The sequence below is a fragment of the Lacerta agilis genome, chromosome 4 (assembly GCF_009819535.1).
Source record: "Lacerta agilis isolate rLacAgi1 chromosome 4, rLacAgi1.pri, whole genome shotgun sequence".
In the NCBI taxonomy this organism is placed as follows: Eukaryota; Metazoa; Chordata; class Lepidosauria; order Squamata; family Lacertidae; genus Lacerta; species Lacerta agilis.
In genome coordinates this window covers 65,780,183-66,055,581 of record NC_046315.1, presented here as the reverse complement: position 1 = coordinate 66,055,581, position 275,399 = coordinate 65,780,183, and the positions used below count along the sequence as shown (strand labels likewise).

General features: G+C 41.0%; 1 protein-coding gene across 6 annotated transcripts; it reads right to left on the bottom strand.

Annotated features, from left to right (window-relative positions):
• Positions 1 to 63,426: 63,426 nt before the first annotated feature.
• MID1 (midline 1) lies at positions 63,427 to 259,723 on the bottom strand. Of its 6 annotated transcripts, none has more exons than XM_033147421.1 (10): positions 259,438 to 259,723; positions 129,915 to 130,630; positions 90,930 to 91,025; positions 80,727 to 80,834; positions 76,858 to 77,006; positions 73,625 to 73,752; positions 73,099 to 73,242; positions 66,823 to 66,984; positions 65,912 to 66,119; positions 63,427 to 64,714 (listed from the first exon to the last, which is right to left on the bottom strand). In XM_033147421.1, exons 2-10 carry the CDS (start codon positions 130,572 to 130,574, stop codon positions 64,366 to 64,368), a joined length of 2,004 nt encoding a protein of 667 aa, XP_033003312.1. In that variant the 5' UTR covers positions 130,575 to 130,630; positions 259,438 to 259,723; the 3' UTR covers positions 63,427 to 64,365. The 6 variants fall into 6 exon arrangements, with proteins under 6 accessions (XP_033003312.1, XP_033003310.1, XP_033003309.1 ...); XM_033147419.1 differs by lacking the exon at positions 259,438 to 259,723 and adding an exon at positions 201,891 to 202,075; XM_033147418.1 differs by lacking the exon at positions 259,438 to 259,723 and adding an exon at positions 169,563 to 169,817.
• Between the last annotated feature and the right edge of the window lie 15,676 nt (positions 259,724 to 275,399).

Here is a 275,399-nt window from a genome sequence, read left to right as displayed (position 1 = left end):
CCCAGGCCAGGTGGGAAAAGCCCAGCAAAGGCAGAGAGCAGATCTTCCAGGACTTGCAGCGAAGATGGAAAAGGGCTGGAGGAATGCAAAGCAATGAAAACACGTGGGGCTAATGAAATGAAGGTAAGTCTCATGAGTATATAATAAAATGAAAATGATTTTTAAACATTGGGAACAAAACACATGAGCATGTTTTAATTATAACAGTGAATTAAGTATTAAAACAAAACATTTCTTGCATATTCTCCCATTATGGTAGCATTTAGCTTACTGGATTGTACTCTGCGTGAGGCTCCCTTTGAATGCAAAATGTAGTTTCAAAATATAGAAGCTAGATTACTAGCTTCTGATGAATCACAGAAATTGAGAGAATGGAAGATACTATATTGGTTTGGGCACCTACACAGGCACCTGGTCTGTTTCTGGATACAATTCAAAATGGTGCCATTGACTTACACATCCTTATAAAGGTTTAAGATGGCTACTTTGGGTGAGACCTTTACATTGTCCCTCTGTCTCTCCTTTTTAAGAGTTGGTTTTTAAAGAGAGTAGATTAAAGCTTGTTTTTTTGTGCAGCTTTACATTTTTATAATTCCACAATTGTTTCAGTAATTAAATGTTGCAATTATGCTTGTTTGTTTGTTAGAATAATAATAGCTTTTATGTTCTTCATTATAATCTGTATTACTTCCAGGACTTCCTTTTCAATATTTCTATGGTTTTTTTTTCCTTTTGTATTTCAGCATGGGATATATTTACGTCAACAATTTAATGAGTCACCCCCGCATTGCAATGCCTTTCCAAAGTTTCTTATAATAGAATATTTTCTGCATTAATATTCCATGCCAGATATCTTTTTCCTATTCCCCTAAAGACTGAGTGTCTTGTCTCTTTCAGTACTGAGCTACCAGTATTTGGGTAGCTGACATTTGCATTCTCAACAGGTGACATATTTTTCCTAACTAAACATAGGATTTAGGTCCAGTATACCTTACGTACAGTCTGAGTTGTTATATTCCAGCTTAGTCACAGGTTATCTGGAGGGGTGCTGCTAGTTGTTCCCCATTTTACAGAGCTCAGCTGACCACCATTGGAAGTTGGGTGCTTAGTGTTGTCCATCCCATTCTGTAGAACATTTTCCAAATGGAGGTTCATCAGGTGTCTTCTGAAGACCTTTTAATGTAGACAGGCCCTGTAACTAAAAATTTTAATAAGCCACTTTAATTTTACACACACACACACACACACACACACACACACACACATCCTTCATAGTGTTCTATATTTTATTCTATATATAGTTCTGCACCATCATATTTTATTGTTTGAACTTGTGGGATATAAATATTTTCATTAAATAAATAAATAGGCTACTACGTTTTTAAAACTGTGCAGATGCAGGTAGCGCTGTGGTCTAAACTACCAAGCCTCTTGGGCTTGCCAATCAGAAGGTCAGTGGTTCGAATCCCCACGATGGGGTGAACTCCCATTGCTGTGTTCCAGCTCCTGCCAACCTAGCAGTTCAAAAGCACACCATTGCAAGTAGATAAACAGGTACCGCTGCGGCGGGAAGGTAAACAGCGTTTCCATGTGTTCTGGCTTCTGTCACGGTGTTCTGTTGTGCCAGAAGCGGTTTAGTCATGCTGGCCACAAGACCTGGAAAGCTGTCTGTGGACAAACACCGACCCCATAGTCACCTTTGACTGGACTTAACTGTCCAGGGGTCCTTTACCTTTTAAAGTTGATGGGAATAAACAGGATTTTTTTCTTATTAATCTTGCTTTCAATAACTTAGTTCAGCATTCATGAGCACTAGACACATTAGTTTCTAAATGAAACATGGGATTTTAAGGAGTCTAGTGGATCCCCTGACATATACTCTGGAACCAAAATTGTGCACCATCTGTATAGGAGTAATTGTGACCATGCATTAAATGTTACTAATTAAACTAATCTAATACTCCCCTGACTACGTGAAAATGAAAAGTTTGAGAGTTGCATCAAAAGTATTAATTTTTTGTGTGGAGGCAGAATTGGATAGATGGTATTCTGTCCTGTTTGCTCCAGCTAGGGCAACAGATCAATTGAAGTCTATCTTAGAACGATATTTTGTTTATGTAACATTTTCCCATTACATTGCTGCAAATCCCCTCTCGCTTGATGACCTCTCCACCATATGAAGCCTTGTTTCAACATTGCCCATCAGTGCCTGGAAGGCTATTGTAGCAGCGATGTTTTAAAAATTCCCACTGACAGCTGGTGAGCTCCTTTCAAAGAGGGCTATCACGGCTTGAAGCCTGAAGTCCTCTTCCAGTGCTAGCGTGACAGTCAATGCGCAAAGATTAAACTCTCAGCTGATGCCAGATGCCTGCGAGCATAAGAATCCCCTTTGGACCAATGCAATTTGATGATAGGCATCCTGAAGAGTTAATCTTCTTCCAGGGATAAAGAAAACGGGGGCAAGAGCTGGGGGGGAAACATGTCTTCCCCAGTCTGGGGAAAATATATGTGCCTCTTTTTTCTCTCTCTCTCTCTCCCCCTCCTCTTTTTCTCTGTCTCTCTCAAGATACAAAGTGTTTGTTTGTAATAATGAAGACTGAAGATGCCCAGTGGCTATAGAATGTTGATTGAATGTTGGTGGGTTGGGGTGAAGAATGGAAAACCAGTTTGGAGGGGAATGAAAAGGTTATTACTGGTTGGCTGGAACTCTGAATACAATTAATTGCAGGTCCCACTTGTTCCATAGGTTCCCAGTGTTAATTACCATTTTTTTTTAAATTCCTTTTTTAAATATTGTCACAAGAAATGGAAAAAAAAGTTTGTCAACCTTTATGCTGTTTCCAAACCAAAATTTGCCACTCTCAGCATTGTCGGGATGGATAAATAGCATTTCTCTAAAAATTTGTCAGCATTATAGTGTACATTTATCCCAACAGACACATTTTTCCGAACAAATTTCCCCAGTATAATGCATGTTGTATATTATTTTCATTAATATATGGATTTTATACAGTATCCTCTTATATATGCATGTTTGTAAACATAGGTGCCAACTCCCTGGGGACCTGGGTGCCCAAGCATGCACAAAATTCCCCATGAAGTGGCCAGGCACCCACAAATTTCGTTGGAGCCAAGTTGGCACTCCTGCTTGTAAACATTTTTTTGGGTTGGAGAACTTCACTGCAAAATCCAGAGAAGTGCAAATTTCAAAGAAGAGCTGGGTTTCAATTTCTGTATAGCTTTGGAAAGTTTGCATTAGGTTGTTGTTGTTCAGTCGTTCAGTCGTGTCCAACTCTTCGTGACCCCATGGACCCAGAGCATGCCAGGCATCCCTATCCTCCACTGCCTCCCGCAGTTTGGCCAAACTCCCACAGTTTGGTAAACATTTTTTGGGTTGGAGAACTTCACTGCAAAATCCAGAGAAGTGCAAATTTCAAACACCTGAGATTGAACACAGAAAACCCAAAAGAAATAGCTGCAAGCTAGGCATGATCTGTAGTTTGGCTCTTAATTAAACTGAATCAAAGTATGACAAGTTTAGATACGTATAAGACAAATTAACCCCCCCCCAAAAAAAAGTCTGAAATACTTTCTGCATTGTCTCTTGAAGCTGGGAACACAAAGCCCAAAAAATACTGAGGTGCTGTGAGAACGTTGAGAAGCTTTAAGTATCAACACATTTCAGAAATTTGATGAGTTGCTGTAGTTTGCATGTAATGAAAGATACAACTTCGTTTGGTACACAAGCTCACTCGGCCAGGTTGCCGAATTTTAAAGCAAATTAAAACCTTTTTCTTTCACGACGTGTTGCACAGCCTGGGGGGCTGTGTCCAGAATACAGCATTTAGGGAAAATTCAATTAAGAGTGATAGAAGTTAGGCTTTTGTGTGACCTCTGAAGCTGCACTTAACCACATTTAGCAACCGCCTTCCCTGCCCCATAGCAGGACACTTCCAGAATGGATTGCTTACTTGTTCAGAACCATCAGTGAAGAGGAAGTGGCCAGGTTTCTACTGCAATTCACTAGAATAGCATTAGAACCTATGGAGATAAGTATTATGCTAGCCACTTCATCTAGACGACAGTTTTATGACAATTAAAATATCATTCCCTGAGGTGTACTGCATCCGTTTGCTTTATGACAGTTTTTATTACATTTATATAAGCTAATGGCATTAAAGAAATTTATTGGCTTTAATGCCTGAAATGCATCATTTCTGCGTTGTTGTTGTTTTTAAATGCCATACAAGTAAAATTAGTACTACTGCCCTGTTACATTTTATGTAATTTCCCCTGCAAATAAATATTAGATTGTCTCAATATGGACGAGAGGAGTTAATGCCTCAAGTTCCCATATGTAACACATTAACTGCTTTTATGCACCCGTAACCATGGAAGAACATTAATAAAAGCAGATTTTAAGACAGGGTAACTTTCACTGAAAGTAAAATGGTACATTTCAGATTCTATACTAGACAGTTAACTGTACTGAGTTGGGAAAAATGCTATATGTGTTTATTTACAATTAAAAAATAACACAGCAATAAATAATGAATAATAATTAACTGGAATACAGGAAGCTGACCTATAAATGAGTCTGGTTACCTGCTCATCTAGTGCAGTATTGTTTCCACTGACTGGCAGCAGCTCACCAGCAATTCAGATAGGAGTTTTCCTCAGCCATGCCTGGGATGTCCTGCAAACTGAACTGGAAAACATTTGCAAGGTCCTTTCCTTCAAAATTACCCGCAAGCCTGAGTTTACCCTGGCAGGTGATCCCATGGTAGCTTATAAGAATTGCACTGAATTCAATAGATTTCTATGTAAAAAAAATAAATGCATGTCCACTAAGATGTTCGGAAAGGGCACCAAAATGTAATCGCCTTCCAACGCCAGTAAAATAATTCGGAAACAGATGGTTATATTTATTCCACAAATGTATATCACTCCTCCTCTGAGGAGTTTAGGCTGGCAAGGATTTAGGCTACTTCATTTTAAAACTCACAACAGCCTTGCGATGTAGGCTAGGCTGAGAGAGAGTGTGACTGACAGTCCCAAAGTTTCCCAGTTGCAACCAAGTGTGTCATGAGTCAAAGTCCATCACTACACTATGCTGACTTTTGAAGTGTATCGGATTAGAGGCTGTCAATATGTATTTTTGTAATAGAATAATGATTTTTAAAAAATGAAGTTAAATTGTGGGGGGGGGGGCATTAAATATATGCAATTTAATGAATACAAATGAACCAGATTTCCAAGAGTGTTTGAATTTCACTGTGGGGGCTTTCTGCCTCACGAGAGAAATCTCTAATCTTCAAAAGTGAAAGGCCAGTGTATTAAAGTAAATATCTTCAAGGGCTGCCATCTCCCTTGATACAAGTCCTCTTCTGTAGATGAATGGCACGTAAACACTCTGCATTTATGTGGAAAGGCAGGACATAAGGGCCTTCGTAACAAGCTCAAAATGAGGCTTAGAAATGATTGCCCCCGTCCTAAAAGCTTGCAATTAGCCACAGCACATACGTGACAGAGGAGGAAAGGAACGAAAGCTCCTCACTGGGCAAGGCAATTAAGCTCTGAGCTGCCCACAGTCTCTGAGGAGGAGGTCTTATCTTTTGATATGGAGTCATTTGTGTACATCATTTAACTCGGTAGGCTTGACATCAAATAGGCTGAAAGGAGACACGTAGTGTTTAGTGTACGCTTCCTACCTGGTGGCCCCATTAAAAGGAGATACATTCCAGATTATGAACAGAGAGACTGTAGAAAAAGAAAAGCTATTGAATAGGGCAACTCAGGAGATAAACGGGCGCTCATGGATTGGCTTGTGTTCTTTTTGAGAAGGAGAGCAAAGTTGTTTACTTGAAGTGGAATCTTCTGAGAACCATATGGCACTAATGTTGCCTGAAGAAAACAGGAACATTTTAAATTGGGTTTTATTCTTTCAGTTAGTCAGTACTATTTGAGTTTTGTGTAGGCTTTTCTCAGGCAGTGATACTTAACACAAAGTGGCCTGATTCACTTGCAACAATCTTGGACTAAGAAACCATGATTAGAACTAGAATGAGCCCTGTGACCATGGACTCCCTCCTTGCTCCTCTACTCCTTCGCACCTGCCTCACTATTTTGGCTTGCCCAACCACAGTTTCTTGTGGCATCCAAACTGGGAAACCCTGATTTAATTTTTCTTTTCCAACTGATCTTCCATATCCCTTGTAAACAGAGATTGAATCTTGGTATGGACCAAGCTCAGAGGAAATAGTGGTTTCAACAAGCCAGGATAGAAGCACTGAAATCATGCACAGGAGCACCAATCACATTTCTCAGAGCTGGGTGGGAGAATATATCGTGTGCAGGTCTAGCAATATTGAGGCAGGCCTGGTGGGCAGTGTGAAAAGCTGCATTGTACTGTCCCGGCATGCAGAGGGGGAATCTTGGGTACAATATTCTTCTGTCTGGATTTATCAGGTTTATTGTGGCACAAGCTTTTTGGAAATAGCTGGCTTCATCAGATACCTGGGATGGACTGAGAAGGCAATAACTTGAGCTGTACCTGAAAGGAAGCTGGTTAAAACAAATTGTATTATGTCTTGGATATGAAAAACTTGCAAGGATTTTGCAGAAAATGACAGGCATACATGGCTGCTTCTCATATTATTATTATTATTATTATTATTATTATTTTATTGCACTTCTAGATGTAAAAGCGTAACTAGATAGGACATCTACCGAAAGGCTGTCAAGTTTCAGGAGATCTCAGCATCACGCTTGCACAGACCTCCTATTGACATGCTCTAGCAGCAGACCTTCAGGATGGGTCATTCCATGGTTGATCTTAACCATCTCACTGTAGTACAATCAGTGAAAGAAATGCTATTCCACTGTTGGCTATGGCAGATGGGCCTATTGAGCATCTGAACCTCTTTCCTTGGTGGCTAATGAGGAAGCCTCATTTATGCCCATGTGGCCACCTGCTACGAAACATCTAACATATTTTGCAAGAAGTTTGTAAGGTAGCGGCTGATATCTGATTGGTAGATAACACCCAATGTTTTTTGACAAGGGGGTAGTGAAGTAGTCGCAGCTGATCAAATAACTGGATTTTTCCACAGCTGCCTAATCCGTTATCCCTCACCCTATTGTAAAACAGAAGGATCTCTCAGAGTGTATTACTTTCCTTGAAAGGGAGAGTGATGAGAATGGAAGTAGAAGGTCCTGTAGGGATATTAGTTGCCTGAACCATGGCTGCATCATTGTGCGTGAGTGGATATGCTGCACTGTAAAAGGAAACTTGAAGCTTGTCCATGATAATTTGTTTTCCATTGTAATATCTGGAAGCATAATGCATTATCTGTTTTTAGGAAAGTGATCCTTGCGTGGAGCAGACCTCCCCCTGCCCCCAGTCTCTCATAATCAGCACAGTCTGACTGCTGACATTTACATTAGAAGCCAATTATTTTTTCTAATCACTTTTCAATGTACACCCAAGAAGAGAAAGGGAGAAGGAAAAAAAATGCTGATTTATATAGAGCCTTTTCCTGTGTCATCTGGGGATTATTAGTTTACAAACACTCAACCTTTGGCCTGCTTCCCCCACCCCCATTTCTTTCTTTCTTTCTTTCTTTCTTTCTTTCTTTCTTTCTTTCTTTCTTTCTTTCTTTCTTTCTGAAATGTGAATGAAGGAGAAGCTCCCTTTGAAGTATTGAACACAGTGTACTGTGGAATGTAGTATTTTCTAACATTTTGACTTGTTTAAAGCCAGGATAAGTTATTGCAGTGGTTCAATAGGCTTTTCTGATCTCTGATAACACACTGTCTAGTCGAAGACACTGACTATAATGAAACTGACATTTCCCCCCAACCCCAGATTCAGGTATAGTGCAGGCACGCCCTGTCAGCTCTTAGGACACAAAACACCTCTTCATTCAAAACGTTGCCATCGCTTCACATTTGCCTTAAGGCTATGGGAATCCTTTTCAAACACAGAGCCAAGTGCAACTTAGGGGGTGTAGCTACACAAAGACGCCATGCAGCAGTCTTTGCCAACCAAAGTGTGTTGGATGGGGCTCATGGGAATTGCAGCCCAACAACATTTGGAGGGCACCAGGTTGGTGAAGGCTGCCATATATTAGAAGATGGATGACATGGTTGTATCTCATACCACCATGGTTTTATTCCAGAAAGTTGCGTATGAAGACCCCCAAAACCTCCCAAAGAAAGACACAGTTGACACCAATATTAGTTTAAGGTTATTGGCATAATTTTGCCCACAACTTTATTGATTACAGAATGTGAGTGGTTTGCTTAGGCATTGGTTTGACTAGCGGCACCTACACTTCCAGCGGGGCAGCACTGACAACTGGACACCGGCAGAAGTCAGTAAGGGTAAACATCTTGTGGGAGCATTGGTCCTACCACAGACGCAAGCTCACCCCAAAATGCTCCCAGGTCCTCTGGTGTGGCCCTAACCCCTGGAAGAGGATTGGACAAAAGCATGGTGAGCACCTGGATTCCTTTAATGGAATACTCTATCGCACATTGGGAGGGGCAGGTGTGACAACCTCCCCTCCACCACACCTTGAACCAATGCCTAACCGCCAAACCTTACAAAGTTGTGACGATTTGCTACACGGCAGGTGAAACCCAAGTGGCAACAGCCAATCAGCCAAATGGGAAAATTCCTACTGGGCCCCTGCCCCAAAAGCAGACGACCCATGACGGCATAGCAAGGTCATAGCAAGACCCTAAATATAGGGAGGGTTGGTGGGTGATCTGATGCACGAGGCGCTAAGAGGAAGCTTGATGCAATGTGCCGTGGCATATCCCCCAGCTGCAAATTCTCTCAACCCCATTGGCCAGAATTTCCCCAGCAACCAAGAGACCCAATCAGGTTGTTGTAACTATCCAAACAATCCCACCCACACAAACAGTGGGCCAGTCTTGGTGATCTCACCGCAACACGTGCCCTCCATGATGAGGACACGATCTGCAGGACTTGAGTGAAAGGAAATAAATGTCGTATTGCATTCTACTGTGCATTTACTTTAGATGAGATTCTGTCTTTCATTTCTTCCACTCAAATATGAAGAGCGTGGAAATGCATCTTCAGAAACCTTGACTTGCACGCAACCTCTAAGCGGAACATGTTCTGAGGTTATCTCAAATCTAAAAAGTATGCGAAACGTGAGATGGAGTTCAAAGAGAATGGGCAGGTGGGCAGAAAAATGTAGTGTATCATTCACAGACAGAAAATGCATTTGCTACTGTAGTCTCAGATCAAAGCAAATGCAGAAGTAGTTGGAGTCCGTAAACCAAATTAATCCCCAGAAAATATTTTTGAAAACTAGCCTCTGAAGTCTAGTAACATATCGACTTCTAATATCAAGATTACTTATTTTTCTTTCTTTCCAGAACCTGGACTTTTTAATATCTCCAAATTTATGTAATAGAATGAGTGACAAGAGAAATCTGTTCCATACTTCACATACCAAGGCTCTATCTATATTAAAAAAGAAAAAAGAAATGCCGTATGTTCATGATTTTAATGGTCTGGGCAGGACCAAGCTTGCCAAGGCTTCTACCCTTTTTGATGCAAGTTTTAGATCCATGTGGCTACATAGTGCTGCTGTTGGCTGGCTGCCTTCCAGTGCACCAGCTGCTGGTCATGTGCAGCCATGTTCCCACGCAGGATTCATTCTTTGGCAAGCCACGTCAGATGTCTCAAATGTACACTTGCTGTGCCATGCAATCTTCTGAATTTTGCATATGACACAGCTGCCCAAAACTGGGCAGGAGTTATTTCTGTTTATTTGGGGATTTTTAGCTTAAACTGCACTCCAAAGCCCACTTACCAGTACCTAGGAGTAATCTCTGCTGAGCACAGTGTGGCTTAATTCTGAGTAAGCAAGTGCAGTATTGCAGCATGTTGTTGGCACAAGCTATGCTATGCTATGGCTGATTTAAGGGATATATTAATTTTTCCTTCTCAGTTCTGTCTTTATTCTAAAGCAATACACTTTGAAGGGCCCAAACATCATAGATACATACCGCTTATATTTCATTCAGATGCATTCAATAACAGGAATACGAATAATTTCATATAATATGCAAGGCTGATGTTTCGGGACTTTGATGTTTTCACTCAACAATATTGGATTGAGTCTGCAAACGGAATAACAAAGCACCACAAAGAAAGATTGCATGATTTTTTGGGCCAACTAGAACATAGAATAACTTGAAACCTTACAGGGAAAGTGATTTCCCCAAGATTTTGAAGCCAAAGCAGTGCAGGTGGGGGGAAATATTCAAACGAAAGAGGACTTGTGAACCTTTGCTGCCTGTCTATGCCTGTATTTAATTTAAAACACACACAAACCAAATAGTGGCCTCATCTTCCCAGAGAGCATTTTGTTCTTATCCTTTTTAATGACAATGTAATTCATGATGATAAATGATTGAAAGAAAGGAATGTGGACCAGTTTGTAATTCATGTTGGCCGGCAGAATTGTGTCAGCTGAGATCTAACAAAGAATCATGATGGCTTTGGGCTGACCCGGAACAGAGTTGGGGCAGCAGCAACCATTACGAATCGGTGGACCAATCTGTTTCAATGCTTTTGCCACCAGAGTTTATGTTGTGTTGCAGCTCAAGTTACTTCTGTTCTAAATTGATCCAAAACACATTGATGTGGAACGAAGGGATGGTTCACAATACCATTCCAAACTGTAGTCTTTAATACTCAGTGGGATTCAGGAGCAATTCCCAGGCCGTATCCACAAGAAGAATGCAATGTACAGATTTGGCACATAAGAGAGATGCAACATGCATAGGTGATAAGTGTTTGTGCCACAACACATGCAATAGGCCACCCATGCATACATTAGCCTCACACTCACACTATTTCTCAAGTTAGCACTACGTGGACTGCCCATAAGTAGGCTTCTCGTTGGCTTCTGAAGTTTGTCATTCGAAGTTTTGGAATTTCATAGTTTCTTGACAGCTGCTAATGTCCACCATGATGAAAAGTATGTGGATGTTAGTTATATAGACTTGGTATTGAGTCTGGGATGCAAATTTTTCACTCTTTGAGCTATTTGTGCATAACAGAGCACATCAGTGCCAGCTCAGCAAATGCCCAATCCGTATTTGAACAACATATGCCAAAACAATTGCATTTCTTTAGGATTACAACATCTGAGAAAAGTTTGGCTATTGCATCCAATAAGTTGCTAGGGAAATAAATCCCCACCAATAACCTCTGTTTCCCGTATCAAGAGCTGAATTTCCTTATGGGTAATCTTCTGGATGAGTCATGCTGGTTGTGGGTGGAGCTGATGATGGATTATCAGGGGTCAGCAAACTTTTTCAGCAGGGGGCCAGTCCACTGTCCCACAGACCTTATGGGGGGCCGCACTATATTTTGAAGAAGAAAAAACGAATTCCTATGCCCCACAAATAACCCAGAGATTCATTTTAAATAAAAGCACACTATACTCATGTAAAAACACACTGATTCCCGGACCGCGCGCAAGCCGGATTTAGAAGGCGATTGGGCCGGATCCAGCCCCCAGGCCTTAGTTTGCCTACCCATGGATTAACTAATCTGATGTGTTTCAGTTTTCACCATAGCTACCTCAGATTAGAACTCTCAATCCTGTTCAAATCTATTTAGAAATAAAACCCACTGGATTTGATGGGGTTACTCTCAAGTATACATCATATATAGAATTGTAATTGTTTGTGTGTGTGTGCTTATGACAACAATTTAAGTTATTGTCCTTAAAACCAAGTTAAAGTTATCATTCTGACTTTAATATGATACATGCACACACAGTAAAAGGTAAAGGGACCCCTGACTGTTAAGTCCAGTCGCGGATGACTCTGGGGTTGCGCCGCTCATTTCGCTTTACTGGCCGAGGGAGCCGGTGTTTGTCCGCAGACAGCTTCTGGGTCATGTGGCCAGCATGACTAAGCCACTTCTGGCGAACCAGAGCAGTGCACGGAAACACAGTTTACCTTCCCGCCGGAGCGGTACCTATTTATCTACTTGCACTTTGACGTGTTTTCGAACTGCTAGGTTGGCAGGAGCTTGGGACCGAGCAACTGGAGCTCACCCCGTCACAGGGATTCAAACCACCAACCTTCTGATCAGCAAGCCCAAGTCTCAGTGGTTTAGACCACAGCGCCACGCACATCCCACTGCACCCGCGTCCCACTGCACACACAGTAGAAACCTACAAACTTGTTTTCAGACACTTGGGGTGGGGATCTTTAGGCTCTGTCTGAAATGCAGCTAAAGAAAGTGGGGGTTCTTAGAATCAGGTAGGTCAATCACAAAAGAAGAGGGAGTGGGGAGAGCCCACTGGAAGTAGGAGTGCAGAAAAAGAGCACTCAAAGCCAGTAATCCCAGGTCAGTCAAGCTGAATTATGTCTGTGATCCTGGAAGCAGCATATAGCCAATTATTCATCATCGGTGTAAGGGCTTTGGTTTTATGATATGCTCAGTTTTATTTACTCATAATCCTTCGGCTATTTGATAAAAAGATTGCAGTGAGAAAGAAACCAGGCAGGCTAGAGGTCTCTGCAGCCTGTCATGTTTGATTCCCAGGAGAATACCTAGATAAACTGGAGGGCTGTAGAAGGTGGCGGTAGAGAGGAGAGCTCTTGAGGGCTTCCATTTTTAAAACTGTCAGCCTTTAATGCAGACACTGATCAAAGTTAAAAGGGAGGAGAGGAGAGACACTTGGTCAGAGCAAGTTGAAGCCAGTGTTTCTTATCAAGCATTCCAAGGTTGTCATCATGAAACAGGCAGATTTTTGTTGCAGGGGTCCATTGGGTGAGCTTCTTTCATCAGCCTCGCATCTTGGTTAGAGAGTTGACTCAGTGGCCGCCATTTTGTGCTATGTTCCACTGAGTTGCTGCAGGTGATCTATAATTGCACATGGAGCATGTAGAGGTTTGGAGCTTTTAGAGTTAACAAGCTCAACCGGTTGTCCCACCCACAGGAGGAAGAGCGTCACCGGATGCTCTGTGTACTGTTGTACTTTGTAATGTGATACTTTCTGTTTCTGTGTCCGGAGAACGGAGAGAAGGGAGAAGCCACCAACATGGCTTGCGTCTCTCCAGGAATGTAGATTTATGCCTTGTAAAATAAAGCTTCTAGATTAGAAAGAAGCCGGACTCTGTTGTCTGTAATATGCTGGCATGCACACCACCCGTTGCGTGAGAGAAGATAAGAAAAGAAAACTCTGCTGAATAGCACAGGAGACGGCAGCAAGGAAAAACGCTTCAGGCAGGTACTCGCAGGGGAAGCGTGCCGGGCTCCAGTTGTGCTAAGGTTGGTTTGAAGTGTTTCCAACAATCAAAAAACTCTTCAGGTTATGGGTCCAAGCTTTTCCCGATTCTGGACTGATTCTGGAGCAGTTCCAAGGATCCAGAACGTGTGTGCCAAGCTGAGAAGTGCCTCCCTGGTTTGGACTGTGATGGAGCACCCAGGGAGTTTGCTTTGCCAGCAGGAGCATTCAGCAGTCTGCTGAATGGCTCAGGAGCCTAAAACCTGCTGCCAGACGTTGGAGGGCAGCAAGAAAGTCCAGATCGAGGTGTGCCCAAGCAGTGTACCCTCTCTGGTGAAACCCCCATCTGTGGAGCCGGGTGAGAAGCTACAGATTCGTGAGTACGCTACCCCTGGGCAAGATGGAGGGAGCCATAGCATTCCCAGAAAGGAGGAGGGAAGTTTTTGTTTGCAAGCACCCCCAGCCTCACAGCTTCAATGCAGAGGGCTGTTCCCTGAGAGCGTTGATGTTTTGGCCAACGCCTGTGAGGAGGAAGGTCTGGCCAGTGCTTGTGAAGCCTGGAAGAAGACCCTAGCCCAGTTTCCTGGGGCTGAGGGACTGGCTGAAGTGGCTTTGGAAAGCTCGCCCCCAGCTCGGCTTATGGCTGTTGTGCAGCAACAGTGCCATGGAAAGCAGGAGGGGGGCCAGATCGCCGTGGGCTTTGCTCCCAGAAAGGGAGGGGCTGTTTCCAAGTCTGAAGCCAGTGTAAAAGTTTTGACTGTGGAGCTGTATTTTGGCACGTAGCCTGCACCTGGTCTTTTGTTGACGTGCATGGCTGAAGATAAGGCCAAGGACATGACGTGTGGTACTGGCCATGAGAATCGCAACAGCTCTACCACAGCCCAGGCGGAAGAGGATGCCTACTGTTGTCGTGCAGTTGCCGTGGCAACGAAGGCCAACCCTGGTGGGCTGCGTGTGATGGTTGCCGTCGTCATCGTCATCGTTCCTCCTGGTGGACTTGTGAGGAACTGCGAGTCTCCTTCTACAGAGCAGTTCAACGTATTGGCTGCTGCAGTCGAGAGGCAGTTTGTGACTGTTGGAAGCAAGAAAAGGCTTGACTTTTTGCTAACAGTCAAGGGACAGATCCAAGGGACAGAACTGGCGTTTTCTTTGGTTGCTGACGTGGCTGTGTATCTGTTTATGTCAAACCTTCTGTCCAATGTTTTTGCTGTTTGCTTTGTGCTTATCACCTGTTCTGCTTGCAGGGGCCAGAAGATGCTTCTACGCATGGAATGCAGCCAGGACGGGCTGTTTGCTGTTAAGAAGTCTCAATCCAGAACAGGGGGAGGTGGCACTGATGGAATGTTTGCTCAGCGCACCAGTGTGCCCGTGCACCACTTATGTTTGTGTCAGTGGTACCAAAGGCTGGCAAATCGCCACTGGGACAGTGTGCTGAAGCAGCCTGAGTTCTCTGAAGGGTGCAAGTTAAGGGCATGTAACAGCTTTCTTGATTGCAGGGTTTGCAAGGTCGAGGAGTCGACATCCTGCTACCCCATGTCTGAAAGGGAAACCACGCATCCCTTTTCCCTGGTTCATGTGGCTGTTTCTGAAGGGATGCCAGAAGCTAACCGGGGGGGAGCGTGTTGTTCTGAGTGTTTGGCTGATGCTTTCTCTCACCACATGTGGTCTGCGTTGCTCAAGGAGGCAACTGGGGCAGCACCACTGGTTGCAGTGGAACAGCAGGTTTCTACTGGAGTAGGCTGTTCCCAGGTCCTCAGTGAGAGGGGGAGTAAGCACAGTGTGACTAACCTGCTTTCTTCACAGGTATGTGGTCTTGCAGAGAGGCAGCAAAGGATGCTGCATGCTGCCACTGAAGACACACTCTTGGATGCAGAGCTTCCACAAGGGTTCTGGGTGGAACTGGGTGGTACCAAGGTTCCGAAAGTGTTTTTCTGTGGGTACGAACCCAGCTTGCGTAGCTGGAGGTTAGTTAGCCCAGATAGTGACCAGACCCAGGTTCTAGTCAGCAGGAGTGCTGAATTCTTTGAGCAGAATGGATTGGAACACATCCCTAGAAGCCCTGATGTTCTGGATGGTCCTGTCAGTGCTGGACAGGCCAATGCGCCACCTGCTGGTGGCAATGGTCCAGGTGGATCAGCCCCAAGAGGGGGTATTGCTGTGGCTTTAGCACCTGCTGGTGGCTTGGGCCGAGTTCCCGGCCATCACCAGGGTGCAGCGCAGCTAGGGGCAACTCCAAGGCAGCAGCCTGGGAGTGCACCCGCATCTCCTATGTCAAGGACTAGGAGGCAGGCCACGCTTGGCGACTCTTTGTGTGGCAACTCTTCTCCAGGAGAGCCTGACGCAGGTCTCGTCCTGGTGCAAGAGGGGGGTTCTTTGGGAGTGAAGCAGGAGCCCAAAGGCGCGCCAACGTCATCCTTGGGTGGTTCAGTTAGGATGCACAGGCGCAGTAAGTCTGTAGGTGAGATGCCTGACGTCAAGGATGTGCAGGTGGAGTCCAGTGCAACTGGAGCAGAGGGAGAATCTGAAGTGGTATCACAGCAGTATGCACGATCCACTGAAGGGATTCTGCCCGAAAGGTTCACGGCCACTAGCGTGAGTGCTTGTTTGGTTCAGTGTGAACCGGAAAGCCTTGTGAAGGTTCAATGGGTATCTCAAGGTGAGGCCCAGAAATGGCAGGATGCCATGGTAGAGCAAGTAAGCTCAATGAGGTCTTTGGGTGTGTGCACAACCACGACGCTGTCAGAAGGTCGTTGGGTGTGCAGACTCAAGACGGCAGCAACTGGCGAGTTGCAGTGCGAGGCTAGGTCAGTAGCCAGAGGTTTCACTCAGGAGGATGGGGTCCATTGTTCCGAGCTACTGGACGCGCCCTCTCTCAGAGGCGAAACCACGCGCATGCTGTTAGCGGTCGCGACTCAAAGCAGCTTTGAGGTAAGCCACTTTGGTTTGGGTGCCTGTTTGGATTCCGACCTGGATGAGGAAAGGTACGAGGTACCTCCGCCAGGGTTCGAGGACAACGGGCCAAATCAGGTGTGGAGTTTGCACGAGGCAATCACTGGCTTGAAGGAGTCAGCCAGAGATTGGTCCTCAGGCGTGCAAGAAGCTTTGAGTAAGCTAGGTGTCAGCCAGAGTTGTGCTGATAGCTGCCTGTTTCTGGCAGGAGTAAGTCCAGAGCAGGAGCTAGTTCTGCAGTCCGGTGCGGACATGCTTTACCTGGTGGAGACCAGGGGACAGGTGCAACGGTTCGCAGAGGAGCTTGGTCAGTCTTTCCAGCTCAGGAACCTAAGCCCTGTTGGTGTTTACCTAGGTGTGCAGGTAGACAGAGCCGAAGACGGTAGTGTCTTGCTCAATCAGACTGGCAAGGTAGCGCAGTCGTTGAAGAAGTTCAGAGTGTCTGAATGTGCTAGTGTCAGAACACCCATGGAGACGTGTCTAGGTGAGGACAGTCAGACCGGGGAACGCTCTGAGTTCGAGAGCCCCGAGGTGTTTAGGTCAGCTCCTGGGAGGCTGTTGTTTCCTTCCTAGTTGAGCAAAACTGACATAGCAGTTGCTGTGGATCTGTTCAGCAAGGAGGCTGCAAATCCCAGCGTGCATGCCTGGAATGGCATGGTGAGAGTGCTCCAGAGTTTGCAGGAGACTAAGGAGTTTTGCCCGGAGTTGTCAGCTACCGGTGAGCCCCAGCTCACGCGCTGGTGCGACGGCGGTTGGGCAAATTCCGAGGACAGGAAATCTGTGTCTGAAATGGTTGTACAGTGTGGAGGAGCTCTAGGCGGGCTGAAGTCCCGGTGCCAGAGCCTCATTGCTCGTTCTCGTGCAGAAGCCAGGTACAGTGCGTTGTCAGTGCTTTGCAGGGAACTGGAGTCCTATAGGTGTTTGGTCCAAGAGATCTGCGTTCAGAGTTGCCTGCCCGTGATGGTTTGGGAGGACAACCAACTCTGTTTGTTGGTGGCAGAGTCTGGACAAGTCAAGGCCAGACCCAAACACCTAGACGTTCTCTTTCGAGACGTGTGCGTTCAGACCGGCTTGGAGAAGCTGAAGTACTGTCCTGGTCAGGTGAACCAGAAGGTTGGGTTCACGAAGCCCCTGAGCTTCCAACGTCATGGGGAGTTCTGTGAGGGTTTGTGTGAGGTAAGCTGCAAGCTTACAATGCCCCTGTGTGCGGGACAAGAGGGGGTGTAGAGGTTTGGAGCTTTTAGAGTTAACAAGCTCAACCGGTTGTCCCACCCACAGGAGGAAGAGCGTCACCGGATGCTCTGTGTACTGTTGTACTTTGTAATGTGATACTTTCTGTTTCTGTGTCCGGAGAACGGAGAGAAGGGAGAAGCCACCAACATGGCTTGCGTCTCTCCAGGAATGTAGATTTATGCCTTGTAAAATAAAGCTTCTAGATTAGAAAGAAGCCGGACTCTGTTGTCTGTAATATGCTGGCATGCACACCACCCGTTGCGTGAGAGAAGATAAGAAAAGAAAACTCTGCTGAATAGCACAGGAGACGGCAGCAAGGAAAAACGCTTCAGGCAGGTACTCGCAGGGGAAGCGTGCCGGGCTCCAGTTGTGCTAAGGTTGGTTTGAAGTGTTTCCAACAATCAAAAAACTCTTCAGAGCATAAGTTTGTTTTAAAATGCACAGAACATACACATTGGACTTCTTACTGTTAATCTTTTGCAGTGACAATCCCAAAGTACAGCAATTTCCACTGTGTGGCAAATGTCCCTGAGGATCTACTTTCTAGACTGACAGGCTAAGGAGATGCTTTTCTGCTTTCATCAAGAGCTATTTTAAAACCCACTAGAGAATGAGGAGAGAGAGAGAGAGAGAGAAAGAGTAAGTGAGAGCGCAAAGTAGAAAAATTTGGGAGGAGGGGGACAATTATCCTTTAACAACACAGATGTCCCTTATGTGTCTAAAGCTGTTTGCACATCCTTCCAAATGGGGCTGGGATTTGGGAACTGTTTCACAGCTCCCTATGAGTCATTGAGCATGTTAGCCAGCCAAGGACAGTTTCCCTTTCCAGACCATGAGCTGAATATTTATGAAGGCTTAAAGGATTGGTGCCACACAAACTAGGCATATCTATCTGCTAATGATCCATGGAGGGAAACTGTGGTCCTCCGTGCTCAGCTATAATTAGCGAGAGGAGAATTCGCCCACACAATCGCCTCTTTTCAGGCTGTTAGAGAAGCCTAGAGTGCCTAAGGAAACCAAGAGAGCCACATTTCATCCCTAGCTCAAGGTAGCATCTACGTAGGAAAAAGAAACATGAAAGCAAGGCAATTAGTTGCACATGTTCTACGGAAAAGCTAAAGGCCTTTTAGGGCAATCATTTCCAAATAGAGGCAATCTTTTGTACTGAGGTGTTATAATAAGACAAACCATTTATAGAGAGTTTGAAAATTGCTTCGAGTACATTATTTTTGTATATATTGCAAGAGCCCTTGCTACAACAGCCTATCTATATGTCATCAGTATACAGTGGTGCCTCGCAAGACGAAATTAATTCGTTCCGCAAGTCTTTTCGTCTTGCGGAAATTTCGTCTTGCGAAGCACGGTTTCCCATAGGAATGCATTGAAACTTAATTAATGCGTTCCTATGGGAAAAAACCAGTCGGGCCGGGTGTCGGGAAAGCGAGCGGGGAGAGCGGTTACTTACAGTACTGTAGTGAGCGGCGGTGGCGGGAGGAAGCTGGGTGTGGGGAGTGCGATGGGGAGCGTGGGGAGGGCGAGCAGGAGGAAGCCGGGTGTCGGGTGTGCGATCGGGGAGCGCGGGGAGGGCGAACGGGAGGAAGCCAGGCGTGGGGAGGGCGATGGGGAGTGCGGGGAAGGCGAGCAGGAGGAAGCTGGGTGTCGGGAGTGCGATCGGGGAGCGCGGGGAGGGCGAACGGGAGGAAGCCAGGCGTGGGGAGTGCGATTGGGGAGCGCGGGGAGGGCGATTGTTAGTGAGCGGCAAGCAGGGAGGGCCAGCGCAAGCGGGAGGGTTCTTCTTACAGTGGTACTGCGCAAGACGAATGCTTCGTCTTGCGAAGCACGACCATAGAGAAATTCGTCTTGTGGGTCAACCAAAAAAATTGCAAAACCCTTTCGTCTTGCGAGTTTTTCGTTGTGCGAGGCATTCGTCTTGCGGGGTACCACTGTATTACTGACTGAGAGATGGGCTGAGGCTGCCAGAGGCTGCCTGCACATCATACATGTAAAGCAAGAATCCTGGGAACTAGTTTCCGAGCCCAGAGGAGGGCATTCTTTGTGTTGGCCCCTAAGCTGTGGAACTGCACTTGGCACCTCTGTTATACAGCTTCTGGAGCATGCTGAAGGCACACTTCTCCCTGGCTTTTGAAGCTTGAGGTGTATATTTTTTAGGACTCATCTTATTTTTATGATCATAATTTGTTTTAAACTGTTTTTAATTTTATGTCTTAACGTTGTAGGGTGAAGGGTGGGGCGGGGGGGGCAATAAATCATACAACTGGGGACAGGTGGAATTTGTTACTGTCTTTTCTCATCCTTCACGTGTGGCTTATAACAGTGGGAAATACTTCGGTGGCTACATATTGTTGTGAGTTTGCGGGTCCTGAGTCTCCCATCTAATTCCAGGGAGCATTAAAACAGAGGATGCGATTGTTGAACTAGCCAGGCAAGGGCCATAATGTTCCCTAAGTATGCGTCATTAGTATAAAGGAAGGAAGTTGCTCTGTGGCAGAGGACAAATGGATGAGCCTCACCTGTGAGCTGTGCTTGAGTTCTGCTGGAATCCAAGGCTATAACTATGGGAAAAACAATACCTCATGGGGTGTTGATGCTGTGAACCCCTTTATTGTAGGCTCAGGTTGTACATATCTCCACTGTCCTGCATTTCAAGGAAATGGGTAAGCACCTGGAACCGCTGCAATCTTACACCACTTGGAGATAGGGGTGGTGTGCAACCATTTCATGTACCCACATGAAACCTACATGTACAGTATGCAGCCCTGTTTGCTTTTACCTGAAGATCAGCTAGCGTATTCACCTCTCATTTCTAGTTGTTTTGGACTGAATGTAAAATTTCACTTATTTGGCTTCGATTTGTTCTGTTACCCTCCTAAGTTATTTGCCATCAAACTGTAGGCTAGAAAGTGGATTTGGCAAAAGGATTGCCTCATTTTCTCTACACGTTGATAACAAATGTACAATGAGCAGATATTTTTGTATAATTTCAGCTGGGAGGTACTGTTTGCTCAGCTTTACTGGAATGACAGTTGAGAGAATACAGCTTTAATCAAAATAGTCTCTGAGCAAAAATACACCATCCCTGAATAAACTTCAGTGATTGATTGGCTGTATTCTCCTCAGCAAAGGGCCAGGAACAACCTTCCTCTGCTATCTGAATTTGCACATACATTAGTGGTTAGCACACTCTTTAAATCAGGGCCAAATTTATCTTGATTAAAGACATGCGTTATGAATCAATGATAGCTAAAAGTCTGTTTTTTGTGGGGGTGGGGGGTTTGGTAGCCTCTACTTGGAATGAAATGAAAAAGCAAATAACTTGACTCTGCACTGCGAATGCACCTTTCAAAAATAACAGTGACATGATTGCTAAACATGACAACAGGATTTCACTCTTCAACATATGGCGCCCCTTACCAAACGTTTGGGACACATTATTCTGTATTGTACATAAACATTATTCATGAAAGCTATACAGACATGATTAATTCACTGAAATAATTGTGATAGCTTGGCTTTTAGTTTAACATACGTGAAAATGACATCATTCAAAGCTTTCAGAAACACACAGAGTTTTTCTATGGTGCAGTGTCTCCCAAATTTCTGATAGATGAAGCACACATCTTTTGTACTGAATTAAAATTAGAAGCAGACTTCACTCGTATGAGTGCCCTTGTTGTGTATAACACTGTGCACACTCATCTGGCCGTGAGCTTCCCTGAACACAGTGAGACTTGCTTCTGAGTTGATGTGTGCAGGCTGTGCTACAAGAGGAAGACTCGCCCATCCTCCACACGACACCATTCCACACAATCAGGAATTGCATGAATGGGTTTTAAAGAGGCTTGCTTCTGGGGTAGGGTAAGATTGCCCTACTCAGAAAGTGAGTCTGGAAAAATACATCAAGTTGAAACCCGTTTTTGCATTTCTCTTGTCTGTAAATAGAATGTGGAGTCTACCTTGGCCAGAGAATATGCATTCAATTTAAAAATGGCTGTATTCCACTATCAATCCCTCATTAGCGACATCCATTGTTCCAGGCTAAAAAGCATTGCAAGTCTCACATGTGAAAACACTCTGGCCTCAGTCCAGCCCTTGCTCTGGTTGGGGAAGACACTGCTTTGTGGGTGCAACCCGCCCTCTCTTTTAAAGCAGAGCTATTTTACAGGGATACAGGTGGTGCTGTGGGTTAAACCACAGAACCTAGGGCTTGCTGATCAGAAGGTTGGTGGTTCAAATCCCTGCGATGGGGTGAGCTCCCGTTGCTCGGTCCCAGCTCCTGCACACCTAGCAGTTCGAAAGCATGTCAAAGTGCAAGTAGATAAATAGGTACCGCTCCTGCGGGAAGGTAAACAGCGTTTCCGTGCGCTGCTCTGGTTCGCCAGAAGCTGCTTAGTCATGCTGGCCACATGACCCGGAAGCTGTACGCCGGCTCCCTCGGCCAGTAACGCGAGATGAGTGCCACAACCCCAGAGTCAGACATGACTAGACCTAACGGCCAGGGATCCCTTTACCTTTACCTATTTTACAATAAAGTGACTGATCCCTTCTTTACATCGATCCCAAGTACATCACACCTTTATAGCATGAGTCTCTTTTCCTCTCAGTACCTCAGAGTTCCTTTCCATTTTTGTCAGCTGCAGCCTGTTGAGAGAAGTGTCCATCCTAGGAGGCCATCTTCATCTATCCTGGCTCCACAAACAGAAGCTCACTTAGGAATGTTGGAATCTGCCTCAGACAGAGTCAGACCATTGCTCCATCGAGCTCAGCACAGTCTGCACTGACTTGGCAGCAGCTCTCCAGGGTTTCATTCAGGGGAACATTCCTACTTGGAGATGCTGGGGGTTGAGCCTGGGACCTTTCGCATGGAAAGCAGATGCTCTCTGTAGTCCTCCCCCCTAAATATTATTACTTATGGGCATCTCCTAGTTTATAGGATCTCCATTCTATCTTGGAAGTACCAAAGCAGCAATGGCTATCACCTTCTGAATATAATGCCCTCCAAGTGTCCCTCTTTTCCAGGACAGTCCTGGAATTATGAAAGCCATCCTTGGGTGGGGGCAAAAAAATGGGAGGGGGGTTGAGAAATGTTCCTATTTTCATTTGAGGGTATGGAACAAGTGGAAGGGGAACAATTTATGTATGCTGTAACATTAATTGTCCAGTGTATTCCGGCTATATATTTTTGGAGCTCTCACATTCCTGATACACACTCATTCTTCCGAACAGCAAGATCTCCCTGCTTGTTGTTTTGCTTTGTTTTAAATAATGAACTGTAGATTTTCATGGAAGTGCACATACATTTTGCTGAATCAAATACAGACAGTCTGGCAAAAATTGAAAGGAGCTCTGTAAGTAATTTGTGATACTGAGAAAAAGGGATTGTTACACGTTAAAGGTGCTGTACTCGGGGCTGAAGTAAAAAACAACGACGATCAGTTACTTGATTGTAAAATAGAAATGCTACGGAGAAAGGTAGGGTCATGGCTGACACAAAGTGTCTTCAGTTTTGCAGGTGTCTTAGCCCAAACATAACCTTTGTCAAGCACATGATAGGCACAAACCTAGATGCGCCGTGGGGAGGAAGGGCAGGATATAAATTCAACAAATAACTAAATGAAACTTGTAGAATCTCTTCTGGGAATCTAGGTAGAACCTAAAGACATGGAAGTACTGGACAGAATAAAACAGGAAGAAACTATGAGAGAGATAAAAAGAAAGCTGCCCATTAGCTACCAAGCTGAGTTCAAGGTGCTGGTTTTGGGATATAAAGCCCTAGGCAAGGCAGCCTGGGACTAGGATACCTAAATGATCCTCTGACCCTTTATATACCGAATTGATCAATGCACTCTGCAGATAATAATAATCATAATAATCATAATAATAAATTTTTATTTATACCCCGCCCTTCCCAGCCAAAAACTGGGCTCAGGGCGGCTAACACTAATTAAAATCACAGCAAAACATAAAAACAATCAATTTAAAATAGAGATTAAAATACAAATTTAAAAATTCAAAATTAAAACTGCAGTCTCATTTTCAAATAGCCCACCAATAAAAGAATGAAGCAACTATCAAACAGAAACCAACCCAAAGGCCAGGTGGAACAGCTCCGTCTTGCAGGCCCTGCGGAAAGATGCCAAATCCCGCAGGGCCCCGGTCTCTTGTGATAGACTGTTCCACCAAGTCGGTGCCAATACTGAGAAGGCCCTGGCCCTAGTTGAGGCCAACCTAGCATCTTTGTTGCTCGGGACCTCCAAAAAATTGAGGGACTCCTGCAGATACAATCATATCAGGATGTCTATGCAGAAACACTATGTGGACAATTCACTTATTATTTCAAACACAGCTTCCAAGTATCAGAAATTTTCAGGGGCATAGTTTGAACCTAATGTTTTACTTGAATTAAACTGTAATTATATTTCATTTAAAGTATACAGTATGTGCAATAATAATAATAATAACATGCAAACATGGATCTTAGCTGTCATTTGAACCTATTAAACTGCTTGTAGCAGATAATTCCCCCCTAAACTGTTGTTTCACATTGCCCCATGATGGCCCCGACCACTAAGCTTCTGGCTACAAGCCTAACACAAATCACTGCTTTGCAGGGAAAAGAGCAGAGCCAGCTGGAAGCAGATTGAAATTGAGCAACAACAGCAAAAACCTTTGCTTGTGCCACTGCAGCTAAAAACTTCCTCTGGGACCAGGCTGCCATTGGAATAATTAAATTTCCATGTGTTTTGCTCCAATTTCTGATTTACATTTCTTGCTAATGTTCAGGCTTTCTTTTCACGGGGCAAAGCCAGATTTTTATTAGCTTCTTCTGAGAGTTTCTGTCTTTGCAGACACCTGGCCTTTCACTTAATGAGCTCAACCCTTTGCTTTCGTTAAGTGTTTGGTGGGTCAGAAGCTGCAGATCCAAGGCATGCCAAATCATTGCAGCTTTTAAGTATACAGGAAATCCCTCTGAAAATGCCCAGTGCATGTGCCACGTTTGATGTTAGCTCAAGCTATTTCCCCCCTTCTCCCCCCCAATCATGTTTCCTGTGTTTTTGTCATGTCATTCCAAATGATGTGTTTAGTCATCAGAGAGATTTGAAGGACATGTTTAATGCTGCATTCCTGTGTGGATTAAGTTCTTTTAGAACTGCTGATCCACAGATTATATATTTTGCTATTTTTCCCAAGGTGAAATGAAAAGGCCCCCAAAATATGTAGTGGTTAGGACTGGTTGGGCGTTTATCTTTTTAAGACAGTGACATCCAAGGGCTTACAGAATATAATTAATTGTTCACAATACTGAGGTCAGCAAGGACATAAAAAAAAAACTGCTTATAAACCAAGCAAGCTGTTCAGAAAGAAAGACACAATAAACTGTGTTTTGGCACAGAGGATTTAAATAGAACATAGGTCCACAGGTAGTACATTTAAGTACCTATAAACATTATGTTACATTTGTGCAACAAGGTTTTATATGACTCAGCTATAAAATTACCTCCTGGAATTCTAAGAATTTCAGAAAACTATCATGAACTGTCACATTTCTGTGATCCAAGGAAACTGTCAGTAAATATTGTAGACCCATGAGTCTAGGGCTGGATCTACACTGATCTGAAACACACTATTTAAAATACGCTATAAAATATAGCTCTCAATGCAATTTTCCATTGCCAATGGATTGCTGCTCAACAGTGCCCTCTGACGTCACATTTGTATAACACATTTTAAACGTTATAACTCACCAGTGTAGCTGAGTCCATATATTCAATAACTCACCAGTGTAGCTGAGGTCAAATCCCAGTTCTATCCTATATCTTAATCCCCTTTTCTCTGCTAACATTCCATGGCCTTATTATATCTTACCCACTTCTAGGTTTAATTCCAGTAATGAAAACAGAATAAAGAATATCAGAGCCTTGCAGCCAGGATTTATAAACTACCATATGTTTCTGCTACACATCAACCAGCTGGAACAAAAACAGTCATAGCAATGTCTTCTAAATGGCGGCTGCCTCTGTTCCTTTACTTGCGTTCATCTAGAACTTCCTTAGAACCTGCTGCCTACAATAGGTGCCCTACTTTGCCTCAAAGTTTGGAAAGATCAACAAGTCAGCATGGTTCAGATGGTAATTCCCCCCTCCCCCCAAAAAATGTGAGCATCTGTAAATTGAGAATCCTCAGCACTTCCATGATAGGTAAGCCATATATAACTCAGTATAAAACCCAATGCAGCTCAGTAACAGAGACTTCCCCTGATAGATGGGCTATGATGAAAAAAGAAAAGCAGTTGTGGGTGATACACACTTTCTGGGGAGCATGTGAAGGTTGTCTTGTCTACAGTGGACTGGAATTGATGTGTGCAATCTATGCAGCGCAGGCAGAACAAAAGATAGCAAAGTCATACTTCTTTGCTTTTCCAAGCAGTAAAATCTCACTCAAGAGCAGGGGTCAAACTGAAAAGTGTGAGCTGCCCCTTGCTGCATGCGCTGCCTGAGTGGCCTGCCCACATCCCGTGAATTTCAGTACCAGTTACACCAGGGGTCAGCAAACTTTTTCAGCAGGGGGCCGGTTCACTGTCCCTCAGATCTTGTGGGGGGCCGAATTATATTTTGAAAAAAAATATGAACGAATTCCTATGCCCCACAAATAACCCAGAGATGCATTTTAAATAAAAGCACACATTCTGCTCATGTAAAAACACCAGGCAGGCCCCACAAATAACCCAGAGATGCATTTTAAATCAAAGGACACATTCTACTCATGTAAAAACACACTGATTCCTGGGCTGTCCACGGGCCGCATTTAGAAGGTGATGGGGCCACATCTGGCCCCTGGGCCTTAGTTTGGGGACCCCTGCTCAAGAGGAATACATCATGTTTCATATATTTGTCACAGATGACATCAAAGTAAAATTTCAAAGACATGCACCTGGGAAAATGGACTGCATTTTGATAGATGTTTTGTCTCTCTGTTTGCCCTTGTTGGGCAGGAGGAATAGCTGGCCTTTAAAAAAAAATGCTGCCCCAAATATGGTGAACAACAGATATATATCATTTGGTCCAACTGTTTTGCATAACATGTAAAAATAGAGAGGATGATATTTATTGGAGCAGAAGGATGCAAATTATTACAAAAGCCCCAAGGCATGACTGTGTACTTTGGTATGGGCAGCACTGTGGATTTTAATTTTATGATAGTGCTGCATGCCAGTCTCCACAGCAGTGTGATATTGCAGGGCTCCAGGCACTTACTCAGGGTTTGTGTTTCCTTTGGAAATGATTGTGGTGTCATATAAACCACGATAGGTAAAGGTAAATGGACCCCTCACCATTAGGTCCAGTCACGGACAACTCTGGGGTTGTGGCGCTCATCTCATTTTACTGGCCGAGGGAGCTGGCGTACGGCTTCCGGGTCATGTGACCAGCATGACTAAGCCGCTTCTGACGAGCCAGAGCAGCATACAGAAATACCATTTACCTTCCCTCTGGAGCGGTACCTATTTATCTACTTGCATTTTTTGGCATGCTTTCGAACTGCTAGGTGGGCAGGAGCTGGGACCGAGCAACGGGAGCTCACCCTGTCACAGGGATTCGAACCGCCGACCTTCTGATCGGCAAGCCCTAGCCTCAGTGGTTTACACCACAGTGCTACCCATGTCCCTTATAAACCACAATATATGGTTTATTTACACATAATCACAACCTGAGCCTAGGATGGAGGGGCTCACAGCATTATATTCCAAGAGGGTCCCGTCTGTCCCACGGCTGCTGTCTTAGATTCAAACTGTCATCTTTCATTGCTCTGACTCCTGCCCTTTCTCCATCTTGCAAACTGCTTGCGAAACACTACTATTTTTTCCTTTTGCTTACGTCAAGCAAACTGCAACCCTGAAACTCTGCTACAGGCCTTTGTTCTTCTGCCCAACTCTGACCTCAGAGAGGGGATTCACCCATTTTCCAGCTAACACAGTCTTAGCTTTGCTGCAGGCTTTTTTTTTTTTTTTTTTTTACAAACTTGACTACACTGTGGAATTGGGATGCCTTCTCCTGTTCAGGATGACACACAGATTACTTTCATGTAACAGGAAGGATATCCCTTCTGCTGTCTCCACAAACACCCACAACACTGAGCCGCCCTCTTTCAGTGTAAATCTTATGCAATGGCTGTCGAGAGCATTCCATGGACCACAGAGAGAAGAAAAACAAAGCAGGCAAGCTTGTCCCTCTTAACAGTTTTTGCAATGCTGACGATATAAGAATTTACAGGGAAGTTGAAAGATGGCGCCAAGATGGGAAACAGTGGAAAAACAAAACAAATTTAACCAAATGTTAGAACACAGCCACGGGGGAAAGGATGGGAAAATGTTCTCATACTAGCCTTTAATGCTTTGATATTGATATTTGGGGATTTTCAATAGGTATCTTTTTGCTGTCAAACACACCGCCATCTGTAAAGTTATGGCTGTCTGAGGAGCAGCCAGCTAATGCTCCAAGTTATAAAAACTTGCAGATGGTTAGAGTTTCTCAGAGACAGAATAACATCAAGAATATGGTGTCTTGAAGCAGCCTTGTTAAGGCCTATAAAGACAGAGATAAATCAGTTCTATCACTCCAGGAGAATCTGGCTGCCAGACTTTTTTACTTCCAGGATTTCTGGTGCTGGACTAAAACCTCACTTGTCTGATTTTGGTGGGGTTAGTATCAGGAAGAAAGCCTGATCTGTGAACTGTCCTACAAAACCGAATGACAAATCTTTTGTGCTATTTCATGGAGGGCAATGGTGTTTATGGTATGCTTTTATATAATCTAAGGTCATTTTGCCCTGCAAGTAAAAAGTCAGATGTTAACAACAGAATAAGCTTAAGAGTCTTGAGCAACATCATGGGAAGGTTGTCTGTAGGACTAAGATGAAACTGTAAAGCTCCCTTGTTATTTTCCTACTGGATGTTACACATTGTTTAATCTTTTTATATTTACAGTACTGAAATATGGTTTTATGTATGTTACTATGTTTTTTGTTTTGCTATGTTATTATGAAACGTTCACCATGTTTTGGCAGTGTTTGTTTGAAATGCATCCCTCTTCCACTGTTAGAGGTCATGCTCAAAGTAGTTTACATGTGGCATACGGATAAAATGAATCAATTAATGAATGATATAGTGGGTTGGTACAAACTAAGCAGGTTGTGCTTGTCCCATGTATTTCAGTGGGTCTTAAATCATGGCTAACTTGTCACATTAATTTCAAGGTAACCTAAATCAATCTGTTAGACTGAAATCCTGCACGGGGCAATGGATTCAAACTACAAGAAAGAAGATTCCACCTAAACATTAGGAAGAACTTCCTGACAGTAAGAGCTGTCCGACAGTGGAATTTGCTGCCAAGGAGTGTGGTGGAGTCTCCTTCTTTGGAGGTCTTTAAGCGGAGGCTTGACAGCCATCTGTCAGGAATGCTTTGATGGTGTTTCCTGCTTGGCAGGGGGTTGGACTGGATGGCCCTTGTGGTCTCTTCCAACTCTATGATTCTATGATTCTATATAGTATGCACCCTGTTGCTCAGGGCTCAAAACTGCATCCCACCATCCCCACGTGGTAGTTTTTGTTGCTGGGGTGCAATGTAAATTATACCACTTTCAGCGCAGGGAGCAGGTGGCGCTGTGGTCTAAACCACTGAGCCTCTTGGGCTTGCCAATCAGAAGGTCGGCAGTTCAAATTCCTGTGATGGAGTGAGCTCCCATTGTTCTTTCCCAGCTCCTGCCAACCTAGCAGTTTGAAAGCACACCAGTGCAAGTAGATAAATAGGTACCACTGTGGTGGGAAGGTGAGCGGCATTTCCGTGCGCTCTGGTTTCCATCACAGTGTTCCATTGCACCAGAAGTGGTTTAGTCATGCTAGCCACATGACTCGGAAAGCTGTCTGTGGACAAACGCCGGCTCCCTCGGCCTGAAGCAAGATGAGTGCCACACCCCATAGTCACCTTTGACTGGACTTAACTGTCCAGGGGTCCTTTACCTTTTACCCTATCACTTTCAGCCTATTAAAGAGCTGTTGTGTGGGTTCAGGGGACTGTATTGCAATGTGAAGGAAGACACTGTTAATTGTACTCTTCTCTGTCCACCAAACATATTTTGAGTGGAGTGGGAAGAACAAGCTCTCTTCTTCTGGAATTGCTGACCTCAGTATTGGGACTTACTTCTGATTAGGCATGCATGGGATTGTGCTGTTACTCTGTCTGTTAAATGAGACACCTTGCATTCATGTTTATGATAGTCATCATTTTCTTAAGGCAAGTATGTGTGGGCTGATTCACACTGTAGCTGGTGAACTCTGGTACAACAAATATCCACATTTAAATGGCCGGGTTTTCCTGAAAGAGAGACCGTTTCTGATTATTTCTTTTTAAAGCTGAAAGCTTCATCTGCAAAACCATGTCTCCATTTAAACATTTGTCTCTGACTTAAAAGAAGCAGAGACTTTGGGGAACCAGATGCATTTTTTAAAACTAAAGAACCACAAGAACCAGAGCATTTCTAATACAGATATTTCTAAGTCAGGTTTAGGTTCTGTTTCAGACACATAACCATGGATTAAACTTAAGGAGTTTATTGATAAGGAGTAGTTGGCCACAAGGATAGTCTTTCATTTGAGGTGTTGAGGGCTCCTTTTCATACCATTCCTTTATATAGAAACGACACAGCAAATTACATCTGGAAAGAAGCTGAAAAGTCTTATTGAACTTGGCACTGTGACAATTAATTGGTTAATTGAGTTCAAATCTGGGCAATTATGACAAGGCGAGAGAAAAAGAGATAAATATGAAGGTAAGTGAATAATTGGAAAATTACTGCACAGTAGTTATTTGCATAAACAACACAGTTGTTTAGCATAAATAACACAACAATTTAAAAACAAATCATTAAGAGAAGCAATTCAAAAATTAACTTTAGAAATGCTTGTTTTGGAAGATATGACCCAAAATAAGCTGTATGCAAGGTGTAGGTCATGGCATGTAGCCAACACCAGCAGGCTTTAATCAGAATGCAAGTTGTGTTGTGTATGGTTATCACCATCTGCCTGCAATTAATAAGTTGATAATGTCAGCTGCCTGCTTTCAGATATTTTGATATTTCATAAAATGTAAAAGTATAATTAGATGCATCAATCATACTAAGAATCAACTGAAGCCAAATTTCCTTAAATAAATAGAAGAAATCCCAACATATCAAAATGGTAGTCACTGAAATGTTTATGGACACAATTATCACCAATAAATGTACCTAGTTATTATAAGAGTGCAGGAGAATATTAATGCAGAAACAATGCTAGTCAGTGCTAGAAGAGCAAACTTCCCATTATAAGAATAACCTAAAGATGCCTATTGTTTCTAGAGCACGTGAGAGTGAATGATGATGTTTTTTTAAGTAACTAGACTTCAAACAGCAACCTTTAACTTAAATCTCTTATACAGATTAACTATTAAGCTTATAAGAGGTCTATATTTGCTCTCACTCAAGAGGTTTTCTATGCGGACCTATATAACTCCCTTTAGTTAGAGCAAATATATAGTATTTGGACAGCCGCAAATCCCAGCCTGCTCCTTTCTATGGGTATGATTCCATTTCCATTAGAAGACTGTTTTTGTTCCTTTTTGAAATGCATTGAATTAGAACTATAGAGCATGATCAAAGGGAAATGTTGTCATTGACTTGGTGGAAAGAGTATAGCACTTATGCTTTTAATAAGAGCAATAAGACATTTCAAGAATAAGCACATTATCTACTCCCTTATTATCTGTGGCAACTCATGAAAATTTATTTAAAATAGGTATCTGTAGTCTTTGAATGTTCTAATGTTTCTGTGCATGGGCATAGAAAGAAATGTTGTAGGAAATGCAGTTAATTTCAACGCTTAACTACATTGGGGTCATCCTATCAGCTCCAAAATAATCATGCAATCTATCTTCTCTTTTTGTCTGTACCTTCACTTCCCTAGTTACTGCCATGTAAAATATTTTATATCGTTGCATGATATTATGTGACTGATCTTGACATAACTCTTACTTTGACCCTATTTTTGATCATTGTCCCATCATCCTTCTTATTGAGACCTTTTCCGCTTCATCTAGCAAAACCTTTTAGATCATTGGCATTGTCACCTGACCACCTACCATTCTCTCACTGTGACCAATGTAATAGTAAACAAAGCCTACGTTCTATAAGTGTGTGTGTGTTTGTGTACACACAAACACACACAATTTACTAAAACTAGAAATGTCTCTTGCCCCAAATCCAAGTAAGAAGAGGCACCAGAACTATCCCAACCCAGCATTAATTCTTGCATAGCCCATCCGATAACTCACTCAGTGGAACTCTTAATCTTAGGGTTGTGGGTTTGAGACCCACATTGGGCAAAAGATTCCTGCATGGCAGGGGTTGGACTAGATGACTCTCTTGGTCCATTCCAACATTACAATTCTATGACCCGTGCAACATACAAACACAAGAAGCTACCTTATACCCCTCTAGCTCTATATTGTGTTCATTGACCACCAGCAGCTCTTTGAGATTACATCACTGGTTTTCCCCAGACCTACTTGGAGATGCCAGGGATTAAACTTGGAAGCTTCTGTATGTATAGTGGATGCTCTGTCCTTATACAAATACTCAATTACTCTGAGCTGGACTGCCAACCACTGAATGTAAGACAAACTTCATGGTCTCAAATGTTGATTGTGAAGTGCAAAAGACCCCGTTTCTAGTGATCAGCATTCAAATGCCTACTTAGCTTGTGAAGAGGACATTGTAGCTCGGTATAATTTCTCTTACATTCGTGCTTTTGGCACCAAATGCTGTTGGTTTATTTGCACTGGCTAGCTTCTGCTTGTCCTTTTCCTCCCTGTTAAACTCTGAGCCTTTACAGGTTTACATCATGTGGGCACTTTAACAGAGGTGTCTTCTCAGAGCCAATCAGCACAGGAAATACTGCGTCAGGTTTCAGAGGTTAAAAAATGACTGGAAAAAATTAGTCCCCATTTCCTTAGATTCCGATTACATGTGTCCCTTAGAAGTGGAACCAGAAAGGAAGTGTGAAAGGAAATTCGTTGTCTACAAGTTTATTATATGTTGTCACAAAGGAAAAGTTAGCTATGGCAACAATTTCCCTGTTGCCTCGCCATCTTCACATTCTCTCTCTCTCTCATTCTCTCTCACACACACTTAGCAAAGCTATGCTACATGTAACAATATTTAAACAGCTGGACAATACTGGTTGAGCACAGTTTCCACTTACCTAGTATATTTATTCAATGCCCGATTGACAGTAAAATAGTGGGGAAAGGTTGCCAACCATATCTTCTCTCTTCTGCTTTCAAAATTTAATTTCCACGGACTTTTTGCTATTGCAAAGCATTGCTTTTATAGCACCCAGTAGGAACGAGCTGCAAACATTATCCAAATAGAAGAGAGCTTCATGGAATGTTTTCAAAGGCATGTATACTCGGTCAAAGCAGTTTACTCGGTTGACAGCAGAGACATTGACCATGACCAAAGCCCAGCTATGTAACACAGAGAAATGCTGTGGGACTCATTCGCAAAGGCCAACCTTAGTGCCCCCCTCCCTGCTGCCTTACAGCAAAAAGATTACCACCCCTGCCCCGCACAACTAGGTTGCTCTACCAAGTACATTTGGCCACTTGCTCTGGCAATGAGGTCAGAGGCAGAACATCTCCACAAGAAGCATCAGGAACATGCATTGAACACAGGCTTCCTGGAGCAGTTGGCTAGATGGCTACATCTTGGAACCATTATTGCACCTTGCCCGTATCTTACCTGTTTGGAGGAATTCAATCACTGTGATCTGATGATGAGTGGCTAAGGACTGGTGATTTGCCCATTCTGTTGACTGGTCAGTTATTGTCAAATGGTTGTAAAGTCAGGAATTCTTTAAGGTTTGGGTTTGTTTTGTTTTTTTGGAAAGTTAGCAATTTTAAAGATTTGCATCCAACTAGGCAGAGTAATCCAGTCAGCAGCAGACTTTTGGCTCTGAAATTTCAGCGGTGCCCTGTGTGACACTAAAATTCAGGGGGCCTGCCTCTCAAGCTCTGTTCTACAGCATTGTTGTTGTGCCTCCTGCAGCATGGAGCCCACATGAGTCACGCTACCCTAAAACACCTCTGACCCAGTTTTGATTCCTTGAAGGGGAATTCAAGAAGGGGCTGAGTGGGTATTGCTCTGATAGCCATTCTAGGTGGGAAAAGTCTACCTGAGACTTTGATAAAGAATGCTGTTCAACAGTTTTCTGCAAAACTTAGAATTCTAAACTAAGTTTTGTGGCTCTGTTGTGAAACCACCCAGTGTTAAGCCCTCATAGAATGTTAACAGATAAACATACAGGTTTGTTCCAGAGGTGCCTCCCCATACTATGAATGTCAGAGTTCAGATAAACACACAGCTTTTTTGTAATTAAATGAACATACAAAAACCTATTAACACACCCATAAAATCAGCCACGTTACCCGGCACCCATCTGTCATGAAGTATTATCCTAAATTTGATACCTGAGGTGGAGCATTCAGCCTTCTTCATGAATTGGTCTGCATTGTTTATCTCTGTTTACACCCAATAACAAAGGAGCCTGTGAGTAAACTTAGTCTGCTGCAGCACATCACACAAAGAAATATTACAATGTTGTGCCACCCCTTCCATTGCTTTTAGACAGTAGCTACTGGGACTGAATCCCACTGTCAGGAATCCTAGAATAAACACGTGAATCCAAATATTGTGGAAGGAGTTTAGGAGAATCCTTTTCAAAGACTGCTTTAAAGCAGACAACTACACTTCTGGTGCAAATAAAGTGAGGGTAAAACTGCAGCATACGCAAATGTGTCCTGAAGAAAATGACCAAAGGCAGATATGGACAATATATTCCTTTATTTATTTTGGCAGCTGGAATTCCCAGGCATGGACGTCATCATCTACTCATCTTAATTTATCCACAGGAATTTATACAGCTCAGAGCCAAATACATCTTTTAAATAAAACCTTATGCTCAAGGTCACTTTTTCAGCCTACAAAAAAATTGTCAATAAGCCAATGGAACTTGAAATAACAACAAATTTGCATAAATACCTCTCTCTCTCCCCCCCTCCAGCTTTGGCTCACAGAGTCAGACATTTAGGAAGGGATAAATCTGTTCCATAGGTTTATGAGAATCTTGTAGGTAACTTCACTTACCTATAGGACTGTGCTATGGGAAAACCTGCTTTGTGATCTTTGCCAATGAAGAAACTAGCAACACAATCCTAACCATATCTACTGAGAAGAATCCTAACCATGTCTACTGGAAAAGCGGGGTTAGAATTGCAGCCTAAGTTATCAAAACACAACACTTCGTAAAAAGGAAAATACAGAATACGTGAAACAGCATTTGCAGAATGGAAGTGCAAGTTCCTTTGGTAAGGCAGTGATTCTTTTGCCTTTTTTGAAGCTACTTAACCCAAATGTTTCCTGCTGTGGTTTAGCCACCACAGCTACTAATGTATTAATGAGTCACTATTACTAATGTGAACTTGGCATTTCAGTGTTTGCTTTTTCAGGAAATTTCGATCATGGAATCAAGAACAAATAAAACCTCAGAAAGCAGAATCTCAAAATGCCATTTGATTAGACTGCCGGTGAATTAAAGTTATCTACATTTAATTCAATTTAATAACCAGATGCTAGCCAGACTCATTGGAAATCTGATTTTCAAAACAAGCTGTTCTTTTAAAAATAGCAGTCAGGAACTCCCCCCCCCAACCCCAAGTACAGTGAATGGCACTATTAGAGAGAGATACTCAATTGAATCAATAGAGATGAATGTTATTTCCTTTTGTGCTTTGCCCAAGAGTTGTCACAGGGCTCAGTGGGCTGTAAAAGGATCTGCTGCAGGAAGGGCTGAAACAGAGCAGGGAAGATTGGAAAAGGGATTGGTAGTTGCGGAACTTGGGCTTGCATATTTATCACACATGTAAAGACAATCTAACTGTCTGTTGGACAAGCTGTGCTATTTTGAATGTAATAAATAAGTGGTACATGAGTTGGGATCTTTGGAATTGGGGTGGGTTAGGGAGGGAAGTATCTGGAGCGGTTAGTGGCTAAGGAAGTAGGATAATCAAAAGGAAGTAGGATAACCGGGTAGGGGGAGGACTGAGGCTGGATAGTAGAAAGGAAGGCCTGCAGGCTGCTTTGACCCTTAGGAGTTGCTAGATTAGAGGTTTTCAATCTCTTTGAGTTCATGGATCCCTTGACCAACTACCTTCTTCCTGTGGCACCCCTGTGGGGCTCAGGAGCCCAGTTATGGCAGCCTCTTGCCCTTTTTCAAACAACCTATTTGTGGAGTGTTCCCTCAGCCTCCTCTCCTCTCCTCTCTCCTTGGGAGTCCTCTGGGCAGCTGCTGCTGCCACCCTTGGTCTCTGAGCTGCCCCCCCTGCCCCAAAGAGAGGTGCCAGGGCTGCTGCAAAGAACAGCTGTGCAAGTCTTTGGGAGGCAGAAACACAAGAGGGCAATAGAGGTGGGAGGGAAGGAAAGAGGGACAGAGGCCAGTGTTGTCCTTGACACCCCTGACCATCATTCAAGGCACCCCAAGGTGCGACGGCACACTGGTTGAAAACCACTGTGCTAGATCATATGAAAGGCTTACCTAGAATGGCCAACAACGGCCCAAAATATGCCTATAAGATTATCACAAACAGAACATGAGGGCAATAACCCCCTCCTACGGTTGTTCCTAGCGCTGTACCAAAAATATCACTGCTACTACTACTTTTCACTATTCTTCCTTAATGAATGACAGAATTTGCATTCAAAATTATCAAAGTGGAGAGAAAAAATTCAGTGAAGTTCTCCTGGGCTAACTTTGCTTTCAAGGGGTTTTGTGAATGTGCTACATTTTGTGGATCATGTCTCTGGTGGTTGCATCCTTAGCTGAGGTCTCCTGTAAAGGCTTGCTATTTTTTTTTTAAGCAAAGTATTTCTTTTTTTAAAAAAGGATTTTAAAAAACAAAACAAAACAAAACATCCAAATCAGCAAGTGCACGGAAACTCGTTAACCAGCCTTCCTATCATCCCATGCACCAATTATAATCCAGTGAAAGATATCATAAATTATTCCTCCTAAGGGGATTTTTTTCAGATCAAGAAAAACTGGTGTAATTGCAGAGTGTTCCGCTGGATCAAGCCAAAAGGCTCTCCCAACTTGGGATTCCCAGCAACAGGTAATTGGAGCTACATGTAGAACATAGCCACTATGGCTAGTAGCCATTGATAGCCTTATTATACATGTAGCTCCATCCTCTTTTAAAGGCCTCCAAGTTGGTGGCTATTGCTGCCTCTTGTGGAAGGAAGTCCCATCGTTTAACCATATGCTGTGTGACTGTTCCCTATTCAGATATTTAGTGGAAAGAAAAACAGACACCACACTTGGCCAACTTGGAATCACAAGGTATGCTCTACCCCACCAAAATTATAACGTGGTGTGCGAATGAGGCAAAGAACCAGAAGCCTGTTTTGTGTCTGTGGGGGCTTTCAAGAAACTGGAGGACAGGTTCTGGCACATCACAAGTTGTTTTCCAGTGGTTGGCATTCTGTACTATATGGAACCGGATACTTGTGAAGTCAGCGCAGTTACAGTAAATGTCACTAGTTGGCACTAAAGATATTGGAGCTATATAAGATGTAACAAACAAAGTAAGATGGTCTTTGCAACTTGCACAATCCCAGAGTCAGCGGTGGCGGCTGCTGCTTCTTTCACAGCAACCACAGCAGAACATTGCAATTCAGAGACATGGTTTTGTTAAATAAGACCAGGTGAAACAGAACGAAGGAACTCTTTCCAAAACATTCCAAGAGAATTGTTGGAGCTCTATGCCCTATATAGACACAAATACTATTTTCTGATGGTGTTATGTGAAAGTTATGCGAATGTTCCATGAAACCAACCACGCAAACTTCAATTTTCACCTGAATTTAAAACTGAATGTTTCTAAACCTAGAAGTGACAAGAAGGAAGAAGATAGAGAAATCTGCTTGTCAGAGAGAAAGATTTGGATCTCTACTACCTTTAAAAGAAAAGAAAAGATGCCAGCACTATTTCTGAACATGACTCATTCCTTCAGTATTTCTGTGGTTCTCCACAACGAGGGTAACTGGCTGCATTCACTGACCACAAACGGCTCAAATGTTTTAATTTCAACGAAAAAAATTGAAAACATATTGTGCCAGGCTAACCACCAGTAGTGGCATGCTCATAAAAAAACAACTCATTTGGACTGCCTGCCACATCAGAGCAGAATTAGGCTCAAATTAGAAACTGTCACAACATCTAACTGCAAAGTAACAGTAAACAGGACTGGGAAAGGCAGTGCCTGGGAAAGACAGGGAATGCAGTTTGCTTATAGGCTATCAAAATCTGAACTGTTAGCAGGACTGTTCATATCCGAATAATGGGTTGAAGGGTCATGAGGTAAAGCTACAGCAAGATGTGCACTGAGTCACAGTTTGTGCTTGGACAGTGAATCTCTCACAGCTTGTAGCTGGTGGTGCATGGCTTTGCAAGACACATAGCATTCCTGAGACCAGTGTTCCATGTTCACCAGAAATGATCTGAAAAGAGCCTGATCTCTCCACCAGCAGATGCTCTCTCAGGTTTCTTTGACAGCAGATGTGGGAACTGTAAGGGTAAGACACATGTACTGCAAGAGAGGAGAGGAAGTGGAGAGCACAAACACTTGTACCAAAGCAGAATAAAGTGATGTTCCTAGGATTGCTTAATAATACAAGGAATAGCACATGTTATTAGAAGTGAGATCCAGGTCCACAGAGTGACTAGGAAGTATGAAAGAGTAAGATGAGAGATGGAGCAGCTTAAAGTCCCAAGCATGTTAAATTTTCCCAACCATGAAGCAGACAAATGGAAAAGATTTAAATAGCAGTTTGACCTGTTTGTGGAAACGAATGGAGCTGTGAGGAGGCAGATATGAGTAAGGGAGGGGTTTTTAAAATATATATATATATTGGTTCCTTTAATACATTTTCACTAAAAAGTCTAAATATGACATTGTGATAAACAAGTTTGAGGAACTTGGGGCGGGGGGGGGGGGGAGAGGCCTTTGAGAAGTATGTTTCTCATACAAGAACACAAAATGAAGAATTGTTTCAGTTTTGTTGCGATCTGCAAAGGCTGAACCAAACATGGAGATCTTGCTGACTCAATTTTTTAAAAAGAATAAAATTGTCTGAGGAGTACATTATTGCAAAATCAGAGGCAGACTGCTGGAAATGAACGCTTTTACAATGGCAAAGGCAAGCAAAGCGTCCCTGACTGCAGAAATCACACAAAAGAGGGTAGATTTGTTGCAGGCAGAGAGTTCTACTGAATATGTGTGTCAATGGTAGTGATGAGGAGAACCTAAATTTGATCATCTGGAACAGCAAGCAGACAATGCCCAGAGCCTGCTGGGTCTATGGCTGCCTGGGACTGCAGAAACTAAGATGTCCAACACTCGGTGAGCCCTAGTACATAGAAGGCCACACAGGTTGTGCAGATATGTCCTAACCAATCAAGAACAAAGAAGCAGAATGGTAGAAACCATTAAAAGCTCCAAGATTTCTAGTCAAGCAAGTGGCATTTTATGGGAGCCACGAATAAAGGTGTAAATAATAGAAAAGGAGTCTGTCTTATAGAGTTATTTTGCCAGAGGTATAAGGTGCACTGTAGAAATGTTAAATATAATCTATCTCTGGAGGGAAAAACAAAGTACGTACGTGTCATGAAGCACTTTGGAAAAGGAAAGACAATGCACCAGAAGCATTCTAACTAGTTGCTTTGCCCTTGCAGGAATTCCTGTGACCTTCCTGGATGCAAATTTGTTTCAACTTCTCTTTCCGTCTCCCTCTCTCAGAACAGCTAATACAGTGAAGCTGACATGTTGCCTTATAAGAGCAGAGTGGGCAACCCATATTCATAATTAAGGGAGCCTCTAATCAAGGATGTTCTGGATGCCATCAAGAAAAGGGGAAAAGTGCTGAATAATCTAGTTGACACGGTCTAATTTTAGATTATCTTCTTAATGAAATTGAGTCCTTCAGCCGGTTGCTACTCATGGCTTTGCTAACATGCTCAGGACATATTAACCAGGAAAATAAATATGCCAAGCACAGGTCCTATAGGTTGTCGATGCAGATCCCCTATGATGTGCTGGTCTTTCTTACTGGAGCAGCCTTGCACATGATCCCGTAACTCCCTGTTAGTGTAGTTGCCTACTGGTGAGGAAGATTCAGAGCATTTTGATAATAATGGAACATTTTCGGTTCCTTCAGAAATAGCACAGATTGCATGGCCATGGAGGCTCCACAGGTGAAGGAACTATAGATATACTCTTCATCAGTATCTGATTGAATTACAAAAATATTAAAGCTGGTTGGGTGAAAGGCAGGGCTCCTAATATACTCAAGAATTACAAACATGTTAGATTCAACTTAGAAACTGTTTGATTCTGAGTTTCGGCAGCATTATATTCAAAATGCAAGCTGGATCAGGCTCCCTTTTTGTTTGCTTTTTTCATGTTCAATGAACGTATGCATCCAGCTTGTTGAATGCATGCTCTGTCCCCTGTGGGTTCATCAATTCGCAAAGATCATTCTGAGTAGGGTCTTCTTTTGTTAGTAACTTGTACATAGCTATAGAATTAGTTATATATGATATAGAGGGGGTCAAAATGTTGTAATTTTTGCGTTGTTGTTGTTGTTGTTGTTGTTGTTGTTATTTTATTTTGATTCACCATAAGGTCCCAGGGTGGGCCACAATAATTTAAAATACAGCATTAGAAACAGTTTTGAATGAATTACATATTGTTATTAATTCATCATCAAATACAGTAATGGTAGTGGAAAAGATGCAGAATATATAAAAAATGTTGCAAGTGTTTTACATATGTCTCTTTCTTATACAATTGATTTAGTTCCTCTCCTAGATGCGAAACCCTCTCAATATCATTCCTTCCATCTTAAACACTTGGGTTAAGTAATATATGTAATGCATAAATGCTCATCCCTGTTCCAAAATATTTTAAGTATCTTCTATTAAGTGATGACCAGTTTTTCCTCTTTTAAAGTGCTTATGGAAATTGGTTAAGTGCTCTGACACAGTGCTTTGTATGGAAGGAGAACTCTGACTTATGTGGCAAGGAAGCTTTGCAGTACAGTCGTTGGAAACCAAACCATGGCTTCTGATTGGCTGCAGGAAGCTCCTGCAGCTAATTGGAAGCTGCGGAAGCCCCATCAGACATTCAGCTTCCAAAAATAGTTCGCAAACCGGAACACTCACTTCTGGGTTTGTGGTGTTCGGGAGCCAAAACGTTCAAGAACTAAGCTGTTTTAAAACCAAGGTATGAATGTATATGAAAAGAGACATCACCACTGGGGAAATGTAAGAATGCCCAAAAGAACATTCACAGTATTATACAACAGCAGTTTTCCATGATTGGAAATGATGGTTGAATGAGGAATCAATTGAAATCAGCAGAAAGTCCTTAGGACCCCCGCACTTCCTTCCCGAAGCAAGGCAGGCTTGAGAAGGCGCTCTCCTTAGCTCCATCCTCATTCAGTTTGGATGAACTGCTGGCACTGCCCTAAAACTGCCTCTGGTAGCTGGTCATGAATCAGCATGTGAAAGTAAACTACTTGTTAAATTTGTATGTGGCAAAAATAACACATGCATACAAACTGACTCATAGCCAGGCATATTCTATAGAAATCAATGGGACTTGGGCCTGGTTCAGAGATGGAGCCTGGAAACATCCTCTGCACAACCAAAAACTTCCACCGTCCAGAGATCAGTTCTCTAACCACTACTGCGCCTCTTCTAGCTTTCCCTCCACACCAGCCTTCTCCAAGCAGGTGCCTCCAAATGTCATGGATTCCAGCTCCCATCAGCCCCAAGCAGCATGGATAGTGATCAAGGAACATGGGAGGTGCAGCCCAAAATATTTGGGGAGCACCAGATTGGAGAGGCTTGGTCTTTAATATCGTCGCCCACACTCTCACTCAACTTCCAGCAGAACAGAGATCCCTTTTCATCTCCAGACAGGAAATTGCAGCATCGCAGCAATGTTATGAGCAATTTCTAGGCAGACTGACAGCATCAATGGCCCAGAAGATAGCTGGGAAAGTGCTTTCTACTTGTATGTAGCATTCGTCATAGAAGCTGCTGCAGCCAGCTGAATGCCTCTGGCCAAATGTAGACGCAGTTCAGGCTGCTTGTGTCAACCAGGCTTGAAATAAGTTGGGATAGCTGCTCGTGATTTTGAACAATGTGATCCCTTTTGCAGTTAAAAAACAGAGGGGGGGAGAGATGTAATGTAAACAGTACAGAAGACACTTGCTTCATACCAGTAACCTGAAACTGACACGGGGACAAACAGAAGAAGACACCTTCACCCCAATATGGTTCCCCTTCATTACATACACAGCCCAACAAGACAATGACAAAAATCTACCGACAGCATACAATTCAATATGGCTAACCTGACCCAAAACACTCACCCACCCCACTCACACAGGAAACCAAAGATCACCACAGCCAACCACAAATGAACAATCACATCCTACACCAACCCCGACCTCTCTCACCACCAAAGGAACACAAGTGAACAACAGAGAACGTGCACAAACAACGATGACACCAAACACTACATATATTAAGTAAAATAGAAACATCGTCACCCCACCCCACCCATCTCCCCATCCCGCCCACCTCTTTCCCCCTTTTCCTCCTAATGTCTCAACAAACGAAATTGACTTGTAAAAATGTTACATGGAAAAAACACAAGAGAGACATTGCACTACCTTTGTAAATCAAGAAAATCTTCAATAATAATAAAAAAGAAGACACTTGCTCCTGAGTGTCCTCCAAAGAGGTACTCAACACTGCTTCTTTTGTTTGTGTGAATTCAACCTAAAGCTAACGGAGATATTCCAGTGAACTGTGCCTGCTTTTCTGAGTCACATTAGTATCAATAATTACTGATGCATTTTCAAATACATTTTGCTTTCTGTGGTATGGATGCTTTCCCCCTTCTCTCATGCTGGCACGTTTTGCAAAGGTTTCACACAAATCTTTCTACAGCTCCCCCAGGAGAAAAAGAAACCCCAAGTTTGAACTCATTTCCCCTCCAGCATGAAAATAATTATGGTAATTTTAAATTATTTGTCTCATTGCATTCTCTCATATTGCTCTCTTTTACATGCTGTGGGTAAGACATTTCCTCCACCCCAGATTGCATCAAATCATGGCGTAACATGCCATTTGGCATCCCTGGAGCAAGAAAAATATGACTGCAGCTTACTAAGGGAAGCACATGATATGAAGAAATGGCAAAGAAGATTTTCATGCCCCCCCCCTTTCACACTTGCAGCAGCTCTCTTCACAGGTATCCATTCATGGATGTGATGAATAGGACTCAAGAGAGCTTAGTGCAGTATTTTGTCCTAACAACTATCTTTTGAAGTAGAGAAGATGAAAGATCATCAGTTGGCCAACTGAATTTCACATCCGAGTGGTAAATTTGGATCAAAAGTCCCCACATTTCTAACACCAGCCCCCAGGCCAAACTGATGTCCATGACATTATCTGCTCAGCATTTCTTTGTTATCAGGTGTCACAGCTTGATCATGCCTACTTTATTTTGGAATGACGCCAAATGATCTTCTGTGTACGCAGAGCCAAGATGCAATCTCCGTTCTGTTCATTCCAATCTGCCCTCTAGCTATTCTGCTTTGAACCTTGGGATGAGTCAAGAACCTTGGAATCTACTCCTGGTCCAATTTTCCTACCATCTGGCTCGGAATAAAGGAGGAGAAATCTTTCACCTATGTGACACTTGGAATGCAAAACTACAAATGCAAGGGATAATTTCTAGATATGTGGCTTGGAATATGGAATCTCCACTGTGGAAACTAGAATAAGAGAGGGCCCTTAAAAAGGATTGACATCTCTCAAGCCTATGGAACACCCATACACCGAAATGCCTGGTCTTCTTACCTTCAAACTGAAGGTATAAACATTTCTTCTTTCATTCTATTCCTCTCTCCTCAAATCAGTTAAATCCTAACATCATTATAATAATGACCTTCATTGGCAAGATCCTTAAAATTCTGGTCAATGACCAGCACAATATTTATGAGCACCGTACTTCCTTTTTGTTTGTTTGTTTATTATAATAAATAAATATAAATAAAGAAATAATATTTGCGCCCCGCCCTCCCCAGCTAACATCATATAAATAACACAGTATACATAAAAACAGGCATCAATTAAATAAAATACATCTTAAAATTAATTCAGACAAATTAAAATCTGGACAAATGGCAGTTATCAGGTTAAGATTGAGAGCAGTTAATACTTGCTAGGACCAACTGTTTTCACTGATCATATAAGGACCTGTGAACAGGCTAGGAGGCCTCCTTCATGCTTGTTCTTATACAAAGGAAAATAGGTCAGACTGCATCCTGGCCAAAGGCCTGGTGGAACAGCTCTGTCTTGCAGGCCCTGCAGAAAGATGTCAAATCATGCAGGGCCCTAATCTCTTGTGGGAGAGCATTCCACCAGGCCGGGGCCGATGCCAGTCTAATTTCCCTGGGGCCTGGGATCTTCAGAGTGTTATTGTTTGCAGACTGTAAGGTCCTCCGTGGGGCATACCAGAGGAGGTGGTCCCATAGGAACAAGGGTCCTAGGTCATATAGGGTTTTTGAAGGTTAAAACCAGCACCTTAAACCTGATCTTGTACTCCACCGGGAGCCAGTGCAGCTGGTATAGCACTGGGTGAATGTGATCCCACAACGAGGCCCCTGTAAGGAGTCTCGCTGCAGGATTCTGCACCTGCTGGAGTTTCTGGGTCAGTTTCAAGGGCAGCCCCACGTAGAGTGAGTTACAATAGTCAAGCCTGGAGGTCACTGTCACATGGATCACAGTGGCAAGGTCAGAATGAGAGAGGTAAGGGACCAACTGCATAGCTTGGCAGAGATGAAAAAATGCCACCTTTGTCGTAGCTGTAACCTGTGCCTCCATAGAAAGGGAGGCGTCAAAGATTACACCCATACACCCAAAGATTACGAAAGCTCATACCAGGAACAAACTCAGTTGGTCTCTAAGGTTATCCCTTTATCTTTTACTCAGTATAATTAGCCACTCCACACACTTAAGAGCCCCTATGTAAAGTATTGTTTGCTTTGCAAACAGATGACTCAAAATGTTGTCAGCTTCTTTGATTGTGTCTGATATGGACTGGCTCCATTCCAAAAGTGGGTTGGTCATCTTGTTCCCCTGTTGGACCATTTTTGTTTATTATGGGGCAGGTACTGGGAAATTAAATGGATTTTCTGCTTGGAACTATGTTGCCATGGAAAACGCTTCCAAAGTCTTTGTTTTTGATTCTAAAAACCGAACAAACTCAAATATCTTACAATCAGCACATGCCTGGATGCAGTGGTGGTTAGCCATCTGACCCACCTCTCATCTGTTGTGGCCCTTTGAACTGGCTCAAGCAAAGGGACTTTCCCTTCTCTCACCCCCTGTGTGCCCCCTAAATCAGTAATGGGTCCTCCCCTGAGGCTGCATGGGGAGGAGAATGGGGAAAGTCCTATTGCACAAGCATAAATCCTACACTGGATATAACCCATGACCTTTCCTTTCATTAGGCTGCATCTGTGAGATATTTTCCACAGCTTTCCATTCTCTTTCCACCCCCCCCTTTGCTTTATTTTACCAATATAATGGGTGGCTGAGTGGAAGAAGAAGTGTTCAACCCAATGATTATGTCTGCTTGCCCCCACTTCCCTGTTTTGGTGTTTGGATCCTGAAGTTGGAAAGGAGCCTCTGCACACGGGCTAATTCCAATCTTAGGATGAATTCATGGAGGTTGGGAACTGGGCCAGTTGATTCCATGTGTGAAACAGTTTCCTTCCATCACTCTGTTTTTGAGGCCTTTCTTCAGTTGCTTTATCTTCTAGGCAGGTTGACCGAAAATGGTTCCTATGCAGAACAAAGACTGTGTGGAAAGAAGCACAAAGGTTTCTTTCCAATCTTCTAAATCTAAGAGGTAGAAAATAAATATTTAACCGACTCTCCTTATGACACAACATATGCTACACCTGTGAAACAATAACAGGTAATACATACCCTCCAAGTATCCCTATTTTCCAAGGGCAGTCTCAGAATTATGAAAGCCACCCCAGCTTCTCAATTGATCCTGGAATGTCTCTATTTTCCCTGCCAGCACCGCTGCAAAGTTTGGAGAGGAGGATGAGCAGCGGCTTCTCCTGAGGGGAGTGAGAAATGGTCCTACTTTCATCTAAGGAATTTTGGAGGGTATTTCTAGGTTTCTTTTTACATAAGTCTGACAGGCATCTTAGAACCATTCTCCAATGCAAAGGCCTACAACATACTCAGTTTGAGCTTTTCTAAAGAAATGCCTGCAGAGATTTTTGAGAGCTCTACATGGCAATGATGAAATCCCCAAATTTGCTTTCTCACATTTCCTCATTTAATCAACCCTTCCTTTCCCTTTGCTTCATTGCTTCTAAATTAAGATCCCATTTTTATTGCTGCCAAACTGTGGAATCAAAGAAAATGTTCCCTGGGAGGAATGTTTAAAATTCTGACATCCCAGCTGAGATGCCGTCAAAAATTAAGTTGCAACCGAGCAGCTCTGAAGAACCACTGAAGAGCAGAGCCAACTCTCCAAAAGCCCAATGCATTATTTTGTCTTTTCTCTTAACAACAGTTCTTTCCTGTCATCACGACCCAGTAGGAACCCTAACCTGACATGCAAAAACAATGTGACTCTAATGGACAAAGAAAACACATTTACGATGATCCATTATTTATTGGTTACATAATACTCAGTTTCCTGAGGAAGGAAATCTAAACTTTTTCCCTAAGTTTGGAAGAATTGCAAAGGTTTGGTAAAGTTTCTTCACTGTAAGTAATGTCAGGACTTTTGTCCAAAAGAGAGGAATCTAGAGACCAATGATGCATATCTACCAAAGCAAGCTGAATCTCATCGGTTAAGAATGCTTTTACTATAGAAAGAAAGAGATAAATAAATAAATATAAAAGAGAGCGATAAATGTAAAAAAATCATAGGCTCTAAACACAAAAAACAAACACACGTATTTCACAGGATCTATAGTTAATGCTTCCTTTTAGGCATTTAGATACTAGAAGATACAGAGTTCCAGCAAAGCACATCCTAGCTAATGGTTGAAAATGCTTGAATGGTAAGATTGACTAAACAAGTTGGCTCAGTGAAAATTATACAAATATAAATCAGAAAACTGTAGTTGTCACTCAGTTACTGTAATTTGATGTGTGAGATTTATATTGGCCATTTACCTCATTTTCCATATGCAGCCCCAGTGTTTCCTTGGTTAGCTTTCCTCAACCTCGTGCATTCCACATGTTTTGGACTACAAATCCCATCAGCTCCATTCAGTAAAGCCGAGTGGGGTAGTCAACATGGTGACCTCTAGAGGTTATGGACTATGACTTGTATCAGTAGATGTGGAACCGCTATGCTGGGGAGTGTAGTATGGGGCAGAGATCTCATCTCACCCAGCTCAGAACAGCTAAACTATCACAGAGCTCCACATTCTACCTGCCAAAAAATGCAGATGCGCAAACATTGGGGAGAAAGCCCTGAAACAGGATCTGCTGGATCCTGAGCAAACTCCACTCCATGCTATTACTTGACAACATGAAGACACAATCTGTGCCAGCTCCATTGCTATTGCCCTGACATGTGCGATAGGGCAGGAGATGCAGCAGTGGCTACACTGCCCTGCGACATCTTGCCACTGCTTAACCACGCTTTGGATTACTCTTGCAATAAATAAATAAATACAATGCCAGTTGGTCTTAGCTGATGATAACACAATGCTTTCCTGATAAGTGAATGCAGTGAATTTTTTAGATATTAAATAATTGGCGGTGACATTATTATGTGTTTGGAGGGAGTGAAAAATGTAAGTATTAGATAAAAACAACACGTTGGTGGCAAGAATATCACTCTGATTCCTAGCAGAGTTATTAAGCTACTCTGTGAAATCTGACCCAAACATACAATGGAAACTGTCAGCCCCAATTAACCAAACCTCCAAATTGTCTGTGTTTAATGTCAAAAAATTATAAAACGTCCAGCAGGAGACAGCTGTTAGACACTCAAAGATACAGTTACTGACCTCAGTAGGAAAGGTTAAAGAAACCACCGATCTGAATATCATCAAGCACAAAGGAAAATGAAAGCCATATGACCCAATCAACACTTCAAGAGGGACGTGAATATAATCAAAGATATATAGGAACTGGTACTGAGCCTTGAGGTTTGCCATTATTTGAAGCAAAGAATGTGAAATCCTTGATCTACACATGGCAAAGAGAAATGATTATGGAGATAAAAACTTAAATCTAATATACACACAAAGCCACAAGATTAACCATTAAGATGATAAATGGCGAATGAATATCATATGGCTTAAGGTGTCAAAAGCAGATGTTAAATTGAACAAAATGAACACACATCCACCAGGTTTTAGTGGAGAATGTGATAAAAGAGTGGTATTTAACTGTGTGTAAGATATATGAGAAATTATTTTTTTAAAAGTTTATTTATTTATTTATTTTTAAATAATGGATGAACGAAACTCCTCTCGTTTTCAGTTCTCCCACTAACACCATTTCTCCTACTTCTCTGCTAAACTCCTCTTGTGACTTATTTAAAGAAAATGTTTGCATGGACCTTGAAGCAATGTCAAACATGGCATGCTGGCAAATGAGTTAAGTCATGGTTCTAATCAACACATGTGGATAAATCATTGTGACTTTTTGAAAAAGTCATTACCCTGCTTGAATCCTGAATTCCCAGGAACTCTAAACTAGGCGATTCATCTATGTATGTAGACGAGGTCTAAGTTCTTGGTGAAGTGGTCCTGTCATGGCATCCAATGCTTACACAAGCTCCATTTTTCAATGCAGACAGATTGCTACACCCCACACTCTTGGGTTCTCTGAACCCTGTGGCGGCCCTGTCAATCAATCGAACTCTTCAGGTAATAGCCAAACTCCATTTGCGTTCCTGAGAGGGACAGTCTGCTAGACAGCTGGAAAGAGACATATGGAAAGCCCAGAATAGCCCAGCACCACATGGCAGCGCACATGCCACAATGATATTGCTGAAGGAGGGGGCGGGGGGAGCAGATTTCATTGGCTACATATTAGAAATAGCTTGTGTGCCTTTGGAAGTAATATCAAGACTGAAATCAGCATGTTTTAATGGTTAGGTACATGAAGTGACAAATGGAACCTGGCTGTAAATCAGTGACTTTGGTTGGTCTGGCATTCTTCCTAGCAAGCACTCAGAGATGGCTTGTTTACACAACCAAGATCCAGAGTTTATTGTCCTGGGATTGCTGCCCATCCCTTTTTTTGATTGTAGGTTCACTTATCATGACATGAAAGAAAGGTAAGCCAGAGCTCCAGATCTTGCCAGCAGATGTTGATTTTCTTTCAACTCATTTCAATTCCTGGTTCACCTTTCGACTCTGTTAAGGCAAATGAATATGCTTTTGGGTGGAGGTAGTTTTTATAGTGGGGTGCTGGCAGGATACCTGTAGGCCTAGAAGCTGTCCATTAACTTTTTTATGGTACACATTGCAAAACTTATGGTGATTGGGACTGACTTGGCAAAGGCCATTCAGTGAATCCAAGGCTGAGCTTGAATTTGAACCTTAAAGATCCCATAGTGACAACTCTAAAAGACTACATTGGGAATCACATCACTCTTTCGACTCACTCTGTGTTCCGATTTCCCTATACGTCATCTTGGGGCCATAATAGTTCTGCAAGTAGAGCATGTTACCATTTCAGCATGCTTATTCTGTGCTTGTCCATAAGGAGGACCTATTGCTACTGGTAATAAAAAGTGCTGTAGTAGTACTAGAAGTAAACAAAAAGAATAATAGCCTGGCAGTGGTTCTGCCTGCAACAGTTACATCAGGAAACAACATTCATTTGGATATACAGTATACAATTTCAGTGTTGTGTGGGATTTTCGCAATATGAATTTCATTAAAGTTAGAGCGTTGCCAGCGAGCGCCAGATTGAAAGCTGTACAAATTTATCAAGACTAGACAACAACTTGGAGGCTCTTGGCAGGACATTTTCCAGTATCAAAGAACTGGAGTTTTGTTTTTGTTTTCAACAGAACAATGAGCAGATTGTCAACCTGCAAAAGGCACCAGTGAATTCTGCTTCATTCACCTTCAAAAATTGGTATCTAGGATTGGAATGGGAGGCACCATTTGAGGTGGCTCCAATCCTTTCTGGTCAGTCCAAGAAAGTGGCGCTGGGAGACTGCTGCTTCATCCTGTGACCTTACACAGCTTCTTCCTGATCTCCCTTGTTGTTTTTGGACACAAAGCTGTCCAAGTTCTGCATTTTTGTTTGTCGTTGCATGAAAAAGTTAGCTGTAGGCCTGCACTGAAATCAATGGGGCTTAAAAGGGCTAAACCTTGGTTAGATCTTTCCAATGTTCCAGTAATTAATGGCTTTTCCTATGGCCACTCTAAGGGAAAACTATCCCCTACTTTTACCTCAGGGGTATCGTATAATACAACTTGGGGTTTCCGTTACCACATTTTACAGCAGCAGTAATGCAAGAATTTACTGCTGATCTTATAGGCTGAGACAAAAGTGTGCCATTTTATGAAGCCATTAAACACCTTGAAATTTTCCCACATTGAACATCAAGCTTACTGCGTTTCCAAATGTTCCCTGGCACTGCCATTCAGTATGTTTAACCCCGTAGTGTAATAAAATTATATGGTTTGACCAGATATTCTGTAATCCTGGGAGATATCACATCTGGACGATGTTTTGAGTGCAATCGAATACCTCAGAGACGTCACTGTCAAAATGAAACATCACTCTATCACCAGAGCTTGTTAGTAGGGAACACCTGGTCTACGTGCAGCAAGGTTATTAAATTTCTCTTTCACAAAGAGAGCTTTCAAGAACCATTGGGGTACTATTTTTTTTATGACCAAGATTAAAATTTTAAACCAGACACATAAGAGCCTCCATTGTTTGTTTGTGGATTACCTGATCAGGAGAATAATTTATGCAAAACTTTTCTCGTTTTTCTTTTTCTTTTTGGCAGAGGAAGCACCTGACCCAGTTCTGCTGCTGAAGTCCAGCAGCCCTGGCCCTGGAGAAGAAATATCCCAAGAGCCTCCTGTAAGATGCTGTTTGCCAGAAAAGTGAGGTATTAACTGAAATAACTTTAAATGAATGATTTATGCAAACTTCCTTTATTGCAATATTTTGAATTAATCTGAAAAATGCACCATCTTTCTATACCAGCAACTGGGAGGATCCCTGATGTGATGAACACACCATATACCCTCGTTCACAAGAACTGCCTATTTATCTTGATGGAGAGGGCAGCCCTGCATATGCGTCACTTTGGGACAGCGGTGGCCCATCCTGTTTTGCTGCCTGAGGCAAATTGGGAAGGTGCCGTCCCCCAGCTCCCCCCTGCCGAAGCCTCACTTATGAGGATTGTGTGGTGGCAGCTTCTGGGTTCCAACGAGATCTCGCAAAAGGTCTGTGAGATATCACTGGAACTAGGCCACTGCTACTGGAGCCACTTCTCCAGGTATGGGTAGGGGAGAGGTGGGGGCGGTGCACGGGAGAAATGAGGCTTTGGCAGGGTGCGGCTTCTGGTGAGATCCTGCAAGAGCTCCACGAGATTTCGTGGAGCTCTTGTGAGATCTTGCTGGAATCTGGTAGCCGCCACCACCACTTTTCGCTTCTGCAGTGGCTGCCACCCCTAGAATTTTGTTGTTTGATGCAGCTACCACAAGCCACCTTATGGACAGGTCGGCCCTGCTTGGGCATAATAGAAGTGAACAAGGTAGTCAACTCCACAGAAGCTCCCTATACACATTGGGAATATATTACATGGAGCCAGGGCCATCCTTACCCGGGGGTGCAAGGGGTGCGGAGCACCTGGGTGTTGAATTCTGGGGGGTGCCCGGCGCCCACCGCTGAAGCCACCTAAGCTCTTACCTATCTACCTGTTGTGAAATAATAAATAATTTTGATCAAGCTAGAAAAACAAAATATTACCGAAATGTATACCTACTGTTTCACTAAAGGACTTTCGACTTTGCATGCTCGTTTACCAAAGATGTGGCGGGGCTTGTCATTCACAACGGCGGCCCTTGTCAGACTCAACGACAGCGTTCACAACTAAATTTGGGGGCACTGGGCGGATCTTTGCACCCCAACGGCGTATATGCTAAAGACTTGCCTGTATGGAGCTTTCCAGAGCAAGAGTTTTTTTCTGCCAACTTTTCAAAGTTCTGAAGCACCCATAACTGGGTTTGGGTTTTCAAAAGAGCTTTTTACGCAGCCTGCCAGGAGTTCACTGGAAAATGTACAAAGCCTCCCTGAGCTTTTAACGGGCTATCACGCTGGCGTCTAGAAAAAGACAAGGATCCTGAAGCTTAAATGTAACCACCGTTAAAATGATTAAGGACATTTAATATCCTAAATGCTTTTGAAAGCTGAGTGTCAGTGTACATCTGGAAGTATGAGCAAGAGCTGTGGCTTTTTGAAAGAGCTCTCCTTTGATTTTTTTTTTTTTACCATTAAACTAAATTACATCTTAAGATAAACACTAAGAGCAGAAGATGATTCAGTGTTTATATGTGTTCCCTCCCATTACTTTTCATATAAAATATTTGTTTTTAAATTTCACCAACACTGCAGAGAGAGAAACAGGCTCTAAGTCACTGATATAAGCCTTCAAATATGTGAGGCTGTTTTTAGCAATGTAAAATAAAAGTCTTTCCTTTTGTTTAGTGCATGTGGAGAGAAGACCTCATAATTCTGCATGACAGAACAAGCTTGAGTTAAAAAGAAACCCCAACCCATTTGCTAAGAGACAGATAATATGTGCATTTTTGATCATGTGCAATTGCACAACCTGATGACATCACTTGCATAGAGGCTGCTACATGTTATTCAGTGAGGAGAGAGCACTGCAGCATCTCTGTGGCTCTTGCAACATGTTCAGAGCATTCTTGGAATAGGAGAATATAGAGTAAACCTCTAGACATGCCATCACTATGGACCTTTTCCCTTTGAAATTCCTCACTTCTTTAGTAGTGTCTCTTACAGGCAAGAGAAAAGAAAGTTGGGCCATGAATGAAAATCCCTATGAAACTTCCTATGATGTTTCTTCTTCTTCTTCTTCTTCTTCTTCTTCTTCTTCTTCTTCTTCTTCTTCTTCTTCTTCTTCTTCTTCTTCTTCTTCTTCTTCTCTCTCTCTCTCTCTTTTTAAATGGCTGCTCCAAAACCAAAATAAGACAAACGATTTTATTTTTTCTGATACTTTAACAGCATCAGATGTAATCCTATGAGTGCAGAATCTTCTAAATGAAATAGTACAGTATTAAAAGAGATAGACAATTATACTCTCCTGTTTTGCACCAGTTTTGTTTAAACTCAAATGCCTTCACTCAACTGCGTGGGAACGGTAGGTAGCTGAGATCCCACATAGCTGGGATTATGTGTGAGTAACCCAACCACATGGGTGGGGACCAAGTGTGTGGGCTTTCCCCACAAAATAAGTGCTGATCCAAGACATTGGGGCACCATGGGCCAGGAGTCAGCTTCGCCTGCCAAACAGCAGCCTGAAGGGGAAGAAGGCAGAGTGACTCCACCTGTGGCTGATCAGCCTTCAAGGACACAGAGGAGAAGGAGCTGATGAGAACCAGCTGGCTTCAGCCTTCTTAAGCAGAGCTTCCAGCAGCAGTCAGATGCTGGTAACAATGTTTGTGGTTCCTGGCCTACCTTGTTGCCTCCTGCTCATCTTGACCCCTGACCTCATGACCATTGGATTCCCTGACCCCTGGACCATTGGACCACGTGGAATGCTGTTTGCCCAGCTCTAGGACTCGACCTGATTTCAGATGTTGACTCTGCCACCAGGCAAGTACATTTCAGAGACTCTTCTGGTTGGCTGGCCGCTCCCATTCCACCAATTGTCCATGCTGTTGCTCAGTAACAAAACTACGAGATGGAGTGCCAATTCAGTGGGGGGCGGGGGAACCATACTATTGGCATTGCCAGTGTAGTTCAGCCATGTGGGAGCTGATCACTGATAAGCAGCTAATGATGACCTCAAAAAATAAAAACGGGGCACCACTTCAGGTCAACCTCATCCACTAATTTCTAGCATTTAAGATTTACCAGCCTAATTTCTTAAGACTTTTTTAAATGGCACAAGTGTTCTTTTTATTGAAGAGTTTGCTATGAAGTATGACATAATTCTAACCTCCCTCTCTGCAGGCAGGGCTTTGCGGACTGGCAGAACCACTACCAGATCTCTAATAGAGCACAGGCACAGTGGAAGGTTGTGGGGAGAGGATGATTCAGCTCAATCTGGATCAGTTGTGGTACCAGCTGCAGTCTGGCACAGCAATAAGCCCTAGATTGGGCCAGAGGCCTGGCCTAAGTGCAGGTTTGCATGCTCATAATGAGAGATCATTTAGAATAATGAGAATTTGATTCTCCTAGAACAACAGTATATGAAACTGATGAGGCCTGAGTCACACAATTGGAGCCGTTTGCTGAGAGTGTGAGAGCATCTACTTTGATTAAATCCCTGGCACCTTCAGGCAGGACTGGGCAAGATCTCTGCCATTCATCACAGACAATATTGAACCAGATGGACTTGGTCAGCAATAGTTCATTTTCGAAGTATGATTACTAGATTCAGTCATATTGAAGCATTTCCTCAGTGCAGCAGAAAGAATAGAGTTGAACTAGAGTAAGTCAGATTTTTTTATGATTAAACATTCCAAAAAATTCATGGATTTCACCTCTCCGCCCCCACCCAATGGCTGCGTTCTCAGGCTTTTAAATGAAGTTTTGAGTTGACAGAATGAGGTGCTGGTGGGCTCTAAACCTCATAGGTTCTCAGAACAAAGGGAACCAAATGCTTTTTGGGTCATGGCCTGAATCCTGCAACCTTTAGAGACTTGACTGACTGAGGAAAGAAAACAAGGCAACCTCATAAGAGAACTATAAATACCATAGGAGTTCGCCATGACCGACATGATGATAAGGAATGCCAGTTTGAAGAATGATTAACCATGTATTGTAGGTGTGCTGCTGCCAGGAAAAATGTCTGAGCTTCATAAATCCTGTTATTATACTTGGCTCGGCTAAATTATATGCACTTCATTGGAAAAGCAATAATAGGTGACTAGCTGCTTGCTCTCCCTCCAGCATGGGCTTGCTGAGCAGCCTCACGGACATTGTACAGAGTGCATCTGTGACGCAAGTGTCCAGGAATGTGGTGCAAAGCTGTTATTAAACATTTTCCTTATTTTTCAAGTTGAGAATTCATGACTCAGAGATAATTCCTTAACACAATTGATTTAGAGAGGTGTGGAGAAATCCTGCATAATCCATCTTTCCCGGGAGCTGACACATGCACGATTCATTTGCTTGGCATGTGAATGAATCCACAGGCATCTCTGGTCAGTTCTAGCATCCCTTAATCCCAGTGAAAGAGCAGTACATTCGGAAGCATGGGAGTTCACTGTGATGGCCCCTTATAGACATGCAACCAAGGGGGAATCCAAAAATGCAGGTGGCTGTGTTGATCCTAACAGTAGCAGTCAGTAGTGGCACAGGAGCAGCAGCAGGAGTGGCAGATTGGTTCTGCTGCTGCACCTGTACCATGCCAACCTGTTCCCTCCCCCTCTCAGTTACTGGTAGTGACCTCTGCACTTGGGAAGCCAAGTAAGGAATGCTGCCCCCACCTGCTTCACCCTGCCAATTTCTACTGAATCCTAGATATCTCCACCCGCCAGAGATATCTATCTACATGTACACACAGCTAATACCCAATTGATTAGGAATCAGCTGACACTTATAGTGTCGTAACCTGTGCATGCTCAGCCTTGGCTAGGAAGACCTGGGTTCACATCCCTGATCATGAAGTTCACTGGCTGGCCTTGGGCCATTTGCTCTCCGAGTCTAGCCTACCTCACAAGGTTGTTAGGATGATATTGTGAGGTTAGCCACATTTATGTGTGTCACCCTGAACTCAGCGGGGGCCATGTAGGATACAAATGTAGACATCTAATTAACACAGTATGGTTCTTCACATGCTGGTGACACTCATTTTGAACTGTTAAAAACAAATTTGTAGGGCAATGTTGTTACTTCCCAATATATATTTAATGTAAAGAATAGACACCATTGTGTCTTTTAATATAGTGGAGGAAAGGCGAGGCAAATGGATGAATACATCCTGTTTATTACAACTCCCCAACAGCGCAACCTCGGCAAAGTTTAGATAGATAGATAGATAGATATAGATATCAAACCCATTTTTGTCCCACATGGTAGGCTAGAGGTTATTTATTTATTTTTCTTATCAGAAAATTCTTGTCAGTCATTTTGTTGAAAATAAATGAACTTGGACTAAATTTTATTTAGTCTGTCTCCAGCTCTCAGGTGGTTTTGGTTTACACTATGCTTTAACTGCATATATCTTGTTTCATCATACTGACATACTTTAAAGATAAACCTACCTTCTAGATTTTCTAAGTCATTCCTTAGAAAACCTGAAGAGCTTCACTCACGTCTATCAGTTTCGCAGTCTAAGGTAGGCTTTCTTACACCACACAATTCACAATCCATATTCCACTGTGTTCTTTAAAATGTTTTCTTAGCCCCCTTTAAGTAAGGTAGAGGACCCCTGGACAGTTAAGTCCAGTCAGAGGCGACTATGGGGTTGTGGCGCTCATCCCGCTTCAGGCTGAGGGAGCCAGTGTTGATTCAAAAACAGCTTTCTGGATCATGTGGCCAGCATGACTAAACTGCTTCTGGCACCACGGGACACTGTGATGAGTGCCAGAGCGCACAGAAACACCGCTTACCTTCCTGCCGCAGTGGTACCTATTTATCTACTTGCACTGGTGTGCTTTTGAACTGCTAGGTTGGCAGAAGCTGGGACAGAGTGGAGTGGGTGGCACTGTGGTCTAAACCACTGAGCCTCTTCGGCTTGCTGATCAGAAGGTTGGGAGTTTGAATCTGCGCGACGGGGTGAGCTCCCCTTTAAGTATATATTATATGCCAGCATAGCAGCTTGTAACATTCTCAATGCTCAACTGGATGTGAGCTGAACTAGTTGCCTTTGTAAAGGGATGAACGTGAATTGGAATTTGTTCCTTTTCAGACACATTGAACTTGAAGGAGAACTGGTCCCTTTTTAAAAATGAACTTTCTAAGCTTTGGAAATCAGTCATGTGGAAGCAAATCATGAGGTCATGCACACTCTTACTACATGGGCGTAGCCAGGATTTTTGTTAGGAGGGACAGAACTGATGTGATTGGTGAGTTAGTTAAGTATTTCTATTGTTTTACTTCATCTGCGGGGTGGGGGGGGGGAGCTGCTCCCCTGTCTCCCCCCTTGGCTACACCCATGTCTTACTTTATCTTCAGTTGCGTATTATGCCAACTCTTCCACTGCTGTTCCTGTGGGATGCCTGAGGAAGGATGCCTGAAATGGTGGAGACACCTACCAGATGCCCCCAGGCCTCCTTCATGAGCAGGAATCCAGAACGTGCAGAATTCTGGCTCACAGGAGCAGACTTTGGGGGGGGTTCTGTGGGCTTTTCCTCTGTGTAAAACATGGGCAGGGAGAGCTGGCATGGGGCACAAGTGTTTGTGAGGCAACAGTGCACAGCTCCACTGTCTCCTAACAATTGAGGAGAGACTGCCCAAAGGAGGTCAGAGAACCACTTTATAGCTACTACCTCAAGCAATATGAAACCAGGCGGCCCACTATTACGTTGACACCGACTAGCATATAATGATGGGGAAATAAGAAACTTCCCAGCCCTGCCCAAAGCTTTGTCTGGCTTTGGTCTAGTAATCGTCTTTGTAAAAAACGCATCAGACACTTTCTGTCAGGTTGATATAACAGTGCAGCTATTTGAATCCCTCCCCCAGCAGATCTAATCTGTGGGAGACACTTGTATTAATCAATGGTGATTAGTTAATTCAGAAAGGTTGACTAGGTGAATGCCAGCTGCATTCTCAAAAGACATGCTAGGATAGTTTTGTGAGCCCCCCCCCAAAAAAAATGCTATTTCCGACATTTGCCAAGGATGGTGTCAGGAGGGTTCAAGACAACACAGAGGGCAGGGCTTGATTTGACCCCAGTTCTAGCCTCATAATCTATTTCAGAGCCACAATTTGCCTTGCTGGAACATACGGAGTAAGTGACTCTGATCATATAGAGCTCATTTTCCTGGACACAGACTAACCCTAATGATTCTGTTCTGGTTATGAGGAAGAGTTTCACTTCATAACAACCCTGTGAGGTAGGTTAGGCTGAGAGCTAGTGACTAGTCCAAGGGTTAACCAGTGAACTTCATGGCTGAACAGAGATTTGAGTCTGGGGCTACTACAACTCATTGCTTCTCACATACCCTCCAATATTCCTTGGATGAAACTAGGAACGTCTTTTATAATTATAATTATACCCCACCCATCTGGCAGGGTTGCCCCAGCCACTCTGGGCAGCTTCCAATACATATAAAAACATAATGAAACATCAAACAATAAAAAACTTCCCAATACAGGGCTGCCTTCAGATGTCTTTTAAAGGCTGTATAGTTAGTTAGTTAGTTAGTTTCTTCCTTCCTTGGCTTGGGGGGTAGCATAACTCCACACACACAAACATTTCTGTGATGAAAATAGGGATGTCCTAAGGAAAAGCTGGACATTCCAGGATCAAATCAGAAACAACAACGGCTTCTGTGAATCCAGGACTGTCCCTGGAAAATAGGGACGCTTGGAGGGTCTCCACTCATAGCAAAGTGTCTGCCGTCCTCCATCTGAATATAGGGATTGGAAGAAGTCCATATCTCTGTGAGGTGGTGAGGCTTTCCCACAAAGTGGAACTATTCTCTTTGGCAAGATTTGGCAAAGGCAGTTCACAAAGAATGCTTTCGAGCAGGGCCTAGAATGTTCCATTCATTCACACTCGGCCCACCCTGTTGCTAAGTTCTTGTAGATCTTGCCAAGGGAAGTGAAAAAGGCCTGCTGAGAAGATGACCTCTTCAGCCCAGAGCTTGTCTATAAAGCATATAGGGACCTGTCTGCAGACCTTTGGGATACAATTACGAAATCAGGCATTGAGCCAGAACAGTGGGGCTGCTTCTCTGCTGTTCTTTAAAAAATGCCACGTGATCTCTAATGGATACAAAGCAGTTGGGACCTCAGGATCCCATTCAATCTCCCCCCCCTAAAAAACAGGCAATTTGGTTCGGTGATTATAGGATTCATTAATGCATGAGAACACACATAAAAGGAGACACCCTGAGCAAGAATCTACAGAATTATTTCCAAATCCCTGTATCAAATGAACTCTCTTACTTTAGCTGACAAGTGCCGTCTCGCTTCATTCATTTAAATAAAAATGAACAGTATTTCTCCCCCTTAATAACAAAAAAGCTCTGCCTACCAGGATTAGTTTTTACAATGTTTTAAAATATGCAATCATTAACAACTGGGGGAAAACTTGGGAGCTGTAGAAACGCTGTGCCTCTTTCTATGACTGGCATCAAACCAAAGCTGTTCCTCCTATATCTATACATTGAGTTACAGAGAGAAGAAACTTTTTTTTGTTTAAAAAAAGGGGGGCATGTTAAGCAATTTTGTATACAAAAATGTGTATCTTAGGAGTAATTTGCACTAAAATGCTTTATTTACATGGCTTTTTTTTTTTTAGTTGTTCTTATCAATGGATTCTCATAGTTAACATGCATCTCGTGTCTTCAATTCATAAGAGTCCTTTCTACAGGTCAGTTACCGGTACATTTGGTGTGAGGCATTGATGCCATAGACATTGGAAGGGGGGTGAGAAAGAAGGGTGTAGCGATTTCTCATTCTTTTGCTTAGTGTATGTGCAGTTTTTTGTGTCAGCGTTGCAGGAATCAGTTCTTTATTTATCTGTTTTGCTGCTTTGTTTGTTGTGCCAGAGGTTGGAGAGCTCACAGTATGCATTTATGGTTGCATTTAGTTGATTGCAGTGAGTTTTGTTTGCAGGTTTGAGAAGGGGGTAGGGGGGGTGTTGAGTCAGATTAGCCATATCAATTTGTATGCTGTTGGAGTGTTCATGTTGTCGTCTTGTTGGGCTGTTTATGTGAAGCCATACCAGGGTGAAGGCATCCTCTTTTTCTTTTCTTTTTGTCCCCGTGTTAGTTTCAATTTGTTGGTTAGCTTTTCTCATAGGGCTGTTTCTCAGAACATTGGCACAGGAGGGCCAGATGCACTTTTCCCTGGACAATCTCCCCAGCTTCCGTCCTTTTCTTTACCTATATTCATGCATGGGGGAAGAGGCACAGAGCTGTAATTTGGTGGTGGGATACCAACTTCTCACTCTGTTCTACCAGGGTGCGTGACTGGAGAACAAAATTAACCTCTTTTTGGATGAGACAACATAAACCCATAAAGAGGAGAGTGGTTCAGAGACTGATGCATGTCATTCCCTCATAGCTAACCACTGAGCATTCCCAAATCTTTGGCATTTAGGGGAACTGCTTGCAGCCCACACAGCAAGCTTGCTTAGCCATGCATCAGTTCCGGTGATTTTTTTTTTTAAAGCAAAACTAACAATTGCTAAGCAGATGCCGTTGGAGAAGAATGCTGGTGTTCATATTGCAGAGTGGGGCTTATGTTCACATGGATTTTTTGTTTTTTGGAATGTCAAGATGAACAGTCTGGGCCCCTTCCCTACTTACACCAATGTAAATCAAGAATAATTGCTTTGAAGCAAGGGCTGCTGGAATCCTGGCTTGAGCGAGACGGAACTCAAGCCCTGGGGGGACCAGGCATTCCTACCCCACTGGTTTTGTGCAGTTTAGGATTTCAAACACATCCCCAAGCATTGATTTTTAGGAATGCAGGGTAGGCTCAGGCAAGAAAGCAACAGATGGATTCATCTGTGCAGGCTTGCTTATGACAGGGGGGAAGGGAGGGGGGCAGGTAGGACACCCAGCTATTGGGGAGATGCAAGCTTCCACCTGCCATCTAATTGTGAGCTGTCTCTCACAGCATTTCACCCCTTTTTGCCCTCTCATAAAGTGCTCTCTCACAAAGACATTTTTATTAATACCACTGTCATTCACATGACAGGAGCAGAGAGCTGAAAGACATTCCCACAGCATAATAAAATTGTCCCTTCTTGGGGGATTAAAGGGGGGGGGGGAATGAGTGGCCACATCTCTGCCGCACCTGCACTCTCCCTGTTTGTCCTTGTGGAAAAAAACAGCCAAGGAACTTGGTCAACTTAAACATACCTGCTTAGAAGATGCACACCATTTACTGTATCTTGCTCACAAACACGATAATGTCCATATGGGGTATTAGTTAGAGATGGACAACGTCCAAAGAACAGCACATTGAACCTCCAAAGTGACAAGGGAATAGCATATACAACAGCAGTAGACAGCCTTGGTTTTTCCTTGGCTAACGACAGGCCTGGGAAATAGTGGAGTTAGTAGCAGTTGCTCAGTCTGCATGAAGGAATATAATCTCTAGCCTTCTGTGTTCCCTTCAAAGTTTAATAATTTGGTTCTGGAAGTTAGATCCTGTTTTCCAGTTGCAATAATGGGGGACGGGACTGTTGGGTTTATTAAAACAGAAGAGACATTCTTTGGGGGAAGGAACTATTGTTCCACTCTCTACAATACAGTGGTACCTCGGGTTACATACGCTTCAGGTTACATACTCAGCTAACCCAGAAATAACGCTTCAGGTTAAGAACTTTGCTTCAGGATAAGAACAGAAATTGCGCTCTGGCGGCGCAGCGTCAGGTCCCATTAGCTAAGAATGGACCTCCGAAAAGAATTAAGTAAGTAACCAGAGGTACCACTGTATATTGTTAGATAGGAATGTGGAACCTCTGCATTATTTTCAGTGAGGCAGGCATTTTACAGTTTCAGGAAGCAAGAAAAGGAAAAAAAGGGCTCGTAAGCTAAGCTCAGGCCTAACACACCCTATTCAAGTTCCCAGTTTTATTTACATCTGGCATTCTCTTTCCTTTGGCTTTTTTGCATAGAGTTCACAAAGTGCCGTAGAACCTTGGGAATCAATTTAAAACAGATGCTGTTCAGTGCAACAGCAATATGCATGTTGCTTAGAAGCAAATCCTACTGTGTTCAGTGGCTTATGACCCAGTAAAAAAAAAAAAATTAAAGGATTGCAACCTTGAGAGCACATGATCAGCCTCGTCCCCAACCAAGTCTGCATGCATCTCAGTCCAACAAGTCTGGCTCCATGGAAAAAGCCCTTAGTAAAACACTGAACTCTTCAGACCAGATATTCAAGATGAAATGTCTTTTAAGGAGCTGTTTGTGCAAGCCCCGGATGTTTATTTGGGTTTTTGAATGCATAAAAACAACTGGTTTGATGAATTCTTCCCATAGTCTTTCTAGTTCAAATGATGCAATTAAGAGTTTCTCTTCCACCTACATTTTAACTTAAAAAACACACACACACAAGTCAAGAGCCTAAATTTGTAGCTAGTTGATCTGTGCAATAGACATTGCTACAAGACACACTAATTTCATATAGTTTCGTTAAAGGAATGTAATTGTTTAAATGTAGTGCTGGAATATAAATCTCACTATACAATGTACAATTGCCATTAAAAGTGGGCCATGTTTCTTTAAAAAAATAATCCTAGACAAGAAAAGTTAAAACTTCATTATGGCTTCATTGTAAAAGATACAGGAGAATACCAATGCAAACTATTTTTACAATGTATACCCATGTTCCTATACAATAAGTCCTCTTGAGTTCAATGGGACTCACTCCCAAGTGGGCATAGGATAGCAGTCTTAATTAGTTTAATGTCTGTAGATGCAGTGAAGTGAAGTAATATGTACGTTCTGATCCCCCCCCCCCCCAACACAGATTAGTGCATAGACTAATGTCATATTTATACAGGGCAAAGATCTGCAGAGAATTCCAAGCATTCCAGCATTTTACCAAGCACATCACAGGAAAGCATTAGATTAGGGAAATGATGAACATCATGTCCTATTTTTATTTGCCTATCGCTTTAAACAAGGTCTTCTTCAAACCTTTTATTCTCTGCCCTGTTACCCAGACTATCTTTTTAAAAGGAAACACTCATTGAATTGATTTCACATGTGCCACATAAATCATTTTGGAGTAATGTTAGGGGTGCCTGTATAAGAAACAGAAATTCACTTTTAAATGTTCTCATGTGAGGTGTTTAAATCAGTTGATGCCCAGTCAGGAACTTCCATTTAAAATCACACTCAGTCTTCTTGTGTTTATGTCATCCCACCTGTGGATGGATGTGTTATAGAGAAAGCATATTTTTCATCTTCCCCGCAAGAAAAGCTTTGTCAATTTTTATACATGCCTTGCTATTTTTTTTTAATAGCAAGGCATGTGCTGATGTGCATGTACATGTTTTTACACGCACATCTATACGGCTATTGAAATGGATAAGGCTTTTATGCCCCTGTATCCGTTTCACTGAAGACCCACGACAGTGGAGCAGATGGATGGAAGCGAAGTTACACACTGAATGTGTGTGTGTTTTAGTACAGGTGGAAAAGCAGGAGGAGAAAAAGCACTGATTTCATTTCCACTACATTCAAATAAGCCCTGGCAATGTGACTCCTGTGACATTGCTGCTCGATGTATAGCAGGAGTAGACAGAGCCCAAGGCCCCTTCGAGCATCCAACACAATGATACACCCAAGTGCAGCTTCTTTCCTGGCACTGTTTACAAACAGATACCTCTGCTATTTTTATTGATACACTATATAACATAATAAAACAAAATGCTCACATTTAAGTTTTTAATCAGGTGTACATAGCCCATCTGCAGCACTGCATATATGGGTGATCCCGGTACCTTTCAAATGATGTGAATCCACATCAGTACCACCAGAACTTGACCTTCAAGTGGTACTTTAAAAAAAAAATTTTTTTTTTTTACTTAAAATGCAGCCAGACCTCTCTCAATTGTCCTGGTTATCTGAGACAAAAAAAGAACCAAATGTACATATCCTTAAAAAGTGACAAAGGTGAAACATCAGTAGGAAAGGAAATTGTGATCCATAACATTGACTGCTGGTTGATTTAGAATGCTGACATTTCTTGATGTAGAAGTTAATGTGTTCCAAGTGAAGAGGTGTTTCATGTCATAAAAGTGGCACTTACGAAAGTACCGTAGGAACAAAAACGGAAGCCATTCGTAGTGCATCCTTCCTCTCAAATAATTCCAACTTGTTCTCTCTTTTATAAAATCAAAATACGGGGAACAGCTAATAAAATCTTTGTGACAGAGCCCTTAATGTGCAAAAACAAGTCATTCTTATGAGGTGCCCAAATGCAAATATCCAAATTAGGGTTCCTTTTCTTTCTTTCTTTTTTAATATATAAATAATTTATAAATTTTCCTGAAAGAGACTAAATACAAAAAGCATTCTGAGAAATTATTAAAGCCTTCTCTTGTCTTTAATACAAAATAAACAGTAAAGACTGAAGAGGTCATCCCATTATTCTCAGTCCTGGCTTGAAGCATTTAGGGTCGCTTTTGTATGAAATGCGTTTCTGTTAATATATTTTTTTCCAGTCATAATTCGGTGGGAAGTATACATGAGGGATACTGGACATTCATCATCCATCTCTGTTGAGCAACAATCATGGCATATGCTCAGTGGAATCTAAGTGGTCTGGGATGGGAAGCCCCGTTATTATTGTCAAACACTTATTCCAGACAGTGAACGTTGGGCACACAGGCTGTGCAAATGTAATGTCAAACGTGTAAAGATGCAGGGAGTTCAAAGCATCATAAAAGGCCAAGGAACCATTGTCATAGTCCAACAAAATTCCAACACGGCGAAGGTGGGGTGCAGGCTCTATCTGAATTTCTTTGCTGTTATGCCTCACTACCCACGTATTATTACAGCGGCAAAGAACCCAAGAGGCAGAATTCTTCCCAATCCATTCGTGTTTTGGCGCCGACTTATAAGAAATGCCAATGGCATACCTGCAAAACAAATAAGGAAATGCATTTTCCATTTCATGCAGTCTTATGCACTTTAACCTACTGTGCTCTGCTGTAACATGCATGCCTCTTTCTGTTTGTGCCTTTCGTACTCTCATGAGCTGAAGGCTAACCAAAACGTCAACACATATTTAATTAATGTTCTTCCTTACAATCTGAAAGACAGGTCATGCACATCTTACTGCCCCAAATATTATTTGCTGTAACAATGCAATTGCATAGGATACTTGTTTTCCTTTTGTGATCCTCCTTTGAAACCAGCGATGGCCAGACAGCGTGCTGCTTGGCTCACAGATTATTCAGGGTGATAGCCCTCCTACCCCAAGGATTACAATGAAGACTTATCTCAGGGAAGGGGTGGGGTGGGGAGATGCTAGGTGGTGGAGGGTCTCTGGTGTCTTAAAGAAGTTGGCTGATGCCTAGAGGATTATAAAGGAGGCAAGCAACATATCTTTACACCCAGAAATCTCCCACTGGACCACAAATCCCATGATTCCTGGGCAGGAAATGACATGCAAAGCATTTGTTGCAACTATAGGTTTTGTATTAGAATAAAAAAAAAAACCTATAGTTGCAACAAATTTTAGATTTTACTAACACACACCATACATCAGCCTATGAGTTTAAATGTTGTTTCTTTGTGTATATATATTTTAAAGTTTTTGTACGTGATTCTTGATCTTGCAATTTTATATGTAAATGCCTAATAAAGGTTTGATAAGTAGCAACTATAGGGACACCTATGCAGTTACACTGGCAACTACATGCTTGGAGTGTCATGGGATTTCAGGTGTACGAGGTGGGTGCAGAGCAATCAGGAACATTTAACTCCATGTGCTTCTGGAATGGGGACCTTCCAGAAAATAAGCTATAGAGCCATCTCCACTTCTGTTCCAGTCCAGAACCTGTTTGAGGTGGAAGCCTGATCCAGATCCATCCTTGTCTTTGAATAAGCTGGGAGTCTATGGACAGAGATGGTATTGCAGCTACCTTTGGGCAACTATAGTGTTTTAGGTGCTGATAACCACCAACTTTTGGGGGGGCAGGCAGGGAGATTAAATAATGGTTTAATGTTTATTATTATTTTCCTACCATAGTTATTTCTTCGCTTAAGAAAATGCAGTCAATCTCAAGCTTCTATTCATCACAAAAATGAAGGAAAACACGTGTTGTACTTACCATGTGCTCCCGCTGATAACCACTTCCCAATAATGCCGTCCACTGTCAATAAATACATTGCCCGCTACCCCGTAGCTCCCTTGGCTGGTAAAGCGCTCAGGTGTGTGGCTCTTTTTAGAAGAGGTTTCATCACGCTCCACTGTTAAGTTGTCATGAGATACTTTCAGCTTCCTGTGGGCAGACTTGGGATCCAGTTTAAATGGCTGGCCTTGATTTGGAACAAGAGAAAAGACTGAATGAGTGCTGCATCCTGAAGCCTGTTTATTGCACAAGATTAGATTTAGCTGCTGGCGATCTGTGAGTGATGTCCTTGTGTTTAAATGGATGACTGCTATTGCTCCCTTTTGAGTGTAAAACCAAGGACTATGCTTAGGGCCAGTGCTGCAGTAGAAACAGGTTTTTCTTTGCCCCTGGTGGCTACACATTCATAACCAAGCTTGCCGTGTTGCATCTGCATGGCACCCATCTTTGCTTTGCTTCTTGGGACACTAAAGTGGAGTGTTTGAAACGGTCTGCTATTCACAAGGAAGTAACCATTATTTTTCATGCCTCCAGGGCTGACTTGTTCTGGATAAGGCTACTTGAAGACTTTGATTGACACCTGAAGCCCTCTTCATTCCTCCACACAGACAGTGAAGTGTGATGGGCAGCGACGTGCATGTCTACTCAAAAGTAAGTTCTACTGAGTAAATTGGGGCTTTATAGGAGGGCAGCCTAAATTAGCTTCCATAAATGAATGCAGAGGCTGAAGGATGTTAGCAGCCATGCCTGCCAAATGAAACAAATGGCCCACAATTGAGGAAAGTGCTAAAAATATGAGGTCTTCTGTATCTTTCTGAAGTGTCAGGCTGAGTGGAACTGAGATGAGGGGGAAACAAAGTGCACGGAAGGGTGGATGCAACATTACTCACTGTTTGTCTTCAGCTTTCCTGGCTCACTGTTTCGGCTGCCAGCCTGATTAATGGCCTTAACAACAAATATGTACTTGGTGCCACTCTGCAGGCCATGCACCGTGTAGTGGTTTTGCTTGATATTAGGAACAATCATCCAGCTGTCGGCCGAATTACACAGACCTGTAATTTCAAATCAAAACCATTAGTCCAATCCATGGAGGAATTTATGGAATGCACCTGAACAATGAGGTGAGCCTGAAAAATGTCACTGAAGAATCCAAAAGTAAATAAGCTCTTTGCTTCTCTAAATAGCAAGAACGTGGCCAACTGAATTGTCCACTCACCGAGGACAGATTCACGCTTTATTTCGTAAAGGATTTCGAACCACAAATACCTGTTCAGAGTTGCCAACTATAAATGATACACACATATTTAAACTGGCATTTTTAATGGGAGTGTAGTGTAGCTTTAATAACTGAGAGGGCTATGGTTAATTGTCTCTTGTTTGCCAATCCTGTCCCCTTGCCCAAACAACCTTTTGAATGGATAAAGTTGATAGTCTTTACCTGGACTCTGTTATTTTAACTCATGTACAAATACTCATTCTGTGTTCTTATGTTATAGTTTAGCTTTTCATCCTTTAATTCCCATCTTGTTGTTATAATTGTTCTCTCTGTTTTATATACATTAGAAAATGAAGTTGTTGTTGTTTTGTTAAAAAAAACCTTACAAAAAAAGTAGCTCAGCGCAGAAACGTTCTCTGGAAACAGTTATAGCTCCTGAGTCAATATGGATGACATTTGAGGATGTCCTGGTCCAGTCTCTATACATATTTTGTGGCTTAGCCCAATACATTTTTGAGACTGTTTTGGAGGGTAGGGATGTGTCCTCAATTCTGTTCAGTTAAATTTAAACTTATAAGTGAAAATTAGCACCTCATAAATTCCCTTACCCAGCGGCATAGGCTGAACAAGTCTAGAATTGTATTTCCATCCTCTTTCCCTAGATGAGCATCTGTAGGATACAGTTCAGGCTTGTGCTACTGCAGTGACATTGAACTAGACAAAAGTTTAGACTCCTTCCAGTTTTATGAGCCATAGGCATATGAGCAGAAGTAACAGCTGTGAAGTACTACTGTTGCCCGTCAATTCAGGTTTCCGATTTCAAAAAGCAGGGCTTTAAAACAAGGAGAGCAAATTCCCACATGTGGTACAATAATGCATTTTTAAAGCCACATTTTAGAAAATGAATGGAATGCAAATTAGAGACTGGAATAGCGCATTGATTGTAACAAGGTTATCATGCAGGATTTGTGAGATACTGGAGGCAGGAAGAGAAGAAGGGTTTCTTTCTTTTTCATTTTACAATCTGGAGGTAAATCATTCATAAAACATCTTCTCCAGGATTTGTTGCTATTGAAGTTCAAAAAGCAGATGGGGGAAAAATATCCTCACTGCAAATTCCCCTATTGCTGGACAATGGAACGTTTCAGCAAGACAATGAACTTACACCCACAGTGCAAAAGTCACAGGAAGACTATATAATCTCCTGATCATTTCTGGCACTTAAAATACAAATCTCATTTATAGAAGTGGAAAAAATGTATCAAGAGAAGGAGACAGACATATGAAGCTTTCCCCTCAGGTCTCACACTAGGTTAGGAAAAAATAAATCCGCTAAACGCAGATACTTTTTGAAAATTGTCAAGGGGGTATTTTAATGCATTTATTAAAAACAAGGTCTTTGGTGATAAAATGCAGGGTGTGAGAGGCTGACCTTAATGTGCAGGTAGGTTCCTGTTTTTTGTTTAAAAAAACACTGCCTATGAATGGGAAGTAAATTTGAATGCACTGCCTTAAAAGCACGTCCAAATGCCCAATCCATTATGATTCTTAAATCCCCAGCTAACTTGTAAAAGAATTTCTGCATTAAGACACCAGTGTCCTCCCTTGCCCGCATAACCATTTCTGCATCTAGCCACCCTTTTTTTTTAATTGAAAGAAAATAAATGAACATAAAAAGGATTTAGGATAATTGTCTACACAAGCGGATTTCCGAAGGCTGGCTGTTTCTTAATTTACGAGTGTAGTGGCTACATGGTAGAGGATTGCTTTCTTTATAAAGTTCGTTCTTTAAATAAAAACCCTCATAGGCACAGTTTCCAAAAACGTGATGATAGCATATACTCAGTGCAGTCTTCTGTTCTGCTCTGCTTTTTGTAAGTGCATAGCTGACAACTTTTAGCACATGGAGAAAATTTTAGTACATCATGCACAGCCAGCTGCTAAACAAAGTATTACTTACGTAACTTTGATTCCAAAGCATTCAGAAGACAAGTGATTGTTTTCAAAGCTATTTCAAAAGGAACTTAATTGAAATGTCTTTTACATTTTTTTTAAAAAAAATATCAGTTTGGGCAAGGAGTTCATGAGTTTTTGAACACACACCAACCAATCAATGATTTGTGAATGTTTCTGAAATACTATAAACTAAATGTCAATAGAAAATCAATATGATATTTTCAGGAAAGCTCTTCAAGGAATCTCCCCCCCCCCAAAAAAAACCATGCAGATTCTCTGGTCTGGCACAATCTTTTGCACATGCATCATTGTATGCAATGTTCATTTAGGAGGAGGGGGGGGGAACCCCACATAACTGACCCAATAACTGCTCCAAATACTTTCCATTATCAGCTATAGGAAATGGAGCACTATGAATGTATTAAGTTCTTTTGCATGCTGTAGCTAACAAAGGGGAGCCTTCATTGCAGGAGTGGGAAATTACAGCCATACAATTCTGTCTAATGAACCTAGGATAGCCATGACCATTAATGTCAATAGATCTATTCTGAGTAGGATTAGAACTGGATACAATCCACAGTAACAAAGATAAATCTTCATATGATAGGGTTTGCCATATTTCAAAATGTGAAAATCCGGACACAAACGTTGATGAGCCGGCTATGTCCAGGAAATTCAGAACCTATGGCACCTTATCATATGATGAGTTCATAATCACAGAGATATTCCCATCCCAGTAGAATCCATGCTTTCAACAACCAGTGAAGCTCTTCCTTTCTTAAATTATGGCAAGAGGCATGCTAAAAGCCTATCTAGATATAATCCCATTTTGACAACAAATTTCACCCCTTGTTTATCTGAACCCATCTCTGCATTACCCCCCACCCCCGAAAGAAATTAAGCCCCTGAAGCAATCCCTTAAAAAAAATAATCACACACAATTAAATACATCTTGTTGAGTAGTGGGAAAGATGGATGAAGACACAGCTCTTAAAACAACCAGCTCTTTATTTCAGCTCTGAGTCCTGGACTGAGCAACAGCTTAGCCAACTGGCTTATATAGTACTCAGTAACTTGCAACAGTAACAAACTCCCTCTAGCTACCCAATCCGTGAACGGCACTCTCAATCCTTCATTTGCATATTGGGGACCTGAGTGAGAACTGCAGCCACAGTGGGCAGAGTGAGTACTGCAGTTAAACTTAATACATAACACATCTCACATCTAAATACTATTCCATTCTACACAGCAAATTCCGGAGCAGTGAGCAAGCTAAGTTGAATGTGCGGCCATATATCAAGAATGATACATTTATGGTGTCACTAGGGAATGGATGCATGGCAGTTGCACATGGTCTGCTATGCTATCTGCTTCCTCTTCACTAATTCACTGGCAGACACCAAAGATGATGACCCTCTCAATTAAGCATGAGCCATGCACTTCCTGGCTGCAGATTATCTGTGACTACTAGCAAATTTTAGTCACTTTCAAAAAAGAGAAACAATAATAAACAACTGGTATACATACTACAAGACTACAATGTTGCAAAAATTTAAGAAGGAAATTTTAACTTGTTTCAGTTACAGTGATAATATTGGTGTAACAAGCATCCAAACAGGAAAAGGTCTTTCCTCTCCATAGGTCAGTTTTGTTCTCCCAGGCTAGAGCAAAAGTTTGAAAACAGCAAGAAAAAGAAGCCAGTCAGGAAAGTAAATACATTCCAGAGATACATAAGTCTGATTCCTGCTCAGAAGAGGAATCTTTCTAGAAGCACAAGGGTGTGAGGGAAACTGGAAAACTCACCAATCACCACACCACCATTTAAGAACCTTGCACATGGGAATCTCCAAATCTCCCAGGTCGTCGTCTGACACTCTGACTACTATATGCCACACAGGCAATAAGCAGCAATTAATAACCCCACATTTTGGTATAACTGCTGGGTTATTCAAACCATGACATACAATTAATACTTGGCCTCTCCACCCCTTTAAGACAAGATACTGAGTCACTTATTAAGCTACATTTCATAAAAATGAGACTAACATCCTTCACTGGCTTTCTCGCAATGCAGAAGCTTTGTTCTAAAGTCCTACCCTAGTGCTTTTCAGCTGACCTAATGTCTTTACCACTATCCTCCAGTTTGCCTTCTGTCAGCGTAATACCATGCATAGAAATGGGTCAGACAGAATGAAGTGCAGCTTATTATCACTTAGCTCTCTCTTCTTGTCAGTGATTAACCAAAGAAACATCTAGCCCTTTCCGTGTCTTCTTCACTTCATCTATTTTGCTCTAATTCTTTTGCAGAACTCTTAAGATTATTTGCAGCCAGGCTATCTGCAGACTTCAAGTGCCTAAGGAAGATTTCCATATATATATTTTCCTGCGCAACTCCATAAAAAATTTAGACACCGTTGATGTAAATTAAGTGCTATCTGGAAAATTCATGAAACCTTTTAGACATATGCTTTCAATATTTTAGAATTCACAATTCAAATCACACCACTATATTTACTGAGGTGTCTTAAGTTTTGAGCAATGAAACTAAAACACCTGTTGACTAGTTCAGCCAATCCCTTTCCACCAGTATATAGAGAGTTTACTTCAAATTTGGAGAAACAATAGTTCATAATAGCAAATGGTCATCAGTGTTAGAACCCAGATCAGAATGCATGCAGAAGTCGACTCCACTCCTGACGTTCAGTCCAAACTAGCATAAATAGTATGACTGCAACAAAGAATCTCTAGCAACAGCTTTATTTATAAAATGGACCAGCTGCGTTTTTTAAAACTTAAAAATGTCCAAGGTTGCATACAAAAATAAAAGCATGCCACATAAACACAAATAAATAGCGAAATACACCAACAGACGGTCACAATTAAATAAAAAGCACCACATCTTACTATTAACAAGAACAAAAATATGTTTTTTCATTTAATATTTGGAGAAGGAAACTAATTCGGAGGGAAAAATGCATGACTTGTAAAATATATACACAAACTCAATAACCCAAACCTTTTCACCTTCAGCATTAAGTAATGCTCTGTCATCACAAAACACTTCAGAAAAAGCAATAATTTAAATAACATAAACTAATAGAAACTGTATAGCTTTATCACTGACATAATGATATTTGACGGATGCATGATGTTGATGAGTAAGGGCTAGCAAGTTAAACTTGTTCTGTGATAAAATAAACAGGTCCATTATGGAAATGAGATTGATTTAAAAAACAAAAACACACCTCTCTGGGTAAAAATCTAATGCTGTTGTTCACCTACAGAATGGGTTTTTATCCACAGAGGCATCCATTAATGTAAGAGAAGGAAAAGCAGCTTTCTTCAATTTCCCATTCTTGCTGCAACCACCAACCAGCGTCCCCCTAAAACCAGCGGTGTCCAAACATTTTTTCCAAGAGGGCCAGATTTGATGAAGTGAAGGGCCGTGAGGGCCGACCAAAGGGCTGACCAAAGTTGTTAACCTTTTTTAGGATTGAAGTTGGTGAGCTTTTTAAGGGTTGAAGTTGGTGAGCTTTTTTTTTTTTTTAGGATTCTACCCCAGGAAATAAACTGCCACAGGGGCCAGATTAAACCGACCGGCAGGCTGGATTAGGCGCCTGAAATGGATTTTGGACATGCCTGCCCTAAAACTATTTCAGAGGCTTGAGGAATCGTCTAGAACACTGCAGAGTAAATCACCTCCCATTTCCTTATGTTAGCAGATGACGCTGCTAGATCAAAAGCCACCCCAGAAATGGAAAGAAAGCTTTGGATTTCACCCATTAGATTTATTTCTATTGCTGTATCTATAGTTGATGTATTGTTAACACACTAATGGGAGTATTGCCACTGTCCTGTACACATTACTGGCAAAAGATGCAGTGTTGACATAAACTGAGGAAAGGCTATAGGGACTTTCTGTTTTCTATTTGACTTGCTTGCGATTTGTTGGAAATCAAAATAAAACACGATATATAAAATGATTCGTACTTACTAACTACATTAGCTTGCCCAGTGAAAATGGTATACTGCAACTCATAGGAGACCACACTGAATTCATCATCTGACGTCCAGTGGACTGTGATTGTGTCATAAGAAGCTGTACAAAGCTCTTCTCTAATGGTTGGGGGATTTGGAGCTGTGAAAAATTAAAAAGCAACTGTTAACATTTGTCACATAACTTCCCCCCTTCATTCCAATCATTCATCCCATTTGTCACATTCACTTGTTCTCTACAGTCTCGCATTATGTTCAAAAAGTTGTCAGCTATGTGCAGTGCTCCCCCCCCACAGCGAAATAAATAAATAAATGGCTATGTTGTGGGGCCAGTTGCAGTGCCACCCCCCACCCCCAGGCAGTGGCTAAATGTAAGATATGATTAAAAAACAATGATCTGGGTTAAAAAACAATGATTTTTGGCTTGGGCATTGGGTGGGTTAATCAAATAGAAAGACAGATATTGATCTGTCTATCTATGCATATAAATGCACAGACATACACTATATGTTCTAGTATCTTACCTGTAAGATAATCAAGGCATTCCAGTAGTTTCTTCTCTCTGGTAAAATCTAGCGCAAAGGTGTCAAAAGTGTCATTGAGATTTATTTCAGGAATTAGAACCTGGGAAGATGCTGTTGCCATGGCGACTCTGCAGTGGAAGAAACAGGGCTTATTTAGAGCCTGGGTTCAGGCTGGGAAATTATTTTGATGTCTAGGGTACATAACATACATAACACAAGTGGGGAGGGGAGGGAAGTGTGCTTGGGGAATGTGCTGAATGCCGTTTCTACTGCACCGAATAGCAATAAACATTCCCATGGCCATTTGGAACACAGAGAAAGTCCATAATATACTAGGTCAGACAAACTGTCTACCTAGTGCAGTATTTCCTACTCTGGTTAGCAGTAGCAATTCGGGTCTTGGTAAGAGGCCTTTTACACCAACTGTTACCTTCTCTTTTTTAACTGGAAATGCCAGGGACTTGACCTGAGACCTCCTGTAGGCAAAGCAGTACTCTACAGTCCCTATTAGCCAATGTGATCGGGGGGACCCTGCTGCTAGTAATGGAAAGAAGCAAATTTAGGAAGTCTTCAGTCCCAGCTTATCTTATTTTAGAAAGAAAACACAGGGAAGAAATATTCTTTCAGCCCAAACAAGCCTGTAGTTGCTCTAAGATTCACTGCGGGAGTCATATTGCCAAGCATCAAAACTACTCAAAGTAATGTCATACTTATGTTGCTTTTGTTAAAAAAAAAAAAAAAACTCAAGTTAAGACTGGGGCGAATGAGGTGAACAATGCCCCCTTTTTTGGTCATCACAATATCTTTTTGCAACACAGTAAACTGAATGGGGCTTATTTATTCTGCTGAAAATTTGACTGGGATTCAGCTTAAGCATTAAACGTGCTGGGTTAAGCATTGGAAAGAAACATAAGAATGAGGGTTTTCTTGCATACCATTCAAGAAATCCTGCAGAAGCACGCAGTATTTATTTCTTGTAGAAAATGGTTTTGGCAGGCGTTCTTTTGCACTTTTTCTTAACGCAGCTCCACTAACTAGCATGCTGTTCCAGGTGTTCACACATGTTCTTTTTATAAAGAGAGGCGTAGAGCACTTCTCCAGCTTATAGCAGCTATACCGTTTTAACTCTGCAATCTGCTGGGTGAAGCTAAAGCCGTAATATTTCATTAATGTGGGTGGGGGTGGGAAGCTGTATAGGTTTGTTTGTTTTGTAGCTTGTATTTAGTTTTGGACAAGTCTCAGCACTGTACGCTTACAAAGCAATGAAGTTTTCAGTCGGGGATCTCAAAGACATGACAACGCATACCAGAACTGTAAGTGGATTATTGTGTTTTGAGAAGATTCAAAAGAAAATTCACATTCACTCAGGCATAGAGAATAAGCTTCCTTCTTGTACAGTGGGGAATAAGCTAATCTTGCCTGTTTGGAAGCAGCTACACACTTTCAATCAATTGCACTCATAATATATACTAAATCAGAATGTTTTGACTGCTTCCATTTCCCAAAATGAAAGATTTAATTCTCCACCTAGTACTGAAAACTCAGGTTCAAAACTCATATGGTAATGACTTCAGCCTCAGTTTATTACATCTAAAATTTAGTATGAATTATGCATTTTCATGAATTGGGTAACTTCTTCTGGTTCAGATGAATGATGAAAAATAGCCACTTATTCCAAAGGATGTTCAGTTATTTTCCCAACTCTAAAAAAAAGATATGTAAGGCAAAAATGCTGTCTAAATAAAGCAGACATTATGCTGTTAGCTCCTACACTATCATCCTGAGGCGTGCATGTAGCTACTGCCTTCCTTATAATTATGATGAATTCGTTTATATACCACTTACTTGCCAAAATGGCTTTGAAGCAGAAGTATAATTTTTTAATTAAATATTGCCTGTACGTGGTTCAGTTGGTTGCAACTACTAGTAAGATTTCTATGGTGCTTGCAATACTTTCCACGCAGAAACCATTTTGAATGTCTTGACCCCCATGTATATGGAAGCACAACTTGGTTACAAATGCTCCTGAGGTTAACTAATACAGCCTATCATCCCTATTAAAAAAAATTCAAAATTGGTCCTTGCATAGCACACAGCTTCTGGGACCTAAGCTTGTGGATCAAACTAGATTTGACATTAATTGTGTATTTGCATTTAACATGAACATTTTTTTTTAAAAAAAATGTAACTTGCAGTCAGGGGAGTGGGCCCCATTACTGGGGTCAAAACAGGCATGAAAAGGGAGTTTAATCGTGACAAAAAAGTATCCCCCATATTGGGAGGAAAGCTTCCATTGGAGAAAACGGTTGTCCCAAATGAAAACACATGTAGTAATACAAGGTTTTTGCTATGTACATTTTTAGCAATGCATTTTCAGGGGCTGTTCTGTTCTTTTCTGCACCTTATCTACATATCACTATTTTCTATATTTTAAAGCAGAAATGTAGTTACCATGATGCGAAAGAAAGAAACCCAATTCAAATAGCTGCAGGAAATTTGGGATCCTTAAAGAACCTGGAGTTTGAAATGAAGCTTTTGCCCAGTTAAAGCAGGATGTGAAACGTAAGTAGTATTTTGTTTTCTGCTTATTACATATAACTTCTCCAAACTGGTGGTATAACATTTTTATGATTTGTCAAACCCTCTTCTATGACAGGGTTGAGAAACATCTATAGCCAACAGTCAGGGATGATGGGAGTTGTAGTTCAGCAACCCTTGAAGGGCAATATTTTTAACATCAGTAATTACATCTGTAAATACCCCTACAGATTCACTTGAATGGTACTGTTTTGATAATAATTTCTATTAAATATGTGGAAGCATCTATAGCCTTGCAGATTCCTATAATATAGTTCCAGAAGTTGTTTTCTCAACAATGTTTGGCATTTTGTTTTTGAATACAGTCGTACTTTGGATCCTGAACACCTTGGAACTCAGTCGTTTTGGCTCCCAAACACTACAAATCCAGAAATGATTGTTCCGGGGGAAGCTGAACGTCTGATGGGGCTTCCGATTGGCTGCAGGAGCTTCCTGCAGCCAATCAGAAGCCACGCTTTAGTTTCCGAACGTTTTTGGAAGTTGCACCAACTTCCAGAACGAATTCCATTTGACTTCCAAGGTATGACTGTACTGGCCACTGGGGACAAGCAAAAGTGGAGGATTAGCCACATTGTACTTTATAAGATCTTCAGAACCACTTGACTGTAGTGGTCCCTGTGTGCTTGTGACATTACCTTTCCGTTATGTTTTTAGCAGACTGCAAGAAGCGTGCGTGATCATTCTCCTTCAGAGATTGCTCAGCTTGCGAGATCAGAGAAGTGGAGCGCTCAATGCACTGCTTGCAATTCGCTATCTGCTGGGCGAGTTTCCTCAGTCTCACCACCTGCAAAAGGGGAGAGGAGAATGTAAGGGGGAAAGTCAGGTGCGTGAAATTTAAAACTGTGCTTTTCTACAATTTTACCATTCTTCAAGGCCACGGCATAAATTGGGTGCTAATGCGAGTGGCTTAACTGAGAAGCAAAAGTACCATTTACACCTGCTCTCTCTGAGCCTATATTGTTCCAAGTAAAAAGCTTTATTCTTCTCACTGGGGAGATCCAAAGTAAGCACAGCTGGCAGATTTTTCCAATGGCAGGAAACGTCACTTCCCACCGGTCTCTACTTCTCCGATAACGAAAGTCTATTGTGATGGCCAGTTCCCCCAAAACGATGTCTTAAAAGCAGCTTACAAGTTGTGCTACATATTGCTATAAATTCCTGAACTTGTTTACAGAAAAAAGTGACCCTAGAAGATAACCTGACTGAAAGGAGTAATTCATGTGAACTGACAATAAAATAAATGTTAAGTCTCAGATGCTTCTGTTTCTTCAGCTTTGTCTTGGGTTGAATTCAGTTAAGTAGAAAACACTGTGATGTTTGTCTGTGATATGCTGGAAAATGTGGATACTGCACACAACTTCTGCAGCGGGGGCAGGCAGGCACTTACTGAAATGTAAGTGAAAACTATCTGAAGTTGTGAATTTAAAGCTTGCCTATCTACAGCTGATAGAAGATACTGTCCTGCAATGCCCCAGATCACAGGAAGCCCCCCCCCCCCTCAGCAGAGTGTCATTAGCATCAACATTGCTGGATATTCCAAATGGAAAGGGAAGAGGAAGGAAATCTAATAACTCTGTACCTAAGAAACACATTAAGCTCTGATTACATGTTTAAAAAACAGGAAATTGATAATTAAGTAGACTGGCAGCAAGTTTGGAATTTTATAGTAAAGATAACACAAAAAATACTTGCAGGGTTGCACTTATTAAGCAATAAACATTGCATATCATGACTCTGCTGGCAGACAATTAACTAAGATAAGAGTTATGTATCCTGACTTTAAGGCCACAACAAACATGAGATTTATGTCCACAGTCCACCATCAGAGTATTTCTTTGAAAGTAAGCTTTAAGTCCAAACCACTTTAATTCTATTACATTTTAGAAAAAAGAGGAATGCCGTTTACATTGAATCCTAAACAAGTTTCCTCAAAAGTGTCATGTAGTATATGGTTCAGCTTGATCCCATTTGTGTTAGAATTGGTGCCTTAAAGAATCTATAGTTCACCCTGGATTGCGCCACAGGAAACACCACAAAGTCAGTGTTGATTGGTTCCTGCCTCCGCCTCTTATAGGTGATTAACAAATTTTTTTTAAAAAGATTATTCTTGCCAACAACACTAGTGTTCTGTAGATTATTTTTTAAAACACCCTTACATTTTAAAATAGTAACTGTTTTTATACTTATATTCTGGCCAGCACCAGAGACTACATTTATTCCTTAAATCTGTATTTTGGTGGGTCAACATTTTAAAGTATTGTGAGGTGATAACTCATTAAGTATTAGCCTAATTGGTTTGAATATCCAAACAGAAAGTGGTGATTGTTTTTTAAAATACTCTAATACCAGAAACAGGATAAGCAATGCAGTCACGTAACTGCTAGGGAGTACACAGATAAATTCTACATTGCTATTAGCATTTTGGGGGAAATAACTGCATTTTACCCAGGTACAGTACAAAATATAAACAGACCCAGTTCTGGGTGGAAATGCAATAATCCCACAAAGCAAAAGCAACTTTAGCAGCAGATATCTGGAAACAGTTGATAAAGCCTATATCTCATTTCCTCCTGTTCTCTGCTGAACCATGTGGACCTTTGATACTCATTTCTGGATCTATTTGAGCTTCCATGAAATTATCTAAGAAAAGTTGTGCAGGTTTCAACTTCACCAAAGGCAATGCTAAAAATTCTCATTTCGTTTATTCAATAAACTTCTATATTACTTCATCATAAATAACCCCAGGGCAGCTTATGTGTTAAAAATATTACAACTACCTATATACAAGCTAACAGCAGAAAGCTACCTCAACTCCCCCAATTGCCTTGGTGAGGTGGTATGTCAAAATCCGTACAATGTAGATGCCAGGCTTTTTTCTTTTAGCATTGCGGGCAAACATTATTATCATTTTTTTTACTTCTCAGCACATTACCAGAGAAATGTCTTGCGTTACATTTTAAGCTTGCGGTGGGACCACATAGAGGGCTAAAACCTAGAGGCAGAGTATGGCAAATCTGCTGGGTTGCTTAACCATGTGGTCAAACTGCTAATCCAGCTGGTGAAACACCTGCTTAATTTGCTGGAAAAAATGTACTGACACACTAGCCTTCCTTGGAAAATAGCTGTACTTCTGCTGTCAGCAGAAAAAGAGACTTTGGGAATAAGTACAAGCGTTGTTTGAGAAAGCAGCGTCTCAGGCTTGTTAAAGCACTTCTTTCATAGCCCAACGGCATAAAGCAATGAAAAAGAATCACTTCTGTCAATAATAATACTAATAAGCCTTTTCCTTCCCTTCAACACAAACCTTGGGTCTGAGCAGGCCTGTCTGACTCAATGGAAAGTTTGCCATGAACTTTGGTGCAAAAATGTGGGTTTCCACTGCAATCATGTAACCAACAAGATTATACAGAAGGTTGTCACATGAGATCCTGGAGGGAGCTATATTTTGCTAATAGCATAAAGAAGTTCAGGGCCTGTCAAACAACAACTTGGGGAATGGTGGTCTTCAAGCATATTTGAGTCAGCTCTTGCCTACAGGGCTTTTTATTTTAAGTTAATTGGAATATCTTGACAGCTAAGTGAACCATTTAACCTGCCCCTGACTTTATTTCTTGTCAAAGCCTTTTCCCACACAGGGAGAGTTTATGTTTGACTTCTTCAAGCTACTTTAGCAGTTAAAGATTGAATGGCTTGCACTTAAAAGCAACAGGAATCATGGTCAAACTGATTTCACAGTTAGCTAGGTAACCAATTTAAAGCTTGGGTGAATAACTGATACTTACTTCACACAATGGGCTGACATCAGAAATAGCTGTACTACAGTGATTAAGGAATGACATTTAACTTGAACTCCTTCTACCTTGCAATGCGTTAAAATATTTCATTGCCTTCTCCCTTCTGTAACATATAACCTGTAATTTTGCACTACTGTTCTCAGATTCTCCGGGTCTTCCCCCACGATTTCCCTTTTGTTTTGATTTTAAGGTTCATGTTAGCAAAGCTACTTTGTATACATACATTTAATAAATAATTACATTATCTACAGAATAAATTTTTCCTGAAGATTATGGTATCTCAGGTTAGCAATTTCAACAGGACCTTCATATTTTAGTTCGCACACAAAATGTATTTGCTAAAGCATTACAGTATTTGCAGTTTTGGTAAACCAAAAACATATTTCCCGCCATCTTGGGGTGGGGGGTGGTGGGAAACTGTGCATGCATTTTTAAAACAGTAAGACAGCATAACAGCAAAATAAAAATAGCACAAGATACTATCAACATTATAGACATCCAGTAGATTTTAAATGGTGACTGAACGTTTGCTTAATGAGTTGTGACAGCATAGGCACTTCTTTCTACAAAATGCAGTAGCTGCCAAGGAGTTTTCAAGGGCTTGTGTATATTTTGCAGAATACTAAAACAAGAAGTCAGAAGTCACAAAGCATAAAGCATTTATCAAGAATGTTAATCTATTTGAGGACTTCCAAGATAAAAATTCTTACCTTCCCTTCCTTGATTTTGGTACCAATAATCTGACGCCTTTGTTGGATTATTTCAATAAGCAGGTCACATTCCTCCATCAGTTTAGTTTCTTGTCGGGACGCATTCACCTATTTTTAAAAAAAACAATTAAAAACGCATCAGTCTATGATGTAAAACCAAGTTTCATTTTCACTGAACTTTTGTCACATTTTAGACACTTTAATTTTCACAAAGTAATAAATTGAACGACTCGTTCTCATTGAAATTAGCAAAAATTATAACATTAATTTACTTAGTAAGGTAAAGATAAAGGGACCCCTGACCATTAGGTCCAGTTGCGGAGCTCATCTTGCTTTACTGTCCGAGGGAGCTGGCTTCCGGGTCGTGTGGTCATGGGGAACCAGAGCAGTACACGGAAACGCCATTTACTTTCCTGCCGGAGCGGTACCTATTTATCTACTTGCACTTTGATGTGCTTTTGAACTGCTAGGTGGGCAGGAGCAGGGACCGAGCAACGGGAGCTCACCCCGTCGCGGGGATTTGAGCCGCTGATCTTCTGATCGGCAAGCCCTAGGCTGTGTGGTTTAACCCACAGTGCCACCCGCGTTCTATTTACTTAGTAGCAACCTACAAAGACACACATGTAAGTTTTGACAGTAGGAACTAGTGGGTTAGGGACATAGAATGGAATATCGATAATCCTCTCTGCATGAAACTATGCCACTAGTTGCATTAACCTTGACACATGCCACTTGTGGATGTGACTCACATGATGGCAGTGACTTAATAGTGTCTCACCATGATCTTACAAATCACCATGGGAAGAAGGGCCTGTCAGTTAACTGATAATGAGTTGCAGATTATTTCCTTCATATGGCTTGCATGTGGAAGATTTTAGCTAGCTTGTGTGGTGTGACACAACAGAGGAAATCATCAAACCTGTTGTGGACTGGCTGGGTGCAGAGGAGTGCAGAAGAGTGGTGGAAGCCACTAGCTGGGGAACCCCCAAAGGCACACCCAGGAGAAGAATGCTCCGAGCCAGGGGACTGGTGGTGAGATGACAATGCATGGTCAGAGGGAGGAGCAGCAGCAGACCGGGAGGGGGAGGTGTCGGAAGCAGAAGAGGTAACAGGGTTTGGTGAGCAGGAAGAGGCTGTGGCAGAGGACAGGTCAGACTCTGAGGCAGAAATGGAGGCTGGAGGGGTGTGGGGCCAGGAGACAGAGATGAGGAAGGCTGCTGAAGAAGCTGGGGAGTCTTCCCCCTCCTGCTGCAACTAACTCCCCTCCCTCCTGGTCTCCTAGAACATGAAATGAAGAGGACAGAGCAGAGGCGGCGTTGTGTACAGGCACAGTTAGTTACTGCTTAGGAAAGACCCTAGAGAACAGGAGCTTGATGAAGTGGTGAGATGGTGGGGACCTTCAGTCCTCGCAACTGCCTTGTTGGAGCAAGACCTACTGGGAGAAGTTCTAGGATCACTGGGCCTGCACTGGTTTGGTTTCTTGAATAAAGAGTTAACTTCACTGGCACCATGTTTTTCTTTGACTGCTGACCTACGCTTGGCTGGAAAGATAGAGGTCTATGGTCAACTAACTGGTTGCATAATGTGCAACCAGCTCCTGACAGCATCCTTTATGCACATGTGCCCTTATGTTCTTCCAAGAAAACAGCAGGAAAGGACTGCGTGTTGGAACACTGTCCCAACTTTCATCAAATGGTGTGATCCAGGAAAACCATGGGGAAATTATGGCATAGAATCATAGAATCATAGAGTTGGAAGAGACCACAAGGGCCATCCAGTCCAACCCCCTGCCAAGCAACCCCCTCCCACAGTTTTCCCGGATAACAGGGTTGAAAACATTTCTTCTTCTTTCTGGAAGCAAGTAACACAGAAATGAGTGTTAAAACTGTTGCTAGTTTTCCAGAGGTGACTTTTATGTTGTGTGAAACCACACATAAAAATTATCAGGTAAGGAAATATTGGGATAATGGACTAATGTGTTGTTTGAATGCTGCCTAACTTTCCTAATCTGCAGCTGCCCCATCTAGCCAGCAGAATCTCTCATGTTTTTTTCTGCTACACCACACTAACTTTTCACTATCTTAAAAAAAACCTGCACTTTGTCAACTATTCTGACAAGCTGACAACTTCCCACTGAGAAGTAAGGTTGCTTGTAAACATTTTCATGCGATAGTACAGCAGCTCAGCTACTGACAGGTAAGTAAGTGTGTGTGTGTGTGTGTGTGTGTGTGTGTGTGTGTGTGTGTGTTTTGTTCAGTGATTCCTTAGTATTTTGGAAAGCTAATGGGAAATGTGATCCAGTTCTGACATTTACACAGATAAATCTCAAGAACCACTTTGGCCGGAAAGGTAGAGGTCTATGGTCTACTAATTGGCTGCATAATGTGCATCCAAAGTGTTCCTTTTTCAGGGCTCTGGCAATCTCAGGCAGGTCTTATATTAACTGTTTGCAACATTAACCTGCTGCAAAACATAACCTCAAAGGTTGCTCCAGCATAAATACTAGATAACGATGGCATTGATGTGCTGTTAAGTGAATTGTGTAGTTTTAGGCAAATTTCTCCAACCTTTTTCTGAATGAAGATAATGAATTTGAACAAACAAACAAAGGAGAATAGATACTATTCTGTAAATCTAAACTCTGTTTGCTAAGACAGTTTTGTTTGTGTTTCAATTATTGGGTTACTGCTGCTTTTCTGTTTCCTTTTTATTTGTAAGGTGCTTTGAGTGACTTCTTTGTGCAGGGGAAAACCAGGGCAAAAAGATGTCTAAAAGCATATAAAGAAATGCATGATTCCCAGAGTATTAGTAAAGAGCTGGAGCACACAAACAACACCATGAAAAAGGCAAAATAAACCATTCATTCTTGTTCCATGTGGAATATACTTTGCTGCTTCTTATAAATATCTCAGTTTAACTGGGGAAAGTAATATGTGGGCATAAATTGAAAGTATTATGGTGGTCATGGAATCCTTAGCAGACCTTAGAATCGAAGGGTTGGAAGGGCCCCAAGGGTCATCTACTACAAATGTTTGGCGGATCACAAGCAACTGTGTAAATAGGTACCAGTGGCTGAGACATATCTTCCTAAAATCAATCTGGATGCCCCTGCTGAGGCAGCATTTGGTAGGTGTGTCCTACCACCACCAACTGTTGAATTTCTCACTCAGGTTGTAGCTAGCTTTAGTACATTCCCTTGACAACCAAGTTTTACAAACCAACAACAAACCTGACTTCAGGCTGTGTTTTGCTGGCAGTAAAGCCATAGTCAAGCCGTTGGACAGGCTTCACACGTAACACTAAACCATGGTTTGCCTGTAGCTGTCAAACTGCTGTTGTGTGTGATCTCTTAAATTCTTAATGGAAAATAGGAATCTTATGAATAATGGCATTCTGGATTGCAACTCTCCTGTGGCTCTTTTGCATGAGGTTCGATAGAAGACTAGGGACAAAAGAGTTTATACAGCTATTTTCTTGGCCCCCAACTGCCTGCCCTCCCCACAGCTGCTTGACCTATAAGAAAAAAATGAATCGCTGAACTGCACAGAATGTGAGGTTCTCCTGATATATGTCTATTTGTGTGTGTGTAAATGCCTATTTCTGGTTCCAGCTGAATTTACAAACTTATATACAATATCTACACTTGTAATAAAACGTCTCTTATGAGAATCACATAATGGCTTGCTTGTACTAAAACCAAATGAAATACATGCCATATAATTAATCACACCACAATAATTGGCAAAACACCACACGCTATCTCTTTCTCTCATTAGCTTGGTAGATAAACATTCTGAACTCCCTCATAAGGGCTTAAGCATTGTGTAAAGAGATCACTAATTATCACCACATTGGTATGAACCCCATTTCCTCCAAGCCGTTTTCTTCTGCTTATCTTGCCAAAGATTTTAAAAAACAACAACCTCAATTATGCTCAGGGCTAAAGGAAAAGAAGCAAGACCAGTGTTTGCTAATTGTTCATATACACAAGGGAAATGAAGGAGTTAAAGACACATCTGTATGCAGATGTTTTCATTCTTATTTTATGATATGGTTAGTATGAGAAGGATAATAGATTTCACATATGACAATAGAAATGCATCAAGGAAAAAAAATCCACAAAAATAATTAATCAGCCCTGTTTTGATGCCCCATATAATTATGCTAAAATTGCACAGGCAATATTAGTGCTCTGTTTACCTCTTCATATACAAATTAGATTTGTTTATTTGACCGAACATTCTATGGTATCTATGCTTTTAAACTCAAATACCTGGCTGGGTCAGGAAGGTAAACAACGTCTCCTTGTGAAATGGGGGTGGGCTCTGTTGAGTTCAAGGAAACAGCTTCACTCCTTAAGAAACCTTCCTTGGATTCAGAAAATCTAAGAAATTACTGGCTGGGTGCTAACCTACTCTTTTTGGAAAAGGGGGTCATGGCCCGATCCAGGCTTGCATGGATGAAATTAGTTTTCAAAATCCATTCCAACCTGGACTTAGATCTGTGGGGTTTTTTTTGCACAGAAGCTGCCTTGGTCACCTTGTATTACAACCTCTGTTGGAAGAGAGATGGGGGAGTGTGTCCCTGTTAATTCTGCTTGATCTCTCCATGGCTGTTGATACCATTGGCCACGGTATTCTGCTGGTGTGGGTGCTCTTGTTGGAATGGCCAGCACCACATTGCAGTGGTTCCAGTCATTTCTTTGGATGGTTGTATGTGAGCATTATTTTTTGGCCCTGTGGACACATGAGATGAGCCAGGAAGGCAGCTTGGTTGCCACAGAACCATGGAAAGCTCCTAGTTAGCCACTTGCCTCAACTAGAAATGGAAATGAATGAAGGCCTTTTGAGCCTCTCCTAAGCTCAGCTCCTTTTTCAAAAACTAGCATCTCTGAAAGGGCCAATCCTCAGGCCTAAAGATAAGCATTTCATAGCCACTGGGACTGGTAAGTTAGTGTGGAAGACGCTTGGTTTCCTCAGGGGAAAGTTAATGTATAGGCCCTGGTTCTGGTTCTATGGATCCTGACCTTCTGGCATCAAGTTTGGTGGGCTCCTGCATGCCAGCTTGGGAGTCACTGGTTTCCTAAACACCAGCATCAGGCTCAGAGCTAGGAACCTAGCTCTTCAGAAGGGGACTCTTTTACCTTAGTTATGGCTGACTCTTAAGGGTCATGATAGTTCAATTTGTGGCTATCTGGTTGTTTACTTTACCATTACCCATGATTAAACTGGTTCAGGGATACCTTGAGGCAACTATAAGTGGAAATGGTTATTCATTCTGAGAATCTGGGCTTACGTTACTGTGGAAATTCTGATAATTTCTTATCTTCCTTCAGTTACTTTCTATGAACTTAAATTCAATCTTCTCTCATCCTTTGCTTTTCTCTTAAAAGACTTGTATTGCACTTATAAGCACGTGCTGTTTCTCAAACTCTAGATGCTGAAAGAGCAAGACTCTGGCATTTCTGTTTTTAGTTTTAAGGTGAACCTAAATATTAAAGCACACTGTTGATTAATTTGTCACACTATACAAAGATCCATCACGCATGCTTTGGTACAGTGTGTGCCAAAACAACATCCAGTCCAAAGCAACATTCTGGATTTCAAATAATACATGCCAATGATCAGATAATAAAAAGAGATTATTAGTCTATGTTCTGATCAACATGACCTATTAACAGGATTACCATCAAATCCTTCCTGCTGGCTGCTTTCTTTTCTGCTTCTAAACTTGCTTCAGATTCTATTAAATTATTCCCAAATTTCAGTTTGTGAATGAAAAAGTAAAAGCTCTGGCACTGGGCCACATAATGAAAACACAGTGTGCATTATTTTTATTGCAGCGAACAAAGCCTTCTTATTGTTTAATGGAGTCTATTGGGTAGAACCCAGCCAGCATAGTTCTAATTTTTGTTAAACCACAAACAAGAAGTTTTCTAAGCCCATTTCATGGAAAACAGAAGGGAGACATACTTAGCCGTGAAACTTAAAAGAACTCTTTGTTGAAGAAGCTGGAGCCTTTTTAAGTATTGGCATTTTCATTATTTGTAATGAAATACTATTTTTCTAAACTTTTTCCATCTCTATTTCAGTCTCTCACATTCCACTGCTCTTTGGGGATTTTTAATTTGGCTGACGGACAAGAAAGAGAAACCCCAGGTACCTCTAAATGCCACTAACATGCCTGGCTCTGGTAATACTATCTTGATCTGAAGATTTGCCTATCTTGGGGATGCTGTCATAGTGAAGGACAGCTTTATGAACATAACCGGCCCTCCTTTGTTTTTGTGGGTTTACAGAATTTGGACATAAAATAAACAACCGTTTTTGACCTACACCTTATATACAGAGTCCAGGCTGAAGCAATTTAAATATATACTTCCATTAGAACTGGCACAGCTGAGTTGAAGAAATACATGAAATGTATTTCCTGTTCTGTATAATCAAGGGTGGTGGGAGGAAATGACAAAATTCTGTAAAAAGCATTCATGTTGTTTGTGTGTGTGCTTTAAATTAAGTGTTAGAAAACACTGGCTGAATTGGAAGCATTTAAATCATCTACAGGAAAATATATTCCCTTCCACTCCTCTCCGCTAATTGTTCCAGATTTTTCCACAGCTGTGTTCTGATTACGTTGCTGTGCGACAGACTGTAACAACTCCATTCTATCGGCGGAATAATACACGCTTTTCATAAAACCCTAAAACGTTTAAAAACAGCCCCCCCTCACCATCACAAATGAGGCTCTGCAATGAGAAGGAGGCAGGCTGTTAGCAGCATTCAGTTTTCTACCATTCCTTTGGCAAATTATCCAGGGAATATCTGAGATGTGAGTCACCTCAGGAACTCCCATGTAATAATGAATTCACCCTGACTGTTGTTGCCAGCCTTGAGGAGCAAATAGCTGGCTTACAGATTTGGAGGAAATTAAGGGCGGAACTACATGCGAAAATAGCAGTCACATTTTGAATTTATCCCTCTGGTGTTTCTTCCCACCCATTAGCAGAGGTCAATGATGATGGGTGGGGGTGTCAGCAAAGAAATGCACAGTTTAATGTGCACGATAAACACACAGGAGGATTTGATACCAGGCTGTCCATGCAAATCATCATGTTATAGTTGCATATGTTGAATATTCACTCAGTGTATGTGCATTTTGGAGCTGCCACAGATTAACATGTTCACATGGGGCGGTTTTGGAGCTGCCACAGATTAACATGTTCACATGGGGCGGTAGACACTTAGCCAAGTGCTGCACATGTTTTATTTATAGTTTTCATATATTTCATACGTGGAAGTGTCTTTTTGAAATATATAGTATTCCAAGTCATTCTAAGAGATACATTCAGTCTGGCATGCATCATACTTAATGGTCTCATCCAGATGATCACTCATGGCTTGTAAATCATGGTTTATAAACCATGTTTTATGAAGCTACAGATGAGCATCATGGCCACACACGCCTCCTTTGCCCCTCTCCCTATTGTCATACTTCATGGTGAGTAACAAACCAGGATAATAAAACCAAGTTCTGATTTAACTGGTTTGGATAAAACTGGGAACTCTGGCTTAGTGCAAATCAGGTTCTTCATGGTTTGTGAAGCCAGGGATGAATGTCCGAATGTGGCCACTGCTGTTGTTTTGGTATTGAGCCAAATGGCAAAAGGAGCCGTTTTAAAATAAAAACTGTGTTCCGGTTAATGTAGCCTTTTCATTTCATCTGCAAAGAACTGGTGTGCTTTTTAAAAATATGGCTTAAATATCACTTGTATAAACGGCCAGAGGTTTCTGTCCTCATAGTAGCACGTAAATAAAGTGAATTTAGCTTCCTATTGTGAGTTTATGGAGAATAGGATGAAGTGATATATGAGAGATGCAGCTGTTGTGCCTTGGCAATGGAGAGGAATCTGTAAAATTAAGATCAAAGGGAAGCAACACATCTGCTTACAGTATGGCAGCTGTATCTTTATAATGGAAGAATTGCTGGGTCTAGGATAAAATTAAAAGGAAGATTATTTATATTCAGGTCATAAAAGATAAAAATTAAGCCAATGAGAAAAATATTGTTTTTTAAAAAACAATAGCTTCACTAGAAATTAGAAAAAGAAAATGGCTACAATCCAGCCCTCAGGCAAGTGCTTTTAAGTCCCACAGATATCAGTAACACTTAAATCAAAGAAGTTCACTCAGAGACAAATTCTATACGAGCACCAGGATTAACATGTGCACCAGAGATCAATTCTATATGTGCATCAGGATTGATATGATTTTTTTATATATTAATTTAATATGAAGGATGATGTAACTGAAAGCTGTGGCCTTCAGAAATGTGAGCCTCAATGATTCCACGAGATCTGCTATTTCAGAAATGCAGCTCTCTGTGTTCTCCAGAGATGAGCATTTTCAGCTGCTACTAGGCTGCAATAAACATGCAAAAACCTGAACTTCTCACTTTGCAGCCAGAACTTCTTAAATGGTTGGTTACATACAACAAACACTGCTGTCCTTCATAGTAGGCACATATGAGGTTATGCCCTTTGCTGACACATGCTGCAAGGTACTGATATCAACTGAACAATGGCTTCCTGCAATATATATATATTTATTTACACGTATACACATAAGAAGATTGGAACAACTAAATTTTACATGTCAGTTAGTGAAGAATACCAGTCCAAAAATTGCCAGTCCTGGATCAACACTACTCCTATTTTAAAATTTGCTTGTTTCTGTAGTTGCTCCCGGATGCAAACTTTGCCCCAGGATGTGAGCAGAAATCGCATGCCAGATTAAATTTTCATTGTGTGAGTAGGCAGACATCACTAAATGTCACCTATAGTGTATACACATAAGAAGTACAGTTGTACCTTGGAAGTCAAACAGAAGTCTGTTCGACTTCCAAAATGTTTGTAAACCAAAACGCGACTTATGATTGGCTGCCAAACGTTCAGGAGCCAAAACGTTCGAGAACTAAGCTGTTCGAAAACCAAGGTACGACTGTATTAATAGCAGGATTTCTGTTTCTTATAGGACTTGTAATAATAAGAGAGAAAGAGCAACCAGCTCAGTGATTTGAACAGTGGTGAAGTTGTTGGTGAATGTTTACTAAACTGAATGCTTACTAAGCTTTTATCGCCAGGGGAATGGCTTGGATCTGATCAAGAACAACCAAATCATTGATCACTGTACTTGTCATTCTGGGGCTGAACTGAGAAACATGAGTTATTATAGTTAAATTGTTCAGTAAGGACTTGGTATTTCCTTCTCTCCCTGACACACAGCTGCAACATTCTGTAGGTCAAGTCCACCTATCTAATTCTTCAGGTTTGTACTTTGAACTTGGCCCATTATTTGTTCCAGAATAGCACATTCTGGACCCTCCAGATTAAATAAACTTTCTCCCCAAGAATGCACAGATTTCTTATAGTAATCTGACCTTTCTCAAGGTATTCCTGGCTCTCTAACACCAAATGAACCATCAAGGTACTCAAGGGGTCCACGCATAATCGGAAGATATGTGACTCTTTATGAAATACTGCCGTAATACAGAACCGGAATGTGACACAGCACATGGTAAATATGGAATTCATTTTCCTATTCCCGGAGAGCCCTGTCCACATTAATCCATCTGTTGTACAACCTTTGTGCACTACCTTCTAGAATACTCAGCTCAGGCCAGAATCTGGTGAAGCCCCTAGGACTGACTCACCATTCTGCATGAACTCCGGTTGGCCTAGAGCAGTGTTTCCCAAACTTGGGTATCTGTTTTTGAACTACAATTCACATCATTTCTGACCACTAGTCCTGCTAGCTAGGGATGATGGGAGTTGTAGTCCAAAACAAGCCCAAGTTTGGGGTTATTATTACTTTTCCCTGTATAAAGACCCCTTTAATAACAAATAAATATTATTTTAGGGATGTACAATCTGCCAGGTTCCTTTTCTTGAGCATATGGGTGGGTGCACTTAGTAGCAAACTTGTGTTTGTCATGTGAAAAGTATGAAAGCCCCCCCCCCCAATGTAAACATGGTTGTGTGGGCTTTTAAAACTAAAATGTTACAGGAAATGTTGCATTTTCCTGATAGCTCTGTAACTAGAATACCAAAATTCTACTAGGTCTAATTCTGTGTAGCATTTTAACATTGAACCTCAACACATAAATGACATACGTAACTAAAACGCACGCACACAAGCAAATACTCACCTCCACATGTTGGCAAGTTTGAATTAATTTCGCCAAAAGTGTTTCCAGTTCAGTGTTTCTCTTGATAAGGTTGGTGAGATTACTTTCCAAGTTTTGCTGTTTTTTTAAAAAAAAAGATGAAAAAGAAGAGCGATTTATTATCTGCACTATTCTTAACCGTAATTAAATACAGTACATACATGGAAAAGCATCCAAGATCACAGTAAATCAGTCTAAAGTTGGGCACAGTTGCACTGTTGGATGTAGCAGATAAGTAGATTCAGTTTTAGCCAAGAATGTGTAAAATACTGGGCACTAGACATGGTAAAACTAGGTTACAGAAAACTAGGTAAAACACTTCCATTGACTTCAAATTAGTCAAATACAGATGGTAAAAATCTGTAGATAATAAATACATGGAGTGGAGAGTGGGATTCTGTTTGCTGTAGCCACTTCCAACCTCCGCATTTCAATTTGACTATAGCTTAGGCATATTCAAGGGATGTGGATGGCGCTGTGGTCTAAACCACAGAGCCTAGGGCTTGCTGATCAGAAGGTCGGCGGTTCGAATCCCCACGACAGGGTGAGCTCCCGTTGCACGGTCCCTGCTCCTGCCCACCTACTGTTCAAAAGCACGTCAAAGTGCAAGTAGATAAATAGGTACCGCTCTGGCAGGAAGGTAAATGGCGTTTCCATGTGCTGCTCTGGTTTCACCAGAAGCGGCTCAGTCATGTTGGCCACATGACCCGGAAGCTGTCTGTGGACAAACGGCAGCTCTCTCAGCCTATAGAGCGAGATGAGCGCGCAACCCCAGAGTCGTCTGCGACTGGACCTAACTGTCAGGGGTCCCTTTACCTTTAGGCATATTCAGGATACAGGCTCTTTGCATGAGATCCAAACCTTGTGACAGCCAAGGCCTATGATGGTATGTAGGGTCTTTCCAGACTCCCAGATGAATGCATGTATAGGTCAGGAGCAGAAATAGTCTGCACAGTCCCAACAGTCTCCCTCCACATGTTCCCTGAAAAGGGCTATACATTTGAATCATTCGTAGACATAAACAATGATCCTTATTAGCTTTCACCTGGGCACATGAATAGTTATGTCACTGTTTGCCATTGTAAGGTACCCTGACACTAGGTAATGGTAGGTGATGAAAGAGCCACCTGGAGTCAGAGCAGAGAATATTGAGCCAGGTGGACAAATATTCTAGCCTGGTATGATATGGCAGCTTCCCACGTCCCTGTTTATTTTTTAAATGCCCTCGAGGTCGAGACCTTTGAAAACTTTTATTTTTGAAGCAGTTCACTGGAAAATCTGCTAAAAACGTAATGTGTTTATTGTGTTTCTCTCTGGGAAGGCATAATATCTGCTTATCTGCCAAGGACTGAGGATAATATAAAGTACTAACTAGATTAAATACCAAAACCACACAATTAAAAAAACACAACCCACCACAAAAAATCATGTTTGATTTACACTTGACTTTTTTTAAATGCTTTTTGATAATTTATTTCACTTATTATATTAAATTCAGATGTTTGCTCAATGTTATCATACTAGAGGTACCATTTACCTCGATATATTGATTCTGCCGATAGCAATTTGTGGTATGCATCCTGTTATATCTCATAAAATGTTTTCTTACGCTTCTACATTTAAGTTCTCCTACTCTTCAAGGAATTACATGCTCATAAATCATAGCATAGGAGCCAACTCCTAGGGGCCGAGGGGTCTTTGCCCCCCTCCCAATAAAATATTTGAGAGAGCTGGACCCTCCCAAAATTGATGGGCATTGCCAGTCAAATGGTGTGTGCGCACTGTGTCATGTGATTGATTATGCAAGGCGGAGCTTACCCCCAATATTTTATTTAATTCCATCCCCCCACATCACAGTCCCTCTACCCTTTTTATCCTCACAATAAGGGCGAGGTAGGTTAGGCTGAGAGATACTGATTAGTTTACTGGCAATTCCCTGGTCTGACATCTAACCATTACACAACACTGACTTTCATTCGGTGTTCTTAGTCCAATTCCTTTCAGACATGCAAATAAATGGCTCTGTTGGATTGCTTGGGTGTTGGATTCAGATTTCCCCTTCCCCTTAGAACATGATACTAGAAAACAAATATCCACTCCAGGGCAATAGTTGTTGCTCTTCTTTATATCTTGCCTTCCCCCCCCCCCCCAAGCCAAGACTTTGGGTGGCTCATGAAAAGTAAGCACAATTAAAGTAAAATAAAACAAACACAATTAGCGGAAAAGATTAAAAATTTTCTAATAAAAAACAATTAATCTATCTATGGAATTAAAACAATGAATAAAGCGGCACTAATTTTTAAAAGATTTAATTTGGATTAATATGACAGCTGGACCACCTTTTTGCAGCATTCCCCTGTTAAATGAAATTATAGGAGGCGGCCTTTTAAAATTCCTAATAAGAAAAAGGATGATACTCATCACGTCCAACGTTTTTTCCCTACTGAAAGGAGTTCAGTGTCCTTTCAGTTCAGTGCTGTATCACCGGTAATTTAATCTTGTTTCTTTTACTAATGGAATTCCTTTCTCCGAAGCGCCTATTTTCCTAGAATTTTTTTTTTTATTCCTTTATGTCCCTCTAGTTCTTTGGCTAGCATTTACTCCTTTTTGTAGAATAGAATTCTTTTGTTACTTGCTCCATTTTAGGTATACTCTTTGCGTATTGCACTGCTAGTACTTTCTTTTGTTTCCCATTTGAGGGATAGAAGTTTTGGATTTTTTTTTACTCATATCAAATAGTACTTGCAATTGAGGTGCTTATTTGCACTGGTGTGACTCTAAAGAAGCAGTGTGCGTGGAAGAAAGCAAGATACGGTCATGAAGTGTGGAAAGGTTGGGCATACTTTTTCTAAAAGTAAACCAATAGATCTGTTAGCATAGTTATTTGATGTCTGCACCACAGCAGGTGTCCAGAGTGTTTTATAATCACTCTGTATATTTTATTAACTGATGATTTGCTTGTCCATTTATCATGATGTGTAAATGTGTGGTTTTGTTTTTGCAAGCCACTTATACTGTTTGATTGTAAAAAAGCTCTATGTTATGAAACAAATATGAAATAAATAAATAAATAAATAAATAAATAATAGCTTTCATTTAACTATTTGTGCACTGATGTGTCAAACAAGTCCACTGTGTGCCATATCAGCAATGGAGCTGTAGTTACTGCCTAGTCATGGTTAATTCTGTTGTTACTTTCCTCTTAAAGTATGATTTTCAGAATTCTTTGCATATAGATTTTGAAATTGCTTATTCCTTGTCCATCCCATTGCTCCCTGCCTCACTCCTAAAGAATTACTTGGAAGAAACAATTTCCTTAGGGAGAGAGAAAAGCATTTATTTTAGTTCTGGAAGAGACTGGGATTATAACATGCAGAGGTTACCTTCCCTCTATTTCTTCTCTACTATTTTTTTAAATTTAATACCTCATCTCTCAGTCTGGCAGACCAATGTGGACGCTTACAATCCCATTCACTGTTTCACAGCTGCCAACATCCATTCGGAGGCTATAGCGTATAGTACCGGGTATACGATACTAAACCTCTGGAACAGTTAATAGCAAGCTAGATTTCAGGAAAAGGATTTTAGGAGTGATGAGAATGGAAATCAGCAACCATAGATTCCTTCCTTTCCTATCTTCAGTTGATATAATGTTCACATCTTAACTATCAAAGTCTCCTTCATAATACTCATGTAAAACACCTAGATAAAGAACCGCCAAAACGGTGCACCCTCTACATGCTGTTGTATTACAGTACAGTACTCATAATCTCTAACCATAGACCAGGGTTTCCCAGACTTGGGTCTCCAGCTGTTTTTGGACTACAACTCCCATCATCCCTAGCTAGCCTGACCAGTGGTCAGGGATGATGAGAACTGTAGTCCAAAAACAGCTGGCGATCCAAGTTGGGAAACCCTGCTAGCTGGAGTTCACTGAGTTGTCATCCAAACACATATGGAGGGTGTCACATTGGCTACCCCGCACTAGATTTTTGAACGATGTCTTCCACAATATATATATATATATATATATATATATGTATGTATATGTATATATATATATATATGTATATATATGTATAGTTTTGGGCATCATTTATAGATTATTTGTTTAAACCCTTAACCCTTAAATGTTCTGTTGCAGCATCTTCTATTTTGATATGTGAGATTCATAGGACACAGAAGCTAGATTAGGCCCTGTTTCAGAGATAATAAGGGTGGCTTACCAAGGAGGACTAGAGTGACTAGGTGAACAAATGTTTTTTTTAAACTATGATTTATATTTTAATCAAGCCCTTTGACTTTGTGAAAATTGGGCCTGGAGGTGTATAATTCTGAAGGATTTTGGCTCTCTCTGTAGTCGTTCTTTTACGGAACAGCTATATTTGCATCTTTTGCAGTGGGTCAATTTAGGCCAAGCCTCAAATGCCTAAAGCTTAATATTAGAGATGCTGAGGGACAATAACACTGTTGATATTGATATGGCTAATAATAGAAGATGCCTTGGCAGTTCAAAGGAAAAACACAATAAGAAACCATGGAGTGGACTGATTGGCCAGGACTAGTTTTTTTTAAATTTAAAATGTAATACAAAAGAACCTTCAGTCTTAATGCTTTTATCATTTAATGTTTTGTGTTTAAATTAATACATATTCTATTCTGATTTTTCTTATTAAAACTTACATGTAAAAGTCAAGAGTAGCAGAGGAGATGAAGAGATTAAGCCGTGAGCAGAACACAGAATTCTTTTCCTGGACGTTTCCAGCATGCTTTATAAGTTCTTTAAAGTTACATTATCTACATCAAAAAAAGACTGTTTCTGCTTAATGTCTTTCCCCTACACAAAACAGTTATTTCTCTGATCCTTGACCTCAACAGAGAAAAACCAGACAGCAATTTTGAACTGTCCTCAGGCTTTTTGCCTGTTTCATTGGTCCTCTGCCTCCTTAATCACATATACAATTCCCCCATCAGTTAATTCATCCGTAACAAGTAATATACATTCATTATCCTACCCTACACTGTCAGATTCTAACACAGGTTAATACCCACATAACTCAGAGAAGACAAATACGTTGTGCATCTAGAAGAAAAGTGTGAAAGATGACACAAATCAGTAGACACACAGAGAAAAGTTTTAAGTATAATCATTGCTAAAAATTACTGTAGCTGTATAGACCAGCCTACAGTATTTATGCAACGTATAATTAATGCCTTTTAGGTAATGAGCAAATTGCCTATGCGGTAGCTAAAATTTAATCATACCGTTAAAGTTTAAGCCATAGTGTGGCATTCCAGGGGCAATTAAACTGGCACAGGTGTTTGAGGAAGATGCTGGAAGGCTAAACAGATTTTGACACAGTAATTTTCTTCTACTACTCTTAAAAGCACCAGCAGAATCTAGGAACCATCAGAGCACCTAAAATTTTGTCTGCCTCAACATTGCAATTCATGTATCTGGCAAGTGCCCTGAACAAAAGCACTCCATTGGGACGGAGGTATCTGACATGCATCTCACTGTTAGGCAACCTCTATCTGACCCCATTGGTATTGACATATTCACTCCTACTGATTTAAATAAACGGGTCTGTTCTAAACTTGACTAATTCTGGATCCAACCTTATAATCTTCCTAAGCTCAGACAGACAACAGGGTGTTGAAGTTCCACTTAAAGCCTGATAACATACATATAGAAAAAGCCCCTATTTCACTACAAATTAATTGCTGTCCAACTCCAGAAGCCTTATTTGAATGATTATGATATATACAGTGACACTGCACAATCTGCGATGCTGTAGCCTTTGGGTATGACTTGTCACACTCTCGAAAGCACCCCTTTTTGTAGATTGGGGTATAAAGACTTAACTATATAAAGAGGACAGAAAATTTCACTGAGGATAATTTTCCTTTTAGTAAAGCGAGGTTATTAATTCACCAAAGTGGGGCTGGGCAGAAAGGAAGAAGTGAAACCTAAGATTCAGCTAAGATTCTCTGAGCCTCCCTCATTGCCACCAAAACAGTGAATGGAGAAAGGAACTGGGCTCCCAAGGCACATATCCTTGGATTCAAAGACACATACCCTTGGATTCCACACAGGATCCTTCTGAGGAGGAAGAGGAAAGCCCCCATTTGTTGCCTGAAAAAGACCCGTCATTCTGAAGCTTCAGAAACCAAGCAGGTCAGAATACCCTAGAGAGGCTGCCATCATGCCTTGGGAGAGTCAGGGATGTGGGAATTTCTTTCCTACAAGAGGTGGGGATGGCCACTAACCTAGAGGGCTTAAAAGAGAATGAAACAAATTCACACAGGATCAGGGTATCAGTGGCAGACCCTCCAAGTGTCCCTATTTTCCAGGGACGTTCCTGATTTAGAGAAGCCGTCCCGGTTTTTGAATTGATCCTGGAATGTCCCACGTTTCCTTAGTAAACTATTTTCATCGGAGAAATATTGGAGGGTATGGAGTTATCCAACCCTTGAGCCATCTGAGGGCAATCCTGTATAGGGAAGGTTTTTTTTAATGTTTAATGTTTTATTATGTTTTTATATATGTTGGAAGCTGCCCAGAATACTGGGGCAACCCAATAAGATGTGTGGGGTATAAATAATAAATTATCTTTATGGAACGGGACATCCCTGTTTTCATCGAATAAATGTTGGAGGGTATACGATGGCTATTACCTCCAGTATAAGAGGCCACATAATTCTGAATACAAGTTGCCGGGAAACAGGTGTGGGACAGAGGGATATTGAATTCTTGTTCTGTTTAAGCATACCTTACAAGCACCTGGCTGGTCTTTGTAAGGGCAGAATGCTAGACTAGATTGGACTTCCTATGTTCTTACATTCCCAGAATCTTCTATGTGTTGGCCAAGGAGGCCCAAGATGCACTTACTTCCCTTCAGCAAACACAATCTGAACCTCACCTTGTGGTCTCAGGTTTAGTGCATGTATACTCATTCTGTTGTTAAGGAGATCTTTCAGCATGATGAGGAAAGGGCACAGTTGCAATCTTATTAATGAAAGATTTTATGGTGAGGCATGGAAGGTAGTTAAGACCCCTCTATTTCCACCACCACCCCGGTAGTAAAGACCCTCAATAATCCTGCATAACCTCCAGTGATTCATTCTTTAGTGTTTTCATATAATGCTTCATATAAACAAAGATGTATAAATATATATGAATAGCCATCTATTTATAGGGGGTAATTTGTCACCACCAGCAAATGAAGGACAAGCAGAATAATTCTGAAGAAATGTCAACTTTGTCCAAAGGCTAATGCAATGTTTGCATTTGAGAATATGTACAAAAATTATCTATTTCCTGAATTGGGGTTCTAACAAAGAGAAGTGCTACCTAACTTATTTGTCGTGGGGGAGATGAAAGATACCTATCCAAGTACCTGGGCCCCACATGTCCATATGTGTCCTGTTTTGCAGGTGAGAATTCTCTATTTGAATAAGTCTGGGGTGACGAAGGGGTGTCCAGTTTGGTTCAAAGATGAATAACTGCCCACCAGCAGTTAGCAAACTGAGCAAGTACATGCTAACTTGTTTAAAGCCTTCCACACAATGGTGAGACATACAGTATTGTAATCATTTGTAAATATATATATATAAATTAGCATATGCATATTTTACACAAATACTGGCTCTCTCTTTTTTGGTGATACATCTCCTGTGCGTAAGTGGCCACACAAGCCTTTCATGCCCTCACAGGCTACTACTAAAAACTTAAGATTGCTTCTGATAGCTAAAAAGGCAGTGAGTGTAATTCACTCAATACATGTGCAATATGTTCATGGTTGAGGTGGCGTCGGAGGAAAAATACCTCCCAGCAAATGACCCATCGCACTTTCTACAAGCTTCAGCCCTCAACATTAGTCCTGAGGGAAGTTTCACCTGCAGAGTGTCTTAGAAATCCAGCTGTACAGTGATAAAACCATGAATTCTTAAGCGTGTGGCGTTCTGGAGACGCAGTTACTTCAGAAGATTTTCAAACAGCACTAAGGCACAATTATCATCTGGTTCCTTCATACCAAGTGATCAGGAATACCTTAATCTTTTACTTTTCTTTTTGTGTGCCTCTCATTATAGCTAGAATTAGAAACTGGGGTATTTAAACAAGTGACTTGTATTTGTATCTGAACCTCTAAACTTCACACATCACTAATGGAAAAGGGGCTTTTACAGAAGCAGGTAAAATATTGTTTTCAGAGCCACTGCATTTCTGCAGTACCTTCGGAAAGCTGGTATATAAAACCATCTGTCTACCCGACTTCATTTATTTTATGACAAAAATGGGAGAAAACTTGCTCTTAAGTCACTCTTATACATAATATTACATGCTTGCGATTAAAATACACCAACTTCCCTCATTCCCCTTGGGCCGTACACAAATCAAATAATATAATATTGTGACAAGCATGAAGAGCAGCCAGGAAAGCCTAAGTAGTATATACTCCAGTGAATTCTGCAAGACAGCTGTGCATGTGCTCCAATATTTATTATTTCCCTTTTTAGTGTTTTTTTTGTATTTAATTGTGTTTCTAAAAGAAATATATATCCACATACACATATACTGGAATGTACTGTGGTTTTGCAGGGAAGGAAAAGGGGGTCATTTTTTGCTGTTGACACAGATAAACAAACCAGCCAGAAGCTATTTAAAAAACAAAAAAAATTAGTACATTAAAAAAAATCTCTTCAGGTGACTTTTTATGTATTATAACCACACTACAAATACAGAATGAGTAGTGGTAGTACTGGGTTCTGATCCAGTGCTACAGGTTCCAGTGACCACACTATGGAGCTTTCAGCACATTTTTACAAAATAAAGACCTTATGTTCTTTGGGAAACGGAACAGGGACTTCAGACCTGTGAGATCTATTTTGCTTTGTACTAGAGGCGCACAATCTGCAAACTGGAGCATAGTGCAAAAGAATTAAAGAATTCTAAACCCAGGAATTAGCTTTCAATATCAGAACTGAATGGGGCATGCATTCCTTTCACACAAAAGCCAGTCTTGGTTACCTTTCCCCACATGCCCTGCTTTCTCCTTTTCAGTGATGTAGTCTGGGGGTCATTTTTTGCTGTTGACACAGATAAACAATTAGGACTCAGAAATCCATGTGGTTCCAATTCAAAGCACCCAGAGATCTACCACCAGATCCCAATTTATTTGTTGACTTTGGTGTACATGATTCTTACCAATAATCAGTTAAGATTTAGGAATTAGTTGTGTATGAATTGGTTAGATTCCTTCATTCAAAACCAGATACCAATTAGGCAAATACCGGTAAACTGCATTGTGCAATGAATAAAAATGTTCAAATGGTTTGGAAGAAATGTAGTAGTTCTCTATATTAGGAATAGGGAATCTCAAGATGTTGTTGGGCTCCAACATCCATCAGCACCTGCTGGCATGACCAAGAACCTGCTTCACAGGTGGCTGACCACCTGGAACAACACCTGCATTTTCTTAGGTTCCGTGATGGAAGAAAAATGGGATATAAAAGAAAGAAAATAAACAAACATCTGGAGGACCACAGTTCCCCATCCCTACAACACTGAGAACACAGCATTTCCCTTTGTTATAAAACGCAGTTTGCATGCAAAGGAGATAGAGACTGTAATATATATTGGTGTATGTGAATACAAAACTAGGGAGGTGATACAAAAAAGGCTGGTTAAAAAGAGGTGGTTATTTGTATCTGGGGAGTCTCTCCCCAAAAGACAAACAAACAAATTTTATCCAAAACCATACAGACATTTGATTGAAAGCCTCTGAAGCTGAAGGAATAATTTATTTTTATTTAGATCAGCTCTATAGAAAAGCAAGAATATTATCCAGTTCTTGTTGCCCTTGCAATTTAAGGACACTGTGTTCTCCATCACTATTCTGATGAGATGGTCTGCTTTATAACCAGTACATAATCATTAACAATGCCAAATGCTTCTTATATTCACTTGTTCAGGTTTCAGGACTCATAGATGTAACTAAATGTTTGGCCATCAGCAGCCCACAAGAAGCTGACAGCATGAAACAAGCTTATAGGATTGTCTAATCAAGTGCAGCAGATGTGCACTGTGGACAAATAGTTCAAATGTTAGATGTCTAACAGTGGACAGTTGTGTATGCAACATCTGGTTCAGTTGCATAAGACTAAAATCAGATTTGGAATTTTAATAGCTTGGCACAGAGTACGGTACTATTTTTAAGACTGAATGACTGGAATATGTAGGTCCTGGTATTGTCTTTAAGATATGACCTACTCATTGGAGTTGCATGGTCTCATTATTAAATCAGTGCTGTGCTATTATTTATATTAGCGTCTAAATAGTATTTTTGAAGTGTTTAAACAACATAATGCTTATGAACATGGAAAGAAAGAAAGAAGCAAAGTCTAAAACTGATGCTAAGATAACATAAATGGATTGAGCATGTGACATGCCACATTACCCTTCTGGAATGAGACCATGCAACTTCAGTATTATTAGGTTCAATTTTTAGAAAATGTGCAAGTTTGATTTATTATGGTTAGATGACTCTTAGAAAGCAACTGAAGTATTGACAGCTGCCATGTATGATTTGCAATATCCAGCTACCAATCATCAGCATTCTTAAGTTGAGGAAACAGTGTCAACATTAAAACTATTAAGCAAGAATAACAAATCTTCTACACACTTTGAGAAAAGCATATGGGTTGTTTTCCTTTCCTTTCTTCCTTTGAACTCTGACACTGAAAATCAAAGAGCAATGCTGCATTTGTTCACTTTTCAGCTACTAGCGCATGCTTCTTTGCTCCTGTTCTATCACAAAACATCTAAGGTCTTTGACCTAGAGCAGATTTGTCATCATTGGGAAGTAGTTAGAGGCAGATCTCTCAAGAAGATCAAAACTGTGCCCCTGAGACTTCCTATGAATTTATTTACTTATTTATCACAGATACATGTTTTACAGGCATCATATATTTTAACCCCTAGCAACGTATTCTAATGGGGGGGGGGAATCACTGCAGCTTTGACTACTACAAAATGACTAGTTTACCATTTGCCCCATTTTTTTTGTGTGTGTGTGAAAGCATTAAATAGTTGAAGAAAGGTTTATAGGGTTTAAAGAAGGGTGAAAATAAGTATACCTTTAATTAATGTTTTACAGGTTGTAGTAGTCACAAAGGAAATGGGAAAAGATTACAAGAGACACTAATGCCGTGTAGCCTGACTTGCTGGTAGTCTTGAAGCTGGTTCCAAGTTTGATAAGACTGTACACATCCAATTTTGCCATTTGTGCCTGTTGCCAAACTAGCTCTTCCCACCCCTCCCCACGCCATGTTGATGACTGGGTGGTTAGGACAGCATGTAGGCCCCTCTCTGCCAGCCAAAAAGACAGCCTTTACCACAGTGGAGGGGGCACTTCAGGGGGAATGGAGTTGTTGCGGTGGGGGCCAACAAGACACCCCTCTGTTGCTGGGTGGGATCGTTTAGATGGCCAAGGACTGTGATTGGGTTCTGTGGGTCGTTGGGGAGAATTTAATGTTGCAAATTTTGATGGACAGCCCAGAGACTATATATGTTTCTGGCACACATCCTGAGCCCCTCTTCGCTGCGTACATCGGATCACTCGCCCTCCCTCCCTATAATTTAGGCTTCTGCGTTGAGCTTGCTATGCCTGTCATGGGGTTGTCTGCTTTGGGGGCATGGGCCTGGTAGGAATTTTTCCATTTTTCCATTTTGCTGATTGGCTGGTGCCATTTGGTTTTTGCCTACTGCGTAGCAATTAGTCACAACTTGCAAGGTTGTGGTTAGGCATTGGTTAAAATTGGTTGGTGGAGGGGAAGTGACGTGGGTGGCGCTGTGGGTTAAACCATAGAGCCTAGGACTTGCTGATCAGAAGGTCGGCGGTTCGAATCCCTGCCACGGGGTGAGCTCCCGTTGCTCGTCCCAGCTCCTGCCCACCTAGCAGTTCGAAAGCACGTCAAAGTGCAAGTAGATAAATAGGTACCGCTCTGGCGGGAAGGTAAACGGCGTTTCCGTGCGCTGCTCTGGTTCACCAGAAGTGGCTTTGTCATGCTGGCCACATGACCCAGAAGCTGTACGCTGGCTCCCTCGGCCAGTAATGCGAGATGAGTGGTGCAACCCCAGAGTCAGACATGACTGGACCTAATGGTCAGGGGTCCCTTTACCTTTATACATTACACAGAATGAGGCAGAAGAGTAAAGTGGGGGGTTGTTTCAGAGTAAACATACTCTGCAGTAGAAAGCTATCACATCAGAGGGAGTGCTGTGCAAAATCTGTCTTGAGAAAACAAAGGGAGCTTTCTTGTACAAATGGATGAGCATTCAAAAATATAATCTGCCTTCTGCAGCCTGAAGTGAAAAGAGTTTTCACTGCATAATTTACCACCTCAGTGTTGCACTTCATTCTATGTAATGTGTAAAGTGTCTTGTAGTTAGGCAAGATAGATTATAGAAAATTATATGCAAAAAAATTGTGTTTCTTTCAGAATGTTAACATGAACCTAACTATTACTTCAGAGTATCAGCATGAGCCTGTCTCTGAAATTATATTCCTGTTGTAAATACATTACGGTACTAAAAGTAAGACCCACTGATTTCAAATTGAACCTAAGTGATGCCTATTAGCATATTTCCAGGATAACAAAGGCTACATATATTGTACTTAACAAAATATAGATCAAACCTTGTCCTGTCAAATTACATTAAATCCACAATGTGTTAAGGATCTTGTTGTGGCTAGCTCTCATATCCATGTTGCCTAAACAATTTTATTCCAATCTGGATTCAAATCAGTGGGTTGGTTCAGATGTCATGCCTAAACCATAGTTTAGCATTGTGAAAATGACATATAGCAATTCTTGGGTTGCTCCCTCCTTTTTCAAGCAGAGTTGCAAATAGGAATTCAGAAATTTGCTTGTGTTTTACATTATTCACAGTTTGCTGGGTCATCAGAACCTAACAAACTGTAGTTATTCTTTACTATGGTTAGAGGAAACATGCCAACTTCAAGCTGTGATTTGTGAATCCAACTTGTTTCCATTTAGCACAGTTAAAGATTAGCCACAATTTAGGGCTCACCCTATGCTAAACTTGCAGTTCATTTAAAATGAAAATGGAGTTTCCAAACTCCTACTCATGAACATGTCAAAGGACAGGAACCTGAGGTTCACTGTGGCTCATTTTCAACACATCCAACTATTGTTTAGTGTTTCATCTGAACTAGGCCAGTATGTATTTTGTCCAAAGCGAAGTGGTTCTATGACATTTCCGCCACAGAAGTTAATCATGTCTTGGTCGACATGTGTTCTGAACTTCTGCAATGCTGCAGCAAACGACACTTTGAGACTATGATGTAAGTTTCACAAGACAGTATTGCAAATACAATATCTAAGATAACAGCATTCCAGACTAGGAGAATGAGAGGAAGCAACCCACCACAAGCAGCATAGCTAAGTGGCCACATTTTGACATTAACTTGCTGTAATTGTAGCTTCTCAGAGATGAGCAGCAACTGCTTCTTCTCATCTCCCAACACTTCAGGCTAAACCACTACAGTAAATGCAAACAGATGCACTGAAATTATACACAGTCTAATTATAAGCATATGCAAACTAGCCTTTATGGGCAAAAATACCCAAATCTCTCTACTCTCAAGGGGAAGATGAAGAACACTGAGCAGGAGATGAGGTGGCTTAGTGACAGACTGGGCTGGCCAGTCGTATTTAACTCTGCTCCTTAAGGTGGGAGAGTGTCATTTCAGATAACACATTGCTGCCCAGAAGCCACTGCATCCACCACAGGAGCTGTTCACCTGTAGATCTTACCATACCTACAGAATGGTATTATGAGGGTAGCAATAAATTCAGCTTTACAGACCCCTGCAGATAGACAGTTCTCCACATGGATGTAGTGACTGTTTGTTAAGATTATGAACCCAAAGTCACATGGTTGTGTCTATAGTCTTGATCCAATTGTACTGCAGAATGAAAACAAAAGGCAATGGTGAGAAATTCTCCCTTGGTAAAACATATAGCCAATCTTACATTGAACCACTTCAGCAGAAGCAAGGTTCTAGCAATCTCAGTTCCACAGATTACAACCAGCTGAGCTCGAGGCAAGGAAAAGTTTTGACTGCAAAGCCTGGATACAAAGCATTTAATTTATTTTACATAATTATGTGTTAAATTAGTTGTACCCTACAGAGAATAATAATTATACCACTACAAAGTTAAATGGATATGGCATGTGAACTAGTACATATGTGCCTTTCAAACACATTTTTTCTGTCTGCATATATTGCTAATTATCTCAGCACTTAACTTCTATAATGAGTAACTAACTTCTATGTAAAATATAAAGGTCATTCAGCGTAGCTGCTTGGCAAAATTAAACCACAGAATCCCCCAGTCCCTTTGCAAGTGAAGTGACCTCTTTATGCTTCAGTCAATCTAACAGGATAATTGTGAATCATATGTACTTCCATGGAGCTCTTGACACACATGCCATGGACAATGTTTGTACGAGAGAAGAACTAAATGGGCTTATTTGAGCTTGTGTACTGTTTTATCTCTTTATTTCATCAAGACTTCAACATCAGCCTTCGGAGATAGACTGGCAAGCCTGAAGCACAAGAGATCTCAGGGCTCAAGAGCCTACTTGAATTTGGCCCACCATATATATGTGTGTATGCTCAGCTTTTTATTATATTTCAGGGCTAAGTCTTGCCATGAAAAACAAGTATGAGGTCGTAAGATACATTTAAGCCATTGGTTGTGATTCAGTAAAGCAAGGGACAAGAGGAACTGATAATAGGAGGTCTATGGCAAATTGTACTTATTTTAGAATAGAAATACACAGGGTCACCCTGTTAACTGCTATCTCACCTGAACACGGAGGAGTACTCTACAATGTGAGGCTGAGATACCAAAGTGATAACAGTCATGGAAGAGGTTAATTCAAAGCAAAGGGATAAGGTAAATATATGTAACTGATTATATTTATCAAGCTGCAAACATTTACTCATTAAAAACAAGATTCCTAACTCACTTTGACACTCAAATCTGTATTAAAACTTCTCATGTCTGCAATGATTGGCTAATTATTTCTTTGGAAAACATTATATATTCCCAGAAATCTCATATTAGCAGGGTACCAAGCCCAGAAAGCTTGAAAGTAAGTTTAGAGGATGAACTGCTATTGATGTAATATGTTCTCTGAGTCTTAACACTTTAATGTTAATGGCTATTTTGCATGTGATTTATTATCAAGATTTGGTCTGCAGTATTTCCTGATGGGAAAAGCAGAAATCCATTGTGTTTCTGGCAAAACAAATCAGATTCCTTTAACATAATAACAAGATTCACCCAATCTACAGACTGACAAATCTGAAGACATTAAAACAGAATACTATTCTTTCTTTCTATCCCTATAATAATGTTTTTCCTGAATGTTAATTCATTTATTGCATTGCCTGAGCATTCAGGAAGATAGTGTAGAGTGCCCTGATGTTTCTTTAAATAAGATCCCATAAGGCTTCTACAGTACTGTACAGTGTCTTCCAATAATTGATAAAAATGTGCTAATGCTGACTATATATACCAACAAAAATGAGCCAATAATACTGAACAGTGACTCCCCAAAGACATCAGTGATCAAGCAGGGATATTAGTCCCTGAGGTATCCTAGACCCAAGTTGTTAACAGCCTTGTAAATTAATGCAAAACTTTGGAGCTGGCCCAGTAATGTATGGGCAAACAGTGCAAATTTTGAGCACTGTCAATAGTCTGTCCATATCAACAATCTAGGCACAGAGTTTTGCATCAACTGGCGCCTCCAGACCAGGGCAAGCCCATGTAGAACACATTGCAAAAATCAAGGCTTGAGGTTACTAATGCATAAATCACCACTTGCAGCATGTACACAGATTAGTGTCCTTGGCTCATATTGTATAAAGTGGCTCTGAATTATACCAATTACCCTGAGGTTGGCATGAGACTGTTAATGTATGGGTTGTGAGTTCGAGCCCCGCACTGAACAAAGGATTCCTGCATTGCAGGGGGCTGGACTAGATCATCACAGTCCCTTCCAACTCTATGATTCTATGAAATACATGCCAAATTCAATCTCAAATTTATCAAGTGGCAAGTGCTGAGACTGAATTTGGGGTGCACCTAAGCAGGAAATTGTTCTTGTTCTTGGGAGATGGGTAGACATATTTTGCTTTGGGAAAGTCGGGTTTTACACACTTGTCCTCCACTCAACTGCATGTATATTACTTAAGACCACCAGTCCAGCACCATTCACCACAATGCCAGGAGTGAGGCAATCTTAAGCTGCATTTTGAGAGATGTGAAAATACCCCTGGACTGAAACAGACCAGCAAGAAAGCTTTCCACAAGCCAATGAGCAGTTCACCCATTTAAACGCAGGACACACCAGGCTGCCAAACTGCAAAGGTGCTTTTGTGAAGTCACCTATTATACGCCAGCCGCTGATCTGAAACAAGTAGACAAGCTCCAGTTGTTCATCCCCTGCCAAGTCTGCAAACATGAAAGGCTCATGTTTTACCTCGCTACACCGAGCAAAACTTGCCTTTGCCAGCAAATACATATGCTGCGACAGCTTGCAGGTTGCCAAATAAAAAATAAAATAAATGAAAGGGTTTTTATATCCATTCTAGGCATTCAAAGCTAGCCCGGAGGGTGGGGAGTATGACATTTTAGCTCCTCCGCTTTTCATGATGGGAAATAGTATAACAATTGCAGCATTGTTTACCATAATGGCAGCGCTCACCCCACCCCCGGTACATTATACTGCAAAAAGGGCTTATTCCTGAGCCATCTGAGTTCAATAGCAAAGATTCAGTAAACATTCATGGCAGCGAGATCTGAAATGTTTTCCATTCCACTCTATGCATTTTCTACCCAATAGTTCCCAACAACCGACAGCAGAATTTCTTAATTTTTGTGTTTTTTAAAAGATCGTACTTACTTTGATGCCATTAACTTACTACCTGATTTATAGTAGAGATCTCCTGAATTAAATGTACTGTCGCATTTATTTTAGCTAAGGAATTTATATAAGTTATAATTGTATATATGTATTGAATTATTTTAGTTATTTTATCTACATATTTTTTGCTTCGTTTCGTTTCATTTTACTCTGTTTCACTTAGTGTTGATGTATATTGTTTTGTATATAGCTTTATATTGTGGACCTATGGTCGTAAATAAAATATCTATCTACTTGGTGCCATTAATACATGCACATCTAAAAATATTTTCCTTCATTCCACCAATATTTGATGCACTAAGCAACAAATTAGGTAGAGGGCCTGCTCTAGCCTCCAAACACCCACTAATTTTGGTAGTGGCAATACAAAGAAAGACACAATGCAAGGTGGGTTCAGCCTAGCACCCTGATGGGAGTAAGAACCCTGTAGAAACCTGAGTGTCATACATGCAATACATTGGTAGAAATATCTCCAAAGTCTGAAATACTTTCACATCCTGTAGAGCAGTATCACCACCTTATTTATTATTAATTTATTACATTTAGGCATTTGACATGCAACCTTACATTAACTGAATCAGAAGCATATATAACAGTTATCTCTGCATAATATTTGAAACTAGGAACACATGTAGTTCTCTTTCTCACTCTCTCTCTCACACACACATAATCAAAAAGCCCCCAAAGACAGAAAAATGAAATGGGAATTATAAAATAGAAATGTCCTTTAAAATAGCCTTAAACAGAAGTTGTTTACTGTTCTGCTTACTGTTCGTGTGCTCCCACTGCTCGTTTTTGAATACATGCACATGTGACGTTATCCATAATTCAGAGCTATCCTGTATAATTACTGTGTAATGATGCAGTTTTACGCAAGCTAGCTTCGACCCAACTTGAGCATGATATCCTTATTCAATCCTAAGTGTGTACATTTGAGCAGCTTTCCTTTGCTTCCAGATTTCCACAGTTGGAGACAGTGTGGGGAAACCAATCAGGCAATTCTCTCAGGTGAAGACATTGCCTCATAGTCACTACCTGTTCGTATGGACGTATAGCAGATGACTCTGATACACATCAACTTGTGCTGATGCGGAAACAGGGCTGGCTTGATACCTTTTGGTCTGTGCCCACATCCCGGAGGCGTGGGAGAAGACTAGAAGCAATGTAGCAGCTCTCCAGGAACACCCCATTTTTCCTGAGAGTTTTGCAAAAAAGGGGGCATTCCATGATGCATTGTTGCTGCTCTCCCCGGCTGCAGCTTTTGGCTGTGTCTTCAACTTTCACAAAGCTGAACTGGAAGCCACTGCGCCACCAAGGCTAGAAAGGGGCAGCAGCTGGAAGAAAAGAAGAAATGCAGCAGGAGAGGGATTTGGGATATCCTGACCCGGTGGAACATGCGGCCCAAGGCTTCACGTTGCCTCATTGGTGCACTGGCTATATATGTAAAGCGGTGGTCAAATTTTACTTGAAATGCAGCAAGAGAAACAATCTTTCTGCTACCAGGATTCCACACCCACCTTACCGTTGGCAAGGTAAGGTAATACGAGAGCCCCACGGTCTAACGTAAAATGGTAAAGGTAAAGGTAAAGGACCCCTGGACAGTTAAGTCCAGTCAAAGGCAACTATGGGGTTGCGGCTCTCATCTCGCTTTCAGGCCAAGGGGGCCGGCGTTTGTCCACAGACAGGTTTCCGGGTCATGTGGCCAGCAGGACTAAACCACTTCTGGCGCAACGGGACACTGTGATGGAAACCAGAGCACACGGAAACACCGTTTACTTTACCGCCGCAGCGGTACCTCTTTACTTGCATTGACGTGCTTTCAAACTGCTAGGTTGGCAGGAGCTGAGACAGAACAACGGGAGCTCACCCCGTTGCAGGGATTCGAACTGCCAACCTTCTAATCGGCAAACCCAAGAGGCTCGGTGGTTTAGACCACAGCGCCACCCACGTCCCTCTGCCCCACTGTCTACACCATTGCCCACTCACTCTTCAGGGACCTCAGCTGGCACAACATCTGGCTAAACTGGCTTAACAACGTGCATTATGTGTATTTTAATGAACTGAACAGACTGCAAGATTATGAGTCACGGGGTTAATAGTGCTCAGCTTATTTTTTTAGTTGCTATTCTGTTGTTCATATTGTTTTGCAGATTATAAAATGCCATACTGATTTGTTAATTGTGTTTTACTGTAATTCTACTGTAATTGTGATTTTTAGCTTATTTTAGCATAATAGTTGTGTTATAGATTGTAATTGTTTTATTTATGGTTTGTTAATTATTTCACATGACTTATGCTGTAATTTGTGATGTTCTGTTATTGTTATTTATTGTTTGCAAGTCACTTTGGGATTCATTTGAATGAAAAGCGGCATATAAATAGAAGAAATCAAATCAAGCAATGCTAGAAAGAGAACTGCCCAGAAAATAAAACACACACCTTTGATTAGTCAAGGGGGAAGGAGCTGTGAGGCTTTTCTTCTTTCAGAAATTAACATTGCTTTGTATCATTTTTCTTAATGTCAAAACAAAATCAACTTCATCACAAACCCAAGCACAATAATGGTTTGAAGAATGAAGACAATTTTAGGGTGTCCTTTATTCAGATATATATGGGAGACACAGCTAAGTTCCAAAACAAAAATAGTAACAAACAGCAGGATATTTTATTGCTGTGTGTGTGTGTGTGTGTGTGTGTATAATCATATGCTTCTCACAAATCAGAGCAGATGATCTCCCCTTCACCCTGAGATCTTATATATAGAATTGAATTATTTCCTTCTGGTTCTTCTTGCCAAATCTCAATATCAAAGAGAAAAGTTAAGGAACTGTTGTTGGCAAACAAACTAGGCATCTGTGATCAACCTGTAAAACTCCCGCTATTCCAAGGAACAGAGCAATGTTGGGTTGTGCTGAATCTCCCATTACAAATATAACAAAATTGCGTATCTTCCAACATTTCTCCCATGAAAGTAGGCAAGTTCTAAGGAAAAACAGGACATTCCGGGATCAAATCATAATGGGGATGGCTTCTGAAAATCCAGGGCTGTCCCTGGAAAATATGGATGCTTGGAGGATCTGAAATTGACATATTTGGTGTATAAAGATGGGATAGCCACCTGCATACTCAGCAAAAGCTAAAGGGACACCTGACCATTAGGTCCAGTCGTGTCAGACTCTGGGGTTGCGGCGCTCATCTCATGTTACTGGCCGAGGGAGCCGGCATACAGCTTCCGGGTCATGTGGCCAGCATGACTAAGCCGCTTCTGGCGAACCAGAGCAGCACACGGAAACGCCGTTTGCCTTCCCGCCAGAGCAGTACCTGTTTATCTACTTGCACTTTGGTGTGTTTTCGAACTGCTAGGTGGGCAGGAGCTGGGACTGAGCAACGGGAGCTCACCCTGTCATGGGGATTCTAACCACTGACCTTCTGATCAGCAAGCCCTAGGCTCTGTGGTTTAACCCACAGCACCACCCGCGTCCCACCTCAGCAAAATAAGGTGATAGAAAAAGGTCCTCTAGTAGAATGTACCATTTGAGGCTGCAGTAGAAAACAGCTGTTTTTGAATGCTCTACTAAGGAAAAGCAAAACAACAACAACACAAAATTAGGAAAATATGTTGCAACAGAATGGATTGCCACTTTTGTTTTCCCCATTCCTAGCCCCAAAACGATATTTGGGGAGACAAAAGGAAATTTATTTTCAATATTTCTGTGAGATCTTGCATATAGTGCTAACTAAACCTTTTGAGATCAGTGGGTGGATGGTTGTGTATCCCTACTTTTTAATAACCCTTACATAAAAAGCTTCCTGAAAGTAGAAATCATAGAATCGTAGAATTATAGAGTTGGAATTTGTAACACAACCTTGAGCTGATCATTTTCCCCAAATGTGCTAGTTTTCTACTTGCAGGTATATATTTACACAAGTGAGAATTTAAAAATGTCACCTTCTACCACCAGGACTCTACCACCTCATTGTCCTGAATGGCCTAACATGCCTTCCTAGAAAATGATGATTTGAATTTTCCTCTTTCTTGCTCTCTCCCAGCTATTTCTGCCATGGTAGAAACTCACTTGGACTGTAGTTACAATTTTCCCATTCACGTTAACCATTCTAATGATGTCTCATTACACATACACACGTGTCGGAATTCTTGGATAAAGGACAGAGAAAGAGGACATGCTGTCGAAGAAGAGCTATTGTGTTAAGAACAACAACCACCACCACCACCAAACATAGGTGTTCTATGAAAGAAAGGCAAACCTTTATTCATTAATGTTTTATGGTGCTGAAGAATGAGGACACTTCCCAGCCTTAAATTATGCTAGAAAATCCTTAGGTGCTAAACATGGAAGCGCAACATCACTGGCATGAGCAGAGCTTTTTGTGCTAAGCAGTTCGGCTGGATGATTTGCTTTTATGCTTCCTCTAGAATTGCCAGCACAAACATGTCATGGGGGGGGGGAACCTATGATAAATTCATGTTTTCCTCCCAAATCTCAGCCAGATTTGAGTTCATAAAGCTATAAAAGAAAAAGAAACAAATGAATTACACAAAATCCATGACTGACCTATAAACCCACCCTCCTCCTTTCTATGTTTTTGCTTCCCCTTTTGGCAGGCTGAATTCAAGAGGCCTCAGACTGCTGATACAATAGATTTATGCTGGAAACAAAAGTTTAGCTCAAGGCCAAATGCTATTGCTAATATTTCTTCCAATCCTGCTCAGAATAGGAATGTGTGCTTCCTGAGGACATCTGTCTGGATATTTTGGGGCCCACTCTATCTTGAAAGAAAGATACGGAAAGGCTGCAATTCTATACCCACTTACCTGGGTGTATGCCTTAAAGGTAAAGGGGCTCCTGACCGTTAGGTCCAGTCGTGTCTGACTCTGGGGTTGCTGGTGAACCAGAGCAGCGCACGGAAACGCTGTTTACCTTCCCGCCGGAGCGGTCCCTATTTGTCTACTTGCACTTTGATGTGCTTTCGAACTGCTAGGTGGGCAGGAGCTGGGACCGAGCAACAGGAGCTCACCCCGTCACAGGGATTCGAACCGCCGACCTTCTGATCGGCAAGCCCTAGACTGTGTGGTTTAACCCACAGCGCCACCTGGGTCCCCGGGGTGTATGCCTTACTGAACCCTAAAGGGCCTACTTCTGAGTAGACAAGGGGCTTGCACACATTTGAATTTGTAAATGAAGAGCTACTTTTGTTTTTCCCATTTATACCAACAGGCTGTCCATTTTGTGTCTGTCCCTGCCTTCTGATTTGTTAATTCTGTTATACTGAAAGGTAAGTTACCTGTGCACCTTGTTAATTTTTTTTTAAATCACAGCCCAGGATGTGTGTAAAAGCACACCGTTTGTGCATTTTTCTGGTTTTGTGCAAATCTGAGGAATAATAATAATAATAATCCCTACTTATTGAATTATTCCTAGATTGGGTAAACCTGAATTTACAAGGGGGAAGCATCAAGACTGGTGTTGTTTGAAGGTAGTGTCATGTGGCTGACAGAAATTAAATGGGAATACAAACAGCTGCAAACACACAGTAAATTCTGGTGAGGACAAGCCACTACATAGGCTTGCACTGTCGACTGAATTGATATTGGGCAACAGGTACTGGGTTAATGGAAATGTTAAGAATCTACTTGTGGGAAATTGTTTCTGAAAAAGACTCAGTCAGTGTTTGACTTCACCACCACCACCCCACCAAATCTCTAAAAGTTCCAACCGAAATGAGTTCTCCATGTATAAATAGTGGGTTGTTGGGGAAAGTATCTAAATACATCCTTGTAAGGAACAGAGATGAGCCCTTAGGGAAGAAGAATCTCCGTAAATCATCACTGCTACCTCCATTATCTCCTTTTGCTTTGAAGTCAGAGGCACTTCTGAGCTACAGAACTTCATGCGATAAGAGAAATAACCGTTCTCAAACCTGCTGGTCTTCAGCTAGCTATGCCCAATCCCATTGTTTTTGTTTATTTTGTTTATTTACCAAGTTGGTAAAGCATTATGTGTGAGATGATCCTGGGGCTAGGCAGAGTACTTTGTCATTTTCAGGCTTCTGATTTAAACTATTTTTATTAAAGGCTTTAGAAAAGGTATGTTGCATTAAAAATTTAATTCAGGCAATATTATCCATCTAGTCCTTATACTTTATATAGATCCTAAAATTAGTTGTAGCAACTTATATATTGAAACAAGGCATCCTTCGGTGAACTAATGGCATAAGTGCATCTCTGGGTAGGATTAAGCAGTATTTCCCTAGGGCAACAAGGATGAAGACAAAAGCAAGTTAAAAACCATCCATCTTTATGCTGTATTCCAAGGACAGCGAGGAAACAACCAATCAGCAGGAGTCCCGAGTTCTCTCAGGTTTCACATGTACACAGAATGGCCATGCTGAAAACATCATTAGCCCATGGAAACAGCTTTGGAGTAGCATAAAAGGAAACAATCTCCTCCTATGTCACCATCCGAAAAAAGGGGAAATATATTATTTTTGTTATTAGCCAGCCTAAGTATGAATATGCTTTGCTCATTTTTATCTGATGGGAAGAGGGAGTAAGAAGGAAAACACAGGGGTGGATCTTTGCTTTGTAACATCTCAGTAAAATGGATGAAAGAGAGAAGAATCTCCAAACTGATCTTGGGTTGCTTCCACAAGCTTGATTTTTGTAGACGAGGGAAGTACAAAATTAAAAGTATGTTCTTGCATATTACGCCCCCCGCTTAGGAGGAGAGGCTGCATGTTGTGGAGGTAAAATTTACTCTCGGGACACAGGCTTTCTGTTTTGGGACTCTCGGTGCTGCTGTCACGAGGAATTCGTGGAAGCAACTCAAGGTGTTGGCCTTGAGTGTATCTTCAAGATATAAAAGATGCAACACAGTCTGACATCATTCACATCCTGACCTTGTTAAGCTCTGCTAACTGAATTGAATGGAACAGCAGGGAGAGCTGCTCTGAGCACATCTGCACACTTACACAGAAATACCTCACCCCCCACATCCCTGGCAACACACATCACAGCACCAGACTGGCAGGTTGACTAGGTTAAACTGGACAGGTATCATACAGACACACCATAGAGACATCACTCTGTGTTTCACAGACAGGTTTCATTATGGCTAACTTGATCTCTCACATAATACTTGACAGATCGGATAATAACAATAATAATAATAATAATAATAATAATAATAATAATAGAGTTCTTTTCCCATAAGGTTTTGATTACTTCCTTGTCCTGTTATAATTAAGCCAAACTCTACCTCTCGCAGCAGCAGCTGGTGATAATAAGTGCACCATCTGGACCTTTGGCAATAATTTATTAGCTTGAAAGAATAGTAGGTAACATCTTTGGCTTGTTCTAGTGAAGTTGTCATTAAGTCTAAATGTCAAATATTCACTTAGGGACACTGTTTAGAGCCCAGTTTTGATACAAATGTACAAACTGGGTGCCAAAACTGGATACTTAGTGAAATCAGAAATACATTACAGTAATTGCATTTGGTCAACATTTCCCACTTAAGGGGATGATATCAGTAACTTTGAAGCAAGTTTGTGGGCTATAGAATATAAAAACAAGAAAGAGAAAAAAACCCAGTTATATCATTTCAAGATGCATAAGATATAAAGGAAACTATGCAATCTATTTTGTAACATTTACTATTTATTATATCTGACTGTATTCACTTATTTAAAATACAGTATACCAATTTTAGCTGCATAACCACTTTAGTTATGTGCAGATATTGATTTTTAATACTTCCATCCCATTTCCTTTCTGCCATTTCGTGGGGAAATTGTGAAAAAGAAAGGAATTTAAATAACTCTATTGATTTCTTGCAGAAAGGGCACAAGATCCAGAAATATTAAGTTCCTACAGTAAAAGAGAGGTTTTACCAAGAACACCCAGGGAGCTTTTTTACCATGTACTAAACAACAACATCAGCCAATTTTACTCTTACAAAATAAACAACTATCTCCAACGACTAAATGCTTATTCAAAACAACAAAGCTAGTAATTGTTTCCAGGTGATGCTCAAGTATGTTTTGAGAAATTTGAAACTGAAGAGAGACCAGCCAGTGCTGTAGACAACACCCAGGAAGAATGATTGGCTTTGTAGTGACTTTGGGCTCATCCATACCAGCATTTTACTAGTGTTAGCATCTCTTTGCATTCTCATTAAATTTGTTTATTCTGCATGATTCTACCCTCAAACAATACCTAACACGGTCCCCCCCCCCCATGAAAGTTGGGGTATACCTGAAACACAGATAAAGTCCTTCGATTTGGGGGGGAAATCGGCTCTACATTACTCTGGTGGGGTTTGCATACTATCTGATCCAGAGTTTTGAGGTGAGTGGTTCAGTCGCTATGCTCATTTCCAGACTTGCTACTTCATCCCTTTTTATCCTGGCAATGTTCCTAACTACTTCTGATGTGCTCCTCAGTGGAAGCCCAGCACTGGTTTTATATATATATATATTCCTCAGGACACCCTCAGATTTGCACACAGATGTAACATATAGATTTGCAAGCCCACACATCTTGCATTTAAAAAACAAACACACAGGGAGGAATGTCATTGGTTGTATGTGAAACTAATAGTCTAGCAATTACTAATTAAATAAAAAAAGGTGGGTGACGGCATAGGCAGCACCAGGTGTGAAAAACAATCTACTGCGCAGGTTGCCCTGTGTAGTCAGTCCACAAATGGAGGGAGTGGGAATATCTAAGGCAGGAATTAAAGCAAATACAAAGTTTGATCTTACACAGAAAAACGCCAACTGGTATGGATGGAAAACACCATACTTGAAGCTGGGGTGGAGCCAAAGTGTGGCAACTGTGTGGACCAATCAAACCAATATCAAAGGTATAAGGAGCATGTTTGCAGTGAAGTAATGCTCAAATGCAGATGACCCCCCAGGCTGCTCCTGATGTCAGTCAGGACACAAGACAGAGAAACCAGCAGGAGAACACTTTAATCTCCCAGGACATTCTATACAAGATGTCGAAGTAGCTGTCTTATTACAAAAAAAAAAATCAGAAACAGACTGGAAAGAGAAGTTGCTGAACTGCAACTTATTACCAAACTTAAAACCATGGAAAGACCTGGTCTGAATAGAGACGTTGGATTCTTATCTCATTATGCACGATAAAGCTATTTTTAACCATCTCACTTCTTGCTTTTTCCTGTAAGACCAACTGCAGTTGTTAACAGTCGTCAACAGGTTTTCCACACCTATCAGCCAACCACCCATTCCCACCACCCTTCTGAGTAATACCCCTTCCCCACTCTCACTATATATAAGGGTCTGGTGACTTCTGTTTCAGTGTATCTGAAGAAGTGTGCATGCACACAAAAGCTCATACCAAGAACAAACTTAGTTGGTCTCTAAGGTGCTACTGGAAGGATTTTTTTTTAGTACATAATAAAACAGGGAACACAGTTTCCTTAAAGTTTTCTCCTCTCCGTTTCTTCAAAGAGATTGGCAGTCAAGTTGAGAGCTTGCCAACTCTTGGTATTTACATGACCTTGCAGACCTCCTCAGGAAGGAACCTCATTCCCCCAAGGAAAACACATGACAGCAGATTAATAGTCCACTATGTGAACAGCAATATTCAACAAGAAAGCCTCCTCCTTGCACTACACCGTAAATTGGTGCTCTGGTTAAGTACCTAAGAATTAATCTGTATGCAAAATGGGCCTGCCACTTGCTTCTTATCCTTCTTGACATTTTCATTACAACTATAAATACACAAGGTTTGGGGAAGAATCAATCCTACACTTGAGTCTTAGCCTCTAATGACAATCCAGTTTGTAAGCACTACCAAATATGCAGAGCTTGGCTTGGCTTCTTTATGAAAGACAATGTAGTGCAGGAGACAATCAAAGCAGTGTAATTTGCTAATTTGTTCACAATGGCCTTGATCTATTAGGTTTTCAAGTTCCCAGTGAATTTAACCGCTGTGGCATTAGGCACAATGTACCCTTGACAGCACTGATGACAAGGCTTTTTTGTTTATTTGCTTGCGTTTGAAGACTTGTAGGGCTGATTGTTCAGCAAACTAAAGTGCACGAGGATTAGCTAGGAATGTGTGGCCCTACCTAAATAGGAATCTATTCTCAATCAGTTTGGTGCTCTTATAAGCAAAAGCATTTGAGGTTTAACAAAGCTAAAAATGGATAAACTGGCTTAGCTTTAACATTAATAATATGTTCCTTTTGGAAGCCTTAATAATTTGAGTAATTTAAGGTATTTTAAAAATGGCCACCAGTTTTTATTCCATTTAAATGAAATGAGGAATTAGTTTCACATCTTGGACTATTTCTGAATCTCATTTTGAAGTGACAAAAGTTTGGTTAAACTACTGACCCTGTTAGAGTGCAACACCAACCAATCTTACTTCAGAAAAAAAGGCTAATTCACAAGCTGGGTGGCAAGGTTTTTGTGGACATGGTTTTTTGTTTTGTTATAAAAGGGGATAACTATCATCATAAAAGTAGTGGTTTCCCCCCAACTATGGGAACTTTTCTGTCTAAGGTCAGGCAACTCACAAGGCCTCATAACCCATGACAGAAGCATCAGGAAAAAAAGATAACTATTGAATTAGATCTCATTAATAAATAATATGCACTGGAACCTTCTCTATGATTTGGCAGCTGAGAAAACAGAATGTCCACTTTATATTCTACAATTAAGTATATAATTGAAATGCAGAATGGGTTAGAAACCAGAAACAAATAGAACTTCATATGTTTACAGTTTTAAAACAGCAATTTTATGGTGCAAGAGAAGAATTTACTTCTAATTCTTCTGGGGTGGACGGGGGCTATTTTCCTTACCACATTTCTCTCAAACTGAGTTCTACTGAAGGCAGATAATCCTGCCACCACAAACAAGTATGTTTAAAATTGGGGTATTTTGTAACTTCAAAGTGTCTAGAATTATCCAGTTACAACATCCCCCAAAAATGTGGCAGAGAGAAACCAATACATGTATATGTACATATGTCTCCAATTGCCCATTACTTAGGTGAACTGCTTAAAAATAAATAAATAAGCCAATCACTGACGACAGGTGGTCACCATTTCAGAACCTCAAAATGTAATGTCCAATGTGATGTTGATGTCACATTAGGCATTACATTTCAAGGGACCCAAAATGGTGGCTACCTGTCACCAACAGTCTGGAACTAATCTCCCTCTCGGCTTAATTTTAAGTGCTACTGCTGGGACGTGGTAAGCTGTTGGCTGGGCTGGGAAAGTGTGTATTTATTTAAGAAATTTATACCCTGAGTTTCACCGAATGTCTCAAAACAGTTTTCCAGGAGCAGGGAAGTGTTGTTCACAGTGACTGCTACACTTTTCTAAGGAGAAACCATGGCACGTGCTAGCAAAGCACCAATTTATTTCACCAGTAAACAGGGTTGTGTTGAATAAGGAGTCATTTGTGCAATCTTATCTTTCTTCCTCCTTAGCTTCTGGAAAACATTTCCTGCAGTTTTCTGACATCATTTCTCTTTCAACCCTAATATGCAGGGCGTGCCTCAGAGGTGACATGGATAGAACAGTGTGGTATTTTAATCCATTCAAAAACGACTGTTTGTTTGCAGTAGGATGAGCCAGACCTTACGCTGAAGCACAATCAACCATCAATCACTTTAAAACATTAACTGCAATGGCATCCTAAAAGATAAACATCCTACCAAGCCAAGTGTAATCCTAGAAGTCCTCCGATTAAGAACTAACTTCTTACATATATTGCGCTATTAATAACAGGATGCAACATGGGAGTTATGAATCTGCATTCACCAGGGGTCAGCAAACTGCTGACTGCCACCAAAAGTCTCCTTACAATTTATGTACAGTGGTACCTCGGTTTATGAACTTAACCCAATCCGGCAGTACGTTCTTAAACCGAAACCGTTCTTAAACAGAGGCGCGCTTTCCCTAATGAGGCCTCCCGCCGCCGGTGCCCTTCCACCGTTTGAATTCCGTTCTTAGACCGAGGTAAAGTTTGCAAACAGGGACACTACTTCTGGTTTTGCAGAGTTCGTAAACCGAATATTTCATAAGCAGGGCTGTTCTTAAACCGGGGTACCACTAGTCTGATTGAAGTGGAACTCTAATAATGAATAAGGAGGTTTAGCATTATAAGGCTAACAATAAGATTCTTGCTGTATCAGACCAAAGGTGTACCTAATCTCTCCCCCTGCCCCCCGTTTTTCTATTTAGCAAAAGCACGCAGAGCTTGGGACCCAGCAATCTCTCAAACCTGAGCCTTCTAGTGATACATCTCATAGTAGAAGTCCTTTTAATGATACCATAATTGGCATTTTTGGGTTTGACTTAAAATCAGGAATGTGTTTTACAAATCAGAAGTCCACATATTATGTATGTTATAATGGAATAAAACAGGATAAATGGAATCCTTGTTAGAACAGTTAGCTACCATTGAAATGCAAATCAAAATTAATACTGTTTGACTATAAATTATTGTCTAAGTGGACCAATATTGTTTCTTAATACACCGTATTACAATTGAAAATCTAATTGAGCTTTGAAATTTAGGATGATTAAACAAAGAGGGCTCATGTTAATGAATACATAAAGAATAACCCAATAACCTTGCTATTCAAGTTTTCACACACTTGGTTTCGGTAAGTGATGCATTAAAAGACAATGAAAAGCCAGAAGACAATGGCAGTCTGGACTGAAGTCACTGTGAAGCTCAAAAATAATTGAGCAGATAAATCATCAGAAGAGAATATTAGTCACAGTTCCTACTACTGAATCTTCCTTTTCTTTTTAACTTTAAAGACCCTTCTGTTATATTAAAGTACTGTTAAAAAATGAATTATAGGGGTTTTGCTGTTGGGTGTGCAATCCATTTTTTCTTGACTATGGTTCTTACAAGTCAAAATTTCAAAGTAGTCATGGCTAAATGTACTTATGAACATTTGTCTCATAGTTTTAGAGCAATGTTTTCATATCAGCATTTTTCAACCATGAGAAATGGAGAAGAAAAAGAAAGTTAATCCCTGAAAAAATGTATGAAGAAATACAATGTGCTTATTAAAGGTAAAGGTAAAGGGACCCCTGACCATCAGGTCCAGTCGTGTCCGACTCTGGGGTTGCGGCGCTCATCTCGCTCTATAGGCCGAGGGAGCCGGCGTTTGTCCACAGACAGCTTCCGGGTCATGTGGCCAGCATGACAAAGTCGCTTCTGGCGAACCAGAGCAGCGCACGGAAACGCCGTTTACCTTCCCGCTGGAGCGGTCCCTATTTATCTACTTGCACTTTGATGTGCTTTCGAACTGCTAGGTGGGCAGGAGCTGGGACCGAGCAACGGGAGCTCACCCCGTGGCAGGGATTCGAACCGCCGACCTTCTGATCAGCAAGCCCTAGACTCTGTGGTTTAACCCACAGCGCCACCTGGGTCCCATAATGTGCTTATTACACTCCCATTAAACAAAACAAAACAAAACAAAACAAAACAAAACAAAACAAAACAAAACAAAACAAAAAAAGATAATAAGATTCATGCTGAATCAGACCAATGGTCCACCTAGTATCTCCCAGTACAAATATTTCACATTACTATGGCAGTTGCCTCCTCTTCCCCCAGGGCCAAAGACCCAAAGGGAGATCAATATTTATCAGAAATGAAAAGCCTTTTTTTTTTTCCAGGGATGCTTTAGTTGTGATTCCGGCATTCGACTAGATGACCCTCAGGGTACCTTCCAACAGTTCTATGAGTACTGTATGCTACAGAAATAAAAGGTCATAAACTATCAGCTTACCTTGCTGTATTGCAAACTTATACGAGGACAGCTACCTTATTTGTCCATCTAGCCCTGCAATAGCTCTCTAAGGTCTCCAAGGCATTTCCCATCACTTGACACCTGCTCCTTCTATGGTATTGAACTTAGGGCTTTCTGCATGCCACGCATTTGCTCTAAGCCCTTATATTTCTTTTCCTTTCTTATCAGGCAGAGGAGAACAACAGACCCTTCAAGTATCCCTATTTTCTAGGGACATCCCTGTTTTAGAGAAGCTGTCCCGGATTCCAATTTGATCCTGAAATGTCCCATTTTTCCTTAGGATGCCCCTATTTTCATTGGACAAATGTTGGAGGGAATGGAATTATCTTACCCCTGAGCCATCTGAAGGCAATCCTGTATAGGGAATTTTTTTTTAAAAAAGGTTTTTTATATATGTTGGAAGCTGCTCTGAGAGGCTGGGACAACCAAGTAAGATGTGGGGGGTATAAATAGTAAAACTATCATTATGGAATGGGACGTCCTATTTTCATTGGAGAAATGTTGGAGGGTATGGAACAGCAACCTTGTGTTAGGCCCTAGAATCTCTAGGCTTTGTTGTGCCCCTGATGGCACAGGGCCTTAACTCCTGAGTAAAATCAAATTATTCTAAATCATTCAACATGACATCAAATCATGCTACAAAACTGAATCATTTACTGTGGGGATTTCTGTGGGGAATGAGGAAGAAAGAACAGTTGCCTGCCTAATGCTACCTAATGAACTGACAACAGAGGCTATATATGAATCAGATACTATGTGGCTCACAGCTCACTCTTAGCTATTACACTGTAACACACACACACACGAAAGAAGTTAAGAATTTTTAAGGATAAAAATTCATGCACAATATAGGAGGGCCTCTATTTTCTTCATTTCATGAATTTCTTATATCTTCAGGCATCTTCAATTTTTCATTCTCTATTGCTACAGTATGATTGAAATGCCATCCTTTTACACTTGTCCTTCCTCTCCTTTTATCTCTTTTAAGATGTGATTGGTTGAGTGTCAGGGTGGCGGCAGGGGTGAGATGGGGAAGGATTATAGATAAAGTTGCACAGCTATATAAAATGCATAAACATAAGCTAAGCGGTTTAGGTCTATGTGCCTAAATAAATAAATAATTGGTTTAATTCTACCAGACTATGGAATCTAAATTGCAATATGAGTAATTTTCCAATGTTCAATTATGCTGCACAAGCAGTGTGTGTTGGCCCAGTTCACATTCCGGTGATTTTTTTTTTAGCTTTCTTATGTCACCTATTTTAAAAAGTGAAGGTGAAGCAAGTGTCAACTAATATAAGACACACACAAAAAGGACTATAAGGGGAAATTCCCTTGGGATTTATCTGCTGGCCATCTTAACTTGCTCAATGTTTAAGCTAAGACTGTGAATCTAAAATAATAAATTCATGTCATCATATCTTCAGATCCTCATAAAAACTTGAAAAAAATTGTGCTAGAGGGATATTCCCTATTACCGCAAAGCCTATTAAAGTAATAACTAACAGCTGCAACCCATTCCATGGATTTGAATGGAACCTCTATAAAATAAAAATATAATTTAGATGTTCATAATTTAGATGTTGATAGACTGTCATCCTATGCACACTCAGAAGTAAATAAATACCACTAAGTTTAAGGAGACTTATTCCCAAGTAAGGGTACATAACACATGGCTTGAGGAGTTTTTCAGTGGTTTAAGTTGAAATACTTTACTGTGGTTGTCAATTTATTTTTGTATTCTCTTTATTTGATGAAGAAATTGAGGGGATGCTCATCAAATTTGCAGATGAAACCAAACTGGGATGGGTAGCCAATGCTGCTGAAGACAGAATTGGGATTTCAGATGACCTTGACAGGTTGGAGAACTGGGCCCAAACTAAAATAAAAAATAAAATAAATGAATTTCAATAGAGACAAATGTTAGAATGCTTGCCAAAGTGTAGAACCTAATACATAACTTGGATTGCCAGAAGTATAAGCGTGAAAAAGATCTAGGGGTCTTATTGGCTTCAAGCTTAAGATGAGCCCACAGTGTGACGCAGCAGCAATTTGTTTTATCCTATAGGTCGGCAGTTCAAATCCCCATGACGGGGTGAGCTCCTGTTGTTCGGTCCCAGCTCCTGCCAACCTAGCTGTTCGAAAGCACATCAAAGTGCAAGTAGATAAATAGGTACCACTCTGGCGGGAAGGTAAACGGTGTTTCCGTGCGCTGCTCTGGTTTGCCAGAAGCAGCTTAGTCATGCTGGCCAGGCCACATGACCCGGAAGCTGTCTGTGGACAAACTCCAGCTCCCTCGACCTATAGAGCGAGATGAGTGTGCAACCCCAGAGTCGTTCACGACTAGACCTAACGGTCAGGGGCACCTTTACCTTTAGGCTGCATCAACAGAAGTAAAGTGTGCTGATCAAGCAAAGTAATAGTTCCACTCTATTCTGTCTTGGTCAGAGCACATCTGGAGTACTGTGTCCACTTTTGCGCACCACAATTTAAGAAGGATATTGACAAGCTGGAATGTGTGCAGAGGAAAGTAATCAAGATGATAAAGGGTCTGGAAAACAAGCCTTATGAGGAACAGTTGAGGGAGCTGGGTATGAGAAGAGATAGCATAGCCCTTTAGATATTAGAAGATGGCTGTCACATGGTGCAAGCTGGTTTTCTCCTGCTCCAGAGGGTAGGACTCGATCTAATAGATTCAAAGTTACAAGGAGATTCCAGCATCAGAAAGAACATTCTGACAGTAAGAGCTGTTCAACAATGGAACGGACTCCCACGAGAGGTGGTGGACTCTCCTTCCCTAGAGGTTTTAAAGCAGAGGCTAGATGGCCATCTGTCATGGATGCTTTAGCTGAGATTCCTTCATTGGATTAGATAACCCTCGGGATCCCTTCCAACACTACAATTCTATGATTCTATGACATATGCTATTATACTATGAAATTTATACGATATTATGCTGTCGTTATGATTAATATCTGACGAATAAAACCAGAAATATATTGAGCAGGGGGAGGGAAATCAATCTCCATACATATAGCTGTGTGCTGGAGTGCATTCAATTGCTGGCGTAAGCTAGAAAGTAGTATTAGTTCTTCTTCAGATGATTAAGCTAAAGCACACCCACAATACATTTTACACTTTCTGGGATAGTCCCAATATATGGAAACATTAATTATATAGATAGAACTGAATTCCATTTCAGTTAGAAGCAACAGCCTTGGCCAAGAGAGTTTTTTTTAAAATCAGATAGTAGGCTTAAATGCTAGCCTAAACACAGCCTATATCAAACGAGAAAGCAAAGGACAAGTCGAAATTGCAATGCACTGTTGAGGAACATGGTAAGGCTAACCCTGAGCATGTTAGCATTGTTCCAATACTGTACCTATGAAGCTGTCTAGTAGTGTTTTAGAAGATGAATCTTTAGTCCCTATGTTTTAATTTATTAATTTTTTTCTGTACAGAATGTTATGGACACCTATAGAGCCTTCATTACCACTAGGCATCAATCGCTGGAATTTGGAGTTTAAAAGGGCCTTAATTTAGAAACAATTACTAGCTTAGGTGTCCTCCAAATACTACAGCTACCTTTTTACCTTACCACAACTACATATGTAGTATCTTTCAAGTGACATAAACTTGGATCATATTAATGTTTCCTGGTGTCTGTGTTTAAATAGCATAGCATTGGAAAGGGTACGTCCATCAGTTCAATAAGAAAGTATCCCACTTCCATTTCAAGGTCATTCAGGATTCAATCTAAGCCTTATACTTTTGTCTAGTGTTGCACAGAAGAGCAAAGCTGATCCATCTAATCTAACAAACAAGGAAGTGATCTCAAGAGTGGCTTTTGCTACACCATGCAAATACAGCCTCATTATGTTACTATGCAATGAACATTCATTCCACACAGTAGTAAAAAGACCAACTCAACAGATTTCAATGATTCGACTCTAACTAGCATCTCCTTGGAAGGTGGCCGCAAGAGTTGTTTTGATTAAGTGAGGATTAAATACAGCACGCAATTAAAGCATACAAGACATTTTGCTGCACACCAGCCTTATTTCTGTCCCATGTTTTTTCTCCCTAAAGAATGAATAAATCTCAGAAGAAATTTTTGTACTACATGAATTAACATTTATTTGGATAGCCAAATAATTATTTGGATAACTATTATTTGGATAACTGGCTTTGAATAACACATTAATTTAATTCTCTCAAGGATAAAATAAGGCACATGATGTGCTATGTATATATTCCCAGAATCTCAGGACATCTGTTAGATATATCTGGCATAATTAAAATATTACTTATTTAAGAGAGGGTGGTGCTAAGCAACTTTCACAATTAATATATGGAATGTATATGGCACATGGAGAGATTACTTTCACAAGTTCCAGCACTACATTTATAAAAAGTAGGATTTTCTTTGCAGATCACTATGACTTCCAAGGCCATTTTTCTCTTTAAAGCACAGAGTTGGCAAGAGCTGAAGTTGGTTCAGGATTTCCAGTATTGTAAACCTAACCATTAAAGGTGAAAATGCATTATCCTACTGGTACTCATTTCCAGATTTTCACAATGACTATTACATTCACCGTTAAACTCAGTGTAGCATGCATGCTTCAGTTAGACAAGTGCACAAGAACTCTTAATTAAACGGTTTCATTTTTGCCACAAAAGGAGCTAGATTGCAATGGCATCTTTTGTCCACTGGTTAATGAAGTATGAAATATTGTTTAAATAATTAGCAACACTGCTGGGAGAGAATGCAAGTAATTAGCATAGCTTGACACCCAAAGCAGCTGATCAAGAGGCACCAGTTGCTATGTAGTTAGGATGTGGGAGACACAGATTTTGGCAATTTCTGAAGACAAATACACTATTTAAATGTGTGGGGTGGTTTAAAGGGGATTGATTACATTTTCAGAAACTTACTCCACACTACACAACACAATCCTAAGCATTTTTTACTCAGAAGTAGTTTGCCATGTATGCAATAGGGTTTACTGTAATAACTAAATTCAAGATTGCAATCACAAACTATCACATGGCGTTTTTCCCCCATTAGTTGCCACTACATTAACGCTTGCATTTTCTTGAGTAATAATTGTAAGCAAAACCAACCCTTGCAGTCAAAATATTAAAAAAATACTGTTGAAAATGACTTATAAATTGGCTTAAAATTAAATTAATGGTTGTTGTTGTTTAGTCGTTTAGTCGTGTCCGACTCTTCGTGACCCCATGGACCAGAGCACGCCAGGCACTCCTGTCTTCCACTGCCTCCCGCAGTTGGGTCAGACTCATGTTGCTAGCTTTGAGAACACTGTCCAACCATCTCATCGCATAAACAAACACAACATTTGATAACTTGTCCTTAGTACCCATCTCTAAACGGCACAAAGACGGCAATTTCTAGAGGGGTAGCCATGTTAAGATCAAGCTTAAACGAAATGTTATTCACAAAATTAACAATTGCTTGCATGGCTTTTAAAAATACATAGTGAGAATGGTGCCCCTGATGGGAATCAGAATCCTAGCTGTGGTTTCGAGGTATTTGCCACCTCCTGTGGTCCTGACCTGAATTGAGCTCTTTATGTCTGCTATTTGCATGGGGGGTGGGGAGATTTCTACTCATACCAATGTAAACTACTATTCCAATGAAAGTATGATTCCTCTATCTACCGGTATATAAGGCCCACAGCAGGAGATTAAGGTTTCAACACCACACCCTTCCTTACAACAGTAATAAAATCCACAAAAGGTTGCGCCATAATACATCTGATAGTCTTCAACATGCTACAATTCTCCATGACATAAAAGGTAATTGTTATAAGAGAAGCCATGAGTACTCATACCCATGATGTTGCTAAGGCGGCTTTAAGATCACATCACATCATTGTATTTTCAATATTATTTTAGGTGGTATTTTAACAACAACCATGGTGAGAATGGAACTATAAATGTATAATCCAGAAAGCAACGGTCACAGATGCATTCTGAAACGAGCAGCAGACATATTCTGAATTACACCAGTAAATATTTAAGATGCTATTGTTAAAAATGTGATGTTACTTCATTAAAAAAACCCGAAATGTTAAAAATGAAATGTGTACAGAGAGATATGTGCTGGTATGTCTAATATGTCTGTCTGATCCAGTAGGTTCAGAACACGTGACGGAAAGGCAGAATGCACATGGAATTCTGCGCATGAAATCAATGGGATCATTTAAGGGTTTATGGGTAGGCTGAGCAGCTTTGAATTGAAATGGCGGCCCTACTTCAATATTACCTTCTCTTCAACTTGACTATATTTACTCTAAAGCATTTTATCTCTCTGCGTCCATAAAAGAATGACTGGAGTTGCTAGCAAAAAAACAATGAAACACACCAAGATCAATACACAATGTACCAAAACCTCACCCAGCCATAAAATCGAGCAGCTTCAAACACAGGCAATAAAAGATCAAAGTAGTGAGAACTACGCAGTTGTTCCCATTGAGTTTGCACAGAACAAGCCATGGGACAACACCGTAAACAGAAGCAAGTCCTGCTATTCTCTAAAGCGTGTAAGGGAACCTTTGGGCCTCTAAATTTAGTTCGTGTAAAACTCTAATCACCCTTGAGACCATCAGCCATTGTGGGCTGGGGTTGATGGGTGTTGGAGCTCAACATCACCTTGAGGGCTACAGGATTCCCATCTTTACTCTAAAGGTTAAGTGTGGAAGGCATCTTCTAAAAGAAAACAAAAAATAACTTTGCAGTTCAAACCAAGCGGAGATTAAATAGGTGCATATACACATTTTGCGAATATGTATTAAAACAGCTTTCCCTCTCCCAAGGAAATTTTCACGACATCACATTTTTAATGATGACTTCTTGGTAAAATTGTTATATTTTAAAAAATTAAGCAATATTTTTGAAGTAGTATCTTTCAATAAACCCAGTTGTTCTCTGGAAAACCTGTTAGACATATACAGAGTTCCAAAATATAGTACTCTCTCCTTTGCTTTCAATTCATGAGCTGTCTGCTGTAATTTTCTATAAGCAATTTCTCTAAAGGAATCTGTGAGGGGGCTTTTGCTTCTTCCATCTCCTTCCTCTAGTCTGCTGCTCTACATCCTTTGTGGCAGCTAAAAGAACATGGCTTACACAAATACGACACACCTCTCTCTCCATAGCTGCTATCTGGATTCCTTAAATCAGCCCCACGTTAAATCTGGAGAAACAGAATACTAAGGACATTTTAGAAGAGAGCCCAAAGAATATCAGGTAGCCTGGTCAGGCGATACGAGTTGTAATTTGCAGTATAGATGTTTAGAGTCCATAAAAATGCTGTTTCAAAAATCGCTTTTATGTGTTATGCATGTGTGACTGAAAGCTGGTAGCACAAATTTGTAAGTCATTTTGTCTGATTAGATGAATATGTGCCTTCCTTGAAGACAGTACATATAAAAATGCTTTTTGTGTGTGTAACAGAGAAGCAAACAGAGAAAAACAACGGGATTAAACACAATTCTTCATTTAGGCTGAAAATTCTAAATAAGCTTGCTACAGAATAAGCCACACTGTACACAGTGGGACTTGCTTCCAGGTACACATACACGTGTACACAGGAATATGTAAAGATCTAACAGTTATTTTAACAATCTTGTGCTCATGGTTGTGATCCTGAGGCTTTGAAGTGTGCACGAAGTTCTGCAAAATCTTGTTCTCTCATGCAACAAATGGACCTGCAGATCTGGAGCTCCAGGGTATGCAAAACACACCCCATCATATCCCTGTACACAATCCATGCAGGAAAATTGTCACTGAAAGAAGTTGAGATATATGCATAAATATACTGATTTTTCTGCATAGGATTAGCCATTTCCTAATGCAAAACCCAGGTCTATTTCACATTCAAAATCTGCATCTAATTCAAAAATATATATTTTGCACAGTGACCAGTGCCTGCAGGTGTTCGCACATGAGTTTAATATATGAATTGTAAATGACATGCTTGCATATATCAGTGACACAACAAACAAGGTGAGAATATATCGTTTCAGGACGCCACACTCGTTAGTGTAAACAAATAAAGCATTAAGATAAAACTAACCTTTAATTTGTCATAGCGTTCACTGAGAGCTGCCACCTGGTGATCACGATGCCTCCCAACCAGTTTACACAAGGCACAGATTAACTGGTCATCAGTCACACAATACATGTTAACTTTCTCGTCCTCGTGCTCCAGACACATTAATCCTCTGATATGAGAGTCGGGAATAGGTTCAATCAAACGGTGGCCAGTAAACGGCTTCTTGTTTGGGTGAGTTGCTTTTAAGCACTCCTCACAGTAGGAGACCTCACATGTTACACATGTCTTTACTGCTTCCTGAGCAGGATCCTGGTCACAGAACTGGCAGAGAACTTTTTCACTGGAGGACATGCTGTTGCTATCGAAAGCTCGCTCTCGGCGAGTTTCACTTGGAGAATTGGGCCCGCTCACCGAAGCTTTCTGAAACCTGTCGATGATATTCTGCAGCGTGACGTTGCGCTTGAGTCCGTCTAGACCACGTTGATTAAGGGTGATGACATAACGACAAGTAGGGCACTGGAAGGCGGTGATAGATTCCACTGATTCGTTGGTGGCACAGTGGGAGACCAAGATGCGATGCGCACAATTGAAGCAGAGGCTGTGAGCGCAAGGCAGCAGCAGCGGATCCTCAAACAGCTCCAGACAGATAGGGCAGGTCAGTTCCGACTCCAGTGTTTCCATCTTCAGGCAAAGCTCTCCTGTGTCATCAGCAAAATCCAGGGAAGCTGATCGGCTATCTGAAAGCACAACATAAAATTTGATTAGGCGAGACAGAGCAGAGGGGTCAGCCATGGGGGGTTGTCAACTTTCACCACTTTACTGACCACCTCTCCAGACTGGAATGCTACACAACTGTTTGGAATCTGCCCATGCACCAGTAACCAAGGTACTTAAAATTATATTTCCCTTTTGTGTTTCCCTCATCCTCAAGTGTTTTTTTTTGTTTGTTTTTTGTTTACTATCCATTTTCTCTCTCTCCCCCATAAGACACAAAGAGCAAGAGCAGATGTTTGGAATGCTTTCATATTATTACTTAAAAACAAACAAACCAGTAACAGTGTTTTAAAATACACACATCCATCACAATGCTGTTGCAAAAGCTTTTCACAGTTACATTATAGAATGAGCTACCATGTATTAATGTGTGTTAACTTTTAAGATCAACAGTGGCAGCAGAGAACATCTGATTTATTGTACAGAACACCCAAATTTCCTTGCTGTTTCTCAACATTAACAGACTCCCATTTTGAGGATTCCAGGTTTTGCAATAGAGCACTTGGACATCTGCAGTGTGTGTGTGTGTGTATTGTATGAGTCTAACTATATGAAAAGTTATCTGTGATTAAATGAACAGCAAATACATAAATATATACAAATTATAAGAGCAAATACGGTGTAAAATACCACAAAGTCATATGCAGTGAGGTGTGCATAGATACGTGACTGCTTTTATAGCCACAGCAATCAGCATGTTCAACAGCACAGATCAGAAAAGAAAGAAAGAAAAATATTTAGAACAGGAAGTGGTGCTTCAGTGCTACTTGTCAAAAATTTGGTGGGGGTGACACAGTATTTGCTGAATTGAGAATGGATGGAATTAAAACACCCTGTTCTCTCTTTTTGTTTTTATTATAATATGTGAAGGTGTCAGGGATTTCTGTTGTTTTAAGCCAAGAGGGTCAAAAGCTGTTCTACTGTACAAATATTCATTTTAATAGCCTTGGAAATGCAGCACACAATTCGACAATGACTTTTTTCAGTGTGGGATTCAAGAACAGCAGCTCCCCCCCCCCCTGCCCAAAGAAATCAACCCTAAAAATGACCGAAACTTCATTTTGTTTCCTCTTTCACTAATCATGTTGCATGGAATGATTTTGAAAGAGTCGCTCTACGTGGCGCTCCTTCCCTCAGCTCTTGTCAAGGCCCTATCACTGTTATAAGCAGACAGGTCAGTGAAGCAGAAGCAAAAGCTATGCTTCACACTCACCGAAATGTACCTCTTCACAGTACAATCTATTTAAGCTTTGTTGCTCATAACCGAGGACAGCTTCAGATGGCCCAGCTGCATACCCTGCACACTGTAAAGTCGTTGTTCCGTTGTGTTAACTCTCTGCCTCCCCTCTCTTTCACCTCCCCGCCTGCCCCCCAAATTCACATAGAAATCTTGGTTCATTAAGGGTGAATGGAGCCTTATGCTCATTAGCAAGCTTGGGAACCAAATCTCTTTGAACCTTCTGCCATTTCCCCACAATTAAACCAGGGGCTGCAGTTACGATGACAGGAAGGCAATGTATAACCTCAGCCCAAACCATAATAGCACAGAAAAGTTCAACAAATGGAGGTGAAGTTCAAGTCAACCTCTAATTCTTATTCATACTTGCTTTGTGGCGAGGGGAGAAAAACATTTGTCCCACAGAGACTGAGAACAATGTACCATTTGGTTTCACACTTATTTGCCAAAAATCTGTGGAACTTTCAGAACTTGCCAACCCAATCACAAATAAGAGTTTGCTTGGTCCGTTCCCCCCCCCCCCAGCATCTACTATATAATAGGATAACTGAAAATGGATTAGATTACCATTAACACAGTGATTTTGGAGGCACCTCTGTTGGCACCTCTGGTAATGGAAGAGGAAGGGTGACAGTTTTTGCTGATTCAAGCCCCAAGTATCCCCAGTGGAAATTGGCATTGGAGGTTGCAGGGGGGATGGATAAAAATGGCCTCTCTTCTGTCTATCCGTTGGATCAAAAACCTTCCTTCCATAAGTGCAAGGCCACCAATTGGATTCCATCACCAACATGGTATGTACAGTAGTAGGGTAAACATTGTTCTCAGTTGTCTAAAAGGAGTCCATAGCATGATGTCCCCTCTCAGCAACCAAGATTTTTGTAATCTGTTTGAAGTTTGGTGTGATAAGAGATCACCAAACACTGCCAACAAAGCCTACAAAGGTACACAACAATAGAAAGCAATGATCGCCTGGCTCTTCCCTAAGGAAGGACCACACTTTAGGTTTCAGCTGAGAAACTGCCACTATCCATTTGCTTTACAAACAAATACTGAGGGCAAAGGACAGAACATCACATTCATGGGCTTTTTTTCCTCTTAAAATGTGCATTTTTGTGATAGAAAGAAGTTCTTACAGGAAGTCAAGATAAATTTTGGTTGACACTTCATTACAGAAAATAGCATGACGATCTTTACACATTATTCTGAGCCGGTGATTTTAAAACTCTGGTTCAGACTAGGATGTTTGGTGTGCATAAAACCAGCAGAACCAGCAATCTACAAATACAATCAGGGCTTGTACACACATGCCAAGAACCAATCTTTATCTAATCCCTTTACCCATTTTGGTTAAAGACAACACATGTATGGAATTCAGAAAATAACTGAAAGACAGGAATGACCAATGGGAACAATCTCATCATCAGTAGGTAACATCATCAGGCAGCTGCCATGGCCCTGGCAGCCCCCTCCCCACCAGATGGCTTAGAATGTCTACAATTAAATTATTTCCCACAATGCCATGGGACAATGGAAACATTGTGGAAAATGATAAATGGCGGCTTCAAGTTACTTGGTGCTTACTTCAGTACTTCTGCTGGTTCTCCTATCCACCAGATGAACCAGCTGGGTCCATCAACATAGCAGAGGGCCACTAACAGTAACACAAAGAAGTCTCCCTTGCTAGGAGAGGACCTGTAATTACATATTGCCTCCTGGCATCAAGTAACAGAAGGTTTTCATGATTTCATTCCTACCCTAGTGCACTTAATGCTGCACAATTTATCGGAAGAGCACTGCTGGCATAGCTCAGTCAGTACAGCATGCGACTCTTCATATCAGGGTTGGGGGGCTTGAGCCCCTCACTGGGCAAAAAGATTCCTGCATTGCAGGGGGTTGGACTAGATAGATATACCCTCATGGTCCCGTCCAACTCTACAATTCTATGATTATGCTTCTATGACTTAATAAGAGCACCACAGCAGGCGGTGCTGTGGTCTAAACCACTGAGCCTAGGGCTTGCCGATCGGAAGGTCGGTGGTTCGAATCCCTGTGACGGGGTAAGCTCCCATAGCTCGGTTCTACTCCTGTCAACCTAGCAGTTCAAAAGCACATCAAAGTGCAAGTAGATAGAACTTCCGGCGGCGACGCCATTGCGGGTGGTCGTGGGCTGCTTCGGCTGCGAGGCGCCCAGTCCATCCCGGGGGTTTGGAGCCCCGCTACCGCAAAGCGGGGCTCCGGTGGGGTGCGGGAAGAGCGTCCCGCACCCTGGGCTCCCCGGCTGTGCCCGTTGTGGCTCCGAACCCTTCCCTCGCTCCCCCTGTAAAGGGGGAGTGGGGGTGAAGGGACGACGGAGCCGGGCTATAGGGGACATGCCCCAACCGGGATGTAAATGCGGCGGCAAAGCCTGTGATGAGCGTCTAAGTTCTACCTGTCTTTTGTGAATTGAAAGAACCCGGTGGTTGTGAGTATTTGATTGACTTTGATTGACTTTTATATCTTTGGAACGATCCGGGGGGAAGAGGAAAAGGAGCCTGCCTCCCTCCCTTCGGGAGAGAAAGAAAATAACCAGTTTGAGTGACTGCTGCTACAACAATGGATACAAAGTGTTTGGAATTTGAAAACTGAGACTGCTGAGATTTCCCTTTGGGGATTAAGTGGGCAGAAAATATCTCCTTTTAAAGTTTTGATCTTTACACTCTGGCTTCAGAAAAAATGGCGATGGGAAATTTGGACTGACGGGGGAAACGTGGGAAACAATTGAAACAAAGGAAGGAAGAGACAGGAACTGAAATTTGACACCCACCCTCTCCTCCAAAATGCTGGACTTCGTGTTTGAACTTGTTTTGAACTCTGGTCTAAAGGAGGAAGAAATGTTTGCTGTCTTGAGGCTGGAACTGCTTAATCGGAAATTGCAAGTCTTGAGTGGGATTATAAATAAAAAGAACTTACTTCCCACAGAGGAGGCTTTTCAAAAGTTCTACACAATGGAAGAAAACCTTGGCAGAGAGTTAGGAGGGGTACTTGAAGGATGGTCTGAAATGGCTGGGCGACTCCGGGAAAAGGAACCGTTTTCTGGGGGTGGCAGCCCCGGAACGGGAAAATTTACAATATCCAGACCCCGAGGTGGGAGCTTGGGGGCATGGGACATGGAATTAAAATATTTACAAGAAGAAGAAGCATGGTACAAAGAAACGGAGGAGCCTAGAAATGGTGTGATGTGTACCCTGAAACTTGATGCAAGGTCTGTTGTGAATACTGCCTGGATCTGTGGACATTTGGCAAAAGAAGACATCTCAAGGATTGGTTCCGGCGAAAGACAGAGAAAGACAATGGACAGAGGGGGGGTGGGATGAAGTACTAAATGTAAAATGCAAATGGTCTGCTATGGTATCTGAAATCGGAGAGTGAAGCTTGTTAATTATAAGTTTATTTTGAATAAGTAAGGGGATATTGGATTCTAAGTTAAAGCAGCATGATAATGGACAGAAGAAATAAGTTTAGTTTTTATAAGAATATTTTGTCAAGATTTACGATATAATAGGATGATGAAGATAATTGTGTTATCTTTAATCTAAGTTAAATTCTTTTTATAGAGAAAAGGTGTTAAGAAAGGAAAATATGGATTTAAAACCGAAGGTGAAAAGGCAGGGGAAGTCAATCGTCAAGATTCGGAAATAGAAATTTTTTTTTTGCTAGGTATATAAATAAGAAGAAGAATCCTGGCATTATGTGTATTTGTAATTGTTTTGTATTTGTAGGTGTGGGTCTGGGTTTGTGTTGTATTATGAAAATGCTAATAAATTCTTCTAAAAAAACAACAAAAAAACAAAGTGCAAGTAGATAAATAGGTACCGCTGTGGCGGGAAGGTAAACAGCGTTTCCGTGTGCTGCTCTGGTTTCACCAGAAGCAGCTTAGTCATGTTGGCCACATGACCCAGAAAAACTGTCTGCGGACAAACATCGGCTCCCTCGGCCAGTGAAGTGAGATGAGCACCACAATGCCAGAGTCGTTTGCGACTGGACTTAACTGTCAGGGGGTCCTTTACCTTTTAGCACATTATGGTAACAAATGTCAATCCTTCCATTATCACTACACATGGGTGGGGTATAAATAATAAATAAATTAATTATTATTATTATGCAGGAAAACAACTTTCTCCTATAAAGGAAAGGCTGCAATCCAGAAACCATTAAGGTGGAACCCAGTCCATTTTGCAACGTATTTTTGAATGAAGTCATTTGAAGAATGCAGTGAGTAGACCAGTTTGAAGAGGAACTAAGAAAACCATGGAACAGTACTGTATTTAGCAGAATGAACCCAAGTCAAAAGATACAGATCAAATGGGAAAACTAACTGAAATCATGTGCTACCTTGGTTCAAGCATAAAATGCATTTTTAAGCGTGACTGCAATTTTCCCACCAAATCTCAGTGATTTCTAACTTCAAGCCATTGACTACTAGCAGACAAAAAAATAAACACCATGCCATATACCGTACCTGGCTGTTGAACATATTTGACCACGAATATTTAATACATAAACTACACTGAACATAGCTCCTATTCAATTCACTAGGCCATATGTGGGAGACATCAGTATATAGAACCACAGAATTAGTCTGGTCAAGGAATTTGAGTAAGAAAGTGTGTCAGCAAATCCTTTTTAAGACTGAGGGGCATAGTGGTTGGATGTCCATTTCAATCAGCCCCTTATTTCTCATTGCATCCTATATTTCTTCTGTTGGAGAAAGGTTATGCACAAATAATATATTCAAGAACTATTTCTATTTGATCTCAGAATTTAATACTGCTATATTAAAGTATGCTTATTTTATACCTCAAAAACAAAAAGATAAAAATATTATAGGATTCAGTTGCAGAATACAGAACTATGTTTTTTCATCAGCTAGCACACAGACATCACATATAAAGTTAAAGCCTAGCTATTAAGTATTGCTTGCTTCTGTTGGATGGGTGATGGTCAAGCAATTGGTCAGCCTAGAGGTGTGGGGGAAAGGAGGGGGAAAGGAATTAATGAGCGATACGCTGATTAAATAAATTTCTAGGTCAATTGGATCACTAATACAGGACCCCCACCACAACTGAAGTAAAAAAGCTCAAGCAAACATACAGCACCGAAATTACTCCTTCCTGGTCCTAGTCTTACCGATTCATTGGCCAGCATGATTGACTTAGAAGAAAAAAGATACAATGATGTTAAACCCCAAAACATAGTGCTGATTTGTCAGTGTTTACATTATGACCCTGTGTGAGGTCCGGGGTAATTGCTCTCCCCTAAAAAAAAGGACGTTGGGCCAAAGAAATACTCCTAGGACTGAAGCTGTGGTCAGACAGACAGACAGACATTTATTTCGTAAAATTTATATATATTATATAGGAATGTTCATCAATTACAAAAACAATAACATATACAGAAAACAACAACAAAGCATTAAAAAGAATCCATAAATTTTACAACTAGCTAGCCCTCCTCTTTCTAAACAATTGATCCATCTAGCCCAGCCATGTCTACTTTGAATGGCACAACTCTCTTTCTCATCACCTGCTGCCTGGTTGCTGAGACCTATCTAATGCTGGGATCCTAGATTAGAAACCAAATTACTCAGAACTCAGATATTACAAAATCTGCATGGCAATGGGGAGATTCTGTTTAATCTGTTTTTTTAACTCAAATGCCTCCCGACATGAACAAGCATCTGTATAAACTATTGAACATATATCCCATGTTTGAAGACATATACATGAAATAAAACATTAGGGCAGTGCTGCAAAGCATGCCAAGGCGCCAGAAATAAACACAAGTAATGTTTACAGACAAGTTTGCTAACCATAAAGTTGAACAGTATAGCCTATGACAGGTCTACATTTAAAACCTCTTCAAAGAAATATACCAACCAGCATACCCACCAGCAGATTTAGGCCCTACCTGTTTTTGCTGAAACATTGCTGTTAAATGATCACGCAGATCCCCCCCTCAGTAGACTGTAAAAAGCCAAAGAGGCCTGTGGAAGCCTCTGCTAGCTACATGAATCCTGGACCTTTAGTGCAGCAACAGTGTACTTTGTGAGACAGCTGATACTGAAAGCACAACAGGAAAATCTACCCTACAATTCCAGGAAAGCCAGCTCCACCTAATCACCTCCGCCAGAGTTTAAGGACTAGAAAATGCCTCCGCAATTGGGTTGCCTTTTGTCACTGACACTAAAGCAAACTTTATCCTTTCTCTTTCAGCATTCAGCAGTTTGGAGTGAGAAAGCAGCGAGGATCAGATTCTCTCACAGTACGTCCATGTAACCCACCCCGACAATGGTGGCTTGTAATAAGGGCATTGGGCTTTGCTGCCACATTATTTGAACAAGTGGAAGCTCAGCCTGCTGTGTAATTAATCCAGGGCTGAATAATGGATTTCAGTTCCCATGCCTGTAAGGGGAGACTGACCTGAACCAGCAAAACCTGTCACGCCACCAAGAGTTCAAAACTCCATTACTTTCTCATGGAAGATTGAGACCTACTGGACAAATATCACATGGTCCAGTATTTGACTATTATATTTCTGCTAGTGTATATCTGAAACATTCCTTGCGCAAGTTCATCAGCCAAATGGCACCACAGTAATAAACTGTTAATATTAAAAAATAGACTTCTTTTCTCAGTGGTGCCATTTAGGAAAGATGGAAGACTACATCTGACTCTCTCTTAAAAGCACTATAGTAAAGCACAATATTCTTACCATTACATTACCCTGTTTTTTTGCATTTAATTTTGAATGTATCCAGGAGTGGGCCTTTGAACTTTGCTGTGAACACACCCACACACCAGTGAAACAGTGTCCCTTCATTTGCAAAAAGGAATGGCTAACCTGTGACCCTTCAAATATTGCTGAACTACAACCATCATCCTTGACCATTGGCCATGTTATCTGAGGGGAGTTAGAATCCAACAACATATGAAGGTCCTTATCTCTAATATATGACAATGGGGTGTATGGGGTGTTAGGGGAGGGACAGTACATCTGGGAGGGAATATGTCATGCTCCTTCTGGCATAGTTTGTCCACCTTTGGCCCCCAACCCTGCACTGGGCTCTTACCTGTGGTTCCTCGAAGCTGTCGGCATGCAACAGCGGCCACAGCCCGAGAACAGCTTCTACTGGCCAACTAAACCAGGTGAGGGTACCAGATCAGTCTCAGAGCCCTGCATATGAGCAAGACCAGTAGTGGGCCCAACAGTCAGGAAGGTGGTTACTGTAACAGGCAGGTGGGGCTCGTCCATCTGGAAAGGTAGCCCATCCAAGAGAAGGAAAACTCTGATCCTATACCTCCACTGCCTTGTGGGACATCTCTGGGAGAAGAAAAGGCTAAGGAGTAAACCCTACAAAAATCCAGAGTGGAATCCTTAAGACAGTTGGATGGCATCTTTTACACGTCCTTCTGGCAATTCCTGTAGTCAAGCTCTGCTTTCCTTTGGAGGCTAATAGGTGTTTTTTTTGTCATTGGGGTAGCCCAGGACCTCCATACACACTACCCAGGCTTGTGCCCCAGGGAGATCTCTTCAGTGCTGCTAATGCAGTGGTTTAACTTCACCCCCAGAGGCACACTCCATTGTCTCTCGAGACAGATGGTTACCAACTACATGAAAGAACTACATGAAAATGTCCCTATATATTTTCTTGCATATCTTCCTGAGCATTATAATACAGACCAGACGGCTTTCAATGAATGTGTTAAATGATTCATGTGAAAGTGGAAGCAGCAGGAATGAATTGCTTCCTTGTGTTCCACTTTTCATGCTGTGGTATCTCCTTTTTAAATTGTTGTCACAAAATTAAAAATGCATTAAATGCTTGGAAGAATGGATCCAAAGCAATGTTCCATTTGCTCTTCATTCCAGCAACAAGCTTGCATTTCATTTGTGCTACGGAGTAATTGAATTTCCTTCATTATTTCCTCTCTTATGAGAAAGGCCGGAATAGTGTGACATTGAGACTGCTATAGTTCTCCAGGCTAGATCTCAGCATAGATGCACAATTAAAAAAATAACCAGTTAGATGAAGTAATGAAAATAAAAACAAATAGGGGACAAGCAGCCGTAACCTAAACTGCCTGGGTAATATTAAGAATTGAGACTTAGTCCACTGTTTTCATTCACATTGCATGCACATATAAGGAGTGCAGTGTGACAGCCAGTTTCTCATAGTGCCACTATGAGGAATGTGTGAATTAAACAATCATGGGGCAATTTAATGGGCAGAGATCCTTTTCTAGCAGAGTGCTAACAGGATGAGGAAAATACAGCATTATCACCCTTCTCATCTTCTTGTTGCTTGTTTCAGGCGCGCTCCCCAAAGATGTGGGCTCACATGACAAGGAAGCAGCTCTCTTCTGCAGTCGTATATGCATGGCAAGGGATATCAGCTTTAGACACCATTTGCAACACAGCAGGGCTTCTGATTTCCCCTGCCATGAGCTTCTCTCAACTCCCAACCCAAACATGTATGGTCAAATTTTAGCTGTTAAGCACTTTGGGAAACTCATTCTCTTTTTGGTACAGAGGATCTATTTGGAGGAAAGGGTTTCCAAAGCAAGTAAAACTCTTTACCAAGGTGATCAACAAGTCTTTATTCTACCTCTCCAAATGCTCTACGTTAGGCTGCCCTTAAGGCTGCCCTGAAAGATTCAATTATGGCAACATGGAGAAGCTTGAATGCTCACTGGGCAGACAATCGCCACCACGTTACACCACTGCTGTAGGGACGTGGGTAGCGCTGTGGCCTAAACCACTGAGCCTCTTGGGCTTGCTGATCAGAAGGTCAGTGGTACAAATCCCCGCGATGGGGTGAGCTCCCGTTGCTCTGTCCCAGCTCCTGCCAACCTAGCATTTCTAAAGCACACCAGTGAAAGTAGATAAATAGTTACCACTGTGGCGGGAAGGTAAACATTATTTCCATGCACTCTGACTTCTGTCATGGTGTTCTGTTGCGCCAGAAGCGGTTTAGTCATGCTGGCTACATAACCCAGAAAGCTGTCTGCTGAGAAACGGCGGCTCCCTTGGCCTGAAAGCAAGATGAGTGCCGCAATCCCATAGTCGCCTTTGACTGCACTTAACCAGGGGTCCTTTATCTTTACCTTTTACCACTACTGAACAGAGGTACCATCTTTCGATGGCGATTGGAAGGGGAACGTCACACACATGATGTCTCTACATCGTGATGTCTCACACGTGAAGTCAGGATTCCGGGAGGAGTGTAGCTCAATGGCCAGTGGCTCCTCCTATGCCTCCTCTTGGTGCTTCCCCCAGCAGGAGGCTGCTTCGACCCTCAGCAGCAGCAGCAGGAGGAGGAGCAGGCCACTGGAGGCATGCCATGCTTGGCTCTGTGTTTCAGCTCCACACTTCTGGGATATCCTGAGGTCCCGGCCCCAACCCCAGAAATACAGGGGGGGCACCAAAAGGGGTTCAGCCCCTAGGAGCCAGTGCCCCTGCTGCTGAAAGAGTTGTAATTAGCTACTGAGCCAAATTCAGGTGGCTGGTACTGGTGTACAAAGCCCTACACAGGTCGAGACAAGGATACATAGAAGAGCATCTCACCCTTTATATACTCAGTGGCAGTGCTTTTTTTTCTTAAAACAATGTTTAGGGGTACTCTCATTTTGACTCAAGAAAAACCACCATTTTATAGTTCAAATCGGGGAAAATAAATACAGTAAATGGACAAAAGCACCAAGATTCACAAAACGTTTAGGGGTATGCGTACCCCCAGGAAAAAAGCGCTGCTCAGTGGTTTACTACACTCCACAAGAGACGGCCTCCTACAGATACCATCTTATGAATAGAAATTGGGCCTTCAGTGTGGTGGCACCTACACTTTCCATATGAAGCAGTAGTGTCTGTTGTTTGTCTGGCTCTTACTGAAGACCATTCTCTTCCAGCAAACCTTTTAAGTGGAGATCTTTATTCCAGTCTGCATCTGTACTGGAACTATTTTTAACTGCCTTAAAAAAAACATCTGGAACTGCTTTTAATTGTTTTCACACCTTTTTGCTTTAGTTACACTAATATTCTATAACCACGTACTTTATAGTTGTAACCCACCCTGGGACCTTATGGAAATCTAATAAATTATTATAAATAAAGTACAAACGCTTCTACAGTATACAGTTGGAAAAGGGTCAGGGTTTTTTTTTTACCTAAGGGCTGATTTCACCTGCTACTTTTTTGGTGTGAACCTAAAATGTTTAAAGTGTAAGAGTGGCCAATATTTGTTTGTGAACATTTATTTAAATACAGATACACTTACCAACAGATCCAAGCACTGATTGGCTACAGCCATATGTCAAATATAAAACTAATAGAAAATCCAGATTTTCCTTTGCATAGTGTGCAAAACGGCACAAAATGAATTCAAACGAAAGCAATATGGGGAAAAGAAGCCTGTAAAATTTTACTCTGTTGTAAATAATACTGCATTATAGTTCCCAAAATGATCCAAAACCCAGATTTTCTATAGAATTACACATACTTATTAATCTTGCTGAAGAAACCTGTGCATTATATCTGATGCAGAAAGATACATTAGAGATCGTGCCAGAAAACACTAGATTTTCTTTGTTTAGGAGACAACGATCTTTCAAAGTTAGCCAATAAAAAGCCCCATTTCCTTACAAAATATTAAATGAAGCCACTCATTTTCTTTAAAAAAGAAAAGAACTACACACAATTTCCTTTTAACTATTGTATAAGCTTTGTTTTTCTACATTTCTGTCTGATGACTGCAGCTATTTGTTCAGTAACTGGGTTTTCCTTACTACTTAGGAACAAAACCAAAACAGCGTAACTCTTTTGTACTTTGCTATTAAGGCCTGAATTCTAGTTCGACCGCTTGCTTTGAACAGGATAACAGGCTCCTCATCTGCAAACAGGATATGAGGAAAAGCACTGTGCATCTGAAGGACTCTAAGAAACAAGGTGATTCATACTCCTGACTCATTTACAGTTGACCATGCATTATAAGAAAGGTACTAGGATTCTAATTTAGTTTGACATTTGTACACAGAAGAGATTTCTGTGAACTTGTGCAAACAAAGCACATTCGGAATTGAGGCAGTCTATGTCATTTCAATTATTCATTTAATTTATATTCACCTTTCTATGAAAATGTACCCAAAGCAGCTAACAGCAGCAACACACACACAAAATGGCAACTAAAAAAACCCAGCACAATATAAAAAAGCAGAGAAAATAAGAACAAGTAAAAAAAAAAAAAAAAGCCAACATTGGCTAGCACCAACACATGCAAAACACATGCAACACATGCAGGGATACATAACTACCTAAAATTGGCAGGCACCTCCTCCCTGTTACATATATCATACATTTTATCCCATGATGTTGAGTCATAGCCAAAGGGTTCTTCTCACATGTGAATAGCAGCATAATCCTACTAGAGGTCTTTGCCAAAGCCTTGGTTGATATTTAGACTGGGAGAGATGGGCTCAGGACTTGGCACTGAGAATGAGTTGAGGGTGACAACATTGCTGGCCCTTCAACACTTGACCAAGTTCAAAACATTAACTATTAAAACAGGGGTGGAAAACATTTTTTAACCCACTGTTACATTCCCTTGGGGGGAAAAATCTGTTAGGGTCCACGTGCCAGTGGTGGGTAGGAACACAGCCAAAAAGTAGACACAGCAACGCTGTCTCACCCTCCCTTCCTGACCATCATGCTCCTGGGAAAGGGTCAATCTGCTGTTACTAGAGGTCTGGACTTAGGACCTACCCCCATGTTGCATCTGTTTTGGTGCCTCTTCCCTATCATTCCTCTTCCCAGACTCCAGGTTCCCCCTTTTCTTGCAACCCACATGAAATTAGGCTGAGGGCTGTATGTTACTCACCACAAAGAAAATTTGTTGCCAGGGATCTAGCATTTTCCAAAGACAGGGTCTGGGCCTCTCCCAAATATATGTAATAAGAACCCAGTGGTCATGATCAAGTTCAATAAATATCTGGAACTATAAGTAGAAGGAAAATGGAACTGGAGTACATAGCCTGTTAACTGACATCCCATGAGAAGCTTTGGCATAACTGGCAAAAGACTGTTAAACTATTTTATTTAAGGAAGTTATGCCCTGCTCTTTAGCCAAAATGGCTCTTTGAGCAGCTAAAAAAAAACAAAAACAGTATGAAGATGGTCCCTTCCCTCAGGCTCACAATCTAAAAAGACATTTGCCACTGTGTATTGTGGTATATAAAAAGGCTAATAGATTTATTGTGACATAAGCTTTTATAGGCTGGACACCACTATCAGATACGAGATGGAGGGCTCTAATCCACAAAAATGTTTATGCCACAATTACTCAGTTAATTTCTAAGGTGCCATAAGTCTCTCTCTGGTTTTTGCTGCAATCAACTAACACTATACCTTTTGGAAGTTGCAATTCCTTTGCTTTTGTTCACAGTCCTTGGGATTTCCAAGAATATGAAATATTAACTGAGAGACAGTTAGTGTGGTGTTGTGAAGAATGGTAGATCAGACCGAGAAGAAAGTCTTAACCAATGTCTGAAGGGATCTCTGAAATCAGTGATGGTCTGGGTGTGGGCTACAAGACAGATTAGTCAGAAGGACTGCTGTGGTGTCCCAGGTGGTAGTTTCATTCAGATGGGGTTTCAACACACGTGTGTGGGTTCTACCCAAGAAGGCCAGGCAAGGCAAAGCAAAGCTTAGTTCAATGTAGGAACCTGGATAGCTCCATGCAGTTGTTCAGGCTGGGATATCATATGAGAAGATTCAAAATGATGCTTCAGGCAACCCCAGATTGAGACTTAAAAGGGGGTTTCAGCTCTGTTTGGGTGGTTAGCTCCACTTTTGCTGGAACAGCCCTTTCCAGGGCCAAACTTTCAGTTTGGTTCCAAATGCATCTCTCTCTCTTTCTCTCTCTCTCTCGCACACGTTTTCCCATTACAATATACAGCAAAAAAGTGCCAGAATACACTTGCATTTCCATTTTCCACATCGCCCTTCCCCTGCACTTGCAGACCTCCATCCTCCTCAAAGAGAAAGGGATGGACTCCAAATGGCTGGGCAGATGTACAAGTTCCCTTTTCAGATGTGACATCATAGAAAGCAGATCCTTTCCTCACCATATGCTATATTGTGTGAAACTATGTTTCAAGCTAGAGGTTCATTTCCAAGGGAGGGAAAGAAAACTATTTGGAGTAAACGTTGTGAGTTTAAAAAAAAGCCAGAGAAGACACTCAAGCTTAGAATGACTCAAAGTATAAAAGAAAAGAAAAAAGTGCACATCACTACAGCACTGAATATGATTTTTCATTAAATGTATATGATGTTCGGGCCATAAAATTCCTCAATTATTAAAACAACAATAACAAGATATAGCTTTCCTTCTAGTGAAAGCCTATGGGGAAACTAGCCCATAACGGAAACCACTCATTTGTACCAAGAAAAATGGTTAGAGAGCCACAACTTTGCAATGTGAGAGGGCATGTGGACCCTGCAACATTAATGAAATAAACCAATTTGGTCAGAATTAGAGAAGACTTTCCAAGAAATTGCATCCCCCTTCCCCCCAGTAAAAGTGGACTAAATGTTAATTATTTGACTTATTGTTTCAGTGATATTTGCTTTCTGTAGAAAATACCTCACTTTACATGGGAATGGCATTAACTGTATGTACAAGTAAGAAATCATACACTAAAACAAAAAATTGTACTCTTTAGGCATGCAAAGCAAATCCAGGTAAACAAGGGAATGATAATCTAATCCAAGGATGAGGAACCTGCGGCACTCCTGGAGGAACCTGCGGCACTCCTGGAGGCAAGTCCCATTACCTCTGGCAATGCACTGGCTATGCAGGTGGGGACTGATGGGAGTTGGAGGGTCACAAGTTCACTATCCCTGATCTAAGCAAAGGTACTCTGGTCCAGAGCAGTGTCCCTATACTGATATCACCTGCAGATTGCATAAAGTAACCAGCAACTGAGGGCATGGTCATTGCTATCTCTATAAACATTCTGGAAGTACTACCTGTATATGAGTTCAGTAAGAACAGAAACTTCTTTCATGATGGCTGGGCAGATAACAAACCTTGGAAAACATACAAATCATATCAAATAAATCCCATCAGAACAACAACAGAATGTCCCCTCAGCTTCTCATTGCAAGCCAGCTGGGGTGGGGAGTCCGCACTCTAAAGACAGGGCAAGTAATGCTTATCAAACTGCAGCTGGCTGGAAAGAAAGTTCTCTTCTAGGAATTAAACCCAGGTGGCAAACTGTTCTCCACACAAGTGGCTTGCTTATTCCTTCTGAGGAGCATAAATGCCACTAGGCCAGCACACTGATGTAAATATCATTTACACTTCATATTCTCACAAAACCTGCGGCTAGGAACCTTTTGAAGTTTACAACTCCCATCTACAATACAGTTGCAGATCTTGTTACCCATGTGTTTCTAATGCCACCTTGCTTCATTTTACCTTTTTTCTTTAAGGAATAAGAGTCTACTCAGTTTGCTTTTTCCTTGCACACTTTGTGATCAGAATAAGCGTATTAAGTGCTTCAGTTTGCAGATGCATAAAAAAAGATCAATATGTGTTTCATTAATGCAAGAGGTGGGTAAGGGAAAAACTAGGCTGCGAAGTATGATCTTTACCTCCAAGCCACAGAAAGCACTCGATGTGCCTTGCAGAAAATTACACGTTGAGGGCTCTGACACATAACATGCCCCATTTCGTAATACCTCTGCATCTTTATGCACATGTTCAGGAGATGCAGCTGTGACAGTATGCCCAAGACAATGGTTTAGAAAACACTTGCACCTAATGGAAGCCCCAGTTCAACTTACTCCAGTGTAACATAAATAATTCATTTGTGGATTGCTGACTGAAAAAACATGGTGGCTGGCCCTCTTGTGTCATGATTCCATGAAGCCCAGTGGGGGTTCAATCTATAAGATTTCTGGCTGCCAGAACAGTGAAACGCAGAGTCGCTCAGTGCCCTTTATGGACACCTGAATGGCTTGGGGAAAATCTTACCGGTTGTGTGCAAAGTCTTTTTTCCTTTCCCCAAGACAGGATTGCCACTTTAGCTCTTGTGATATTAGCTGCTGCTGCTTGCATAGGATAAGGAGGATTCCTGAGTAATTCCTGCGGCTCAGTTCCCGTGTTCCTCTTCTAAGTAAGACGCTGATGTGAATCCTCCTCTGCACATTCAATATCCTGACCAATGAAGGAAGTTCCTTGCTCCACACTCCTCAAAGCTCCCCAGCAGGGCTGGCCCTATCATTAGGCAAACTGAAGCAGGCAACTGATTTTGAATGCCATGAAAAAACAACAAATCTTTTTAAAAGCAGCAGCTCCACATTTGCTCTGAGAGCAGCCAAGCTCTTATGACTAGTAAAAGTGGCTTCTAATGGAAGAAATATGGAACTGGATAGTGAATTGAAGTGGATAGGTTGGGGGTTGGCAGTGCCCTCTGCAACTTTTTCCAAGAGCACAAGATGTTACCCCAATACCCCAGTCCCCCAAGCCCCACCTGCCATCAGACTGGAAAGACTTTGTAAGAACATGCAGAAGAGATCTCTTCTCTACATTCCAGCATAGGCCTGCTCATGCTTGCAGATAGTATGAAGTAAATCTACCAAACTGTTCTGTCAGCAAAATGTTATCAGAAGATGTTGTGAGTGCTTAAAGCTTAAGGGCATAATGCTATTACGGAGCAACTGTATCATCCATTTTATACAAAATGCTGAAGAAATGCTTTTTAAGGATGGGCAGTAAATATGGTGATCATGCCATGACCACGAAGAGGACATTTTCTCTTCTCATTAGCATGGGTGAGTTACATAAGAAAGTTTGGCAAGCAAACAATAGAGGCACTAAGCGCTAACTTAAATTAGACAGCTGCATAGTCACTGCAAAAAAGTTAAGTGCTTAACGGGACTTGACGCTTGAGGCAATCATGATTTGATAAAGTTGACTTAAAGATGAACTATAGGCACTTTAGCATACTTCCAAACAGGATGGAATAAGTCTTTCTATGTTTGTTGGTTATATAAACAAAGTAAACTGAAACAGCCTGCAAAACTGAATTTACCTGCATTTTACTACAATAATAACAAGTCTAGCTTTTTCTTTCCTAACGCTATCCATCTACCAGTGCATAAGTATTAGCCTACTGCTGAACTTAAGAACTATAAAGTTTGCATTCAGGAAAGTAGAATTAAAAATAACCATTTCATAAAATCACAAACACAGAGGGGTGTGTGGGTGTGGGTGTACATACATCTGAACACAACATGTTTCAGGATCACAAACTGGCATTTCATTTCATTGACCTGCACTTCCTTTGGCAGCCATATAGTGATGTGTGACTCATTAGGAATACAGAAATTGTTACTACCGGTATGTGGCTGCCTGTAGAAGAGCATGATTCAGCCTCAGCTTTCTCAATCAATTGATTTTCACCAACCCTTGTTTTCTTTTGAGATATTTTTTTTTATAAAAGAACTGCTCAGATGCCATCTATCTGTGCAAAGGCTCCCCCTATTTCTCCTCTTCTTTTGTTCCACTGCTTGTGACCTGATAAATCAGCATGCATAAGTAATTCTGGGGATGGGAGAGTATTAAGCACTATCCTGACTGGCAGCATCACAAATTAATCTGCGGACAATTCCAGCAATAGCTCCATGAACTTTAGACCTCCCGGGTTACCGGACCCTAAAGCCCCCTTCTTATGCTCTGCCTGCTCTGTATCAAACTAAAGCCTTCTTTAGTTTGTGGGAAACATCTTTTTATCTTTATGTTTAGATGCACAGATGAAATAAGCTGCCATAATGCAGTCCTAAAAGCACAAAGACAAGCTTTTCCTCAAAAATAATTTAGCAACACAAGACCAGGTGCTTCTTCACTGAAAAAGGCAGCCTAAGATATATTCAATAAATGCACAAGCTAGCATTTAATAGTATCCACAGCAGAAATAGCTCATTGAGAAACAAGTTTATTTGGCTTGTTCTACATTTCCTTTTTTGCACTGATTCAACTATGTTAAGAAAGTCTGTAGCATTTGCCAAATTGTTCTGAAGCAGAATAATTATGTTTGGCTAAAATGACCTCACTTAACAGATCCCACAATATGACTACTTCAGGCAGTGGCTTTAATTTTTCCATACTGACTTTATCTTAGATGCCATGTTAAGCTGAGGTGGTCATGCAACTGATACCACCATTTGGATCGCTCAATGAGCTGCAGGATCTTGTCTAATTTTTCTGTGTTGCAATTTCAATGAGAACCATTCCCATGAAAGCATGCTTAAGATTTCAGTTTCCACGCTAAGTCCAAAACCAAATTTTATTTGCAGGGCTTTTTGAGGACTTTCTCTGATGATGTTTGAAGCTTCAGGTATAGTCAGAAAGAACTTTATAGTATTCACAAGTTAGTCTTCAAGAGCATAAATCAATAGGTGCTTTTGCAATGGTGCTAAAACAGATTTGTCTAAATAGGGTGTTTTGAGTGGCCACACAGGACAGTCTATCATTTAGGCATTATCTCATTGTTTAAGTTATGCATAGCAGCATCTGAGTTTGCCAAATGTCTACTGTTTGCATCTCTTATTACAATGCCATGCCATTTCAATGCTCAGTAATCCTCAACTTCCTTCCTGGAACTATGACCTTGTTTTCTACTCTCTTTTATCTCTATATTCTCAGCTGAATAAATCATAATATGTTATGATAAGATTCGCTCTAAGTGATAGACTTCAAAGCATTAAAATTGTTCTTCATTCCTTCCCATGCTACCACAGACTTTATTAGTCTTCCCTTAGAGTGTGTAGACAAACACACACACTCTATCTCTCCAAAGCTTAAGCAAAGCATAAAATAACCTAATTGTTGCAGATAACTACCATCTAACATTTTGAAACACGGCAGCATAAGAAAGGGAAATTTTTGAACATAAATTGCAGCACCCTTAGATGTTCAAATGACATCTGGGTGTTATATCCTGACTGAAAGACAGGATTACCGTGATCTACTACCATGCCAGCCCTCCCAGACAAGTAAACTCTTCCTACACCTTGCTCAACCATATCAACTGAAGGACAAATCTGACAATAAATTTAAATAATGCTAGGGACTACGAAAGCAGGTGCGGAGAAGACCTGTGGGAATCCATTCACCTCTCACACATATGCCAGTGACTGGACCAGCCAAAACCTAAACACTTACTTCTGGGTGAGTAGAATGACCCCAGGATCCTGAAAGAAAGGAACATGTTACTTACCACGTATTCCCTGATCTGTACTAATTGTCCAGACTTTATGTACAATATGCTTTAACTTCCGCAGGGCGGGCTTCCATGGCATAAGAGCTCCAAAGGCTGCATTGGCTGAAGACATGAAGATGAAGCATTTCCCCCAAAGTTTGCTGTAGTCCCCATCCTGCTCACTGAGTGAACTGAATCTTGCATCTATACTACTGCGGACATCCCTTATTGCCTTCTTCCGCCACCTAGACAGAAATGCTCTAATACCCTTCTTCCCACGGAAAGCTATTTAAACAATGCCTTCCTCTGACAATTGCCTATTGTCACCCTGATGATTGTGCTGTATAAGCCCCCCCCCCCCGCCTTATTTTATTTTCAGATCATAAGGTTACGTTCAAAAATGTGTAAGAAAGAAATTAAAATGAAAAGGCTGTTTTCGTGACATCTGACTTGTGCCTGTTCTATTATCTGGAATGTATGTACTGGTAGGGTAAAATCGTACAATTCCAGATTCTGAGACCTATGGAAATGGAGTTAACCTCGACTTAAATGCTGAATGAGGCCCGAGAGCAACCTTAAAGAGAAAATGCACAACATATTCTTAACACATAGTGCTTACAAGTTCAGACACCATTGTGCCGATAGATGTGCTACTATAGAACTGTCTTCAGCACCAGCACTCTAAGAGAGACCCTTAGTAAAAGCTCGAAACCAAAATAAAAAATTGCCACAAGTGCCTACTTTACATACTACACAGGAAAGCTGTAAATGTGGAAAGATTCTATAGTGCTTCAAAAACATGTAAAGCCATGCTAAATGTCCTCCTTAGTCCTGCAACTACTAAGTCCAAGCTTCGTCCCTAGGGCTGATACCTCTTTCTTTACCCTTTTAGGGACAAGCTACATTGGATGGTTTAACCACATTAATGTCACATGTACACATCTCTTCTTATCTTTTTCCTTACCTCCCAGCACACCATAGTCCTGATAAGGCCCACAAGTAGCTACAGTATTTCTAATAATTTTTTTTTTAAGAGCCACATTTTCACCATATACGTATAGTTTATCCCTTATGGCAGAGCTTTCCAAAAACCGTATTGTATAAAAAACACCCTTGCCCTCAGTCTTAAGCTGTGTATGTATATTCCTTGCTGCTCAGACTCTAGGCTGCTAACTCTGACAGATCTGCTTGCAGATATGCTGCTGGATCTTGACTGACAGAGGGAAGGAGGAAAGTGATACCGCTTGCATCTGCAGTGAAAGTTCTGCTGTGCAAAGTGGTTCACCTAATAGCAACACCAGGTTGATAAAGTTGTAGTGCTGGGTGCCCTTAGCAACACAGCAGAAAAGCAGTAGCTGGCATCCGTAGGACCATAGTGGCGCTCTATCTAGTATGTTAAAAATAATACAGTAGGGGCAGTTCTCAGCCTTTACTGATAGTTGCACGGTTTAGACAGCTTCAGTAAAAATGCAATGAGCAAAACATGAGCAAAAGCTAGACAGGTGACCAATTCTCAGCTGCCTGTTCCAAATACTGCACACTCAGAAGCCAGCTGATCTCCAATCCAGATTTACAATGAAACAAATATAACAAATGTCACTGTTGCAAGCAATTGTAATCAGTACTGTAATTGTAATCAGTACTGGATAACAGGCAAAACCTCTTAATACTTTTTAACTCTGTAGCTTTCGCAGCATCAAACTGTACTGAGGCCTTCACTCTGCAATTCAATTTTGTGATTCCCCTCTCCCCATAGCCATTCTGTTCCTAATAGTAAGGTTTTTTTTTTTTTTTTTAAGATTTTATTATTTTCCATGTGCATATATAAAGAGAACAAAACATACACCAATACACTAAAAATACAAAATACAATAAACAATAAACAAATCAAACAATAACACAATAAACATAAGAAAAACAACACATACAAACCTGTCTAAGCTCTTATCTTTATCTCGTTCTTATTCTATCTTCTACGCATGGGGGACTTCCCCCACACCCTCCACTGCATTGTTAATTCAAATATACTTTGGGTAGCTATATATCTACTTTCATAACTATTAACCATCTTATTTATCCTCAGATTTCTTTTCTTAAAACATAGTTCTTAATCTATTCTCAAAATCTTCGGACATTCTTATTAATATCTTATACTATAAAATTCTTACTAAAACATCAGTTTAAATTTATCTAGCTAAAGCCTAGTTGACAACTAATTCTGCTCAGATATTCAGTTTTACACCATTAATTAAATAGTCCTTAAATTTCTTCCACTCCTTCGTCACCTTCTCCTCCCTCTGGTCTCGGATTCTCGCGGTCAGTTCAGCAAGCTCCATAAAGTCCATTAACTTCATCTGTCATTCTTCCACCGTTGGAATCTCTTCACCCTTCCAGTTTTTTGCCAATAATATTCTAGCTGCTGTTGTGGCATACATAAAAAATACTCTATCTTGACTGGGTATCTGTTCATTCGTCATGCTCAAAAGGAAAGCCTCCGGTTTCTTACTAAAGGTAATTTTCATTACCTTTTTAAGTTCATTGTAAATCTTATCCCAGAAGGCTTTAACCCTTGGGCATGTCCACCACATATGATAAAAGGTACCTTCCACTGATTTACATTTCCAGCACAAATTAGTCATTGACGGATTCATTTTAGCAATCTTAACTGGTGTTAAATACCATCTATATAACATTTTCATGATATTTTCTCTTAAGTTATTGCAAGCTGTAAATTTGATACCTTCCTTCCACAGTTTTTCCCAGTCCTCCAACATGATGTTGTGTCCCACATCCTTTGCCCAATCTATCATTGTTGACTTAACCATTTCATCTTTCGTATGCCACTCTAGCAACAAATTATACATTTTGGAAAGGTTTTTTGAGTTCGATTCTATTAGCTCTGTTTCCAGTTTTGATTTTTCAACTTGAAAACCAATCTTCTTGTCTGCTTTAAAAATCTCATAAATTTGATGATATTGCAGCCAGTCGGTGACCTCACTCTTTACCTGGTCATAACCTTTCAATTTAAACGTTTCACCTTCCTGCTGCAATATATCTGCATATCTTAACCATCTTGCAGACATATTAGGTCTCTTGTAGGCCTTGGCCTCCACCGGTGAAATCCATCTAGGAGTCTTTCTCTCTAACAAGTCTTTATATCTCGACCAAACCTGATACAGGGCTTTTCTAACAACATGATTTTTAAAAGTCTTGTGGACCTTAACCTTGTCGTACCAAAGATAAGCGTGCCAACCAAACATGTTGTCAAAGCCTTCCAAGTCTAACACATCAGTATTTTCCAGTTTAAACCAATCTTTCAACCAGCAAAAGGCCGCCGCTTCAAAATAAATCCTTAAGTCCGGCAAAGCAAAGCCTCCTCTCTCTTTAGAGTCTGTTAAAATCTTGAATTTAATTCTAGGCTTTTTTCCTTGCCATATGAATTTTGATAGGTCCTTTTGCCATGTTTTAAAACAGTCCAACTTGTCTAATATTGGAATGGCTTGAAATAAAAACAGCATCCTTGGTAAGACATTCATTTTCACAGCAGCTATTCTGCCCATTAATGAAAGTTTCAATCTTGTCCATATCTCTAAGTCCTTTTTTATCTCGGTCCACAGCTTCTCATAATTGTCCTTGTACAGGTTCAGGTTTTTTGCTGTAAGGTTGATCCCTAGATATTTTACTTTCTTGGCAAAGTTGAGGCCCTGTTCCTAATAGTAAGGTTAACTGAAGTCTGTTGTCGCTGTCAGGAAAAACATGCTCTTTATTAGCATGGGTTTATATCAAAGTTTTGATAATTCTCAGTGATCTAATCCTATGGGCTTTACATTATGCTGTAAGAAAGAATTTTTTTTAGCTGTCACTTTGTCTAGTCATTAACAAAATTCTTTCAAGTGTTGGGATTCCCACTGAAACCAATTTAAATTTCTTTTACAAGATTTTTCTGATACTTGCTTTCAGGTGTGACATGACAGCTGTATTGCTTTCATGTTTACTTGGAAGCCAGCAATAGATCAGCATGGACTTTTCATGCTAGCAAACAGCCAGCACAGTATTCTCCCAGCCCGGGTGCAAGGATATGAATATGATTGTTTATCTTACTTATCACATTTATATGCTGCCTTTCTGCAATACAGCAAAAGGTGCTGTGAATCCCATGTGATCTCCAGTCCAGGCACTGACCAGACCTTGGACCTGCTTAGCTTCAGCAATGGGGTTGCATCATGGTCCTTCAGGCTGAAGGTGGACCACCAATGCTGGTCACTAGAGCTGCACGGTGCTCTGCACTTTTTGGACCCCCAAAATACTCTCCCCCACACACATCTAGGCCCCCAGGAGCTGGCATCCCTGACTGTACCTCTCTTCCAGCCTATTAAGATGGCATGGCATCTGCCTGGAGTTCTAGCTCTACCCTTCTCCTTCCCAATAACCCTTGCTCCAAGCAACTCGGCCCAGCAGTCTGCTCACTCCTAACCCCTTATCCAGCCTTCTTTCAAAAAAGGGCACATTTCCCCTGTGCAACATCATGCCTCCTGTAACCTCCCCCTCTCAATTCTGCTGTCTTCTGCTAACTAACACAGCTGGGGGGGCAGCAACTGGATGATCAATTGTTCTTTAATAGCCCGATAGAGGGAGTGGGTGACACTGTGGTCTAAACCACTGAGCATCTTGGATTTGCTGATCGGAAGGTTGGCCATTCAATTCCACACAACGGGGTGAGCTCCCGTTGCTCTATCCCAGCTCCTGCCAACCTAGCAGATCGAAAGCATACCAGTGCAAGTAGATAAATAGGTACTGCTGTGGCAGGAAGGTAAACAGCATTTCCATGCGCTCTGGCACTCGTCAAGAGTGTTCCGTTGCACCAGAAGCAGTTTAGTCATGCTGGCTACATTACCCGGAAAGCTGTCTGTGGACAAACGCCGGCTCCCTCGGCCTGAAGCGAGATGAGCACCACACCCCAGAGTCACCTTTGACTGGACTTAACTATCCAGCGGTCCTTTACCTTTACACAATGGCCCAGTACTTAGTTCTCCTTGTGCTCTTAACAGCATCACTATCTGTGATCTGAACATGGGATGTAGTTCAGCCTGTATGTTAAATCTACCACTTGGCATCTTCCCTTCAGTACTTCAAATATCAGCAAAATTCTACTCCCTTTACTCATTTATAACATTCAATAACTCTAGCAGCTATGGGTGCCCTTGCACCCTCAACCTCTGTTAACCCAGATCTGTAACAGTTATTTTTGGCTTTAAGATGTTGCTTAGCCCACTTTTATTGGACCAAGACGTGTAATGTCAAATTGTACTCACTCAGTAGGTTTTCTTTTGTGTCAATCATTAACTGTGCTGGCCGTAATGGGAAAATCTCACCTTTCCCCAGACCTCTTAGAAACTTTCATGGAGTGCTAGAACATGCATATTTGGCTGCAAGAGTTCGCCGAAATGGCCCAGATAACTAACAGTTTAAGAGGGGGATCAAAGCAAAAAAAATTAGATGAGATATAAAATATATGTTGAAAAGTACACTAAGGGAAGGATAGCTATGCCAGCTTTTCAATAGCCTTGGAGAAAGAAAATAAGAGATTGAAGGGAAATGGGGGCACTGGTCAAGATGGTAGTGAAGTAAAGAGTTTTAGAAAGATAAGGAGATATGTTGATACACACTCATGAGTAAGAGTGAATTTTACGTTTGGGACTGACAGGAAGTCGCGAGGGTTGAGTTTTGTGGTTGATATGGTTTTTTTCAGGTCTAATTTGCTTGTTGTTTTCTTTTTTAGGTTGTATTTGGGGGAGGGAGGGGGATGAGGGTGTTTGATTTCTTTTCTCTTTATTTCTTCTTTGGTTTTTTTGTTCTTTCTCCCTTTGGGTGTTATGTATATATGGATTGATGAAAGGATATGTACGGCTAACATCATTTAAATTAGTGCAGTTTTGCTTTTTGTAACCAGAAAGGAAAGGAACAGTAACTTAACAAACTGACAACAATAAGTGACAATGTTTCTTCTTTTTTGGAAACATTTTTATTATGATTTGAAGTTGGATTGTTTGTTGTATATATTTGTTGAACAGCCTATAAATAAAATATTTTGAATTAAAAAAAAAAAAAGAACATGCATATTTGGAACCCCAAACCTTCTCTCTGGTCTGCCTGTTCCTGGAAAGGGGGAAGAAGTCAGCTATATAACTAGAAAATTGCTAAAAGATTCTTATGGGTGCTTATTACAACAAGAACTGGTTTGGGAAAGCGAAAGACAACAGTTGCAGGAATTCTCTCAAACTTGCATCAGTATCATAAAGCTTTTCTGTTGTCAGGAGTGTGATGTGGGATACTGAATGAAGAAGATGGGTCCAGAATTCAGCATCCTGAGCATCACAGCTTTATTTTAACTTTAAAAAATAATGCTTCTAGTCCTCAAAATTTGAAGATATACCTGAAAGTGTTAGTGCAATGCCTGGTAAACTCTCAAAAGCCAGAATAGGTATTGTGTGCTGAACACATTTTTCAGTCCCTGATAGTAATTGCGGTGCACTGACAGCTTACAATAGCACAGTACAGAGGAAGCATAATCTCATTTGTCCCAACTGCTTGTAATGACCTTCAGGATGATGCTAGACACTGCTATTTACAAAGACGAATGATTAATTCGAACTCAGCTCATACCACCCAGTGCCCATATTTTGAAATAAATCTTCAAGACTCAGTAACTACTTTAACTTAATGCGATTTTTTTTACTTGCCTGTAGTCTATTTACAAGAGTTGACAAGCAGAGAAAATGTGTGGCCGATGAGTGTCAGACTTCAAAACTGCAATTAGTTATTGACATGCAAGCTGGCACATCACCAGCAAAGGGAGTTAGCCATTATAAACCAGCCAACATAAACTTGAACAACTTTCTTTTGATTAATTCTCAAGGACTTGGCAAAAAAAGTCTTGGAACTACTTACCCAATGTCAACACAAATATTAGTTAAGCAATTGTCCATGTTAGTTTGAGGCAATTACCAACCTCATGACCCCCCCATAAAAACAGCAAACACAAAACTGTTGAAAGATTGATTGATTAAATTTCTAATGTGTGTTGACATAGCATGGTTTCCTAAAAAAAAACACCAAAAAATAAACATGCACAGGCACACACACCACAACCACAACCAACGTTAACTTTACTTGCTGCTCCTTAAACTAGTGAGAAACATTTTGTGTTTTAAATAATAATTTAATGCAAATAAATTAACATTGCATATCCCTAAATTACTATTACTTAAAATTATTACTATTTAGGGGATATGTAACTTTTAAGGTAGTCTGGACTGCAAGATTCAGGTGCAATCTCAAGTCCACCCTAAAATTTGACCTTGTATGAATAATTTGCAGTGCACTCAATTTTATTCTCTTTATGAACTGATTTAGTGGATATGGCCATTTTGTTTTGTTTTCTCCTCAACAAGGTTTTGTTTTTCATACAATATAATAATAAAATTATTATTTAAAAATGATTATTATTTATATGCCACCCATCTGACTGGGTAACATCAACCATTAAAAGCTCCCCTGAACAGGGCTGCCTTCAGATGTCTTCTAGAAGTCAGCTAGTAGTTTATCTCCTTGAAATCTGATGGGAGGGCATTCCACAGGGCGAGCGCCACTACTGGGAAGGCCCTCTGCCTGGTTCCCTGTAACGGATGCAAATACACCGCTTCACCAGTGTGATAAGAAGATGTGTTGGGAGTGGGGCACGGCCAGTGGGAGTCATCTTCCTTCCACCTCACATGTTCATTTTGCTAAATTTGGTTGAGTGGAAATGACCACTTGGGTGCCACATAGAAGCATCAGGGTGTTGTTGCACAGCATGCTAATTTAGATCCTAGGTCAGTCACCTAAGGTTGCCATAAGAGACCATAAGAGGAGCCCTCCTGGATCAGGCCCAAGGCCCATCTAGTTCATCCTCTTTGTCCCCACTTGTTATTGCCAGCAATAAGTATCCTGAGGCATATGGCTTATGACAATGGAGATGAGCCACCTCAAATGGGAATAAATCAGCCAGAATCATAGAATTGTAGAGTTGGAAGTGACCCTGAGGATCATCTAGTCCAGGGGTAGGGAACCTAAGGCCCGTGGGCCGGATGCGGCCCAATCGCCTTCTCAATCCAGCCCATGGACGGTCCGGGAATCAGAGTGTTTTTACATGAGTAGAATGTGTCCTTTTATTTAAAATGCATCTCTGGGTTATTTGTGGGGCATAGGAATTTGTTCATTTTTTCCCCAAAATATAGTCCGCCCCACCACATGGTCTGAGGGACGGTGGACCGGCCCACAGCTGAAAAAGGTTGCTGACCCCTGATCTAGTCCAATCCCCTGCAATGCAAGAAAAATCATATTGACTACAGTGGTATCTTGGGTTAAGAACATAATTCATTCCGGAGGTCCGTTCTTAACCTGAAACTGTTCTTAACCTGAGGTACCACTTTAGCTAATGGGGCCTCCCGCTGCCGCCGTGCCGCTGTCGTGCGATTTCTGTTCTTATCCTGAAGTAAAGTTCTTAACCTGAGGTACTACTTCTGGGTTAGCAGTCTGTAACCTGAGGTACATTGTAATTTACTTCAGAGTAAGCATGGGATTGTACTGTAACCTTGCTCTGCTATTTAACTAATGTATGAAAAGACACAAAAAGACCTAGTTTTGCTTCAATAGTAACAGAAACAGGACATGTAAACATTCCTTCCCTTTGTCTCCTTTTAACAGCCAAAATGCTAACTATTGCATTTGGTAATATAATTGCGCCACAAATGTGTTAAACCTAAGTATATTGCAACTAATGATGGGAGCTCTAGTTCACGAAAGCTTATGCTTTAAATAAAATTTGTTAGCATTTAAGACTGTTTCAGTGCATTCAGGAGTTTGAAGGAAAACTCAAGAGATAACTATTCTCACACTCAGCATAAACGTCAAAAATAATAATATAGCATGGAAGACATCGTAGCAATAGCAGGATCAGTTCACATCCTAATTGCACCCATGGCCTTGTTCATTATTTAATCTTCATAAGGGATGTAGAATTTTAGAATTTCAAAGGTGATTTTCTATATATTTTTAAGACAAATAAATGGTTCTTTTCACGAAAAGCAAGGACATGTTTCAAAACAAAGCCTAGTGGCTTTTTCTTGTCCTATATCCAGATTGCAATATTTTGCCTGAAGGACCATACGACAGAATAAGTAAACATATAGAGTATTGGGAGAATACTGCAATGCAAAAAGGATGTTAAATTGCTCATCCAAGGGAGTGACATAAGTAATACTGACATAATTTCTAAGTAGCAAAGCAAAACTAGGTCAAATCACATTGACCTATCTAACGTAAGAAGCCACCCCCCACCCCACCCCCGTTAGAATTCACTATGTAGATTGTGGCTGCGGGCATTAATGTCCTCTGTTATCGATGTATAATGTTGTCACTCTCCTTTAATATCTTACCACCATATTGCTTTAACCAAACACAACCACAGCCCACTTTTTAGCATTTTTAACTGTAGAAGAAATCCTTAGCTGAATTGCTTCGTTTGGCTTCCTTCATCACAATACAAAACATAACATTAAAAACCCTGGATTTTTTTAAACCATAAATCTCCAAGTGAAATTAATGCAGTGAATGAGTTTCATAGGTCTGATATGCATTAAAGTTACATCGTTTACCACTGTCTCTGACATTGCCCACCCCCATTTATTAACGTTGCTTTTAAAAGGAAGGGATGAACTGATTAATTGGTCTAACAAAAGCAGACTAGTTTGGCCATTGTGAATTGAAATCAGGACCCAAGAGGGAGGTGGACCAGAATGCACATATCTTGGGATAATCACCCCAGAGCCTACCATTTGTTTAACTGTTCAAGGCAAGAAAGCAAAGGTTGAAGTGAAGCTCATGGAGAATCAACAGCCCATGGCAAGATCAGGCATTCTTGGTTCACCTCTCTTTCACCTAGGATAAGTGACTGTGTCAACAATAGGAGGGCAGCATTCTCTAGTAAGTGGAGTTCACATTCCATAGAGAAATTGACTGGCCTTTGAATGACCTAGGACAGTTAGCAAGTGAGCACAGCTGCAGCACCCTGGAAATTTTTTGAATGAGAGATTGTCATCTTAGGACAAAAGCCCTGCGATAGCAGTTTTCACCTACCACTTGTGCTTCTTGAGGTTCAACAAGGTGAGACATAAATGGAAGATGCTGCTCTTTATCTTGCAAGTTTTCAGTGGCTGTCATGCAAGGACGTACTGTCTTGCAAGCACATTTGCGTAGTAACCAGCCAAATGTTGCCTACGTTCTACCAGTGCGATTCAGTTCTCCTTCACACACACAATACTGTGTATAAAGCTAGAATTATTTTCCTGTCCTAGCTTAGGGTGTGAGTTGGTGATTGTCTTCTTCTCGTGCTGCATATGCAATTCCTGACCAACTGCCTGGGTTTTTTTTAATGCTGATTCTCAAACTTTGTCACACTGAGTCTAACTAAGATTGTCATCCTTATGCCTTTCATAGTCAGCTGCTATTGCGTAGAAACTGTATAGCTTGAAGATACTGTCAAATTCAACTTCAGCTAGAAGCTTCCCTTTACAGGAGGGATGTATAATGGCTCTGATTTAGTGTTTTACTCTCTGTTCTTATTAGAGTATATCTGTTGGTGGGCTCCTTTATGGAGCCAGAAGGTAGACTATAAATATTTTAGGGCAGACCAACAGAAAATTTTAAACAGATAACCTTTGTTTGAGGTCACTTCCAACTCTACAATTCTGTGATTTAGTTGCAAGTATTACATAGCCTGTGGGATGTGGGTGGTGCTGTGGGTTAAACCACTGAGCCTAGGGCTTGCTGATCAGAAGGTCGGCAGTTCAAATCCCCACGACAGGTTGAGCTCCCGTTGCTTGGTCCCAGCTCCTGCCCACCTAGCAGTTCGAAAGCATGTCAAAGTGCAAGTAGATAAATAGGTATCGCTCCTGCGGGAAGGTAAACGGCATTTACGTGTGCTGCTCTTGTTCACCAGAAGTGGCTTACTCATGCTGGCCACATGACCCAGAAGCTGTACACCGGCTCCCTCGGCCAGTAACGCAAGATGAGCGCCGCCACCCCAGAGTCGGACACGACTGGATCTAATGGTCAGGGGTTCCTTTACCTTACCTATTACATAGCAAATTACTTAATGCTGAGTCAAATCGGGGCTCCATCTGTCTTAATATTACCTACTCTCACAGTGACACTCCAATGGAACCTTCTCAGACTTGAGAACCAAGGCAGGCTGTCTGCCTAAGGAAAGAGGGACTACCACCTTCAAAGTCAGTCTGTTACACTGTAAGATAACACATAACCATTATGAAATTCTTCCTAATATTTAATTGAAATCCCCATTCTTATACTACAAACCTGTTGTTTGGGTTCTACACTCTGGTGCAACTGGAAACAAATTTGCTCCATCAACTACCGGTACGTTAAAACCCTGCAAATTTTAAATACTGCCTTTTAATATTCTCATATCCGGACTTTTATCATAGGACCTAATCTCCACCATCTTTGTTATCTTCCTCTGAACCCCACTGACACTCAGTGTAACTCACTAACAAATAAGGATTCAGCTGTCAACAGGAAAGAAACCACTCGGATTTGTTCCCCAGTTATGATGAAATCAAGTTTGAAAAGAGCCACAGCAGGAAACAAAAATGCCTCCCTTTTTGTGTAGGCAGGTCAGAAGAAAAGATGGATTGCAGAATAACAAAAGCCCCCAGACTGCCCAATAAAAGTAATACATGGGAATAGCAAAAAATAAATTGTCCACAGATGGATAGTCCATATTGCACTGTGCCTACAAGTCATCTCCTCACACTTTCAATGTAATATTGTAAGATGTACAGTTTAAAAAGAGTGCTTATAGCTTGTTTTTCAGCAGCACTACAAACCTTTCTCCACAACTGAACTGCCAGGTGAGCATACCAGCAAATCAAGCACTGAGTAAAGCCCCTCAAAACTCATCACTCCCACTGTGGTTTCAATCTAGAGCCACCCACAGCAACCTTTTAAAACAGCAAGAGACTAGGTCATGGATTCTCCAATGTTGCATCTACCTGGGACCCTTGCTCTCCATCACTGACTAATACTGATGCTTTAAAAAGGTGACAATGTTGATGCTTTAAAATGAGTATGCCAACAGTGTTTAAACATATAAGCTATGTTATTTGGGCACTGATTTGTATTTATTTTTTTTATTTCCAGGCACCTTCCAATAAAATAATAGGACACATTAAAATTCTATTTAAATAGCAAACAATCAAATGACTGAAAGAACACAAGCAGTAAAATAATCAAGCTCAAAAACTGCAAAGGAATTCATGGGCACAAGAAGACAGAAGGGCTTTTGCCTTTAAAAGTATTTACCTTATAGCGCATCATGCCATAGTGATCTTAAGAAAGGGTAGCTTTGTTAGTCTCCTGCAGCAAAAACAACCAAGAGTCTTGTGGCACCTTAAAAACTAAAGTTGAGATCCAGCATAACAGGGCTTTTCTGTCTTTTCCTCCCCCAAGCTGCATATGCTCAACATCTGTTCCAGAGGGTTGGACTGGAGGTGAGAAACTGGAAGTCCCATCACACTAGCGGAAATCCTTTTGTGCAAGCAGGCAGGCGTAATTGGACCTCACTCTTAACAAATTCATTATGACATAACAGCTTGGCCACTGATTCACAAAGTCACAACTGGACACTATGTGGGGCCTGGTCCAGCAGTTGCAGCTGGTGCAGAATACTGTGGCCAGATGGCTAAGTGGTGCACCTGGATGTGTTGAGGGAACTGCACAGGATGCCAGCTGCCTACAGGGCCATGCAAAAGGTCTTCTAAGTAACACAAAGCCCAGAACAACTTGGGACTAGGTTACCCAAAGGATCAAGCTGCCTACACCTGCATAGACCTGTAAGATCACACAGATGATCATCTGGGGAAATTTTGCTTGTGGCACCGAACCCTATAGGGCAGTGACTCAAACAGGGAGTTTCTCCCATTGCCCCTGCGCTCTGGAATGCATTCCCCTCCATCATTAATAAACCATCATTCACCAGTTGTTTCAGGTGTCTTGGAAAGTCCTAACTCTTCCCCCGGTGTACAATGAATTTCTAGTTTTATAATGCTGCTTTAATGTTGTTGTTTTTTTAGTACAGTTTAGACAGTAAGTAGTCTGACTGGAAATGATTTAAGATGAGATCAATAAGGTTTTATAGACACAAGCCCACTTCATCTGATCAAATGGACTTGTGTTCATGGACACTTATGCCATGGTGGGGAACCTCAGTCCCCAGTAGACAGTCCTCCAGATTTCTCTATTCTGGCCCCAGGGACGGGGCCCAAGCAGCACTCATCACCAACCTTCTCAAGTACTTTTGTCCTGCTGGAATGTGTCTGAACTGTGATGATGCCTCTGGCCTGCCAGGATGGATGATGGAAATATGTGTCTGAGAGAAACCGCTTTGATGTGGCCTAATGGACAAAGTGAGAGGCACATATGTTGCTTGGTCTTTTTTGCCTCTGGCCCCACTGGCACCTAGAAGGCTGCCCATGAGGCATAGCTGTCAACTTTCCCTTTTTTTGCGGGAAATTCCCTTATTCCAGCGCCGTTTCCCATTGCAAAAAAGGGAAGGTTGACAGCTATGGCCGTTTCCCAATACAAGAAAAAGGAAGGTTGACAGCTATGCCATGAGGCAATGTGGTCCTCAAAGTGGAAAAGGTTTCTGACCCTTGCTCATACCATAATCAATTTTTAGTCTTTAAAACTAAACCAGAAACCTCTTAGTGTGCATACTGCAATGAATATGAATCCCATAGATAAACCATGTACAGTGGAGGAGGAGACTAGACACAACTGTTTTCTAGCTTAAACTAACCACAGTTTGATGTTGTGTTTGAATAGGGAACTTTAGTTACTTTAAACTATGGTTTATTTGAAAGAGCCAGGATCAGAACCATGGTTTGATCATGGCTTGCTTCAATAAACCATTGTTTAAACTGTGTCCTTCTCAAATGTAACAACAAACTACCGGTAGTTAATTTGAACTGAAGGTGCTTCCATCTTCTTTCCTGTTTGCACCCAAGGCTTGGCCAGGCTCATTCAGGTTGTACTAAAAGACGGTTTAGTGTTAAATCCAAATTGGGCCATGGGGTTAAATGGGAATTAATAGTGCTTTGAGTAAGTATATGTATGAGGCAGCACTTCGAATGATAAATAGTTTTTAACCAACACATTAATTTGTATTTTGATTACAATCTCTGGAATGATGAGTTAACCTGAATCCAAAAATCCCCTCCTTGCATGTACAGCATCTTACTGTCACAAAAGCTTTCTGCTAACAGAACAACTGAAAGTCTATTGGGGATCATCTGGAGCCATACAACTAAATAATTTAAAAGCATATAAAATGTGTATATTTAGTCAGGACGCAAGAAGATATATGCACCAACCCATTTTGCAATATTATTATGGAATTAAAACCATACTGATAAACCAACCATATTATTGAGCATTTCTATGTAAGACTAATACAGAAAGGGGTGTTCCCTTTCATTCCTTCCCATGCCTTTGCCTTAAAAGGATTTGGAGGAAGCAATTCAATTTCAAGTCTGACCTCTACAGGCAGGTAACAGGAATAGGTACTTTATTTTCACAAGTTTAAGAAAGCATGCACAGAAATGCTTGTGGGTTTGCAGAAAGCTGTTGTTCCAAGCTAATCCTCCCTGCCTATGCCATTATCATGACCTCTTGGTTTGATTTCAGTGCAATACTTAAAGCCTCCACAAATGTTAACCCATTTCATTTTATGAAAGGGTCATTTTTTAAAAAAAAATTTTTTTAATCAAGTCTCATATTTCTTTCTGCTTTCCTTTTGCACCATAGCAAACCCTTTGTAGTTACAGAAACATATTTTGCTTTTAAATTGGTAACATAAATGTGCATTTTCCTCCCAGAACGCATGTTTTTAAATAGCCTGATTGTTACCACCTTTTTGTAATCATAACCAACTATTCTAACAAACTATCCTTTGTTGAGTGATTGAGTCTCCCCTGTTCCCACAAACCTACAGCACATGTTGCCATAGTTACTCTGCATGTCTATTTACCACACAAGTGATCAAAGAAAGCAGACAACACACACATACACAAAAACCTTTCCCAGACTTCCTACTGGGTAATGTCCAGCCACTAATTAACTGATACACAGCCTATGGACTCCATCTACTTTTTCCTCCCTTATTATCCATCAAATACAACAGCAACATTCTCAGACACGAAGTACATTTTTCTTTCAGTCAGAGAAGCAGTACAAAAGGATGGGGAAACTCTCACTAAAAGCTGAGGTCAACGCTTTAAAGGAGATTTTCTTCTAGCAATAATTAAGTTACGGAATAGAAACAGTTCAGTAGGGAAACTGGAGGATATTAAAAGAATATACACAAAAGGGGGCAGACAACTGTAGGGGTGTGTGTAGTTAGGTTGCGTTCTTAGGCACACCTGTCTAAGTCCTAGTACACTTCATACGACTTCTGCTAGGCATCCATAGAATGGTGCTGTTAAGCTAAGTGCTAAATTTCAGATGAATTTCTTCCTAATTCCCCACCTCCCCTCTCTGTTCAGTTCTCAGAATATTCTAGTCCTAAATACATCCACTTCCTGACAACCAAATTTTCTTCTATCTACTTGGAATCAGAGTGCTGGCTGGCTTCTTTCTGTCAAAGTCCATCGCAAAATACTGCTGAAATGCATCTCCAGTGCTGAAGGAGTTTGTAGAAGCTGGTGGGGATTTGTAAAAGCAAGCAACTCCCAACTTGCAATGAAATACCTAGTGTATAAGGTAAAAGAGTTAGGGAGTCTTTAGAAGATACCACACTGCCCTCTCCAGTTTTCAAGTAAACCGCTCCTGCTAGTATCCTTACTAAACCTTGCGAATTCTTAACTCAAAGTTTGTGCTTTTAAACCTGTAATCTGCTTTTCCTCAAAAATGACACGGAAGATAAATATTAAAACAGAATATAATCCTGAAAGAGGAGCAGAGTTAACTGAGCATGCTATACATGCTGCTTCAACTGCAGAAAACATCCTCCTGCCATATTCTTGTATGACAAAAAGCAGGTTAGAGATTAGACCGTGCGGAAGCCCGACACATGTTCAAAGGAGCAAAAGTGGTTTTTCAAATGCCACATAGGTAGTTGAGTTTTCCATCACTGCCCACAGAGATATCATTCCTCCTATGTTTACATTTATTCCTGTAATAAATGTTGGTTCTTGCAACCTTTCATAGCACAGCATACTCGTAACACATCAATCAATATTTTTAATATATTTAATGACTTGTGGCTTGCTTTTCCAATAACGTCCCAGGCAGTTGTTTAATCAAGGCTATATAGTTAGTTCTCTATAGAACCTCCTGGCTTGCTTCTGCTTTAGTGAAGGCTGAATCTTATCAGCATGGCTGGCGGCATATTACATTTCTGTAGCTAATTCTTGCTCTTCCAGACAGCACCCAGACACAGATCTATGCCTTTCTGTAATTCTTGAGAATTTATATTTTGCACTGGTCAAGATCATTTATCAGTGCAATACAGGGCCTCCATTTCATAGTAAGACACATCACTGTGCCTGAAAGTTAATAAATCCAAACTGTAGCATCATTGTTATGAGAAACTGGCTGGAAGATAACAGATAGCCTGTTTTGGTCCAAGCGTCATTTTATTTATTATACTTTTAATTTAAATTCAGAATTACGTTTTCAGTTTGCTCACATCTCTGGCTTTTGGTCACATTCATCTCATTGCATTTAACTCTCAGTTTCTGAATCACTCTTAGTTCTTCAGCTCTGCAAACCTCCAATAACCATTAGAAAAAATGTCAGTCTCTGTCTGGATGTGCATGAACTGTTCCATCTGCTGAAGAATGCTAGTTGACTGATCTGCTGGTTTGATGGAATTTTGTTCAGTACACGAAGATAAACAGATATCTCACTAAAAGCTACTAAGAGAAGAAATAGGGCACACAAATGTGACCATCACAGTTCACTTCTAAGGCTGGTACATACCAAAGTTCAGTTAACCATACTTTTGAGTACCACCACAGTCTTACTTCTGAGTAAACATGCTTAGGACTGCGTTGCACACATTTACGCAGAAGTAATTCATGTTCTGAATGAGATCCCTAGAAACTGTACTCAGGACTCCCACCATAGGATTGCAACAAATCCCATAGAACATTGGGAGGGGGTGCTTACTTCCAAGTACAGAGCAAGTAAAAACGTAAGTCTCAGGAGCCCTCTCTTGACAGCCTTAAGGAACTAATTTAAGTGGAGTATCTGCACTGTTGTATCAGAATAGGGTCTGTTTCCTATATTGCAATCTTAAGATACAGGAGCACGCTGTGGTGCTGCAAAAATATATAATCAGAATCCTTAATACATGCAGCTGACTCCTGCTCAGACATGTGCACTGCAAATACACATCAAAATTCTCACGGCGCATGCCAGAAGTGTGAATTACACAATCAGATGAAACACTTCATATCCCTTTGCCATTCTGAGACCACTCTTGGGTCTTGTAATGCGAGATACGGCTCTAAGTGACAGGAATAGAAGGGACAGGTGCATCTGTGACTATGACGTTAATGAAGGAGCACATAAAGAGGGTCGTAAGTGTCTCTTTTTGCACAATTTACAAATATGAGCAATGTCAGGTGTACACAGAAAAGATACAATAGCTGTTCAGAATAGCTAAATTATCACCAGGCCAAAACAAAACAAAAAACCAACCCTGAGCAGGGGAGTTAAGGGGACAAGTCTAACGAGGCAAAAAATGCCTCGCTTGTTTCCTTTTGTACCACTTAGGTGCATTTCCTTACCTCCATCAACCATTTCTTTTTAAACATCTTCCCTTCCTTATTACATATTTTTTTGCCTCCCTCTCCCCCAAAGCCATACTGCGTATTTGTCATTTGCTTTTTAAAGGTCACCTGGAACTTCATTTTAACCAGAAGTACCTAGCTCAACATTTATGTAGAATGAAGTCCCGACTACTTTCGAAAGAGTACATATGAAATCTTTAAAAAAGTATCTAAAAGCTTCTTTCTTGAAAACTTCTCTTAGCCAAGCTCCCTCTGGTGGTTATAATGAATCCCGGGATGCTCCAGACACTTGCGTGGAAAATGATCTGATTGAGCACAAGTAAATGTATTGCTTTCCTACAAAGCGAGCCAGCTCCACAAGTAGGCATCTCAGGGAAGCAATATTCCCTGAATTTCCCTCTCATTCTTGTTTGTGAAATTACTCTGATCACCATTAAAATACCCCTCCAATCTTGTTTTCTGAAAAATGGAAAGAATATAAGGAGTTTTATTGTCCATACAGGTGCAAAAGAGTTAAGCAGATTCACGGTGCAATCCTAACAGTGTCTAAGCAACTCCTGCTGAATGCAATGGGGCTTACTCCCAGGTAAGTGGAGTTTAGGGTTGCAGCCTCTGTCTTTCTCTCCAGCCTCCCTCTCCACCAGCAAACAAAAAATACCTTCCAGGTATTGGCAGCGTCCCAGTCAGTTGTTAATTAAATATGTAATTATCAAAAAGGCATCTTTAAAGAACAGGGTTTTGTTTTGTTTTTCAAAATGAAAAGTGTAAAAAACAAAACAGAAATCTGCCATGCCGCGTATACACACACACACACACAGCATTCAAAAATCAACCATTTATCTGTCAGTACTGAAAACTTCACAAATTACAACAACAGACTCTTTTGTTAGCCTTTACACGGGCTAAACTGGAATATGAATAGATAGCATTTCCCTTCGTTTAATAAATAAAACAATTGCAAGAGTTAACGAGCAAAAGGTGTTGAAATATTAACATAACGATGTTTGGGTAGAAATGCTATATATGCTCAGCCAGCTGCCTTTCCAGAGCATTTGATGGCACGCTTGCAGGAGCCCAGCAACTTATGCTACTGTGGATTGTCACGAACAAAAGGTAGGAGCGCAAGAGATGCGATGCCACCCATTTAAAGCTGAGCAAACGGGAGCTGACAAGGCAAATCCCGGGAAGGGATCCTTTGCCCCCCCCCCTTTTCAAAACCGATCGCCTTGCAAATGACGTCACCAACTACCAGCTTTTTGCGGGGGGGGGGGGTTTGAATCAAGAAGGGGAAACTTGCAAAACCAGCTTCCAACTCAAAATGACCCACAGCTCTACAGAATCAAGTAATTAAATGCGAATGTTCAGCACCACCCAGTCACCCTTACCCACCTCTCTGGGTTTCTCCCTTCCCTTCCTGCCTCCAGAGCTGCTTTTGCCGCGTGTGTCTTACCTGCCTCATGTTTAGAATCCCATTATCCATCCAGCCAGAAAGAGGAGAGTTTCAGGAGGAAACGAAATCCCATGCGCAGTTCCCAACAAGCCGGCAACTTTCCTCTTCTCTGCTCCTTCCGTATGTCCCCCGCTCGAGAGAGAGAGCGCTCCTCAAGACAATGTCAAGTTTCTGCACCTGGTTGTGTCCCCTCCCTGCTAGCCTATTGCAAGTCAGGAGAAGCGAGCCAACTGTCCGCCGAGCTCCTATTTCAAATCACAGCTCAGATATGTCGTAGTTGGCTGAATTAGGCCATGAAATAGCCTCACCAATCAGGAGAAGGGGGAGGGAGGAATCACACATAAAGGGCTGCCTACACGAGGATTAGGAAAGCTTTCAAGGATTTAAGAGGCTGAAAAGCAGCTGGAAACAGTGTCTCAGGCTACAAAGGGGGAAGTCAATTTGTGGTATGAGAGATTATTTTCATTCTTATCTAACTTCTCCGTGTCCACTCTTAACCTGAAAGGTTCCTGGGATACGCCAATGAAATATTTGATTAAAAATAAAATGTTAAGCTGAAACTCAAGTGACAATCTCTCTCCTACATACTGTGGCTATGAAAGGCGGAATTGCTTAACAAGCTCGAATAATGTCAATAAGAATGTGCATTGCATTTGCATAGCTATACCCCTCCCCGATAGCGATGCAAAGTACTGCACAAAAGAACGTGCACGTTTTACAACTGTAAAGTTTTCACCAGCAGATTATATACTTTCTCATATCCAGGATTCATACTGAATGGCAATAGCCTTGAGTAGCATTTTTAAAAGGTGTTTTAAAAAGAAAGAAATGAAAGTAATGCCCATAATTTATCCCCACATCTGTAGCAATACATTCACACATTAAACAATCTAGAGAAAATTACTAGGGGATTTTATGCCCTTCTTGAAATGGGGTCTGCCTGCTCATTTTGTTTAGTCTCTCTGACCCCTGCTTTGAAGCTGAGTCTAGTATATGGCCTTTGGGTTGTTTACACTTCTTTTTTTTTAAAAAAGAAGAAGATGAAGAAGAGTGCACATCAATGTACACATTCAAACAAAAGTACTAAAACCCTCATCTCCCTTTTTACACTTCTCAGCTTTTAAGATCAGCTAAGAAAGTGGCTGTTACGGTTCCACTCTAAATGGAAATCTGTCTTTTGATCTCTAGGTACAATCAAGGAAAACCGAAGTCTGAATAAAGGCTCATAATCATGGATTTGCTACAGCAATGACTGTACTTATCTAGCTGAGTAGTAAATCACTACCCAGAAAATGCCTCACAAGTCAGAAATCTCTTGCAGCTGAACAAAAATGTGTTAGAAGTATACTATCAACACTGAAATACCAGAGCCTAATAAATCTATTCCCTTTCTCTCTCTTCTTCTTCAAGGTGCCTAAGCATGCAAAAATATGGAGAAACCCAGACAATTTATTAGTATTCCTATACAGTGTATTATCCAGATTTCTAGGTGGGTGAGAATATATGATGAAACTTTCCTGTTTACTTAGGTTTTGACAGATTATACACAAACTTACCACTCACAGCATAATATTTGACTATCAAACATGGGCATAACATGGATTTCCAGAGATGTAGGTCAGGTTTGATATCCTGCAATAAAAGCCACTGAAAGAGCATAAGAACATAAAAAGAAGCCTGCTGGATCAGGCCAAAAGTTCACCTAATCCAGCATTCTGTTCCTACAGTTGCAAACAAGATGCCTACAGGAATCCCAGAAACTGAACTTGAGCACAACTCTTCCACTTGTGTTCCCTCATCGACTGGTACCCAGAGGCATAAAGGTAAAGGTAAAAGGACGCCTGACCATTAGGGCCAGTCGCGGACGACTCTGGGGTTGCAGTGCTCATCTTGCTTTACTGGCCAAGGGAGCCAGCATACAGCTTCCGGGTCATGTGGCCAGCATGACTAAGCCGCTTCTGGCGAACCAGAGCAGCACACGGAAACGGCGTTTACCTTCCCGCCGGAGCGCTACCTATTTATCTACTTGCCTAGGTTGGCAGGAGCAGGGACCGAGCAACGGGAGCTCACTGCATCACGGGGATTCGAACCGCCGACCTTCTGATCGGCAAGCCCTAGGCTCTGTGGGTTAACCCACAGCGCCACCCACATCCCATACCCAGAGGCATAGTAAGACCTAAATGGCCTCAGACTTGTATATCTGAAGGAGTGTCTCCACCATCGTTCAGACCGGACACTGAGGTCTAGTTCCAAGGGCCTACTGGCAGTTCCCTCACTGCAAGAATTGTGAACACCCAAGTTCAAGAAATAGCAATCATATCATGCTGATTTACAAGATGAACGGGGCAGATCAAGAGTCCCTGGCCTTGTCAGGAGTTAAAGACTCTTTCAGCACATTTCCACCAGAGATTCCTGTCTTAGCTTTAAGAGTCTGAAGTGAGCACAGGGGTGGCTATCTGAGGACTAATCATTTGAGCAGGCTCTTAGTGAAAAACACACATGTATGTGTTTATATGGGCGTAGCCAAGGGGGGCAGGGAGGGGCAGCTGCCCCCCAATCAATAAAATTTGATAAAGATACATAGCAAACTGAGGTTCTTCTCCCCCTAACAAAAATCCTGGCTACACCTATCTGTGTTTACCAGTCTTATTACTCTTCCTGCCACAAACTTAAAATGCTGCCTTTCAAGGAAAAGGGAGACTAGGAGCTGATGGAGTCAAAACAGAATCTTTACATCAAACAGATACTCTTATTCCCAGGACACATAATCTGTAGCACCTTCCAACCTGAGAATGACTTGAAGAAAGCTCTATCTCTTGCCTTCTTCCTCCCCCCCCCCCCCTTAGGGAAAATGGACTTCCCTTTCTTTCATGCAGTCAGAACAGAAATAAAATTCTCTAGAGAAAACTAGAGCCTTTGAGATGACACGTGTATCCTATTTTCTTCATGGTTCCTCTGCCTTTACTTTTCTCTCTTCTTTTCTTTTCACTGTGCTGTATCCATTAAGGTTCACTAAACTTTGGAAAGCTGCAAGCTATTGCATGTCATGCAGGGTAAAACTGCTGAGGCAGCTATTTTATGTGGCAAACCAAGACTCAGCACTTTGATGCGACAGTATTTAGATGTAGGTGGCATGCTTGAAAGCATACATTTAACCATCATAATTACTCTGTTTATCCTTGGTCACAGATGGAAACATGCCTACAATATATTTGCATGTGCCTAATCATCAGTATTAGTCACCACTGTTTTTCATGTTAAAATTACCATTCACTGATGTCAATAATGGAGTAGTTCTAAGAGGTTGGGGGTAAAAGATGTGGGTTTGTGTCAGCAGTTGTTCAACAATAAAACACCCAGTATCAGTGAAGTTAATTTTTTATTCAAATAAACCAAAACAGCACAGGGTTAGTAATCACAGCAACTCTTCCCAGTAGGTCTTTCCTCAGTGAGGCAGTTGCGAGGACTGAAGGTCCCCATCTTCTCACTGCTCTCTAAGACTCCTCCCCTGGGGTCCTCATTCAGCAGCCTAAGGCTTCTTTGCCTGGCCTCTCTTTGTTCTGCCCTCTTCATTTCTCTGCATGTTCTGGGAGAGCAGGGTTGGGGAGCTAGTCACAGCAGGTGGGAGAGACTCCCCTCTTCCGCAGCCTGCCACATCTCGGTCTCCTGCTACCCCCTCCTCTCCTGAGTCTGGACTGCCCTCTGCCACAGCTCTTCCTGCTCACTAAACCCTATTACCAGCTTCCTACCACTCCTCTGCATCCAGCCAGTCCCTGGCAGCTGGAGGGGATTATAAAATTAGATGAGAATGTGGCAGATCCACTGCCTGCTGCAGCTGCCACTGCTCAGTGATTGCTTAATTATACAGGTATTTCTGTCTTTCCTGCCTGGTGCTTATGCATTACTCAGGGTGGCCTTACAACAATTTACTGTAAATGTGACAAAGTATTTGGTGCAGCAAGTGTTTCTGACATTGTTTCAGTTCCCTCGCACATGGTTTTCTTTCTTTTACCCAGCAGATTGGCTGCATCCTTCCTCTGCCCTTTTTTCTATTGAGTCTGCCAACTAAAGGGTCAATCTATGGAAAATTCACAGAATCTTATTGGATGGGTGACATTTTATTGTCCTTCTCCAAAACTTAAGCTTTCATAGTGCCCTCTTATGGTCAAATTCATGCCTGACAATTCTCAGAAGAGGGATTTGTAATTTTTTTCTTTGCAGCTCAGAATTTAAGTTAACTACAGAATGATGGAGGAGAAATATACCTCTGTGGTGACTTACCTGAAAATAATTGTGTAAATTCTCCCTTGGAATTAGAAGAAATTATGCTATTCATTCATTCATTCATTCATCCATCCATCCATCCATCCATCCATTCACTATATTCAGCTAGCCAGTGCACAAAGCAATACAACGTTAATTAAAAAGACAATATAAAGCAATGCAAAATTAATTGAAATAAACTGAAATGGAATTTAAAACTGAGAGGGCCAGGCTGTGAAGCATACACTGTTTAAATGGCCTAGGATAATAGAAAAGTCTTCAGCTGGTTGTTTGTATTTAATGAAACTTATATACCACTTGGTTGTAACAAAACCTCTAAGTGGAGATGATTTCCTAGTATACCAAGTACTACATGTGCTTTGATATGTACTCCTTTGTGTGCAGGCTTTAGTGACAAGATCGCCTCTGTACTCAACAAGCAGAGCTGTCCCTTCATTAAAATGAATGAGGATGCCCTTGTGCGTAAGGGGCATTGTGCACAGCAGATTTTGCCTGCCAAGGAGCTGCTGGATCTGGTCCTTATCAAACAGGACCTTGAATTCAGTAGATTGCTGCAGGGGCTTAACTTATGATTTATCAAGGTATCGTTGAATTGCTTTCCAAAATAACACGGTTGTTGTCATAGGGCTGGGGAAATGGAGATGAGAATTTCCAATTCTCAGGGCAGCCACTAAAGCAAAAACCCCAACCGCCATAAATTAGCACTTAAGGATCAGAGGAGAATCTTGCCTCCCCCTCCTGAGCTATACCAGATGTATAACGACTGGAGCTCAGGATGTGAGAGTGGGGAGCGAGAATTTTTTTCACCTGACTTACATTTGTTCCATCTCATATTTTTGAAAGAAAGTGTGTGTTTTAAAAGCAGAAATGGGAGGGAACCTGACAATTAAACCTTTCTAAAGTGTAAAAACTGTGAGTGGTGGGGAGGAAGGAGGGGAAACAGAAATATTTCCACTGACCATTCTATTTACATCTAGTGTCTTAAAAAAAACAACACCTTGCCATTTGCATTTCTACCATTGAAACCAGACTGAATGAAATACATCATAAACTGACTTTATTCTCTTCATCTGTGATTTTGGAAATAGCACCCTGAAGAAGACGAGGATATTCTTGCTGCAGTCCTATATCTACTTACCTACTGAATGCACTCATTTGACTTCTGAGTAGATATGCACAGGATTGCACTCTCATTTCTCAAGCAGCAATAATATGAGCAGAATATGTAAGTTGCTTCAAAAGAGAAGATAATTAATATTTGAACTATGATTTGAAAGCATGACGAGAGCATGGATTTTGTAAGGAGATTAAAATAAAACTTGGACAAATGTAACCCATAAAGTAACAGAATGTTCCTAAATGGGTTAGGGGAAGTTAAGTGACAGTCACTGCTTCCAATGCCCTGCTGGCTCTCTTTAGCTAGGGTGGGAGCTGGGGAAGGTTTTCTTAACTTAAGCAAAATCGGCTGTTCCTAAAATTGGGAGCCTATGGAATCTTGCTAAATTAAAATTTAACCTCACTGTTCAATATTGGCATCTGCCTGTCTCAAGAGTGAAGTCAAACTGCTGTGTTAGCAGCATGGAAGTGACCTTCCTGGGGTGAAAGCTTGGGCAGTGTATATGAAAGTTCTGGGCTGCCCTGATGAAAACCCCCCTTTCAACTTCGCTGATGCGGTCCAAAGGAAAGCAGAGCAAAACGTTTTGGCACCAGCTGGACTTCAGGAATTGCTGGAAGGAGCCACCCAACCACCTTAGGGGATCCACTCTGGATCTGTGTAGGGTTTACTCCTTAGCCTCCCCCACCCCACTTCCAAAGATATCCCACAAGGCAGCGGAGGTTTGGGATCAGAGTTTCCCTTCTCTTAGATGGGCCACCTTTCCAGGTTGATGAGCCCCATCTGTCTCACACTTCCCTCTACAACATGTACAGAAACTGCCTTCTTGACCATCTGACCCACTATTGGTCTTATCCACTCAATCTACCAGAGCCTGTCATTGCATGCAGGATAAGTCCCTAATTCACTGAGGGTTTGAGACCCATCAGCTACCCATCTGGTTTAGCGAGCCAGTCAAAGCTGTTCCTGGGATGTGGTCACTGTCACATGCTGACAGATTCTAGGAGCCACATGTGAGAGCTGAGTGCAGGGTGGACAAACTACCCTAGGAGGAGCATGATGTGTCCTTCACCAGAGGTACTACCTCTGTCCTAACATCCCAAGGCTGCAAATACATAAGAGAACCAGAAATATAACACTTGAGCTCATTCACACTTGAACCAATGGTTTCTTGGAATGACAACATAAGAATACAGTCCTGAAATCATTTGTCTGAAAATACATGAAGTATGGTTGAATTTGTGGGAGTGGTCCTAAGTTGATCAATATTAATTTACATAATGCTATTCCAATTTGTTTACCTAACATTACTGAGAAAAGATCTTTCCCTACTTACATCAATGCATCTATTTTCTATAAATATAAATCTGTGTTAGTACCAGCAAAAAAAAAAAAATATTTTTGGCATTTTTATTAAAAGGTTTTTAACACATGGAAGTGTTGGCTACATTTCCTTTCATTGCCTGTGTTTCTCTGGACAGATATCCAATCCATTAGATTCCAGAGTCTGGTTAAAATTCATGTGGATTAAATTAGGCACAGGAAGTTTCTGATATTATATTCCCACAGCGTAATGAAATGGAGTGCATTAAATTTAAGCAAACCAATAAAAACACACACAACATGAGAGTTCAAACCATATTGCCTAATCTCATGGTTGCCAAAGGGTGAGAAAAGTCATTTCATGTCACCCCAGGTCTTTGCTAATAGATGTGTAGGTCTTAAGCAAAAGTTAAGAATAAAAACAGACTATTCTTAAAATAATTAGGATAAACAGAAATGGAAAAAGAGGGGGGGGACACAGAAAATACACTGGAAATATTACCGTACTATTCCTCAAGGAATCTAAAATGACCATGAGGGTCTCTATTGCTTTCCCCTTCACCTGAAGTCCTAACATGTACAGTCTTATCAAACAAATAAAAATGTTTTCATAGTAAGACTTAATAGTAAGAGCATGTTCACAAATAGGCTTCCTCATCTGGCAGAATAACAAAATCAAGAAATGCCATTGCATCCCCCTATAACTTCAAGCAATCCTGGAAAAGGAGGAAGTGTAATATTTTTGTTTTATTGTGTTCTCAGGCTAATAAACTGGCAGTGCCTTTTGCAACAAAAACATTCAGCATCCTGCTCTGCTTCATTTGTTTTGAAATACTAGGAAATAGTGGTACAGACAATCCCGGCTATAGGTGCAACTTCCAAACTGTGGAGAAATGGCTTTAATCCAGGCAGTTTACTCTTCTCCCAAGCCCTTCACCCATGTAGATATCCCATAGTTTGGTCACCCATTGTGGCAGTTGGATCCATGTCCCAGCACAGTGGACAAGTAAGACACATGACAGAAGGGACATGTAAGCTTTGGATAGTATGGTAGTCATCCAGTCATCTATTTTTTCTCGTCTACTTGGTCAAACCACCAACATCAAACTCACATTTTCTATTATGTAAAAGCAATTCTTGTTTGTATGCCCAGCTTTGGGGAACGCCAGGGGTGGGGAGGCAGGGAGAAGAAATTCAACACCAGCAGCAACATAGATTTTGATTTCACAACCACATAATATTGCAAATCAACCTATTTTAATAACCTGAGGACAAAGTATTTTAATTTCCTTCACCAGGCTCCGTCATATCATCATCATCACCATCATTCTTATCACCATCATCATCACCATCACCTAAGTAACGAAGAAACTTGCTCAAAATTTTACCATCTGTTCTTTTTCCTTTTACAGCTGCTCTTCCCACAGTGCTTAAGAAACTTTCCGTTCCCAAGAATACACATCTTTAGCAAGCCTGATCTTGCATTCCTTGTATCAACAAAACTCTTTATTGACTGACCTCTGTGTGCATTATGAGGGCACTCTCAAGACGTGGCATACACAATCTTGTGCGCCTTTCTGTGAATGTGTAAACATGCACATTTAAACAATCTGCCTCCCCCCCCCCAGGATTTATCAACATATCCAGTGAATGGGACAATTACTGCAATGAAAGAAGTACGTGATCATCCCTAATGCACAAGGATAAGAAATAGTGCCATAACAACGCAAAGCATTATAATCTTCCAGTGTTTATAACAGAGTTGAAATTATTTCACCTGTACAGTATACTACCCAACATTATTTTAAGCAGGACACCACAAAACAAAAAAGAGGTGGTTGGTAATGGGGAGGAGGAAGCAGGTCTTAGAAAACAACTTGTCATACTGCAACAACATAAAATTAAGCAATTATAGCCATACCTGGACACACGGCTCATTGATTTCAATAGGCATCCACCTTCATATTAATGCCTTGGGCTTAGCTGCTGAGAAGATTGCTAAGATATTTCTCCACTACATTTACAAATGAAGGTAGGTCAGGAGGAAGAAAGAGGCCAAAACGCTACTGCAGGCGCACAAGGGTTTATGGCACAGCCAGTAAAAATTTCAAGTAGAGATAAATGATGTTTGGAGATCCAAGCCAGAATCAGTTGCTATGCTTTAGAATTTAGGATTTGATGGATCTTGTTGCTGTTAACTGCTTTCAAAATGGGGAAGACAAAGCAGGTAAATGTTTTCAAGTTAGGTATCCAAATCTACCAGACTCATTCATTCACGAGTTAGTTGCTTAAGCTATTACAATCTGGAACACATTTTTTTGAATCCCCAAATATCCATCCCTTCCTCCCATAAATTCAGGGTGGTGTAGATATCATTACATCATTTATCCTCACCAAAATAATAATAATAAAAGATAGGAATGTTTGGTAGAAAAAAGACACTTTTCCCATGTTACACAGCCGCCATATGACCAAACAGAGATCCACACTACAGTGACGTTGCCATCATTTGAATCCAAACATTCTGGGCTTGGGGGTGCAGAGATCACAGGCAACTGGGGATGAACTTGGGAGAGGGAAGAGGAAACCTAGCATTTCCAAGAAGACTTTATTCATTGTGTAGGCAAGGAAATACAGTGGTACCTCGGGTTAAGTACTTAATTCGTTCCGGAGGTCCGTTCTTAACCTGAAGCACCACATTAGCTAATGGGACCTCCTGCTGCCGCTGCGCCGCCAGAGCATGATTTCTGTTCTTAAGCGGAGTTCTTAACCTGAAGCGTACATAACCCAAGCTACCAGTGTAAGCCCAGTAGTTTTTGGTGGGTTTGGGGATAGAATGCAGAATGCATCTTTTGCCTTCCATTTCCTTATTCAATTTCCTTATTTCAATCTAGGAACATAAACACCTTAAATGGAGTCATAGCATCAGTCCATCTAGCCAGGCATTGCCCATATGGTGTTTGTACATACTAAGCCAAATCATGGCTTGGTAAATGAACATGAAATTTCCTGGAGAGACAACATTCCCCAGTCCTTTTAGTTCAGTGTAGCATGGCAGTTAAGCCCGGGTCAAACGAACCTGGGATCATACTTAAGCTCCTTAATCACAGTCTATAGGCAAAGTTTGGCTTACCATGCTGTGTGAACTAGACCACTGACATTCCTCCAGTTAAACGTTATATAAAGTCAAGCTTTATATAAACAGAGAAATACAAATATTTGTGTGCAAAAATGAATGTACAGTTGAAACTTTGTGTGAGGTATGAAATCACTAGTCAGTATATCCTATTTGCAATATTAGATAAGTAACCTGGTGCCCTTTACCATTTGTAAACCACTTTGAGGTTTTCTTTACAATCAAGTGGCACATTTTGTTAAAGAAAATGAAAAATACATTTACAGGGCTGTTGTAAACCTTTTTAAGGCAATGTGAAGAAATAATGTCATATCATTTCCTGTTGTGCTGTTATCCACCTCAAATTCTAAGCACTACTTTTAAAACTATTGTGGCATTTTGATGCACATTTCATTAAGATGTTGCTGTTTTTCAAGCACATTCATATCCCTTGGTACAGAGGTTGCTATAGTTACTATGTTCTATATTACACCATATACTAAGCAGATGTACAAAGCCTATGTGCATATCCATTTTCATTATAAATTAATTCTTTAACTACTGGCTCAAAAAAGGCTCTACTCTCTTCTTCTTCTCCCCATCCCTGAAAATTTCCAAAACTTTTAGGTCTTCTTTCTGAATGTCACTTTTTAACATTGCTTATCCATTAAGTCAAGGGAGAATTCTGTGGCTTCTTTTGTACATAGAAAAAAGTAGGGAAGCTAGTGAACTCATTATCAAGACAGTTTATAATTAAATTGAAGAATGAGTGAATCACTGGCTGCATTGAAAAAGCTCCTTCTTTTTCCAAAGGGTTTAATGAATCATAGAAAGATGTTTACAAGGCCTATTCTGAACAAAGTGCTCCATGTTAGCATGGCAATGGACCATGACACTTTTAATAGCTTGAACCTTTCTTCTTCTCTTTTTATACAAACCATTATGGCTGTTCGGTGTTGCTCATCCAACCAACAACTGATTCACCTGGTTTGCATTTTAAATCACTGGACCTGAAGGTGATATTTAGGAAATCTACTGTCAGACGTGCAAACTGTGAGGAAAGAAAAAATGTCACACTAAATCATGACAGATTAATACGGTATTATTCATGGGCATATGCTTTCATACCGTCAGAAAGTCATGCTTAAGTAAGTTGCTTTTACACTAACAATATGTGGCAATTGTTCTCCTTGCCATCGTTAGGAGCCACTGAAGCTACATGCTTTTCAGTCCCATTGATTTTAAATAGAAAGGGAATTTGTGTAGGAAATGGGGTTTCATATGTGGGTTTAGATGCAGTTGTTCAAATTTTGGCTTGGTCCTCTGGCAAATAACCACTTCCTAAATCCTGCCGAGCTTGCGCTGACCCGAACAGATGGTCTGGGCAGCATCTCGCTTCCCCCTTCTATTTTTATTTCTTTTTTTAAAAAATCCCTCTCATCATTTAAGTGGGAAGAAAATAACTACGCCAACTCCACGACCGCCATAGTTTCTCTCCCATGTGGTGTGTCTGGGGAATGGAAGGCCTCTCTCAATCTGCTCCTACATGCCCCTTTTCTTCTCAGATACATTAGGAGTTATGATGGTGGAACTTTCCAGCAGTGGACCTCCTTCTCCACCAATGGACCTCCCACTCCATTGTCAGAGATGGAGATACTCAATATTCTTCATTCACCCACCCGAGGAGCTTTGGATTGCTCTCTGTGTCAATTAAAATGTGTATTTTATTAGGTTTCTTAAAAATATGAACAAAAATATGAAACATTTCGCTTAACCTCTGTCAGTCTCTATTGAGTAATTAATACCTGTAACATTCATTTCAAATATTTATTCTGTTATGAATATTAACTGGCATTGATCCCCTTAATTATTTTGCATCGCTTCCTTTTGTCATGCAGAAATGTAGAAGACTGCATTCGCCAAACAAATAAACACTTTCTAAACAGTGAAATTAATTTAACTAAGAATCGAAACTTTGCCATTCTAGCAATTGGTGACTGACTACTCACATAAATTAACCCACTGATTTATATAAGCCTGATGCTATGAATACAACTATAGTCATCTTTCAATATTCAAAGGATCATTTTCCAAATTTGTATAAAATAATTGCACAGCATTTCCGAAAATGGGACAGGTTTTATTTTAAACAATTACTTTTTAAAAAAAGCATTAACCAGCAGCCCAAAAGGATTTATATGCTTAACAGAAATGAGTAGTAAACATGCAACCACTTTATTTAAAACCCAAAATAATCAGTATATTTCTTGCATCAAAATTAAAGTTTCAAATATTTTTGTGATACAGTGAACCATGTTAAAATGGCCATGTGTTCAAATATTTTTTATTTTAAAATGAATATTTGTTATTTACCAACAATTAACCCATCTGTACTGATTTATTTTTAAAAACTCTCTCCTGGAGAGGGCTTGTCAACCTTCCTCCTATCAGTTTCTACCTGTGGCTCACAGAGTGTTTTGAGGTTGCTACTGGAATTGTCAACGGTAGTCCTAGGCGACAAAAGTGCAGAATGAGGAATGCAGTCTATAGCTTACAAAAGACTTTCCGTTTCACAACACATAGATTGGCTATCATTCTGCTGCTTATGTTTCTAGTGTTAGCATCCATTTTCTTCCAAGTCAATGTGAAGCGAAGCTGTGCAGAGACAAGAAATAAGACTACACTGGAGGAAAAACTTGTAAAAGTAGCCACAAATATCATTAAAAATGGCTATAGAATCATTGAAGAGGGGAATTTATAGAATGTACTTTATAAAAAGAGGTTTTATATCCGGAAAGAGGTCAGTTTTCAAAGATCTTTTACAAGAATGTAAGAAAAATATGAGACTGCAAACAAGGTGAATTGGATAGTTGAGTCTGCCGTTGTTCCTTTATGCCTCTTTATACAAGATAATTAATGACCGCAAAGAGAAGACCACCAAGGACTGCACTGCTGTTTTATAGGAGAAATAATTCAAAAAAGTGGCAGAACATCCTATCTTTATTCTTTTACCACACAGATTTTAATCCTCAGGGAGCTGAGTCTGGTGGTGTCTGAGCAGCCTCTGGTGGCCATTAATAAATATCATCTGTTCTTATGACAGCTCTCGACCAGAAGGTCTTTCAAAATTGAAGCTATTAACTGGCTTTGCTGAAATGCAATTCAGAAGTAAGATTAAAACAACACACACCAAATCTGCTATTCCAAGGCACAGATGACTTAGAAGGGTAATTTTAACATAAATTTTATTTGTTGCAATTAGATTTTGTTTTCTCTTCTGTTTATATTAAAATATATTTTATTTTTCTGTATGCTAAAAATAAAATGATTTTTTAGAAATAAAATGTTAAGTATCTATACGGTATATGAAATATTATATTCACAGTAATATTCATCTATTAGTACCTTCCAAATGTTGCATTTTAAACAGAACACTGAAAAGGTCAAACAGAAAAGAAAGCTCTCTTAAGAACTTTGGAATCAGGTTAGTTGCATCTTTCAGTGGTCGGAGTCAGGCTGTACTTGGATCTGGTGTGAACCACTGAACCATTTTGTCTAAGAGAGTTAAGAGTTAGAATTGCATATAGCACTTGAAATCACAACTGACAATTTAGACCGACACACAGACATGTGCACATGCCAGATCGGCAGCCTTTCCAACACTCTCTCTGTATTAACTTGAAAAATTATTTGACTTCCCCCTTATCGAGTTGGAAAAACTTGGATAATTTTTCCAAGCCAATCTGAGGGCTTGGGAAAATACCTGCTCCGCTTCTTTGCTCTCATTTACAAGCCTCCAACACCTTCCCAGCCCGTCCCTCATTTCCTCAAAACCTTTCCCCGCTTTCCCTACAGTTAACTAATGCTGGAGATGATAAAAGCAGCAAAGGAAATGAGGGAATCCCCCACAATTCTCCTGCTTTTCCATCATGCTGATTAGCTGTGTGCTGGGACACCACAGCTCAAGGGGACATAGGAGACATTTATCCATGCTTGATGCTGTGGCATGCCTGCTATCCAGAAGCTCAGAGCAACAGAAAGGGAGAAAACTGGAAGCCTCCCTCCGTTCCCCACATGACCACCTCTACTGCTCCCACCAACAGCTGGCCCTGAAGTAGTTGCCTCAGGCTGTGGCTGTCAGAGTGCAGGCAGGTTCACATAATTGTTCCCCTCTGCTAGTGGGGGACACCTGCCTTGAAAGGTGGACTGCTTCACTATGGATTACGTTAAAGACACTGTCCCCTGTGTTTAAGATTCAGCTTCCAGTCCAGTTGGTTTCTCTGTGTCGAATGAGGAAGTCACCATCTTGCCCTTTGTCTCAGGTAGCAAAATGCCTTGGGACTGCTTTGCTCCCACCACTTCTACTGCCTGGCAAGGAAGAAGGCCATCTGACTGATGGGGCGGGGCTGGCTGGGGCGACTTTTAGGAATGGTGAGGTCTTGGGGGTTGGTTGAAGTGGTAAAGCTGGGGATTATTCTCTGCCTTGGATTTTGCTGCAACACTGAGAAGAGTTTGAGGAGTTGTGTCTCCTTAGAAAAGAGTGATTACAAGCCACCAAAGTTTATTTCCGAGCATGGTTTGAGAGAACTTCACCAGCATTTTAATTTTTCTCCTCGTATGAGATTAACCTTGTTAATCTGTATATTATTACAAATGTGGTTGTATTCAACTGTAACCATTATAAATATTACAATATTAATACTTCAAAACATAAAATTACATGGAAAAGATCTACTAAGAAGATTTAGATACCTGGTTGGTGACCTACTTACGATTTTTTAGGAGGAGAAGAAATTCTAATGAATAACCAGATGATGTACACACTCTCGAAAATATTATTTATTGTGCTCTATTTAAAATACACCATCCTGTTTCCTGGACAATTTGAGAATTGATAGGCTGATTACTATCTTTCACTGCTCCTAGAGTATCTGCTTCTGGATCCATATGTGGATAATAAGCATCCTGTCATTACAGTGGTACCTCGGGTTACAGGCACTTCAGGTTACAGACTCCGCTAACCCAGAAATAGTACCTCAGGTTAAGAACTTTGCTTCAGGATGAGAATAGAAATCGCTTGGTGGAGGCGCAGCAGCAGTGGGAGGCCCCATTAGCTAAAGTGGTACCTCAGGTTAAGAACAGTTTCAGGTTAAGAACGGACCTCCAGAACGAATTAAGTTCTTAACCCAAGGTATCACTGTATTGGATCAATACATTTGGATCAAACTCAAGAGTCCCTTCATAGTTCTTGAATAATTTTTAGCCATAAAAATTCAGCTCTCTCTCTTTCTCTCTCTTTTCTCTTCTGGAGAAGAATCACCAGCTCCTTTCTTCCCACAGATCTTGCTTATCACAAACTAGAATGTGCCAACACATCTGCTACAATAAATCAGCAGATAACTCTAGCAGCTTTACTCTGGGCACTGATTTTTGTAAACACAATGTTTTAGAAGGCCTGCAGCACAACTGGAAGGCATAGCAGAAAGACTTCCTAATGCTTATTAGCTTGAAATAATCAGCTAAAACTTCTTGCCTCAGAAATGGTTGATCATATATTCACACAGCATTGAGGAAGTGAAGAGATTCCCTCTAAGATCAATTGCTCGGCTGCAGAGCTGTGTGTGTGATTGGTGCATGGGAGCCTCTACCATGGTGTCACCTCTAGGGACCCACATCCACATATGCAAGGGGAATGCACAAGGAGAACTGCACCTGGCATATAAATCAATGGTGGAATCCATTACTCTCACAGGAGTTGTGTGCACACTGGTTGGACCACACAAGTAATATCCTTGATTTAGATAAATGTAAAGATACTTCCTGCATTTTATTTCCCCCAAGAAGTGGTTTTTAATATTTTTAGATAGCAATCAATTCCTTTGAAATTCCATGAACACTTTTATGCATGAACTCTTTTAGGCTGGGAAACTAGTGGACACTTTTTGCAACGACGGCCAATACTGTGGAACCTTGGCTCCTGAATGCCTTGGGAGCTGAATGTTCCGGCTCCCGAATGATCGAAAACTGGAAGTGATTGTTCCGGTTTTTGAACATTCTTTGGAAGCTCCTGCAGCCAATTGGAAGATGCGCCTTGGTTCCTGAACTGTTTTGGGAGTTGGACTCCCAGGCAGATTAAGTTCGGGAACAAAGAGATAGCTCCAGCAGGCTCTAACACCACCTCTGATTCCATTAATCATGATGGCTCCTGAAGCCTGCTTCCAGCGTGACCAGAAGCAATTGAATTTATGAAACTTATGTCGTTATTTTTGCTTCTGGTCTTGAAGCCCTCCCATTTGCTGATGCCTCGGACTGAGGGGGTCAGCTCCCACCTCTTCCCCATTCTCGGAGAAGCTGTCTCTTAAGTCTTTCCTGCCTATTTGTGCTTCCGGCAAGCTTTGACTGCATTCTAGCCTGCACTCAGCTGCTATCTTATCAGCTTGTACTTCAAGATCAGGAAAGCCAAACTATGCAGCAGCCGGCTCTCCTCTGTCTGACTAAGATCAGGAACAGAGAGAGGCTGCTTTCTGCAATTTGCTGCAAACCTTCGCTTGGAGTTGGCTCATTCATGACAGAACTGTTCTGAAGATCTGTTTATTGCTTTGCTGAATCCTCAAATAGCAGATTCACAAAACCGTTCTTATGGAATCAGCTAACATCCTAGAATGTGAGCATTATATATACAAATGGATGAGGCTGAACACACTAAGAACTCACCATTGACCCCACCAATGAACAAGTGGAACAATTCCAATTCCAACCAGTTCCAATGTTGTTTGGCTGTAAGTTGCTTTGGGTTGCCTTCGGCATGATAAAGCAACTAACAAATATAATAAATAGCAACAAAAACAATCTGAACAAATTACTCAACATGGGAATGTTGTACTTCTCCCTCAATAGTTTTGAAGTGGGTTTCAAACTATGTGTTATGTGGAAACCATGGATAAGGTTAGTGTCACAAACTTCCTTAACCACAGCTAAGGGGGGAATCTGCCCCAAGGAAGAACAGAAGTGTGCATTCATGTGGCTGGCTCTCAATTTGATGAGCTTAGCAGGAAGCCAATCATTCATTCCCTGCTATTCCAATTTCAATTGACTGTAGCATTTTGAAAAATGTGCGTGGGAGGGGCAAGGGGTGGAAGTCTCAAGGGAACCATTTCCACAGTGTTGTCTACCACCTCAATAATCTTTTCACCCACTCGATTCATTTTTAATTTGGGAGGCAGACATATGTTCTTGCAAAACAGGGTGAGGTGCAGATGTTATAGCATAAATCCTGCCTTCCCCTGCCTTCACTTCGCAGACATAAAACATGCAGCCTTCAGATCTTCCTATGCTTCAGATAGGGTGCCCACTCTCCCTATTTCCTTTTTATTTTTTAAATCAAGTGCTTTTCATATTTACCAGTTTCAGTGTCGCTGAGCACTGAAACATGGTTGTGGTTCTCAAGAGACAGGCCAGCCAACAAACATTGTGAACAGCTCCCTTCAGCTGTGAAGAGTAAGTTTTACTGTCTCTGCTGTTTTAAATACTTTATTCATTTTGTAACTTAGTTGTTGTTTTATTGTTGATGTGAGCTGCCCTTTGAGTTATCAAACTAAATTGTGGCAAAAAGTACATTGCTTTAAATGAGTTTATTCAGATAACCATCCCATTAGAACACAAGGAGTTCTGCTGGAGCAGAGCAAAGGTCCACATGGAGAAAAATCTTATGTGTACTTACACAGAACTAAGCCGAGTTCAATTGGGTCTTACTTCCTAATACATGCAGTTAGACCTACACTATGAATATGTCTATTCAGAAGTAAGCCTCTCTGAGTTCAATGGGACTTACTCCCATATAAGCACATATAAGGTTGCAGCCTTAGTTGATATTCCAAGCCAATTTCCCTTTGTGGTATGCATGTACTATTTTCATTGAAGCCATTGGGACTTCCACAAATATATTCCGGGAAAGAATACAGTCCTTGATGTCTTAGAACTGCTTGATGTCTTAAGTACTGAAAGGGAGGGGGGAGAGTTCGCTTCTGCAAAAATCCCAGTGGAATTCCTGCAACATACTTCAGAAATCCCACATTGCTTTATACTGAAAATCAGTGCTATGTAGCCCTAAGGGCACAAGAAAGGTCATTTGCCATAAAGAAGAAAACCTGTCCTATATCCATATTCTTTTGTGAGTAGTATTTTCTGTTGGAAAACACGTATGCATGGGAAAGCGGCTTATGCTCACCCTGAAAATGAACTGGGCCTTTTCAAGTGTTGCATTTTAAGGCTTGCAACCTATCAAAGTGGGGTTTGGTTGGGTTGAGTGCTTGAAGATGCACTATTTCCCATCACTGATTTGTACCATGTCCCCAAAGGGAAGAGAACTTGAGGACCAGGATGGCATAGCAGATGGCATTTTCTGCCAGGCATGATGGGGCCTGTACTTTAACCCTATGGTTCTTAGTGGAAGTAGTATTGGTGGTTGGGCAATATGCATTTTTCTTATGTATTATTTTTTTTAAAGAGTATCCTTGCTTCTTATAGAATATTTGTAAAACAGATTACAAAGACACCATAAGCCTCCACTGTGATCTGTCACATCCCAAGATACCTAAACCTTTTAATATTTGAGAAAGAGGGGGGTGCCTAACACAGCAATATTAAATTAAGCTGCCTAGTATTGAACCCAATGGTAATAGCAAGTATGTTAAATATGCGCAGCTATCCCTCTGCATTATTAAGCACTCTTGGGCTGGGAGTTTAAGCACAAAGCATTTCAATTAGCCAGAAAAAGTGTTAACACAGAGGGTTGCATCTTTTTCTAATTTACCGGTATTCTTTTGCATGTTTTGTTGCTTTTAAATAAACCAGAGTGAAGCCCAAATTTTCATCACCTTGATGACACATAAGAATACAGATGAAAAATAAGCCCCAAATAAACCTCCTAATAGTGAAGATATGACTGCCAAATGCTTGCCAATCTTAAAACAATTAATTGTTTTTCACATTAACAAGTTTAGTGATTTTCTTTCTACCACTGAGCCCTCGGTCTGCTACTCTTAGAAAGAGGAATATGGAGGCTTCAATGTAGCTAGCCTGTGAGTAATTTATAGCTTTGCAGGGTGTCAGGTGAAAAAAAAATCATGATCCCATTTATCACCACAGGCAATTTTTAGTTGTAAGGAGCACAGCAGGCATTCTGCAAGAATGAAGAAAAACAGTAATGAGGGAAAGGCAACAGTAGCATCACCCAGAAGTCAGAGAGACATTTCTAGAAACTTAATGACTTTTGTCCTGGGTAGTAAATGAACACCATTAAATCCTCAAGTAAACTGCTATTGAAAAAGAAGCATCATACAATTGCTTTATCTATTTTTTGCATAACTCAACAGAATATTGATTTATTCCTATTTCAGTCTTCCTCCCATTATGTAAAGTGTGTATGTGTGTGTCTGTGTCTGTGTGTTGTATTCAATTTACTATCCAGAACACAACTAAGAAATCAAGGTTGTACAAAATTTCCTTCATTCTTGGATGATGAATGATGAAAAGAACCTGCTGGATCAGAACAAAGGCTTGCCAAGTCCAGCATCTGATTCCCCAGTGTCCAATCTGGTGCCTAAGGGAAGATGACAAGCAGGACATGGGCTCAATATCTCTTTACAGATGCTGGTCTTTTTGTCTGCCTTCTGAATCTCTCACCATTCAGGTTCTTGATCCTAGAATATAGTGTTAGAGGTATCCACTTTCTCCATGCATAATTTTAAAACTCCCTATCATTTGCCTTTTACGTTCCTTATACTATAAAGCCTCAAACCATGTCTTGTTTGTTTGCTTTCATCATTTGTATGCTGCCTCATAACACTTAGGGCAGTCGCTTCAGTCCCTGATAAATTGGGTTGTTCTTTTTTCCAACTCCACATTAACAAATTTTGAGATGTGGTGACCAAAACTGTACATAGTATTCCAGTGTGTTCACACAATATATTTGTATAAAGGCATTACAATATCAGTAGTTTTATTCTCAATTCACTTTCTAATGGTCCCTAACATATAGCTTGCCTTTTTCACAGCTGCTCCCCTGGGTTGACATTGACATTGAGGTCTCCAAGACAGCCCCAATATCTCTTCCTTGGTCAATCACTGTCAGTGTATATGTATATATGTGTAGCTATGATTGTGCTCCTATGTAGATCTCTTTACACTTGCTCACATTGAACTACATTTGCATTTATAATCCCCAATCACCCAGTCTGAAGAAATCCTTTCAGAGCTTTTTATAATCGCTTTTCGTTTTTGTCACCCTGATCCTCTGGTAGTATTGGCTCAGGAAACCCACAGTGGAATCCGAACAACATCATTTGGTTCCCAAGTAGGTTTCAAACAGTGCTCCCCCCATCCCGGTGGTACTCAAAGGTACGCAATACAGTCATCTTTTTTTTTCCTTGCAGAAAAAGTACTGCTTTCAATTAATTTCATGTGAGTAGCAAAATAAACATTACATGGAAATGTACGTAAGTAAGGACACACCCTTCTCCCAAACTGAAATAAAACCTTAGGAGAGTGCAAAATTTAGCAGAAATGTGAAAGTAGGAAGAGCAGTATACCTCTCCCCAAATTGTTCTACAGATAGTTTGGACAATTCCTCATAGGATATTTGATTACAGAATGATAGAAGTAAACTATCTAGAATTCTAGGAGAAGATTGGGGACAATTTAGTTTGGGTAAATTGCTGCTAATGAGAGGGTTAAAAAACCTTTCTCACTCTTTATGTCCATACTACTCTTGCTTTAAACTGTTTTTCAACTACAAGGGCATTGGAGATTTCCTGACATGCATGTAGGCATAGGTCAAGTTCAGTATTGTTTTATATGCACAATATAACTCTATGATTCTGGCAGGATTCCTTGTCTGGTTTTTCTGTAGGTTGTGTGATTGTTCCTATCAATGTTCAGTTTCTACCTGTCTGTGAGCATTACTCAGTGTCCCACGAGACTGTTTATTTCTGTAATGCCCTGTTGAGGAACGGGAGCGGTATTGGCCATTGCTATAAATCCTGAATCTGCTTTGATGTTGTGCTACTTTTATCATTTTTCCATGAGGCAAGGCAAGCCCTATCATGATCCCCACTGAACCCCATGGTTCAGGTGGCAGAATAGGAGGGGAGGCACACTGTATGTGCCCCAACTCTGCACCCACTGCCCACAAGGCTATGCATGAGGTGTAACTGACAGGACAGCCGACTGAGGAAGGGTCCCTTCAAATGAAGCATGGAGGGTTCATGCTGCTGTCTTGTCAGCACTGAATAGGTAGGAGTAAAGGAAGATGAGAGATGTAGTTGAGGTCAGGAAGTAGTGACGAAGAGGCGAGGTCCCCATCTGAGGCGGAACAGCGTATTGTGCTGGAACTGCTATAAAGTGAAAAGTACTGGTGTCTGAATGCACAAACCTTTGCACAGGAGAGGGAGAGAGAACAGTGGTGGGACACACAGCATGTTTTATAGTCACTGAGAATTGCGCGCAGAGGCTGTAAAGACCAGAAGATAAAATTGGCAAGTCTTTCCCTCCTCCTTTATAGATGAGTACATAGAAGAAAGGGGGAATAATATTAATAATAATAATAATAATAATAATAATAATAATGGAATGCCTCCTGCTGAAGCACTGAGAATTATGCACAGAGTCTGCACAGAGCAGGGGGTTAAGGGGTACTAAATAGGGGAGCGCATGAGAGCTGATCTTTGCAGTCAAAGTTGGCAAAGAGCAGGGAGGGGACTTTATAACAAATATAAACATGTCCCTACAGCAAAGGGTCTTCCGGAATGTGCTGGAGGAATGAGAAAAAAAGGATCCCCTACTCTTTGGGACTAGCTGACAATTCATGAAACTTAAACAAGATGTTATTCATTTTTCAAATAAAAAAAGGAGGGGGAGTAATAACATCACAAATGGCAACAGATGTCGTGGTGAGTACAGCATGAATGGCAATGTACACATAAGGATCAGATGCCTAACACAGATCCAATCGCAATGAGAATATCCTAGAGGGGCATGCAGTTTCATGGTTCTTAACCATGGTAACAAAAATCACATGTGGAAAAAGCATTTGCAGTGCCCAAATGACATTAGCACATGAAAAGGAAAAGATCCAAGTGACACCGCATTAAGTGTAAAGAGACCTTTGCTTCCTTCCAGTCCCAATCTAAGCTCTCGATCTGACATGTCATATCAATTTTATCCTAATTTGTTTTTTAATGGGAAAGGAAATACACAAAAATTATGTGTTATATTTTTGGTATAGACTTTCACAAATATTCACAAGTCACTGAGTCTGAACCCAGGAAGAATGTGGTTGCTCTGACAGATTTCCCCTGAGTCCTTGGCTCTCGGTCGTATACTCAGAGGGGCTGACCAAAGCCACAAATATCTTAGCTAAAGCAGAGGACATGCCAGACAAAAACATCTCCCCTTTATTTTGAAAAGAATGTCCATAAAAAACGTTAGTATAAAACATATTCTGAAGCCTGTTTATTTTGGAGGTTTGGTGTCTTAATGTTCTATCCTAGGTCAATATTTGTGGTACTATGAAATTGCTATTGCAAAAATGTACAGAACAGTGAAAGATAAATCATTATTCTGCATTACTCTGAAGAATTCTGGCATGTTTTCGTTTGTTTACTGGAGGAACAGCTTGAGACAGCAAGTGAAAAAAATTAAAATTGTCCCTTGATTCTGCCATTTTTGGAGTTTGGACTTACAGCAATCTCCATTTTATGGGTCAGTACCCCTGGGCAGATACTGTGATTAACTTTAAAGAGGCTTACAGGGAAGAGTTGACAGACACATTTTCAAGCTAGAAAATGGACTGGAAATACAACAGAAAATATCACAATGTCTTTAATTATTGCATCTATGGTGCATCTGCATTTCATATACTATGGTCAGTTTTTATTACCGAGTCCCAAGAAGAAAGTCATAGAGGAGGGACAGAAAAAAGGAACAAAGTTGATCAGATGGTGACAACATCCAAGGTAGACTAATGATAGACATTTATATTAGTATTAGTAGTGTGGAGAGATTGGATAGAAATTCACCAGAATGGATTGGTTGACAGTGGGTTCAGAACAAACAAAATGAAGCAATACTTCACACATTTTTGCTATACTTCCGAAACACCAACAATTTGCTGATTATTAGTGTTGGGGAAGCCTTGTCTACAGTGTTTCCCAAGTGACAACAACCAGCTGATAAGTCTGCACTTGGAAGTGCTGCACAAGGGGCTTTGCTGCAAAGTCCCTTTTGTCCAAGTCCTGCTTTTTACCTGACCACACCTGGTAACATATACAGTATAACTTTAAGTGTGGGGCAGGAGGGTGTGGCTTGGCTGAAATGGCTTCACAGGATAAATAAAGAGGTCTGGTGGGCCTTTTGAAGCCTGTAGGCTGGAAGATCCCCAGTCCTGTACTACAGGCATGTCCAACAGTAGATCACTGGACGTCTGTGGTAGATCACTGGTAGATCATTGGCTCCCTCCAAGGAAACTCAACAACTTTGGGTCCCCTAAAAAAAGCTCTACATCTTTGCCCTGAAGCCCCCAAAACAGGGCTTTCCTTCCTAAAAGAAGCTCAACTTTGACCTGAACCCCCCAAAACATGGGTGGCTTTCCTTCCTACGTAAAGCTCAACAACCTCGACCTGGAGACCCCCCCCCAGGGGGAGATCACTGCCAGTTTTTAACTCTGTGAGTAGATCAGTCTCTTGGAAGTTGGCCACCCCTGCTGTACTAGATACACTATAAAAGGTTAAAAAAAGGTAAAGGACCCCTAGACGGTTAAGTGCAGTCAAAGGCTACTATGGTTTGCAGCACTCATCTCGCTTTCAAGCCAAGGGAGCCGGTGTTTGTCCATAGACAGCTTTATGGGTCATGTGGCAAGCATGACTAAACCACTTCTGGTGCAACAGAACACCCTGGTGGAAGCCAGAGCGCACGGAAACGCCATTTACCTTCCCACTGCAGCAGTACCGATTTATCTACTTGCACCAATGTGCTTTTGAACTGCTAGGTTGGCAGGAGCTGGGACGAAGCAACAGGAGCTCACCCTGTCACGGAGATTTGATCCGCCAACCTTCTGATCAGCAAGTCCAAGAGGCTCAGTGGTTTAGACCATACTATAAAACATAGTCGTCTCCATCATGCCTTGCTTTTGAGCTTCCCAGGGACTTGTGGCTGACAACTGTTGGACTAAATGAACTCTTTTCTTTTTTTAGATTTGGCAAGGAAACTCTTATGTATGTAGTCTAGGCACCAGATTAACACTTCCATTGCAGATGTAAATTTATATGGTCTACTAGATGTTAAAGGAAAATATTTTACCAGTAAATCATTCAAAACCACCAAGTATTTGTGGCTTAGCACAGAGCATATGCAGGTGGAAAACACATTACAGTGGACGCTTGGGTTGCGAACGTGAAGCGTGCAGGAGGCACATTCGCAACCTGCAGCATTCGCAACCCACAGTGCCACGTCTGCGCACGTGCTGGTTGTGATTTGGCGCTTCTGCGCATGCGTGAGCACCGAAACACGGAAGTAACCCGTTCCAGTACTTCCGGGTTCGGCGTGGTGCACAACCTGAAAACACGCAACCCGAAGCATCTGTAACCCAAGGTATGACTGTACAGGATTCCTTGTACCACATGATACCTACTTAGGCTATTATACTTGTCCTTGTTTAGTGTACCTGTTCTGCTATGTTCTTCAGGATGACTGAAGCTTTTACAGAGTTAAATGTTTAAGTTATTTACCCCACATATGCAAACAATAATTTTTATTTCCTGCTTAACTTTTGCTATATGATTAGTTATAATTCACAAGTACTCATGAGTAATTCTGCAGCCCCCTCTGGACTAGACATTAAAATGTGTATTTAAACCAGTTACCTCTATTAAAACAAAAAAACCTGTTGTCATTGGTCTAGTCTAAGGTATCCAAATTAACTGATATAACAGTTACAGTTATATGCATAGTGTGTGTGTATATATGTATGTGTGTGTATCTAAATATCTATATAAATTTAGCAATCCCCCTTCTTCTTGTCAGTGGTCCATATCACGTCAAAAAGTTGTTACACTTTCCCCTCAACATATGCCATACTTTAAGATCTAAAATCAGTTCAGTTGCCTTACTAGTATTTTATTTTTTACTTTGGCCACTCTCTAATATAAGCTGCAGAATGGGAACCTCCACAGAATAGGCTGCTGGTTCATTCTTTTAGGCATTTGTAGCCTCTCTCAGGAACTGGGTTTCTTCCTTTAAACAGCAATTAGTGGGGGGGGGCAGGCTTTGGGGAACATGCATTTGTCCAAAAAAAAGCAAACATTCTCAGACCTACAAAGATAGCCACCACTGCTCCATGCTGGGACCAGGGCTAATTAAGATGTTGATGGAGTCTGCACTAATCATGGCTCCACCACAGTCTGCTGGATTAGCATGTAAATTGGTAAACCATGTTCTGAAATTGCCTCACCATCTGAGGTCTAATTACTGGCTAGACATAACAAACAATGGCTGCATTTAGAATAAGAAGTGTCCATGTGAAAATAGATGTTTCTGCTTTAAAAAAAATCATGAGATAGGCTTGAGGGTGGAGAGAAGCATGTTGTGGAAAGGAGGCGTAAATTTGCACAGGCAGACGCACATTTATAAGCACTTTGGTTCATAGCCATGATTCAGTGGACTCAAGACACTAAGGAAGGCAAACAGCACAAGCTGAGGATCAGAAGTTACAATTGCCTTATCTCAATTTAAAATATTTGTCAGCATTATCCCAATGACAGCATCTTCAGTATAACTTTCCATATTTTAGTTCTACGGATCTTGTTGGGACTTTACAAATTTAGTGATGAAACAGCAATATAGCATTTCGTCTCTGTAGTGTGATGTCATGTTTGTTGCAAAAATACATAGCAATGTGGATGAATGCATAAATGAAGCACAAAAGGTAAAGGAAATAGTACAAAATCCTGCATGATTTTCAAACATTATAATCACAACAAATAACAAACATCATACCAAATGTACCATATCAAAATTGGCAATGCACATTGGTCCCAAGTTCATTGGTGCAATAAAGATTACTGTACTAAATACTTCAGAACACATAGCAGGAGGTGGATTCCTATAACTATTTTCTACCTGTAATACAATTATTTTCTCCAATCATCTCTTCATAATATCTATTTGTAGGAAAGTCTTATGAATGGAAGATGCACTGGTTCTTGACTATAAGCAAATATCTTCCACTTGAAATACAATTCTTAATCTTACAAATGTCACTAGGATTAATCAAAGCAAGATTTGAAAAATAAGTTAAAATAGGGGATATTGTGGATAGCCATTGATTGCTAGAATGCAACAGAGACTGCATTGTTTTGAAGTAAAGGAATTAATTAGGTTTGATGGCATATGATTCCCTGAAATAAAGAAACAGGACTCAAGAAAAAGGCATGTTGTGAACTTTACTGAATATATTGCAAACTGAACTGGCCTAAAGCAGGTTCCCTGTGGTCTATTTCTAATGGAAAACCTTTCTACCAACCCACAATGCACAATTTATTAGAAACATGTTTACAATTTACCAAAGACAATGTATACCCTCTTGTTTCTATCTGGGGTAATGTGAACATTCAGATTTTCAAAATGTATCCACTTCTGGCTTTGGTCTGCTGAGACTGGTGTGAATCAATAGTACATTTCCAACCATTTTTCTGGAAAAGGTTTCACTGACTAATGCTGCCTGAAAAACCCAACCCTATACACTAGGCATGTAGGTCACGAAAGCTACTTAGTAGTAGCTATTTGATGTGTGTTCAGTCTCCCATCTCCAATACAGGAGCAGATAAATTGCCTTCTAAATGGGATATGAAATCAGAGAACACAACAGGCATTAACTCTGATCTCACTTAATCCATTGTAAATCACAAATTGTTCCACTTACTGAGGTCACAGCAGTACTGAGCAGATTTCTGAGAATGCCTAGACAAGAATGATAGAAATGGAGGCTTGCCATTGGCTGTCCCAGAGGCTGTGTTTTTGTAGGCATTACAGGGTGTTTCTTGTGTTTGGCTGCCAATACCAACTGCCTTCCTAGCATTCTAAAAGGAATCAGCCTTTAACAAGCAGCGTGAGAAAAATGTCAAAATTCAACTGCATCTGCTATAAAATAGTAGTAAGAGTCGGATATACTTTTAACATGCAGCTCTGAATGAATTCTACTGCCAGTGCTTTGCGGCCTCAAAATAATTGAGAGAAGCAGAAAATATCCTGTATGCAAAGACATATCTCCCTCCGCTTTAATCAGACTGGAAGAAAAGCATATTTTATCTCTCCCAAAGTGCCATTGACTTGTATACCTGGGGAAAGGTTGCAGAGAATAATCACTGCTAGTCTCTGGCACTTCTCTCTGCAGGACTGAGAGCATGAATGGGCTTGCCTAGTGCAGGGATCGCAACAGGTCACAAGAGTGAAAAGTGGCTTCTGAGATAACACAGACTTGCGAAACGATTCCATAAGGTACTACTCTGCATCCTTAAGTTCACTTTCAGCCAAAGGCATCCTGATCATTCATCACAATGGAGCAAAAAACAAACAAACTGAACTATAAACAATCTTCCTATAAACAATTGCTTAGTAGCTGATGTAATCTATATTTGCTCTATTCAAATTCAGTTGCATTGTTTGTAACTTGTTTCACTTGAGGCCCAAACTGAGAATTTAGTGTTGGTCCACAATCTAGTACTGTATAAATTAGTTCTTGGATGCTTCTATCCGCTTGGGTCACAGAAGCAGAAATAGAAGGGCTATGTCCACAAGCAACAGCCATAAGGACCAGTAAGGTAGCAGAGGGTAGGAAGACACCTCAACTGTTTAAAGTTTTGTGCATTACTTCACAAAGAGATATGCATTAGATCAAAGAGATGAGGAAGCAAAGAGAGGGAATGCAACAAAAAGAAAAAGCTTCCCCTTTCGCAGTCAATTAGAGATGAAAGGAAATCACTCTTCCCAGCTGTGCAAGAAAGTAGCAGTTGACTAAAAACCTAACCAGTCTGATTTAAGGACAGTGGTGAGTGAGCCCCTTTAAAAACCATCCTTATGACATTTGGCTGCCTGGGGTGAAGGACAAGATGGCACCCCACATTCTACACAAGGAGATGATTACTTCAGTATGGGCTCCACCACAGCTGAAGCCAGGTCATTATGTCCCTCATTCCCAGGGAGCTCAGGAGACACAGGGCAGGGGACAAGGCACCCATAGCTTTGTACTCCAGACCCTTGCTGCCACTCCCAGGCATTGGGCGCCTGAGGCTGGTGCCTGCTTAATGATAGGGCAGTGCCTACAGTTAACTTTTTAAACATGCTTTTTGGACTATTCGTCAACTTCTGCACATGGTAGTAAAGCATAGAACAATCCAAGATATTCACATATTTGTGTGCAGGTGTCCCTCCCCCAGTGGACCAAGTCTGAAAGATGGACGAAGCTGCCTACCTGCCAATCACTTGACTTCACAATGATGTCAGATCACCAGTTTTTGCCCATGAAGCTCTGATGATCAGCTGACTGTCGAGTCTTTGAAGTGTCCTGTGCACAGGGTTTCACAAGACCTAGTGTTTGCAAGACCGAATGACCAGCTCTGTTTAAATGGGGGGTTAATTTGGCAAAGGTGATTCCAATGCTACCCTCCTATCTTTATATTCACCCGATTTTGTACATACTTTATATTAATCCCTATAATAAAAATATTATTGTGGTTCTTGTTAGTGCTTGTTTAAGGTCTGTCAGAGTTGTGATTCAGGCTGCATACACAATAATAGTGTTTATGCATATGTGAGTTGCACTCATCCAATTTTAAACCGAACTCAATCTTAGTGTTTCCCACCTACACTACTGGGGATGGGATGCATTGCTGTTCATGTTTTCCCATTTTACACCACTCAGAAGACAAACATTTGTAAGCAAACTACTTACTCATTCACTTTCCACCATTCATCTGAAAAGGAAAACCCACCTTCATTCAACTTTCATTTTGAATAAAAATGTTAAATAGATCGTATTTTTCTGGTTATAATCATATGCAGTATTTTAAAAACCATAATAAAAAGCAGTAGCATTTGAAAAGTGCAAAATTAAAGGGAACTTTTGGCAAAGCTTCCAGTTATCTGGAAATCTGATCTGCAAAGTTACCAGTTTCTGGTATCCTCAACCAACCTTCTACAAGTATTGACATCATGTGATTGTCATGGACTGACTGAATGCAGAGGAATGATGGGAGGCACCAGCTGGGGAACCCCCAAAGGGACCCCCAAAGGAGGAAGGCTCAGAAGCAGGGGGATTGGTGGTGGGATGATGATGAGTGGTCAAAGGGAGAAGGAGCAGACTGGAAGAGGGAGGTGTCAGAAGTGGAAGAGGTAACAGGGTTAAGTAAGCAGGAAGAGACTGTGGCAGACAGCAGTCCAAAATCAGAAGCAGCAGCAGAGGGTGGTCAAGAGACAGAGTGGAAGTAGGCTGCTGAAGAAGCCAGGGAAGCTCTCCCTCCTGTTGTGACAAGCTCCTCTCCCCCTGGTCTCTCAGAACATGCAGAGAAATGAAGAGGTCGGAACAAAGAGGCCAGGCGAAGGAGCCTTAGGCAGCTGACGAAGGAATTAGGAGAGGTGGGAAGGTGGGGACCTTCAGTCCTCGCAACTGTCTCATTGGGGCAAGACCTACTGAGAAGCCTTGGTGGGATCACTAGGCCTGCACTATTTTGGTTCCTTTGAATAAGGAGTTAACTTCACTTACGTTTTACTGCTAACCTGCCCCTGACTTCGGTTCCTGACAGTGATGCTCCAATAGGCTAATTATTATTGGACAACATCAAAGAGTCTTCCCTTTCTCTCATCTTCCTGGTAGCCCCCAGTACCACCCCCAGCTGCTCTAGAGGGTTCAACCATCAACTTCGATGCATTCAGCTGAAGAACTCTACAGAGCAAAAAAATGGAGAACATAAGGGAGAGATCCAGTATCGCATGAGCAGGTGTCTGTTTGTGCTGTGTGGCATCTCCACCTCTCCTCCATTCCCATAAAATCTAGAGACCCCCCCCCCCACAGAGCATATATGGGGGGAGGGGCATGGAAGGCTGGAGGACAGAGAAGAGAAACCAGAGGTTTTGTTGTGTAAGGATGTTGCCATTTGCATATAGATTCTGTATAGTGTTCCCTAGTTATTTATCTGAAGAGGACTACAGAGCAAACACTGTTGTATTCAAATCTTCTTATAGACTGTTAAATCCTAACTCCCTCCAAGGGTGATGGCAAATTCCCCATTGATTGCAAAGCATATGCTTTTTATTTTACTTAAATTGTTAGGTTAAACCAACACCACAGTAGAGATTGTTGCTAATTGGGATTCAAAGATCTGCCATTTTCCTTCACAAATCAGATTCGAGAGTTTTATGCCTCAATGAAAATAAATTAATACCATCAGCCAACAACCAACTGGGGCACAGCAGAGCACTTTAGTAACCAGGATGTGCATCCTGGCATTATGAACTAAGTAATATGGAAAAAGCAGTTGATTTCCATAGCTGCTCTCAACAGGTGTGTAGGTATGTAGGTATCATTCTGCATATACCTGTACATGTTAATGAATAAATTCTTACTTTGAAAAGTGTGGAATCGAAACACAGAATACACACAGTTAAAGCACACAGTAATCTATATAAAACCAGAAATGGCCATTTAGTGAGTGTGTTTCTAAAAAAAGAAGCTGGTGGTTAAAGAGTTGGCAAAATTGGATGTATATTAGTGATATCTATATTTAAGAAAACTAATTTGAACTAGTGACACATCTAAATGAACATTAAGCACAATGATACCCCTGTTGAGACTACTCAGGCTTTGCATGAATCAACTCAATAAGTAACCACTAACACCACTGTGGTATTATGTGAATTTTTTTTTAAACCTATTACCCTAGCAACCAGTGTCTGTGTGAGAGGAAAGAAGGGAGGGAGGAGGTGGAGGAAGGGCTAAATGTAAAAATCGTTTACAGTGGGTCTTGTCTTTGAGATAATGAAATCACATGACTCAGCAACACTAATGTTCATGCAGATACACTCCCCCACCCACCCACCACCACTCTTTAGGGCTCCATGACAACCCCATTTCCTAAAATTAGCACCCTCTTTCCAAGCTACAAAGCACCCATAGTAATGACCTGCTTCCTATACCACTTATGCATGACTATGGCCTGCAGACTTTTGCCCTAACAGTTGATGGCTTGAATGGGATCTAAGTCAGGAAAAGCTGAAGATAATGATGTAAATAGTAAAACACAGTCGCTTCTTTGGAGTGTTTTGTGAAGGTGGGATGCAGAAGAAGAGAAAGAGCATGTCTTTATCCACAGTAATAAATACAAAGTGTTACTTTAGATAGGAATGCTGAATAGAAGAGTAAGAATTTAATCACAAGGAAGGAAGGAAGGAAGGGTGCTAGAAAAACATGTCAATCATCACTTTAATTCTTGTCAATCATTCCTTACTTTCTTGATTTGTGATTTCTTACTTGACCAAAAAGAAAAGTTTTGTTTGTAATTACATCTATGCTATCCATGACAGGCACAAGACTTTTTCAACTTTTCTTTGAAATTGCCCTCAAGCCAAGTTTATATATCTCTGCTCTCTCAAGGAATTTAAAACTTAACAGTTCCCACACATATATGAAATGAAGCAAGAGGCTCAAACAAAATACAAATTGCCACTGTGGCATATACAGTATTCCGTAAAGAAACTAGAAAAATCATAGTTAACTCAAATAGCATTTGAGGTATATACTGAGCCGTGCTGCTCCATTCAAACGTAGCCAAACATTACTGCGTTCATTCCTTGTTCTTAGATTAATTTCACTTTGCTTCTCCCTACCTCTTCAGAAGGTATTCCTTCCTTTTCACCTTCCAGAAGGAGTTGCTTGCTTGGCTTTTGTTGCTAAGACAAGCAGACCCTGTTGTCTTTGTGGAGCCTGTGAAAAATAGGAGTCTAATATATGTTTCTCACACACACCCCAGGAGATCTGGAATTAGTCCAGGAAAGTGACAAAGCTGATAACATCAAGAATGCTGCAAACGGATGAAATGGCTCCCCCTCACTCAAAATACTTCTGAAAACTTTAAATATATCCAAACAGTTTGGTACGACTTGATAAAATATTCTTTCCCCCCTGCTCCCCCTCCCGTTTTATATTAAGAGTACTTTGGCAAAAAGGAGAAAAACAACTTTTCCTACAAAAACTGCCCCCTCTGTACTGTAAATAGTCCCTCTTCAAATATTAGGTAGCTTTACGGGGCGGGGGGGGGGGAGGAAAGACAATGCAGCGTGTCCTCAGTATCATTAACCAACTTCCCCTCCTCCTGAAGGAGTCCCCTCAATAAGGCAATTACAAGAGCATCACAGAACAGGAGAACAAGGGGAAAAATAATCTTACCAGCTTCTCTTACAGTAGGGAGCTGAAAAGAAAACCAACAGCCCCCAGCTGCTGTATCACATGCAATTCGCCTCAATGGAAAGAACTCTGAAAGGCTAGTCTTCTAGTTTAGTTTCTTCTCAGCTCTCTCCTCTCTCTCCCCTCACAAAGCCATTCTCCTATTCCCTAATCCTCTCACAGGAAAAAGCAGCACAAACCAAACGACTTCAGCAGAATGAGGTGGGGGGGGAAGAGAGAGTGTTGAGAGTGAAAGGGGGAAGGGAGAGATTCTGCTGGCATTCAAGCATCACAGTATGTTAATCCTCAGAGCGGGGATGCAAACAAAGTCGCCTACACACATTTGGGCACCCAGATCCACATTCCATACCAATAATGCTTCATGACAAGGCATAGAAACCCAATTCATCAACCTCTCAGCTACTGTTTCAAAGACACGCCCCGTGAAACTTCTTGAACTTCTGCTAATGGGCTTCATTATTCCACACACACACACACAAAATTAGACATTAATTCCCGATTAGTGGCTTTCTAAAGTTGATAATGAGCCTAAACTAGCTGGCTGCAATTCTGTCTGTGCCTCCCTTTCCATCACCGCAACAGGAGCTGAAAGTTTTGTAAAAGTATACGTTTGTACTTCAAAAAGTAATATATGTGCAGGACGTATATTTTTTCCCCCAGTAAGGGTCTGAGGTAAAGTGAAGCATTTTATTTCAAAGTTCAGTGGACACAATATCTTCAGATTTTGGTAAATTGTACAGGCCAAATGAGCTGAGGTGGAAAAGATAAATATATCCAAGAATGTACACAAGTTTATTTACACAGGAGCATTTCCTTTCCTTAATGGGAAGAAAGATAAATCAAAGATCTGAAAAAGCAGATGGCACCATTCCACCTCATAAAGGATGGTGGTTAGCCTTCAAGTAATAATTTATGAAGACCCCTCCCCCCCCTTCTTGGTCCTGCACTCAGCAGCAGGCCATTTGAGCTTTTCAAGCAAAATAAATAGACTTCAAACCACCAGCTTCAAACACACTAACATTTACGAGTGCTGTTTCAACCTGACACAAGCCACTTTGTTCGCCTGTGACCCTGTACCAAAACGTGATGTTTGATGGATAAGGTTCCCTCCCTTCATAATATAGGTTGCGACTTCATAACTATGTGCCAACATTATTGTTCGTCCCAAGCCAAAACGAAAACAAAATGATCCATAAAGCTGTTTTAAGCACGAAAATGAAGCAAGCAGATGGACGCTGAAAAGCTAGAGGGCCAGAGTGATAGGAATGCACTCTTCCTTCCTTCCTCTCTCTCTCTCTCTCTCTCAAACCAGTGTGGGAGGCGATAGCTAAAGAGATGTTACTAGGAGATGAGGTGATGTCATCAACCTCCAAACAAAGCTTAGTTCAGCTCAGAAAAACAAGACGCTTCTGCAAGGCACATTTTGTTTTATGGGTACCAGCAAGAAGCATGTGGTTTTTACTGAATTTGTCCTTATAACACAGTTCGTAAAAGTTTCGACATAAATTTTACCAAAAGCTGTAAACATGGAAATGAATAAGGCCATTACAAGGCTGTTTAATAATCTCAAATGAGCTATAGGTCTCCTGTACTATAATGCTTCAAGCATCAACTTTGTACTAAAACAGGCATGGAATATACTTCTTAATGGAAGGTAGACAGTAACCACTAACACCAATATGCTCTTATTAAAGAAAGTGGGCTTGTGCCATTAAATACTCAGTAGGGCCATACCCCAGTCAAAGGTAGATCTATGGTGGCACATACCTGTAATGGGCTTTTACTAACATAGCTTACAAGAGAAGAACCATCACTGACAGGTATTTGATGAGGACTATGTTCTCCTCCCTCTCCCTCTCCCTCCCCCTCCTCCTCCTCATTGATGTGGCTGCTCTGCTCTGAGAAAGTAAAGAGTAAGAAAGGGGACAACAAAAAAGGGAACAGCACGATGATCCCCTCAAATCTTGTCATGTCCCTTTGAGAAGAAGTGCAGATTGGACCAAGAAGGAGAGAGAAGAGAACAGGCATCAACCGCGATGAGGAGAAAGGGGTTTGAACTCAGGTAGGGTGGCATACTTAAGAGCTTCTTATCGAAATAACAGCCCCCTAAAAAATAACCCATACTATACAGCACTATTCCATGTAAGCCAAATGGGGGAAATCTGTTTTGCAAAGTTGCATGTCAGTTGTGATCCCATTATGACCCATCATCTGAGATGCAAAGAATTGCTTAGTCTCACACAAGGAACTAGTCTAGTGAAATATTTGGCTTTCTCCTCTTTTGAACAACTGACTCCTATATCATATTAGAATGTTAGGTTTTTATTATGATCAAGAGTTCTATAATGTGAAATAAATACATATTGCGATGGCTTCTGAAAGTCCTGTTTCCTAAGCAGTTTCCCAGGTAGCGTGAGGGCATCAGGGAGAAACCTAAAACCTGATGGAACTTGTGGCTCTTTGGATTCTGGTATGGTTTCACTGATATGGTTTCAGCAAGCCTTCTAAAAAAAATTATCCAAATTGCTATTGGACTAGGATTTGAATTGCTTTGAATTATGTGCTGTTGCTAGTTTAAACTGTTCTTATGTTTGCAATTGTTTTTCAAATAGTGTTTACATTTGCAACTGGGATGCCTCAATGGAAAGTGATTCATATATGAAAATAACAACTAGCTCTAAGATGGTTGAAAAGTTCTCAGGATAGGACACATTTTCCTTCTCCTAGATGGGCTACCTTTCCAGGTTGACAAGCCCTGTCTGCCCCTCATTTGCCTCTACAGCACATGCAGAAACTGCCTTATTGACCACTGAAGCCACTGTTGGTCTCATCCACTCAATCTGCCAGAACTTGCCTTTGCTTGCAGGTGAGGTCCTAACTCATTGAAGGTTTGAGACCCATCAGCTACCCCCACCTAGCAGGGTGGGGACAAAGGTGGACAAACTACCCCAGAAGGAACACGACATGTTTCCCCCCCCCATTACTCCTCCCCTAACACCCTCAGGCAGTACATAGAAACAACTGCTAGCCTGATATCTGCAGTGCCACTACTGCAAATGGTCAGAGAGAGTGTTTCAGTTTTTGGCCCAGTGGGAATAAGTGACCCAAAGAGCCACAAAGATCCAGGGGCAAATGGAGTACACTTTACTGCTAGAAAAAACTATGCACTGCCATGTACTTTGTATGCATGCAAATATCCCTGGGGCTGTGCTCCCTTAGATTCCATTCTGGGTACAACACACTGGTTCAAGCAATTAAATTCAAGGTGAGGCTTGAATTTCGCTCATAGGTAAAAACTTTTATAATTGAATAATAACAGCATCAGCAACAATAATTGTTATTTTCCAGGGCCATATAAACCAGGAGCAAAACTGAAATCTGCATAAACTGCACACAAACTGGAATCTAAATAAGACAAAGGTGGGTAGAAACTTGGGGGATGTGGCAGTAGGCATGAGCATATGGTAGACAAGCCAGCTACTTAACAGCTGACAGAAACTGATAGAAAGGAACTGAATCTGGCATTTGCCATAATAGAGGAATGAACCTGCTTCATTCAGACGGTGGCTTTAACAAAGAGCAGCCAGTCACTATGTGCTATGCTTGCCTTATGAACTGGGGTATCAACATGTAAAATTTTAAATCATCTTGGCAACATTTTATTGCACTAATGGGTAGCAAATACATATGGCATCAGTCTTTGTTCGTGGATAAACAAAGAAACAGAGGATCCCAGCAAGTCAACATTCAAAATCAGTTGGTTATCAACATGTTTGTCCTGTATTTCCCCAAAGGGAAATTAAATTCTCCTTTCTGGAGAGAGTCAGCCAGTTAACTCTAAGAGTCAGGCTTTGGAAGTATGAAGCATGCTATAATATGTACTGGTTCATGTCAGTAAACTGGCAGGGGGGAAGAGTGACAGATTTGTTTGGGGGGGGGCAGGGAAGCTGGCAAACATAAGGTGGCTACAGATATATATTTTTCCTATTCGCTTGCTCCCAATTAAGCCTCCTTTGATCCATACCCTGTATGTCTTTAACACCTGATTTGCATAGCACCAACTCCTTTCTGTGTTTCTTGGATTCACAAGAAAGAACAAAGCTAAAACACCCTGGTAATAAACCCTAAATTTTTAATAGCAGTTGTAAGTGTCTGCCAAATGCCCTCCTTTGGTAAGTAGAGCAGAGTAGGTCATTTGCACTGGAAAGGATTCCAACAAAACTCAACATTAAAGAATACCAAACTCTTTGAGGGCTGCCAGTGGAACTGATTCGTTTAGCCCAGAATAGTGGCTTGTTTTGTTGTTCTGCTGCTTGAAATAAATTTTTAGTAATTACAGAGCCTAGGCGGAAGCAAAAACCAACATAATGCTCACAATTTACAGCACTCTTCTTGATTATTTAAGTTAAATATTGTGCATTCCAAGGAGGGTGAAATGCATCAATTAAACAGAATATTACCAAATATTATCTGCCAAAGGCTATATAGGAGAAAGACTCCATTACTACAAACAAAACTTTGCTGATTTTAAAATCTTTCTTAGTGTTTCCCCCTCTCAATGAAAAAAAGGGAGGGATCCTCATATGTATTACCGTGCTTCTGCAGGACAAGTGAATCTCTCACACACCTGAAGCTACAACTCTGAAGAGTCTCCAGCAATATGATAGGTTGCTGGTCTGGTCTGGAGTGTCCAGCCAGATGGCTATCAGAGACAGAAGCTGGAGCAGCAACAGCTGGTGAGATGCTCCGGTTTTTGGTGGCATGACTCATGATGGGGTTAACTCTGTGCTCAATTCTTTAGCCCACTAACTGGTTAAAACAAAATCGAAAATTCTTTCTAGTAGCACCTTAGAGACCAACTGAGTTTGTTCCTGGTATGAGCTTTCGTGTGCATGCACACTTCTTCAGAAATAATGCCCTGCTTCAATCTCTCCCACAGAGGTCTGGGTCATGAAACAACATTGTCACCAGAGTAAGTGAAACTACAGCATCCATTTGTAACCTTCAGATTAACAGGTGAGATTGCAATCGCACAATGAAAAGAACTAACTCTGCAATTCAATTAATGGAATGGTATTTGCTGCTAGAGAGGCAGAATTGCTTTCTGATATACCTCTGAATTCCAAAATAACTCTAAGAGCTCCACTGACGCCATCAGTGCAGACATTTGGGAGAGATGTCTGGGTCCCCTCTCCACAGAATAAGCAGGAGGGTTCCTCCCAAATGCAAAATAGGCTGACTTTCCATATTTTGAAATAAGTGAAGTAACACACATTACCATCTGTTGTCCCAGGCATTTGGTAGAATCTGATGTTCTGCTGTCGTCAATGCAATTTTTCAGGGCATTATTTTGTTAGTATACTGATTACTTCTGTCTTCTAAAGCCAGTATTGTACTCTCAATACAATACAATACAATACAATGAGAACAATCGGAAGTTCATCTTATTTACCCTATCTTTCATCCTTTACTTTTTTCTTTACTTTTCTATTTCTGTAAAGTATGTGTATATAGTTTGTATATATTGTATTCTTGTGTAAGTTAATGTTGAATGTTTAATATTTTTTTCAAAAAATTAAAAAATTAAAAAGACAGTACTGTAATTTTGTTGAAAGTTTTCTAGGGACTAATAAATCAAATAAATAAATCATCTCCCCCTGCCTCAGTAAAACCATGAAGTTCAGAATCTAAAATTACCTAACTACACCACTGAAAAAACTCTTAAGCTTTCCATGTAGTTTCTTGAGCAAAATCACTGAGTGATTCACTTGTATAACAAGGTTCTAGTTGTGTCCCATACCACACTGATTTGTCAAGACAACTGATCTCCAGAGAGGCTGTTGCCAACATCCATCAATTCCTGCCCTCAAACGTACAACCCCTGAAATCTCTGCATGGCAGAACCTCCTCTTTTGGCTCTCCAATCCCTTGTCTTGCCCAACTTTCCTATGATTCTCTAGCACTCCAGTGCAATTTAGTGTTCGAGGAACTGGACATGGAGGAAGGGGTAAATTTTCTTCATGATCACAAATCACCCCATGTGAGATAAGCCACCAGGTGCAAGCTCAGCCAAGCCAGGTGCTACGGCAACGTCCCAGTGCCGTCTATATAAACAAGGCATATCAGCTCATTAATCAATCGATGAATCTGTCAATTGGAGTGTGTGTTACATCTTGAACTGCTGGAGCAACACAAATATTTTGTACTTGCACATATCTGTATCTGTATGCGTATCTGCAAAGCCTACAAACTGTAGGTATAAATTAACCTCTGGAGCTATATTACTGAAGCCTAATATTATGCAACAATAAACTATATTGGACCTTAAACTGCCTCTGTGTGTTGACTGGAACTGGGGGCAACTTCTGCTACATGGGTAATACAAAGTGCTTTTTCTGGGGATACTCAAGGGTACGCAGTACTGGCACCTTTCCCCCAAATGTTAAAAATGTGGCACTTACTGTAACAACTTTATGGTGAGTATCAGCACCTTAAAAAAAAAAAGACTGATCTTATTCTAGATGACATCCATCACCCATAGGAAATGCTCCCATTCCCCAATGTATCACAAAAGAAGAGATCACTTCTTCAGTCTTTAAAAGATACCAATCTGAAAAGTAGGTACTTTGTCCATTTGCTTGATACACTGCTGATTTATACAAGGACTTCCAAAAGCTTTTAGACTATGGAAGCCTCTAGCCAGCAACTTGTGATTTTAATTAGAACAGTATCTTTAAAAATAAAATACAACAATGAGGATGCTGAAAAGCTCATTACTATGAAGCTCTAGAGTAAGCTCTGGTTTCCTGTAGCTCTCCCAACACTATTTAAGATGCCACATTTGAATTATAATGCCCTGAACACTTTCATGGCTGCCTTTCCCCCTCTCAGTCTTCATGGGCCAAGAAGGGACAGCCTTTCTGTGCAAAGATAAATATTAAGCATACACAGGAAAGCACATTCAATGTTTGTCCACCCGCCCCCTGCCTCTCCATATCTTGGACCAGAATTCGTATCTCTATATTTCTATCTTGCTGACCTTATTCTATATTTATTTTCTGAACAACAACACGAGCTGTTCAGAGCCTGAGAAAAGACTGAAGCAAACATTTAAAGACTGAAGCAAACATTTTGCACATATGCAATATGTGGATGCTCAAAAGAGAGAAGTCCAAGGCAGTTGGGGGAGAGGATGCAAGGGAATGAGACTAGGAAAACAAACAGGGCTGCAGATAGTGTGCCAGGAATACTATTTCCTTCTTCTCTTTCTGGTTTAAAATCATACTTGAGTCCAGAAAAGCACAAATAATTCCAAATAACTCAGCAAGCTATAAATAAATAAATAAAAATACAAATGTCCACACAACCATCTCTCTTTCAGTAAACAGAACAGAAGAAATTCACACTCGGAAGGGTAAATAAAATGGACACAGGAAATCTGATGAACCCTCATGAGCAGATAGCAAGTTTAAGGCAAATAGGATAAATATATATATAGAGAGAGGAGGGGGGGTAAAGGACCCCTGGACGGTTAAGTCCAGTCAAACTTGACTATGGGGTGCAGCCCTCATCTCACTTTCAGGCCAGTCATGTGGCCAGCATGACTAAACTGCTTCTGGCGCAACAGAACACCATTACGGAAGTCAGAGTGCACAGAAACGCTGTTTACATACCCGCCGCAGCAGTACCTATTTATCTACTTGCATTGGCATACTTTCAAATTGCTAGGTTGGCAGGAGCTGGGACAGAGCAATGGGAGCTCACCCCATCGCGGGGATTCGTACCACCGACCTTGTGATTGGCAAGCCCAAGAGACTCAGTGGTTTAGGCCACAGCACCACCCGCGTCCCTACAGCAGTGGTGTAACCTGGTGGCGACTGGTTTAGACCACAGCGCCACCCACATCCCTAAATATATATAAGAATGTGGAGGGGGTGTATAATAAACAGGAAGCTTACATGGAAACATGTTCCACTGAACAGTGGAGTTTACTTCCAACTATATGCCTTTAAGACTGAGCTCATCATTTGCAATCTGCTTGTATGTATGCATGTGCTTTCTTGGTTCATTTCCAAGGACAATGATGAATGCAAAGCACATTGCACATTAAAGTGCTATGGAAATGATAAAATAACATTCAAGTCATTATTCAGATAGGAAATGATACTGCTCGTAGTAGGTTATGCTAATAAACCTTTATTAGCAATAATAAATCCAATTTTCCATAAGCAATATAAATCTCAACTGAAAGATCATCATCCAAAGTACTTTGATAATATAAGAGCCCAAGGGCAAATGAGAGTTTATTGTATTCAAAATTTGTAATACAAATAATTGGCAAACAGATACACTGAAATTTATAAACTGTGTTTTATTTATATACAAAAGGGAAAGGCACAGGGTTCCGAGCCTCATTGTAATCCTTCAGTGCCAAAAATTCAAGGTGTTACTTAGTCATAAAAGAAAGGCAATTCTGCGTGTGATGCAGAACACTTTCTTTTCTAATTGTTGCCTGCAAGTGTAGAGAAAAATAGGAATCAGCAAATGCATAAGAGGGGAGATTTGGATTCCAAGACCCCAACATGGCTTTTAAATCAAGTAACAGCCTACCACTTAAAGAGCCCCAACTCAGAGCAAACACTGAAGCAAATTCTTCTCCAGCTTGGTGACATCAGCCTAGTTAGAGCATGCATTCCATAGTGGGTTAGGATTCCATCACATCCCTGTAAATCAACGTTTTCATGACATACAGTTCCCAGGATTTGGGGAGTGGGGGCAGATGTGCTTTAAATGTATGGTGTGCTTGCAACCCAAGAAAGCAAGTGCATTTCATCATCTACTTAACATTCACAGGGCTGAGCTCTGGCATTAGAACAAAGTTCTGGAAATCAATTGTGAGTCTTGTAGTCCCTTGAGGACTACAACTCCCAGCCAGCATGGTCAATGGTCAGAAACGATGGGAACTGAAGTCTAAGAATATCAGAAGGGCCAAGGGTTACCTGTTCATTTTTGATTATGTCCCACTTAGGAATTCCATTTCTCTTAACCCACTAATTAGCTAACATGCCTGCCATTGCCTCCCTGGACACATTCATGACTCTACTTCCTTCAAATCCTTCCTGAAAAGTCAGCTTTTCTGTGATGTCTTTAATTTCACTCCTTAGTCTTCACCTATCACTGAAAATCACAGAATCATAGAATTGTAGAGTTGAAAGTAACCCCAAGAGTTATCTAGTCCAACCCCCTGCGATGCAGGAATCTCAACTAAATCATATAGCATTTAAATATGTATAGTTGAATATAGGACATATTCAACTATACATATTGTGCGGAGATCTGCACACATATTTTAGCATGCAAGACAGAGTGGATCACACTCTGGTTTCTGTTTATATGGTATGTGATTTGTGTCTGGGGGGTTATACTGTTAGGATTTCTCCATTCCACCTTTAGTTGCAGACATGGGATTACTATGTGTCACATGTCTGTTTACATTCCAGCACAGTTTGCTGGTATGAGCGGAACTTCCGCTGCATTGCTTTTGCTTTACTCTCTCTCTCGGATGAGATGGCATGTTTCTTTGTTCTGATTTATGATTAATAAATCCGTAGTTTGCTAGTATGTCTCCACAAGCCTCAAGCCCCTTTTGTTGTGCAGTTTGCTCTGCTAGGTAAAGTGTGCCCATGTCAGCAGACTTGGGTCACTGATTTATGTCACACCAGAGGTCGAGGGATCTTCGCAGCATGGCGGCTGGAAGGAGACGATCCAGCTGGGGGCTAGCCAGCTGGCCATTTGACCCCCGGATGCCGAAACTGCACACATATTTTAGTATGCAAGACAGACTGGATCACACTCTGGTTTTTGTTTATATGGTATGTGATTTGTGTTTGGGGAAGTATACTGGTTATGGTCTCATTTGTGGTTGTGCGTGTTTTATTTCTTCCCTTTCACGAGAGGTGAGAATTAGCACACATTAAAATCACTGGATTTTGGGGTGCATTCTGCAGGTACCATTGAATATAGTTTTATTACTATTGGGCTGTCTTGTTTTCCGTTAAATTCATTGTATCATAATTACTCTTTATGGAAACGATTTTTAGGTCTCGGTTCTGAATTAATGTCAGTATGGTATGAAGGCACACAAGTTTATACCAATCCCTTAAGAGTCTTCATCAGATATTGGTGGTTGAATTTATATGACAAGAAAATGACTCTGCTACTTTAACTCGCTATTATCCAATAAAATAGGCAAAGCAGGGAGAAGTAGGGGAAGGAACAGAATACACCAGCGATCCCACCCACCCTTCCATTCCTCTGCACTACATTTTAAGAAGAATTATGAACAATTATTCACAATGGCCTCTGTGAGATGTTTTAAACAAAAGCTTTAAGGAAGATGGCTAGAATTGAACCTATTTCCAAAGTGAGAAACCCTGAATATATGAAATGATATTCATATGCATCTCCAGGATGGCTAGAGACACAACTGCTTCAACTCTGCATTCTGTGAACTTCCACTGCTGTTTTGAAAAGTGATATACATATGACATTAGACACAATCCATATCTATCCTGTCAAAGCATATGAAATACTGCATTTTGATGCATCTGAAGCCAATTTACAAGAGCAATCCACCTATTTAACACACATGCGCAAACCGAGTTGAATAGCAACGTTGTGATAAATCATGGGATAACTTTCCATGTGATAGGCTTTAATAAACCTGTGATGGGACTCATATTGCATGCACTATGTTGCTCCTTCCAAAAATCACAGGGGGGGGGACATAATGTGGCATATGGCGGCCCATAGAAAATTTAAATGTTCATTAATGTGCTTCCTCTCCCCATCCCCCCCCCCATCTAGTTTTTAGTCCTTGTTGAAATGCTAACTTCACAATCCTTTTCCCTCTCCTCCATACTACATTTTCGGTATCCGTTTCCATCAGATAAATTTTCCCCTCAGAACAAATCAATGTGTCACTTGTGAAAAAATGTCAAGCATGTCCATAAAAAGTTTCCATATGGTTTGAATAAATCAGTTTTAAAACTGATTTTCCTTAAAGCACTGCAACTTTGAGATGGCTGCTGCAATCCTTTGTCACATCTCATGCATGGAAGGTCCAGCTGTCACTGGGAAACAGCAACAAGTATCAGGAAGGTATACATTCTCTCCATTCAATGAAATCGTTTGATGCTCACAAAGGTTACAGGAGCAAGGCTGGGTTTTTTTTGGGGGGGGGGGGTTATGAGTTCGGCCCTTTAGTGCTTAAGTGTTACATCTTCACATGCCACATGAAGAAAATCTAAATGCTTCCTCCACCTGACTACATCTGGAGTCCAAAAAGTCTGTAGGAGTGAAATGCTGAAATTGCTAAGAGTTCAATGAAATAAAATAATTCCAGTGCTTCTGGAATAACTGGTAATAGGAATAAAGAGAAGGTCGAGAACTTTAACATGCAGAGGTTATGCAAAAGTAAGAGCTCCGTCCTATTGCTGATCAACTCCCATCTGGAGTCGTCCGATGAAACTCCAATCAGAAAAAAACCCATAAATTATAGCTTCTTGGAGAAACCTGTATCTGGTATAACTCCAATTTTGCCTTCCATACACCATGGCAGATAAAAACCTGATTTTGCTTGGGGCAAAGGTGAGATGCTAATTACATTCTGTAATCAAATCAAAACCTCAAGGCAAGCTGCAAATGCTCAGCCTGCCAGCAATCCTTCATAAACATATTTCAATTACACTTTGCCAATATTTTAAGGAAAAAGAAATTGTTTCTCCAAGGCTAATATTTTGGCCTTTGAAAGATTGCATAGCAATTGCAAAATAGCATTAAAGATGCCCCTGGGCCAAAATGTTATGAAAGCATAGAAGGCACAGCTGCCAAACGTACTGCATTATCAGCAGGCAAGCCTGCTTGCAAGGATATCTCAACGTCCACATGAACTCTGTGGCAAGGAAAAGAGAAGCGAACATCTGCTACGCTCGGAGCTTACAAACTTGTCCTTTGCTTGCTTCTAGCTTGTTCCTTCTGAAAATCTTTAGAAAGCTCCCCAGGACGTAAAACTACAGCATATACATTTTTACCTTAGCTGCCTGTATAAACTTGTTATAGCTTGTCGTGTTCTGTGATGAAACCCACCATCAAGTGGGGGTGGGGGTGGGGGTGGAATGAAGAAATGAGTTTTTGGGTTACTACATGTAATAAAAATTACCATAATACAATACTGAGCAACTGCCTGGGTAGAAACATTGTCACTGTGCTGTGACATTAGTTAATAAAAGGCAGAGATTCCCTATACAGTAGCCCAATCAACCATTCATTAATTGCATTGTATACCACATTGACGGTTCACAAATGATATGATAATGGCTTAAAGATGCATTTTTAAAAAAAATATCCTAAGGGTGTGCTTGAATCTGCTTCATTCCTCCTCACATCCCATTCATAATGGGGGGGGGGGGGAATTAAATGGTCAATTAAATGATCTTGTATGTATGGAGGGAAGCAGGTGGCGCTGTGGTCTAAACCACTGAGCGTCTTGGGCTTGCTGATCAGAAGGTTGGCGGTTCAAATCCCTGTGATGGAGTGAGCTCCCGTTGCTCTGTCCCAGCTCCTGCCAACCTAGCAGTTTGAAAGCACACCAGTGCAAGTAGATAAACAGGTACTGCTGCGGCACGAAGGTAAATGGCATTTCCGTGCGCTCTGGTTTCCGTCACGGTGTTCCGTTGTGCCAGAAGCAGTTTAGTCATGCTGGCCACATGACCCAGAAAGCTGTCTATGGACAAAAGCCAGCTCCCTTGGCCTGAAAGCGAGATGAGCACCGCAACCCCATATCGCCTTTGACTGGACTTAACTGTCCAAGGGTCCTTCACTTTTATACACACACACACACGAACATACACATATATGCAGAAATAGATGAACCCTGAAAGCAAAGGGCTTCTGAGGATGTAAATGCTGTCAAATTTTGAAAAGGATAACTGGAGTTTTCCTACATGGGCAGCTCTTAGCGTTTCTTGGAGTGGGTAAAATAGGCAACACAGTATCTTCTAGTGTTTTGGTTGCAATTGGTCTGAAAACTGCAGGTGCAAGAGACATGCCCCTTGATAAGAAGCCTGCCAATCTGCAGACAAATACAGGTGAAACTCGAAAAATTAGAATATTGTGGAAAGGTTCATTTCTTTCAGTAATTCAACTTAAAAGGTGAAACTAATATATGAGATAGACTCATGACATGAGAACCCGAATTGAAAAATTTCAACTTTGGGGTTTTCATCAGCTGCACGCCATAATCATCACAATTATAACAAACAAAGGCTAGACATATCTAGCTTTGCATGTCATGAGTCTATCTCATATATTAAACTCAGTAGCTAATGAAAACAATTGCTTACATAAATGGACTTTCCCACAATATTCTAATTTTTTGAGTTTTACCTATGGGTCAAGCAGTTTTAGTGCTAGTGTGATTTTCTGAATTTTGGGTGGGAAAAACTAAAGGGATTTGCTTTCAAAGTAAAATCATTTCCTCTGATTATAAGTCTTAATGGAGAAGAAGAGGAGGAGTTTGGATTGATATCCCGCTTTATCCCCAGATTACGAGTCTACCGCTCTTAACCACTACACCACACTGGCTCTCACCCTCTGTCCACTCTAGTGTTTTCTCTCCCTTTTCCCATCACTCCATCCTAACATTATGCTAAGCTTGGGAAATTTACTTTTGCTTCCAGCAAATGCTTTATAGCATTTTTGTCTGGATCACTGAAGCACCACAAAGCATCTCAGGGGGCCCTTCTTCAACTCATGCTGTAGAGAGATCCTGCTTTGCCTCCGACAAGCACCCCCCCCCAAATCCATCCATTAAACAGCCCACTTTGCTTTGATATTTGTCTGAATCTGATGCATACCTGTTTCCTCGAGCTATTTCCCACTTTTCAGTTAGCCACACCCTATCCATATGTTCAATTTTGCCCCTTGCCACCCTCACTCATTTTATAGTGCTCACTAGAAATCTCCCAAGTAAGCGTCTCTTTATAAGAAATGCCCTTCCATGACACAATCGCTATACTCTGCAGTCCCTTCTTTGTGAATAAGGGTGTGGCTCCTGTTTTTGCCTGTCTAACCCAACAGCGACTCTCCATGCTGCAGGACCAACCTCTTTCGAAACTGATGGGAGTTTCTTAAGCAGTTTCTGCTCAGTTTGTCAGCCACTCAAACAGAAAAATGTGAATTCCACAGAGTACAACTAAGGCTTTGGACACTCCTAAAGTAGTTCTTTGGAGCCAAGCCATTATGTTGAATCATTCACAGTGACTCCCCTATAGAAATGCAGTGTTGACTTCTTAAGAAACATATGGTTGAGGATGGGGCAGGAGAGAATAAGGACCACGTACTGCTAACAGCATTGCACCAACTTAAAATGTGCTGGGCATGCAAAAAGGAATTTAGGAAAGTTTTTCATGCTCTGGGCAATAGTCAAGTCGTTTTATTACGGTCAATGATCAGTATGAAGCTCTGGGCCATAAGCCTGCCTTCAAAAGCATGACCCCTGTGCACAGTTATTGTGTATTGTGTATTGTGTATATTACCTTTAACTCACTGGAAGGAGGCTGGAATGAATGTTAAAGGAATTAATAAAATGAATCAACACTGTTTAAGTGTTCAAAATTCTATGGATTGTGCCAGCTCGTTCCCTAGTTTTATCATAAACATCATCTGCATCACTTGTTCATTAATTTATATTTGGAAAATCATGGGACAGACAATATCCTTTATGTTAATCAAGTTTTCATTTTTACAGTTAAAAGGTCGAACCATTTGTTAAACATTGTAGTCAAAACAGGAATGAATAGGTGTTTCCACTGTGTTTGACATCAGTATAAATGCCTTCAGCTATTACAGAATATGTTGTGAGCACAGTAAACAACCCCCAGGGTGCAGTAATTTCACAGCAGTACACTCAACACCTGCACGAACACATTTTTTCATTAGTAGGTTCTATTAAATGCTTATACTGTCACCAAGAGAGTTTAAAAAAATTCTACTAGGTGCCTCAGATTTCTTGGAAAATTAAGGTACCAGGGTATTTCAAAGGCTTGGTCGTACAATTCTCTCAGGAACTTGTTGATACTGGCAAGTGAAATTATAGGCTACACATGGCAACTTTCATCATGTGTGCAATAATCCAGTGCTCCTCCCCCCCCCCATAATTTTTTTAGAATATCAGATTTATATCCAGATTTTTCAGAAATGGCACAGTATTACCGACAAGAAGCTTTGAACATGGAAAAAAAAATGTAGCAGAACAGCAATGTGTCAGCCTGTTTTATTTATCTCTGCAAAAGAAACCACACCATGAACCGAGCCTGCATATTTTACTGCTAGCAGCAATTAATTTCTGTCTCCTCAGAAATACTCATGGCACAGTCCAGCTCCATTAAACTTAAGAGGTGTCAGTATTATCCTCTTCATTGTACTAATGAGAGGGAGGGAAATGGTTGGTCCAGTGCTGTAATTTGAGTACGTGAATCACGGTCAATGGGTAAAAGGGGGGATTGTGGGAGACAATGCCACAGAGTTAGGGTAAAGCTGGCTCTGTCTTCACCCACATTGGTGTGGTTTCAGCGGAAATGATCTGAACCTCACCACCAAGTTCTTTCTTGTGTGTACAGAAGCAATTTGCGTGAATAAAGATTTACCAATCTTTTCAATTTGGAAAACAGCTCAGATTGCACATCTCTTTTTGTCACGAACTCAGAAGTGAGCGAGGAAGCCTTTGGTCCTACAGAAGTTGTGTGTGCTCATTACAGAACATACCCGACAGAGATATGTATTTTAGCTGACACGCCAGCCACATGCTATTTCCCACTGAAGTCAGCAGAGGTTGGGCTCGGTCCTTGCTGGAAATGCATATTAAAAGTGTCTCTTTATCACTGTTTAGGGTAACGCTGAGTCTAGACTTGCAAAATGCCCCCTTTTATTAACAGGGCTGCTCATAATTTTTAACCTTAACATTATATGGCTGCTATCACAACTCCAGACTATCCTTTACTTGTGAAATAATTGACTAGTAAACTTGCGTAATTGTTACAAGCTCCACTCATAAAACCTCCAAATAGCTATTCAGGGTAGACTTACAGAAAAGGTAAAATCTACAGACTTCTAAAAGCTTCCAGGTAGCTCAGTGGGTGGGCAGCCACAGCTCAGTGATAGAGCATCCATTTTGCATGCAAAAGCCCCATGTTCAATCGCCTGCCTCTCCAGGTAGAGAGATGCTGTCTGAAATACTGCGAAGCCAGTGCTATTCAGTGTAGGTGACACTGAGCTAGATGCACTGGTGGTCTAATTTGGTATAAGGCAGCTTCCTATGCAAAGAACTTAGATTTACTGTTATGAGTAAATCAACTCTTAACAGTGGAAGCAACTGCAGGGTCATCTGGTTCAGAATTTACTTTCTACACACGGTGTGGCCAGGATGAAACAAGCAAGCTAGAAGACCGCTCTGAGTGTCACTATGTTGGAGATAGAAACATTACGACAACCTCACTCACAGATACAGTATAAAGAGATCAAGTCTAGAGTCCTGGTTAGAGTGCTGGACCAGGGCTCAAATCCCCTGGTTGTGTTTCAGCCATGAAACTCAATCGGTGCCTTTGAGTCAGTTATTGGCTCTCAGTCTAACCTACCTCACAGGAGCAGAGCATGGGAAGGTATGTACACCACCTTGAGCTCCATGGAGAAAAGGTGGTATATAAATATTAATAAATAAAATAAATAAAAACAAGAGATAAAAATCCATTCAGCCAGGTAACATCAGTCTTTGATGGTTAAGAAACATAATCTGAAGTCTTCTCACCTGGCCACAACACATAAATATTCATTCTTCTGAGTAATGGCCCAGCCAAACTTTCCCTTAAGTCTGTACCTCTTTGCCCCATTTTCAACTTGCTTTGGGTCTGGGTGTTCCCTCTTGTGATTTTTGCCTCAGAGTTTACTTGGGGAAAGACCCCTGAACCCCCATGTTTTCCCGTTCATTATAACCAATAGTCCACTTGTGTTCTGTCCACCTTCAGCTGCACCCACCCATGCCAGAGTCAGAGAATAAGGAAGCCAGAGAATAAGAAAACAAGATAACCAGACAATAATCTAACACATACAAAAGGGGCTGAGATCCTTCCAATGCACATGTTTTGCACGTATAGTATATTATCTGATCGCAATTTTTATATGAATGCTAAACAGGCAAAAGTAAAATATATAAATTAAGCATGCCAAGAAAACAGGAACTGCACTGCTCAAAGCAGGAGAGACAACTGGAAAAATTATCCTGCTGGGTAAAGAAGGGAAGGAGGTAGGAGTGGACAGCCCCCAACACAGCTCCCAGGAAAGTATGCAAAATCCCCCTCAGGAACTATTTTAGGACCGGTTCAAAAGAGGGACAATTTTTTCTTTGGATTTTCCATGGATTGACGTTTGTTCTGATTCAGCAGTAAACAGCGGATTTTCCCAGGGAAGTGGTGGGACAAAAACAAAAGCCACATTTCGGACTCACGGTAGATCGAGACAAAATACTAGAAATCATGGGACAAACAAAAGTGTGGATGGGAACAAAAATCTGATACTCTCTCGTGCAGCAGTGAAAATTCATCAATTCCTTTGAGTGCCTGACAAAAACATATAAAATTCTTCTTGCTGACATCCCTAGAAAAGATGCAGGAATTGGGCTCTCACAAATCTCACCCTAAAAGGTTCTTCAAGATGCACTCCACTTAAACAAAAAGAGTATTGAATGTGTTCATTGGAAAAAAAACAGTGGTGCCGTTATTAAAGCCTTGTTTGTTTAAAACCTGGGCTAAAACTTCCACTCCGCTTGGAACTTTGTTCTAAGCATTTCAAACATATTGACAGAGGTCACTCTCCTTGAGTGATGAGGTCAGATTTGTGCCCCAAGAGTGGGAGAAAGGGGGGGAGGGAGAATAAATAAAACAAAACAAAACCCTGAACACTATCTTTCGCATTTGCAGATTGCTGCCAAGTCTGTTCTCATGCTGTCACGTTGGCCCTGAATACCTGACAGCACATGAATATTGTCTCTCCTGGTAACTTTATCATACTTGCTAGACAGATGAATAAGATGTACACCATTAGCAAAGTAGTCATGGAGACACAAGAGAAAGATGCTGGGATGAGAAAAGTGCATTAAAAAAAAATATTTTAGAACATGACATTTTCAAAGTTCTGCATACCGTTGATAGTGCAGCAAAATCACTTTCTAGCATATGGGTAGCAATGAAAATTGTTATGAGTCATGAGCATTTTCCGGCTGGTGCATTTGCTATATGAGGATGTTGAGACAGATCAAGACCAAGTCCTGAGCTAGTGGCAGAGTTGCCTTCCTTCCTATTCCAGTCTGCAAGTAAGTCCCTTCTTTATCACAATGGTTCTTGAGAAAAATCAAGGGGAAACGATATATCAAGGAAAAATGATATACTGTATCAAAGGAAAGGATGGGGAAATAGATAACATTCCAAATGACAGTGAGCTACGTCATCCCTAAGTACCGTATGCCACTCTTTCAGATTCAAATAGAAATCTTGCACAACTCTCCTTACAAGGGTAAATATGTGGTGTTGTTGCACTTCAACTCCCATCTTGGCTGTGAGTCCTGGCAGACCTGCTCCCTGCTTTGCAGGTCTTTCCCAGCTGGCCTGGGGCTGACTCCAGCTGCAAAAGTTGAGGCTGAAGAACAGACTCTTGTGCTGGGGTGTTGTTGGTGGGAGGAGGGAATTGTTGATGTTGTTTCTTTGAATCTTTATTTTAGATATTGTTGTGAATTATAAGGAAATTGTTCAGCTTGGTTGTGTGTTTTTAAATGTTTTATTTATTGTTTAGGACTACTTTTGTTATGTTGTATTTATGTGATTTTTTCCCCATCTTGTAAGTTGCCTGGAGCATGGCTGGAACTGTGGAAAGGCAGCATACAACTAAAATTATGTATGTATGTATGTATCATCCCTGGCCATTGACCAAATAGGCCAGGGTTGATGAGAACTGGAGTTCAACAACATCTGGAGGGCCAGAGGATTTTATACCATTTTCAGACTCTGCTCCTATATTTTCAGCACATGCTCTATAACCACGAGGACTAGAAACATGTTGTTTAAAAACAAAAAACCACAATCTTTTAGAACCCCATGTTCTACAAAAAACCTTTTGTTGTGTCACACCCGTATTAACTGTTCTAAGTACATGTCATTTTAAAACTAAGGTAAAGACTACAGTACTCCTAATAAACAAACTTAAAATGAAGTGCAATTTTTCTCAAAAAATAAATAAATAAATCTACATCCAGCTTAGATGAAGACTACAGAGGTGTGGGAGAGTACTCAAATGGAAGCCCTTATAATCCAGAATATTAAAAAGTATAATGAAGATAGACATTAAAGTACAGTAGCTTTTTGTCTCAGAGTGTGGCACTAGAGAACTGCCTAATGAGGCCTTCCAGTATATTTTCAAGTAGAAAAGCAGACAAATGATTTTTCAATTAAGGAGACTTCCTCCAATTTCTTTACATGAACACCCCTTTCAACTCTATTTTTAGTCTGAGTTAGGGAGCATGTTGTAAAGTTTAAAACGGCTAATGGAACCATTTCAAAACAATCTGCAACCTAATGATTTTAATGCAATTGCCAAAGCACAAAGTAATGCAGCAATTACTTAAAATAATAAATTAGGCTGCAGTCCTAACCCCACTTACCTGGGAGTAAGCCTCAACGAATTCCACAGGACTTACTTCTGAGTAGACACAGGATTGCGCAATTATATATACTGTATGTAGGAATCTTACATTAGAAAGCACGTTGATTCCATATAGTAAGATTGTTTAGCAGAGCTGCTGCAGTTGACCACATCAGCACCAACTCACTGGATCTATATATGTGTCCTATTTATGATGCAGGCCTCCAGTTTTGCAGGAAGTCAGTGCTTTATGAAGCACCCAAACCTAAACTGTTCTGAAGTGTATCTGAACAAGTGTATCTGAAGAAGTGTGCATGCACACGAAAGCTCATACCAAGAACAAACTTAGTTGGTCTCTAAGGTGCTACTGGAAGGAATTTTTTATTTTATTTTGTTTTGTTCCATATAAGTTCAGTTTGTTTGACCATTTTCAAAAGGTGCTAGGTAGTTTAGCCTCCCACTTCTGACAAGAGGGCACATAGGGTTAAAATAAAAATAAAAGAGGAGCTGGAACCTGCACAATCTTGTCTCTATGGAAGTCTAGGATGAGCTTTTCAGCCAAGTACTCCCCCCCCCACACAGCTGGATTTCCCTGGTTTTTCCAAGAAATTAAAAGAATGAGTGCATATCCCATTTACCAACATGATCCTTTATCCACCTGGGAGAGGGAGAACTGTGCAAGATTCAGTCTTCTGCTTCAGCAATCCTCTGCCATTAAACATTTGCCTCTTAAAAAAAAATCTTAAAAGGAACACTGACTAGAACAGATGCACTGGATCTGATCCAGTCCATTTCACCACTAGTGATTGGGGAGAGCTCTGTGCTAAAGCACATTCTTTGAGCACAGAAGGTCTCCAGAATTTCTAGCTTGAATTATTTCTTGTACAGATAGGTGAATCACAGTGCAATCCTATATTAATTATTAAGTGAATTGATTAATATACATCTCTTTGCCAAAGTGGGCTTCCAAATGGGTTACAAAGTAAAAAACAAAAACAAAACCCAGTTAGACAAACATTAAAATACACAAAAGAATCCCAGTGAAACTTGCCTATAATACATGTCTCCTCAGAAGTGTGTTCCATTATGTTCAGTGGAGCTTACTCCCAAGCAAGTGAGTGCAGAATTGCAGCCTTAGTCTATTCCCATTCTGTCTCAGTTGCATGTGTTCCGCATGTGTTCAGAATTGGATACCAACCCATTTTGTAGGTAGGAAAGTAAGTGAATAGCCAAGTTCTGATCTACAGTATACCTTGGTATGGGAAGTACATACAGGTCAGCTGAATGCAGTGGTATAGCATGAGTTGCCAGGGCCTTGTCACTCAGGAGATCACAGCCACAGATATAAGAAAAGAAGAGTCTTCCATTGTTTGGAGGGTTCACATGGAGAAGCTATTTTCAACAGAGCCCAGTGAGGGAAGCACACAGTTACGGTATATTAAGGCAGCACTGGGTGTTGAAATTATGTGCCCCTACTTCCGGCGAGGTCGCCATCACGGGCGGTCGCTGGGTTGCCTCGGCAGAGAGGCGACCCAGTCCAGCCCGGGGGTTGGAGCCCCGCCACCGCTACGCGGGGCTCCGGTGAGGCGCGGGAAGAGCGTCCCGCGCCTCGGGCTCCCCGGCGGGCCCGCTAGGCTACGCACCCTTCCCTCGTTCCCCCTGTAAAGGGGGAGTGGGGGTGAAGGGAGCGCGGAGCCGGGCCATTAGGGGAAATGCCCCAACCGGGCGGAAAAGCGGCGAGTACTGGCCTTGATGAGCGGCGACGTTCTCCCTGAGAGATGAAAGGAAAAGAAGCCCGGAGGTCGTGAGTAATTGATTGGATTAACTGTTGAGCTTAAAGACTTAACGACCCGGGAGGCTTTAAAGAAAGGAAGCCTGCCTTTAACCCTTCAGTGGCAAGAAAATAACGGTCTGGGATACTGTTGCTACTGGATGGCTACATTGTTAAGATTTTTTTATGAGTGAGACTTTATAGATCTCCCTTTGGGGAGGAAGAGGATGGAGAATATTCCTTTTGAAAGTTTTGGTCTTTGCGCCCCGGTTTCAGAGAAAATGGCTGCGAAAACTCTGAACCGAAGTGGAAAATTACTGTTATAAGATGGATAACATTGAAATAGAAACTGAAATTTGATACCTATGCCCGTCCTCACCATGTTGGGCTTTGTCTTTGAAATTGTTTTGAACTCTGGACTAACTGATGAAGAAAGGATTATTATATTGAAACTGGAACTGCTTAATCAGAAATTGAAGGTTTTGAGTGGGGGTATGAAGAAAAATCTACTTCCCACAGGAGACCTTTCAGATATTCGATACTTTGGAAGAAAGCCTTGGCAAAGAGCTGAAGGAGATGATTGAAAAACTGAGAGAGACGGCATGGCGACTCCCAGAAAAAGAAGCGTTCCTCGGTGGTGGCAGCCTGGGGACGGCGAGAAATGATATATCCAGCCCCCCGAGGTGAGAGCTCGGGAGCGAAGGGCAAGAAACTAAGACATATTCAAATAGAAGAAGAATACAGCGTTGAATGGGAGAAGCCGATGGAAGATGAACAGTGTATCCTGATGCTCGATGCAAGGACTGTTGGGGACTGTGTCTGGTTCTGTGGACGTACAAGAAAAGAGGACATTTGGAGCAGTGGTTCCGGTGAAAGATGGAAATGGACAATGGACAGAGGGGGAATAGGGTGAAGTGTACTAAGTGTAGAATATAAATGGTCTGTTATGGTAATCTGAAATCGGAGGGTTAAGACATGAAGTTTTATTGTATGTTTCAATAAGAAAAGGGGTATTTTGAATTTTATGTTATTAGCAGCAGTCAAGAGATAGAAGAATTTCGTATAGATTTGATATAAGAATAATTTGTTAAGATTTAAAGATTTGTTACTAACTATTAGGGATTAATATTATTGTTTAGATTTGAATCTTTTTAAATGAATTTAATTTTTTAGAGAGATGATGTTATTAAAGTAGATATGGATCTAAAACCGAAGGAGAGGAGGCAGGGGAAGTCAACCGTCAAGATTCGGAATTAGAATATTTTCTTATATGTGTACAAGAAGAAGAATCGTGATTATGTCTGTATTTGTTTTATATATGTAGGTGTGGGTGTGGGTTTATGTTTTGTTATGAAAATGTCAATAAATTCTTATATAAAAAAAATGAAATTATGTGCCCCTAACAATTTTGCATGCAAAGTAACCTCCCCTGTGCCCCCTACGCTACGCCACTGACTGAATGCATATCAGAACCCACAACGATTGAATTCTGAATGTCAAATCTGACATTCTGAATGTGATGATGCTTTCGCTTGCTGTTGTAAATTCCACTAAAGTTTACCCTAAAACAGTACCAAATATAAGCCGAGCACCAGTTTTGGTAAGACTGAATAGCAAACCAACAGTGTCCACACTCCCGTACAGCCATATGGTGTGGATCCTGGGATTGTTGCCATTTTCAAAGCAGTCACAGAGAAACATGGGGGAAAGGCCATGTGTGAAAGTGGCCTCAAATCTAATTATGGAAAATCCTGAACAGCTTCTCCCATTGTCATCAGGGAGATGTTCCAAATTACCTGGAATAATCATTTTCCCCGCAAAAGAAAAAGGATGTGAGATTGTGAACATAATGTAAAATAAAGCTGTGGAAAATGCCAGTCTTTTCCCATCTGATATTGACATTTTCCTAAAAGTTAAATCCACTGAAATTCTTCCAAGAAATGTTATACAAATTTGGGGCTTACTTTCCCTGAAACTTTTCAGACACGCTTTCCCAGCACCTGGCACAACATTCTGCAGCTGACATAATTTTTTAGAACAAGAGACCTCATCGGGGACGCCAACTTGGATATTGCTCCACAATGGCAAGATCTTTACATGCAGCATTACAGCCAGTCCCACAACTATTTAGTTTCAAGGACTGCAACTCAAAATAAAATAGTGATTTGGGAAGACAGAGAGGCAGACATGTATGCAGGTGTGTGTGGATGTAGGGTTTTATTTATATACAAGTAATCAACATTCACACACCATTCAGGAAAGACAGGTTTAGAAATTTTGCATTGAAATTTTCTGTTTGTATTGAAGCAGGGTGCTATTTAAGTGTTGCTATCTTAAGCTGAACCACAGGGATAGGTAAGGAATAGGTCTTTCTCTAGCTTTCCCACATATATACACATACATAACAGCAGTGTTTTGTATGTAATGCTAATGCATAGTTGGCTTTAACCATGGTTTGTTGAAGAAATTTCAATAACCCACAAAGCTGATCAAATAAACTGTTTTGCTCAATGTAGGTTTGCTGTCCTTTCCTCTCGAACACCTACCTTCTGTACCAAAATCCTTTGTGGTTTGCCAAGAACTGCCAAGTTATCACCATTTCTCCAAGCACTGGCTGGCTGAGGAAACAAGGTATCAATGGGAGCTTTTTGCTATGAATAATTATAGCTTGGAGATTTCCTTTGGGATCACATCTGGGAATGGATGAGATAACCTTCGTTCCTTGCACACTGTGGTCCTCATGGAAGCCCACAAAACATTACAGTGGCACCTCGAGTTACAAACGCCTCAGGTTACAAACGCTTCAGGTTACAAATTCTGCTAACCTGGAAGAGTTACCTCGAGTTGAGAACTTTGCCCCAGGATGAGAACGGAAATTGTGTGCTGGCGGCGCAGTGGCAGCAAGAGGCCCCATTAGCGAAAGCACGCCTCTAGTTAAGAACAGTTTCAGGTTAAGAACGGACGTCCGGAATGAATTAAGTTTGTAACTAGAGGTACCACTGTAATTCCATTTAATCCCCTGGTGTGGTTTCAAGCCACAAAATGTATGCAGTTAAACCAGTGCCTCAAAAATATACACACACCAGAATGATGTCAGTTGCACAAAGACAAAAGAGCAAAATGAGATAAAGGTAGCTCAGTGTTTCCCATACACTCCAAGGACTGCTTCAAGCTCAACTGTCCGGCAAACCATGAAGCCCTTCAGCTCTTAGCACTCTGCTGATTTTGCAACTGCTTTCTCATCCAGCCCACAACTATAAACTCCTTCCCCTCCAATTGGAGAAAGCCAAGGTATAATTTTTCCCAGACAGATGTCCGGGAAGCATTTAACATGTTCTGAGCTTTCTTTATCTTTGCATCTTTCCCTAGCCGGTTCCTGGCCTGGGAGCTGAATTGTTGAGAGCCCTACTCCTAGATGCTGTTGATTTCACTTCCCTCAATGGGGAAACTCCAAGGTGAGCACTGAGGTTCATATGGGGCTGAGACAGCAATAATGGTGCCCTCTTGAGTTCTGGATTACTACTCCTATCAGCCCCTGCCAGTATGGCCAACAGTCAGTGATGCTGAGATGTGTAGTCCACAACTTTTGGAGGGAACCATATCAACTATCTCGATATATAGAGTGATAGCTACAGTAAGCCACATTGGGTCAAGGCAGTGAAAAGTTTTAAAGGTTGTATAAGTCAAAAATTTTAAGCATTGAAATCAAAAAGCTTTACAGAAGAACCCAAGAAGTGGCTTCAGCTGAGCCACTCATTGTACTTGGAACAGATGCAAAACAGCAAAGCAGCTAAACTGGGGTTAGCATTATACAATTAAATCCATCCAGTTTTGATGGTTTGGCTCTGAGTTGCATTTTCTGTGAGTCTTCATTATAGGGGATAAATGGTTATATTTTAGGTTTGTCTGTATTCAGTGCCTCACGGAAGCATAACAGATGTTAGAAATGTTCTATCAGCAATTGTTTCACTTTTTTATTCTCTTTTGGAACATTTTAAGAGAAAAAAGCCATCCAAGATGGGCTCAGTGGCCCTGTCTATCTTTGTTATGATTTGACACAGATGAAACAACTGAATTAATTTCAGTAAAAGCATTGAACTTGGATAAATTACTAGCATTTTGCTTTTAAACAACCCTTTTTCTAGTTAAAACGAACTCTACTAAAACAAGCTCCTTAGGATAATGATCCTTTTGGCCCAAACATGTTCATGTTAAAACCTGCCCCAATCTGAGCTGCAGACATAGTTTTTCTACCACAACTGTTCCCCAACAATGCTACATACAACTACAGTGGTACCTCTGGTTACGAACTTAATTTGTTCCGGAGGACCGTTCTTAACCTGAAACCATTCTTAACCTGAGGTACCACTTTAGCTAATGGGGCCTCCCGCTGCTGTCGCGTGATTTCTGTTCTCATCATCCTGAGGTGAAATTCTTAACCCGAGGTACTACTTCCGGGTTAATGGAGTCTGTAACCCAAAGTGTTTGTAACCCGAGGTGTTTGTAACCCAAGGTACCACTGTATAGACCTGCAGCTTAAACTGTGGTTTTTTTATACTCCAGAAGAAACTCTGCCTTTAGACAAGGGGAAACAATTTGGGCGGAAATATGCTACAACATGTATTTGTTTTAAGGTGGCCTCGTGTGGATTTACATTTTTATAATCAGTTAAATGTTTATTTGAGTTTTAAAAGTTCTGCATATTTCTCAGATTCTTTGACTTTCTACTTCTCTAAAATCTAGACGACGTTTACAAAGCAGTTGCCAACTCCTCTTTGATTCATTTGCTAGTACTCACCCCCTCAATGCAAGTTCATGGGTCAATAGCTAACAATGTGGTCAATTTTGTTGTTTACATATGTGCAGCGCCAAACACCCTTCATTCATTACTACCAATGGAGAACTGTTGTTTATTATCTTTTGGAACATTTTGCTAGGCCAGGGGGACCCCCACAGTGATCCAGGAGTTTCAAAATTCAAGCTCACCAAGTGATAATTCTTATCTTCTTCCATTGTTCCCTCAGAGACAACTACAATATTTAAATATGTTTTTTCCCCCTAGCATAATCACTTACTCAGATTCCAATCACTTAATTTATTTCAGCTACCGATTCACTTATAGTTGATGGTTCAACACTGAGGCAGTAACATATTTTAAGACCATTATCACAAGAGACTTTTCCTATACCTCTCTTTTCACCCATAAATAACATATTTATTATATATTTATCATGTGCTTTCCTCAAGGATCTCAGAGATATGGACAAGCCTCAGTTCCCATCCCCATACCCCCACAAAGGTAGGGTATGCATGATTCTTCAGTTATTTTTGGGATAAAATCTCCATGTTTCCCCTCAGAAATAAGGCATTCAGCGTTCACTGGAAATAATACATTCCTTTTTCCCTTTCTATTTTTAGTAAAGTACTTGTTAAAAGCAAATTTGGGTTAAAATACATTCAAAGCAGCTGAAAAATCAATCAACGGGTAATATCCAACATTAATTACAGAGTAGATCCACTGAAAGTAATAAACATATGATTCGCTTGGATATCACCCAATATCTTTAAGGTGAGTAGGTAAATCTCAAATTCGAGTGAACCAAATATTGTAATAGGAATTCCCAGATTTTAAAACCTCTGCTATTTGTGACCACTGTCTATGTTTCTGTAATATACTACCTAAGACCACATCTGCACTATAGATTTAGAGCAATATGATGCCATCTTAACAGTCATGGCTCCCCCACCCCCAAAGAATACTATGAACTGTAGTTCATTGAGAGCTGTCAAGAGACCCCATTCCCCGCACAGAGCTAGTTTCCAGAGTGGTTAAAAAACCAATCCCTCTTCTGAGGGATCTCTGGAATCTCCTAACACTTTGCACATGGCTACCACTGATGGGGTTCGTCAGGTATTCTTGCCCAGGATATACAAATAACATCACTTGGGAAGACAGGCGAACTAATGCCAGTGTACTGGAAGAAGCAAAGATCACCAGTGTCGAAGCAATGATTCTTCAACATCAACTTCGTTGGACTGGTCATGGTGTTTGGATGCCTGATTATCGTCTTCCAAAGCAACTACTCTATTCCAAACTTAAAAATGGAAAGTGTAATGCTGGTGGTCAACAAAAGAAGTTTAAAGACTCTCTCAAGGCAAATCTAAAAAAAAAATGTAGTATAAACACTGACAACTGGGAAACACTGGCCTGTGAGCACTCCAATTGGAGAAAGCGGGTTCTCCACTCATGGAGAGCACATGTTGCGGAAGGGGTTGCTGGGTGGGTTAGTTTGGATGGCCACAGTTGTGATTGGGCTCTTCAGGTTGCTGAGGAAAAAGGTATGTTGCAAGTTAATGATTAACAGCCATAGCCGTTTAAATTCCTGCACGCAGCTTGCGCAACGGATCTCCCGCCCACCCTCCCTGGTTTCAGGGCCTTTTTTGCGATTGACATTGCTATGCCTGTCATGGGGTCGCCTGCTTTGGAACAGGGGCCTGGTAGGAATTTTGTCCATTTGGCTGATGCCATTTGGTTTTTGCCTACTGCGTAGCAGATCGTCACAACTTGTAAGGTTGCGGTTAGGCATTGGTTAAACAATGGGTTGGGCAGGGGTAAGGAATTGGCTGTGCCTGCCCCTAAAAATGCTGCTGCTGCAAGGGTATTCCGTTAAAGGAATCCAGGGGCTCGACATGCTTTTGTCCGTACCCCTGCAAGGGGCTAGGGCCACGCAAGAGCCCCTGGGAGCATTTGGGAAGAGGTGAGGGCCTGGCACCCAGCTCTATCCTCTCTCAGGAAGTGTTTACCCTTACTAGCTTCGCTAGATGGCTAGCGGATGTCAGTTCTGTCACAGGGCGGGGGACAGATAGTCGGAACCAATGCCTAAGCAACCACTCACATTGGTTGTATTTAAATAAAGTTGTGGCCAAAATAATGCCAAAAACCTTAAACTTAAATTGATGTGTGAAGTGTGAATTATTGGGGCGGGGGTGTCTTGGGACCTCGACACGCAACAGCCTTTACCAAAGGCGTCATGGGCTTTGAAGATGCTTGCTAAGAGGAAGGCACGCTTGGCAAATCCAAACCGTGGTCAACTCCTGCCTGGAAACCAATGTCCCCACTGTGGAAGGACATGTAGATCCAGAATTGGCCTCCACAGTCACTTACGGACCCACTTTTAAAACCGTGTTTATGGAAAACAATCTTACTCAGCTACGAGTGATCGCCAAAGAAGAAGATACAAATAACAACGTTGACACAAAGCTTTCATGGCATTAGCAAAAGAAAATGAGTGACTTTAAATCTAATGCCAACTCACACTCTTATGTGAAAGCACTATCATCACCCATTACTACCAGCATTGTATTCATAGGGCTTGGTGTTGCTAGTTTGGAGGATTCGTTTACATGACCTGACTGTGCCAATCGACCCGTGTTTCTGTAATGCAATGGAACCTCATGTTATGTCCCGTCCTCCTTGCGAATGCTGCGGGTTACGAGCTCCGCTAACCTGGAAGTAGATGCTCCCGGTTGCGAACTTTGCCCCGGGATGTGAGCGGAAGTCACGCGCCAGCAGCATGGCAGCCATTAGCGAAAGCGCACCTCGTGTTATAAGCGGTTTTGGCTTAAGAACGTACCTCTGAAACAAATTAAGTTCATAACCCTCCGGTTTCAGAGGTACGTACCACTGTAAAGCATTTTTCATTATCAGAGCAGTTCCCTCTCTGTGACATGTAAATCTCCCATCTGAGAAAAAAGTCTGAATAGGACATGAATCTGCAAAACTTAATCAGCGAAACAGTAAGGAACAATCTCAGGGTGTATACAGATATTCTGATTGGAAATTATGCCCCTTGCCTCATTCCTTACAAAATATTAATAAAACCCTTGACCTATGTTTAGTGTAAAGGTAAACTTGCTACTGCATTTCTTCAGACTCCTGTTATTTCAGAAATCATTTACTTATACTTTCCCACAACTTCCTTTCTCCACTCAAAATTTAAATTAACCCTACTTGTCACTGGAGAACTGATCTACGTATAACATATTTGTTTAAAACACTTTGGAGACATGATTAATAGCTCCCATTGAAAGCAGTGGGACTCGCAGTGCCATCCTAGAAGCCTTGTTCTGTCCAGAGGAGCGTACTCCAAGGTTTGTATAGAATTGCAAAATTAAATAAAATTCATGATTTCTGTTGACTCATATCCTATCACATACTAATGATTCAACGGATGTTTATGACGTGCAAAAGTGTTGGAACACATCCAGCAAAGCTTTATCTCCCTCCTCATTCCCTCCATGCTGCATCAAACTGCTTTTGAGGTTCTGCAGTAATTTAGGGAATCAGCTTACATCATGACCATGGTGAGATGGGGCTTTTATTAGAGGAGGTAGGGGGAGAGGGCGAAAACCAGTTAAGTGTGGAAAATTAGTTTAATAATGCTTAGTGTGAGATGGTTCAATGCAACAGAATATAAATGGGATATTCTGAAAATATATATATAGCTATTATGTTTGATTAATGTGTAACGTTCTGGAATAAGTGATTGTCCAGGAAAAGAAAGAATGTGTGTAAGTCAAGCAAGAGAAACACCCAATCAAAGGACATTAAAATATTGCATTATATTTTGGTTGTTTCCAAAAGACATTTCTTCTCTTTCTATTCCCCGCCCTGCTTGTGGAATACGTTTGAGACCCCTTCAAAGTAAGCAATTATGCCTGTCTCCGCATTCTCCCATTGTGAAGGTAATGAGATCGTGCTGCCATGAAGTGTACTTTCATGCATCAAAAACCAGCCCAACAAAGAAGGGCTCCTGGGACCAATTTTACGATGTGTAAAATTAAGTCAACCTTGGGCAAGGTGCCAACTGGGCAGTGGGCACATAGCTTATTGTGTTGCTGATTATATGCATTTCACTGAGCCACCTGCCTCCCAATCAATTTCCATTTTCCCATGTTTAGTCATTTATTCACCCTATGAAACTGCATCCACACCCCCTTGGCTGGACAGATCTGAAGATTTCACAATGCACAAAATGATACTTACTCTGTAACCCAAACAAATCATTTACGGGCAGGTAATGGGGAAATGCACATTTAGCACAATATTCTCTATGAATATTGATCGAAATCAGTTCTCACTCCTTAAGTTTAAAATTATTTCCTCCTAATGGAATTTTGGGTGCACATGCTTTGAAGTTGTAGCATCATTAACCTCTGTGGGAGGACAAAGCTGGGTCTATCCTGGGAAGGCTGCCCCAAAAGGGGAAATGGGGTATTGCCCACCCCTGGGCTCAAGCTTCCTCTTGCATGCCTTCTTACTTACCACCAGTCCAGGGTGTGGCAGGCTATCCATCAGTGTCAGTCTTAAGTTTGTAGAACTCAGGTGGTCATGACTTCCCCAGAGCACAGCAGAGTCACATCTGATATTCAGGCAAATCATGGTCTGTCAGAATCTAAGACAGACCACTGTGGCCATACCATTAGGCCGAGTGAGGCAGCTGCCTCAAGCAGCAGATGCTGGGAGACACAGAGCAGCAACGGGGTGTTGGAAGACAACAGTGCATGCCATCCCCCCACCCCCCGAGCTAGCCTTATGCCTTAAGGTCCCATTGCCAACATTGAGCCAAGAGTCAGCTGCCAATGCAGTTGCATTCCAAATATGGAATGGGAGGGCACCATTTTGTACTTTGCTTTAGGCAGCAAAATTTCTTGGGTTAAACCTGCTGTGGCAGGTGCTGGCTGGAAACCACCCATGGACAGTTGTTGTTTCAATGGCATGCTGAGGCCTTCTGAAGGCTGGCTTGTCTGAACATATTAGCCCCACCTTCCCTGTTTGCTTTCTCTTAAAGTGTTGCCTGATTCTTCAGTCAATGACTCCTATGTTGTGAGGATGCCCTCCAAGTCCGAGTAGTCAGGGAAAGCCACATCTGTAATGTACTGCATGGGAGATGATGGCTCCCCATATGATGCCTCTTTCCCCTCTGAGCCAGAAGAAACTCAAAGCCGGTATTATTATTATTATTACAATTGCAGCTCCAGACTTACACACATTCATCAGGGAGTAAGCCACACTGAACTGCACATTAAGTACAATGAATGCCGGAAACATACCAGTCATTGGTTGCCTTAGAGAGCTCATGTTATTACACATGAAACTTGTAATAACGATGTTAACACTGGCATAAATTCTGGGATGGCAGGGAGGAAGATGCCTGCTACTTGTGATATAGATAATATGCCTGAAGGGCACATCAATGCAGGTGGTCCTTTGGGACTGTGCTAGACAAGGTAAATTGAAGGTCACCTAACAGTCTAAAGCTTAACTGAAGTAGCAGCAGACCGAAATGGAAAAGACCTTTTCTGTGAGTATGCAATAGCTGAGGTCCATGTATTGCTATACACACCGACATCTCATTGAAATCAATGACAATGGAGCTGCTAGATTATAGTCATGGCTAGGGTTTGGGACAATTTTGTTTGCTTGTGTAAATATATTTAGCGTATGCTTGTTTCTTCTAACAAATACAACCTAGATATTAGAAAGCAGCTTGGACTCAATTAGAGTGACACTATTTCAGCTAATCCCCTTCATGGATCACTGCCTTGTCGTGGCGAAGGGGCTTGAATTACTCAGGGAAGCTATGGACAGGTCAAGATGGACAGGTCATAGTAGAGAGTTTGGACCAAACGTGATCCACCTGGAGTAGGAACTGGCAACCCACTCCAGTATCCTTGCCAAGAAAACTCCATGGACAAAGACAACAGGCATATAAAAGATATGACGCTGGAAGATGAGCCCCTCAGGTCGGAAGGCGTCCAACATGCTACTGGGGAAGAGCGGAGGACAAGTACAAGTAGATCCAGAGCTGATGAAGCAGCTGGGCCAAAGCCGAAAGGACGCTCGGTTGCGGATATGCCTGGAAGCGAAAGGAAAGTCCAATGCTGTAAAGAAAAGTATCGCATAGGAACCTGGAATGTAAGAACCATGAACCTTGGAAAACTGGATGTGGTAAAAAGTGAGATGGCAAGAATAAACATTGACATCCTAGGCATCAGTGAACTAAAATGGACAGGAATGGGCGAATTCAGTTCGGATGACTATCATATCTACTACTGTGGGCAGGAATCCCGTAAAAGAAATGGAGTAGCCCTCATAGTCAACAAAAGAGTGGCGAAAGCTGTACTGGGATGCAATTTCAAAAATGATAGAATGATCTCGATACGAATCCAAGGCAGACCTTTTAACATCACAGTAATCCAAGTTTATGCACCAACTACCAGTGCTGAAGAAACTGAAATTGATCAATTCTATGAAGACTTACAACACCTTATAGAAATGACACCAAAGAAGGATGTTCTTCTCATTATAGGGGATTGGAATGCTAAAGTAGGGAGTCAAGAGATAAAAGGAACAACTGGCAAGTTTGGCCTTGGAGTTCAAAATGAAGCAGGGCAAAGGCTAATAGAGTTCTGTCAAGAGAACAAGCTGGTCATCACAAACACTCTTTTCCAACAACACAAGAGACGACTCTACACATGGACATCACCAGATGGGCAACATCGAAATCAGATTGATTATATTCTCTGCAGCCAAAGATGGAGAAGCTCTATACAGTCAGCAAAAACAAGACCTGGAGCTGACTGTGGCTCAGACCATCAGCTTCTTATAGCAAAATTCCAGCTTAAACTGAAGAAAGTAGGAAAAACCACTGGGCCAGTAAGATACAATCTAAATCAAATTCCTTATGAATACACAGTTGAAGTGATGAACAGGTTTAAGGATTTAGATTTGGTGGATAGAGTGCCTGAAGAACTGTGGATGGAGGCTTGTAACATTATACAGGAGACAGCAACAAAAACCATCCCAATGAAAAAGAAATGCAAGAAAGCAAAGTGGCTGTCCAAGGAGGCCTTACAAATAGCGGGGGAGAGAAGGCAAGCAAAATGCGAGGGAGATCGTGAAAGATACAGGAAATTGAATGCAGATTTCCAAAGAATAGCAAGGAGAGACAAGAGGGCCTTTCTAAACGAGCAATGCAAAGAAATAGAGGAAAATAACAGAATGGGAAAAATCAGAGATTTGTTCAAGAAAATTGGAGATATGAAAGGAACATTTCGTACAAAGATTACCACAATTAAGGACAAAAGTGGAAAGGATCTAACAGAAGCAGAAGACATCAAGAAGAGGTGGCAAGAATACACAGAAGAATTATACCAGAAAGATATGGAGGTCTCATACACCCCAGGTAATGTGGTTGCTGACCTTGAGCCAGACATCCTGGAGAGTGAAGTCAAATGGGCCTTAGAAAGCCTCGCTAACAACAAGGCCAGTGGAAGTGATGATATACCAGCTGAACTATTTAAAATTTTAAAAGATGATGCTGTTAAGGTGCTTCACTCAATATGCCAGCAAGTTTGGAAAACTCAGCAGTGGCCAGAGGATTGGAGAAGATCAGTCTACATCCCAATCCCAACGAAGGGCAGTGCCAAAGAATGCTCCAACTACCGCACAATTGCACTCATTTCACACGCTAGCAAGGTTATGCTTAAAATTCTACAAGGCAGGCTTAAGCAGTATGTGGACCGAGAACTCCCAGAAGTGCAAGCTGGATTTCGAAGGGGCAGAGGAACCAGAGACCAAATTGCAAACATGCGCTGGATTATGGAGAAAGCTAGAGAGTTCCAGAAAAACATCTACTTCTGCTTCATTGACTACGCAAAAGCATTTGACTGTGTCAACCACAGCAAACTATGGCAAGTTCTTAAAGAAATGGGAGTGCCGGATCACCTCATTTGTCTCCTGAGAAATCTCTATGGGGGACAAGAAGCTACAGTTAGAACTGGATATGGAACAACTGATTGGTTCAAAATTGGGAAAGGAGTACGACAAGGCTGTATATTGTCTCCCTGCTTATTTAACTTATATGCAGAATTCATCATGCGAAAGGCTGGACTGGATGAATCCCAAACCGGAATTAACATTGCTGGAAAAAATATCAACAACCTCAGATATGCTGATGATACTACCTTGATGGCAGAAAGTGAGGAGGAATTAAAGAACCTTTTAATGAGGGTGAAAGAGGAAAGTGCAAGATATGGTCTGAAGCTCAACATTAAAAAAACTAAGATCATGGCCACTGGTCCCATTACCTCCTGGCAAATAGAAGGGGAAGAAATGGAGGCAGTGAGAGATTTCACTTTCTTGGGGTCCATGATCACTGCAGATGGTGACAGCAGTCACGAAATTAGAAGACGCCTGCTTCTTGGGAGAAAAGCAATGACAAACCTAGACAGCATCTTAAAAAGCAAAGACATCACCTTGCCGACAAAGGTCCGTATAGTTAAAGCTATGGTCTTCCCAGTAGTAATGTACGGAAGTGAGAGCTGGACCATCAAGAAGGCTGATCGCCGAAGAATTGATGCTTTTGAATTATGGTGCTGGAGGAGACTCTTGAGAGTCCCATGGACTGCAAGAAGATCAAACCTATCCATTCTCAAAGAAATCAGCCCTGAATGCTCACTAGAAGGACAGATCCTGAAGTTGAGGCTCCAGTACTTTGGCCACCTCATGAGAAGAGAAGACTCCCTAGAAAAGACCCTGATGTTGGGAAAGATGGAGGGCACAAGGAGAAGGGGACGACAGAGGATGAGATGGTTGGACAGTGTTCTCGAAGCTACTAACATGAGTTTGGCCAAACTGCGAGAGGCAGTGAAGGATAGGCGTGCCTGGCGTGCTCTGGTCCATGGGGTCACGAAGAGTCGGACACGACTGAACGACTGAACAACAACAACATTTCAGCTAATTGGCATAGTTGCTATTAAGGCATTCTTGTTACCAAAGATATGTGTATACCCAAACTCTGATTGTTTTGGCTCATTTATTTGTAAACCGCAATAAAGATGAATTACTAATATGTACTTAAATGTACAAAATGCCTTCACCATGAAACAGAGGAGGGGATTTAACTCTTTCTTCCTGTCGCACTTAAAAGCCACCCCCATGTGCTATTTGCTTCAAATAGCACATGGGGATGAATTTCAGTAGGTATAGGGAAATGATTTTTTAAAGACTCTCTCTGCGCTCAGCAGTCCCAGTCTGGAACATTAGTATCTTGAACAACACATAAAACATAATACCGGTAATATGAATGTAGATTCTTGACAACATGAGCTTTTTTTCAATATGCTGCTGTTGTGGTTTTACAAAATCTGCAATATATATATATATATATATATATATATATATATATATATATATATGTTTTTCCTGGAAAAGCTTACAAAAAGAATAAACAACAATGAAATATATTTTAGCTTCAGTAAAACAAATTATGCCACACAGTATGCATACACAAATTCTGAACTTAAAAATCAAAACTTATTAGGTCATATCATATGTTTGAGAAAAAAATAAACACTTTTAAATACAAGTAAGTTGCCTCTGATGCTCCAAAATAAAACTACATTGTAATTTTCTACACCTTGAAAATGTAATGGAGGATAGCAATGGGATTTACTTTCCCAGAGATTAGGAGTGTCCCCTGAGCCACAGAAAAGGCAGAAGAAAGCTAGTTGCTAAGAAACCCACTCCAGATGAAACATGCTGGGAGATAATAATACCCAAGGAAGAAGTTGCACGTTGGTGAAACCTGGAATAATGAATGCAGTTTTGCGATTCAAAATAAAATATTGGATACATTTCTGCAACAGCGAATGAATTTGCATCCATAAATAGATCAATCAGTTCTTGAAAACTGTTCTGCCGCACAGCTATATCCTCAAAATTAACCCCTATTTTGTCCCTGGTATACAAATATCATAGCATGGAAGTGAGGGGTGGGAATAAGGCACTGTGAATGCAGATAAACAGCACACACTTTTTGGTTTGAAAATTATTTCCCTTAAGAATGCATTTGCTTTTTTATTTTAAACCACTACCTCGTTACAGTACTTTAAAACACTCCCCCCTCCCAGTTCTCTTGCTCTGAGCAAAAGTTACCAGATCTCAGTCATCTTTCATGAGGAGATGTGTCCTTAAGATCAATTTAGGACTGCTGTCACAGGTCCAAGCCTAATTTATACTTCCCCTTTCCAATAAATATCATATTGCACTTATTCTCTGTGCACTTTCATTACATAGTGCCGGGACACTACATAGTACTAGGAATAAAAGAGCGAATTCTGCAAATAAAGGCATTCCTAGGGTTGAACCATTCTAGAAATGTGAAGTAAGTAAGAAACATTTAAACACCATTTGGTATACACTTGCATTAAGTAACAGTGATAATGAATATAGCCATAAATTTCACACAGACACAGCCCAACCTTCCATAAAACAATCATCATTAAAATGACAGGATACTCAAGAAATTTAAATAACTGCATAGATCTGTTGGCATTAAAAGAGTCTTCAAAAGGGAAGATACCTGCAGAATGTATTGCAAAGGTTTGGCAAATACTGTAATCTTCATTAAAAAGATACATTTGAGAAACATTTTTCCAACAGTTCAAAAGTGCTCAGCTAATTTGAAAGCTAGGCCTCAAACTTGGAGGCATCAAACAGAATGCTTGACTTAAAAAAAAAAACTGGATAAAATTTGATACACACACACCCATATGAAAAACGTTTTTGGAAGGCTTGGCAAAGCAAAGGAAGTTTATGCAGCATGGGGCATAAATCACAGAAAACGGTCAAAGACCTGATATAATGGAATATACAAAAGATTGCAGGAAGGCACACAAAAAAGTACTGCAGAAATCTCATAACTCAGACAGCAGCAAGGAATTGTATCTCCCTCCCACCCTGACCTAAGCTTTCTGATTAGGAGCAACTTCCCACTCACTCCTCATTCCTGAGCAAAATGAAATTAACTTAAAGATGTGGAAACTTTGCTGTATTAATGGCCTGCTCCACATCTTATTTGTAAACTTGTTTCTTATGCATCAATCCACCTGATCAGTAAAATATCAAAAAGAAATGATACACTTACAGTATTTAGGACACAGTTTAGGACACATTTCAAGGTCTTGCTTACAAAAGATCCCTGATTGGCTTTTGTGAGAACAGGATACCGAGCTCAATGCACACAGTCTATATTTACTAGCGTGGATCCCAGACAAATACCACACACCCCCATGGTATAAGAAAACAGGTAAACACAGTAGAATGCGATCTCTTCCTTGAAAGCAGCAAATAAAAAGTCAAGAGAAGTACAAATCACAGTTCCAATACCATACTCACTTTTGGAGAGGAAAAAGGATAAAATAGTGCAATACTTTTTGGGGGAGGAACGAAGTAGAAGGATCCGAAAGTTAACCTACAGCCCAGGCTTCCCCCAAACTTTTTCAGGCATTTCCCCCCTGCTGTGCTTCAAGGGACGTTTTTACATTCCCAGCCAGGCAGACCTGGTGGGGGTGTCTTCGCCCAATGCCCAATGCCTGATTTGTTACTCCAACTCCCGATTCACTGAGACTTTCATCTGTGCAATATGCAAAGGTATTCTGAAATGTACAAACCTCCACTTAACCACAGCTTCCATTTTCAAGTCGTGTGGAAGGAAGTTTGAGGGAAAACACATCAAACAGGAGTATTTCTCAAGAAGCTACAGGACACCTATGGAATTGTGGCTAATGCCATGTGTCCTCAGCTTCATACATCAACAACGGGTATGTGCTGGAGACAGAGTGAGCAGTAATGCGCTCATGGCTTTAGATAAGCTTCAGTGTTCTACTGAAGAGCATCACTTATTGATTGGAGGTGTTTCCTATTGTAATCGTTACAATAGAGGCAAAGCATCATCTGCTTTATTGATATGCATTGTTTATAGGACTTAATACCAGTCCTGACCAGCACCCTGTTATAAGTTCTCCACTGCAGGAATCAGGAAAAAAACAATCATAAATTCCTCCATGTAATATATTGTACCTATTTTTCAGTTGTTTCCATTGGAAGCTGCTTTAGAAGCCAATCATGGCTGAAAAAAGCAAGTTATAACCATAATAAATAAAGAAAAACAGCCACCAGTTAATTCCATTTAAAATGCTCTGAGAACTTGAGTAAACAAGCTACAACTGTGAATATAAGCTACATTCTTAACCTACTCCTTCCTTAATTTAAACATGGCATGTTGGAGCAACAGAATAATCATAGCAATCCAGATTATCATATGGAGTAAATTATTAAATTAACAGAAGTGCTGCCAATCCACACAATGAAATTAAAACTAATAAATATGGCAAATCTAACCAACCAACTACAGAAACCGTAGAGGTCAGATTCAGATTCTCCATGATAGTAAAATACTGTTTAACTCCACAGAGCTCAGATGTCGATGCCAAGTTTTTTGAAATTTCAACTGACCCATATTAATTGTTCAATGGAGTACAATAAACAACTTCATTTTTCAGTAGGATTAATGAAGTAATAAAGTATAATGCTCCTTTGCAGCAATTGTGGTCACTCATATTATTCTAGCTATCATAAATGTGGACTATGTTCTCATGCCAAATGCTCCCTATGAGCTTTTGGAAGAAAGAAAATATTGTGACATTTACTCCTTCATGCATGTGTGCTAATTCCTAATAAAATTAATAGACATTATGCCAGGGATTAGATCACAATTAGCATGTTCCAAAAAGAATTTCAGTTTTAAAATGAATTAATTCTGCATTCTTATAATAATTCTTCTACCTTGAGGCACCAATTCTATTATACCGGTAGCTTAATGATACCCAAATCTGTTTAAAATGTTTTTCATCATAGAAAGAAAACCTCAAATCTACCATTAAATTGCACTTCACTCATCAAAATACAAAAGCCTATTTTTTATATTAAAAAGGAAGAAAAAGAATCCACATATGAAAACATCATTAAAGATATTCCAATCAAAATCCTGCAATCTGATTCACACTTGGGGGAAAAATGTAGAGTAAATCAACCAATGCTAATATCATTTTATGTGCAACAGTATAATGTATAATGAAGGGTTCAGTGAACTACGCCATGCACATTGGATTGTTAGATTTGTTCACGACCTAAAAAGTTGAAACTTGAATATGGTCATTAAGTGAATGAATCTCAATTAAAATAAAAATTAAAAAACCCAAAACCCGTAGTACAATGCAGGGTGCTTCTTTGCTTCAAGTCACTTTGATCCAGTTAGATCCAAGATGTTATACTCTTATTACGGGACCTATAGCAAGCAATACCTATATGTCAATGTTTAGTAGTTAATGTCCTCACACAAGAACTGTTAGGTTGTAGAAACACCAGTACTCACAGCCGCAGGAACAACAGAACATCTCACCGGGAAGAAATTACTACACAAATGCATTGTTTGCCAGGGTTGGAGGGATACATGTACAGTATGTGGCTTTGTCCTCTGAGGAACTGCCTGGAGATCTAACTCTTAGGAATACCTGTATTCAGCAACACAGATAGACCTACCTCAACCATGGTCTGGTCCCTTCCAGGTTTTTTGGGGGGTAGGTGGGTGGATGAATCAGGAGAATAAAATAACTGTGCCTCCCTGAAATTTCCATCAGCAATGTTAAACTCCTGTTTTTGCCATCATGCGCTCGCACTTTTTAATACCACTAAGCAACATTTAACATCCTTCACGTTTCTTGGCAGATGCAACGTGTTAGGCTGTTAAAGAGTAAAACAGTAAGCGGGTGTGTGTGTGTGCGCGAGAGAGAGAGAGAGAGAGAGAGACTTCCAAGCATGCTTTTTAAATAAAGGGCACCTATCCCCTAGCCCAAATAACTAGGGAGAACATTTTTAAGCTTATAGGCCCTGAATCCCACAGTGTGCCCTTTAAAATTGGGCAGAAGAAACAGATTGCCCTTAGTCTAAACAGCTATTTTGACAAGCTAACACCTCTGTACCATGCGGTGAAAAAAATCTAGAATACCAGCAGTCCTTCCTTGTGTTCACAAGAACTGCTGGCCAATGTGGACGGGAAGCCCCAATGGATGCATAAACAGGAACGGCATTGGTAAGGAAATGAGCACTCTTGCAGCAGTTTAACCACCTTGGTTGTAACCAGAAGATGTTTTAAAAGTCTGAAAACTTGCATACAAGGAAAATTCCACTCAGTGGGTAGTTTCCCAGATGCAAAGGTGCAGAAAACAGAAAAAGGCAACTGAAACGAACCTCCTGTCACAAAGGGGAATTTGCTCAAAGTCCCCCCAAATACCTGGAGCTGGCAGTTGGGGAAATAAAGGTTGGCTTTAGTTCTTTCAGACCCTTATTTAAAGTCTGTTTGGCAAACGATAACACAATATTAAATTATAGTACTCTAGAATTAAATTATTGCTAGACAGGCTTCATGGGAAAAATGGAAGAAATGACAGTATTTAACACACACACAAAAATCCTGCATGGTTCTTAACATCCCTGAGGTATAATTATTTTATTCTTGCAGCTTCAGCTAGGCTCAGATGGTTGATTAATAATGTGAACTTATATATAACATATATATTTGTAACCGCAATTTTTTTCATATTCTTTTTCATTCTGGACAATTCTCGGAGAGGAAAGCTAAAATCCCGACAGTCTGATTCCCAAATACAGACTGGGGAAAGGTTACATTTTTGGAACATCTGTAATCATTTGTGTGCATTGCAGAGTTAATTAGCTGTGTATGGGTTTTATGAAGCTCACTTCATTTCTCTCTCTTGTTATAGATAGAATTTGTGTTTTGCATTCCTTAAGCCTTTTATAGTTTCCCTGTGGATTGTCAGGGGGTGGAGATGGCGCTCAACGCCCTGAAATCGTCCTTTACAGCCAAAGGAAAATAGGTAGGCATTCTGCATAAGAAGAGTGAATGTTACTAAGCTTTTATATCCTACGGTTCACCTTTTCTGTACCGCTGACAGATTAATCTAAAAAGAATGAAGGAGTGATTCCTCTGCCAGAGCAACATAAAAATTCAGAATGTACTGTGGTCTGCATTTGGTCTTCAAAATTATCAGCTGCACGGCTGCATCTCAGGTGTATTTTGCTTGGGCCAGATATGGGATAAATGAAGATGAGAAAAATAATTTATATACCACGTTTCATTTCAAGAAGAAATACCAGACTGTCTGTAAGTATGAATTTTGGACTCAGACATTTCAAAATAAAGATCATTTGAGAATTCACATACCTGGTGGAAGAGATATTCTACAGACTTTTTTTTTATTGAGCTTACACACCTTTTGAACATTGGTGTTTCCAGAGCATTTCACTATATATATATATATATGAATGAAACAATAAAGCCATTGAAAATCCTGCTTCACCATTGTAAAGACAGATTATTATTTTTTCTACCTTCAAAGGTTTGGGCTGCCTTTAAAAGAAAATGTCCTTTGGAAGATGATCACAAGATCAGCATTTCCTGCTCCAAGAAACGAACAGGCTTCACTTTTGACATTTATTTTTCCATACGTGTTTCAGCACTTCTGCATCATCAGGAACCAATTATATTATGACGGGGATTTACTGAAGTGACATTATCTGTTAATAGCTGACAACAGATGGCAGTCTCTCCCAACTTGGCTTTAAGAATAAGCCACCAATATTTCCAAGCATGTTAACCGGTGCTGGCGCTTGATTAGGATTGTCTGTGTAAATAGCAAGTTGTTGGGAAAACAGCCCCACGTTCATCTCCGAACAAATTGCATTCCACTATCATTTTTCAAAGTTCAAGGGGAAAGCGTTAAGTGAGAGGCTGAAGCTGATAAGACAAATCCCACGGAGAAAAATAAGAATTTAGTTACATAAAAGGAGGATTTCCAAGGAATATATTCAGCTGCCACTGTTATTTTCAGGCACAGCTGAAGCTGTTAAATTTGCTCTCTTCAGAAAGCAGCCAAAAATGACCTAAAACTACAAACCATAAAACTGCAGATCAGGGTGGCTACCATTTTTTTTTTATGGCCCAAGGACTGCATTCACTTTTGACCAACCCTCTGGAAGCCTCGTTCTAATTCATTTCAGTTTACATATTGTTTCAGAAAGTGTGAATTGAGTTTCTTCTCCATCCCTAGTTCCATCTACCATGATGTTCTCTAGTCTACTTCTGGACTCTGATCCAGGAAAGAAACTGGAAATAAGCTCTCTTGCAAAGTTCTTTAATATTTCACAACACAATTAATCTTTCATTACCCACAAACACAGTGACCTTCAAGTATACACCAAACACGCAGGAGAAACCAGTAAAAATGGGTTAAATTTTTTCCTACCCTTCACTAAACATCCAGCCAGTTTATGAAAAGGATCTTACTATTTCTCTAGGGAACCAAATGAAAACAATAACACGAAGAGAGAACACTTTCAGCTGAGGCTTAGGACAAACATTCATGCCATCAGAGAACTAAGAGCTGACAACTTCTATTTCCTGATTAATCAACATTTCACACACTCGCTCTCACACACAAAACATGCAGCTCACTGCGGCCTGTGTTTCTACATTTAGACATAAGAACATAGCTCAACTTCAATCCAGAATGGCTGAAAGACCCATGAATCCCTCTGACCCAGGAGGGCAACTACCGGTAACATAACATAAAGGCCCTATTTTATTACTGTAGGTAGGGTGGCCAATGCATCATGTTACAGAGGACAACCTTCTATTTGAAGGGCTCTCTGGGCCAAGTCCAGTTTAAAGATAAAAAAAGAATAAGAAAGAGCAAGTGCCTTGTAATGGCCCATCAACAGTTAGCACCAGCAGTGGGGGCTGACCCACTTGTATCCATAAACAAGATACTGGCTAACCAACCTTAGTCTGTTCTCAGCCAGTCCCCACCCAGTCAAAGAGCGGGTCTGCTTGTCATTGGCTTTCCTTCCACTACAGCTGGTCTTCCTGCCTTCTGCCCTACCAGTTGCAGTGGGAAGCACTCACTGCTGACCACCAGTCTTCCCTGCTATGGTAAGATGAACCATATTTCTACTTAAATTAGAATAATTCATTCTAAATTTGCATTTATTTTCAAGGCCCATCCTGTTCCTGTATACTGGAATACTGCATACAGGATTGTATCCTGCTTTAATTGTTGTTGTTTTACATTTTTGTCACCAGCCTCAGGGCCTGCTGGTGACGCGCAGGTAATAAATTGAATCATCATCATTGTCTACAGATTTAAATTTGTGTATGTAAATTCTACATCCACTTTTTCTGGTGACACATTTCCTCCTTTGGGGCAATGCATAAATGACTATCCAAATGGCAGGGTTTGCTGGTAATGTGAAGGCCGTGCTGGACCTCTGCCTTCTGCACCCTTGCATTCTGTTTGGATTTGTTTTGGTGGAACTTGCACAGTAGAAATTCCTAGTGGTTGTCAGTGGGTGGGTCTTTCCTTCCTTCCTCTGAATGGGGCCTATGGCGGAGACATCCTCATTAAAACTCTAAAAAGCACAGCATGCTAGAAATGTATGCAAAGACTCCCATGAAAATGAATGAAATTGTGTACTAGCACACACAAACTTTTGTAGTACTTTCTGGGGGCATCTGAAAGAGTTTAATACAAGTGTTTGGGATGTGTGTAGAAAGATTCTGTTCATTTTCATTGCAATCACAGATGTCTACTCAGAAGGAAGTCCCTTTTTAAAAGTAGCTTACTCCCAGGTAAGTGTGTATCAAATTGCATCAATTACCTGTTACATGCAATATGTTAGGCGGTTTTGTTTCACCCAAAAACATTTTCATCTAAATGAAATGTGTGGGGAAAGCTCTTGCATGAAACACCTAATTAAGCTAGCTTTTTGATATCATTTATCAGTTATCTCAACCTTTGAAACTAGCCCAAGTTCTGATTGCCCCCCAAAAGTATCCAGCCCATGCAAGAAAACTGATCTCCTGGAAAGCATCCAAAAATGTACAGCCTAAAATGATATAACTTTACCATATTCCACTGCAAACCTGGCATGAACATGCTGCTTAGCAAACTGTGATGAGTAACAGGAGGGACACAAGCTTTTAATGCTATCAAAACATTTAGAGTGAAAATTCAGAAAGTTTGTATATAGGGGAGGAAAACTCCCATACATATCATCCCTAAAGTATTCCAGGCCCTTTCCCCACTACTTCTGGCATCCTTAAACAGAATGACATCACGATTCCATAGCAGAAACTGTGATTGCACACATACATAGAGAGGGAGAGAGAGACAGCCCGTCACTGGGGTACTCTTTGAATCCTGGCCATAAGCCAAAGGCAGATTGTCGAATGATGAACTTTCGTTCACTCTTTCATTACATCAAAGTTGCACGTGCGTTCAGGACCCTGATGAATAATACAACTTCATATATTTCCGCTGTATAACCTATGTTCATATTGTATCTGCTCATAGCTTTGGTTCAATGACGTGGCTTTTAAACTTAAAATACAAATCTATACCTCTGCTTTCTCATTCACGCTCTTCCCCTCTGATTGTTTGGGGCAGAGGGAGGCTCTTATCTTCGTGCCTTTTCTTCACTGTCCCAAAAGAACTTCATTTATCATTATCACTTTATGTGTTTGAAAATTATGTACAAAGAAGCAGGCTCAAGCCAACTGTCCCTGCTCCCCTAACCCCGAGGCATTCATTGGTTCTGTTTTGTACAGAAACTGTGCATGTTGCTCGTAGGCTCTATATTTGCAACCTAGGGTGCAGAGAAAAGTAGGGGGCATCAAGTCATACATGTGTTTAGGCTGACACCGGATACACTCTCACTGCAATTGCATCTATTCACTGTACATAATTTCCAGTTATGTGGGAAAGGGCTTACATTATTCATTTTACTTTGGTACAAAACCCAACGCCTTGCACTTTCAGTCCCAAGGAAGCTTCAAGAAAGCTTACAAAAATCTAAGAACAGTATAAACACATAGCATTTAATTTGCTATTTCACAAAAGCAAATACTGCAGCCAAGATATTTACAAAAACTAACAGGATTTTGATCAACTGAAAGATAGCTTTATCTGCCACCCATGGTTGATAGACAAGATTTTTGTGGTGCTGTCTTGAATTAACCTGCTTTATTTTGTATCTGTCTTAAATATAAACATTATGAATTATAGATATGGTTCTGATATAGGAATATTACTAAATCATACAAATGTCTTCTTCCAAACGTACCTTATTTGGGTCTTTAGCTTGCCCAAGTACTAAAAAAAAGTATCCAGGCAACTTGTTAAAAGATGGCTTTGAACGGACATATGGAACTGCAGCACTCTGTAATTACTGTCATTTACGAATTACGGTCTGATTTAATCTTTACAAAATAGTTTTAGATGCAGAGCTTTAATTAAACTTTCATTTTGTTTTTATAGGAACGAGCTTGATATTGTAGAAAGTCATGAAAGAACCTACATCAACCAAGTCAACAGAGATCTAAAGAACTGCTTGGCATTAAAAAGTGGGTATTTGCCAGCAGTTACAACATAGCAATATCTGGCGTACCATATTAATCAAACTTCAAATGTGGAAAATGTGGCGCACATTGGTTATCATGTTGTAGTATGAATGAAGAGCAGTAACACAGCGGTACCAAGATATTTTAGCAAAGAATCCTGTCAATAGAATGTTGACTTTTGTGCTTACTAGCAGAGCCAGAGAGTTCTGTTATATGCCCTTGCAGTCAACCAGGATCTTCCTCAGACATCTAGATGGCTAAAAAGGTAGAATCATAGAATTATAGAGTTGGAAGGGATCCAGAGGATCATCTAGTCCAACCCCCTGCAATGCAGAAACATGCAGCTGTCCCATATGGGGATTGAACCTGCAACCTTTGCGTTATCAGCACCATGCTCTAACCAAGTGAGCTAACAGTCTGAAGGAGAAAACATCTATGTTAATTAATCTGTTCTTATCAGCTTAATATTTGAGCACACCCAGTTCATCCCTTTCCTGTCCTACTAGTTACTTTAACAATCCTAGCATTCCTAGGCATGTCTATTCTTCAGTGGCAGGCTTATCTGCTTAGTGCAGCTGACGTAGCTGGGTGCAATAGGAAGAGGTCCTTGTGGCATTTCTCTTCCCGGCCAGAAGAGAAAAATGACTAGGACGTGTACGATTGATGTCAATGCTCATTTCATGCCAACTGAAAAAGCTTGTCACTGACACGACAATCCTGTAAAAGGTTTCGTATAAGCAGTTGCCAGCCTAAACATGTGCTTGTACGAAACCTTTTACAGGATTGTCGTGTCAGTGTCAGCCAGCTGCATTACTGTGTGCAAGGATGCCCACTACCAAATACATAGGCTTGGATCCTAAGATAGGTTATGTTAGGGATGTTTGCAGAAGGAAAATTTCCCACCCCTTTCTCCCCACTTCAGCCCCCTGAAAGGCCTCTCTGGGAGGTCAAGCCCATCCTGAAGAATGCCACATTAAGTCATCTTGGGATGGCTGTGCTCTGAGAAGTCCAGATAAACTTACAAGTGTAACCCAAAAAGAAAATCAGTAACTGTAGTTTCCCCGACAAATAGTTTGCACTTCACTGCCATTCAACAACTTTGGGGAAGTGTCAAGTATATCCTACAGTACGTTTTCAGGACAAGCTGGCCAACTTTCCACATGAACTGACCGGAGTTCGTTGGCAGACAAATCAATGTGGAATAAGTCCCATGAAGGCAAAAAGTCTGAAAGCACCTGACGCAACAAATCAACTTCTCAGATTTGATCTTGTCTGGGTTCGTTTCTGAAGGACAAAAGGAAAGTTCACATACAATATAACTTTGCAACTTAACAAAGAAAGAGAAAACCTATTCACAAAGTTTGCTCTAACTCCACTTCTAAAGTTACTGAGTGACCTCAGAAATACTGACTCACAAATGTGAGGTAATGGAAAGTATAAAAAAATCCAATCAATCCCATTTCCTTTTTTCATGGTTCTGTGCTGCTATTTTTTCATCCCCCCCCCACCTACCCTGATCTTGGTTCACTGACTAATTTTTATCCTGAATCATACAGGACCACAACACTGATCCCTAAAGCAAGTACATATAATGGATACCCTGCAAAGAATGGACATTGATCCACACAAACCACAGTAATTAATGACTCAGTGCTGTGGCAGGACCACAGGGGACATGTCAAGTATAGATTTGTTGATCGTATCAAGTCAGTGCTGTATCCTAAGCCCCAAAACAAATTTTATTCATTGTTTTATTGTCACGCAGCTATCATCTCGCACATTCCAGACATAGCCAGCAGACAATACTTCTCTTCTCCATCCCCCTCCTTGTTTAAAGTTATATTTTATGGTGGATATATGTTTTTGCATGGCTGTGTCTTGCACTGCACAAACTCTTCATGGATGCATTTGCATACTCAAACCTTTCAACCAAATTGTATTTGAATAGTTCATCAGCATGACGGTTTGAATCAGGTGCTTCCTGGCATAAACACACTTTATATCAAGAGTGAATGAAGTAAAAAGTCAAGAGAGAGAAATGGGAACTCTTTCTAGGCCACAAACATGGCTCCTTGCCCCAACCACCTGATTGGTTCTTAATGACTAGCCTGGTTATAAGCGCTTCCAGGTTATAGCTGGCTTTTTGCCTGGACTAAAGCATATCCTGGATCTTGAAAAGCCTCTTTTTGTTAACCTTCCCACCCATCCATGGCTCTTCTTGCCACCTGCTTCCTTCTCAATCTTCCACTTCCTTGTCTGCCTGCTGCTTCCCATTTCCCGTTTTCTTCAGGCTTACTCCTCACTTTCGACCTGAACCCATTACTTACTCCAGACTGACCTTGTGCTACAGTTATGCAGCTGACTTCCTAAATTCTGTTTTAATTCTCCTGTTGAGATGAGTCACAGAAATACTTACAAACTGCCATCTCAGTCTTGCCAGGATTTTAGGATCAGCATGCCATGTAATGGGTAGTGCTAATGTTTATCATTATTATTTTTCAATAGATGTGCAATTATTGCTAACATTATTTCCATTGAACATTTCTATTATCTCTCTAAATCTGAATTAATACTCTCCCGTTTTATAGTTTAAAGCTAGAAGTAAAACTAACTATAGACTGATGGCAACACAGCTCAAGAATAAATTCCTGGAATTTTCCAAAGTGGATTACATAATCATCAAACTAGAGTGACTACTATGTGAATCATGCCATAATTTATGGGCTGAAATAAAGAACAATTCAAACACTTGTTCTTAATTCATACAGTGAAGATACCTCCCACCTCTTGCCATTCCCCAAATTCACTGCAACAGATCTGTCAACACTCTCTCTTCAGTTGCTTCTGGAAAGTAAAGACAGTGAGCACTACTGGGAAAATTTAAATGGAAGGCTAATCAATATCAGTACAGTATATAGATATTGTTAAGCAAAGCTCGATTTTCTGAGTTTTGATTAAGCATGCATGCAGGAGGATAAACATACACTATTTTGGGTTGTAAATGAAAACTCAGATAACTTAAGGAAGCTTACAGAAGGAAAGTTTCTCCACCACCACCAGTTACCTGTTGTGTCCCTCCAAGACTAGGAGGGGCTATCTTGAACCATGTGGGATGGAATGTGAAGAGCAGCTAAAAAAGCCACATCAATTCTGGGGACATTCTTTCTTTAGGCCAGCAGCCCCCCCCCCCCGCCATGCCCCATTACTCTTTGTTCAGCAGCAGCTCCCTATGCTCTGCTGAGTCTTGGGGGGGGGGCTGCCAATCTCAGGAAAATTATCAGCAGATATGACTATTTATTGGAAATGCAGGACACATGTTGATGCCCATTATCATTCATGATGGTTAGGTCACATAGCACATAATTTTTTCTTTCCATTTCAATTAAAGCGATCACTAGCTTACATAACTCACTTTCTTTTAGCCTTTGCAATTAGATAGATGAGGTAGACATTTAATATTATATTAAGGTCAAGCAGCTAAGATTGTATATACTGTACTGTATTTTTCCATGTATTGGATGAGGTTTTTTTGACACAAAAATCATGTCACAAAACTGGGGTAGTCCAATACTCGAATAGTGGCATGGGGGGGGGGAAGATACCACTGCACGCAGGGAGCGATCTAGGGGCGCTGGCTGGCTGCGCGCTGCTTCCCCCAATGCTGCTGCATGTGGGAAGCACTCCCTGGATCATTTCCCGTGCACAGCGGCATGGGGGAAGGTGCCCTCTGGCCAACCGGCTGGCTGGCTGGAGCACACCTTGCCTCGAAACTTCTACAGGAGGGAAACACCTGTGCACTGGAAATGATCTAGGGAGTGTTTCCTGCCCGCAGCTGCATGGGGGGAGAGGCTCAACAACTTTGGGCCATCTCCCTTCATTTTCTTAAAATTGAGTCCTCTAAAATGGGGGGGGTGTCTTATACACAGGGGCGTATAATAGATGGGAAAGTAGGCCTACGGTATATGCAAAGTGCTAGGAAAAAATTGAACTTCATGCAGAATTGAACATACATAAATGACCTCCATGACGGCAAAAGTGGCCAGTTACATAAGAGGAAACGGCACACAATTATGTTTATCACCCTTCATTAGTTATTGGAACAGTAAGAATGTTGATATATAAAACATGTTGCGTGCATTCAGAAACTTGCATAGTTTATGCATGAGGAATTAAAAAAAAAATCAACAAAACTGAGGTCCATTAAAGTGAATGGAGGGATAACTTTGATTGGGCCTGTATAGTATCTCATATACACACCCACAGTTTTGGCATCATCCCCTGGACAGCTAGAATCTCTTACCCATTCAAGATCTTAACAGACTGCTCCCAGCAAAGATGTGGAACTAAGGGATCAAAACTCCCTATAGAATCCCAGGTGTTTCACCTAAACAGATGTCCATTGGGTCGCAAAGTTATCCTTTCTTCTGTTTCTCAGCCAACGTTTGCAGCAAGCTCCTCACAAAATTCTGTCTGCTGTGTGCTGGGAGTCGGTCTGGCAACACTACATACAGTACCCTCCAACACAACTGGGTTTACTTCCAGCCATCCTGCAGAGTTGGCAATGGCTATGCAGTGCAGCTTTTGACAGTGAGAAGATATTCCAGGAACAAAAATCTTTTGCACCCAAGCATGCATACACATATATGTATATATATTCCACTTCCTTGATTTTGTTTATCCTTTCTCTGGTTAGGTCTGGGTTTTCTGAGGCCAATAATTATTTCTAAATGGATAATCACGTGACTATCTTAGCTCATAAAAGACATCACACACAATCAGCATCTCTCCCCTCTATGTGTCTATGCATGTCATTGCTCCAGGGTAGCTATTTCACTCAATTTCTTAACATTTTATTTAGCAAACAAATCACACATCCCAGTCAAATGCCACTGATTTACGTCATGTAGAAGCAGATCTGAAGAAGCTGCACAGGCAAAATAAGAGTAAACAGATGTTTGCAAACCAACCACTGTGCTAATGGAGGTAATATGGCAGTGTTTCAGAAGCAAAACATATTATATACTGAGTTGGCCAGCAGAGTTTTAAGCGCAGCTGCATAACTCTGGCAAGAGACAGAACATTTCAAACTATGTGGCATTATTCAATATCAAGTGAAAAAATTACAATTATCTGGTGCATAAATGGTGTCCTAACAGAAAATTGAACCATGACATTATACATGGAAGTAATTTCAAAGCTGCTACCTGCTACCTTAAAAAAAAAAACATAAAGTGGGAAATAGGGAAGATACAAGTACTGATTACTGTATCTTGCAACCACATTGTAAATCATGCCCCAGTGTTTGAAAAATGCTAGTAAGTAGGGCAGCAATACGTTTGTCTACAAATACCAGCTTTTAGGTTGAATACAACCCTAGATTAGGAATGGGGAGGAAATTTGGTTCAGTTCACCATTAAAGGTGAATTAACCTAATCCACACTTCCTAAAACAATTTGAGAAGCGAAACACATTCATCCTTTGAAACCTGCATTTCTCCAAATTTTGCAATGCAGTTTTCCAACCAAGTAATGTGTACACGAAAGCATACAGCTGGCAAAAAGTGTGCACAAACATGCACATATTAGTGAAGACAACATATAAAGTGCATTATATCGGGGAAAATTGAATTATCAGATTCACCCATCCCTACTCTAGATTTAATGCAACTCTGTTCTACAGCCCTTCCTCCTGAGATTTCTTGTCCTGAACCCTGTAGCAAACATAGATTGCCTAGCCAGAATTAAGCATTTTTAAATTCTATTGATTGCAAAAGGAGAGTTAAGCACATTCTACTGAAATCTATAGTTATCTCTGGATTATGCCGTACATATGGGCATAACCCACCTTACAGGATTGTTGTGAGAATAAAGTCAAGTACACCACCCTTAGCTCAACGAAGGAAGGGTGTGATACAAAAATAAACAAGAACAAAGGCATTGCCTTGCTGAATTATAGTAAAGGGAGAAGTGCATAAAAGGGCAAATTTAGTACTAGAAATGCTGAGAACAGAACAAGTCTCCAGCATTGCTGTCTGGGCAGGATTGTGGACTGGAAGCGTAGATCCTTACTTTGCAGAATGAGCAGGAGGTCCCCAGGGCTGGCTTACTACATTTTGAAATGACAGAAGTGATTCCTGCATTGCAGGGGTTGAACAAGATGACCCTTGTGGCCCCTTCCAACTCTTAAGATTCTATGATTATAAGTACAGTCGTACCTTGGAAGTCAAACGGAATCCATTCCGCAAGTCTGTTCAACTTCCAAAACATTCGAAAACCAAATCGCAGCTTCTGATTGGCTGCAGGAAGCTCCTGCAGCCAATCAGAAGCCGCGGAAGCCCGGCCGGATGTTCGGGATCCAAAAGAACGTTTGCAAACCAGAACAATAACTTCCGGGTTTGTAGCATTTGGGAGCCAAAGTGTCCGAGTTCCAGGGCGTTCGGGATCCAAGGTACGACTGTGCCCCCTGCAAAAAGTCCCCCCTGCAATATTCATTCTGTTCAGAGTATAAAATTAACTAACTGCAGCACTGCAGCTTTCCCACAAGGAGCAATAGCTACAAAGAATAGAGGTTCACAGCCTGGCACATACACAAAAATCCCAACCAGTCATATGTTAAAGCTCAGTCTGTCATATCAAAGAGTTTTTCTCTCCCTTCAGCCTTGCCTCATGTTTAGACAACTATAAAGACGGTGCCTCAAGTGCCTATATGAACTCAGGAGGTCTGTTGGGACATGGCACCAGAATGCTTCATATTCTTTTTGTTGGGTAGCTTTCAACAATAGCGCTGCATTTCATATTTCACAAAGATTAAGCCAGAAATCAGAGAACCAAATGCCTCGTGATCAGAAATCAATTTATAATACTAGATTTTAATTCTACTCCACGGATTATATTGCAAGTTGAAAGCTGCCTTTCTACCAGAACTATTCAAAAATATTAATGTTTTAGTACTTAGATGAATCTTATTTTAAAAAAATTATTTCCCAAGGCTTATGGAGGAATGCTATAGGGTTAGCACAGTTTAAGAAACTGCATTCCCATAATACTCTGTATTATGGCTAGTTGCCTTCCTCAGAATGAATATAATAATAATAATCTCGTGACCTTAATTCCTTCTGAGACAGATCAGGCTGTTATATTATTATTTTTCTAAAGCTACCGCTTTAGGCAAAGTGGTCAGGAAAATGCTGGTATTAAGGTACATTACAGTATCAGGTCTCCCTAAAGCACAACATAAAATATGGCTCTCTGTATGGACCCAGATTATTTCTCATTAAAATCACAATTATCATCTTCATCTATCAATATGGTATGGATATTGCATGCCTTAGATGCACATATTTTGGCTTATAAGCGGTATACAAATTAATTTTTTGAAATCATCTATGACTTCGCCACCCAGGCTCCATCCTTCAGCTTGCCCCTGATAGGGCAGATTCAAACTTCAGGAAGGCAACCCGTCAGGGAGGTGCCCCAATGGCTGGCTGCCATGGCAAAGTCATCTTCTCCCCCTGGGGGGGTGAGGGGTGCCTCACTGGGCAACAACCTTTGCCCACCTCTGGACCAGGTAAGCAGCCATTCTCATACCCCTGGTCAGATATACCGTATATTCCGGCGTATAAGACGACTGGGCGTATAAGACGACCCCCAACTTTTCCAGTTAAAATATAGAGTTTGAGATATACTCGAACACAGATTTTCCACCCGGCGTATAAGACGACCCCCGACTTTTGAGAAGATTTTCCTGGATTAAAAAGTAGTCTTATACGCCAGAATATACTGTAGGTGTTTTCTTATGACTCTATAGTCTTAAACCCAGAGAACTGTAGCTAACAGTTAAAGCAGGGGTAGACAACCTAAGGCCCGTGGGCCAGATGCGGCCCAATCGCCTTCTCAATCCGGCCCACAGATGGTCCGGGAATCAGAGTGTTTTTACATGAGTAGAATGTGTCCTTTTATTTAAAATGCATCTCTGGGTTATTTGTGGGGCATAGGAATTCATTCATTCCCCACCACCACCACCACCACATGGTCTGAGGGACGGTGGACAGGCCCACGGCTGAAAAAGGTTGCTGACCCCTGAGTTAAAGGAACACAACAGGAACTTGCAAAAGAGGAAGCGACAAGTAATTCACACTTCATTATTTCACCAGTGCAATGTAAGCTGCAAGAGAGGAAGGCAGGAAGATGCCCAAACTCCAGAGGTGGAAAAACTCCATCTTTCGCACATTATTGCAAAAAATGAAAAAGTGTATCAGATCTTGCCATTTTGAACAACTCACAAAAGAATGCAAAGTTTCTGTCCTATATACCGTAGATGTAGAAACTGGAGAATATTACTATAGTTCAAAAGATTTTTTTAAAAAAACCCACTGAAATAATTACTGTTTTTTCAATCATCTTAATTTCTAGCACACTTAAGACACCTAGTGGCTAAACATTTGTCAGACGTTGCACCAGAGTGACCAAAGGTACTTCTAGATATGGCTCTGTACATAAATGGCAAAGCATTATTCCTACTATAATTTCATTTATATCCCACTTTCATTAAAATATATACAAGAAATAAATTTTAAAGGATACTGCACACAATAAAGCACATATTAAAAATGAACTATAACAATAAAGCAACCGGTTTTGACAAAAGCTGTTAAAATGAATAGCAACATAATGAGAGTCCTGAAAAAGTCTGTCTAAATAAAATTATTTTTTCTGCCTGCCTAAAATCAGACAGCAAGAAGAGCCAATAAATATTTCTACAGAAGCTATGCAAGGTTCCTGGATGCCAAAACAGAAGAGGCTCTTTCCTGGCTACTTACTTGCACTCCATAAGACCTAGTGGTACCCAAAGGAGTGTCCTTGTTGGGTAACTGAAGTCCCACACAGGTCCCTATGGAGGAATGCAATTCCTAGGATATTCTGGTCCCGAACTGTTTCAGGATTTAAAAGTGTGAGAGCAAGCACACTGACCTGAAGAAAACTAGTAATTGTTGAAGCTGGGAAAGCACTGGTGTTACATGGCCTGAACAGTCAGCTTCCATCATTACCATCCCAGCTGTGTGCTAACTCAGCTGAAGCTTCCAGACAATTTCCAGAAGCAGCTCCACACAAGGCCCATTGCATCAAACTAAGACTAAGTCTGGGTTTTCTTTCAGGGCAGGATACATTTTGAGTATAACATGATTCGTTTAAAAAAAAAAAAATCAGCTTGTGGCCACTGCCATTATAACTGAGCACCCAGGTCTTGGAAGTTAAGAAACTTTCTATCCTTTGTTTCTTCAGGAGGAGTGCAGAAAAAGGCTGAATACCTCATTCAGAATCATCACAACCCTCAACCAACATTTGATTAGAGGTTTTCACAATTAAGCAGTATACAAATTCTGTTAAATATATGCAATGCTTGTCTTGTCTGAATTACACTTTAGCTTGTTCACCAGTCCAAAGCCACCAGCAGACTCCAATGCAACTACACACAATCCTGTGGACAGGAGTGCTTGGAGTTGTAGTCCAATAACATCTAGAGAGCCACAGGTTTTCTACCATTGTTGTACTGAGCCAAAGGGGTATACCTAACACTGTCAGCGCAGCACACCTGATTTTTGCCACTCCACCCTAGCTACTGTAGCCTTCTGTGCCATGTTCAGAGGCTCCCCAACCCTCCGTAGAAGTTTTGAGGGTATCACCTTCCACAAATACTGAACTGCTTTCCACTAAGGCAAAGACATCATTGGATACAACCACAAGTGATTATGGCATGCTATGAGGTGATGCTCTCAAAGGTATCATTTTCCACTCAATCATATTTTCAGTAATTAAAAAATTGTTCTCCGTGGATTTTTGTGTGCGTTGTTTCCTGTGAAGCCAAGATCCTCAAGATGTTGAAGATCCTCAATTCCAGGTAGATACCGGTATGTCCATGTGGACTTCCAGTTAGTATAACAAAGCATGATTTATCAACATTTCTCTTTAGCCGCTAATAGAAATTGGATTGTTTAATATGGATTTGGATTATTTTGTTGTATTTTGTGTCAATTTCATTGGAAAGGTACTTGCACTGTTGTGCACTGCCATGGAATCATTGATGAAGGATTGTATAGAGATGTCTTGCGTAAATAAAACATTTTACATTAATCATTTTGGAGCACAATAAAAACCAGCCCAGAAATGCATGAAGTACATTTACAGTTAGGAAACTTCTAGTTCTCAGGTTCCAGATTTTTTACTGCAGACAAATTCCATTGTAATAAATGGCATTGTACAAACGTTAAGAGGTTGAAATCAGAAACACATTACTGAGCATAGTTATTATATTTGGTGGTCAGCAATCCATCAGCTTTGCGTGTAATCCCAATATTACTTTCATATACTGCCCTAGACAAAAGATTCATTTATTTTATTTGTTCAATGCCTATGAATGCACATCAATTGGTGGGGGGGAGGGGGGCATTGACATATATGATAGCCAGTCACAATTTCATTTCCAAAGACAACTAAGTCACACCGCTCCTCTGCAGAAACGCTTAAAAGAAAATACAACATTAATTCATTCATTCTGAATTGCAGCAGTTTTATATATATATATATATATATATATATATATATATATATATATATATATAGATGTGACTTAGATTAATAAATACATTTAAATTGCTTTTGTCCTTTATTCTGAATTTTTATTTTAAACTCCACAGATATCATAAAGCTTCCAGTCCTGTTGCCTAGTTATTATATAGGCATTCATAGATAGAAAAATCCTTAGTGGTAAGAAAGGGAACGTTGTGGCAATGCTAATACTACCAACTGCTTAACAGAGACTACTTTTCAGGAATGTTAACACTGTATTTTCTTTTCTCAGAACTTCATGGAATCAAAGCCTACAATACAGGTAATGTGGTTCTTCAAGGCTTATAATTAAATCTTAGAAAGAAAGAAAAACTGTATCACACTATTAAAAGCCCTGCACCTGTTTTGGAATAGTTTTTTGTATGCCACTTGGTGCTCTAGAAAGAAAACAGTTTAAGAATCCCTTTCACTCACAACTCTCCAGACACATCAGTCAGTCTGCATAGCACCAAAATGTTTAGACATAGTTGCTACTTGTTGTTTTTTTTTTTTCCTGCATGCAAGTACTAGGAAATGCTGTGCTGCAGAAAAAAAGGATACCAATGCTTGTTCTCTAAGACTGGAATTTTTTACTTTTCCATAGATTTAAAGAAAATTCCCTTGGAATTCCAAACCGAAAGATGCAATTTGCAAATCATTGTTTTTGTCTGGCGATTTCACATCTTATCCTCCTCCCCTCCCCTCCCCTCCCCCCCCCCCCAACTTCAGATGCCATATCTAAGATAAGAAAGTTTGTTGTCTCTTTGGAGAAGAAAGTGCAGCATAATTAGAAGCGCATGGGGTGTCAGATAAGCCAGAACAACTGATTGCCCACACAGCTGGTGCTGAGCAAAACCACTATAAACTGCCTGGAGATATTTATAACACACACACAAGCCATTTTAGGAGCTGTTTTTTTAAAAAAATCAAAAAAGATCACAGCTGTAAGAAAAGAACTAAACAATCTGATATTTCCCTCCTCTACTTTGAAAACAAAGATACTACACAAAGCTCAAGTATCTTACCTCTTCCTCCATTATTCTTTTGTGCCAGCTGATTCTATTTTCCAGAAGTTCTGTTGTAAAAACTTGATAGGGGTTCTTGTGTGTGTTCCTGGTCTGTGTTGTTTCTCTTAGGACCAGCTGAACGGTTTTGTAGTCAGTTTGATTCAGGAAGCTGTGCTCTGTCCAGCCTACCAATCACTCCCACTTTGCAGGGTGTGGGCTGCCTGCTTACTCCTCTCTCTAGGCAGCTTAAACACCAGCCGGGCTGATTTAAGTCTAACAGGTTTCCTTATATACATAACTGTAAATTGCATTCCTGGAAGGGAGAAGACAGAGAAGAATAGGTAACTTAAAACTATTTTCAGTTAACTCAAGAAATGCCAAATGAGTTAATAAAATGCAATTTGCTTGGAAGCCACTACAAAATGGGTAAAACTTTGAAAGCATGCCTTAGGGTGATGCATATTACTGCATTAAATTAAACATTAGAGTAGAGCCACTGAAATCAAGTAAGTCCATTGATTTCAATGGGTCTCCTTGATGAGTAAAACTACTTTTGATTACCTACAGACATTAAACAAATGTGCCTCTTTCAATAAATAGTTTTCAGTTAGTAAGGGAGATGACATACTAAGAGATAAAGCAGCCACTACAAAAAAGAACACTTATAAAAAAAAACTTCAAAACTAATTTTCTATTGGGTTATGTGTAATTAAACACCCTTGTAAGTGTTAATACTTACACCACCTTCCCCCACTCCAATGCTTCCTCTGCTATTTTGGTCGCCCCCCCCCCATTTCTAAACCTTGCTTTTTTAACTTCGAGCCAGCCAGTATGAACTGCAGCTAAAATGTGTGGGTTTCAGCCAATTGTACTACACCCTGAAGCACCTCAATGCAAAGCTTAGGCGAATTTCTGCAAAAAGTAAGTACTTTATTACGGTCAACGACCAGCACACACACACACACACACACACACACAAAGACACATACAGAATCAATAAATGCAATTTAAAATTGATCTGAGATTTGATCTAAAAGGGGTTGGCCGTTTTCTGCAAAAACTGAAGTCCACCATGATGTGTAGAGAAATTGCCCAATCCATGTAGGAAGCTACTGTACATGAATGTGTCAGCAGATTAATATTTCACCAGATGTAGCATTCAACCATTTTAAGTGCCTTCCATGTGATTGCTGTAGTGCATAGGTAGTGCAGGGGCCGGATCCAGTCCAATCGCCTTCCAAATCCAGCCCGCAGATGGTCTGGAAATCTGTGTGTTTTTACATGAGTAGAATGTGTGCTTTTATTTACAATGCATCTCTGGGTTATTTGTGGGGCATAGGAATTCTTTTTTCTTCTTCTTCAAAATATAGTCTGGCCCCCCACAAGGTCCGAGGGACAGTGGACCAGCCCCCTGCTGAAAAAGTTTGCTGACCCCTGCTGTAGTGTGTGCCCTACTCTTTTCTTCCATCTACCCCTTCTCTCTCTCTCTCTCTCCCCCCCCCCCCCCGTGGATATTTTGGTAACTTAGATTAGTGAAAGATTGATTCAAGCCTTGCCCCAGGCAAGTCACTATCTGTGGGCTTCAGTTGTCCACCTGCTCTGTAGGAGAGAATAACAATGGTAAACTCAAAGGAAACAAAATAGTGGGTGAAATGCTGGCAATGAGGGAACAGCTGGAGGAGGTATGATGATGGGAGCATCTTGGTGGGAAAGTTGAGGGTGCCCAGAGGTCAGCCTCTCTTTCTATGGCAGCATTAGCCCATGACTCAGGAGATGCACCAGTGACAGAGACATGTTCTGACATGTGGTGACCTAAAAGGAAGAGTGAAGCCTCTCTGTGCAAAAGTTTCTCTCTTACTGCCTCTGTTCTTTTCTCAAGTGGGAAGATATCAAATCTCAATATCAACACATTATGATATACTTCACCCAAACACTATCTTTAGTACATTTTCATGGATGCTATACTTAGTTATCATTTCCTCTTCCTCAAAGATATTAATATTTGGCTTTCATGGTGCAGAAGGAGGCCCAAGGCTAAGCTTCTGGAAGAAAAAAAACTTAAAACTAAATAAATAATCAAATATATATATATATATGGAAACAATAGAAGAGGAAGTTGAAGCTTGACCAGGGAATGCATTATCTGCACAAACACATTACTCTGCATTAAAGAAGAGTCAGTTTAGATTAGATAGAGAAAAGCTTCCTAATCAGAACAACGAGGCAGTGATGGAATACCATGCCAAAAGAAGCCACAGACAGAACGGAAATGCTAACAGAAAGATTAGATAGTGCATTTTTAAAAAAGGAGGCGGACACCAGATAAACCTTTGTTTTTTAACTTCATGCATGCACACACAGTCTTCTCAGTGTTTGTTCCTCATTGTTGTTAATTAAATGATGGGTCCAGTCCTGAAACCACATACTTCGCTCTGTCAGAAGTCCTTAGTTAGAAGGTTCACTGAGTTAAATTTCTTTATAACATCTATCACATACAATAAACAAGTTCTCCCAAATGGGCTGGAACGTCTCTCAGATAATGTCACATTCAGAGATTTTATTTCTGCCACATCCCACCATCAAACAAGAATGTGGAAAACCTTAACAAATTAGCCCGTAGACTCATTTATTTATAGAAGAAAAAATCCCCAGTCTTTTTCTCTATGAACTGGAGCAGAAAGGAGTCTGATTTCAGGCCATCTACAACTACACACACACACACACACACACACACACACACACACACACACACAAAAATGGACTGCTTGTTTGATCAAAAAGGGTGGGCGGCAGTATTGTTTCTCCACTCATTAATGGTGACGGGCAGACCAGACACATCCTGTCGACAATGGGTACTTGGGAAAATTAATTGATTTCAGGTATCCAGCAGATGCCCTGATTTACGGTAATTATTCTGAAGACAATCCAACCTGAATCAGATGCAGTCTAGGCCCAGTTGTGTCCCCAGTGATGTCATCTGAACTGTGAAATGGTCCAGTGCCTTCCCATCAAGTTTGGAGCCCATCATCATCATCATCACACACACACACACACACACACACACACACACCCTTTGCATTAGTTACCGGAGATGATGGGCATGTGCAACATCCAATTGAACACCAGCGTACAAAGCCTTCTTTGTGTAATGGGAGCCTCCTCATTTCCCCACTTCTCATTACTTTCTGGAGGCAGGAACAATCCTTTCTGGTAATGCCAAGGCTGCAAGTTCAATCCCCGTATGGGGAAGCTGCTGGAGGTTGGACCAGATTATCCTCAGGGTCTCTTCCAACTCTACAGTTCTATGATTCCATGAGGTGGAGTTTGGGTATCCAGATCCATTTTGAGTATGTGGCCTTGCCAAAACAAGTTGAAATGAACATAGAACATAACTACTTTAGAATATGATCATGAGCCATCCAGAAAGTCTGAAACAATGCAGCTACATAAGAACATGACTCATTCCCAAAATATAATATTGTTCTTGAATCTTTCCACCACACTTCCCATCCTCTCCTGCCACACCAGTGTGGCGCACCACACCCTATGAGAACCACTGAGTTAGTTGGACAAGGATATCAAATTTTATTGTCTGTCTTGCGATCAGAAGCAAAGCTGATCTCTACAATCCATTAAACAGTATTTCTGTTCAGTGGTGCCTTACTCTGTTATTATTAAATGGGCAAATAAAGCAATTTGTAACATAGGTGCCAACACCCTGGGGCCCTGGGTGTCCGAGCACCCACAAAATTCCCCATAAAGGGGCCAGGCACTCACAAATTTCGGTGCCAGGCACCCATGGTCGCGGGGCCAAGTTGGCACTCCTGATTTGTAGTAAGTTAGTTCTGAAAAGTACGATCCCATAAAATATAGTAAATTGCCACTGTTTCTCATGACTTTTCTTCAGCACTGTGTAATGGCATGTGGGGTTCAGTTTCAGAAAGACTGCAAATAGGCAAGTCAACAATCTGCATTTACAGGTCATAGACCTTGCCCTCACTAGAATTACTTTTGTGGAGATCTACCTGTATGCTTGAGTTGCTGGTAATCTTAAGTATAAAGGACTATACTTGAGCTTGCCAATAAAAATGAAAGCACTACCGGTGGGAACTCAGTTCAATAAATAGGGAACACTCCAGGCAGTCATATCTATTCCTACATAAAAGTTTCATTTCTAATCCAATTTTTTTAACACCTCCTTATTTCATGCACAAAAAGTGAAGGATTAAATAAAATTACTTCCCTTTAATCAGAGTAGATTGGGCTTCATGACCTGAACAGGTTTATGCTTGTATGCAAACATTTTACTGTCAGCACCATATGCCTCAGGCTTTGAGAACAGACAATACCCATGGAAAGTTGGGTAAGCTACCCTGAGAAAATTTGAAGCAGAAACAAGGAAGGGTTAGTTTGATAGAATAACTGGCCTTAATAAAGCTAATGGTACAGACCCACCTCTTCCTTCCACTACACATTTTGCTTGAACAGTAGAGGAAAGCAGAAAGCAGATCTTCACCAGTAAAGGAAAATATTATACCTCAGGAAATTTAGAAATCCAAGTGTATACATCTATAGTTAACTATTCTAAAGCCTTAATCAGCAACAGGTTATATTGGAGTGAATTTGAAGAAGAACGAAGGTTAGCACCACTAATTAATCCTTTAAAGTGGACTATTAGCAGGTCCCATGGTCATTGCAATATTCTCCCCAGACACGTGTCTTCCTTTGGGAGATACAACTGGAGGTCTTGATTTGGACTCTAGGGGACTTCCAGATACTGCTCCTATCCCCAACAAAAACTGAATAATAAGGAACCTTATTTGAAATTAGGTACTACGAAGATTAATGACCTTCAGAAACATAATCCAGAGCTGAATTTTAGTCTGTGTTTCCTATACTTTCAGCAGAGTGTCCTGTTTAACTTTTGCCATGAAAAAGAATAAAAGACTGGTGATAGAACAAGCTATGATGTGTAATTATATGTTGTTCAAATGCTTCATGGTTTGTTCCCAAAGGATATTTGAGCTGCAATATTTTTTTTCTTGGTTTCCATGGGACGGACCTCAAATCCTAAGGAATCCTAGTCAAGATATATGTCATACTTGAGGCTTCTGATTATTTCCAGAAAAGGAAAAGGCAATTACAACTTTTCAAGCACTGCAATCATATTTTCCATCAGAAGGGAAGATAAACTATAAGGAATAGGAGTTGATTATTTGCAAAGTTAATAGTCCGGCATTCTGAGTGGGGTGGAGCTTTAGTTTGTGAAAGGGCATGAAATGGGATTTTGTTTGAAGCATTGGCCCTGAGTCTTCATTTGAGTATGGAATGGATTTCCAACCTAGCTAAACTGGCTGTGTTGGAATGATGCAAACATATCATCTTGAGCTATCCAAATACCGTATATTTCACCAAACTGACCACTGCCCAACCATTGTTTTGATCACCTCCAGATTGGTTTAGCGCACTGTGCTATATGTGAGGCTGCCCTTGAGGCTGCTCTGGAAACTCCAGCCATTGCATATTGTGGCAGCTCAACCGTTTGCTGGTATGAATGGAACCACTGTAATTCATTGCCTCCAGTACCCATCCTGCTCAGTCAATTCTGGAGGATACAATGGCCAAGTTTCAAAAACTGCTGAGAGATCATGTAAGAATATAGCAGGTTCATCCTCATCAGTCCCTCTCCTCATACAGGTTACTAACCAGGGCAGCCAAGGCCAATTCAGTCAATCAGCGTCACCCACAATGACTTGCACTTTGTACTACTTTCCACTTATTCCAGGCCTTCCGCTGTCTTTGTATGCAATCCAGACTCAATGTTAGTCACTTGAATCTGAATCCTCATAAGGCTTTAGTAACAATAGTTGGCAGGTACAGAAATATACTATCATTTAAACATTAAAAAGAGTTTGAATCTCAGCATGCTTGCATATGTGAACGTTTCTAGAGTAATTGCCTAAAGTAGTACTAGGTTGCAATCACTTGGATCAAGGATCCCTGAAGACCAAGTATGCTTCAAAAATCCTTCAGCATAAGAAAGCTGGTTTTCTGTTTCTGTATCCCACAATTATAAGGCAAGAGTTCCACCCACCACATGCTTCCGTAGACACAGAGTTGGTCCATCTTCTTCTAAAAGAATACATTGGCTGGTTTCAGAAACCACTACTGGGTGGAGTGGATGTTGTCTTCCATTCGCCCCAGAATAGATGTCAGCTTTTTGGCTTGAAAACTTTCTCAGTATTTCATCCAAGCATTTCTGCTTGAGGGCCTTCTAAATTCCACTTGGCCCAGTATAGGGTTTGCTGTTTTGTGTCAATGCATCAGTGCAGCATACATCGACAGAGCAATGACTGAATGCAATATGTTTCTCCCCAGAGACTTAGTTCAAAGCTACATTAAATATCCTCCCCTATCTCCTACTTCATCAGCTTTTAAAACTATCTCTGTGACTTTCTCTCTCCCCTCTTGTCTCCTACTTCCAAACTTATTGAACCATAGCCCTAATTTGTAATGGCCCACTGGACTATGGGGGAAAATGTTTGTCCTACCAGTCCTAACTGCTGTCTTCTATCTCTAGAACCTCATATTTATTTAACACATGACTTCAAAATTTACACCTAAAAATCATTTTGCTTTCTCTTCCAAAATGAGACATGAAACTTTGCAGTTAGACTTGAGTCGCCTTGTGTGGTTACTGGATGAGCATTTGAAAACTCCTCTTTGATTAGCCTTTTCCTTCCCGCACCTACCTCTCGTGAGTGAAGAAGGAAGTGGTGGTTGCGATCTTAGTAAACACATGCGCACAATGTCATTGGGCACATGTGAATACACCCCTGGTTTATAACAAAATATTCTTCCATTCATGACATAGGCCTGTAGAATTTATTCCTTTTTCTCTTTGCTCAAGCCTATGTATATTTAATTAATTGTGATTTTTTAAAAATGGAATTTAGGTGAATTGTTTGCCCACCCTTTCCCCAATTCTCTCTCTCTCTCTCTCTCACGCACACATACACACTCATTGTATTATGAATTCATATATGCACAATTCTTAAGTTCTTATATAATCTGACAAGCCAAGAAATTTGTAGCTTATACAACATGCCACATATGAGCCTACTAAAATCTGACTAAAAGGCGGGGGTGGGGAGGGAAGAATGTTAGTGGAAAGGAATGGTATACATGCTTAATTTTCTGTGACATCTAAACAAGTGGATACAGAGCCGTGTGTGAATTTAACTTCTACATAGCACATTTTCTATTATTGAAAACGTATATTCTGATTTCCTTCCTTTTTTTCTCTCTTAAAAATAAACAGAGCACTTTTCCTTCCTGCAACTCTATTAAATTCCAGATACTTACCTCAACTCAGAACAATGAATGGAGAATTAAACAAAAGCATTAAGTGGGAAGGAAAAGCAGTAAGAAAAGAAAGGCAGCTTTATAATTCAAGGAAAGGGAAAGTCTCAGGTTTCTTTCTTTGTTTTGAATGTGAGATTAATCACCTAAGGAATGAATGCATATGTTTAATTAGGAATATCACATTGTTGATTACCACCACAGAAAACCCAAATACCCCGACCTAGATTCTTTACAATGTACATCAGCATGAGGCTGCTGACTTTAGTGGAGGAGGTATGCAGATTTAGAAGTCTCTCTCTCTGTGTGTGTATCAGCCTTCCAGGTAAGTCAGCAAAGTTTTAAGTCTTTGCCATTATTGTTTATTGCAGCCTTGCAAAATTGAAAAGCTAATCTGTACTCTAATGAGACAAGAAGCCCTTATGGATTTATGCACGCAAGGCATTTCCTGACTTTTCTAAGCACAGCCACAGCATTGGCATGAGATAACCATGCAACTGCAACATTCCTTAGCCCTGTGATTTCTTACAAAAGAAAATGCACATTGTTTTCCCAGTTATGAAGCAAAATATGATTTCTTTCTATGCTTTTATAATGGCTGTGTGGCAGAGAGAAGATTGACAGGTGTAGGTATTCTCTTCACCGTGTTGGAGCCGCCAGAAACAAAGAGTGCCAAAGCATTCTTCCTGACAATGCACAGCACAGAGTAGTGGCGTTTCTCAGGTTAGTTCACACAAAGTTTGTTTTCTTCATTTGATCACATATGTAAAGAATATGCTGAAACTACAAACTACAACTAGTGATTTGGCCTGAAGCACCAGTCTCCTGAGGTGTTGTAGGTGTTCAAACCTTTGGATCAAAGAAATGGAACGGAGTAGAGGCAAAGGTGAGGGGAAATGGCATACTCCACCCACTCCTGCATTCACTTGTAGTAACAACTCTTGAGCAGCCTAAAATACGTCTCTGGATCATGGTCCCATGTGTGAACAAGAAAAATCTAGAAGTCACTTCATTGGTTGTTGGAATGATGAAACTGCTTTGCACACTGGAAGGTAGTAAGGAAAGTTATTGGGGGAGGTTTTGCCCTCCTACCTGCTTAGGAAAGAAATAGCCCGGAGCTAAGTAAAATAAGCATAGGAAACTGCCTCATACTGAGTAAGGATGCTACACTGCCCGGAAGCTGGTCTCTAGGGTTTCAGACAGGAGGGTATTCCCAGTCCTACCTGGAGATGCCAGGGACTGAATATGGTACCTTTTGCGTGCAAAGCAGATCTCCTACCCAGGGCCAGCCCAACAAATTATGGCACCTGAGGAAGACCCCAAAATGGCACACACAGCCCTCCACCAGGAAAGAAAGGGAACAAATATTGATATCAGGATCTGCTGCCCTGGTGCACCTTGTCTCATGAGTGGGCCTGCCCTGATCCTACCACTGAGGGCCTTCCCTCAATTTGAGTACTTTCTCTTTTTAGGCTATTTAGGACCTGAACCACATTTCTGGTATTGGTAGAACTGTATTTTGATTTTTCAGACTGACACATACAACAAGCCCAGAAGCCACAGAAGCAAGACATACAATGCTTGAAAGGCTTAGAGGGAGCCTGCCACAAGGAGACATTTTGATGGCTGGGGAGGTCTATCAGTGTCACTTGGGAGATGCCCTTTGCTGAGGTGAAAACAAACCACTAAAGAGGCACCACCACTTTAAAACTGTCTCCAAGGAGAGAATGCTGTATATAGTGACAGGAGGGAGAGAAAGCAGGAGAGTCGCCTTACATAGAGACCAGAAGAAAACAGTCTGTTCCACAGTGACCTTGGGAGTAGCTACACTTCACTAAAATTCTATTGAAGTGGATGAGAGTATCGTTTGGTGCCTACTCAGTGTCCCAATACAAGTTCCCAGGAGACTTCTGCTAGAACAAAATGATGCTTAGGGATGAAACATCATGGCAAGGATGACTTGCCATCTTATGTGGCCAGTCTAGTTATAACAAAAGCACAGAGTATAATACAATCCGAATAAAGAGCCCGGAAAAGCTATATGTAAAGAAAAAGAAATCAAGTGGAATGAAATTGTTGTGAGCATGAGAATACATCAGTTGTGCCAAAACAGAGCTCACAGTAACCCAGCGGTGTCTCTTCAAAATTAATGTCCCTTCTGCATGATTTATTATATTGTCAAAAGCTGCCAATATACAAAAAGGAAAAGAAAGGGCCAGGACTGTGATCCAAAGTAGATTATAAATGCTATTTTAATCCATGAAAAGATTTGACCTATCAATCTCGTGCATAAAGAACAAATTAAATTTCTTGGAGAGCACAGCTTATTGCGCCTTGCAGTTCTGAAAATGAGAGGAAACAGCGCATGAGGGAAAGCTTGCTTGTGAGGAACATTTAACTAGTACATGATTGCAGATATTATATAAATTGCTAAAACAGTTTGTAATTAAACATACATACAAATAACTATCAATTGGCAAACTGCCTCTGAAAGTTAGGTTATATGGTAGAAGGTCTTATTATATACTCTGGACACCATCCTCCTCAATCTCTCAGATGATATGAGGAAGCCGATGGAAGGTGCAGAACAGATGGAGAGACTGTATGCCCAACAGGTGTACGAAAGGCTTAGTTCATTCAGAATTAATATAGTGGGTGGAGGTTGGATTGATACTAGCAGGGTAGTCTGTTGCAGCAAAAATGGGCTGAAGTCCACTTATTAAATGCATGAAGTGTTATCCTTAATTAGCATAATCAGCAGACATGCATGTACAAACATGGTGGGGGTGGAGAGGAGTAAGGTCAGAAGGAAACTTTTTTTAAAAAATAGTGATAATTCCATAGTTATAGTGACAATTGACAAAGTAGTATTTGTATTATTCCCAACATCCCTGTAACAGCAATTATCATGTATAATGAGATTAAAACCCACAGTCTAGAGGTCTACATTGTATGCAATATTCTCTGAGTTGTTGTTTTTTAATCCCAAAAAAGACTGCAAAGGATGCTCCATTTTCTAAACTTCGTATGACTGCCTCATTAGAATTTATTAGCTATGTTGTCGGAGCATAGCTGTCAACTCCCCCCCCCCTTTTTAAGGGAAATTCCCTTATTCCAAATAGGATTCCTCGCAAGAAAAGGGAAAAGATGACAGCTATGTGTCAGAGATGTGCTTGTGACACACAGCTCTATTTCTCCTTTGCATCTGTAGGTGTGGCAGTGGATGTGCTGGACCACTGACTTGCCTTGGTAATGAACTGGATGAGAGCCAATAAACTGGAGCTCAACCCAGTTAAGACTGAAGCACTGCTAGTGGGTGGTTCCCTAGACCGGATGGAGGGAGGTTGCCTGTTTTTGATTGGGTTGCATGCCCTCTGGAGGAGTAGGTACACACCTTGGGGTAACGTCTGGATACATTGCTGTTGGTTTGAGTCTCAAGTGACCTCAGTAGCCAGAGTGCCTTCCATCAGCTTGGGCTGGTGGCCCAGCTGCACCACTGTCTGGAAAGCGATAGCCTAACTTCTGTAATCTATGCTCTGGTAGCCTCTAGGTTAAATTACTGCAACACGTTATACATAGAGCTGCCTCTGAAGACAGTCTGGAAACTTCTGCTGGTGCAGAATTCAGGGGCTAGGTTGTTCACCAGGGCAGGACAGTTTGAACATACAATGTAAATTCTGGCCTGACTGTACTGGCTGCCAATTAGTTTCCAGGCCCAACTCAAAGTGCTGTTTTTAACCTAAAAAACCTTAAACAGCTCAGGACCACAATATCTCAAGGACTGCATCTCTCCATATGGACCAACATGGACCCTGCAATCATCATCTGAGGCCCTTCCTGAGACCCCCTCCATGAGAGGTTCAGGAGGTGAGAACATGGGAACTGGCCTTTTCTGGAGTGGTTCCCCAATTGTGGAATGCTCTCCCCAGGGAGGCTCACCTGAAACCTTCATTACATATATTTGGGTGCCAGACAAAACCATTCCTCTTCTCTTTTGGCAAATTAAACAATCTATGGCCTTTTAAATTGGATTGGGTGGGTATTGGGTTTTTGTGATTATGGTGTTTTGTGTTTTTATATTGTAAACAGCCCTATGGTTAACTTTATGAAAAATTCTGTACCCTTGAGTTCAGTTTGATCCACATCACCTGCAACTCTAAGGGCCCAAGTCACTACACAGGAAGGTAATTACATTATTAGGAATCACGTCATGTGTTTTTAAAAATTAAATGCAAAGCCTAGTGAGCCAATGTTATTAAAAGTGCAGCAATTTATTATCACAATCCCAGCCACAATCTGTGGAATGCCACCCCGCCCCAGCAATTAACTTTTTTTTTTAACAGAGGAGAACACCCAATGCTAATCATGTTATTAATACCACATATATTTAGACCCTTAAGCTTCATTTGCTGCTTTTGGCATCCCCTTCTTCTCTACCTCTTAGCTTTCCAAGGGCATCTAGATCATCAATCACTTCCGCAACTTTCAAAATCCACTACAAACAGACCCATAGTTAATCCGCTGCTCTCAGTGGGCATTTGCCTAAGGAGGCAATGAATCCAGAATATACAAGAAAATAAGCTAAGAGGATCAACATTTTAATACTATTTGCCTACCTGTGTTTATGCTTAAGAACACAAGAAGAGCCTGCTGGATTAGGCCAATGGCCCATGGGGTCCAGCCTCCTGTTCTCACAATGGCCAACCAAGCACGTGGGAGACCAGCAAACAGGATTTGAGCTCAAGAGTGCGCTCCACTCCTGTGGCTTCCAGCAACTGGTATTCAGAAATAATGTTGCCTTTAACTGTGGAATCAGAGCATAGCCATCATGGCAAGCCAACCATGTGATTATGGCTAACACTGCCTCCTGTGGGAGCAAGTTCCACAGTTAAATTATGGTCTGCATGAAGAAGTACTTATCTGTCTGTCTGTCCTGATTCTTCCAACATGCAGCTTCATTGGAAGTCTATGAATTCTAGTATTATGAGAGAGGGAGAAGAACTATCCATTTTCTCTATTCCATACATAACTTTATAAACAGACAGAAAATAGATTCATCCGCCTTTAACCATCTCTCCCACATCCTACTAGCCCTAATATGTGGAGGAATAGCTACTCCTAACCACACTCAAATTGCTTCTTGTTAATATTTATAATTTGTAGTAAAAACAACCTAGCATAATATGCAATAAAACTGGCCCAAATACATCAGTTCACTTGACCAACATCCCATGACAGATCAGTTCCAAGCTGCTGATGCCTGAGTGACAGGAGACTGCTGATCTCAACGAACAACTTAAACTCCTGTTTTCCCATGAAGACTTGAACGTGCTTGGGAAAAAGTTAGGGCGCACAGGGAAGCCACAATCTGGCAAAGGTCTTGACAGGCATTTCATAGCACAATGAACAGAATAATACAGCTGCCTGTGTCTTCCTGTTACTTTTATTCAAGTAGTTCAAGATTTTGGAAGCAAGTGGAAATTAACAGTAACTTGTAAAACAACAAAATGTGTAGCAGAACTATATACTAAAATGCCTCTTTCATTCAAGAATCTGTTGATTTCTTCAGTCCTGCTTCATTGTTACAAGTAGTACAGGGCACAAACAAATAGATTTAACAAAAGAAGTACAGTAACTTCTTTTTCCTTTTTAATGCTGCTTTTCCTTCATTAAGAACAACATTGATTAAGAACAACAAAAATATATTTCTCAACTGTGGTGCCTTTCCGTTGCGGAACATTTGCAGTACTTAGCATTATATTTAGCAACAGGATGTGTTAAAAAACCAAATTTTTATCAGGAACTGAATTGTGGAATTATTGAAGTGCACGTACTAATAGTTTACAATACTTTAATTATAGCAGCCCCAATCATTAATCTTGTCCAATTTTATGGCTGAACAATATGTCCATTTATCACATTAAATTATCATGCCAATTATTTCACTGTTGGCAATTAAATAGTTTCATACAGGGAGAAAAATACTACCCCCTTCCAAAATAAATGCTCCAATCCAGTGAAATACAATAACCAGCAATATCAGAACTGCTTGTAGTGTCTCTTTAACCAAAATGGGTTTGAAGGGATGGAATGGGGTTATGCACACCCAATTCACCAGCTCTGATGGTGCCAACTATGTGGCATTCATCTGCAGTGAGCCTAGTTTTCCTCGTTTCTTGTTTTAGTTGCCTAAAGCCACTGTGTACAGTTGCTGAAGCTACTGTGTACATCTGGCTTAGTATTTCATGCAAGGTGACAATCGGAGGGGGCAAGAATCATAGTGAGGTGAATGAAAGCGGCACAGAAGATGATGCAAGACAGAAGAAAGTGAGTAAAAAAGGCGGGGAAGGCAATAGGGAGAGTAAAAAGCAACACCATAAAATGGAAGAAAGTGGAAGGAGGGGTGGAGAAGAAGAAAGGGTAGAAATATCTGAGAACATGAAGAAGCAGAGAGGAAAAGGTGAGGAGTGGGGCCGAGGGTGGACAAGGAGTGTGGTTTGAGGAAGAAAGATGGGGGCAGGATGCCCACTGATACCCAGTGCCTAAGAGTCCCCATAAAGCTGGAGCTGGGCTTGGTTGGAACTCATGAAACTGACAGGTGTAATTAAAAATCCACAAAAAATATAAAACAACTGTGTAGAGAGGGGATATGGCAATCAGATATTTGGTAGGGGAGGTAAGGCAAGAGGTTGGCAGAGCTGAGTCCAGGATGTTGTGAGCATGTGAATAAGCCAAGGAAATAAAGTAAGGAAGCAAAGGGAAAATCTTAATTTTGTAGTTTAAAGTATAGAGAAAACCTTCACTGATGAAATAATGAATTTGTAACTGACTGTGCCTCCATATGTCTACTCTGTGTTTTGACTTTTGTATGGCCATTTATTTATTTATTTATTTATTTATTAAAAGAACTTGTAAATCATAGGCAATATGCACATTATATTTGTGATGGTTCACTTCACAAATGCAAATCACCACTTGATGTGCATTAATCAAATGCTGCATCTGCATGTCTAAACAAGTTACAAAATACCAAAGTACTTATGTTCACTTTTTACCCCCATCTGCTTCTTCTCCTGCTTAGTCTCTTGACCTGTCTTCTACATTTAGGTTAGACTAATAAATACCACATCCAGCCTGGTTTGAACGCATTACTACCTCAGCCTTGATTGAAACAGAACTTTATGGTCATGCAAGCAGCTTTTCAAAGTGCAAATCAGACTTTTGTTTAAACTTTTTACAGTTACATGTAAAACACAGAGCAGTTCAAAAGTATTGGAATTCTGTAATTTTCTATAAGCACTCAAGCAGGTTTGTGGTTTAAAGTTATTAGAGCACAATTTATTTTTTAGGACAGCTTCAGTCTTCCATACTGAAATTTCATTTCTTATGGTCAAAGACTATGCTTGGCTTGTTGCTAACTAATTCATAGATGGGTGCAAATGTAGAAGCAGAAATAGAAAACCAACAATTTAAATGGTTTCTGGTAGAAAATAATGATCAAGTGTTTCAATTATTTTTCTGCCAAGGCTAAATGAAAAATTATTCAATTATACATTGTTGAACATGATAGAAGAAGACTTGTACAGGATGATTCACATAAAACAAATTGCAACAGGAGACAGACACTTCTTCAGAAACAGAAAAATATATATGATGAAGGTATTAATGATTCACAAGCACATATACGTGTGGCCTTGGAAATAAATAAATAGATTAAAACCTGCAAATGGTTAAAAGACCGTCCCTGGAGCCTGAAAAGGACTTCAGTGAGGAGGAGGAAGCCCCAAAGAGACCAGCGGTGCAGTGGGGTTTTGTTTAGGCTGCTCAGCCTCTCCACCTAGCAGCTGATACATGGGGTAGCCCAGCAGCAGCAGTTGCTTTCCTGCGCTTCCTCCAACCAGCCCCAACGCTTCAACTTTAGTTAAAGAGACAGTTGTGTGGTGAGAAGGTGGGAGCATGAGCTGGAGAGCAGGGAAAAAATGGGTTTTTAGAGACCTTTTAGAAGGTGCTTCCCACTTAACGCAATTTTCACTTATTTGTGCAGGGGCCTAGAACGTAACTCCTCCATAAGTGGGGAGACACAGGTGCACACTTTCCCTGCACACAATCCTGATTAAACCTGCACATCTCAGTACAGCAGAAGTAGTAGGGACCACCCAAACGGACATGCATTCCCTATTCCATATGAATCAGAAGGCCATTTGGTTAGGAAACTAATTTTGGGTCATTCCCTAGAGTAATTCCTTAAATCTGGTTTCAATATCATTTCCAAACCAAGGTGCTAGATTAATATAAGATTATTAATATTGCATTTTCTCTCTACACTCATAAACGAGCATCTGTGGTTTCAATTTTGCAGGTGTCTGATACTGCCTATCAAAGCCTTTAAAAACAAACAGCAGTATAAAGAAATTTCTCGGACCTCTCTTAACAAAAGTAGAAGTGGCCCAGGCAAGATATTCCTGTTGTTCATTGGAATCCCTGACAGTTTTGTTCTAACATGGGGATCTTTTGCTTCCACAGTGTGAGAAAGTTAGCTATCTTGAGGAAAAGTGTGTGTGAGAGAAACTAAGGCTGTGTACACAGCTGTGTTCAGTGCCGAATCTACGTATAAGCTA

Excerpts from the sequence above, each read along its gene's own strand:
- MID1 (XM_033147421.1), bottom strand. The coding sequence starts at position 130,574 with ATGGAAACACTGGAGTCGGAACTGACCTGCCCTATCTGTCTGGAGCTG. Across the intron at positions 80,835-90,929 it reads AAACTTGCCAACATGTGGAG|GTGAATGCGTCCCGACAAGA; the intron begins GTGAGTATTTGC and ends TTTTAAAAATAG. Across the intron at positions 73,753-76,857 it reads GCTAAAAACATAACGGAAAG|AGTCGCCATGGCAACAGCAT; the intron begins GTAATGTCACAA and ends CTTCCACTGCAG.